The 246,480-nt window shown below is 27.9% G+C and overlaps 8 protein-coding genes and 3 long non-coding RNA genes across 19 annotated transcripts; 8 read left to right on the top strand and 3 right to left on the bottom strand.

Moving 5' to 3' along the window:
* The first annotated feature begins 13,536 nt into the window (after positions 1-13,536).
* On the top strand, positions 13,537-16,984 carry LOC136088658 (uncharacterized). Of its 6 annotated transcripts, none has more exons than XR_010642371.1 (6): positions 13,537-13,634; positions 14,348-14,620; positions 14,761-15,420; positions 16,076-16,232; positions 16,538-16,600; positions 16,686-16,984. It is a non-coding gene; the product is annotated as an uncharacterized LOC136088658 (long non-coding RNA). The 6 variants fall into 6 exon arrangements; XR_010642373.1 differs by having other exon boundaries at positions 13,561-13,634; positions 14,348-14,405; positions 15,322-15,420; XR_010642374.1 differs by lacking the exon at positions 14,348-14,620 and having other exon boundaries at positions 13,613-13,634; positions 15,322-15,420.
* A 1,789-nt stretch (positions 16,985-18,773) lies between these two features.
* LOC100201248 (U3 small nucleolar RNA-interacting protein 2) lies at positions 18,774-54,033 on the bottom strand. Its single transcript, XM_065812919.1, has 14 exons — positions 53,698-54,033; positions 51,701-51,765; positions 44,450-44,550; positions 37,512-37,579; positions 37,246-37,287; positions 36,867-36,990; positions 27,242-27,360; positions 20,625-20,717; positions 20,439-20,539; positions 20,231-20,365; positions 20,091-20,156; positions 19,843-19,991; positions 19,667-19,746; positions 18,774-19,010 (listed from the first exon to the last, which is right to left on the bottom strand). The coding sequence occupies exons 1-14, from the start codon at positions 53,761-53,763 to the stop codon at positions 18,825-18,827; spliced, it is 1,395 nt and encodes a 464-aa protein (XP_065668991.1). The 5' UTR covers positions 53,764-54,033; the 3' UTR covers positions 18,774-18,824.
* A 2,971-nt stretch (positions 54,034-57,004) lies between these two features.
* LOC100203179 (rho GTPase-activating protein 26) lies at positions 57,005-117,360 on the top strand. Of its 2 annotated transcripts, XM_065812917.1 has the most exons (29): positions 57,005-57,339; positions 69,669-69,764; positions 69,898-69,959; positions 80,598-80,669; positions 80,978-81,079; positions 81,163-81,273; positions 81,402-81,444; positions 81,547-81,608; positions 88,077-88,139; positions 88,216-88,291; positions 88,409-88,506; positions 88,583-88,623; positions 92,008-92,064; positions 92,137-92,215; positions 92,343-92,379; positions 92,547-92,615; positions 92,844-92,918; positions 92,993-93,083; positions 95,352-95,410; positions 99,407-99,512; positions 100,597-100,756; positions 100,856-101,045; positions 102,907-102,957; positions 103,052-103,261; positions 114,118-114,148; positions 115,953-116,009; positions 116,094-116,240; positions 116,401-116,480; positions 116,616-117,360. In XM_065812917.1, exons 1-29 carry the CDS (start codon positions 57,186-57,188, stop codon positions 116,705-116,707), a joined length of 2,571 nt encoding a protein of 856 aa, XP_065668989.1. In that variant the 5' UTR covers positions 57,005-57,185; the 3' UTR covers positions 116,708-117,360. The 2 variants fall into 2 exon arrangements, with proteins under 2 accessions (XP_065668989.1, XP_065668990.1); XM_065812918.1 differs by lacking the exon at positions 102,907-102,957 and having other exon boundaries at positions 57,045-57,339.
* A 553-nt stretch (positions 117,361-117,913) lies between these two features.
* Positions 117,914-119,041, top strand: LOC136088062 (uncharacterized). Its single transcript, XM_065811716.1, has 2 exons — positions 117,914-117,923; positions 118,227-119,041. Exons 1-2 carry the CDS (start codon positions 117,914-117,916, stop codon positions 119,039-119,041), a joined length of 825 nt encoding a protein of 274 aa, XP_065667788.1.
* Positions 119,042-125,722: 6,681 nt separating this feature from the next.
* Positions 125,723-128,386, top strand: LOC136087719 (uncharacterized). The gene is made up of 2 exons (XM_065811143.1): positions 125,723-127,430; positions 127,702-128,386. The coding sequence occupies exons 1-2, from the start codon at positions 126,884-126,886 to the stop codon at positions 128,094-128,096; spliced, it is 942 nt and encodes a 313-aa protein (XP_065667215.1). The 5' UTR covers positions 125,723-126,883; the 3' UTR covers positions 128,097-128,386.
* An 18,583-nt stretch (positions 128,387-146,969) lies between these two features.
* On the top strand, positions 146,970-149,555 carry LOC136087718 (uncharacterized). The gene is made up of 3 exons (XR_010642007.1): positions 146,970-147,353; positions 147,588-147,749; positions 147,953-149,555. It is a non-coding gene; the product is annotated as an uncharacterized LOC136087718 (long non-coding RNA).
* An 11,353-nt stretch (positions 149,556-160,908) lies between these two features.
* Positions 160,909-167,214, top strand: LOC136088657 (uncharacterized). 2 transcript variants are annotated; one of them, XR_010642367.1, is made up of 3 exons: positions 160,909-161,224; positions 166,532-166,600; positions 167,032-167,214. It is a non-coding gene; the product is annotated as an uncharacterized LOC136088657 (long non-coding RNA). The 2 variants fall into 2 exon arrangements; XR_010642366.1 differs by lacking the exon at positions 160,909-161,224 and having other exon boundaries at positions 162,509-166,600.
* A 4,490-nt stretch (positions 167,215-171,704) lies between these two features.
* Positions 171,705-173,565, top strand: LOC100212586 (counting factor 60). The gene is made up of 2 exons (XM_065812916.1): positions 171,705-171,820; positions 171,949-173,565. Exon 2 carries the CDS (start codon positions 171,963-171,965, stop codon positions 173,379-173,381), a length of 1,419 nt encoding a protein of 472 aa, XP_065668988.1. The 5' UTR covers positions 171,705-171,820; positions 171,949-171,962; the 3' UTR covers positions 173,382-173,565.
* A 2,180-nt stretch (positions 173,566-175,745) lies between these two features.
* Positions 175,746-176,858, bottom strand: LOC136088061 (uncharacterized). The gene is made up of 2 exons (XM_065811715.1): positions 176,330-176,858; positions 175,746-176,232 (listed from the first exon to the last, which is right to left on the bottom strand). The coding sequence occupies exons 1-2, from the start codon at positions 176,856-176,858 to the stop codon at positions 176,135-176,137; spliced, it is 627 nt and encodes a 208-aa protein (XP_065667787.1). The 3' UTR covers positions 175,746-176,134.
* Positions 176,859-184,501: 7,643 nt separating this feature from the next.
* LOC100211408 (ubiquitin-fold modifier 1) lies at positions 184,502-197,156 on the top strand. The gene is made up of 6 exons (XM_065812915.1): positions 184,502-184,664; positions 184,929-184,985; positions 189,324-189,381; positions 190,424-190,463; positions 190,549-190,581; positions 197,038-197,156. Coding segments are annotated over exons 1-6 (258 nt in total). The 5' UTR covers positions 184,502-184,662; the 3' UTR covers positions 197,106-197,156.
* Positions 197,157-210,028: 12,872 nt separating this feature from the next.
* On the bottom strand, positions 210,029-240,452 carry LOC100207887 (palmitoyltransferase ZDHHC20-A). 2 transcript variants are annotated; one of them, XM_065812914.1, is made up of 11 exons: positions 240,205-240,449; positions 233,474-233,500; positions 231,690-231,784; positions 231,453-231,494; positions 230,322-230,391; positions 223,592-223,661; positions 219,282-219,435; positions 217,744-217,879; positions 216,448-216,574; positions 210,633-210,696; positions 210,029-210,450 (listed from the first exon to the last, which is right to left on the bottom strand). In XM_065812914.1, the coding sequence occupies exons 1-10, from the start codon at positions 240,323-240,325 to the stop codon at positions 210,639-210,641; spliced, it is 900 nt and encodes a 299-aa protein (XP_065668986.1). In that variant the 5' UTR covers positions 240,326-240,449; the 3' UTR covers positions 210,029-210,450; positions 210,633-210,638. The 2 variants fall into 2 exon arrangements, with proteins under 2 accessions (XP_065668986.1, XP_065668985.1); XM_065812913.1 differs by lacking the exon at positions 210,633-210,696 and having other exon boundaries at positions 240,205-240,452.
* Between the last annotated feature and the right edge of the window lie 6,028 nt (positions 240,453-246,480).

Raw genomic sequence — 246,480 nt, 5'->3', positions numbered from 1 at the left:
GAGAGCAACAATTTGATAATATTTTTTTTGTACTATTCTCAACTAGACTTATATTCATCGATAATTTTTAAGTTTCATAGTATTATCTCCCAGCGTTCAAAAATTATGACCATATAAAGTTTAAACCCCCCTTAATTTGAGGGGGTTGTAATTTTTATATGGTCATAATTTTTGAACGCTGAGAGATAATACTAAGAAACTTTAAAATTATCGATGGATATAAGTCTAGTTGAGAATAGTACAAAAAATTTTTTATCAACTTGTTGCTCTCACATTTGGAACAGGTGTAGCAAAAATTTTTGGGCTTTTTTGTTCCCAGCCTCCAATCATTGCAATTTTTTGCAAACTCTCATTATTTGACATAAGTATAAACATATAAATGTTTGGAGTTAGCTTCATGTCTGGAAGTTAGCTATTTCAAAGATCAAAAAATGCTGAATCCGCCACTGCAGGTCTTATTAAAAGTAAGATATGCTGAAAATTTGAGACAAAAAGCTTGAGCGGCTCTCTTTCAACATTGGCCAGAATATTGATAAACCTCAAACTGAGAAAACGCTAAAAACGTAAAATTATCAAATAAAATAATCTCCAAAATTACTAAATATTACATATAAGATTCTAATTTAAATTAAAAACCTCTTTTTTCATATAATTTGCCTTCATTTTCTAAGGTTTTGTCACTTTTCTTAGCAATTTTTTAGCCCTTAATTTTTGACGACGCAATTTATTATTTGGCTTTCCTCGATAGATTGACTGTTTAAGATGGATTTTATTTATAGCGTTTAAACCGTTTATTGTATAATAGCCAGGAATCATGTTAAGTTTTTCATAAATTAGGATTACGATTTCATCCCAATATTAAAATTAGCTACAGCGTCGTAGACACCAAACTTTAGCACTGTAATGGTGACAAATTTTGTTTTCGGTATACGATTCCAAATTTTTCCATTAAAGGACTAATTCGCATTTTGTGTTTTGCTGTGAAGACATTTTTTAAGCTCATCATCTTTAGTGAGGTCCTCAAAAACAGGTCTGATTTTGTATACAACCTCTAAAGGAAGGCCAGGGCCTGGCTTGTAGGTATTGGTTTTACTTTTTTTCTGTTGAATTTACACCAACTACTTGCACCCGTTGGGCAATGTGGGTAGTGCCAGTTATCTTACGATGATGCCACGTGAAAAAGAGTTGCAAGTGCTGATGATTTCATGGCAACTAAATCACCAGTATTTTGTCTAATTGCCATACCAAAAAAAAAAGTCGAAGTTGGGTTCCAACACGCTTCTGATAGTGCCCAACACATTTCAATTTTGTTACTTGAGTGTCACGATAAACATCCTTGACAATATTGTAGCTTTTACTATCTCCATCACCCAAAAAAATTAACATATTTTAGTTTGAATCGATCGCTGGAAAATGCGACTGGCTCCTTCGCATTCCATTCCACTTGCAGAACCAATGAAGTTCATTTAACAAATACGTAAATTTTTCCATTTGGCATAAGCAGTAGGATTTCTTTAAGCAAGGTTTTGATTAAACGAGCATCCTCTGCAAAATTGACTCATTACCTCAACATCTAAAACTTTTCCACTGTCCAATGAGACTGCAGCAACGAATGTTGCTCCTCTTATTAATTTTAAAGATAGATTTACTCATGCCGAGCCTCTCTTATTTGAAATGAAAATTCTTGATATGTCAGCAAAATGTTTTTAATATTCTTTGTTTCAACAACTCCAACTCCAACCCAGTTTCTTTCCATAATTTATATACCTTAAAAGATAAAAATAAATACAACTTAAGAAATTATAACTTAATTCGTCAACTGTTTTTTCAAACTAATTTTGGAAAATCAAGCATTTCATTTTATGGAGCTTCTCTTTGGAATAAAATAGTCTTAAAAAATTTTGATTTTTTTGGAATGGAGTTATCTCTCATTCAAAAAAAGCTTAAGGAAATCATTTCGCCTATTGATGATGTATTTTGGTATTTTTAAACATTGAATAATTTACATTTTTATCTTTTTGCAGTGATGTAACTGAAAACACATATGAATGCACTTAAACTTTTCTTGTGCTTTATACACTTGACCATGTATGTATGGATTTGATTTTTATGAGATTTTTAAATTTACATGCGGTTCTTTATGAAGACTTGATGGTCTTCGGCGAGTATCCCTTTTTTTTTAATTTATTAAATCAAACACTTGTATATTTTTTGTTTATTTATATTTTCTAGTTGTAAAAGGATTTTTTAATCTTAATTTAATTTATTTGTATAACGACTTTTATACTGTATAAATTTTTGGTTTCAAGTTCTTCATCAGCGGTTCTCTGTGACGAGACCTAATATTTGTATTTGTATCTAAAATATTGTAATAAAGAACCAAAAAAAAAAAAGTGGGGGCGGGGGAGTGAATCCTTTAAATGTACCGACTGGTTCCATAAATTGAAAAAAAAAAAAAAGGTCCTTAAAACTAAAATTTACCCGACTGAATTTGTCAAATACCCAACTAGCTGACTCAGTTCGTAAAAAAACCGACTATAACTTGAAAATCACCTTCTTTGCTGGGAGGAGGGGATGTACACCTCCTCCCACACCCTAGCGTAAGATTGCCTCTGACCAGGAAGTTACACCAATTACATTAAAATTAAAAAACTAATTATGAAAAGAATTCTTTGGGTTAGAGCTAGAGTCAAATCTCAGACCTCTTAGTTTTGAGCCAGAACTATAACCATTACCTACGACTGCACTATTTATATTATAATTATATAGTTCTATAACATATATTATACTATAATTCTATAATTTTCAAACTCATATTTATTCAAAAATTCAATGGATCTAAGCACTGAATAATGATAAATTTTTCAACATTTGTTAGCTGGTAATTCTTATACGACAAATCACAAATCATTGTTGCAGAGAGAGACAATATCAGTTGTTCATCTAATTACCATTTATGACATTTTAAGCTTTTTATTAAGGCATTTCCAAGATCTTTATACTTCCTAGAGCAAAACGATTTCTTGAGATTATAAGATTCTTTAAATGCAAGTTGCATCTTGGAGCAGAGGCTTCTATTCTACTAATTATGAACCATATCGACATACATAACACTTATAAAGAAGCTGGCATGGTTAGACTTTTCCTCCTCTTTCTTTCAACTGGTAATACCTTGTGTGTAACTTTGGTCATCTGAATTGTTAAAATGTATAGTGCATCAGCTATAAATCGTACTTCACGCATTGCACCAGGCTGCAGGAATCTAAAGTTCGTAATAACTCCGCCAAGGAAGAATATACTTAGCTTGACTAACTTTCGGTAATCACCACTAGCTAAGGTTTCATTATGAAGTGCGCAAGTCAAGTAGGTTAGGGCTTCTTTAGCTTTTACATAAAAAATTGAAGCAGGAGCTAGACCAGAGATGAATACATTATTAAGCCTATTTTTCTAATTAAAAATCTCTAGCCAGACCTTTTTAAATCTAATATAAAGTAATTTTTGTGGATTTTACCTCCCTTAGTACCTCCAAACAAAACTTCTTTGATATGTGAAATGTGGACTTCATATATATGATGCCTAAAAAGAACCCAAAGGATGTTGGTGTCAATAATGTTAGTAAGAGTTGCTATTGCGCTATGGTATTTACCAGTTATTGCAACAGATTGTATCTGAATTAACAGCAAAAGCTTGATCTAAACAACCATATTATTGAAAAATGTTAAAAATCTTTTTTGCCTGAACTTCTCCTTGGAGAAGAAGTTCAGGCAAAAAAGTTTTTTCATTGAGTTTTCAATAATGTAAACATCTAATAGAATGTCTTTTGAATCTGGAGCATCTGATGTGGATACACTTAATGCCAGTCTATCATTTGTAACTTATCTATGATTTCGTTTCTAATAAAATCACCATGTTCTTAATGCTTTCATTTTGGTGTCTATGAAGAATTGATAGAGAGATTTTAATATTTTTAATATTAACATAAGCATCATTAAGAATACTAGTTAGCATATTGAAACGGTCTCTACAACTTATATTGTATCTTGTACCACAAACAGATTTTGCTTCAATAAGTTTTTCAGTTATAAGTTTGATCTAATATCTTCATTTCTTCTGTAACAAATATATATATATATATTTTTTGAACTTTGTCTTTTCTTCTCTTTTTCCTTCTGCCTTTCTATCTGATCTTATTTTGCAAACTTCATTTCAATCTAAACAAAAAAAATTTATTAAAACAACAGCAAAATGAATAAAAACCTATTCAACATGCAAGAAAATATTTACAACTTTTTCAAATAGAGCTTGTCTTACCCTGAAATCATCATTTTTCTCTCTCATCTCTGATCCTAAATGAAGGTTAAGTCTTCTTGAACTATTATATAATCTCTATCCTGACTTATCCTCTGGTTGAAATCTGATCTGGACATGTCAAAAAGAAAATCAAAGTCTTCTTAAAAAAACTTTGATTCAATTGTGCTTTTTTCTTTGATCGAACTTTTGACACTCAAAGTAGATTTATGTATTTCTTCTGCATCTTGCAAAACTTTTTCCTAAAAAAATGAGAACTGCTTTTTAGGGGTTCAAGTTTTAAATTAAAAAAAAATGAAACATTTAAATGCTGAATATTACACAGAAATATAAAAGAAAAAAAATAATTACTTTATGACTGAACTCGCATGAATTGTACCTTTATATCCAGCCCTTTTCCAAACTCTCTGGACTTCTTTCATCACGCAGTTGTTTTCATTCTCCTTGACTCATTTGATGTCTTTGCAAACAAGATTAAAACCATACACTGGATTTTGCGGCTACAACGGCCGCATCTCATAAGACTTTAAAGCCAATGTTACTCCGGGCATCTTCAAGCCCCTACTTTAGAAGTATGTTTTTTTCTGGTTAGTAAAAATTGAGATGCAGGCTTTAATCTTTTTTAAAAAGAAGTTAAATAAAAAGAACTTTTGCGTTTCCAAAAAAAAGTAATTATTCAGAATTAATTATTCAAAAATATGGAATTATTATCTAAACGTATAGATGAGCAAAAGACGTAAACAAGTTCGATGAAAAAACCATATGATTAAAATATATTTCTCCAAAGAAGAAATGATACGTTCATTCACTCATTAAATCATTCATGATACATTCAAATTTAACTGTGTAGATAAAGTATCCTATAGAAAATAATGGTTTATGAACTGTTGTAACAGTATTACACCCTTTTTATCTCTGTTGTAACAGAGATAAAAAGGGTGTTATCTTTAATCGTTTTGAGGACTATTTTTTACGTTGGCCCAAAGTTGCATTTAATGTTTATCGGAATTAGATTTTGTTATTATATTTTTTCTCTTATATATAGAGATATATAACAACAGGCATAAAATTGACTTTGACGAATGGGAAAAGTTAATATGAAGAATGCAAAGAATATATAAAGCAGTTGTTAAAACTTCTGCTTGCACATAATAATTCATATTTATTAATGACGTTTTGCTGAATTATTTCTAATTATTTATTTAACAATCAAACATATGTTTGGTTTTATAATTGAAAAATAAAATTGTTTGTTATTAAAAAAGGTTTGGGATAAGAAAACATACCAGATAAGTTATTTTTGCACATTTTTAGTCATCTTAAAGATCAGTTGCGACAGAACACGCATAATAGTACAATAGTACTAGTTCATCAAAGTTGTAGAAGAAGATTTGTGTAAAATAGTCGTAAAAATCAATCATTAAAAAAATAGTCGTAAAAATCGATCATTATCTGTACCAAGAAGGAAACTACAATCTTTATTTGAAGAGGTATTTGAACGAAAACCAATATATTTTCTTTGTACTAAAAAAGTAGACCACAAACATGTACCGATTGCTAAAGTTGAGACTATACCATTGATTAACAAAATGATTGAACGTATCTTTGAATAGAGAGGACGATTAGAGAAATGCTGTACATTCTTGTGTAATGTCTAGCTATGATCTTGTAGCAGAAGAAGCCATCTAACATATTTCGTGAATGAACAATTTCAGGCTTAAAACTAAAAGCGATCGCGGCTTAAAACTAAAAGCGATAAGGCTTAAAACTAAATCGCAGGCTTAAAACTAATTGTGATCGCAGGCTTAAAACTAATTGTGATCGCAGGCTTAAAACTAAAAGCGATCGGGCTTAAACTAAAAGCCAACGCGAACGCCTATTAGATCTCACTACGTTTGAAAATTTTTAAAAACTTTGTTTCTGGTTCTGAAAGGAACTGACAGCGAACTCTATAATTTTTCAGATGTGCACATAAAGATGAAAGAACTTAGTAATGATTATCCGTATTACTCAACGAAATTTTTAAAACGAAAATTACTTGAACATTATGGTGATCATTTTTTTTGGAAAACTCTCTCGTCAATCTAATTTAGTTTGCTTCATAAATATGACTTCTTTTATTATATTGAAATTTCAAATAAAGAAATATCACTCTAAAAATAGTATTATTGCTGCCGCTGCAAGTATAATTAAGAGTGAAATCAGATAAATGGATGTAAATAAATCAGTATATCCGTTACTAGAGAACATGAGTGATATTAAATATGGACTCAAATGAGTTCGAAAGAGTTAACAGCTATTCCTAAGCCATTTAATTTCTGTAAAGCTTTGATAAATTAGTTTAGGGCAATGCATTGCTCAAGCTTCGCGACCAAGATCTATGAAAGCATTAATTCAATTTGGAATTGGTATAGATATTGATAAATCTTTTGGAACAAAGTGGCTTGTGTTCACGTTGTCTGCTGCAGTTAGTAGAGTAAAGTAGCAAGAACAAGACCGAACTTCTTAGATTGGGTGGCTGACATTGTAGATCACAACATTCGCACATTGACCGTAAAAGGAACATTTCACGAAATGGGTTTAATATCAATGTTTTCTTTTTCTAAATGAAATTATGAAAGCATAACGCGTTTGAAACACAAGTCTATTAAAAATTGGTCTGATGTATCTTTAAAATAACGCCTTATCACGGATCAAGCGTTATTTTTAAATCACGACTTATTAAATTTTAGTTTTAAACCAAGAAAAGAAATTTTATCTGAAGTATTTTGTGCGCCCAAAATGAATCTTGATCTTCTTTGGAATGTTGCATGAATTTTTAGTTCAAAAAATAATCCTCGCCCAAACTGGTCATGTTATAGGATGCATACTACATTAAAATTAACAACAACTTATTATTGATTTAAATTCTTCTATTATTGATTTAAATTCTTCAGATAAACATGCATATATTCTACACTGTCGTTCGTTATAAATATAAAATAGTTACTCCCCGTGTTACGTTTGATCTGCCTTTGTGTCAGAAACCACTCGGTGTTATAAATGATCAGAACCTCAATATAGTAAGTTGATTCGGAGGACTTTACACAATAATGAGCTTTCTCGGAAGCATCGGAAGACTAATAGCAGCAACTGGCCTGGAAGAGGTTTTAGAGCAAGTTTACTCTGAAGATAAGGTAAAACATATTCTTAAAGGAAAAGCTGTTACAAGAGCCTTATGAGGTCACATGTTGGTCCAGAGGTCCAAAGTGCATTGATGAGTCATATTATAGATATTTTAATTGACGAATCAAAACTAGATATATCCGGAATTAAATGCACTTATAAAATGGCATTACAAAAATTTATTAACAAGAAAGAGTTAATCAGACTTGGTTATACAGATGCTTTCAAAAATATCGAGTGTGCTATATTAACCTATACGGAAAAGAAGTCATATGAATTACGCATTGTAAATCTTTGGATCTTGCACATATTCTATATTGGAACCATAAATGAATTTTTAATTGCGGAGAGAACCTGTTACTAGTATTTGTATCTTTGAGCAACATAAAAAATGCCTTACTTATTTGCCGCATCAGGACGTTCAAATTATGGCAAGTGTTCCAGGTCATACTTGCAAAAAATGCAATACTTTTCAGAAAAAAATCCGTAGTTACATTAACAACTTTTATATGGCCATCACGCAGTGCACCGATCTTCAAGGTATTGGGCTGGCCTATCTTCTGATCTTGTAATTGATCTTGCCATTTGTGACGAGGCTAGAGATTTATAGCAATCGTTGTTACCTACGTCAGCTATATAAGAAAAAATTATGTCATCACTTATATGATATTTGATGGCTATGATAAAGAGTATTCAATCTAAAGAACGCATTAGAAGAACAAAATGCAAAGGTTCGTTCCAAAATTTTCATATGAGTAAATAACCAGGTATTGTACTCACAAGAGCGTTTTCTATCGAGTTCACACAACAAAGCACAATTAATTTTACTTTTGTCAGATTATCTTAAACGATAATGCCAAGAAGTATATCTTTGCAAAGGTGATTATTTGTTCATTTTTATTTGGTTCATGCATAGTCAAGATGTGACATTCTTCAATACTGAAAAAAGAAAATCTAGTTTTATTAAGTTATTAAGCCAGAAAAGTTACCACCCACAGATCGTACTGCTTATTTTCATGGTTTTAGAGTTCATCTCGAGGTTATTGAATAGAAAATGCTAAATTAATCTTTTAACTTTGATCCAAAAGAATTGGGATAGAAATTAGATAATGATTGTCTTCTTCCAATACCAACAGAAATAGATGTGGTACCACCCAATATATTAAAAGTCATTCGCTGTGATTGTAAAACTTTGTCAAGATATATGTTCTTGCAGGAAAAACGGATTAAAATGTATGTCTGTATGCGGTGGCAAGACAGCAGTAATAAAACCTTAAATTTTATTTTTTAAATATATCATTTGGACATTATCTTCTTAAAATATATTAGTTGTTTTTATGATACGATTGCTTTACATTTTTAGGATTTTGAAATTAAAGAAGATTCAAATGATAAATTGAAAACGAGAGAAATTTATTTGATGATTTGTTTTGAAAATAGTAAGATATAGGACATCTAATTTTAGAGAAATTTACATTAAAGTCTTGAAGTTATTTTAAAATAATATATTTCTTATCACATTTTTTTTTCCCATTTAAAAGTACGCACAGACTAAAGTTATTATGTTTTAAAAACAAAAAAAATATTTTAACGCTTTTACACTTTCCAAACGCAAATAACTTTAAAATTAATTGTTTTCAAGTCATAGTTCTTAAATAAATATTGATCAGCGTAAAATTTTCTATCCAATGATATTCAGTTTTTGATATTTTGGTACTGTCAAAATTGACCCTTTATTTACCCAAAATTACCCGGAAAGGGATGTTCCTGTAGCGCAATTAATAGGGCTTTTTTTTTGCGCTCATCCAAAGGCTGTCTACTTTCTCTTTGTACAATTTCAGCCTAATACCATTTTTGTCCGGGTTCGACCCTATTTTTCGCTAATTCTCTCCTACTGTCTAATTTTAATTGAAATTGTCATTTACACTTTTTGATACTAGTGACTCTAACTCGTCCAATTTAAATTAATAATAAATAAATTTGTAACTTATGTAACATAAACTGTTACTCAGAACATGAATTATTACTAGAGTATAAACCTACAATATTTAAGGGGGCTTAATACAGTGATTAAAATTGAAAAAATCATTTTTTCAAAAATCCAATTTTATATCAATTAAATCTTAGTAGATTCTTAGATAAATTTTTTCTTGGATTGCAAAAAATTTTTTGGTATCTGCAACTAATCTTTCTTTAAAATGATTCTGTATCAGTTTACATTCAATAAAAACACTTTTCTATTGACTGTTTAAAACAAAGTACTGTTATTCAGCTATTGCTTCTTGCTTATTGACTTGATTTATGCACGTTCATTGCGTACAAGACAGTTATTTTAGTAGGGTAGACCGGGGCTAGTTGACCGAAGGGGTAAGTTGACAAACTGCGTTTATCTTTAGAGCCTTTCATCAGAAATTGACAAAAATTACACAGGCACTTCCTTATTGACCATTTCATTATTCACTGTAGTATTGTCAGAATTCGCGCATGTGCATGGGAGATATTGAGATTTATGCGTTTTATGGACAAAAATGTAACTTTTAGAACATCGCTTCCTTTTTACTTTACAAAGAAAATAGTTAGTCGTATGAAAAAAAAATTATTATAAAATTTCCAGTCACAATTAGTTTACTATATCCAGTCAGACTTTTTTTTCAAAGCTGCCGTTTTTCAGGATCTATAGATTGTTTATTAAAAAAAAAGCTTTCGGGGTAAGTTGACAAATTTTTCACGGGGTAAGTTGGCTCATAGCATTTACTATGAAAAAAAAAATATATTTTTATAAAATTATTATTATTTTTATTTTTTAACAATATTAAAAAAATTTATTCTGACAAAAAAATTAAAAAAAAAATTTTTTTAGTTTTTTTTTTCACAAATAAAAAGTGGACTACTGTTTGGCTTTTATACGGTCTAATATTTGGTACCAGCTAGAGGTAATATTAAATTTTGGGATAAAATTGTTGCAAAAATTAATTGTAAAAAAATTTCTATTAATTTTGCAATTAATAGTGCATTAATAATCATTTTTATAGTTTGCGTCAACTTAACCCCGTGGTAGGGTAAGTTGGCGCAAATTTTTATTTTATTTTGAGGGTCCGGAAAGGCCCTAAGAATTTTTTTTTGTAAATAAATGCAAATTTTATAAGTTACCCTAATCCATACTCTTTAAGATTACATTTTAATATTTTTGAAAAAATGTTCTGTTAGGGCTACAGAACTCATAGAGTAAAAACCGAGCCAACTAGCCCCGGTCTCCCCTACTACTTTATTTTTTTTTAGTTTTTAGTTGTTGAACATCCAAATCTTTAGTTTTTTACAAAATTAATAATCTTTTCTCCTTTCATTTCGTTTCTCAGTTTTAATAAAATAACGCTTCATTTTTTTTTTTTTTTCATCTTCTTCTTCTTTTAATTCGTCTCAAGTTTTTGACAAATAATAAAGACGAAGATACTATTAATTTATTTTTGTTTGTATGTGAACACATATATAAATACACACACTTTCACATATACATACATACATTATACACATACATATATACACACATACATACATACATTTTGTATGTATAAACTTTCCGTTTTTTTTTTTAATATAAAGTTTTACATTAACAAATATTGGAATTTTTATACTTTCAATAAATTATAATAGAGAATATAATCACCACATCAATAAGATTAAAAAAAAAATAGCAAAAAAGAAAGTTTAAATAATAACTTGGTATCTGATAGAAGATCTAGTGATCTTGTTGCCAGAACCATAAAACATTATAATAAAATATAACTTAAGCTATAAATATAACTTAAACATTATAATAAAATATAACTTAAGCTATTAATAAATATAAACAAATAAAAATGACAAAATACAAAAACAAAAGAGCGTGTTTATATAAACTTCTCATTTTTAAAAGTATTTCAAAATATTGTCATTAAAAAGAATGAATTCTTTTAAACTCATTTTAAAGACTGGGAAGGTAATTGATAAATCAAAATTAGGCAAAATGATTTATGTTCTTGTTAAGGTTATTTGTGACTCTGAACCATATTGTTTTTTTTTAATATCTTGTTTAAATAAAAGTGCTATGGATAGATCAAAAAGAAAAGTATCATCAAAAAAGCTTTACATGAAAGTATCATAAAAAAAGCTTAAATGAAAAATCAAAGTTTATTTAAAACAGTGATAAAATGGTTTACATTTGTAAAGAAACCACTGCTTATATTTTCAGACTGAAGTTCAATTGAAAATATTCCAGGCTCATCTTCCTTTAACAAGTTGTCAAACAAAGAAGTTGTACAGAATCTTTAAAATATAAATGAAGATTTTAACTTTATTATGAGATTTATTTTACCTAAAACATAGTTATGCTTCATAAATGTCTAGAATGTGAAGATTTTGCAAATTTACATTTTATTTTTTCTAAAGAAGTAAGCCTTATAAGTAAATATTGAACTAAAAACTTATTGGAATGGTTATTAATGAGAAACTGTTAATTTATTTATTTACTACTATTGCTAAAAATAACTCTAATGCAAAGCAAAATAATCTAGTTAAACATAAGTGTGTTTGACATAAACCACTTGACAAAACTCTAATGTTGTTGCATTTCGTGAATTGTGTAAAAATTTGCCATCAGTTTTGTATGCACACTAAAAGGTTTATGGAAGAAATTCTAGTCTAAAAATTTGGCTGAAAAAAATGACATTTAATTGGATTTTTTATTCTAGCTGTTGTGTACACAATCAAACCAATATTTAAAGTCGTTTCTTCTAATAACTTTCTTGAAAAATGTTTACATGGAAAAAAACAGAGTTCCAATGAACCGCTAAATCAAATTATACAAGATGTCTAACCTATACACATCTTAAAAGAACTGCTCTAAGTATTGAAGTAAGATCAGCAATACTAAATTCTATGATGGACAACAATTTTTTTAATGAGTTAGAAATGACATTTACTTATAATGGACAAAATTGTAGTTTACGTAAAGACTCTAAACAAGTCTCGGTAGCAGAAAAGCAATGCAACCATAAAACAAAATCAAGAAAAAAAAAGTTATTTGGTAATACAAAATAGTTTTGTGGTCAAAATTAAATATTAACTTGTGTAATATAAAAATGTGAAGAATTTTGAACTTTGTTTGTTTACTTGCATTTTTCTCAAAATCATGTTTTTTGGGCTGACGACGAAGATATTTTCAAAACCAATTGTCAAATTGATTTGAAATTTGGTCCACTTTTTTATTGTATTAGTATTTACAACGTACACTAGAATAATCTTTGCTGCTTCTCTCGTTTAGTATTTTTTTAAAATATTTTTGCCCCTTAAATTAAATTTTTCCCAAAATTTACAAAAATGTTATATTTTATAGAGTTTTAGACCTAACTTAAATCTTTTAGTCACGACACAATAACATACATAATACATTTGCAGCCAAAATTTCAACCATAAATTATGAACGGTTGCAGAAAAATCTGTCGCCCTATACGCCATTTTTTGACCTTTAATGATTAATAAATGATTATTAAAATTTTTCACTTTTGTTAGCTTTTTAATAGTAGGAGAGAGTGTGTATGAAAGAGCCAGGTTTTGAAGGAGTCAATACCATTATTTCTAACTTAATGGCATCCGATCCTTATTGTATTTAACTCATCGTCAACACTGGATACCTGTAACCCACAAAAAATGTACAGTTCTACTAAAATAAATAGCGTCGTGACCCAGTAGGCACGCAACGTTTTATTCACGTTTCAATCACGTGTATTTTAGGTGACTTCGTCCAGGTTACTATTTTACGTGAAAGTCACGTGAAAGTTACGTGCCAAAATATCTCGTCTTTCGGAACTTTTTTTATTTAAAAAAAAAACTGGCATAAGAAATGTGAAATAATATTTTTTATTATATTAATTATTTTTTTATAGTATAGTTTTTGTATTCATTATATTAGTTATAATTATTTACTTCTATGATAATATAATTAATTTTTATTGTAGTATTATCATAATTAAAAAAAAAAAAATTGGTCTATATAATATCTTTTAACGCGATGCATTTAAGTTGAATTATCTAATATCTAAATTATATCAAATTAAGTTAAATAAATTAGTACCCTATTTGCCGTCCCTATTTGCCACAGAAATAAGTTTAAACTCAAATACAAGGTATGCTTTTTTTCTACTTTATGATATAATATTTTAGACTGGCGAATTTGTCCATTTTCCTTACTTAATTTAGTACGAAATAAGTTATGTTATAACGAATTTAATATCAAATTAAGTAAGCTACATGGACAAATTATAAGTTCTAGCAGTACTTATTCTTGATTCTTGAGCAATAATAATGTCTCTAGAACTTCTGCATTATTACTCAAGAGTCGTTTAGATAAAAACCCAAAATAGATTTTCTTTCTTTATTTGGTTTTTATCAACAAGGTTAAAGAATTTATCCAAGATAATATCAATAAATAAATGTGTTATGTTATTTATTATTGATATATGTATATATTATTATTAAATACTTTATCTTTTTATAATATATGACATCTTGATCTCGTGCTTTACTTGTTAAAAAGGGTTAATACTTATTTATTTATTTTTTTTATATATTATTAAATATTATATGATTTATTTATATATTCGATTTATATGAAATTATTATTATATATATTATATGACTTTTATTGATATTATGTACAATATAAAACAGGTTATTAACGCGGATTTGTTCGATGTTTTCCCCACAAAAAGATAATTATGATGCTATTGTATTTGAAACTGCATTTTACTTATCTTTCAATGTTGACGACCTTCCAATATGTAAAGCAAGTTTCTCTCAAGTATAGCATTGCTTTTTTAAAAATTGTTTAATGATTTAGATCAAAGAAATAGCAACACCAGAAAATCTTGTTGCCAAAACAGTTGGTGACTCACCATGTAAGATTTGTCTTAAAAATTTGTGATTTAAGATGATTATTTAATATTAATATTATTATTTAAGTTTTTATTTGTTTCTTTTGAGCTAAATTTGGTGTTGTGAGCTATTATTGGAGAAAATATTGACTTATTCATCAAATAAAGTTTGATGCCTGCTCTTACCCCGTTTCCTTCTTCATGTTTCAATCATGTATATTTTAGGTGACCTTGTCCAGGTGACAATTTTACTTGATTAAAACGTGAATGTTACGTTGCCAAAATATTGTGTATTTTGGAACTTTTTTTATTCATAATAAAAACCTGTGATTAGAAACTTGGAAAGATATTCTTTATTTACTATTTTTTTATAATTTAGTTTCAGGGATTATCTTATTCGGGATATTCCCGGAATACCAGATATTTTTCTGAAATTTATCTTTTTCCAAATATCCGAAAAGTTTTCTATACATACAACTTATATTACAAGTTCCATACATACAACTTATATTACAACATATAACAAGTATATATTATTCATCTATTTGTTTTTATGTTGTTTTAGTCATCATTCATACAAAAATTAAGAAAATTTTTAAAAAAATTGAGAAACAACTTGGCTGAATGCAAAATTAAGGGAAAAATGAGGGGGGAAATATTCTGAATTTTTTCAGGATATTTTCCGTAAATTTTTTCCGGATATTTTAAATATAATGATTACATGAAATATGTAGTTTATATATTCATTATTGTAATTACTTTTTATTTTACTTTTACAATAATGTAATTATTTTGCATTGTAATTTTATAATAATTAGTTTAAAAAGTAGGGCGTAAGATATCTTATAACTTCGCAATGCATTTTTGACAAAAATAAAATGTCACATATATAATATTTTATCCAAACATATTATCTTATAACTAAGTTTTATCAATTTAGGTTTAATAAATATATTATAAAGCTTAGTTCAAAATTGTGTAACGTTATGGCAGATAATTATCATATTGCAATACGCAAAAGATCAAACCCTACTACGAGGTATACTTTTTTTTCTACCATATTGTATATTATTTTAGACTGTCAAATTTGTCAATGTAATTAATTTGATAATAAATAAGTTATTATAACTTATTTAATATTAAATTTATTAGGCTACATGACAAATGATAAGTTCTGCATAAAATATTATTGACTAGGAAGACCCAATGGTATTGTTATGTTATTGCCTAGGAATATCATTCTGTAGTAAGACCCAATAACCTTTTAACTTTTAAAGTTTGACTTTAAATTTCACTTTACCCTCTCTTTGTCTACTATTATGATCGCACTCTGTAGTAAGAATTTGATTTAATTCATATCTTGTTGGAGAATGCAACTTGATTCTGAGTTGAATTTTCAGCACTCTGTATTTATTGGTGACCTAATTTGACAATACTTTATTATACATATTTTTAGTATTATACTTAATATATTATATATAATTAGGGGTAGATGAGGCTCCTTAGCCGTGGTGAATGTTTCCACAGCAAAAGGCGCCTCAAGGTGAAAATCTGACCATGGATAAGGAAAATCATTTTATAAAATCCTCACTATAATGCTTTGTGGTTATGTGATAACTATTACATTTATATAAATTGTTTTAACTTTTGTGTGCATTCTAAAATGACATTTAATGCTGTTCAAAACTTTGTAGATTACTCATTTAAATCAACTTTGTGGGCTGTCACCTTTGCATCTAGTGAGTTAATGTATGAACAAGTTAATGCAGAAACAGATGCAAATATAAGAAGATGGAAAACAAAGAAAACAAATTATCATGTTATCACAGTACACAGATGTTATCACATAAGGTGAGTACAGGTCTTTTTCTAATCACGCCTATCAGTTATTAACTTTATATAGATATAGATATAGATAAATCTTTAGATAGATATTAGATATAGATATATATAGATAAAAAAATTTTTTTTAAACTTGTATTTTTTATTATGTACTTCTTTTTTTTTAATCATCTGTCGACTTTTTTGTTACATCTTTTTTTATTAAATACTTATTTACTTTTTCAGCAATCAGAGTATAAAATTAGAAGGCAAATGACTTTTATTTTTTTACACTGTATGTAGTATTGTTTTCTTAAAATTATTTAATGATTTAGATAAAAGAAAACAAATAACACACTAGAAAATCTTGTTGCCAAAAGTAGTTAGCAACTCTCAAAGTAAGATTTGTTTTAAAAGTTTGTGATTTAAGATAATTATTAAATAATCATATTATTATTTAAGATTTTATTCGTTTCTTTTCAGCTAAATCTGATTCATTAGATGAAGTTTGATGCGTGCTCTTATAGAAGAAAATATCGACTGATTCGTTAGATTATGTTTGAAGCGTGCTTTTATGGGAGAATAGATATATAAGTTTGAAGCGTGCTCTTCGTAAGTTGCAGATCTACGACTTCGTACTTATTACTTATTGGATATAAGGAGGATATTTAATATAACAAAAGTGCAGCTTTTATTACAAATTAAAAATTTTTATGTCAAGAACTAATATACTGACTAATAAAACCATGTATTTTAATACGTATTAAATATTTCCTCGACGATGAGTTTTTTTTCTTTACACGAATCCAAACACTTATAATTGTAATTATAAAGCATAGTTATTGCTTAAATATTACGTGCCAAAATTAACATAAAAAGCACGTCTTTTAGACAGTTTAAGGAGACCAAAAAGTCACCTAAATATCACGTGCCAAAAGTAACGTGAAAAACACGTCCATAAATCACGTGAATTGGTCATTTCATGAGGACCAAAAAGTCACCTAAATATCACGTGCCAAAAGTAACGTGAAAAACACGTCCATAAATCACGTGAATTGGTCATTTCATGGGGACCAAAAAGTCACCTAATTGTCACGTGCCAAAATAACGTGAAATTCACGTTTTTGTCACGTCGCTGTGCCTACTGGGGAGGGAGCACTAAAGATTTTGAAAATGAAAAGTAATTTTTTGGTGGTTTACTTAATTATTTATTTTTTAATTTTATTTTGCCGTATAATACTATTTACAATGAGAAAAATCGTTTACATATATAATAAATGGCCGGAGCAAGAAGAAGACATACTGTCTTATCACCGAGCCCTGTTAACATAGAAGCCGTCAGTTAATAATTACAATTTAAAAACTTTAAACATAAAAGTATATATATATTTTTAAGATCATAAAAGTATATATATATTTTCAAGATTAAGTGTAATGTTTTATTTGATAAAAGAAACATGCTGCATTCTTATATATATATTTGCCCTTCATTTACACAAAAAATATTAGATTAAAGCTTTTGTCAAAATTGTTTAATTTAAGGTTATGTATTTAAGCAAACAATTTTTTGAAAGAGCCGACTGTTTGTGCTATGAATAGGCCGAGTTTTTTATTTACTTTTTTTTTATACTTAAATAATCGTTTTGCGCTTTAACGACTTCATACATTTTTCGTAATGCTTCATTGAGCTTATTCTATCGAAATGAGTTGTTTTAATGACTTTTCCTGAAGTTCTAAAACATAGCTCCGTTTAAATTTAAAATAATATTTAATAACATTTTTAAAAGTCAAAGATCTGAAAAGTCATTTTTTTTTTAAAGTGTATAAAACTTTTTTTGCATTGCTCGATTCATTTTATTATATTCTGTCATGTATTTATTATATTATTATGTATTTTTATTATTATGTTATTTCATTATTCTCATTCTCATTTAATTTTTTGATTTTGAATAATTTGTAAAACTATTATTAAAGCTGTTTTATCATTGATTATCATAAAGTTATAAAACTTTAAGTACAATCTGATTTTGAGAAGTCTATTTAACAGTTTAATATTTTTAAAAGACTTAATAGTGTTCAAAAAAAAGTCACGGCTGATAGTCGTTCGAAAAAAGTTACGGCTTATTCATGGCACAGAGGTGGCACTTTCATTGACACAATGTTATGAAAGAGCTGTTTTCTTTCTTTTTTTAAAACAGGTGTATGATAGATTATTAGCATTGTTATCCGATTTATTTTAGTTTTAAAATATTACCCAATAATGTAATTATTGAATTAAAAAAAAAGAAAAGAAAAAAAGTTATTACAATTTAGTTTTTTTCACGCCATTTTAAAACTGGCTCTTTCATACACACTCTCCCCTATATTATAAAATTTCAGAAAAAAACAAACATTTGTTGGATTTTTTTATAATAATTTTTTTATAATTACTGTGCTATCACCTTAAAACATTAATTCTTTAAGATACAAAGCTGAGGAAAAAAAATCGAAGAAACGTCATTTTGACAACTTTTTCCACTACGCAATAAGACGATATTCGGGACAGTTTCGAACCTCCCAAACAAAATACTCTTTTTTATTCACAATAACATTTATGTTTATTTGTTATTCTATTGGATATAACTAAGTCTCATTTAAATTATTAACAGTTAATGCTTCACTTTCGTTATGCATAATTAGTGGGATTACACAAACTAAATTCTTTGCTTCATTGATTTTCCGCCAACGCCCTAATCTATGTTCTTGACCAACACCCGCTATTAAATATTTGAAGTCGCTTGAGAATTTGAGAGAGTTAATAAAACCCGGCTAAAGAAATAAAATAAATAAATATATATATATATATATATATATATATATATATATATATATATATATACACTTTTATGCGTGCGTGTGTGTGTATATATATATATATATATATATATATATATATATATATATATATATATATATATATATATATATATATATATATATATGTATATATATATATATATATATATATATATATATATATATATATATATATATATATATATATATATATATATATATATATATATATATGTATGTATGTATATATATATATGTATATATATATATATATATATATATATATATATATATATATAATATATGTATGTATGTATATATATATGTATATATATATATATATATATGTATATATAGTATATATATATATATATGTATATGTGTATATATATATATATATATATATATATATATATATATATATATATAAAATATATACAAATGTATGTATGTATGTATGTATGTATGTATGTATGTATGTATGTATGTATGTATGAATGTATATATATATATATATATATATATATATATATATATATATATATATATATATATATATATATATATATATAATGCAAAACAAAAATAAAACCACTCAAACAACTGAAAAACTTAGCAAATATTTTTACCATTTTAATAGAATGAACTAGCATTAAAGATCTAAAAGATTTATCACATCTCCATAACTTAATGCATCCGTCACACGAACCTAAGTTAATTTATAATCAATCAAAGTAAAAATCAACGATATATAAATAAATGCTAAAATGTATAAAAATCATAAAAGATAGAAAAAACTTTATACCTGAAGCTACAATGTCTGTAAATGGAACGCAGGCCACTGACGTAATCCATGAATCCTTGGACACAGAACCCGAAAGTTCTGTTATTTTATGTGAGTTGGTGCGTAGAGTAATCGGTTTCTTCTTACGAGTATAAAAGATAGACAGTGACCTAATTTTTATGCAAATATGCAATCAATTTTCATTTCCATCAAATTTAATTCAATTTTAATTCAATTCAAAACTATAAAACTTTAAAAAAACAAAAAACCCATCATCTGATCCAGCCAAAAAATACTCTTCATTTAGCATAGTAACACAATCAAAAGAAGCAGGCCTAAAAGAAATGTTTGATTTAATGATGGTTTTCAAATACTGTTAAAATTTAACAGTACAAAAAAAAACTCATACATATTCGATTGAAATACAAGTTGTGATTCTTCTGGAATTTTCCACAAACGAATAGAGCGGTCTCTCCCTCCACAGCTTACTGCACAATCACGAATTAAGCTATCTATTCCTAAGACAGAGTCTTCATGACCAAATCTATGATAAAAAGGTTTTGCTGGTAATTAGATAATGGTGTATAATAAACAAGCAGAAGCTGAAAAAAACTTACAATGTCTCAACATAAGCCATTTCATCAAGACTCCAAACTTTAATCGTTTTATCATGAGAAGCACTAAATAGCTGATGTTGTTTGTGACGAAAAGCTAAAGCCTAAAAAATAGAAAACTGACTAAAATGAACCACCTTCATTAACTTTAGTGTAAAAATTTAATCACAGCAACAAAACTTGACTTACAGATATTTGTTTTCTATGCCCTTTAAATGTATGAATCCAATCTAATGATTCTGGATTCCATATATGAATCACCATATCGTGTCCCCCACTCGCCTGTAAATAAAAAATGTAGTAAACTTTTTAGAGCAGTATACCGTACAAAATCAGATAAGAGATTTATATAAATTTTATTTAGGTAAAGATGGGATTGGGGGAAGGGGGTGGGAAGTTTGGTAAAGAGGGCATCCTTAATAGATGCTAACTTTGCAATATTTTGAGTTTAGGGTTGTATAGAAAACTCAAATTAAAGGACTCAGTAATAGTGGTGCCATTCATCAAAGTAGACATATCTACAATATAATTAACAATACTAATTAGCAGGAAACAACTTTATTTTGATTAATTGAGTTACAACTTCTTATGAAATTTTTTAACAAGACTGGAGTATATAATAAATGGAGTATATAATTTTGAACCTAAATTTTGTTTTATCGCAAATTTATAGATCTGAAACTGAAACTTTGGTTTCGTTATAATAGAGGGGTCCAAAATTCTATATTTTTTGTTTAACCAATTATTCTTAATTAATTTTCTTAGAAAAGTTCAACAAACAATTCAGTTTTTGCTATTTTTTTGTGGTTGACCGTCTACTCCAATTTTTAACCTTTTAAAAATATTTAAAAAATTAAAAACTAGAAATCTTTGCAGCGCGTAAAGCTATGCAACTATATGTTAAAACTAATGCAATTTAAATTTTGATTAAATAACTTTGAATTAAAATGAATGAAAGTTGCGTTTAAACAAAAATAACTCTTATCTAGTCTAAAAACTTGTTTTGATTTACTTCGCTAGAATATATTTGCTATTAATTTTGTTAACTGAATTTAGATACCGATTAAAATGAAAGATATTCCAACAAGAAGTAAAAAACTAATAAATTAATAAATCATAAACTAGAAAACAAGCAAATCAAATTTATTTACTTCTTTAAAAACATAATATTAATAGAATTCGTCAATTATAATAGACATATTTTATTATACAAAATTGCCTTTACTCTGGGTTGTTTTTGTACTTGTCTTTAATAAAGTCAACAATTATACTTCGAAAATTTTTATTAAATAAGATTGACTGCCGTAGAAGCCGTTTGTATATATGCATCAAAAAACGTGGATGATTGTATAATTCTTGCAAATACTTTAGCAAAACTTAGCTATCTTTCTTGAACAGAAAATAAAAAAGAATCATGAGTTTGGAAAAAAGATACAATAATGGAATAACTGATGTATTACGTTTTTAATCAGGCTTTTGCGATTTATGAAACATAGCGTCTTATCACAAAGCACCGTGGAAGAACAATTTTACTAAGAAGTTTACACATCCTTCCTTACCAATGTCGCTTATCTAGTCAGAGCCAACATTGAACCTCAGACCTCTTGATTCTGAAAATGAACTCAAATCACTGCACCATGGTTGCAATAAAGTTATTTCGCATTTTCACTGGTAATTGTTACAAATTGTTCCTTATATGGAGTAATTTCTAATAATGCCTAACTTTTTGTTGTATTTATAACTACACATAATGATTACGTATTTTATTGATAGAACGAAAAAATAATTTTTTACCACAGATTCTACTTTGATAATAATAACGATTTCATTTAATTTAACAATTGATTATTTTGTCAAAATAACCACTTTCATTGAAACTGAAGTAGGTCAAAATTTATAATGAAAAAAAGTATTACGTAATTCGAAATCAGCATAAAAAATTAATTAAGAAAAAGTGGTTAAACTACATAAAATCCAAAAAAAGTCAAATTTGCACCCCCCTTATTTATAATTAAAAATTTTGACAGAAACCAAAACCCAATATTTTTAAAATAAAATTTCTGAGATTAAATACGAGATTTAGCAATCTGACAAACTTCAGTGTTCAGACTTTTGAATCAATATCTTACGAGAATAGAAAGAAATTTGGTCTCAGAATAGTTGTCCTGGTAAAAAAAGATTTTGAAAATTTTTAACATTTCAAAACAGAGTGAGACTTGAATAAAAGTCAACAAAAAAAAAGCTCTTATGCCTGCTTAATATCAGAGGATTTTCTCAGCTGAAAATTGCACTTCCTAACATAGGTGGTATAATTTTCAGTAAAAATTGCACTTCCTTACATAGGTGGCATAACTTTCAGCAAAGGGATAAAAAAGCCTATAAGTTCATCGTGAAAAAAATCTAATATAGAAAAATGCAAGATAAAATTTTTAGTAAAATCATAGCATGGTCCGAACGGCCAAAAAGAGAACTAGAAGAAACCAAGTCTAAACTAAGATCAGACACAAAATACTCAAAAAGAAAAGGTAAGTGATTTTGGGTCATCAAGTCAGAACTAATCTGGGTAATAAATGAGGAAAGTCAAAAGCTTTGAGCTTGAATGTAATTAAGGTCAGTGGTACTAAAGTCAATCCATTTTATGTGATGAACATTAAAGTCATCAATAACAACAGTATTGGCAGATAGATAAATGTAAAGGGCTCCATCAATTTTTTTAGAAGTAACATTAAAAAAAAGTACATTCTTGGAGTAAAAAATAATAAAGAACAAAGAGAAAGGTGATTAAGCAAACACCTGGGCTAATGCCTTGTTAAGAATTGCTACACCATGTGAATTTTACGTACAATATAGAGCTTTCACTAATGCATTAAACCATTTAGGTTACATTTAAACTTTTTAAAACAATTTAACAGTCTTTTAAGAAAGCTTATGCAGAAAACATTAGGCAGTAATTAACTGCTGTTAAAACATTTTCACTTCAAGTGAGAAATATGTTTTTTTTAGATAAAATAACAAAAAAGTTAAATACATTTTTTTCTACTTTTCATTTTTAAAAATTTTTTAATTTAAATGTATTTATATTTAAATTAAATTTGAATCAACATTCATTCTAAGATTGATCTTAGAATGAATGTCTATTAGAAATGATTAAATAGTTTATGAGTAGTAGGTGAAGATTTTGTTAAAGCTAAAATGTTAAAAAAAAAATTGTTGATAGTTTTTATTATATATTTTTGACCATTAATTTTGACCATTTTTAATCTAGGTTATAATATGTACAGTTATAACCTAGATTAAAAAAATATTAAGTCAATTTATAAAATAAAAAAAAAGAGGTAAAAACAGTCCAAGCATGTAGTAAGTGACCGGGGCCCCATCCCTGACTGAAAATGGCAGTTTTTGCAAAGCCAGCTCCAGCCTCGGCAAAATTATAAGATTTAGTAGGGGTTGATAGCTGAGGCTAGAAAAAATTGTTGATAGTTTTTTTTATATTTTTTTGACCATTAACAAATTCACTCTTAAATAATTGCCCCCTCATTTAAAACAACTAAATTGGGAGAAAGATAACATAAGACAACAATGTTGTGTTATCAATGTTTTAAGAAATAAATAGCATGTTTAAATAAGTTTTTTAAAATAAGGAAATTTTTTTTTTATTAAACAACATTTAATTTTTATTGAAAATTTTTTTTATAACAATATTGTTTACTTTTTTATCTTTATAAAATACTTATAAAATATTGTTTAGAAAATACTTTATAAAGATAGAGACTTTAAATAAGTTTAAACGTAGTTTCAAATTAAATTTAATTACAATGTAGTAATTTAAAATATGCAACTGAAGTAATTTAACTTTTAACAATTTTACATACACGAATAAGTGTCGCGAAACACTTAAACTTTTAACTATGTAAATATGAATATTGAGTAAAATTACATTTATTTGCGTTATATTTTTCCATTACACAACAAAATCTCATAACATGGCCTGATATATTATTTATGTACCTAGGCCAAACAAGTCACTATTGGTTTCAACAAATTAAAAGAACAGTAGATATCAACAATGAAATCTGAAAATTAAATAGTAAAATTTAAATCTCACAAAGCCTATGTAAGTTTATGAATTTTGCAAGAAGATGAAAAATTACTTTGAAAGCCACAAATATTTTTCAAAGATATATTGAAATAAATTTTGTGGTAATGATGACTTTTTGGGTAATGATTGCTTTTTGGGCCTAACATTTTTTTAGGCCTAACATTTTTTAGGTATTATACTCATAGCCATTTAAGTTTTTAGAAAGAACTCAAACACAGATAATACTTGACATCTTAAACAATTGACCACTATTAATTTATATATATATATATTATTATAATTATTTAATATTATTATAATTATTATAAATATATTAATATAATAATAATGATCATTAAAATTGTAACAATATACAACAAAAGAACTAACAGAGGAACAACAAATATGTACCCCTAATAGGATGTACTCTTAATACTTATCAAAGGTACATTCTTGTTGCTACCCATAACCAGAGGAACAAGTAAAAACCCTTAAGAGAAATCAAAAGGTACAGTGTTCATCATCTAGGCAGCAAACAATGTAACACAGATTTACTTATATTCCAACCTTATATAAAGATGGAATGTGAGGCTGGTAACAGTAATTTTCTTTTATGTAGCTTTATGTTAACATGTACAGTTATAACCTAGATTAAAAAAATATTAAGTCAATTTATAAAATAAAAAAAAAAGAGGTAAAAACAGTTCAAGCATGTAGTAAGTGACCGGGGCCCCATCCCTGACTGAAAATGACAGTTTTTGCAAAGCCAGCTCCAGCCTCGGCAAAATTATAAGATTTAGTAGGGGTTGATAGCTGAGGCTAGAAAAACATTTACAATACTTTATATATTATAATTTTGTGCTTACATTTACTATTTATTAAATACTGGCGTATATTTATATATTTTTAAACTCTAATTTACTTCCAACAAGATTGCAAACAACCACTATTAAGTTATGAGTTACTTTAAATAAAGAATAAGTTAAAATACTAAATAAATAATATAATCTCAAAACCTTTACATAAAGTAACTAATAACAAAGTGAAGACTAATTTGAGGATAGTTGGAGAGGTCAAAGTGTTTTCTAGAGTTTTGAAAAATTGGAACCACTTATTAGGCACATTTTTAAAACTTAGCAAAAGTTGAATAGAGTTCTAGAAAACACTTTTTAAAGACTATACTGGAAATCTTGTCTGGAGAACAAACTGTAAAAGTGTTTGATTAAAAATTAACCTTAGCATTGGAAGCAAGAATGATTGGGATGTTTAACAATGGGTTAATCAGTATAACTGGCAGGGTGAGTATGGCCATTATATTCAAGAGTCAAATTAGAGCAAGATTTCATTGCAAACAACTCTGCTTTATTCTGGGGAGAAGCAAAAAGATCAGATCCATGAATTAGAGGTTAAATGTTAGACTTACGCTAGTTAATGACACTGTTGAAGACTAACCAAAAGACTCTAGAACCTAACATCTGAGATAATATACAAGATTTAGTAAACTGAGAATAACATCAGACAAGACCTTTTTACATTAGCTTTTTGGAATAAGAAAAGAACATTTGTTCTTAAGAGAGATGTTCATGTAAAAAATATGAAAAAAATGATTAAAGTTTAATAAACTGCAACTGCTCAAGATGTTGAAAAATGTGGAGCAGAACAAAGCTCAACTTAAAATTGAAGAGAAGGAATAAAAGCTTTCAAACTTTTATTTCAGAAGGAATAAAAGCTTTCGAGATGTGCTTTATGCATAAATATTATGGATATAGACATATATGTTTGCTATTTATTTAGATGCTGGCATTCAATATCCTTCATATTTATATAAACTTTAGTAAATATATAGTGTAGTATTTGCTAAAAGAGAAGATGATCAGATGACGATAATCATGATGAAGATGGTAATAATGATTATGATGATCAAAAAGAAAATAGTTGTAAGAAAGCCTCCTAATGTCTCAAAATCCTTTACATTTTCACGGATTTTTCCAACATCATACACAAAATTACCTCATAAATAATCGTATTAATTCTTAAAAATAAACATAAGAACTACACTAATCCATAAGTAAGAAGTTTCCACATACATTTGTAAAAAGAAGTTTCTACATACATATGCAAAAAGAAGTTTCCACATACATATGTATGTATGTATGTATGTAGTGCATAAAAGAAGTTTCCACATACATATGTATGTATGCATGTATGTATGTATGTATGTATGTATGTATGTATGTATGTATGTATGTATGTATGTATGTAGTGCATAAAAGAAGTTTCCACATACATATGTATGTATGTATGTAGTGCATAAAAGAAGTTTCCACATACATATGTATGTATGTGTGTATGTATGTATGTATGTATGTATGTATGTATGTATGTATGTATGTATGTATGTATGTATGTATGTATGTATGTATGTAGTGCATAAAAGAAGTTTTCACATACGTATGTATGTATGTATGTATGTATGTATGTATGTATGTATGTATGTATGTATGTATGTATGTATGTATGTATGTATGTAGTGCATAAAAGAAGAGGTAATAAAAAGAGGTAAAAATCAATTTAAATAAAGTTTGATAATGAACATTAAATCTAAACTTAAACTATTATTACTAAAATTAAATTTAAAATTAAACAATGAATATTAAACAAGAAATTAATTAATAAATCTATGATAATAAAAAAAAAGAGCATAAAAGCAATTATATAAAAATTTTACCAAAAAAGTAAAATCTGTTGTTAGAGCTAAACACAAAACTTGACCAGAATGACATTTTCTATCTGATTGCTTTGAAGAGCCAGATATTTTAGCAACTTTTTTATATGTAACAACATTCCCTAAACAAAATAAGATTCTAAAAAAAGTAGAGGATGTAACCAATAAGAATGATAATATATGAATTTTGTGTAAGAACCTGAGCCTAAAATTAAAACTATTTAAAATGTAAATGGTTTTGTTTTGTTAAAATAAAATAAAATCAATTATTAAATGAAATTAATAATTTTATAATTGTTATAATTATTCATGGTTTCCTTTCTGGGAAAGTTGAAAAAATCTGTTTTTTGTCTATTTTTTTTCTTCTTTTGGGTACATATTGATATACAATATTCTAAATGGGGGCGAATTAGAGTTGAGAATAGTTTTTTTAAATGAGTCTAGATTTGGATAAGATGAAAACGATCTTTTTATCAGAGCCAATGTTTGTATTGCTTTGTTGACTTAAATAGATATGTGTTTTTTAAAATAATAAATTCAAGTCTACATCAACACCTAAATCTTGTTCACAAATTGTGGGCTTAATGTTGATTCTTTTGTTTCAATCTGAATCATACATAGTGTACACGTATAGGGTTGTTGTTGAGTCCTAAGTGTAGTAAAAAGCATTTATCAGTGTTGAATTTATTCTCCATTTTTGTAACTTTTTTTTTTCAATTTTTTTTCAATTAAAATTTAAAAAAATAATCAATTATTATAAATCTACACTATATGTAGTAGGTTAGTTAAACAGGAGTGACCTGGGCAAAATCCATGTGTGGAAATCAGGTGTGGATTTCATAACTTTTTACTGAGATACAAGTTAGACTGATAGGTCTATGATAGCTTTTGATCTGATTTTGACTTATTCTTATTATTCAAAAGCTTTTGATTTTTACTGTTGTTTCACGATTCAATACTTACTAGAGCTTGGAATTTTATTATGCGCATGCGTCAGCAGGGAATGTATAAGTATTATTATTTAGTTATACCGTATTAAGCTTTCATTATATCCTTGTTTATCAGATTGTTTATTTTCTTGTTTGCTTTTGTTTGGTAAATTATACCTAGTGATATGAAACAAAACCGGTCATAATTGAACCTGATTAAGTATAAAACTTAATAGAGTTTGAAGCTCATTTTATTAACATCAACAAAGCTTTGTTATTAGCAAATTTAACACATTTAATTGAGTCATATTGTAAAAGATCTAAAATTTTTGTAACACTTTGGTAAGTGCTTAGTAATATTCATTCTTTTTATCTTTTCAAAAATAATAGTTCTTATTAACAGACATTTTTTTATAAAGTTGTATGCTGTTTTTGGATAGAGTGGGTTTTACGAAAATATCTTCGCAAAATATGGCAAATATTTATCAACAAAAGTTATCATGAGTATATAGAATTTGCGGTAATCTATTAGGAAAAGATAGTTTAAAATCTGATAGTAAAGTAGCTCAAACTTATAAAGTCTTTAGAATAAATATTTCAGAAGATTCTCAGCATGTTCATCCAGAGAGAATGTGCATGAAATGTTATACAACTCTTAGAAATATTAAAAATAGAAGTAACAAAGTTTTTAAAACGCCAAAAAATTGGTTAAAATGTCCTTCAATTGAATGCCAATGTTCTTTTGGTTTTCCTGGTCGAAAACCAATATCAAATGTAGGGCAACCAGGAAAAAATAAAAAATGGACAGAGTTTTATTTAAAATCATTTCTTGATTCATTGCCTCTACCCAAAAATAAAGAACACTTTATAGAACTAAGCCATGAATTCCACACACAAACTTATGCATTTGTAAAATTTGTAAAAAAGTTATGAATCAGCCTGTCATGCTAAAAAATTGTCAACATTCATTCTGTAGTTTATGCATTTTATCAAGTGTCAAAGATAAATTGGAAAGTGATTCAAAATGTCCATTATGTAAAACCAGCATCACAATTGATAGCCTTTTGTATTCTGATCACATATCTGAAGTCATAGAATATTTAACTATTGTTTGCAAGATTTGTGACAAAAAAGTTCTTTTTAAAGATATAAATTGTGAAAACCGTGACTGCAAAAAATTATCAAGCAACACCACAAATAAAAGTTACAAAATGTTTAGCATAAATAATTTTTACCAAATCACTGATTCAAGTGTAATCTCACGAGTAGTTGAATATGCTGTTTTACATGTAATTAAAAAAAAATTGAATCAGTCTAAAACATCCACAATAGGATTTTCATTTCGTGGATCTAGGGTAAGAAATAGTATTTATATAACTATTAGAACTGTGATATTATTTAAATTTTTAACTATCATTTAAATTTTGAGCAACAATAAATCAATTAACTTTTTGTTATAGAAATCTTAAATAATTTGACTTACGATTTTTTTAAATAAGTTTACTATTTCTGAAATCTGGAATAATTTAATCTTGATAGCTGTATACACAAAAAATATTTCCAAAATAAAACCAGTTCTACACTTATATTTAATGTGTAAATTATAAGTTTTACACTAATATTTAATTTTTTAGCTGTATAGCAAAATAATTAAAAAATACTTTTTTAATTATTTTGCTTATATTTCATTTTTTAGCTGTAATACCTTTGTGATTTTTTTTAAATGTTTTTTTTAAATTTATTAAAGAACACACTATTAGTTTCCGTCTTTGTATGGACTTATGTTTTGTTAATTTTACACCCACTTTGTTTTGTTTCTGCTCCAAAAGTCTATAAAGAAAGTGCAGACTGTAGTAATAGGTCTCTAAGAAAAAGGAAGAAACATTTAATGGAACAACTCAATCATACTACTGGTAGTTCCCAGGGCCTGTATTCTCATCTCTTCGTTAAACTTAAAGGAGCGTTAGTCAAAAACTTATTATTAACTACATTAATAAAAAAATTCTTTAAAAATATAATTTTTTAAACATAAATGTTTTATTTTGGTATTAGTTTTATTTAAACCAATTCATAGAAATTTTCGTCGTTTCTTTACTTAGAAATATTGTAATGAAATTTTAGACAAAAGCTCCGTTAAGCTTAACGAAGAGATGTGAATACGGCTGCTGGATTCTAAAAAATATGTCAAAAAGCTGTAATGTTAAAGTCATACAATAATGACAAAGCAAATAAAATTTTAAACAAAGCAAATATTGGAACTATGAGTTTATATGCAGAAGAAATGGTTGCTCTAGAAGTTGATACGGGTGTTCCATTGAATAAATTAAAAACTATGGTAAGGTAAAAATAAAATGTAAAACTTAAAGTATGTAGCCTAATTTTTTGTTTTAAAATCAACAAATTTTTTATTGTAATAAATTTAGTTAAGATTAATTAAAATTAGTTAAGTTAATTTTTTAAGCTTTATATAATTTTCATAATTAAATAAGGTTAAAATGTTATGCTAAATAATTTGTTTTTGTAACCTAATACTTATATGTCATTTTTTAGGTGGTTAAATTCCAAAATTATTACTACTGCTTCAAACAACAAAGAATTGTTGCAAAGGAATGGGTTGGAAATGATATTGTTGTTTTAGATGGGCCATTTACATTTCAAAATGAAAATATTACTGATGTTTTTGAAGTTAAACTTGCTTCTTGGGCATATATCGAAAACCTACCTAAAAATATAGAAAAACTACTAAATCTCCTTGAAAAATTTAGGGAATATATAAGTAAAATATACATCCCAAATTTAGGGAATTTTATTTTATTTTTCTATTTTATTTAGGTCTATATTTAACATATATAAACTTATATACTTATGTTTATATATTTTATATACTTTGTTTATATATTTTAAGGTTTAACTTACTTAATCATGATGGGATTAAAAAGGATGAAATACATATAAAAATTGGTGGTGATCATGGAGGTTGTTCTTTTTAAATGAGTTACCAAATTGTTAATCAAAATCAGCCTCATTCAAAATCAAATAGTTTTGTGCTAAGTACCTTTGAAGCAAAAGACTATCGCACTAATCTAAAAGTTGGGTTGTCTAGATATACACAACAAGTAGATGAAATGCAAAAAATGATTTGGATGTAAGATAATGTACCAAGAAATTTACTGTTGAAATTTGTTTTGAATGATAAATAAAGTTTCTGAATATTCAAATTAACTTTTAGCATGTCTCTTTCTTAAAAACTCAGATATAATTTTCAAATACTAAGTTAGGGTGGGTTATTTCTTTGTAATTAGTTTTAGGGTGGCTTATTACTGTTGCAAAAAGAAAAAAATATTCAACCTCCATATACCATTGGATAAAGAAAATTAAAAATTTTTTGCCATTTTCATGTTCTTATGTTTGGCGATTGTGATTTTCTGTGCAGTACATATGGAATCACTGGAACTAAAGGTAAGTTTTTTTACTATGAAATAAATAAATACTTTTTAGAACTTCAAGACTCTAACTTAAAAAATCAATTTCCATAAGTAAAGAGACATTTTTTATAATTAGTACTTATTTTCACAAGTTGGCATTGCTGTCTCTTTTGTAACATAACTAAAGAAGAGATCAAAATATCACCAACAAGTCGAGGACTTTTTCCAGAAATCTGGAGGAAAAAAGAATGCAAAGCTTATCAATAATGTTATTGATCAATTTTTGTTCAATATTCCTCTGGATCAAGTAAATTAATTCTAGTTATTTTTAGCAATGCTGCTATATCAATAAAATTATCTTGGTTTTTTAATTTATTTTTACAGATTACTGTGCCTGTATTACATTTATCACTTGGTATCTATTTGAAATATTTTATTATGTTAGAAAATTTATATAAAGCTTGCTGGAGAACTTGCATTAAGAAATAAATCAGTAAAGCAGAATTTGACAAATCTATTTGCATCCATATCTGATCAAATCTTTTGAATATCATTATTGCTGGTTGTCAAGAAAAATTGCTCTTCTACAAGATGCAGTTGGCTTAAAAGTGTTGCGTGAACCTGAAAGAGCAGAAGATTTTTTGAAAATTTATAAGCCAAAAATACTTTACTATGAATCAAAAAAAAATGATAAGGAATTATTTTCCAATAAAAATTAAGGAGTAGTTGTTAAATTTGCTCAAAAACTTTATACATAAAACTTGCACAGAGGATAATATTTAATAAACAGAATAAAGTTTTTTGTCTTATTTTTAAGTTATTACTAATTTATTTTATGGATACAAATATATTTACAAGATATAAAAAATATTTAATAAAACTTTTTTTTACAAAATCTATTTGTAAAATATTATTATTAGTTAAAAGAACTACAAAATTTACTTGAAAGTAACAAACTAGACAAAGTTTCAGGACCATGCATTTAAAAACTTGATGAAATATTGAAAGCAAATAAAGTCGAAAGGCAAGTATATCATGGAAAATGTTTTTTAGGAAACCATGTTCAAAAAATGCTAAAGGTATTTAGCATTTTGTGAACAAAGGTATTAAGCAATTTGTGAAACTTATTTTGAAATTTTATTCTTATTTATAGCATCAACCATTGCTTGACTTGTACAATTCAATTCCTAAGCTAGTTGCAGACCTTGGCTTTATAGGTACTAGTGTTCATTTACTATCTATTGATGCGAGCCAGAAATTTAAAAAAATATTTTCTTTTATTCTAAATGTCATAACTTATGCTCACATTCTTTCGGAGATTGTGATATTCAGGAACTTGGTAAATATTTAACTAGTAATTTTTCTCTTACCGAATGCTATGTGCATAACTATATATTTTTTTCAACATTGTGTTTTGTATAATAGATTAATCTTAACAACTTTTAAGGTTTAGCAATCAAAAATCTAATGGCATTTATAGATTTACATGGCCAGATGCTACTGTAACACCAAAAATGCATTTGTTTGAAAACCATGTTTATCATTTCGTTGAAAAATGGAGATTAGGAAGTGTTTATGGTGAACAAGGTGGCGAAAGTCTACACACTGAATTCAACAATCTTAATAGGTTGTTCTGGCATATGAAAGGATGTAGTCAGCTTGAAAGTACTACTAAAGAACATTTTATAAGAAATAACCCTAAAGCAAAAGATACAAAGCTTATTGTAAAAAAAAGAAAAGCAAAATTATAGACATTTTTTCACATTCCATAAAATTTTATTTACATTAATCAAAGTAAGCATCAAAAATTATTTCCATTTTTAGCTTTTATTTTATTATATTTATCAATTTTAGCTTTTATTTTATTATATTTATCAAAAAGATAAACACAAATGGTTAGAGTTTAAAGCCATGCTTAGAACATGTATTTTGCTGGCTGACATTTATATCAGATGGCTAAAGCTTTAAAATATAAAAGATAAACACAAATGGTCATAGCATTACTTTTATTTTAAGACGTCTTTTTTGTTTTTTGAAATTTTTGGTTATTGAAGTTTTTAGATTAATTAGAAGAATTTTTGATACTGATTTTTTAATATAAGAATTGTGTTTTCTTAATTCAAAATCAAAATTTTATATATGATGCTAGGTTTGGAATATCATTACCAACATTTAGAGATGCTATTCTTATATATGAATTTTCAAATTGTAATCTGTTAAAAACAAGCCTTATTCTTGAACTTTTCTGGATTAACTTTATATAAATTATCTCGATTTAAAAAAATGACTGGTTAAAACAAATAACATACAATTTTTCCTTACATTATCTACAGTAAGAATATATTTTGCTTTTTACCCAAAAAAATTTCAATTAGGAGTTATTCTTCAAATAATTGGGTTGATGCTTTATTTTTTTCATTAAAAACTAAATTATTTTAAACAGAAAATTTTCTTTCTTTTCCACTAAAGTTTTCTTAAAGTTAGGGGAGTAAAAAAATTTTTGCATAATAAACTTTAAAAGAAGTTATTAACGTTTTTTTACTAAGGGAATTAAAAATACTCTCAGTAAACTAAATTTACTGTACACCAAGTACACCAAAAATAGCAATAATAAAGAAATCAAAAATGAAACTTGAAATGAAACATATCATTTATCTTATATTTGCATTAAAAATAAAAGAATATAATTATATTTACATAAATTATTTCTATTTTATTTACAAATGCAAGATTTTAATTTACAAATACATACAAAAAATGAACTTTTTCAAATTTACAAATGCAAAATTTACTAGATATTTAAATTTGCTGCTTAAATTTACTTGTCGTTCTCTCGCAGTGAATGAACGCAAAAACGTAATACATACTACTGAGCAGTCGATCTAATTTAAAGGAAAATTTCCAAAAGATAATTTCTTGTTGACTTCATTAAAGACAAGCTTGAGTAAAAGCAACTTTTTATGAAATTTGTCAACAACTGAGAGAATTAGAAATCTTAGAACAACTTAGAAATCTAAAGAAGTTTATTAATCTTGATTTACTTGTTTATTAATTTATGATTTATTTATTTACTAGTTTGCTACTTCTTGTCGCAAGATTTTAATCATTTTAATCGGTCTAAATTTAGTTTATAAAATTAAAAGCAAAGTATTTTCTAGCAAAGTAAATCAAAAAGCAAATTTTACGCTAGATTAGATTTTGTTTAAACACAACTTCTATTCATTTTTATTCAAAGTTATCCAATCAAAATTTAAATTGCATAAATTTTAACATAAAGTTGCATAACCTTACACACAAAGAATATGCTGCAAAGATTAATAGTTTTTAAGTTTCTATTATCTTAACAAAAAGAAGTAACAGGTCAAACACAAAAAAATAGCAAAAACTGAATTGTTTTTTGAACTTTTCTAAAAATATTAATTAAGAATAACTGGTTAAACAAAAAATATAAAATATTGGACCCCCTATTTGATGTTACAATGAAACTGCAAATCAAAATAAATAATAGAAAACCTTGATAGAACTTGTTTTTTTCATTTTTACAATTTTTTATTTTTCTATTTTCTTAATCTCTTTTAATTTTTCTTCATGCAAAGTGTACAGTTGACATGTTTTTTAAAACAAACTTGAACTTGTTTAAATTGATGCAGTTGTTGCAAAAAACTGAATTGCTTCCTTGAGTTTATTTTCAAACAAAAGTAAACTTTTTAGATTGAATCTTTGACTTTAAAGAACTGTTAAATCATTGCCAACAAACTGTTCCACCTTGTTCTACATTCAAAATGATAAGTGAAACCTCTTTTATGTTCTGTATCTTACTTTCTTCTTGGAAGACATATTTGGATTTTTGAAGTAACTTGGCCATTATTCTGACATTTTTATTGACAGATTGCAAGTGATACTAACTCTTTTTGAATATAATTGTTTTCATTTTTAGTAGTACCTGTGGCAATAATGGTCAGATTATTGTCAGATTTAGATTCTTTGCTTGTCACTTGATTTTTTCTAACGTGTTGTGTTTTCTAACGTGTGTTGAATTTGTTGTGAAATTTCTAGTAAACCATTTCTAGAACTTTAAAGTGCGTGTGTATAACAAACTTGATGCTCAGTCAAAACCAGTTTTCCATACTTAACCATCATAAAAGCGACCACCATGAAATTTTCATTTTTTTATTAATTTTTTTTATTGGTCAAGTCATTTCAAATATTACCAAGCATTTTAGAGCATTATTGACAACCAGATAACCTAAGTGTTAACATAGATGATATTACTAGTTGAAATAATTAACTAAAAAACTAAAAATATTATTATAATTTGATATATTTGAAAAATGTTGACAAAGTTCCACCAAATATTAAAAAGCACATTGGTAATAACTACACACTAACTTGTTAAAAAAATAAAAACTAATACTAGCATTAATTTGCCAAATTTTTTTATAACTCCAAAATTCCTGATGATTGTTATACTTATGACATATCAGGCCGATTTTGATGCTGGTATACTAGTGTTAAAATTTCTGCAGACTTGAGGACTTAAGACAAATAAATAGATAATCTATCATATTTTGTAAATTATTAACAAAAACCAATAATAATTTTTTATTGTTGTTGTTGTTGTTGTTATTTGTTATTCACCTCTTAAAGGCCGATAAGGCCACTACAGATGAAGAGGCCACTTGCGGTTATAATCCTCTCTCAACTCTATAACTTCGAAACACGAATCTTGATGAACAAGGCCGTTGTGCAGAGAAAGAAGTTGAGCGCCGTATGACCAGGGACGCGGTGGGAATTGAACTTGGAACCTCTCGCTATTGATTTTATGAAGCGACTGCTCTACCACTACACCACTACAGCTTATACAACAGCAATAATAAAATAAGGAGTTGAGTGCAAGATGCAAATAATTCAAAGAACATATTTATGCATTTTTTATCAGTATGAAAAATCTTTTTCAAAACTTAAAAAACAACTAGTTTTAAAAACTTTAGTAACCATGGGTTACCTAATAACATATAAATATATAAATGCAGCATTAGATACACACTGAAAATGTCATATTGAAATTCATTATATTCTTCAGTACATACTTTGACTGAGGGTTTAGGATTAAATAAAAATGTGTTTGGGTGTGTGTGTGTGTGTGTGTGTGTGTGTGTGTGTGTGTGTGTGTGTGTGTGTGTGTGTGCGCGTGTGTTATCCATGCACACTTAGGTAAGCTTTTTAAAAAAGATTTACATAACATGTATAAACAATTCAAAACAAATTTCTCACATTTAATTATAGTTCCATCCTTTGATGCTGAAAATAAATATTTGTTATCGTTTGATATTACCACAGATGTAATAGATAACTTATGACCACATAGTTTTTTTATATTTTCTATATCAGGCTTCAGCTAAATTAATAAATAATATTAAGTTAGAATAAATTTGCATAAATTAACAGTTTCTTTTTTTGTTAAGAAAACTAATTTATAAAACAAGAGTGAAAAAAATAAAAGCTTTGCAATGATTTAAAAAAATGAATTAGTTTGGTTGATTTAGTAAAACAAAAATTGACTATATTGTTTTAATGTAAAGCCAACAAAATCAGTTGTGATTTGAAGAAATTTTTACCTTATTTCATGCAAGAATCATTTTTTAAAAACTACCTTGTCAGCTAAAAACTTTTGCAAGTGACCAACATCTTCCAACTAAAGTTAATAAACTCTTTTATAATATCTTTCTTAATAATATCAACAATGGCATTTTAATAACTATATTTTAATATCAAAAATGATAATAAACAACAGCTAAACTTTATCGAGATTTTTTTTTTCTTTTTGTGTAAATAACTTTTTCCTTTAAAAATTTTTATATTTTTTAAATATTAATACTTAACTTTTCAAAACTTTAGCTAAAATAAAAAAAAACATACCACATCTTGTTGTAAACGATGAGCAATTGCGTCTTGATCAATTTCTTGATCAAGCTGTTTTTCTTGTTCTAAAACAAACAACAATAACAAAAAAAACAATGAGTAAATTTTTTATAAGTTTAATAATTATAAATCGATAAAAAAATCTTTAAAAAAAATCTTTAATTTTCAAAACTTTTATAAAACTCAAAACAACCTTTATAAAAAATTTGCTACAACAAAACCATACAGTTGAGTTTGATATAATTTAACTTTAAACATTCATCAATATAAGCTAATGGCAAAAAATATCTCTTCAGTCATAGAAGCTTAGGTGACAAATAAAATATTGAAGTCTAGTAACTGTTTCATAATGAATAATTATAAAATAAATTATTATAAATTATTATAAAAACTCTTTCTTCTCGATTGCTTTTAATGATTTTCTAAATGTTAATACATTATCAGCATATTTCATGAGTTTAATACCTGTCTTTATATTTAGTTAAACGGAAGATTGGGCTGAGAAGACTTTGCTGTGTCATTTCTGATAATACATCTTTCCATTTAGAAGATTTGTTGTTGAATATGACAAGTTCAAAAGCCATTTAGCAACTCAGAATGTTTACCAAGTTGTTACGTTAAGATTAAATTTTTCTGGTAGAAAAATCTGTAGTTTTTTATTATTATTTTATGTTTTTGAACATTTTTTCTTTTAACTTGTTTAAACATTATTTTTCTTTTAACTTGTAACACGTTTTTATTTGTTTTTTGTTTTTCTTAACTTTTATATCTTTTAATCTTGTTTTTACTTTCACTTTTTTATTACCTTATATCTTTTAAATAATTTTTAGGTTCTTCATTTCCTCATTTTTCTTTTTTTAATCTTTTTTATTGTTAAATGAGCACCTCCACCACTTGCAAAGTCACTGCAATGTTTTCCAAACTATTTTTTTTTTAAATAATTATAAATAATTTTAATAATTTGTGATTTTCTTTGTTATGGTTTTTGGTTCTGATGTTTTTCCTCATTCTGCTGAAACTTGGGTCTTCTACGTAATTTTAAATTCCTTCTGGATTAAGAAAGGTATGAAAACTTTTGTCCCTTCCTGACAATTTTAAGTCAAGCCTCAAAAGAAACAGGTAATTTCATAGTTACACATCCTTATCACTCTAACTTTTATTGTTAAATTCATTTCTCACATAAACTCTTCTATAACTTGAGGTCTGAACCTTTTACAGTAAGACCTTAGAATTGCACTTATTCATTCTTCAGAACTTTTCATTACTCTCTAGACTATTTTAACTATTTCCTAACTCTTCTTTTAACTATTTAAAAAGTGCTTAACTAAACCTTGTTTTGTATATATATTGTTTATATAAATTGCCTGCTGGAAAATGGCAAATCTATATAATATTTAGATGATACTTTTCAAACACAATAAAATATTCAGATAATTTTTGACAAATCATCAACAGTAAAATCTAGTTTCATAAATAAAATGTAACAGAATAACACCCACTGACACAAAGTATTGCCAGGAAACTTAGACCTCTCCTATTTAGTTCCTTTAACTATATTTCATATGCCATATATTTCAACTATATGCCATATATTTCAAAATAAATAAAAGTTTCCAGCATTACCGATTTTGTGAACAACGTATCCACCAATATAAACACCCCCATTTTACTATCTTGTTTAATAGACTCTTCTAAGTCATTCAGTCAAAAATCTCATTCTCTTCTTCAGTTAGTTGTCAAATACATCCATCAAAATGATGCTCTGAGCAGTCAGGAAACATTTGCATTATAAAATTGTAATAAAGCATGATAAATATGAACTTTCTAATTTCTAAATTTCTTATTGAGCAGGAATAAATATGCACCAGCAGCACTTTGCTCTAATTAACTAGAGGTTTTTTCTAAATGATCAGTTGAAAAAGCATAATGAATAATGATAACCAAGCATAATGAATTGATGATCTCGACAAGTTTTAAGTAAAAAACTAGTTAAGTCTATCAAACCTCTTAATGTGTGAGATAATGCATCTGTTGTTAAAGTTAAAGTTTTTATTCTTTTTTTTACCATTTTTTGCATCAATATTTTTGCACATTTCTTCTATTTTTGATAAATGTTGCAGATGATTATATTTAGCACTTTAAATAACAGCTTGCAAAGGATTTTGCAATTTTAAATCATCAGACATTCTTTATACATTTATAATTTTGCAGTTATGAATAAAAATTTGTAGAAATTAGTACCTTAAACTTGCTCCTGATTTTTAATTGGCTTTGTTTTCAAAATTATCAAGGCTTCTTAACAAAAAATACATATTACTGGTTTCACATTTTGCCTTTCTACAAGCTTTAAAGATATGGCTAACTCATTTAGACGAGAGAATGTGATAAGTGAGTTTAATTCTAACAATCCCAGTTTCTCAAGATCTTTCGAATCAGCAACTAACTCCTTAGCTTCACCAAATTGAAATTTAATAGTCTTTTTAGTCTTTCAGTAAGCCAATTGTTATATTCTTCGTGGACATAATCGTATAATAAAAATATACTTTTTTAGTTTTATGGGGTTTATTAGGAATGGTATCAAAAAGATTTTTAAAATGTCTATTTACTTGTTGTTATCGCAAATTACGGAAATAACTTTACCATGACACTGTTCAATAGATTCAATTACATTAGCAACTACATTGAATTGGAAATCAGAATCCAAATTAGACACCAGTACCATACTCACAACAAATATAGGTCTTGAAAATAAATATTTACCCATTATGGAAAGGAAAATCAACCATTGTAATGGATGAATGCTACCTGTCTTTCAAACTATGAAATATTTTGGAAATTAAAGATAGAGTATCAAGTTTTATTTGCTATTGAGGTCAATTTAGTTAAAGACTGTACACTAAGTAGTTTCTTAAATGCCTATATAATGCTTGAGGTACAGCCATATACTCAAAACTAAATAATTCTTCTTATAAAACATTTTTTTAGTCATTTTAATGTTTAAAAAACTGTTTCAGATAAAATAGAAAATTTGTCTATTACTTTTATTTAGTGAACCCATATGAAATGCTGAATATATTGAATCGCTTAAGTTAAAGAAAAAATCTAAAAGAGTATAATAAATATAAAGTTAGTCATTACTATGTTATTACTATTATTAATATTGTTATTATTAATATTATTATCATGATATATATTTTCATGAAATAAAGACTTTTTATTTCATTCTACTTTATGACATGAAAAACATTGATCTGCATCAAAGATATTATCATAAAAACTAAAAGGTTAGATAATTAGAATGTTCCTCACCATGACACTTTAGTTTCTTAAATAAAACCTTTCGATTGTAAAACCGTGTCATCATTACATCTGTAACTTAGAACTGGTAGTTGTTCAGTTTCAACTTTCATCATAATGTCACTGAGTTAAAAGTTATCAACTTCATTAAAACTAATAATTTCATCCTCTTGAGTATTTCCTACTGATAAACTTGTTGGTGTTATTATATAAGATTTTGCTGGTGCTGTTAGAATTTGACTTAAAATAATGATATAAAATATTGTTGGAGGTACATTTGGTCTTTTCTTATAATTAATCATTATCAAACATTTTCAGGCCAACATTTAGAGCATACCATAGCTTATTTTGATTAAGGTATATTATCTCTTGGAATTAGAGTTATCCATCATAAAAGTTCATCTTTTTCTTTTGTTAAACAATAAATAGATACGCAAGTTCTTTATCTTTTCGTCATAGACAATACTTGCAAACACAATACTTAGGCATAGTACATGCAGGAACTTTTTAAAAATATTTCAGGCAATTTGTTTTTAAAATTCCACTAAAAAATTGTCTCCAGCGCAATAGCAAGGCCTGTTGTAAAGATAGTTTTGGTTTTGACAAAATAAACATTTTTTATTTACATTTGTTATATTTAATTACATTTATTTAATATTTGATATATATATATATATATATTTTATAGTCCAATATTTAGTACAAGCTCTTGTGTCATCTACTAAAAGTCATTCTTGTGTTACTCGTCACTCAATTAAGTCTCATCCTTTTTACTCCAAAAATTCTTATTTATTTATTTTTTTACACGAAATCAGTTAGTTGAAATTCGCTCCCTTCGTCTTGTTTTTCTGATTCATATAATTTGCAATTTTTAAGTCGTCTGTTAATAGTTATCTTGCTTTATAAATTTTATCTTTTCTCTTCCATTAACTTACAACTGTAATAGTGGATGCTTGCAGCCTTGTTGGAAGTGAAGATGTTAAAAAAAAAAAGCTCATGTCTATTTTCTATTTCATGGGTTCATAATATTTTTAAAAAATTTCTTTGAAAATGGATCAACCTGGTACTCAAATGAAACAAAATTTCATAAAAATCTTTCCAATAAAATTTTTTTTTTCAAAATAATGAAAAAACTTAAACAAATTCAGGTTGTTTTTTTTAATAAAAAAACTAAATTTTATGCAATAAAGTTCAAAAAAACAAATATTGTACAATAGAGCTTTAATTAATTACAAAAAAATAACCACAACACATGAAAATTACTGAGTTGTGATTTTTTATCTAAGAGCCCCAAATATATAGAGAAAGAGTATATCTATAGGGGACGATATCTTTAAATTATTGAGTGATTTCTTTTTATTCTTCTTGTTGGTAATCAATTATGCTTTAGCTAATCATACAGGAGGCATAAATAAAACCTTAGTTGCCCATTTATTTAAACTTACAAACCTTAAAAAAAAAATGCAAAATATAAAGGGTTATATGTTCTTTTTGCCACAACATTTTGTCTAAAAATGGACCTCGAATACCAGGAAGTACAACATGACAAAGAAACATTCCTGTACAGTATACCAAGCTTTATGACTAATTTATAGTTAATTTAACTTTTTATTAAAAATATAAATTAAAGTGTTTAGACATGTCTTTGTGCTTATAATGATCATATGCTAAAAATATACTAGAATAAAAAATTTATGTCGAAAAAAACAAACTTAAAAATTGCTAAATAAAAAGCAAAAAAAAAAACAATAAAAAAACAAAATAGCATTTTTTTGTAAGTCTAGTAGAGAGAAGCTTGAAAAACTAATATCCTTCTTAACCGAACTTCTTGGATATAGGGTGAAGTTACTTCTTGGAGGGGTGATTGTAGTGCAAAGGTAGTAAAAAAAAAATCAATAACTTTTGATAAATTCGTTTGATAAATTCTGGTTTTCTCTGTAAGCTCTCTTCATATGGCCTGGGAAAAGCTTTTCAAAATGATTGAATTATTTATTTCTAATTGCAGCATTAAAATTATATATGATGTATTCTATAAGTTATACTCATAGAATACCTTTATAACTTATTATACTTATAAAATACATTTATTACCAAGTAACATTTAAAGTAAGGGCATTTCCAAAAAATCATGCATGGAAACTTGTATATGTTTTGTCTATTATTTTCATAATTATAAAACTGGTGATCTTCAATTTGCTCTCATTTAACTCTAACCTATATAAATATTTTTTAAACTAAAAATGGTATACATTAGTAAAGTTAACAAAGAATAAATTAAGTTTGAAACGGAATTACAAACAGAACAGAAAAACTCAAATTTTAGTTACTGGATAAATAAACTTTAATTCCTCAAAAAATATAAGTTTCAGCGTTATATATATTTGTTTAAATGATGTTTTAAACATTAGTAAAGCTTTCCAGAAAGTTACAAGATTGCTCTATGTATCATAGAGTCACACCAATCGTTTAAATGCAGTTCATGGATGATCACTTACGAAAGTCAGGCAAGGAAGTTGCGAATTGGTTAACTTCATGTAGATATTTTTAAGAAAATAAATTGCTTGTTAGCAATTAGTGAAATATTATACTTCTACGACTCAGTATATTTTCAATGAGAAGTGGCAGTTATCAATTATTTCTAGCTAAAGTATAGGGTTTTGAAAACTGTTGTTTATTTTCAAACAGTAGCGATATTATTTCGCAAAAAAAATAAAATGATCAATATATATATATATATATATATATATATATTCAATTTATTCAGGTAGCCTAAAATATGATAAAAATATTTTTGTTGTAAAAGTTTATTAAGAAATTCATAATAGTTGGGATATTGCGTTAAGTCTCAGCTTTTAATTGCTAAAACAAAGAAAAATAAAAAATCACGCACAGAAATGGAAATTCCCGTATTACAATGTTCCATCCTTAGAACAGTATTGTTTCTTGTCCCTATTAAATATCTTCCTGATAATCTTATCTCTAAAGTGAATAACAACACAACTATTTAAAAAAAGGTCTAAAAATAAATTGTAAATGCAGCTTGAACTGCTCTAGCTGTCAGACTTGAGCCTTACACATATCATTGTAAGGATGCAACTTCTTTTCCAACTTTCTTTTCTAAAAAACTAATAGTCACTGCTCAAGCAAGCTATCATCTCATGTTCCACTAATGAAGACAATTAGCTTAACTCATCATTCAATAAAGTTGCATCTTTTTACAGCAACTTTCATGCTTAAAAGCATTAATAGAAAATATGCTACAAGAAAAAAATAAAATAAATTGCAGTTACTAAGGAGAAAGTAGTTAAAAAACTTGTAAAAATAAATAGAATGCAATCATTTTAGATATGCTACAAGTAAATAACAAAATAAATTCTCTCGACTGCTCTATAATTGCAAAAAATTGTTATTTTAATTTTTAGCAGACAACAGGTTTTAAAATTAAAATTGAGAAATAATAAGAGAAGAGATGGAGATCTTCTCTTTCATATTTTGTTTATTTTATAATGAGAAAGGTTTAACTACAATAATGTGATATGCGGAGGTACAATCAGATAATTATTTCTAATTATTTTTAAATTTATATTTTCTAAAATATAAATTTAAAAATAATGCACCTATAACAATTTCAATAATACCTTCAATCTCTAACTTTTGAATATATTCTTTTGCTATACGCAAACGTTTTTCTTGTGCAGTTTCTGTATTAGTTTCTGCTATATCTGGAATATTGTCATCTCTAAACAAAAACATAAATGTTAAACAACGACTTGTTTTATAATTCATTATAATATCATACTTAGATTTTTTTTTAATTATTACTTATTAGGCAGTAAATATCGAAACATTCAAATCTGCTCAGGTTTAAACAAATCATTTATCATTTTGATAATAAGAGCTGTTTTAAATTCTTTTATTATAAAATAAATAAAAATGCATTAGATTAAACTTCAAAGATCTATGATGGATAAAACACCTGTCCATGGAAAAATCACTGATCTATGAAGGAAAAATGTTTCAAAACATTTCATAAATCAGAATAATGTTTTTTATTCTGTGTTGAATTAACAAAAGCATGATGATATTAAAAACAAAAGAAAATGGAGAGATTTACCTGTTAAATCTTTAGTTAAAGATTTAACAGGTAAAATTCAATGTGGAGCGGCCGTGAAATTCATGCAAGATTGAAAAATTTTTCAAAATATTGTTGGTATATGCTTTGATACAACAGCCAGCAACACAGGTAATAAAAAAAAGGAGCAGCAACTTTAATTGAAATTGAGTTAAAGAGATCTCTCCGTTGGCTAGCACGTTCCCAGCATAACAAGCTACACATCAAACATGCATTTACCGCATTATGGGGAGATAGCAAGAGTCTAGATGAACCTATTTTTAAATATTTCCAAACCAAATTTTCAAGAATTGATATTGATTACTCAAACTTTACTTTTTTTGAGTAGCCTACTAAAATCAAATCAGAAATATTTAATCAAGCAAATTTAGACAAGAAAACATTTCTGTGAGAAGACTATTTTGAGTTAATTGCACTAACTCTTATCTCCCTTGGGGGAAAACTTTAAGTTAACAGAATATTCAAAATTCACAAACCAGGTGCAATTCACAATGCGAGATTTATGGCAAATTCTATATATATTTTAAAAATGGAACTCTCATCTGATAAATTTGTTACATCCAATGATGAGCGAATTACGATCTACCGCATGGCTAAGTCTTTTTTATTCTATTCAAATTCTTCGCTTGAGGATTTCTGTATTTACTCCAGTCAATGGCTTTAAATTTTTTGTTGCAATGATCTGGTTACAGAAATGTTTTGTGCCTTATTAATCACCTCATTGCGCAAATAACGTAACCATTTTCAAAAAATTGTTGGGAATAAAATACCCTAATGACCACGCATTCACACACAACTTGACCACGGCTCTTATTAAATTTTGAAAATAAAAGCGTTAAACAAATGTGCTGAATAAACAAATGTAAACTTAAATTATATTTAAAATAAATAAAATTATATATATATATTTTTAGATTATTCACCTCCCCAAGGCCCGAGGGGGCCACTACAGTCGAGGAGGCTACTCATTTTTTTGTATTTTTTATTTTTTAGTTGTTATTCGTGGTGCAACCCTCTCTCAACTCTTGAACTCCGAAACACAAACCTTGCCGAGCAAGGCCACTGCGCTGAGAAACTAAGTTGATTAATTTGATAAATTTAATTATATTTAAAATAAATAAACTATTACCTGAAAAGAGAAATGAACTTAATGAATAATAAATTAAATAAAGAATAAATTAGAGAAAATAAAAGCATAAAAATAATATATTTTTAATTTAGAAACATCTCAATTAATACTTTAAAGTTAAAAAAAAATTTTTAACGCTTATTTTCAACTTTCAAAGAGCTGTGACCAAGTTGTCAAAACAAAATATTATAAGCGTGGTCATGTAAGGCAGCCGCACATATATCCTTAGAAGACTTGATTAATACATTACAGTTCTGAACAGACATTAAAAAAAAGTACAAAGAAAAATAAGTAGTAATTTTCATAGGATTTGAACCTTTACAGATTACCAAAATAAAGTCTAAATAAATTTAAAACATTATCTAAAATCCCAGCAATCTAATATTATTCTCCTATAGGTGTGCCCATACCCTGAGAGCATTGATGATACATATAAAGGCCAACTTGATAAGGCATATTTTCATCAAATATGTTGCCTGTTTCTAGTAAAATCTATACATTCAAGCTTTTTTAGGAGTACAATGCCTAACTTTAAAATTTGTTGGTTTATGTTATGCCTAACTTAAAATTTGGTGGTTTTAAGGGGTAAACAGATTCTATCTGTTGACCAGCCTCACACCCCTTCTTCTTCTATTAGGCTGGCGCAGATGTATTTTTAATACATTGTTTCCAGTTTAGGATGTTAAATGCTGAATCTTCTTGACTCAATGCATGGGTTTTGCTTGTGTTTCTATTTTTATGACTAGGCAACTCATTTTACTATCTCCTAATAAGGGAACAGCTCTAAAACTCATTTTATGGTTCTGAGGCCGGCTCAGAGAGGCTGATTCCATCAATAGCTGAAAAATATCGGAGCACTAACAGTGCCATGTTGCGTATGGATGGTGTCTCTGTTTGTACTTTTGGTGTGCATTGTCAAGGCCACATTTGGAGCCCTTTGTTACGGCTTAGGGTTTATTAATGGTAATGAGGCAATAGCTTGGGCAATTAAACAGTGTACTGAGTACTGTCTATGCTTTGACTCAAGTTCTTTAACAAATTTTAAAAATGACTAAAGTACCAAAAACTATAAAACACAAAAAACCATCATCATCATTAAGTTCTCTAAACTCATTCACTAATATTCATGGTATTTGAATTGACTTTTCTTCTGTTGAATCTTATCTCTTGCAAAGTTCACCAGACCTACTTGCTCTTTGTGAGACTAATTTGAGTTTAGCTGTCTCATCTTGTGATCTTAGTGTTGACGGTTATCTTCCTTTAATTCACGAAGACTCCAATAGTCACATGCTTGGTCTAGGCATTTACATTCGCAAGAATTCATCAATTTGTCGGGAAACTAGGTTTGAATCCACAGACTATTCTTTTATGTTCTTTTGTTTAGCACCACTTCACTCTATTGCTTTTTTCTTTGTTCTATATCGCTCTCCTTCATCTTAAGACTCTACTCTTTTTGATGTTATTTCTTATCAAATTTAGCAAGCCATTAGTCATCTTTAGCCATTAGCCAACATCATTGGCAAATCATTAGCCAACATCTGCATTAGCTAATATTGTTGTTGTTGGTGACTTTAATGCTTGTCACACAGAATGGCTCGGGTCTAGCGTCAGTGATTCTGCAGGCGTTAAGGCCGACAACTTTTGCCATTTTCAATCTATAACTCAAATAGTCAACTTGCCAACTTGCTTTCCAGACAACCTGAATCATTTACCTTCTCTACTCAACTTATGTCTTCTTTCTGATCCTAGTCAGTGTTTAGTTCCTCCACATTTACCCTTAGGTAGTTCTGATCACAGTTTGATCTCTCAAAAATTATTATCTCATTCTTCTTTATCATCTGAATCCCCCTATCGTCGTACCTCTTACAACTACCTTAAAGCTGACTGGGACTCTTCCCGTGATTTTCTTCATGATGTCCCTTGGGTAGAAATCTTTCGTCTTCCTGTTGATAAATGTGCTTCTTACATAACTTCATGGATTCAGGCTGGCGTGGAATCTTTTGTTCCCTCCCGACAATTCCAGGTCAAGCCTCACTCTCCTTCATGGTTTTCCTCACATTGTGCTGCTGCGATTGCCAATCGAAACTGTTACTTCCATATTTATCAGCAAAACAATTCTCCAGAAAAACAGATGTCTGTTAACTACTGCTAGAAACCATTGTAAAAAGGTTTTGTCTAACGCTAAAACCCGCTATTCTCAGGTCATGAAATCTCGTATCTCATCTAAAAAATTAGGCTCTCGTGACTTCTGGAGAATCTTTAAAAGTATTAATAATAAGGGCAAATCTGTTACTCCACCTCTCTTGTAGGGGTTCAGACTTTGTCACCTCACTAAAAAACAAAGTTGAACTGTTTGCTAAGAAATTTTCATCAATATCATCTCTTGATTCCACTAGTTGCATTCTACCTGATTTAGCCGTCAAACAGGTTGATCTATTACTTAACATTCGTATCACTCCAGCTTCTGTATTTAAAGTGATTATTCTGCTTAGACTCTTCTACAGCTTGTGGTCCGGACAATATACCTGTTATAGTCTTGCAGAAGTGTTCTCTGGAGCTGTCATCTATACTTTCAAAATTATTCAACAAGTGCTTATCAGAGTCTTGTTTTCCAGCCTGCTGGAAAGCAGCATCTGTTATCCCTATTTTCAAAAATTCTGAGGAGCGATCTGATTTGTCTAACTACCGTCCCATTAATCTTCTTCTTATCATAAGCAAGGTTTTTGAATCTTCATTTAACAAACACTTAGTCTCTTATCTTGAATCTAATAACTTACTTTCTGATCATAAATATAGATTTCGATCTTCTTGTTCTACAGCTGAATTGCTAACAGTAATAACCGATAGGTTTTATCGTACATTAGATAATGGTGGAGTGGTTAAGGCCATTGCTCTTGACATTTCTAAAGCCTTTGATAAAGTTTGGCGTGCTGGTCTTCTTTATAAGCTTTCTTCTTACGGTGTATCTGGTAACATCTTTTAGAATATTGAATCCTTCCTTTTCAATTGTAGTATAAAAGTTGTCCTTGATGGACAGCACTCTTCTTCTTATTATGTAACTTCAGGGGTTCCTCAAGGTTCGATCCTTGACCCTATACTCTTTTTAATTTACATTAATGATCTTCCAGATATTCTCACATCTAAGGTGGCATTGTTTACTGATGATACTACCATTTATTCTGATCATGATAAGAAGCCAACACTCTCTGATTGCTTGGAGGGGGCATTTGAGCTTGATAAGGATTTCACTTCTGCTACAGTATGGGGCTCACAGTGGCTGGTGAACTTTAATTCAGATAAAACTCAATTTTTTTCAGCCAATTGTTATTGCAATAATTTAGATCTTCCTATATTTATGAACAGTAATATACTCGATGAGTCATCTACCCTTCATCTTCTAGGATTAACTCTTACTTCCGATCTTTCTTCCTATCAAATCCGCTGCAAAATTAGCATCTGCTAAGGTTGCATCTTCTAATGATTCCTTTCCTCTTTTAGACAAGGTGCAAAAATGCATTGTAAACATAGTTGGACCTGCTCTTGGAGCCAACCTCCAACCATTATCACATCATCGTAATGTTGCTTCTCTTTCTCTTTTCTACAAATACTATAATGGGCACTGTTCTAAAGAGCTAGCATCTCTTGTGCCATCTACTAATATTCATTCTTGTGTTACTCGTCATTCAATTAAGTCTTATCCTTTTTCTGTAACTGTTTCTAAGTGCTCCAAAAACTCTTATTAGTCTTGTTTTTTTCCTCGAGCATCAGCTTTTTGGAGTTGGCTTCCTTCATCTTGTTTTCCTGATTCATATAATTTGCAATCCTTTTCTCTTCCAGTAACTTCCAACTCTAATTAATGGTTGCTTGCAGCCTTGTTGGAAGTGAAGATGTCTAAAAAAAAAAAAAATGAAGGCAATAAAAAAACCTCCAAAAAATATGAATATTTCTTAAAAAAAAAAGAAGCTGATTATTATTTTAAGTTTGAGTCCTATAAAATTAAGAATTCTAAATTCAATTTTGATTATAAGTTCTAAATCATTTTTTTATAACTATATAATAACTGTTTACAATAATGCAATAATGTAAAAAAAAAAGAGTTTAAATACATCTAAGATAAAAAAATTGTTATTAAAGAAATTAAAAAAAACTTTTCATCTATATTTTTCTTATTTTTTGCTCTTTTTTTTAACCTTAACTATTAAAAAGCAACCTAATTTATTAATAAGCTCACACAATTGGTCTATGAAATGCATTAAAATTTAACATTTGTTTGTAACCAAAAATCTCTAAACAAACATATGTACATAAATTGCCTTACAATATATAAATAAAATGCTCTAAATGCTCTATTTAAAAAAAAAAAAAAAATATGGAGAAAATTTTCAAATTTTTTTCTTCTTGTTTTTAGTTTTATTATTTCTTTTATTAACAAAAAAAACTCTATAATAACTTTGAAATACACAATGTTGAAAAAAGAATAATCAAAAGAAGATAATACAAGATAGCATTTAAATTTAAAATTTTAAATGCTATCTTGCATTTACATTTATAAAGTACTTTGAAATAAAACACAAATACAAAGTTGTTTCATAATTAACAAAATATTGGCTTTATTTTAAAGATGCTGCTAGAATGAAAGTAATTATCTTTTTAAAGGCATTTATTTTGTGATGTATAACAAATCTGACTAATGACCTATATGTGTTCACAACCACATTACCTAATTTTTTTTATTTTTTATTTTTTCATTTTTTATTCATTTAAATTTTCATGCAATATTTTGCTATACTATGTTATATTCAAAAATATTATTGGCTTGGCATAGGAACAGCCACAAATAGTCATTAAGACTAACCCAAAATACCGTCTGTTATTGACCAACATTTTTGCGTACAGAAGTACAAATCAAGCGCAGAGTTAGCAGTGGCAAGATTTGAACCTGTATCATACAACAGTCCGAGTTTTTAACATTATATTTGACGCTCTAACCAACTAAGCTATCCAGCCACTAATACACCAACTTGCAAAAGAATGTTATAGAGTCAATTCATTTCACTTTTGTTTTTATTTACCATTGTTGTTTTGAATTCATCTTTAGTTTTGATAAAAATTACATATATTTATTAACACCAACAAAGCAAACAAAAAGGGAAAAAAACTTAAAACGAATATTTAATATAACATACTTTAATATATTATTTGCATAAATTAAATGCACACTTGAAAATATTAACTATATTTCTATATAATACATTTGATATCTATCAATTTATATATTACTATATATTAATAATTTGTTATCTGCTTGAAAAGAACAACAACTATAATTTATTAAAACTAAAATTATGAATATTGTTGTAGAGTATTACTTTATTTAAAGCTCAAACAAAATGATTGATTTTTAAAGTAATTAGAAACATAATTTCTTTCCTAATCAACATTTAATTAAATTAAGTAAATAAATTTTATTAAAAACAATGTGCACAAAGTTGCTAAAACTTCATACTTCAAACTTTTCAAACAAACTGTTTTTTTTTTTACCATTTCTATTTTAAGTTAAGCAATTACAAAATCCTCAAGCAAACCATTTTTTATACAGTTGCTATTGGTTTTAACAAAAAAACATACTTAGACACTATTGATTCATCTGAGTCACTTTCGATTTCTTTGTTTGCAGTTTTCTTCAACTTTGTCTAAACATTAATATACACTAATTTTTTTTTTGGCATATATTATGTTAATACCAAGTAATACCACAAGCTAAATAAAGCAATACCATTTAAAGTAATACCACAAGCTTAAGTTAAATAAACTAAAATCTTTTTTAAAAATAAAAATTCATTCAAATTAGGAAAAAAAAGCAGAAATTTTTTTTCTTTAAATTCTAAACAAAAAATAAAAACAACAAAGCAATAATTATTATAAAAACAGCAAAACTAACATATTTTTTAAAATTCTAAATAAACAAAGAAAACAGCACAATGGAAGGTTTTAATTAAATTCTAAATAAAAACGAAATTTAAAATCTTTCATAATAATAACTAATGAGACAGTAACTCTTACTATTGCTCAATTATTCAAATAGTATTCAATAAAATTATTCAATTCAATAAATATATATGGGTGTTAAACCCTAGTTTTAATCAACCTAAATATATAGTAAAATAACTGTGCACTAACTTATTTGAACTTTTAAATAATTAAGTTGGGAGTAACCAAAAAACAAATTATATTGTTAAAGAGCAAGAAATCCTAAACACTGAAAGAAGTTCTTGAAAAATGTGACATAAATCTTAAAAAACTCTAAATTCTATGAATCAAAAAAGGGAGGGGAGAGTTCATGGGCATTGATGGAAAAAGAAAAAAACTAGATTGAGTAAAACAATGCAAATTTGCTGAATAATAAGTCTAAATTAAATTTGCTTAATGATTAATAATCTGCTGAATGACAAGTCAATAAGGAATAATTTTCAGTTGATGAAACTAGATGTAATGGCTGTTTATAGAAAAGAAAAAGTGATGTAACTTTACAATGATGAGACAGTGGCTCAAGCTTTGCAGCTAGAGCCAATTTATTATAATTTATTATGTCAATTTATAATATTTCTAATAATATGTTTCTCTTAATCTCTTAATGTTTCTAATAATATGTTTCTGAACCTTGTCAAGAGGAGAAAGAGCATCATTAAAAGTATCAAATATGACAACAGGTGTATTTTAAAGAAAAAAAATAGACCTATACTAAATGCTACATATGTAAATTACTATTTAACACACCATCTAAAAGAAAATAATAAATCATATTGTATAATAAATACAATATAATAAATCTAATAAATGGTTTCTCCAAACTTGCTAAAAATGTAAAACTTATTTAATTTTATTTAAACTTTAGATATTTTGCTTGCTTAAATAAATTTTATTTATGAAATTAAAAAAAGCAGATTATACAGGAGGGGGGCAATAATACAAAAAGTTTCAGTGATTTTCTTTATAAATCATTATTAAAAATTTAAAAAAAAAAGAGAAAGGTGATTTAGTAAAAAGATGCTAAACAGAAGCGAACAAAAAAATGTTCAGAAGATTCCAAACTGATTTCACAATAGGTGAACTGATATGTGGGTATATGTCCATGCCAAAATTTTTGTGTTTATTGAAGTCTTTGCAAATCAAAAGATAATAACTTTAAAAAGTCTCATAAAAAGCAAGTATGCCTAATTTACAAAAGGTAAGATTTAACTGATGAAAGTTATTTCGAAGATCATGAAGATTTGTAAAAAAAAGAGATATTATTTCATTTATATTATATCTATATGATTAGATTAGATTTGCTATATTGTATAATAAATACAATATAATAAATCTAATAAATGGTACTCTGGTAAATGATATGAAGTGTATGTTTTTACTATTACAACTATTTGTTCACTTTGTTTTAAATTAAATTTAAACAAATTAAATGGTTGTGTAGAATAAAACAAGAAAAATAAAAATAAAACAAAAAGAAAGCTTTTCAACACAAATAATATTTACAACAGTTTATTTACTTATTAATTTGAGTTAAAGCATCATTATAAAAAAATTATTCTAATTGTAAACAAACCTAATACATTTAACTTGCTTACTGCATTAGACTTGACTGTAGATTTTCTCTTTCTATCTTTCTTATTTTTCAAAAAGAAGCCAGCCATATTCAAATATTTAATTTATATTTCTTTAACAACAACAACAAAAAAATAATTTGAAAGCATGGTTACGCATAAATTTAAAAAATTTATGAAATTTTGTCTACTAAAAATAAAAATTAAATGAAAAAAAATAAAATCACTTATCACAATTATATTTTACAATTAAAACTGTAAACACATCTTTAGGACCTATATACATAACGGTAATGGTGCTGTGAAATAGCACTTGTTAGTGCTGAAGTAGCAATTTGAAGAGAGAACATTATGCTACCGCTATATTGCAAAAAAAAAATATATATATATATATATTTCAAGAAAAATTTGAAATAATTACTTATTTAAATCAGGAAAATTTATTAAATAAAAAATCTGAATTAATTTCTAAATATAGGCACATAAATAAATACCTCTTAAAAAATTATAAAAACAAATGACCAAATTAAATTATCCCCATTCCAAAGAAATTTATTTAATAATTACTTTCTGTAACTTCCCGTTAACCAAAAAAATATATTAATTAAAAAAATTTTTATTTTTATTTTTAGTTATAATAATTTATATGTACATATATATATATATATATATATATATATATATATATATATATATATATATATATATATATATATATATATATATATATATATATATATATATACATATATATTATTTTATATATTTTTATATGTTATATCTAATAATATATATATATATATATATATATATATAATAATATATATGTAAATATATATATATATAATATATATATATATTATATATATATATATATATATATTATATATATATATATGTATATATATATATATGTATATATATATATATATATATATATATATATATATGTATATATATATATTATATATATATGTATATATATATATATATATATATATATATATATATATATATATATATTTAACTCCTAACTGGTTGTCAGAAAGTTTTTGCGTATTTTGTTGACACAAAAAAAAAATTTAAATGCAAGACCGGAATTTTTTTTTAATTATTTGGTAGACTGCCTGCCCCAACCAAACCCTCAGTCGATGTAGCACCACTCCCTTGCGAGTCAGACTATAAGATAGTCGATAAAGCAGCACTCTGCGAGTCAGGCTACTTGTCAGTAGATGGATCAGCACTCCCTTTCGAGTTAGGCTATAAGATAGTCGATGTTGCCATGACTGTAGTGGCCCTCTTGATCTTGGCAAGGTTAACAGCATTAAAAAAAAGCTAACAATTAAAATTAGATAAGTAGATTAGACAAATAATTTAACATATCTTAAATAGTTATGCATCTACTTTTTTAATATTGACTATATCTTATCACTGAGGTTTAAGAGCCTTTAGTTAACAAACTTTTAATATTTCAAAATTACAAATTTTAATATTTTAAATTTATTTACTATTAGAGTGAAGTACAAAAAAAAAATATAAAGCCAACAAACTTTTTTTTTTTATATAAATAAAATTTTGTTATAGAAATTTTCCAGTTGACAATATTATTTAACTTTTTTTGATTTAATTTATATTAATAAATAAAAATAATAGATAAAAACCTCTTTAAATAAATGACTATTATCAAAATAACTAAAATTTTATTACTTTATTAACAAAGCAAAACTATTATTGGTTTTTTTTTTTTTTTTACACAAATGTTAAAAGTTATAAATTTATATCTCACTTTTTTTTACCTGGATTAATGTAATTCATAATCAGCATCAGGGATGCGGAGTCCCAAAAAGGACTCAGGATTTGAAAGTCACAAAAAGATTACTTTATCCTAGTTTTTGGTATCCAGGAGCTCTAAAAATATAAATAAGTTTATGAACTACTAATAGGAAAAAAATGAAGACTTTTAGGTATAATGGCGGCAAGGACTCCGGGACTCTTATAACTTATAACTTAAATTCTTATTATCATAACTTACAATATAATAAATTAGACTCTTTGAATAAAAAAAATTTTTTTATCATTAAACTATTTATTCCAATTTTTAATTTTTAAATTTAAAAATTTTTACAGTCTGAAATTAATTTTGAACAAAAATGTTAATTAACCTATTAATACCAGTGGTGTACACTGAATCTTTAAATGTTTGAATTTTGACATTTACAGGCATTGTGCAAACTCCAAACTTTTGTATGTTTATTCTTATATCAAAAAAGAATGTTTTGCAAAGAATTGGGGTGATTGGAGCTTGGGAACAAAAAAACCCTAATTTTTGGGCCCACCCAGTCTTTAACGTGGGAGCAATGAGTTTATAAAATATTTTCTTTACTATTTGTATCTAAATTCATATTCATCAACAGATTTCAAATTTCATGCAATCATCTCTTTTTTTTCAAAAACTATGACAAAATAAAGTTTTAACCCCCCTCAATTTGAGGGGGCTGAAAACATTGCAGGGTCATAAAAACTGAACACTAAGAGATTATTGCATGAAACTTGAAATTTATTAATGAATATGAACTTAGATAAAAATACTAAAGAAAATATTTTATTAACTTGTCCACGTTAAGGGCCCACCCAGCCCTTAACGTGGGAGCAACAAGTTTATAAAATTAGAGGTTTTTTGTTCCCTAGCTCGAATCACCCCAATTCTTTGCAAAACATTCTTTTTTGATATAAGCATAAACATACAATAGTTTGGAGTTTGCACAATGCCTGTAAGTGTCGAAACTCAAACATCTAAAAATCCAGTGTACACCACTGAATACATAGATTTATATTATTTATATAAGAAAATAAATAAATTTTATTAATAATATTTAGTTCAATTTTTAATTTTTTAAAGAGTTCAAAACTTTTACAGTCTGAAACTAATTTTGAACAAAAATGTTAATTGTCCTAATTAGATTTAAATTATTTATATAAACATATATAATAATAAGTCGATTAACATTTTTGTTCAAAATTAATTTCAGAATGTAAAAATTTTTAAATTATTTAAAAAATTAAAAATTGGACTAAAAAATCTATTACGAAAAACTTATTTTTCTTGTTCTAAGAGTCTAATTTAATATAAGAACACTAAATAATTTATTTTTTCCACATGTTTTTTAATTTCTGTGCATTACCGGACGTAAACGAAGCACTAAATATTAAAATTAACTTAGCAAGTGTTATTCTGTGCACACACTCACAAAATTACGAATTAGGTTTTAATATTAAGTGTGTTGAGATATAGATGCAAAAGTATGTCTGACCGCTTTCATTACATTGACACAGTTCGGAATTTTTAAGGGGAGTTATAAGTCTGTAAACATGTTTTGACTTGCGCTATCCTTATTCTTATATGGTCATATACCTGTAGTTGCGATATATGTATATTTTTCTTGTTTACTATTTACATTTCTAAATCTAATAAGTTATATTATTTATTAGAAAGAAAAAAATATATAATTTAAATGGGACTCAAGCCTCTTGAGTTTAGTGAGTGTTTGTTGGATACACCCTATTTCCGTGACAGTATATATGACCATGAAAAGGAGCTTGATCAGACTAACGATGCCATAAAGTTTCTAATTAAAGAGTGCAGAAACTTGATTAAAGCTTTGGACAGTATGTAATGTTTATGTTCTTTATATTATAAGTTATAAAACATATTTTGTATCATTATTATTTTAAAAGAAAAATTCTCTAATTTAATGACTAAAATATTTTTGGTTTTGTTAGGAAAATTTGTTTGCATAATTTTCAATATAAGTTCATGTATTACATTCTCTTTTGAATATTTTTATTATTATTATTATTTTTTGACATATACATGAAAAAAATTCCAAAAATCTTTTATTATTCCTAGTAATAATAATATTAGTAACTTTAAAAAAGAGAATGTAATACGCAAACTTTTTTTGGTAAATCTGCATAAATTAGGCGGCATAAAATAATATACCTTTTTAAAATAAAATCAATGATGGAAAGCATTTTGGTACTTCGTTTATAGATAGTTAAGAACTAGTTTTTAAACATGAAAATCACTAAAATATAATTGTTTTAATTCTTTCACTAACAAGATAGGTTTTCTTTAAGTCTACTTTTGAACAATGTAAAAAAGTCTAAGGTTACAAGAGAACCTAACATCCGAAAGTCTTCAAGAATGCATAAGGAAAATATCATATTTATTTTAGGTTGCTCAACTGCAGATTTACTCTTTTTTTTTTCTTTTTTTTTAAAAACATTATGTAAATAATATTTTATATCAAAAAAATGATATTTAAATATTGTAATACATGAATTTTTATTGGAAAAAAGATAACTATGTTATTAGTCTTAGAAAAAATGATTTCATAAAAATGTTATATCAAAGTAATTGTTGTGTAGTGAATTTATTAGTGTATAATTAACTCTAAGCCAGCATAGAAGTCTTTATTCTTCATATAATAATATATAAACTAAAATATACAAATTGGTTAGTGTTAGTATACACATAATTAAACTCAACAAGGATAATAATAGTTATAAGAATCAGCACATTCTACCATACTAAATAATCAAAACAAGTAAATAAGTTCAAATTGTTCAAATATAATCATTTAAATATTTAGGAGGATTCCGGGATCTTCCTGAACAACAACGGAATGATTCTTCAATAGAAGTTCCATTAGGGTTTGTTGAAAAAAGAGTAGAAAAAGTTTGAGATCTTTTTGGATAGAGAGGCTCAGGTGAAGGGATTGGAGTTATCTTTTGTAGTTATTATTTCCATCATTATCACTGATTATATAAGCTATTGGTGCAAGATTTCTTACAGCAACAGTGGTCTTACTTTTTTTTTTACATCATCAATTGAAAAAGGCAGATTTTTCGATTATATAAAATGATACATTCTGGTGATTCCAGAGTGGCAAAGAGATTCGTGCAGTTCCTTAAGAGAGGGTCCGTTTATAGTCATAGAGCAACAAGATCTAGAGCAGGCATCAGCAACAAAATTGTTACATTCAGGGCGATAAACTGTATCATAGCGGTACGAAGAAAGTTCCATCCTCCAACTCAAAATCTTGTCATTCTTAATTTTTCCACTCTTGTTATTGCCAAACATAAAAGAGACAGAGCGCTGGTTCGTGACTAGAGTAAAATGCCAACCAACAAGGTAGTGTTTCTATTTTCAAAGTGATTCAACTATAGCATAAGCTTCCTTCTCAACAGAAGAATGTTTTTTTTCAGTAGGCGAAAGTTTGCGAGAAAAGAATGCAACTGGTCTTCCAGCCTGATTAAGGGAAGCAGCTATGGCAAATTGGAGGCACCTATTTCCACCTCAAATGGTATACTTTCATCAATAGCTTGTAGAGCTGATTGAGAGATTAATTCTTTCATTTCATTAAAACATTTAATAGCTTCAGTTGATAGTGGAAAGGTAGAAGTTAGAGATAAAGGATGAATTTTGTTAGAAAAATGTTTGATATATTGGGAATCAAGGTTGGAAAAAACCCAGCCCACTTGGTTTTTTTTTTTTTTTTTAAATAGCTTTTTTTTGCTTAGAAAGGAAAATTTAATAAATTGAAGAACTGTAACTAAAATTCTCCTTATATAATTTTACTTTGTTTGATTGTTACAATAATTTTCAATTCTTGTCAGATTTTCAGATGTTTTTGACAGATTTCCAGTTAAACACTTCCTCTGGGATCATCAAGAATAAAGTAAAACAAATATAAATTACACTTAAATAATAGAAATAGAATTTTTTCAGAATTTAGATGGTTATACTGAAGTTAAAAACGACTTTTTCTACTACTTACCTACTTATTGATCAGATTCAATATCATCACAGGAACTGCTGTCAGCTGCTGAGCTATTGTGAAATGATTTGTAAATCTTCACAAGTTTCATTGCCTTATCTGCTCCAAGATGATTCCTGATCTTCGACCAGACAAATCCAAAGGTTGAAAACCATCTCTCAATTGAGGCTGAGCTAGCAGGACAGGAGTGTAGAGAAGCCAGAAAGCTGCAGAAATTGGCAGAAACCTCTTTATCCCTGATTTGAGATCTAGTAACCTTTCCTTTCATGATGTTCCACCATTCTGATGGAGAGATAACCTTTAGTGATTCTGAGAACATTTGCTTAGGGAACACCTCCCTGTCCTTCAAGTTAAACTTGTATAGTAAACCCAAGAAATCAGGGTTCCTGTCCTCTAACCATTGTTCTGCACTGTTTTCATTATCATTATCAATGAAGCTTATGTAATCATCTACATAGCGATGGTCAGTTATATAGGCCAAAATATGAAAGGGTTGTACAGCATCTTGAAATCTCTGCTTTATTGCATCATAGTATATGGATAGCTCTTCATCCTTTATCTTTGAATACCAGATATGAACTGCGTCAGAGAGATGACAAGAATCACTCTGCATCTTGTCTAAGGCAATCCCCAATTTTTTCATTTGACTAAGAAGACGACTTGCCTCACGTTTGATGGCTATTTTCTCAATTATTCTTCCAATATTGGCTGGAAAATCTTCCATCTTCTCTCCATAGATCTCCACATAGAAGTTATAATTTTTCTGGTATGTCTCAATGCAGGCAACTTGAGAGTTTCAGCGTGTTTTATTTGGCAGCTGAGGCATACATCCACCTTTTTTTTTTGACAAACCATGGGCCATATGCACATTTCTAAAATATTTCTGAACTTTCACAACCTGTTTTAGAATTGTTGAAAAAGAATTGCAAATGTCTTTCTGTAGCAAATTCATATAGTGTGCATTACAGCCATATGTTATCATATCAGGATACTCTTGTTTGATCAGCTCTTTCATTTTCTTCATCTTAGCTTCATTGTCAGTGCAGACAGCAAATACAAACTTATTATAATCATTTTTTATGCTAACTATAGCTTCATTGATGATTTTGAAGCAGTATTCTGCAGTTTTTTTTCTGATCCTGAGTCAACTATGTTGTACAGATAACTCTTTTTTCCATCATAAAATGAGTGAGCAATTATTGGGTCATTCTGAATACTAGACCATCCATCTTGACAAATTACCAACGTGTCTTTGGTTTCCAGTTCGTTCTTTTTCCCAGCTGACAGATCATCATAGACTTCATTTAATAGATCTCCACCCAGTTTCTTTTGGCTTAGTGGGACATACACAGGGCAAAGAAGCGAGCAAAGTTTCTGAAACTCACAATTTTCCACTGAATTAAAAGACATGTTAGAGCTGGAAAAAAACCAGGCAACTTGCATGTCTATGGAATCTTTCTGATCATTTGATGTTCTAACTACAAAGTTATTTAAGTTACTACTTTTTGCTGGTGTGGAGCTGGACATAATAGATCCTTCGGAAATTGAAGTACCTGACTCATTTGACAAGAGGCTAATATTGCTCATTGAGCTTCCAGGTCTTGGTTCTTGTTCATCAGTGTCCTTCTTTCTCTCTTTACACTTCTCCAAATGAATATGAACTCTTTCAATTTTTCCACTAATCTTCTCTGAACAATGGTCACACTGAACACTATTTTTGTCCCCTTCTATCTCACTGACCTCCTTCCACTCCCATCCTTTCTTTCTTCCACTTCCGAATGGCATTCTTATAAAGATTTTTTTCTGAAAAATACACATTGCATCAAAATATGCAAGTTAAATATACTTAATGCTACACAAATAATAATAATACTGTTTGAATAAAAGTTTCTTGAGTAATTTGTAAGATAGAACACAGGTCTGACTTTGATATGGTTGATGAAAGCCACTGAGATCACTGAAAGTATATTGTACTAATTAAGTATAAATACTAAAACTATTTTTTCAGAAATATTTCAAAAAAATCATGTCTTTTATAAATTTTGATTCTTAATAAATACTATATTCTGATCTATCCATATCCTCTTTTCAATAATAATTGTCTTTTAATTAGTCATAACTATGTTTAAATGTTTTCTGAAATAAATAAATCACAGAAAAAAACCAAGCAAAGAGAATCTTTTAAATAAAATATTATTTAAAAAAAAAAAAAAAAAACCCGGTTTTTTTTGGTTTTTTTTAACTGGGGTTTTTTGGGAGGGTTTTTTAATGCCAACCCTGTTGGGAATAGTATGAGAACATACCAAGGACTTGACGCAGAGAAGCACTATCAGTGGGAGCAGGCTTTTCAATTAATGGCTCAAAGTGATCTAGATCAGGAGAAAAAGATCCACTTTTTATAATAAAACCTAGTAAGGTTATGCACGAAGTAGGCAGTATAGACTTTTCTTCATTGAATGTAAACATTGCTTTCTTAGAGGCTTCAAGAAATTTTTCTAAATTGAAATCATGTTTATTTTGTTGATGTACCACATACAAGCAAGTTATCTAGATAACAAAGGTGTCTTCTAATTTGTTTCCTTGAATAAACTTATCCATGGTTCTTTAAAATTGTGCAACATCGTGCGTTTCTTATGTCTCTCATTCCTGGTAACAACTATTTTTGATCGCCAAGGAGAGTTACTGGGTTTCTTGCTCAATGAATGCTTTGTCCTCTGAGTTATATGGTCTAGAAGGTGTAGCAATCGATCTACATTCTGGAGATAGAAAAGGGAAAAGAGTGCTAGTTTTCATTGTAATACTATTTAGAGAACAGATTTTTAAAGAATCTTTTTTTATCACCATAATTAATATAAAGACTTTAGTGCAACTGTGGGAAATCTTTACCAAGTATGATTTGTTTGCAAGAGTTGGGTATAACCAAAAAGTTAATATTAGAGGACTTCATACCAAATTAAGTGAAGTTAGTTGAAACTTTACCTATAACTTGACAAGATAAGGAAGGATCAGCCATAGAGACTATTTTATTAGAAAGGACTATATTAAGATTTAAAGAGTCACATAATGGTTTGGTTATAAATGTGTCAGAGTTTCCAGTGTCAAGAAAAGCCCTTACCTTGCCATAGCAATAAAGATATAAACAATAGGGTTGAGTTGATAGAGGAGCAAGTAATCGAAGCTAAACTTAATACATGGAAGTTAGCAGCAGCAGATGTGACAAAGTTCTTTGATGATTTGAATACTTTCTTGAAATGTCCTTTCTTACCACAATTGTTATATTCTGCATCTCTGGCAGGACATGATTATCGAGGGTGACATTTACTTCCACAGAAATAACAAAGTCCACTAGGCTTAGTAGAAACTGAAGCAAGCTCAGTAATACATTCAGAATGTTTATTAATTGTAGCAACATTACTATACTCTGTATGTGAATATATTTCGTTATTTCTTTTTGAGCGTTTTCCAATGAATGAGCTTGGTTGTAGGCCTCAGTAAGTTTAAGAGTAGAGTTTTCTAGTAGGTGTTGGCGAATATGATGAGAGCTTAGACCAAATGAATCACAAATGTATTCTTCACAATGTTCTGAAGCAGAAATATGTTTAAAGTTGCAATCTTTACTGAGTGTATGTAAGGCCTGCAAAAACTCATCAATAGATTCTTCAGACAATTGTTTATGTTTAGCTAACTGATGTCTGGAAAATAATTCATTTTTAGGTTTTACAAATAAGTTTTCCAGGATTTCTATAGCGCCATCAAATGATTCAATGTCAGCAATATAGTCGAACACGGAAGGAGATAAATAGTTAATGAGGATATCGAATTTATCTTCTGTTTGTATAGTTTTCATGAAGTTTGTAAAAGTTCTAAACCAGTGATTTGTCATTCGCCATTCTAAAGAATGGTCACCAGTGTGACCATTCTTTAGAAGCTGATCCAGAATTGGGATTGCTGTCAAATCATTCCGTCTTAGATATTTATCCATTAAAAAATGAAGAATAAATTGTAGTGTAGTGAATTTAGTAGTCTATAAATAACTCTAAACCAACATAGAAGACTTTATTCTTCATATAATAATATGTAAACTAAAATATACAAACAGGTTAGTTTTAGTATACAGATAATTAAACTTAACAAGGATAATAATAATTATAAGAAATAGCACAGTAATCAATCAGGGTAATTACTTCTAGTTGGAATTACAATATTTATATTAATTTTATTAATATTTTGAACATATGTAAACTATTTCTCGTAAACTCTGCGTAACATTTAAACAAATGTCTACTAATTAAACGTCTACTAATTTACTGATTAACACACACAAGGATCCTTTCTTGACATAAGTATATTAAAAAATTAAGCAAGATATATTTTATATTTGTTTTAGTAAATTATTTATTTTAAACTTTAGGAAATAGTATGAAAGTAAAAGACACTTTTTTAATTTATTGTAAAATTTATATAATAATAATTTGTGTTTTAGTTGCACAAAATTTGATCTGATAATTCAAATCCAAGTAAATAGAAAATTATTTATAACGAAATTATTTATAATAAATTTATCTTTGATAAAATAATTAAATACACTAGGAAATTTTTTTGAATAAAAAGCAAAAATTTGATAAAAGACTTGATTTTTATCAAAAAATCAATGCTTTTATCAAAAAAAAACATGCTGCTTATAACTTCTTCATTTTTTGTGTTGTAACCTAAAAAATGATATACTTTATGAACAGATTGTTACAGTGCATACAACTTTGAGCATTTTCAGTTGTCTACCCCTATTATTTTATGATTGATTACTATAGAGAATTTTATACTGATTAGGAATTGTTAAAAAAAATAGATCTAAGAATTTGAAGAAAATTTTATATTGAAGTTTAAAAAGTTATACTAAAAATGCTAATATATGTCATTTTCTTTTTTTCTTTTTACCCTGACCTCGTAAAATGTTAGGGTTAGGCAGCTGAAGCAGTACCCGAAGTTATACGCAATTTATTGCACATTTTCTGTTTGTGTGTTTTTATAAAAAGTCAAAAATGAATTTTAAATTCAAGTTAGTAATTAATTTATTTGTTTTTTTATAAATAATAACTTGAATGACTTGAAACCAGACACACAATTTGTACCTTGATTAGCCTTCAATGATTATTTTCATAATCATTATTTTTTTTTTTTTAATTTTATATTCTGATTCACTCCCAACGAGGCTGCAAGCAACCACTATTAAGTTGAGAGTTACTAGGAAAAAAAAAATAGAGTTATAGAGCAAAGAAACAGTTTTTAGAACATGCAAGAACAGATACAGTGGGATCAGATTCAAGATCGGCTTCCTGTTCTAAGTGATCGAAAAAAGAAGACTTTTTGTCAAGACAAGAGTATAAAGTCGAGTCATCAGCAAAAAAAGATACTTTAAATGTAAGGTTATCGGGAAGATCATTAATGTAGATAAGAAACAAAACAGGACTCAAGGATAGAATCTTGAAGTCCAGGAAATAAAGACTCTTCTTTATTTCCTGGACTTCAAGATTCTTTCCTTGAGTCCAGTTTTGTTGGCCTTCAAGGATGACTTTAATATAATGTATAGAAAGAAATGATTTAATTGCAAGTTAAATAAAACACAAAAAGTTAACACAGAAGTAAGCACTGTGTTGTTTTAACTGTGATCTATAAATTAATCAAACAATTATTTAAAGAATATCACACAGTACACAAAAAAATATAGGTCAGACAAATTGACCATTTGATGATTGATATTTTTTACAAACAATTAAAATTAAAATGCTTTTTTTTTTTGTTCCCCAGAGAGACTCAAGCAGCAAACGCTTAACAAAGTCAAATTTGTATATGATATTAATATGTTTAAATATATACTAAGATTTAGGTGACAATTTTTGTATTCATTTTGTTTTTATATTTTTAACACAATTTAAACCATTTAATTTTTAAATTTGTGTTGTTTACATTATGAATACATATTGTCCTTTTTACTATGAAGAAGGCAAAAGTGAAGCTAAGAAATCATAAAAATATTGATCACGTTTTCTAAAATATCTGAAGTGGTTGGCATAATTGGCTCCTTGATATTTTCAATAAACTTTGTTGAAACTTAGTAGTAGAACTTGCAGTAAAACGCAATACGTTATTTAAATTTTCAGTCAAAATTGGCAAAACTTTTGACAAAATAATATTTACATTGTTAAAACCAAACAAATTTGTTTGGTTTTAACAATGTAAATATTATTTTGTCAACATTTAATCCTATTTTTTATTTTCTCATGCTGTTTTTAATGTTATCTTTTTAACGGTTTGTTTTTATTATAATGATTTTCTTTGTAACAATTTTATTATACCTGATGACGCTGATCACAATAGATCAGCGAAATATCAAATAATATATATTGAAATAAAAATAGATATATTTTTTTCAAAGAAGTTTATATGCAGCTATATTTATTGAATTTTAATAACATAGTATCGTATGACAAAAAAATGATTTTCAAAGATTAAATATATATATATATATATATATATATATATATATATATATATATATATATATATATATATATATATATATATATATAAGGCCTTGTTTTAAATAAAAAATGCTTAATGCATTAGCTTAATGTGATATTTGACGTCATAAAATTCTCTTTATCTTTTTTTTTTTTTTTAAAGACATTATCTTTTTAAAGTTACTGCAATAATATTAACTTTTGTTAAAAAAAAAAAGATAAAGAGAATTTTATGATGTCAAATATATTTGCGTTTTAACTTTTGTTATAAAAAAAAAGTTCAACTCATGCTTTGTGCAAATTTTTGATGCAGCCGTTTATTTAAAATTTAATTTTGAGTAAAAAAAAAATGTTAAGGAAGGAAAACCAAATTAACAATTACGATACAAATAAGCTAATTTTTTTAAAGAACAAATAAGATTTCAATATTGAATAATATTTAGTAATATTTTTAAGTAAATTTGACAGTTAAGTTAAACCCAAGCATTAATTTTAATTTTAATTAACTTAAATATATTTTTTAAATCAAAATTAAATTATATATTTTTTATCAGATTAAAAATATATATTTTTTTATTAAATTAGTTTTAAATTTTTTATCAGAATTAAAGTATATTATTATGATCTTTGCTTCAAGCTTAAAGTATTAGCGTTTTTCAAGCAAAAAGTTCAATTATAAATAAAAATAAAATAAAAACAAAATAAAAATAAATTTTTATTTTTATTTGAGTTTTTTTTATTACTAAATAGCGCTTATATCTAACATAATTGTCATTCAAACTTTTGTAACAAATATTTTTACACAAACCTCATTCAAAAGCTAATATGCTTTTTTTTTAAATTGATTACTTCTTTTATCTTACCGCTTATAGAGTAATTTAAAAGTTAAAAAATGATAAAAAGTTGCTTAACCAAAATTACTTACTGCTTATATAAAATCGCTTAAGGCGTACTTAAATCGCTATACGGGTAACGATATATATCAGGGTGTTAGCCAGCCTGATGGCGCCGCATATTACGCGGTTTCCTAATTGGTTTAAAATTCCCAAAGGTTTTTGAGATCATGGTAAAAAAAAAAAAAATCAGTCTCAGATTTAAATTGTTGCGCTAGACTACTAAAAAACGCAATTAATACGCGCGACAAGGAAATGAATTAAGTTAATCAATTAAAAATTAAGATTAATTTTTTAAAGTGAAAAAAAAGTGTCGTCATTAACTAGCAAGATCATTCATTCGAAAGTTGAAAAAAAATGTTTTTAATTTTTAATTGACGTCAGTTATTCTCCAGTTAAAATTGTTCAATACATTTAATAAATTATTTTATTAATTTATTTTTGTTATTCAAAAACTCTTTATTTACATTCTTGCTTTTTATCTTAAGTTAGGAAAGGTACAAATAAAATTTGCATATTAATAAACATAATATAAAATAAGTTAATAACGTTTTTATATTAAAAGATTTATTAATAATTTTGATAAAATAAGTTAGCTGGGAAAGTAAACCGAAAACATAAAAAAAATCAAAAATAAAACTTGCAATGAAACTTATTATATATGATATATATGCGTAAAACATAAAAGAAGATAATTAAATAATATTATTAATTATTAACCAATGTTTACAACAATTACAATAATTAATTTTTTTTAATTTACAAATTCAAAATTTACATAGGTATTTAATGTATATTTGTAAATTGAAAAAAATCAATCTTAAATGTCTTTGTTACTTACTCTGTGTAGTTAAGGCAATTTTAAAATACTATAGCGTCTGTATGATATTTTGTTGACTACTATATATTTCCGTTAAATGATCAGGTCTGTGAATCATGAAAAGACGGAAAAAATAAAATGATAAATTTTGCGCTATCATAAAATATAAATATTTGAAGCGAAAAAACCCAGATTGTAGATTTTTTTTTTTCTAAATCTTCTTAAAATCCAAATTCGCTTGTCCAAATTCATATAAGATTTTAAATAAATCTGATTTTAGGTAAAATGAACATCATAGATTAAAAACTTTTAACGTTTATTGGCGCTTTTTCTTGATTGCAAGTTCTTTTTTGGTCGGAATTCTTGTATTTTTTGTAAAAATTGATAGAGGTATTGTATTTTGACAACTATATAAAGCTAATAGGTCAGAAACGATTAGAACTAGGATCTATAGTAAATTAAGGCACTTTTTCAAAAGATTTTAACTAAATTCATGTTAACGCTGATGAGCGAAAGTGATCTAAAGGCTCCAAAATAGTATTCTTTGTATTCATAATTAGGAATAGTAAAAAGGATTAGAAAATTATACAAAAAAGAGAAAAATTCTTCGTATATTAAAAAAACCTGAAGCAAAACAAAATATAACATCTAAAGCTTTTGTTTGGACATAATACGCCTATAAAATCATACCAATTTCAAATAAATAAATTCGAATAATTTGTAAATCGCTATAACTACACCGAGTATTTAAATAAAAGTAGCATTATATTTGACAGAAATTAGCGAGCTAACCAATTTTTCAATAAAAGGTTATTAAAATTTCAGAAACTTTAATTTAACTTTCATTTAAAAGCTATCGATTTAAATAAGTTTTTTACTATTTGAATTTATCTTATGATAAAAATTGTAATATAAAGTATGATGAATAATAATACGATTACCTATGTAAGAAAATTAAAAATATTTTTAAACTATTTTAAAATTTTTCGTTTTAAAATACCAAGTATTTTAAATCTGATATATTTGAAATCTTTCCATATAATTAGGGTTGTCAAACGTCTGGATTTTACAAAAATTACAATTTTACGAATTTTACAAATCTGTAATAATTTTTTTTTAGTGTTTTCCTTCGTAAAAGCGGTAAAATTCTGGCATTCCTAAGTATAATGTATAGTTTTTTTAATTGACTGTAAAAAGTTGTTTTAGCAAGTTCAAAAGTTACAAGAAGATCTTGGAAATCGTCAAAATGTTTTTATTTCAATTTTATGAGCATTTGTGAATAATATGTTTAACAGGATGCTACAAAGCTAACACTTTAATAGTACAGTTTAAATAAGTAAAAGCTTATAAGTTGCTTCCCCTAATATCGCTTCAGACAATTGAAACGAGGAGGATCTATTGATCAGCCCTCGGAATTAGGTAAAATGAGACCAGCAATAAATTGCCAAACTTAAATTGTTAGAGGTTGGCATCAGGTCGGCAAAAATATTTTGATACAAAGGGTTAAACTAAAAACAAAGAATTGAAGTCAGTGGTTTTATGCCCACCTCAAACTTTTATAGCAAACTTTTATAGCAGTTAGGTCAGCTTTGCCAAATGTTGACCCTAATTCCAAGGGCTGATTGATGTATGATGAGAATCAGTGATGCAGTGTGTTGATTTCGGACAGGAATCAAAAAGCCCTTTTTAAGTTGAGTGAAGGGCAGAGATGGTGTCACAAATATTCATCTTAGGTAGATATAAATTTTACCTAAATCACTAACCACTGTCGTGTGTAGATATTTTTTTAAGATAATTACTTGCTTTTAAATATTGTTGATATAAATATTGCAATATAGTTGCAATAGTTGCAATGATATAGTTGCAATGATATAGTTGCAATTTAAGTTGAGACTAAAATTTTTTAATTTTTTTTTGAGCTTAGATGTTTATGTTGCGCAACTGAGCTTCTGCACTATGCTGAGGAACTTTAAACTTCGCTATATTGGTGAAGTTGACTCAGATGATGATTTAGAATATGGTAGTTAATTTTGATTTTTATTTTCTTTATGCAAAATTGTTGTTTTTAGTTATACAGTTTAGTTTCAGTTCAGCTTAGTTAAAGGTATAAAATGTATCATTGGTTTATGTTGTGATACTATCTTGTAATTTAGAAGAAACATTTCGAGTATTTGCTGAAATTATTGAAAGGGTAGAAGAAGAAAGGAGAAGAATGGTAAGATTAATTCTTTTTCTAAAAAAATTTCTATAATTATTTTTTAGCAAAATATTTTTTCAAAATATTTTTTAGCAACTTTTTTCTGTTAAAGTTTAAAACAGAAGTAAAAAACTCTTTTTTGGGTCAAGTTACATGTCAGGGTTACATTTGCCAACTTTTTTTGCTAATCACAAAATATAAAAAAAGCAACTACCTTGCATGTTCTTTTTATATCAGTCAATGTGTGCATCCCTAAATCAGTAACATATCAATAGCTGATCTAAATGTGCTTTTATTGTTATAAATATATATATATATATATATATATATATATATATATATATATATATATATATATATATATATATATATATATATATATATATATATATATACACACACACAAGCTTGGTCGGGAAGCGGGATCAATCACTCTCGCGAAAAACTAACCAGATTTTTTAGTCGTTTTGAGAAAATTTCAAAAAACAAAAAAATTTGTTGTCATAATTACAAAATTGTTTTTAATGTTGTTTAGAAAAAGCAACTTTTGCCAACAACTTTTACAACAGAATACAAATGTATTTTAAGTCAATCAGAATGCTTAATTCGAATTCATGCGGATGAGATATGGAATATGTTACTATTGGATTAAAATGTAAAATGCGCGTTTTGATTAGGTTAAAATAAGAAACGCTTAGCATTTTATATTGTTATAATTCCTTTCATAGAAACATTAACTTGTTTTAAAACATACTTAAAATGAGTTTCTCCTCCGCTTACATTTTCATAACTATAATTTACACTTCGATTAAACTCTATAAGCTTTGACCTTTCTCATTTTAAATAATAGTAGAATTTCAGTAAAATTGTAAACTAATGGTTTTAAATTATAAAATAAATAAATCAAACTTCTTTTAAATGTAATAACATAATCATGATAAAAGACTTGATTTAATAAGTAAGAGAAGAAGAAAAAAAAAAGTTAATAACTTGTGAATGAATTAATGACCTTTGCTATGCTTGTGTTATGAATGAATTAATGACCTTGCTATGCTTTAACTTTGCGTTTTATGTTTTTATAAACTTTAATTACTAAAATTTGTTCACCAAAGTTTTCATAGTACGTTTAACTTACGTAATATGGGCCGACCAAAGACCACAACAAAATTCGTCCACATACAAATCTTTACACAGTAAAATAACAATGCAAATTCTGAACAAAAGCCAATTTTTGAAGCATTTGCTGTTAACCAAACTACAAAAAAAGACACAGAACAAGTTCAAGAAGAAGTAGATCAGCAGTTGATTCCTGAAATAAGAACAAACAAAAGGGAAATTGTTATCGGGCGTGAATCAAACGAAAGCGTTATCCTTAATATCAACGAACATTTACTAGATGGATGTATGTACATGATGTGTCACTAATCTCAGCAAAAATGGGAAACAATATTTCCATTTGCTATTTATTCTGCAAAAGATCAAGGTTGGTTATGTAGTATATGTGAAGAATATGGAGATATTGGAAAAGTGTGGAGAACTAAATGCGCGAAGCTTTTTGAACAACCCTAAAGGACATTACTGCACATCAAAATTCAAAGAGACACCAGGATGCTGCCAAAAAATGTCAAAAAAATACTTTTAACTAAAGTTGAAAGTATTTTTTCAAAGGAATTGTATATAATCAGATGGTTGATGGCAGCTCGCTATACAGAATTGCAGGTTAACAGCGGAACCATAACGTCATAAAAAAGTTTTTTAAAACTGTTTACTTTGTAATTAAAAAGAACTGGGCAGTCCGGCAAAACTTTAGTGATATTGTTGAATTTATTCAAGATCTTGGCGATAAGGAGGTATATTCACACTTTAAAATTGCTAGCAAACGAGTGACATACACATTATCAACTAGTGTTGATCAGTTCATCAAAATAATAATTGATAAATTAGACAATGAGGTTTGCACAAAAATTATTTTTCATCTCATCAGCAAGAACACTAAAGTCCATGACTTTAGTGTTCTTGCTGATGAGATGAACGATGTTGCGGATAGGAATGTCTTTTCTGTTTTCATTAGATATGTCGATTCTGATTCTCATACTATTGAAGAAATATTTCTTGGTTTAGTTCAAGTTATTGGAAGAAAGGATGCGCAAACCTTATATGAACAAGTACAGCTAGTTTTAAAATCTAAATCGATAGATATCCAGCAACTATGCTTCCATGGCTTTGATGGAACTAACACAATGAGTGGGGTGCGTAATGGTTTATAAGCTAAGCTAAAAAATACTTCTTCCCACTCAATGTACATTAACTGTTGTTGTCATTGTTTAGCTCTTGTTTGCGTACACTTAATGAAAGAATTTGATGTCCTAATTAGCATTGATGCTAATATTTTGGGAGTTTGGAAAGCCATGAAATATTCTAGCGTAAAGGCCTCAATATTCGGTGCAGCACAAAATGCTGATGGTTTAAAACCAGCAAAGTTACTTATGGCTGCTACAACCCGTTGGTTATCTCATGGCGCTTCTTCAGTACGACTCGTTTCAAGGTTATAACAAGTTATAAACAGCCTTGATGCAATTGTTAATGAGAAGTACGATGCAGAGCTAACATATCAATTACTTGTTCTAACAGTATCAATTACTTGTTCCTGATAATATACTTTTTTTGCTTTTACTGGCTGATGTTTTAGTACCAATAAATAAATTAGCAAAGTTTTTACAAACAAGAAACATAGTCTACTCAAATAAACTTAAAATTAGACCTTTTAAAAAATGAGCTTAACGATATAGCCAATGGTAAAAGTCTATTATTTAACATTCAAATTAATTTCTCAATATATCTAAAGAATCGCGAAGGACTAGCATGTTGATTAAGAAAAAATAATTTGTTTAACATGATGTCAACACCAGAAACAATTGATGAGTTTTTAAAGAAAATAAAAGTGCCATTTATGAGGAGATTAAAAGAGGAAACTGATGCAGCAATACGAATTAATGACAATGTAGTTTTAGCGTTTGATGCATTTAATGCAACTGGTGAAAATCAAGATCCCAACAAATTTAGCTAACATTAGTAAACTTTCACAATTTTATGGCCATGCAAAACCTGCTGTTATTAACAGGTAAAAAATTATTACACCACCATTGTTTAATCCTATTCAAGATAATGATGCTATTTATATTGTTTTCTGTACCGAGTATGCATGTGAGCAGTACTATGATATAATGAAGTTATTTAAATTTAACACATTTTAAACAAAGAAATCAGCTTAGTATAATAGCACTTGATTGCCTTATGCGAATTTCTTTGGTTAGCCCAGGAAATTTAACAAACCAAACTAATGAAGAGCTAACTGACATTTATCGAGACTCGGGCGAGAGATGCGTTGATTTATAAAATGTCTACCCTTTCCAATATGCCTTAAATAAATCTTGTTAGTTTATTTAAAAGAAAAATATTTATATATAAATTTATTATTTATTAAATGTTGTAGTTATAAAGCTTCTCTCGCGGGAGAAGGAGTAAGGAAATAAATTTGATCTCATACTTTATATTAGTTAGCGATTAAAAGGTATTAAGGAAAATAGCCGTTAATATAACATTACTGATTATTTTGGTTACTTATTCCATTTCTCCTATTAAGATAAACTAAAGTTGATTTTAATTTTATATTTTTTTAATTGCTTAAAAAAAAAAAAAAAAGCAAGCTATATATATATATATATATATATATATATATATATATATATATATATATATATATATATATATATATATGTATATGTATATACAGTGGGCAAAATAATTGTCCGTACATTAATGAAAAATAAGGTTTTTTGAAAAAAGCTATAAAACTTTAAATGATAGAAAAAAATAAATTAAACCAATAGATAGCACACAAGAAAACAAATAAAAACGATACACCATCTTTAATTTTCTCCCGACAATTTGAATTATAATTAACTTATTTAAAAGTTTAAAAAATTTTAAAACCAAAAAATTGTCTGTACATTTGATTTAAAAGGTAAAACTTTGTTTATAAATGATTTTTATATTAATATCTTGTACTTTTAGGTTAAATAATACTATAATAAATAAAAATAAACCTTTTCTTAACTACGTGGCTATGATGGAAGGAAAAAGAAAAGAATATAGTATTGACTTACGTAAACAAGTAATTTTTAATAGTGAAAATGGATTATCAATTAGAAAAGTTGCAAAAATGTTGAAAATACCACCAAGCTCTGTTCAATATATATGGGAAAAGTATTTAAAAACAAAATCAGTGGCAAATAAGAGTTGAAAGAGTTGAAAGGTGCATAGTTGGGAAAATCGAGCAGAATAGAAGAAAAAATGTCGTAGAAATATCAAAAGAGCTGGAAAATGAATTAAATATTAAATTATCGCCACAAACAATTAGAAACAGACTGCATGAAGCCAATATTTTTGCACGGACGCCTCTGAGAAAATCATTCATCAGCATAGTGAACAAGAGAAAACGGTTGCAGTGGGCAAAGGAACATGTTCTGATACATTCTGGAATATGATTATTTGGTCAGACGAGAGTAAATTTAATTTATATGGAGCTGATGGTGGTGCAAAAGTTTATAGAAGAGTCGGAAAAGAATATAATGTGAAGTGTTTGAAGGCAACATTTAAATTTTGTGGAGGAAATGTTATGGTTTGGGGCTGCATGAGTGCGTCCGGTGTTGGCAAAATTGAATTTATTGATGAGAAAATGGATCAACACTTATATAGATCCATATTAGAACGGAATTTGGTGGCTTCGGCAGGAAAATTAGGACTTGGAACAGAATTTATATTCCAACATGACAACGATCCAAAGCACAAAGCTGGATCTGTAACCAGATATCTTGCTGCAAATGGCATTAACGTGTTGGATTGGGTTGCACAATCGCCCGATTTGAACCCTATAGAACATTTATGGTCGGTGGTGGAAAAAAGAATGAAAGATCGAGCTCCAAAGAATAAAAACGAGCTTAAAGAATTGGTTTTAGATGTTTGGTCATCAATTAATCAAGAAATTACGTCTAAACATGTTTCGTCAATGAAAAATCGTTGTAGAGCAGTTATTGAAGCTGATGGTGGTCCAACAAGATATTAATTTTATTTTAACTAATTTAAATTTAAAAATTAACATAGTGTACGGACAATTTTTTTGTTTAAACTTTTAACTCTTTTCAAATAAACTTGTATAACTTTTCATATATTAATATATTTTTAACTAATACACTTAAAATTACTTTAATATTATAAAATTTCTTTAAAAACTCTTAATTACAACTATCTAAATACTTTTAAATGTTGTTTTGATCAAATATAGATACTTTTCATTAATGTACAGACAATTATTTTGCCCATTGTATATATATATATATATATATATTTGTGTTCTGTCATGACCTCAGGCACGTTGCTTTTTCGCCTGCGAGTTACTTTGTATGCATGTTTGTGTTTAGTAACCAGAAACTTCTTATATGTTTATTTCATAATTAGTTTTATTAACTTTGATGGTTATTAATAATTTAATTTAAAATGCAATTATTGTTGAAAGTCTTTGTTTACAAAATAAATCATAAAAATTGCTTTAAAAGATTACATTAGAATAAAAAGCAGATTTACATTTATATAAAAAATTACATTTATATAAAAAATATATTTATATAAAAATACTTTTTAAGTAAAAAAAAAGAATACTAATAAAATCTATAATGCACAATAAACTTTCAAAATTTTGACAATTTAAAAAATATATATGGTGTATTTCATAGTTACTAATGTAACATTTGCAAGTTTCATACCTAATTTAAATACTTTCCATTTATATTAGATCCTTGTAATAAAAGTCAAAATGTATTTATATATATGGGCAATATTGGTGTATATATAAAATTTACAGACTATTTGTATTTATCTTCAAGTAGAAAAATATATGTTCGTTACTGACATAACCCTGTGATCTGCTATTTTTCTAATATTAACATTTGACTTCAAGTTTCTCTGAAAGTTAAAAAAAGAAAAAAACTGAAAAATTACTTTGAATTAAAGACTTTTTTATTTAGATGATTTGTTGTACATATAAGCTATATAGATGTATTAGTTCCCTTTGCAATAAATGTTTGGATGATTCTTTTTTAATTCAGTTTTAACCCAATTTTGCTACAAAGTTACTTGATTATTTAAACTCCCAATTTTATACTCCAATATTTGAATGTTAAGTGCATCCATACAATATTCGCAATGGTTCATGAAACACTTAATAAGCGGATTCTCACATGTGAAGTTTAAGTGCATATCATTGTCTGTCAATAAATAATCAAATATGGGATGTGACTTTTTTAAAGTTACTAATTTAAAATGCATACTTTCATGAATAGCACAAACACAAACCTTATGTGGTACTTTGGTGATTGACAAAACATTACATGGTCTTAAGTAAAAAAAGTTTGTTAATCCAATAATAATACTTGGATTTTTAAACATTCCATAAACTTCCTTTATAGGGTAGATCAAATGTTTAACATTAAGTTTTTTTTTATTCTGCCTTTACAAGCTTCAACAAAGTCTGATATGTTTGGTGATGTTCTACTTATACCATAGCTTAGACATTGCACTAATTTTATAGTATCATCTTATACACTTTTACAGTTGCTGCGATTTAACTTAAACAGTTGATTTTCAGCTAATAATGTTTTCAAAATGGAAGTGTTTTGTTCTGGAGATCCAACTAAGACATTTTTTACTTTTTTCATTAACTTACCTTTGACTTGAAAACAAGAAAAAGGACTTGTCTTATTTTTTGATCGCGCAGCAGTTCTCTTCTTCCTCTATACTTCTTTTACCATTCGCTATTTTTTGTATTTCTTATTTTCCTTTGCTCATCATTGAGTGAAATTTTTATTCTTTGTCTATAAGTTTTTGAATAACCTGCTTTAAGAGTTTTGTTTTTTTCTGGATTCTGTTTCCTCCATTTTGCAGACTTTTCTTTTGGTAAATTTTGAATTTATATTAATATCAATTTAGAACATATAAATTATATATTATAATAATCCAAAGGTATAAACAGTCAAAGAAAGATTTTTTAAATCACAATTTTCTCAAAGTTTCTATGGAATACACCATATTTAAAACATTTATTTTTGTAAACAAATAATAATAGTTTAAAAGATTTACAAATAGTCTGTAAATTTTATATATACACCAATATTGCCCATATATATAAATACATTTTGACTTTTATTACAAGGATCTAATATAAAATTAGTGCAAAGTCTAAGCTATGGTATAAGTAGAACATCACCAAACATATCAGACTTTGTTGAAGCTTGTAAAGGCAGAATTAAAAAAAAACTTAATGTTAAACATTTGATCTACCCGGCTTTGCAGATGTGGCTCCAAGAATGAGCCATAGTATTAAAATAATAGTTTGTTTGATAATATATTTTTAAAACAATTTATGCTAGAAATCTCAAAACTTAACAAATTTCTAATAATACAATTTTTACAACATTTCAACAGAATACTCTAGAACTTTATATCACTTAGTCAGCATACCAATAGAATTAGTTTGTTTGTAGATTTGGCGGGTTTTTAGTGTTTTTATTCTTTCACACCAAGGTTTGTGTGTGTGTGTGTGTGTGTGTATATATATATATATATATATATATATATATATATATATATATATATATATATATATATATATATATATATATATATATATATATTTGTAAAATAGCTGAGCAGCAAATGTCAAAAGGAAGAATGACATACACTAGTATTAAAAAGAACTAGTTTTTGAACAAAGCAACTAGTTAAACAGCAATAAATGCAATTAAAACATACAAAAACTAAACCACTAAGGTAACTAGACAAAACTAAACTACTAAAGTTAATCTTTCCGGGAAGCGCGGATGCACGCCTTGTTTAAAGTTAAAAGTAATGTCCACAATTAAAGTAATTTTTTTAGACAAACTGAACACGACAGTTTGTATCTTTTAACTTATAAAGCATTTCAATAATTCGCGACAAAAAGCTAAACTTAACTAAGAAAGAAAAATAAATCCTAAAAAAGGGTAACAAAATTGTAACGTTTTATTATTTTTCTTACGTTTATTCGTTTTGTTGTCTTTTTGCTTTTAAAAATATTTTTGCTATATTTGATGTGTTTTCTCAATACTCATACAATAGGAAAATAAGAAAATAAATTGCTGTATATTTATAAAATATATTATTTGAATAATTAATTTTGTAATGATGGAATAAGTTAAACAAAAAATGAAATTGTTTGTTTTATATTGCCCAATTGCTACGTTAGTATGAGTTACTATAGATAATGAGCATAATGATTGCTCTGCTTGAAAAAATGAATTTAAAAACTTAAAAAAAGTTTTAAATAGGCTCCTAAAAATCTCAAAAGTTTAGTAAATTAAGAATGCACTAGCCTGCAAGCTTATGGAGCATCGTCAATAACAATAGTTCATCAGGAAATAAACTATCGGGTTTAAATGCACAATTTGGATAATTCAACAAAAGTGCAGACAATTTCATTGGGAGTATTGAAAATAACCAAATATTTTATATTTAAATATTAGTATTAATGACTTTTTATTTTTTTACATGAAAAACTTGTTTAAAAAAATATTTTTCTTACAAATAAATAGCAATTAATTTTCTCACTTTCCTGTGCATTGATAAAAACAGTAAAGTTTAGCAAAAATATTTGAAAAACAATTTGAAAAATTGTCCATGTTTCTCGCGCAAATTATAAAGTATTTTCTTAATATACTGACTGAAAAAAGTCCTGAAAAAATTGTATATCAAAAATGCTTTTATTTTCGTTATATTCTTATTTGCTTTTTTCCTCGACTTGTATCAATTTTGGTAGTGGAACAACAAAACAATAACAAATGCCCTAAAAATAATAAAACAGTAGAGCATTTAGGTATATTATTTTTAGACAACATTTTTCTTTTTTTAATAAACTTTTTTTAAACTTATTATATTTAGATTTTCTATTTTGTATAGGCTTCATTTCTTTACTTTGAGTATTGCTGTTTTATTCTCTCTAGTTTCTTATAGCTTTATTTTGCCTCAAATTCCTAAAACACTTACTTTATAAAAATGTGGTCAAGCTAAAAAAAATTGCTTTAAGCATGAACGAACAAGGCGTGCAACCGCACATGCTTCCCGGAAAGGCTTGAAAGTAGTTTAGTTTTTTTTTTTTAGAATAGGATTAATAACAAAACTATAGAAAAAATATGTCTGATCAGGATGTCTCAGCAATACAAAGTTTTTGATTTAATCTGGTTTGTTATACCTAATTTGAATCAGGGATGCAGAGTCTCAAAAGGACTCTGGCCTAATATCTCTATTTTTTCTTGGTCTCTGATGTCCAGGAGCTTCAAACATGTTGGTTGATTCATGATCTTTAATAAGAAAAGAGTCCATGAGATTTAATGACTTGGAACTTATTGTTTTTAACCCCTGAGTCCTGGAGTCCTTGCTGCCATTATACCAAAGGACTCCGAGTAAAAAATTGATTGTTCCTCCAACCTAAAAGTGATAGTTTTTTTTGTAAAATAGTCCACAGGCTTTTTTACATATTTAAAGCTCCTAGATACCAAAAACCAGGAAGAAACTATTTTTTAATGACTTTCAAATCCTTTTTGGGACTCTGCATCCCTGATTTGAATTATGCTGATCAATCAAAATTTATCTTTAAAACTTTATAATTTCATTAAAATAATATAGTTAAGACACCATAATAAGTATTAAGGCCGAAAATATATAAAATTATAATTGTTTTGTCAATGATATTAAATATAAATAAAGAAGAAAATAACATAGTTTTGTTATTAAATACCTAATTTTTTAAAACAAATTTTTGGTTGCATGAAATTTTTTAAATCCCAAAACTATTATAAACTTTAAAATTAAAAGAACGCCCACATAAGCAGTGCTAAACGAATATAAAATGTTCAGATTTTCAGGAAAAGCCATTTTTGATATTTCACTTTCATTAGTCTTCTCTAATGTTTCTAGCGTTAAAACTGATCAGAAGTTTTACACAGAAACAGATACATGCATTGAGAAGGATTTTATTCTTTTTATTTCTTTTTACTGAGTTAAGCTCCCCAAGATTAATAGGGCCTCTACAGTCAAGGAGGTTACTTAACAGTAAAGGGAAGGTTTATAAATTTAAGTAAGTTTAAATGTTATTAAAATTTATTTAAATTTGTTATGTATTAAATACAGTTTAAATATTAATTAATGAAAAAAGTTGTCAAAAATTTATAACCTCTTATTAAGAGCAGTTTGTGAGACAATTTATTACTTTTCCAAAAACAATTTCAGATATGCATCAAAATATACATTTATTTAACTTATTCCGTCATTACAAAGTTTATTAATCAAATAATATATTTTATAAATAAATAGCAATTTATTTTCTTATTTTCCTATTGTAAAAGTATTGAGAAAAAACGTCAAATATAGCAAAAACATTTTTATACCAAACATCACCATAATTTCAATACATTTTGATATCAATCATCACCATCATCTCCTCACAAGAAAAAGTTTAAGCTCAGAAATTTCATTACTTAATTGAATTTATGTTTGATATATTTTTAGTTAGACCATGCCAATTCTCAGTTGATTGATCAGCTTGATAAATTTCGCAAGGAGCAAATCGGAAGTGCAAAAGTAAGCATTTATGTTTTTTTATGAGGAAAATTTTATAACTTTTAGATAGTCCTCCTCCCGTAAACATTTCCGTTGTAATTTTAGGTGGGAAAGTTACCTTTATTTAATATTTTGTTGATAAAATTTGCTTTCTATTAATTGTTGTGGCAATTATTGTAGTTAGAGGAATAAATTATTATCATTGTCATTTATGTCCGGCATTGCATCAGTATTTGCCATGGTAATGCAATTGGTCAATCACTTTTTGACACAGCACTAATTTTTAGTTATATTTATTTTTAAAATTATCTTTTTCAATTATTTGACAGGAAGAGAAAAAGAAATTTGATAGAGAATCAGAAAGAGTGTGTAGTTTGCTTGATAATCATTTAAAGATATCTCCAAAGAAAAAAGATATTGTTTTAACTGAGGTTGGAAAAAGTTTGTTTAAAGATATATATTGCCACAAACTAATTCAGTTCTTTTAATTTTTTTTATTTTCATCAAATTTAAGGCTGATGCTCAACTAGAACATGAACTTGCAAATTTTCGACAGATGTCTTTGGGTTATGTTTCAAAGTTGCATGAAGTGAATGAAAAAAAGAAATTTGAGTTTGTTGAGATTGTACGTACTAAGTAATGATATTCAATGATGAATGAATTAATGCTATTCAATGCTTAACTTGACATTCAATGCTTAACTTGATAAAAACAACTTTTTTTCTAGTACTCTTAATATTTAACTTGTTTTAGATGCTTGCATTTATGTATGGTCAGTCAACTTTTTTTCATACAGGTAGTTTTTTTATTATCATTATAATATTGTGTTTACTTTTAATTAAAAACTTGGATTGCAGGTTATATAGCAGTAACTTGATAAAGTTTTTATATTGTGTAGGACATGATGTTTTCAATGACAACAAAGCCTATTTAACAGATTTACAATACAAACTGCAAACTGTGAGTGTTTTTTTTTTTTTTTAAATTCGGTTTTATCCATTGAACATTTTGTAAATATTATATTATCACTACTGGGTAGTTCCACATCAAATCAGCCAATCAAATTCCACATCAAATCACCCCGCCTATTGAACCATGTGTTTTTATCTTTATTTTATGTTTTGAGATGTGATTCCTATTTATAAAAAAAAAAAATTTAACTAATAATGATGAGTAGTTGACAAGAAACCAAAAGTTTAACATATTTGACATTGACATTAACAAAACAAATTTAACATTGAACTGGTTTTCTAGAATGACCCAGTTTTAATGAAACTTTGAAATAAATGTTTCCCTTAATAAAAAAAGAAACAACAATGAGAAAAATATGAAAATAAATATTAATAGTGCTTTTTTGACCATAAATATGAAAAAATGATTAAAAATTACAAAAGCGACAAACTTATTTGACTAAACTCTGAAGTCTAATCTTTAAGACACTCTTGTGTAGATTTTTTTTTCTGGACACAAAAAATTGGAAAAACAATTAGATATATCATTTTTCAAGTAATTACAAAAAAATAAAATAACATGTTACTTTAAAATATACCATAATTTTCAAGATATTCAAGATCCATGTTTTTTTCAAGATACAGAAGATCCGTATTTTTTCAAGATCTTGAAGATCCACGTTTTTTTGACTGTAGTTATAATTTTTCACTATTTGGTAAAAACAGTAAGAATAAAGCATTTCTTCTTCCAAATGAATAAGAATTTATCTTTGTTACTTAATTTTCAGCAGAAAAAAAAAATTTTTTAGATCTTTTTAGATTTCTTTTTTAGTATGTTTTATACTTAAAGATATTTTTAGTTTTATTTAAACAAGGTTTTACAAGTAGTAATGTTCTTTAATTAAACTTTGTATTAACTTTGTATAATTGCTAAAATTTAAAAAACAAATACACATCAATATCACACTTAATGAGTTTTTATATTTAAAAAAAAAAAAGCAGGATGTGATTTTCAGTTGTTATGTTAATTGACTAGTTATGTAAGACTTTCTTAAATATAACATAATTGTTTTGTTTTTTTCTTCTAAAAAGTTTATAAACCAAATTTAATGCTTAATCAGAATTTAATTTTTTAGTATTTAATGGAGAAAGTATCTTTACATTATTTTATATTTAAATTATAGTACTGTATGTTTAAATTGTTTTTTGTTAGTTAAAATCTTTACAACAAATAAGATTATGAGTAACTAAAAATATTAAAAGAAAAAGAAAAAATATTTAAATATGGATGTTTTGAGATATTGGAACCCAGAGTTTAGTTATATAAGTTAGTTGTGTTCCTTATTTTGAGGCAAATTTTCTTCATAGTTGAGCATTTTAAGTATAGGTTTACTGTATATAAATTATATCTATCCGGCCAGATACCATATATACATGATATGTTTATTTATATCTGGCCAGATATAAATACTGCTGAAAATGAATGCTGAAAAACATGGGCCACGGCATGCAAAAAAGTGTGGGGGGGGGGGCAAGACCCTAAAGTGAAATTCTTATTTTGATTGCAAAAGTTTTTCAAATTTTGGTTGGGCAAATATTGGTGGGGTGCCTAAAATACTGTAAATTGTATGGAAAAAAAAATGATAGAAGAGAGTTGTCATGTGTGATGTGTGAGTAAAGGAACTAGATGAATAAAAGTTTTTAAGTTTTAAGTAGACAGATAGTTTAAAAAGACAGATAAAGTAAAAGAATGCAACTTTGCTAAAAAGATGAATCAAGTGAGAATGAGTTTTGGATGATGGAAGTAGATATAATAGCTTGCTTAAAGGGATCCCAAAGTGCCGAGACAAGTTATGTTTATATTAAAGAGAATGATAAAAAAAAAATGTTTGCGCAGAATTTATGGATAAGAAATCTGAAAATTTTTCTTTTCTTTTTTTATCAAATTGTAGATTTTTTTTATTATTATTATTATACATTACTAAAGAGTTTGTTTAGTTACTTATTATTATATAAAAGTTTTTTTTTTATCATAAATTACTGTAGAATTTCTTTAGTTATTTCATTTTTTAAATTTCGCAAATTAGCATTATAAATATATTCTCATTACAAATATATAATATATAAATAAAAAATTTCAGATATTTTAAGGTCATCTGCTGCTATAAATTACTTTTGTATTATATTTATTGTTATTAAATGATTATTATCCTTTTTAAGATTCTGTAAAAAAATTATTTTGTATTATTTAACACTACTGCAAAATTTATCTTGTTTTGTACATTAATTTTCTCTCTAGACAGGTATAATTTGTTTGTTCTTAAAGTTTAATTAATTCTCTCCATAATCAAGAACAAATAAGAGCCATATTGTGTTATAATAAAAAGTTATCATTTGACAAAGTTAAAAAATCTTGAGTAATCTTGATTAACAAAAACTTAAATTTAGTTCTAAAATAAAGTAGCGTTAACACTGTAAAATTTAACTCATAGATATGTATAAGTATTTAGCTAAGTAATTAAAAAATTTTCTTTTGAAGAAAAACATTCTTTTTATAAATTAAATGAGTTTGGTTTGGGAATTAATGTTTTAATTACTATTTATAAAACAATGGTTTTAAGCACTTTGCGTTTCTTATTATTCAATGATGCGTGTTAAAAAGTTTATTTGTTCAGCTTTCTATTGATATATACAATTGTGATCAAAAATTTAGACTCAGCAAAAAAATTTTCTTTAGCTTAGCTCTTAAAATTCCGCCCAAAAATTTCTTTATATAATGTTTGAAAACAATTTTTTTTAATTTAGCGTAGTTTGTTGTTGAATAATTACAAAAAACACATACCTTTTATCTCATACATTAGATCTTTCTTTTTTTTACTTTTTCATAATAGCGCCATTTAAAATCACATTAAAATATGTCTTATAAATTTAGACTCACTTTTTCCTATCTTTATTTCATATAAGTGTCTAACTTATTTTTTTAAAGATTGTGATTCTAACGTGGAATAAAGTATATTCTCTAAAATACTACATTTAAATCCATTTAAAAATTAAATTATCTACTTAGTGCGCACAAATATACCATTTTTACTTATTATTTGCATTTAAAATATTTAGAAAATGGATAAAACATCAGTTTTAAATGAAATCAAAGAAAGAATTATTATCTTGCACCTTGCTGGTAATTCTACAAGAAAAGCTCAGTTGATTCTCAAGAACTTATTGCAGTCATGTGTCATTTAATTGTTTCATTGTACCTTGGTTACAGGGTGGAAGAGGTTCATTTGGATTCTGGGGTTGTATCACATATGAGGGACCCGGACTGCGCTACTTGTACATTGGTAGAATGAAGCATGATACATTGAGGCGCTTGAAAATCATTTGATTCCAACAAGAGATCTATTTTTTGGAGATAAGCCGGAATGGAAGTTTCAGCAAGATAATGCCCCTTGTCACAAAGCAAAAACAGTAACAGCTCGGTTTAAAATAAACAAAATCAATGTACTCCATTGGCCAGCTAAATTGCCAGATTTAAACCCAATCAATAATGTATTTACTGTGCTAGACCGAAAACTGACCAAAGCTCCTGTAACTTCAGCTGAAGAACTAAGAAAAAGTTTAAAAGAGTTATACAATGGTTTATCCTTTGAGTATTGTCGAAATCTTTTTGAATCTATTAAAAGAAGATTTAGACTTTGAATAGATATAAAAGGTGGTCACATACCATATTAACTTGACTTGACAAGATTTTCGTAGATATCTTTTTACATATTTTTTTATTTTCAAAATAAAATACTTTAAACTTGTTTGTTTTTTTTCTTGTCTTTTATATATATGAAAGAGAATTTTATAAATATTATATCGTATTAAAAATTAAATAAAAATAATATAAATAAAGGCATTCTTAAATCACAAATCACTAAGAAACTAAGTTTTATTCTGAGTCTAAATTTTTGATCACTATTGTAAGTTTGTTATGCTTTTAAAAAGATTTACTATTTGGATTTTAATTAGTTAACAAAGTTATACCATCCAAATTTTATTCACAAAAATGTGCATTTATTTGCTTAACTCTTTATCAGATACAAGTATTCTTGAAATTTTTATTTAATCATGCGAAAATACATTTAATGAAATTTATTCTGTAAAACATGTATTGCTTATTTTATTTTATTTTTAAAATTGAACAGTTATTGGTCAAGATTGCAAAAAAGTGTAACATTTTGAGTAAATTTATAATTGAAATCGTTTAATGAAAAACTTTTTATTGTCAATTTTGGTAGTTTTTTGATTTTTAATTTTAAAAGATGCCAAATACAATAAAAATTGGGAAATATTAAATATAGTATGTTTTTTAACGCGCGCTGCAACACATTGACAATTTTAATCGCCATCTTATAAATTATTGCCATAAAACATTAACTATTGCTTTAATTGATAAAAAGCTGTCTGTAAATTTGTTAAGTGTAAATTCTATAAATATTTTTTAACTAAAAATTGGAAAATTCAGCAAATATCTTTAATAAATGATGTCATTTACCAAAAAAATTTTAATTAAAAATTTAAGAAATTATAAAATATCATTTCAATAGGAGAACAAAAAATCATAACGATAAACGGTTCAGATAAATTAGAAAAATAGTTCACATTGTTTACATAAAAAGAAAAAAAATCAGAATATATAATAAGGTGATCAACGGCTGTTTTTATATATTTATTCTATTTAAGAGTCTATCATAAAAATCTTAATTTGATTTGGTTCTCACGCTCTATAAAAAAACATTCTTATGTTTAGCTTCCTATAAAATTTATAGGAAAGTCATACGATTAATAATAAACGCTTATTTTAAAAAACTATTGATGTACTTGGTGTCACTATTGGAGTTAAAAAAAATGCTTTCAAATCTAACTTTTCTGACAACCTCTTTCCATCTTCGAGTAATCAATAAATAGTTATAAATAAATAGTAAAAATAATAAAAAATTTAAAAAAGTTTCTTAAAAAAAATGTATAAAAATAAAAAAAAATCTTACTTCCACGTGTTATTCTTATTCACTTTCTATTTAACTATTAAAAAAAACATAACATTATCACCAAGATTAAAAAAATAATTGAATGATGAAAAATAGTATGATTGGTTTGATAAGTAACATATAAAGGTATATTGAAAAGTGACCAAAAAGGTTCAAACTAAATAGTTGTAGTACAAACAAAATATATCAGCAATATATATCAAGAAAGATATAAAGAAAAATGAATTAAGTAAGTTTAATTAAGTTCAAATTTTAAGTTTTATGTGCTGAATGGTTAGAAAAACCATTAATACCTTGGCATTACAGGTTTAAGTTTTCACAAATGGTTTAGTTTTCATTTTTTAAATTTTTAAATAGTGCAGGTCAGTGCAGGCTTAAATTTTTTTTCTTTTCCTTTTTAAGCTTCTCCACAGTTAAATGGGCAGGTTATTCTTATTACTTGATGCATCCTTTATCAGTTATCCTTGAATTACCAACTTTTTAACCTCTGCAAATTAATAATATAATCAATTGTGCAAATACTTTACTATCAAAACAGCCTTCTCCTTCTCCCCAGTCTCTTTTTTATTCTACTTCATATCTTTTGTTGCTTTTTTGATAAAGTTTGTTTTATAGTACTGTATATACTTTTAACATTAGTAAAAGTTTTACATTAATTTTATATCTGATAGTGTTGTCTTGACTCATTTTCTTAATTTATACTACAACGTGTTTGCATTCATGCATGTTTTTTTATATTTATTTATTTCTGTTTACTGCTTTCTTGATTCCAGATTTTACCAATGAAACAATGTCTGCTAATAATAGAACTTTTTTTATAGACAAATTCTGTTTGAAAATTTTGGAAAATCAACAGTAACAGTTGTCTGTTAAGTTTTTTCAGTTTGTTAGTATAGTTTTTTTTTGTTTAAAGATTTATTCTCCTTCATCCTTGCATGCCTCATTTTTCCTATGTGCATTCACTGCTTGTGTGCTACTGTTCCTAAAAGTTCTCCAAAAAGTTTCTTTTCCCAAGGATTATAAATAAAAGTAATGATAGTTTGTTTGACTTGGATTTTTGAATGCACTAATAATTTAAATTAATCTCAATAGCTTGACCTTTTTTTTATGCAAGGCTCAGACATTAAAAAAGCATACTTATTGTTTTGTTGTATAAAGGATGCTATTACAGTTTTGTAAGTATAGTTCTCTAAAATGGTCTAATATTATTTTGGTAAATAATATGTTAATATATGTTATTATATATATAAATATTCGTTTTATTGTATAACAAAATAGTAGCTGTTTTTTTGTGAAAGTTAAAATTACAGGTTTAGAAGGTAGAATTTGCCTTCAATCTTTTTTTTATTTTCTAATAGATAATGACTAAATACCAAATACTTAAGAATTCTATAACAGTTTACTTTAATTTGATTTTATTAAACATCAAAATTATTTTTATTTAGACTAGATATAGGTTTGATGTTACAAGGCAAGAAGCAGAAGAACTAAAAAACAAAACAACTAAGGTTTTTTTGTTATTTATTTGTTATGAAAATGAAAAATTTATGAGAACTACCAACAAAATATTGTTTTTATTTTTAGAAATTCAATATGGGAGAACTTAATAAAGGTTCCTACTCTAGACAGGGATATCTATTTGTTCAAGTCAAAAACTGGGGTATGTAATCTGTACAAATATTTATTATAAAAATTTTGTATTACACTATTAATTGTGGAATAGTTAAATTTGTTTTTTAAATTCTTGGAGTTTATTTTTATTTTTATTAAAAATAAGGTGGGCTAGGTGGCCAGTGGATAAAGCATTACTGTAGATATTCAAAAGAAAACAAAATAATGTCAATGATACCATATACTCAAACCTCAGGAAAGTTGGTATGAAAAATCTATTTAAAATTTTAATTTTTTAAGTTAAAAAAATATAAAGTTTTAAAATAAAATTTGTATTTAGAACAGTAATACAGATACATTCGTTGTCACATCGTGTACCAGGTATGTATGTAGTTCAATCTACCAGGTTTTTTATGTAGTTCATACTTTGATAATACTAGTATAAAATCTAATATTCATCTAGCAGGGCTTGTTTTGGAGTGTTAAGCTGGCGGCAATTTACGTACGCATTTTGTTGCAATTTAAGTTGCAATTTTGTTGCAATTACGTTGCAATTTTGTACGCATTTGTACGCAAATTTATGTACGCCTAGAGCGATTTCCATAAAGCAACTTTTTATCATTTTTAACTTTTAAATTATTCTATAAGCAGTAAGATAAAAGAAGTAATTAACTTAATAAAAAACCACATTAACTTTTGAATAACGATTATGTAAAAAAGTTTGTTACAAAAGTTTGAATGACAAGTGCTATTTACTAATGAAAAAAAACTTTAATAAAATTAAAAAATACAAAAACTTAATCTCTATAATATAATTATTTTATCAAAATATTTAGTAACAGAAAACAAAATTGTTTATAGTTAACAACATTTTTATTTTTTATAAAATGGAACGTTAAAAAGAAAACCATAAAAGTAATATTTTTTTATTGTAATGATCAATTTTTTTTGCTTGAAAAACGCTAATACTTTAAGCTTGAAGCAAAGATCATTATAATATAATTTAATTCATATAAAAAGTATGATTTAATTTAAAACATATTTAATAAAAATATATAATTTTATTCTGATAAAAAAATATATATATATTAATTCTGATTAAAAAAATATATATTTAAGTTTATCAAAATTAAAGTAAGGCTTGGGTTTAACTTAACTGTCAAATTTATTTAAAATATTGCTAAATATTGTTCAATATTTAAATTTTAATTATTCTTTTAAAAAATTAGCTCATTTTTATCATACTTGTTTTCTCAGGGTTTTTTTCTGAACATTTTTTTTTTTTACTCAAAATTAAATTTTAAATAAACGTGTTCCGAGGCTGTATCAAAAATTTGCACAAAGCTTAAGTTAAACCTTTTTTTATAACACAAGTAGAGCACAGCCATTATTTATTAATAAATGATTTGTACAACAATATAGTTTTAACAAATGGTGTTTGGAAAAATAATCTTTGCTTTCGCAAGAAAATCCCTAATAAATTAATAAACTTTTAATAAATAAAGTAGATAAATTTTTTTTAATGATTATTTAAGAAAGAATCATTAAAAAAAATTTAACATATTTTAATTCATTTATACAAATGTTGAGAAAAACAATTTTTTTTATATCAAAAATGTAATATTAAATTGAATTATATAATATAAAAAAAAATCAAAGAAAATAAACATTTCCTAATAGTAATAATAAAAAAAATTACATTACGTTAGACTAATGGGTTGAGCATTTTTTATTTAAAACAAGGCCTGCATCTAGGCTATTAAGAAATCAATTCAGTCCATGGTAAGGGGTCAAATTTGCATTTGTATATGGTGACAAAAGAGTATATTGTATTTTTATTTGATATTGTATTTAACTTAAAAAAATGTTTGTTTTTGAATTCGTAATTGATTAAAATGAATTCCCAGTCCATAAACTGGAATGACTGAGAATTTTTAGATTTTTTTTTTTTTTTTTTGAAGGGGGGGAGGACAAATTATCATTTTTAAACCTGATATAATTTCTTTTTTTAGATGATATTATTCAAAAGATTTGTTTTAATTCTTCAATTTAGCATACCTTTTTATCAATAATTCCTGTCTATATCTTACAAGATCTTTAATTTTTCATCAAATTGCTCCAGTAATTGTTTTTCAATTACTTAATATTAAGTTAAAAAGAGAAAAAGAAGAAAAAATTATTTTAAAAACTTTTTTTTTTGTAAAATACAGTAACAATATAATAACAATTTTTTTTTTTTTAAATTTAAAAATGTTTTTGAGATAAGAACTTTTCCTCAAATTTTTTCCTAAGATTAAAAACATTTGTATTGCTCAATAGAATAAATGAGAATAAGCTAATTAAAAACATAATAAGAAAATTAACTAATTAAAGGCTTAGTAAGAAAATTAGCCAATTAAATACTTAGTAAAGAAAAAGTAATGAATGAAGTTAATTAAAGTTGATCATAAAAATAAAAAAAGTTTAAAATATTTTTATTTTTCTCAATATAAAATACATATGTTTCTTTTATTTGGACAGTTTTCATATATTTGAATTTGTATATGGAAATCTAGAAAATTTTAATTTATCAAGTGTATTTAACTCCAACCCTGATCCAGGCTATCAAACTCTCAATCTAGGCTACTGTCAATCCAGGCATTCAAACTGTTAATCTAGCCTATGTCAATCCAAGCTTTGCATTTCTTAACTTTATTTTTCGGTGTTTTGCTTTTTATTTAAAGTTCTTTTTTATGTTTTTAAAGTATTAATTTATTTAGTAGCTTATAAATATTAAGTAAATTTATTGGTGATACAATTGTAATACTGTATTATTGTATTTAATCATAGCTATACTTCTATATTATGGTTATATTTCTTAGTGTTGTTATCGACTTTGACTAAATTGACTAAAAGTCGACTAGTCGAAATTAGTTAACTTTGAAAAATCAAATAGTCGATTTAATCAACTATGGGCTTTCTACTAATCAACTAACAGTTGATTTAGGCGAGCTAAAAGTTCTTATACCTTTTCATTCAATTTAACTTTTTAATCTTTTATTTTTGTTTCTTCATTTAATAACAATAATATTTACTATAATAATTATAACCTAGTTTTTTGTTTATTCTCTTAAAGTTTTAATTCATAGCATGTTAGCATTATTTGTAACTAATTAAACTGTATTTCTTTTTTTTTCTTTTTCTTTTGTTTACTCGAAGCTTGTGATTTTTATAAATACTTTCATACAGGGCTGCTCCAAGCTGGCTTATGACCCTGGGCCAAAACAGATTTGTGAAGCTCCAAAATCTAAATGTCATTGATCTATACAATCACATTGTAAATATGGTTGTAGTGACTTTTTTGTTATTAGCGCTCATATAAGCGGTGATATAAGGCGATCTCTAAATCATTCTGGTAATTGATTTTCCCGTTGTTGGAGCGGCCTTTTTCTCCTTCATTATTATTTAAATGATATGATATTAAAAAAATGAAAGCAAATATAAATTACTTTTTATTACAATTTATTTCCAAAAAATAAATTATTTTTATACTTTGACTAAATAATAACACTAATAATTCTAATTATATTAATGGATTTAAACATTATAGTAATAAATAACTTTTTCTTCTTTCTAGTAACTTTCATATTAATTAGTGGGTGCTTTCAGTTGCTTGTAGATTTGTTAAAAAAACAATTACATCATATAATTATAAATATAGTTAATGATTATATAAAATTTGTCCATTATGTTACTTATGTTTTTTGTTTTTTAATTACTTATTAGGAAAGCAACAGAGTTATCTGAACGAAGATTTTTGTTTGAAATAACTGGCTTCGAAAGGTAAAAATAAATTTACATTGAATTAGTTTTTAGCATATGAAGTATTCTAAAAAATTTTTTTGTATTACATAGACCTCAGCCAATTGTACTTCAATGCACCTCTGATGAAGATAGAAAACAATGGCTAGAGGTCATGGAGGGTAAAGAACCAGTAAGTTTTTTTTGTATAATTTTTTTTTTTTTTTTCGCTTTTATTTATTCTAGAATGTAAAATATTTTTTGTATTGTATATTTTTGTAAGTATATTTTTAATTTTATTCATTTTTTATTTTATACAGCTTTATCAAGATTCTTTCGAATTTGTACAAAATGAAGGTACATAAATTATGTAATCATGTTTACTGTGATCAACATAAACATTTTTTGATTTTTTTTTTTTTTGAAATGGTTTTTATTTTGAAAGTAAATGTATTTAATTTTTTATTTGTTTTATAAATTTATTTATATTGCGTGTGTTTTTTTTATAGAATTTGCCTTTTTAGGAGTAACAAGTATTAATGAAACTGGAGTTCAATTTTTTTTGAAATGTGTTGAAGCAATTGAGGCCAGAGGTTGTTTTTTATTTAACTTAACTGTTATAATTCCAATTCTATTAAAAATTTAGCTTCATTATCATTACTTATAACCAAGATTTAAATAGAAATATTAATTATGTACATTGAATTGTGTATGTATGTATTAATATCTTGTTGTTTTAATTGTCAGTTAAATGAGTATGCTCCTGACTATTCCACTATTTATATAAAGTATTTATAGTTTTTTATAAAATTACTCTTTAGGTCTTGATGATCAAGGAATATATAGGATAGCTGGTGTCTCCTCTAAATTTACTAAACTGTTGCAAATTGGGTTAGGTATGTGAAAGTATTTATTAAACATTCCAAACACTTGACATTTAAAATTATTTCCATTAATAATCATTTTTTAGATCAAAAGCAGTTAGAAAAGCTTGACTTGCTTTCAGAAAACTCTCCTTGGGAAATTAAAACTATTACAAGTGCTATGAAGCAATACTTTAGGTTTGCATTACATATATACATATATATATATATATATATATATATATATATATATATATATATATATATATATATATATATATATATATATATGTGTGTATATATATATATGTGTATATATATATATGTGTATATGTGTATATATATATATATATATATATATATATATATATATATATATATATATATATATATATATATATATATATATATATATATATATATATATATTAGTACATGTTATATAATAGTATTTTAAATTATTCTTGTTGTTGATTGAAATAAAATGACTGCTTTGAGTTATCTTGTTATTGGTTAAAATAAAATGGGTAGTAGTTCCAATACATTGCACAAGCATAGTTTTGATTTTATTTTGGTAATAAATAGTTTGGGGGAAAAATTTCTACCCACTTTCTTTAAAGATTATGAATTTATCCTATTTATAAGAAGTCAATCTTAAGTCGTTTGATTCCAGGTAATTGGAAAGATGTAAAACTTTTCAGTATGAAGTTAACTTAATTCTTCCATTATTGTTAATTTCAATCTTGTGTAAGATTTTAGAATGAGTTACAGCTGATGAAATATATATATATATATATATATATATATATATATATATATATATATATATATATATATATATATATATATATATATATGTATATATATATATATATATATATATATATATATATATATATATATACTAGGGTGTCCCATAAGTTCGCGGGCACTTTGCGACAAAACTTTATTTCATTGTAACTTAATATTTATTAACAATTATTCTTCAAAGTAAATTCCATTGCTTTCTACAGCTTTCGTCCATCTTTGCGCCAATTGCTCAATTCCGCGACGATACCATTCCGCCGGTTTGGAGGCAAAAAACTCTCTTCACCCATTTTCGACCTCCTCCAAAGAATCGAAGGTCCTACCGCGAAGAAAGTGAGCCATCGAACGGAACAGGTGGTAGTCGGATGGCGCAAGGTCCGGACTGTATGCAGGATGAGGAAGAACTTCAATTCCAGACAACTCTGAAATTTTTTCCTTGGTGCGAACGGCGGTGTGTGCTGGAGCGTTGTCGTGTAGCAGGAGCGCGCGCTTTCGATTGACCAAGGCAGGATAGCGAGCCGAGAGAGCGGCGTAAATACGATCCAGTTGTTCAGTGTAGAGTGCGGCGTTCACTGCAAGACCATTTGGAACAAGCTCAAAGTGAATTATCCCCTCCAAATTCCACCAAACACACAACATGACCTTGTGAACGAACCGATCCTGTTTGGCGACTTGTAGAGCGGGTTGGCCGGGCTGGATCCAAACGTTCGCCTTATTGGCGTTACGGAAGAAGACCCACTTTTCATCTCCAGTAACAACTCGACGCCAGAAACGAAGGTCCTTGGGGTTTTCGAGCAGATGGGTGCAGGTGTCGACGCGTCGTTTTTGCTGCGCAAGCGTCAATTCGTGAGGAACTTCTCGGCAGCGCCTATTGACGAGTCCGATTTGATGGAGGTGGCGATCGATGGTGGACTTGGAAGGGCCGAGCTCTGCCGACAATCTGCGGGTGCTAGTTTGTGGTTGCTGCTCCACCAGCTCGCGCAGCGCCTCATTGTTTACTGTCGATGGGCGGCCTGACCTGGGTAGATCTGCAAGGCTGGTTTCGCCGTTGTTAAAGCGCTTGAACCATTTGGCCACTGTGGTTTTCTTGACCATTCCCTCGCCTTCCACATTGCAAATTTCAGCTGCTGCATCTCTTGAACTCAGTCCTTTTTTCCAATAGTGACGCAAAAGTACGCGAATCTCATATTTTTCGTCCGTCATTTTAGAACTAAAAAGACACATTTTTAAATCACAATTACAAAAAGCGATACACCATTTTAAAGAGGAATAAAAATACTACTAAATAATATCAATCATTAATTGATTTGAGTCAAACGTCATAAAAAAAATTATGTTTGAAAATATTAGCTTCAAGTGCTCGCGAACTTATGGGACAACCTAGTATATATATATATATATATATATATATATATATATATATATATATATATATATATATATATATATATATATATATATATATATATATACATATATAGTAATGAGACTTTATTTTAATACATAAAATTTTAGCTAACTAATATATTTAAATTCTTAGTTTAATCTGAAACATGAAACCAATTTTTGTTATTTTATAATTAAAGCCTTTTAAAATTTTTATTGTTAATATTTGCTTTTGATGCAATTTGTTATTTTATTTATTGCTGTAAATTTTAGGAATTTATCTCCTCCAATGCTTACATACAAGCTGCATAGCAATTTTCTTGCTGCTGTTAGTAAGTAATTTAGTATACTAACCTCTCAAAAGAAGATAGTTTAAATATTTCAGAAATATAAACCATTTAAGAATTTCTTTTGAAATTATCAAAAATATTCAATTTAGTTTTAATTGTTTTGGTTCTAAATTTAGCATATTTTTTAATTATAAAAATATATACATAAATACATACATACATACATAAACAAACATAAAACACGCAATCCATCTAAGATCGTTGCATTATTATCGTTGATTGATTGATGACTTCATTTAATCCTTTGATTGATTTATGATGATTCTGTTTGACTTGTTGTTTGAATGATGATGATTGATGATGACAAATTGTAATCTGTTTTCGATCTCTTATTAAACCTTTAATTAATAGTAATCTTCATTCTGCTCTAAATCAAGATTCTAATTTCAAATCTAACATGTTTATACATGTATAATTTATGTTAGTTTAGACTTAAGAATCATGAAAATTTATAAATGTATAATAATATCAATATTGTTTATTATTCATAATACAAAAATGTAAATATTTTTTTATGTAAGTTTACCTCCACAAGGCTACAAAGGCCACTACATTTGAGCCAGCTACTTGAATTGTGGTTACAACCCTCTCCCAACTCTATAACTCTGAAACACGAACCTTAATGAGCAAGGTCATTGCGTGGAGAAACAAATTGAGCGCAGTACTACCAGGGGTGTGGTGGTAATCAAACTTGGGACTTCACGCTTATGAGGCAATCGCTCTACCACTACACCACTACCGCATTACAAATTTTACTGTAATATATAAAGTTATGGCCAAAAAGATCTGACCATGCAATATTTATAGTAAAAAACTCAAACCAACCAATATTAACAGAGAAAAACCATTTTTGTAATGTTCAGTGTATTACAAGAAAACATTTTAATTCAGAAAACAACATATGCAAACATAAAGGAATAGCAAAGTCAAGTTGTAAAATATTCTTTAGTGTTATTTTTTATTATATTTATAAACATCTAAGAAACTTTGAAACAAAATGTTTTGTGTCAAAACCATGGTTATGCATACAGACAAAACAACCCATGTCATGGTTATGTATATCATTGATGTTAATGGATATAAATCCACAATAAAAAACAGAATGCAGAACTTGGTGCTACACTATCTACTTCAAAGCTGAATCACACATCAACAAGTTGTAACAAAAGCAAATGACTTACATAGTCTTTTAAAACTTTTTAAATTTATATTGTAAACAAAAAGAAATCACAAAGATCTCATTTAAATTATTACTAGAAAACAAGGAAAAACTTATTTCAAACAAGAAAGATTAAGAAAAACTTTTTGAGATATCAAAAAAAAGAGTTGTCAAAGTTTTAAAATTTTAACTCAACTTTTTTGACTTAATTGGGCATTTCCATTTCTTTGCATGATTTTTTATTTTTTTTTGTTTTTACAATTAGAAGCTTGGACTAACAGCAATATAATTAATGAATTTAATTTTATAGATATAAATTTATTCTGCAAATTAACCTAGTTGCCTAAAAAAATGGCATATTAAAAAAGTTGTTACAAAGCAAAAACCAAAAGTGTATCATGGTGCCCCACTGTCCCCTACTTCTAGTTGTTCTTTAAAAATAAGCTAGTAAAAATAGCTTTAAATACTCTATTTTATCAGGCAGTTACTAAATGGTATAAGTTTTTAGTGAATTAATTTTACAAATATACACTGTGAATTAGTTATAGAGCAGTTATATCATCCTCTCATGATCCAAATATTTTTTAGTATCATTGCTTATATATGTTCTTTGTTTTTTATTGTGGATTGAACAGTTTCTACAAATCTGTTAAAAATTATTTCTGCTAAGCCATCTAAAAAGACAAAGACAAAGTTAATTTTATTTCCTTTCTAATATTTTTCAGAACCACTACTTGGCATTCATTATGGTTTAAATATTTTCCATCAAAATAAAGACACCAATTTTCATTCTTCAAATTTTCTTAGTGTGATTCAAATTAATTTCTTCTTTCGTAGTTTCTATGTATGCTGATGACTATTTGGTTCAACATCATTAAATCTTTTTATAATATATATATCATTAAATCTTTATCTTTTTGACAACATTTTTAACAAAAATAATGCACACTGCAAAACATTTTTTTGATATAAATAGCTTTAGAGTTTTGATAGTTTTACAATTGGTGAAGTTTTGCAATAATTTCTTTTTCTGGAGTTAATATCAGGTGGTGTTGTGCTGAAACATTCTACTAGTCTCAGTTATCACGGTATCTCCTTTAGGTGAGTCTTTATAGTTATCATTTTGGAATATTCTGAGTTTCTTAGGTGAAATGTTTTTACATTGTATAGCTGACCCTAGTGCAATAACCTGCTTTTTCCTTAGTTTTTATCTGCAATTGTTTATTTTATTGTTAGCAACAGCCACTTGCAAGAATATATAATTTCAAAATCAATGCAAATCATTGTGCAAACAATTAGGGTGTTGCACACTAATAAATATCTCAAGGTTCAAATTCTCAATAAGTTTACACATCAACATCATGTATGATTTATTTTAAGTACATTAACACATTTTACCTATATACTATTATTAAATTCATACTTTTAAATATACTACATTAATTTTATTCATAAATGAAGTAATAAAACTTTGGCGACCACAATTAAAAGCTCTCAATCAAAATGGCTAATTCTTATAAGATTTTCTTATAGATTTATACCAAATTTGGATATAAAAAGACAAAAAAAATAAAAACTTTTTTATCAGGCTATTTAGGGTTTCTTGGGCACTCACACAAATTGATTGGCAAATGAAGGCAAAAAATGGCAAACTATTAAAAGGCAAGATAAAAAATTCTAACACTTGTTAGACAAACGGTCATTAAATAATCAAAAACTATTTGAATATACTTCCCATGTATTTTTTTTTTGTCGAAAGTACTCAAATTCATTTTTTATAACTTCTTTCAGAGCTTTATTGTTACTTTCTTCTAAGGCAGTTATTCTTTGGTTCTTGTCTGTTTGTTTTTTAATAAGAAGATAAAGTTTTTCCTTCATAGAAAAATCAGCATTTGGTTTAACAGTTGTGAGGTTGTTATTCAAATCTGAATCAGATTTATCATTGAAGTGTCTCGGACTGTTATCGTCAGATTCCGCATTAGTGTACAAGATGCTTTCTACAATGTCAAAAATACTTTTAAAAATTGTAGCTTTTTTGCTGATATTAAAAATACTGTAATTGTCTTTAACAGAAAGAACCACATTAAGGTCTGTTATATAGTGTAAAACCTCTGAAAACATTGTTCTTTCTTAGTTTTACAATCTAAAATTAGAGAAAGTTCTTTTCAGAGAAAATTGTCTAAAACCATTAAAAAAAAGCCGACAAATATCCGACAGTTTTTTGAACATATTTTGCAGTAGTTTATTCTTGGTTTGTGATTTTCTGAAAATTCTTACAACTTTCCAATTTTTGTAATTAAAGAATTTGCTTCTACAAAGAACAAGCTGGGTAGTCTCGGTCGCTTTGTGGTCTACTTCAAAGTTCACTTTCCGAATAATCAGAATCAAAATCAACATTAAGTATTACATTAGCATCACATTCATTAACATCTTGTACAACTGTTGTACTAATACTATAAAGTACTTTTATTATTGCCAATTAAGTAACTTTACTGTTCTCTTATTAATAGCTGCTCCATCTAACAAAACTATATTAAACATCTTTAAAACTATATTAAACCGCACTCAACTTGTTACTTCGCGCAGCGGCCTTGTTTGTCACAATTTGTGTTTTGGAATTATAGAGTTAAGGGAGGATTGTAATCGCCTCTTCAACTGTAATGGCCTTCAAGGCCTTGGGAGGTGAATTGAAAAATATAAGTTTTTTTATACTATGTTATTCTGTTATGATTTTGTTGTTTATTGATAGCAGAAAATAGTTCTTATCCTGTTACCAAATATGTAAAGTTATGTAATTTATTCTTTTAACTTTATTTTAGAGGGAGATAATGAAGAAAAAAAGGTTGATGCACTGAAAGAACTGTTGTCTCAGTTACCTGAAAAACATAATGTTGTTCTTAATCGACTTTTGTACCATCTAAAATTGTATGTTTTATTTTAAATTTTGAAGAGATTTGTTTAAAATCATTATAAAACTAAATATACTGTGTGTATTACTCTGTTTTATAAATATATACAATTTGGTACTGTAACGTATACTATGCACATAAAAAGGTACTGTTTTATAAATATATACAATTTGGTACTGTAACGTATACTATGCACATAAAAACGTATACTATGCACATAAAGTTGTCTTATGTGGGTATATCAACTTGACATTTTAAAATAGTGTGTTAATTTTTAATTTTAGTTATTTTTTATTCTGATATACAAAATAACATATTTTTTAAACAAATTTTACCAATATTTAAAAAAAAAGACAATTTTTTTTAATTTTTTATGAATACAACCAACTATGGTTACTTATCTTTTAGGTGGTTTGAGTTTTAACTTGAAGTTCTGAGATTTCTGCCAATTGTAAATTAATGATCAATTAAAAATCTGACAGTTTTGCTAATTGTAATTTAATGATCAAGACAGTCCTGCCAATTTTAAATTAATGATCAATTTAGATTTAGATCTTAATTTATACCAAGCTCTACAGGATCGTATATCTCAGTCTTGATGTACAATGATATCTTGACAATTACAATACAATTAAGAATTGCTTGGATTACTTAAAGAAAAATTTTGATAAACTTATATTGTTTTCAATTTCAGTAATAACAATGTAACTGAAAATTGGTAAATAGAAAGAAAAGTAATTTGAAATCCAGGGTTCAGAAAGTATATATTAAAAAGTTCTTGCCATATAGTTTTACACCTTTCTCGCCAAATAAGTAAATATTTAAAATAGAAGAGTACCAAACTGAAAATCAGCATCAGGAAATGTTTAATAAATTTTAATTAGGGAAAATCAGTATATTCTATTTGCTTTTTTTTTTAAATATAGAATCAAATAAAAGATGATCAATAAAATTTAGAGCTTAAGTTTTTGTTGTTGTTTTTTGTTTTTTTGTTTTAGGTTTTTTGTTTGCTTATATTATTTCTAACTTTTTATATTAGTAGAGTAGCTGACTACTGTTTTTACTTTTTGTTTTTATATAATTTTTTATATAATTTGTAGAGTAGCTGACCATGCTAATTTTAACTTAATGCAAGCAAGCAATCTAGGAGTTGTTCTTGGACCAACACTAATGCGCCCCAAAGAAGAAACAATGGCTGCTATAATGAATATTAAATATCAGAGTGTTGTAGTTGAAACAATGATTAAAAATTATGATAAAGTAATTTTATTTATTATTCTTTTTTTTTAGATAATTAAGCGATATTTAATTGAAAAAAATTTGATTTGTATAACTGATATTTATTTAATCAAAATGCAGCTTTATCCAAATGGGCCATCATTTGATGTAAAAGTTACTTCATCTCCAAGTCAAGTTTTAGTGTCAAGCAGCATAATTCAAAATCCTGTGTTAGTTAGTGAACCTTCAGAAGGCTCTCCATCTACTAAATATAGAGCTCCTGGTCCACCAAGTCGACCACCAATACGTCCAAGAAATTCAAAAAATTCAGGTTTTCTATTGTTGTTTTATAAATTTCACTAGGATTACATTATAAATATTGTGCATTCCATGGCTAGTAACCAGGGCTGTGGAGTCGTAGCCACAATATGGCTGATTCCAACAGTAAAATTTCTCAGTATTGTACATACATGTACAAAATGTTTAACCTTCATATATTTTTCATATATTTGGCAAAAAAAAAAAAAAAATTTATTTGGAGTCAGAGTCGTACTCTGAAAATTTCAACGATTGGAGTCGGAGTTGGTATTTTTTTTTTACGACTCCACACCCCTAACACTATTTCATACTAGAATTTAAATGTGCTTAGTTTGTATTAGAAACTTGTAATGAAAACTAAAATTTGTTTAAATTTATAGGCTATATTAATGTATATTTAAAATTTTAAGACTATTAATGATTATTTTCACACTATTAACAACTATTTACATTTATTTTCAATTAATAATGTTTTTAAAATGGCTGTTTTTTATTTTGCAGATCAAAGCAGCTTTTCTCTTTTTTTTTTAAGAAAAAGGAATTGTTTTATTCTTTATTTATGCAGCAGTTTTTTTATTTCTCTTCTCTCTATACTTCTTTTGTCTTTCTTTATTTTTCTTATTTCTTAATTTCCTTAGCTCATCATTGAGTTAATCTCTGTCTATAAGTTTTTGAATAAATGTTAAGAGCTTTTTTAGCTCTCTTTTATTATCCTTCATTTTACAATATTCTCTCGAATTTTTTCTTCTCGATCTCGATTCTCTCAATTATTTTGCTTGTAATCGCTCAATTCGATTATAATTGCTCTTGATTATTTTCCTTCATTTTACGGTATTCTATATGATAGAAAACATTAGTTTTATTTATATATTTCTTGAATGACCTGATTAATAAGTAATTAATAAATAAAATACACTTCATTCCGCTTTAACTTTTTACAAATAAATAAAAACTTGCAAGTAGAAATTTACAAATACAATAAAAATAAAAATAAAATTGTGTTACATCAATAGTTTTCGAAATTGTTTCTAATGTAACGCAACTTTGAGCAGAAAATAATTATTTTTTAATAATTCAAAGCTACATTTTAATAAAAATTTTACAAAGAAAAAAAGTTTTTAAATGAAATCAAATTATTATTTAGTTTTCCTTTCTGGCATAATGCAATTTTTTGGATTTTTCTTTCAAAAACTTGTATTATTTGCTTTTGGTTAAAAATCACCTTTGTCATGTAAAAGTACATCTGCCTGCTTGTTTTACATACTTAAAAAACTTTTTAAAAGTTGTAATATGCGTAAAGTATAAAATCATTAAATGTATTTAATTAATTATACATTTGCTTAATTTTGGCAGTCTTAGATGTCTCATGGCTAAAGTTTGAATTTAAATTTATTTTGCTTTTAGGTCTTATATATTATAATAATCCATAGGTATAAACAGCCAAAAAAAATATTTTTTAATCACAACTTTTACAAAGTGTCTGTAGAAAGCACCATATGATCAGCCAAGAGACTGTATATCCACATTTTGTATTTTTTCTGTTTATTATCAATAAATTTTTGTCAATCAGTGGAGTGTGTCTGTCCACTAAATTTGATCTCAAAAATAATAGAACTTTAGGAAATATATAAATAATCAGTAGGGTTTTCTGGTCTAAAAGTCAATAACTCAATTTTCTTAATTACACAAAAAATGGGCAATGGCTACCTGGTTCTCAACTGATGATGTGTTGCTATATATGTTATACACATTTAATGCGTCAAATTTATAAAACATAAGTGTTATTCTATAATACAATATATAGATTATAGTAGATGACAAAAACAAATGATGTATATATAAGAAACCATTTTTAAACTTTTTTTTTTTTTAAGATCAGTTACAAGAAACAACTAACACTCATTTTTACACATCCATAAAGAAAAGTGAGAATTAGATATATGTATTTTATTAATGAATATTTAATTTGATAAATACATTTTTTTTTTTTAAACTTTTTTAAATTTGAAAAAAAAATAGATTCACCCTCTCTCCAGCCTTCAGAGCAAAGTTTTAGTGAAGAGCCGCCTTCCATCCAGCCATCACAACAAAGGTTCAATGAAGAACCACCATCTATCATGCCATCACAACAAAGGTTTAATGAAAATCCAGCCAATCACCATCCTTTACGCCAAATGTCCAATGAAGATATGTCATCACAACAAAGATTTTCTGGTCGTCTAAAATCAGGTGAAATAAATTGTTTCATCTTGCTTTGAAATCCATGTTTTATATGACATAAGCTAAGAATGTTGAATATATTTATAAATATTATTTATTTTTATAAATAATGTTTATAAATGTTATAATATTATACTCATATTTATAAATAATATTTTAGATTTTAATAATTAAAAAAAGAGGTTTCATCTTTTCTTTTCATCCTTTGTTGCACAAATTTAATAAATGTTGTCAAAGCATTTTTTATTGTTTTAAATAATAAAATTGTGTTAAGTATTTGGCATTCATTATTTTTTTATTATTATTATTTTGTATAATTTTTAGTGGTTTAGCAAGTTATTATTATTTATCAATTGTTCCAACAATTTTTAATGTCATTGTGCACTTTAATATATTGTCACTTCACAATTCCAATAATGTTTGATGTTGTTATAATGCTACTTTAATTTGACAATATATTTTAAATCATGTTATTTGTTTTAAAGCATTTATAATACATGTGTCAAAACTGATAATATTTGTTTACCCAGTTGTCCCTTTAAAGTGGTGACTCTTAACATTTTGCACACCTTTCGAAATCAGCATCTAAAATATGTGATAGTCTTTTACAAGGTTTTCAAAAAATTTTAAGCTTTTAATTGTTTTGATATGTATAGTTTTAAATATTTATGATTATTATCTGAACTATTTAAAACTATTAACTTTGGTATTAATGATGAAATTAGAAATTGTAGGAAAATGTAAAAAAATTTAACTGTAACTTTTATGTCATTTTTAACAGAATACATATTATGCTTAAAATATAATTTGCCACAAGATACACTTTCCAGGTTAAAGAAATAAACCAGGAAGGGGTCCTGGTTTATTTCTATATAAAAAAACTATACTAAATTTATAAGACTATTTTTGAGCCTTTTTTTAATTCAACATACTATCAAAATTATTACAATGGCTTCTTTTTTTTTAAATTTAGTTTTCTTACAGCAGGGTGGCCAGCCAACTGGAAATCAGGGAATAGTCAGGGAATTTTATTCTAGTCAGGAAATCAGGGAAAAGTCAGGGATTTTTAATTTTTTTTCCAAAAGTCAGCGAAAAAAAATCTTTTTTTCAAAATTTAATTTTTTTTTAATGTTTTTTTTTTACTTACTCCCAAACAACAATCAAGTAGAAGAAAAACTTATATTCATTTTACCATACATTCATAAAACTGTATTGAAAAATAAAATGTTAATTCTTTATATTATTAACTAAAGTTTGTTACATATCTTTGAAATATACAAATCTATGATTTTATTTAACTATGTTAATACAATGTTAATTTTTTCGCAGTAAATATTATAGAAATAATAAAAATGTCTAAAATAACTTACTTTGATAATGACTGGATCAATCTTGAATGTCATCCATCATGGGGTTGGCTTATAAGAGCTGATAATAAAGCAAAGGGTATGTGTAGTGTGTGTGGAAAGTGCGGATTGCATCTCGGAATTCGAAATGCATTTCGAATTCCGAGAAAAAAGTTTTCATAAAATAGTTTCGAATTCCGAAAATTTTTCCAGCGAATTCCGAAATTAAAATTTATTTTTTCGTGCTCTCTCCAACTTTTTAATTGTGTTTTTGTTTCTGTGTATATAAATATTCTACATTCTAATTCTATAAGAAGAAATAAAGAAAATAATTGTAACTTACAGTTATCCTGCATAATATAAGTAGACATAGAGAAAATATTCCTAAATTGCAGTTAATGGTTTCATGTCTTCATTTCATATCTACATGCAATAGTTTTTATATTTGGTATAACCTCGTGTTCGTTATATTTTACGATTTTCAACAGTGTTGAGATTTGCTTAATGGAGTGCGGTGTTTATTGAATTATTTGGATCGATATTTTTTAAATAGGTAAGCAAATAATAGCAAGAATAATAGCAGTTTTAATTTAACAACATTTATTGATAACTATTTAATTTTAATTTTGTTTTGTTTAACAAGTTAAATTATTATCAAAAGTGCATCCTAAAATGTCTTCAAAGGAAAGTTATTCGGAATACACAAAGCAATGTGAAAATCAAAATTCTGTTTGGATTAATTTTTTAAGAGGATCAAAATAATTAACAGCAAAATGTAAAATAGGTTATGAATTAGTAAAAACCGCTGATTCAACGACAACGTCACAGCACACGCATTTAAGAACAATACACAATATTAATGTGTTAAAACAGGATGTCGTGCAAGATGAAGGTCCAAAAAGCAGCGCATCAAAAATGATGATTACAAAATATTTATTCAACAAAAAAGATGAATCACTTTCTGCAATCGTATCACGAATGTGTGCCTTAGATGATATGCCATTCAAAGTTTTCTGTACATCTATCGATTTGAGAAATTTGTTTTTGGTTAGAGGCGCTTGAGATTATGCATTACCAAAATCACCTAACTCAATTCGCAAAATAATTTTAGAATACGCACAAAAAATGCGGGCTAAAATGATGCAAATAAATTTTAAGGAAGATGGAAAAAAATTTAGCTTAACTCAGATGAATGGATGTCTTCAAGGAACCAATGTTATTTAAATGTGAATGTCCATAGCAAGAAACAGTTTTGGAATTTAGGTTTAATACCTGTTAAAGGATGTTTCCCTGCAGAGAAATGCATTACGGCTCTGAAAACCACATTGCAAAACAACATTATAAATATCGATAAAGATATTATGTCTATAACAACTGATGGGGCAGCAGTGATGCAAAAAGTTGGACGGCTTTTACCATGTAATCAGCAGTTGTGCTTCGCATATGCGATACATTTAGCTGTAATTAATGTTCTGTATAATAGTTCGAATACAACTGAATTGGTGGCTCACACATATGCAGAAAATGTTAGTGTAGAAGATCAAGTAAGTGACTTCGATGAGTCGGATGAGGAATACATTGAAGATGAAAATGTTGGCTTGATTATTGAACAAACTTATAATGAAGCTGAGCTTGTTGAGACTCAAGAATTTGGCTTTAGTTTTCTCATTAAAAAAGTTTGTTTGATTGAAAAAAATTTCATTTTTCGAAAAACATCAAATTATATTCTTCAAGTATACTTGAAACAAAAATTTGGAAAACAATTGAAACTTATTATGGACACTAGAACTAGATGAAATAGCTTAATCAAAATGTTTGAAAGGTTTACCAAGTTAAAAAGTTGTGTTAGAAAAGCATGATTGACATTGCATCTGATATCATTATTTAAGATGGTGAAGTTTTGTCGATTAAAAACATTATCTCTGCACTTCTCCCAGTGAAGCTTACTGTTAAAGCCCTTTGTCGAGAAGATGCAAATCTGCTTTCTGCTGGTGCGACATTTTCTTTTATGCTTGAGAATTTCAGATCTGATGAACTTTCATTAAAATTAAAGAAGTAATTAGAAAACCGAATAAGCCAAAGATGAACTAATGTGTCTGGAACTCTTCAGTATTTACACAATGGAGGAAAAAGTGAGATTTAGCATTTTTCACTAGACCATTGAAAAAAACAATAGCCAAAGTTATTGAAAATTTTGCACAAAGATTGATATTTAACACTAACATGAAAACTTCCTCAGGCGAGCAGTCAGAAGCTGACGATGTGATAGAAGTGATGTTGGAAAAACAAAACTAAGCCCTTAACATTAATGAAAAAGTTGGAGAACAAAATTCAATTGAATTTATCGTCCAACATAACGTCCAACTAAACTCAATAAATAATAAATAGGAACTTAATTTCAAAAATCAAATCTGAAATGAAATTCTTTGAAGAGAATGGGGTTCGTGGCAAAATATTAGAGTCTATCTACTCACACTTGATTTTGATTCCGCCATCGAGCGTGGAGTCTGAGCGAGCCTTCTCAATTGCTGGTAACTTTAGTACAAAAGCTCGAACGAGACTCAGAGACGCAGTTTTAAGTGATCTCTGCTTCCTCAAGGCATATTTTAGGCAAATAAAACAATAATTTTATATTTTTTATTATCAAATGATATACCATATCAGAATGTTTCTGCACTAATTTGGTATAATTTTATGTTCAATTTTTATTTTTAAAGAAAGTATTTTTTATGCAATAAATAACAATGAATTATCTCAAATAAGCTATTTTTATTATTTTTATAGGCATAAAAAAATTTAAAATATTTTCGGAATTCAACCGAAGTTCTAAAAAAATTTAATTTTGAATTCCGATTTTTTTTATTTTCATGAAAAATTTGCATTCTCCAGCGGAAAGACATTTTCTCTAAGTAATATGGGTATAATGGCAGTCAAAAGTCATGAAAAAAGTGCAAAGCATTTTAAAAATATATCTTTAAAAAACCAACCAACAGTATTTGATTATTTTACTGACAAGTTACAGAAAAATATAGTATCACAAGTAACTGTTTCATCAACATCAGCTTTGATAGCCTCTGAATCATTGCCATTAGCTTTCCGTGTAGCCAAATCTTCTCAACCAATGCCAATTGTTTCAACAAGTTCTTTCAGTACAACAGTACCACCTTTCTCTTTATTTATGGCTCAAAATGATGTAATACATTCTGAAATACTTAGGGCGCTATACGTTTTACAGCAGTGTTTCTCTTACAGATCATGTTCGAAAATAGGACAACTGTTTAAGTCTATGTTTCCTGGCAGTTTTATAGCTAAAAAAATGACTATTGGGAAAACTAAAGTAGCCTATAACATCACACATGGTCTTGCCCAATATTTCCATGATCTTGTTTTAAAGACAGTGTTAAGCTCTACACACATTGTTGAATTTTTTGATGAGTTTTTAAACGAAGTTGTTCAAAAAGGTCAAATGGATATTTGCATTCGTTATTGGAATTTTATTTTCAACCATGTGACTACAAGATACTTTTCATCAGTGTTTCTTAGTCAAGCATCTGCAAATGATTTGTACAACGGTTTTACAAGTATCTTAAATGAAAATCTTCAAGCCAAAATTTTACAAATTTCTATGGATGGACGAAATGTGAATTTGAAGTTTTTTGATATTCTCAATGATGAATTTGGTAAAAAGTTTGAAACATCTAATCTTAAAATGGGATTATGTGGCCTACATATTGTACATGGTGCATTTCAAGTAGGTCATAAAAAGGTGAAATCGAATGTGAATGCAGTTCACAGTACTCAAAAGTTTTTACAAGCTATTTCATGATAGTCCTGCTTGTAGGGTAGATTATCAAACAGTTTGTGGAAGTGATAAGTTTCCACTGATATTTTGTTCAACAAGATGGGTTGAAAATTTATCTGTATCTCAAAGAGCTTTAGATATTTATGATAATGGGAAGATGTATGTCACGCAGTTTAAACTATCTAGTAATTATACTGTAAACATTGTAACTGATGCTGTCAATGATCTTCTAATGCCTGCTAAAATTGCTTTTTTTTTAATATTTGGGTTCAATTGTAGAGCTATTCGTAAGACTTTTTCAGTCAGGTTCTCTATTAGCACGATTCTTATATCAAGAACTTGAAGAGCTAATGAGATCTCTCATGCAAAACTTTATTAAGAAAGGCGTATTGGAGGGAATAAAATCTGTTATAAAGCTAATGAAAAAAGACTTAACCACGCACAAGTGTCACAAAAAAGAAGTAAAAATTGGTATCACAACTTCTTCTCTACTTGGTAAAATAAAAATAAGTGAATGTCAGAAGTTACAGTTTCGAAGTGATTGTATTCAGTTTTACATTGGAGTTGTTGATAAACTGAGAGAAAGAAGTCCTTTAAAATATAAACTTACAAGAGCAATCTCAGCTTTAAACCCCATTATTATATGTTCTAATTTTGACTCAGGAAAAAAAAGAATGACTGATTTACTCACAATTCTTCATGAATCTAAATGGATTAATGCTACAATAGCTAATAAGGTCAATAATCAGTATTGAGATTTATGTGATCTTGCAAATATATTAGAATTCACAAATGACAATTTTTATAAGGATAGGTTGGATGTTTTTTTAACCCCTTTTATAAGCCAGAATTTTAATAGCTTATTTGAAGTATCCAAAATTGTCTTTACTTTGTCACATGGTAATGCACAGGTTGAAAGTGGGTTTTCTATCAATTCAGATGTTCTTGTTGAAATTTTGCATGAAAGCTCTGTAGTTGCCCAAAGACAATTTTATGATGGAATTCACCATGTTGGAGGAGTTTTGCGATGTGGAAATAACAAAATCAATGATCAAAAGTGTAAACATGTCCCATTCATACTACAAAGATTCATTAAAACGAAAAAAAGAAGAAAAATTGCAAGAAAAACAAGATTGTATTGGTAAAAAATTAGCTCTGCAGAAAATTAAAGAATTAAGTTCTAAAAAAACAAATTTAAATCAACATCATCAAGAAGATATATGTTAGATTGAACTAGAATTAAAAATGCTATCACGCAAAATGGAATGAACAGATTTACATTATTTTTGTTTAAAAAGATTTAAACTATTTTCTTGAATTTAGAGATTTTTGTTTTGAAGTTTTTAAGTTAAAACCAAAAAAAATTTTATGAAACCATTTAAAATGTATATTTTTAACTCATAATAACTGAGCTATATATTTGTTATATTATATTTTTGCTCTTAGTTTAAATTGTATCTTAGATAATAACTTAGTTAGATTATATATTTGCTCTTTTGTTAATTTTCAAGGAAATTTATTCATTTGCTATCAAAATTTCCAAAAGAACATAAGGCAAACGGGACCAAATGTATTGCATATATATTGGCGTATGCATATTTATTTTATACTATTGTTAGACCACTGTTTTATTATTAAACTTTTTGTTGTTAATTTTATAAATTTTGAAGTTTAATTTAACTCCATTTTAAAAAGTAAAAAACTTACTTCACTTCTTAGTAATAATATAGAAAAGTCTGAAGTCTAAATTATGATCATGTAACTTATATAGTATAAGAATGTAAAAAATATATGCAATATATAACATATATCTTTCATATTATTTTTTTCTTCATAATATCTTTGGTATTAAACTGGAAAGCATTTACTAGCAAAAGTTAAAAAACTCACACATTAAAGTATAACTGTATCAGGGAAAAGTCAGGGAATTTAATTGTACAAAGTGGCTGGCCACCCTGTACAGTGAAGAGATATGTTGTGATGTAGACTCTAAATACTTGAAATGGCTGCATTAACATTGGTTAAAATTTAATTTTGCAGCTTGCTTTTTATGTAAGGAATGTGGAGGATTCTCAAAAAGCAATTTGTAAATGGACAAGAAGGCAGTTTAGACAATCTTTAGCAAGATCTTAACTGTATCATAGTAGTTTGTTTTGGAACTGCTTCAATCTTTTTGAAAATTTAGATTTAATCCAAACTGAAATTTTTGTGTTGGTTTATAATTTCCTGTTGTTTTGTATCAAAAATTAAGGAAATGCTGCCTCCCAATCAATACTTAGCAGCAAAATTTTCTTTATTTCACCTCCACTGACTTCCGCCTTTCTATTGGCAGCCGCCTCCAGAAAATTTTTTGGAGGCAAAACAATTTGGAGGTCATCTCCAATAACTTCTGCCTCCCAGCTGGCTGCAGCCACCAAATTGTAGGCTAAAATATTTGACTCCCGCCGGCGAATGTAATGAAAAATAATTGTATGTTTGTCTTTAAGTTAACGAGCAAATAAAGTATTAACTGAGAACAAATGTTAAATATTTGACATCAAATATAAATATAAAACAAAGTTTTGTTTTATTATGGTTTATTGACTATTTAAAAAAAAAATTGAAAAAAACCTGTAATTTTGTCAGAACAGTTTCTAGGACTATCGAATAAATTTTTAACTTTTAAACATCTTAAACTATTATTCACTTATAACTTTAAAGCGTGTAAAAGTAGATGAGTCTATATTTTTAAGCGTTTTAAAAGTATAGAGTAAAGTATAAATAATGTTTATAAAAGTACATATATTTAAAGTTTATAAATTTTTTTTGTTGTTGTAATTTGGCAAAACTATTAGCGTAATACAGCATGGTCGCAAATTTTTAATAAACATTAGCAGGTATTTTTTTAATAACTTTTACAATATCTAATTATTAAAAATAAGTATTTAACGTTATAGCAAATGATAAAATAGATAAAAATTTTAGCATGTTGACTTGTTCTAAAAAACTTAAACCAAAATCAGTCAATTTAATTACTTATTATAATTTTTTTTTTTTTTTTTTGTCAAAAAGATTTATTCGCCAATGGCATAGAAGTAAAATTTCCAACTTTCAACTTTTGTTTGGAATAATAAAACTATTTATTTATTCTACTTAATTTATTAGTTTTAAAAAAAAAATTAGAATTTTTTTAAATACTAAAAACTTTTGCAAATAATCATAGAAAATGAAACTTGTCAAATATTTAACATTTGTTTCTAGTTAATATTTAATTGCTTTAAAGCAAATGAGCAATTATTTTTCATTACATCTGCTGGCGGAAGGCAAATATTTCCACCTCCAATTTGGTGGCCAGTTGGGAGGCAGAAGCTATTAGAGGCAGCCTCCAAATGATTCTGCATCAACAATTTTTTTTGGAGGCAACCACTAATGGCTTCCGCCTCCCTAATTAACTCCTCAACTTGGGGAGTACCCACGGTGGTACATCAAGTACCACAGTGAAATGAAATGAACTTAAAAGCATACTTTAATACTTTAACTAGCACTTGATAAAAAGATTGTCTGCCCCCGCAGAAATACTGCTTGAACTAATTAATTTAAAAATTTTCATTCCGTGCCAACTGGACCAAGGTCCAACATGGACCCCCTCAGATTTTGATCAAACTTAGTGGGTTTGTTAATATCAATAAGAAAGGCAATTCCTAAAAATTTCAGCATAAAATCGTTTGTGGTTCATGAGATATGGTCATTTGAAATTTCGGATTTTTCTAAAAATAAAAACTTCAGTAGCAAAAACATGATTTGTTCATACTTTGAAGCTCTATATTTTAAAAACAAAAATTTCAGAAAACCTAGTTTTTTTTTATTGTATACGACTCTAGACTTACTTTAATAAAACTTTGACATTGAATTCTTGAATGTCACATTTTTTCCATAATGGCTACCTAAAAAACCTAAAAAATTGTTTGCAATTTTGTTTGGATTTTTGATGAGTCAATATACAAAACCTGCAGTTTAGGAAGTGAAAAGAAATACTTTTTTAGTTTCTATATATGGTAGGCTTCTAAATTTTTAGAAATTTACTGGTAAGATACAATTCAGTAAAAAATTATAGACCTCTAAAAATGGCTGCGGCTAAAACTTAGGAAAATGTGCCTCCACTTCAAACCACCGGTAACCTAGGATCAACACTGGTTTTAAAAAGATTTTTTTTTCTTCTAATTTAATAGACTTTATTACAGTGATTTCAGAAAAAAAATAGTGGGTAATCATGGGAAAGTTACAAAATCAGAACAATGAAAATACCCAAAATACATTAAAAACAATAAAAATAAAGTTATTGTTGTACTTTAGTTTGTGTTATATACTGTAATACAAAGTATGTATGAATTTAAAAGTATTTCATAATCAGTACTAAAAATAAGTTTTTAATTAAGCCTGACTTAAACTCAATTTTTAAATAGCCCTAGCTTTTTTCTGCGCCCCCCCCCCTCCCCCATCCTTTTCCTGATTATTTACTTTTTCACATTTTTTCCCAGAACTTAGAAAAAAATTGTAATTGAACACTTCTCCTTGCATGGTATGTCTGGTTTTATGTCTGATGTATGAAGTGCCTTTATGCCCAAACACACCACTAAACATACACTTATAAAAACTGAAATTTAGTTTTTAATGTTTTCATATAAAACTTATTAGTAGCCTATTAGGTAAAACTGAAAAGAAAGACTTTCAGTCTAATTTACCTAATATTTAATATCATGACTATAGATTTTAAAATATATTTTCAATACATTTACTATTCCACCCTTCCTTATTAATTTGACTTATTTGATTATCATTTTCAAATTTAGATTACAACTTATACCAAGTTGAGAGTTATTTGACTTGTCAACATAATGCAATGTTGATTATGTAATAAATAATATTATTATGTAATAAACAACCAATATATATAATATTATTATGTAATAAACAATAAACATTGAATCTTTTAAATGGTTTTTGCTAAAAAACTTAGACCAAAGTGGTGTATACCTATTGGAAGTGCTTCAGGTCTCCATTAAGTGTGTGTTTGTGAGTACCACCAAAATGCAAAACTTTTAGTATAACAAATACCAGAGGGGGTGGGCAGAAAAGAGCTAGGGCTATTTAAAAATTGAGTTTAATTCAGACTTAATTAAAGACTTATTTCTAGTACTAATTATGAAATACTTTTAAATTCATACATACTTTGTATTACAATATATAATACAAACTAAAGTGCAACAATAACTTTATTTTTATTGTTTTTAATGTATTTTGAAATCCTAAAATTTTGGTCCATTATTAATTTGGCATATTAGGAATTTTTTTTTTTACTTCTAGCTAAAAAATTGAGTGCATATATATATTATTTTAAATTTTAGCTATAATATTCTTTTTAAAATTTGTTATTTACTTTTCCGAATGTTGGAACCTCTGATCTACACTTATGTGTTTGTTTGCATTTACATGAAAAAAGTGTAGTACATTTAAAATTGTAATAAAATTATACATAAGAGAAATAACTGTGCCATCTTGGCGGGAAATGCAGGGTATGTTAGGTCGTAGTAAGTTATTACAATTTATTTTAAAACAGTTTTTCAGAGTCCTTCTTTTTTAAAAAAATATTGTCAACTATGCTATTTGTTCAACTTTTTTACTAGTTATTTATAATCATGTAATTTTTTTAATTTGTTAAATTTTTTTTTTTTTTTTAGTACCACCAATAAAATCAACGGGAAACGTCCGGTAATTTGATTTTAAGTCATTTATTTTTATGAATAAGTTTGTGTAAGATTTTTTTTTAAGTTCAATTAATATTTTTGTAAGTTAAATTAACATTTTAAAATCAAAAAAGTTTAATATTAAAATAATGACTAATGTTTTAAAGATTATTGTATTCTAACATATTTAAAAAAAAAAAATATATATATATATATATATATATATATATATATATATATATATATATATATATATATTAAAATAACATTACTATATAAATATTAACAATTAAAAATAATTCTTTAAAATAAATTGAAATAAAAATGTAAAATTTATTTAAAGTTTTTTTTTTTTTTTTTTTTATTTTTTCAAGTAAAAAAATAATTTTGGGTTTTTAGTAGTTAAAAATTATTTTCATTATTTGCAATTGCTTCATAATATTCAAAATAATTTCCATTGTTTGCAATTGCTATTCAAAAATTTTTTAAAGAGTTTTCGGTATTTAAAAGGTAGATTTAAACCTGTCTTGTATTATACAGAAAGACAAAAAAAGTAATGTGTATCACAAAAATTTATATTGGAACACAAGAAAACCGAGATCAATATTTTATTTTTAAGGCATTTACTCAGAGAATTGTTTGAATTATGACAATGGTTAAAATTAACAAGTCTTTTTTACAGAAAGCTGCATTTTAAGTTCTTAAAGAAAGTTTACATGTTAGAATTAATATTAAAATAGTTTTATTTCGAAAAACCTTAATGTAACTACTATTTTACAAGCATTTGGTCTAAATTGACTAGAATTTCATTGGTTTAGTATCAAACGATGGAAAGTGACCAGATCAGAAAAATTTACCAGTAACGTTAGGTATGCAAAAGATATTTAATATGTAATATGTTAATGCATTAAAATAATAATTATTTTTAACATTTGTTAAAATTTAACTAAAATTATATAAATCAAGTTAACAATAAATTTTAAATATATACTTAATAGATATAAACGAAATATTTGCTTTTGATACTTTTCTGAACCGTGAGGTCAAGCAAGATATGCAAGAAAAGAAATTAAAATTAATTTACCTGCATAGTTTTTTGAACCATGATTGTTTCTGAAAAATTGTCTTCGGTAAAAATTTATGACTTAAAGATGAGGTTAGACACAATGTGTGTGCATGCATTAACAAACATACGTGTGCATGCATGAACTAACATGAATTGAATGTTTAGTACGGCTCTGTTATTTTAGCACTAGTATTTTTGTTTTTATTTTGTTTTTGATCTATCAGGTAGTGATTTTTTTATTATATTTAGCTGACAACTTTACATTACATTTTCATGACAACTTTACACTTCAAAGTTATAATGAATTTGGTTTTCAGCATTGTTGGGATTGTTCAAAAAAAAATTTATGCAAATGTTTTTGAACACAACCAAATATTATGTGTAGAAATTATAAGCGAAAAGGTTGAAAAATTATTATTGAGGATTTCTATTGTGAAAATAACCCAGTAGGCGCAAAACGTGTTTAAAACGTCTAAAACACCTATTAAAACGTAATTATACGTATATTAGACGTCTAAAACGTGTTTTGTGCTGTGTGGGAAGCGTTTCACAGGTTAAAAATGTTTTTGTCAAATAATTTTGGATGTAGTTTTTATTCTTCGAAAAACTACGTTACCGACAAAAACGTAACTTTACTACGTTATGTTATCTATTTTTATTTAAAGCTTTCGTTTCATTTTGTTGATATTAAATTACTTTTATTTTTTATTAGTTTTTATTAGTATTTTTACTAGTCCATTTTTAAATATATGCTGCTTTTCAGGTTTACAGACATGGTTACTCCATTTACTAGTCCATTTTTAAATACGGGTGAAGAAGAGTAAGTTAATTTTTAAAGTTACTTCTTTTTCATTCTTACTTTTTACTTTAAGTTTGTTTTATTATTTATAAACTTTTTTATTAGAGATGTATCAAATTCCCAAAGTAAATTAGATTTAAAGTCTGATGTAAATGCAAATGGTTCTGAAGAGTCTTTGAAAGAAAATAAATGCGTTAGATTAAAATCTGTCGATCCTATGCTTCGACCTAATATACCGAAAAGGAAAGAGTGGTCAGCTATACTTATTTAAAAAATTTTTTGTCTTAACACAGTTTTTATCTTGTTATTACAATTTGGTATACGATATCCTTCTTTATTGATGTAACGTTATTGCTTGTTATTGTCGTTGACGTTATCAATTACTGTTTATTGGAATGTTTTGCTTTTTTAGGAAAGTTCGCACGAAGTACACCTGCGTTGCCGAGAATAGCGCTGAGCTCACATTCAATGCTGGTGCAATTATTACCAATGGTATTGCATTTATATTGAGCAAAATAATATCATCATTAATATTGTATAAGCTTGATTATAATTTTAACTTTATTAAGTTTTGCTATTCATGTTAAAAAAAATTTAACGTGTTTAAGTTTTAATTTACGTTTTTAGTGCGTAGTTCTACAGAGGATGGTTGGCTTATTGGTACCTTGAATGGGAAAACTGGTCTCATTCCTGAAAACTACTGTGAAAGAGTAGATTAACTTAAAACCTATCTGATTCAACCATCAGCTCTATACTTAAATCCTTTAAAGTAATAGCAATGGTTTGGAACCTTTAGATTCTCATTAACTGATCATATCTGTGGTAAAGGCCATTTCTTCTCTAACATAACACTAATAAAGAAAGCGTTTGAAATCCGTTAAAAGGGATTGGTTTAAAATCAGTTAAAAGTGATTAGTTTAAATCAGTTAAAAGTGATTGGTTTTTAAGAAATACTTTTGTTATTTTAAAGTTGCGCTTTTAATTTAGTTAATTGTTTTTGTAATTTTGAATCTCACAAAAAGGATTCGTTTGAAGTCCTGCGAATCATATTTAATGGTTGCAATTTATATTTAATGGTGAATAAAACAAAAATTTATCACAAAAGATTCAAACACTTATCTTGTTTATAAATTTCAATTGTAAAATAAAATACTTTTTTGTTGTTGATGTTTTATAGACATTTCTATTTTAAAATTTGTTTCAAATTTAAACTCGTAATTTTTTTTTCTTTTTAGTTGTTCAAATTTCAATATTTTTCGACTTTTTTTATAAAGAAATAATTTTTTAATATTTTAAAATTTTATGTAAATTTCATTTATGAAATTTTTGTTTTAGTTTTTAAATATATATGTATATAGGAAATTAAAATAAATTTGTCTTTAATCTAAATATCAATATTATGTCAGAATCTTTAAAGGACACTTGATCTTCTTAGATCACTTTTTAACAGAGGAATTCAGAGAAATCCGAAGGTTTTGTTTCTTAAAAGCTAAAATTTACGTTTTTAAATTTCAATCATGTTTTCGTTTCATTTTGCATATTAGGGGAGAACGGGGTGAGATGGGACTTGGCAATATCTCAGTGAAAAATTTAGTAAAGCAAAAGTTTTTTATATATGTTATAAGTTTGCAATAGCTTCTTCGTATTATTGTGTTTTTTAAGTTTCAGAAGTTGTTTTTTTTCGGATTATTTGCGAATATGTAAAAATCTAACAATTTTCCTGGATTTTGAAGACATCATTAATATTAAATATTTATGTGTTGTTTGCATTTATTTTTATGTTTATGGTTTTTAATTATTCACTATTGCTTTATTTAACTACTGAAGAAATATGATTAGCATATAGCTACGAGAACTATATAAAATAAAGGTTTTCTCACACCTACTAGTGATGGGGTGACTTGGGACAGGAGAATTGGGGTGAAATGGGACACTGTTCAATTTTATCATTTTTTTAATTTACTGTACTTTAACTTTTATAATCAATATTTTTGTAAAAAAGCAAGTGAACAGAAAATTATGTTTATGATAAGATTTCAATGTTTACTTTATAGTAAAGTGTTTTTTATTATAGAAAATAATAATAATTATATTGGATTTCTTTGTTACTTTGTCCTGAAGACATCTTTCACAGTAAGTATTGTTTTAATGCCAATCATTTTTGTATTTTAAATTCAGTTTAAATAAAGTTCTTCACTATTAGCCTTATTAAATTTAATTACATTATAAGTTTTATAGGGTTGTGTGAAAATGACATTAAAATACCAGAAAACTGGAAAAAGAGTGAAGCAGCTGGAACTGAATGGTTTTATTTATTCTTAAATCGTACAAAATTATCTATTCGTACGCCAGAAGCTACCAGTCTCAGTCGAACAACTAGTTTCAATCGCACAAATGTAGATACTTTCTTCAAAAACCTTGACAGTGTGCAGAAGCGCTATAACTTTTCTGCTGATTGCATTTACAATATTGATGAAACAGGTCTGACAACTGTTCATAAGCCAGTGAAAGTGATTGCTGGTAAAGGAGTAAAGCAAATAGGACAGGTAACTTCTGCTGAAAGGGGAACCCTAGTTACAATGGTGGGTTGCATTAATGGCTTTGGAAATTTTATTCCACCGTTTTTGATATTTCCTCGTGTCCACTTTCGTAGCCATATGCTTAAAGGTGCACCAACAGGTACAAAAGGTGATGCTAATCCTAGTGGATGGATAAATATAGAAATTTTTTTGAAATGGTTTGATCATTTTGTGGAGTATGGACATCCTAGCAAGGATCATCCATTACTTTTGATAATGGACAACCACAAAACTCATATATCGTTTGAACTGATGGATAAAGCTAAGGAAAGCAATGTTGTGCCACCTCATCGCAGCCACAAACTCCAACCACTTGACAGATCAGTATTTGGGCCATTAAAGAAATTTTACAATTCAGCATGGGATTCATGGTTAAAGGCACATCCAAATATACTCCAAATCCAAATCTACATCCAAAATCCAAATCTACATCATCCAAAAATACATCCAAATATACCAAAAATACTCCTATGACGATATATGACATTTCTGAAAATTTAGGAATAGCTTATACGAGAGCCTTTACTTCCCAAAACATTCAAAATGGTTTTAAAGCAGCTGGCATTTTCCCGTACGATCCATATGTTTTCAGTGATGTCGACTTTTTATGTTCTTATGTATCGGATCGACCAATTCCAGCAAATGATAATTCCGACAAACAAACAATCCCCACATCGCTGTGTATTGTATCTGAAGTTATTAATGAAAAGAAACAGCAAATCAGCACTTCTGCCTACCATTAGATAGCAGAAGATATAAAGCCATTTCCAAAAGCGGGTGAAAGTGTGACAAAGAGAAAAAGTGCAAAAAGAAAATGTTCTAGGTCTCTGGTATTGACTGACACACCAACAAGAAATGAACTAGTTGAAAGTTTATCAGAATGTAAAAGAAAAAAAGATGATAAAGATAAGAAAAAGAAAAAAGTTACCCCCTCAGACATCAACGTAATTTTGACTCAATTTAAACATCAAGCAACCTGTTGAACAAAGTTACAAATGCATTTAGAATGGTGTTTTTTTTTTGTTAAGCATAAATAAATTTTTTGTATTGTTATGTTTTATAAGGAGTAGAATAAACAATAAAATAATGCTTAAAATTATTTGTTTCTATTTTTGTCCCATTTCACCCCAACCATTGTCCCATTTCACCCTAACTTGGGGTGATATGGGACAAACAGTGTCACTCTAAAAAACCAAGCCCTTGAACTTAATTTGATGGTTAAATAATGGGTTTTGCAATAATTTAACATGACAATTCATTGGACTATAGTTTTAAACCGATTTGTATGGTTTTTGTGGAAATTTTAATGCGCAGCACGCAAGCAAATTTTTTTGTCCCATCTCACCCCGTTCTCCCCTACTACTATAGTATCGGACAAAACATGGTGAACAAACTCAAACTTTAAACAGAACTTAGTCAAAAACTGAACAAAAGTTGTAAAACAAAACATTAATTTTAAAATAGTTTATTGTGTTCCCTAAAAGAAGTTAAGCTATTAAAAACTAAAAACTATTTTAAAATTCTACTTTAAAAAATTTTCTTTTAAATACTACTACCTTTTTCTGTGGGTCAAGGTAAACATTGGGAAAATTCAAGAAAATTTAAAAATTATTATTTTTCAAAAAATTTCAAAGGTAAACTTTATATTTGATAGGACTTCCTTTACTTTGAATTACTGCTTTCATTCTATGAATTGAGGAAAATGTTAAATAAATTTTTTCTATTGTTATTTATTATGATTATTATAGTTTAAACGTTTTAAATTTTGTTAAGAACATTATAAACTAAAAGCAAACAAAGACACTTTTTTTTTTTTTTTGCATCAAAATTAGAATGTATTGCAAAAAAAGCTAATTATAAATTGAAACATGCATGAAAGCAACAACATTTTAGCGTAAGTATTATCGTCAGAAATGTTCTCAATTTCTTGCCGGTGCCAAGAAGCGTTCATTGGTTACTCCATAATACCAGGAAGAATTCAAAGAATACTCTATAGCACCAAGACGCTTTCAATTATTAGTTCATAATAAATAATGTTTAATGATTACTGCATGATGATACTTTGGCAAAGTTCTACGGACAAATTTAATAATTTCAAAATGTGGCATTTCGTATTAACTTTACTACATATCTCTTTTGGTAATGTTTAGAATCAGCTTTGTCTAAATACTTTTTTCTAATGGTACTTTATATTTTTTTGAATGATGGTTTTAAATTTTAAAAACTGGTTTACAACTGTTTTATATGGCTTTAAAGCATCACAAAGCCAAAATACTAATAACTGTTCTCTTTTAATTTAATCAGAATTGTCGATTATGAATGAGACAACTTTGTATGGACTTCTAACTAATCAATTTAATTGCTTATTGAAAACTTGTTTGTTTAAAACATAAACTTTAGTCTATTTTCCTCATTCTTGTTTCTATTTATTTTTTTCAGTGTCTGACGTCAACTTGTCTTGAACTTCCTCCCCCCTCCTCCTCCCCTTCCTTTCCTTAATCTAAAAATTTCAGATTTCCCCTCCCCCTATTTTATTGACGTAATTAATGGACAGCTCCAAACGTTTAAATTAGGCAGGAAAAGAACTGTTTTTTAATTATATTTATATATTTAAGTATCGCTTATCTTTGAAAATTTTTTTCCAGATAGGGGAGGATGGGGAAAGATGACAACCTACCATTATCTTCAAAATTCAACTAAATATGAAAGCTGACTGTAGCTGAGAGCGATGTAGATTATATCTACTAGATTTATTTATGTTTTCTTTATAAATATTATTTTCTGGATGAAAGATAAGTATTAAATAAGGTTTTTCCGATATTAGGAAAAAAAAAAAATTCACTTGCATTTGATTTTTTTCATCATTACATCACCAGCTAAAGGTAAGCGAGAATTTTTCGTTTAGCTTGTTCAATTTGGAAGCCAAACGAGTAGTATTAAGCTATGATAACTTATTTATGTATAGTTCTGAATCACCTTTGAAGATTGTGTAGTCTTGGGGCAAGATGAACGGGGTAAGATGACTCGTTCGTCGTTTTGCCGAAGTATATGTTTTACTATAAACTGTATGAACACTGCCTCTAGTTTTGTTTAACTTAAACCTTGTTGCCTAGTTGTGTTTAACTTATAACAATAAACACAATTATAATAACTTAGAATAATAATTAAAGTTACTTTAAAGTTAATTAAGTTTAGTTATGTTGTGAATATTATTATTTATGCATATGTCAATTTTAGTTATGCGTATATCTGTTTGTATAATAAGCATAGGCTATGCTTAAATATAACCATAAAGTATAGTTATTAACCCTAATCATATTAGCCTAATATGATTAGGAATAATAACTATACTTTATGGTTATATTTAATCTGTTTTATTCATACATATACATATATATATATATATATATATATATATATATATATATATATATATATATATATATATATATATATATATATATATATATATATATATATATATATATATATATATATATTGATATTTGAGGCTGTTTTGTATTATAATAATAAAACAAAACTCATAGTCGTAAAAGAGTGCTCAATATTAAAAAGATACTTCAAATAGAGCGATATACATATATATTAACGAAGAAAAAACAACTTTTTCTATGGTACTTTAAGTTTCATGCCTATACGGCAATCATCAGCCATTGAATACAAATTCAAAAACAATAAAAAACCGCTAAAATTACAAAATACTGTGTAGTGGGATCTTAACGTCGCTAAGAAAAAACAAAATATCAGCTAATCACCGGTGTCAAAAAAAGATAAGAGGAATTTATTCTTGTGTCTGCATTTTGAAATCAACTCATTTCGTTTATTTAACAAGTTATCACCTTTATATGTTAAAATAAGGAATTTTTCGTATAAACAAAGATTGCAAATTTTTGACGAAGTGTTATAAGGATTGCAACGTTTTACAATTTTCCACTTAATTAAGGGTGTAAACATTTTGACTTTTATGTCCCAAATTTCTTTAGACAATTCGGTATCATTTTTATATTTATTAATGTTAAAAGATTTTAGATGGTTAGCATACCGAAATTTAAATGGAGTTTCACATAAGCCAAAATATACTTTTTCTTTGTAGTCAGGTTCATTTGACGACACGGTCGCTTGATAAACGATGTTCTTCGACAAGCACTGATTGTTCATGGGACAGATGGATTTATTGACACAGTTGCATGTTTTTCCCTCATCTTTACCTCGGCTATATAATATCCTGTGATTGTGCGAATTAATGATGGACTTAATGTTTGGCATACATGAGTAGCTTATTTTAATGGTATTTCGATTAAATATCTTACGAAGTTTGTGGCCAACCGGAAAGTGCAGGTCTACCATGTTCAAAAAACGACTTCCTATTTTTGTTGCAACATTGGTACTGAAAGGTGGGTTGTATCAAATTATGTTTCGCTTGTGATTTTTGAATGGGATCTGTTTTTTATTTGAATGGTAGGTGAATTTGCAGATAAAACCTGATTTAAATAATGCATCTTGATAAGGAGGGATGGATTGTTTAAAAATATTTTCGTTAGAAGAATTGGTTGACAATCTTAGTTCTATAGTTTGAGGAAGGCTTTTTAGTATACTAGGAGGGTGGTTAGAGGCAGCATTTATATAACTGATGGAATTACCAGGCTTGCAGTAAGGTTGGAAAGAACTGTCATTAAGATTTAACGTTAAGTCCAGATAATTAACAATTTTAAAATTACAGCTGATAGATATATGAAGATCATTATTATTAAAAATTAATCTAGTTAAAAATATTAAATTTCGTAAAGTGAACAACAAGTTTCAAGAAAAGCTTTCTAGCGATATAAAATCTTTGCGCAAATCACATAATACTTTAACTCAAGCCGACAAAACCTCTAATATGTACAAAATTTCCAAAGAAGAGTATAACCACCTCCTTAAGAACGCCGTTACATCTACATATAAAAAGGCTGACCAAAATCTGAAAGATCAAATAAATATTGAAAGCAAACACCTTTTAACTAATCATGATGTTTTCAACAGAATTGAACTAAATGGCACCTCCAATTGTTTTATCACTCTAAAAGACCACAAGGATAATTTTTTAAACAACCCTACAGTTCGCCTATTAAATCCTGCAAAAAACGAAGTAGGTAGAGTTTCTAAAGTTATTCTATCAAAAATAAATAGTTATCTTAGAAAAAAAGTTTGCATTAATCAATGGCTAAACTCACAGAACGTTATAGATTGGTTTCAAAGTATTCAAGAAAAACATTTATACAAATTCTTAATTTTCGATATAACTGATTTTTATCCTTCAATTAATGAAAATTTACTGATTAACGCTATAGCCTTTGCTGAAAAATACTTAATTATAAAACAAGATGAAAAAAAGTTAATATACCATGCCAGGAAATCATTATTATTTAACAACGGTGAAGCTTGGATTAAAAAAAGTGGAGGCTTATTTGATGTCACCATGGGAGCCTTTGATGGCGCAGAAGTTTGTGAGTTAGTTGGAATATTTATCTTGTTTCAATTATCACAATCTTACGATAAAGATGAATTCGGATTGTATAGAGATGATGGTCTAGCAGTGTTTAAGAACCGGAGTGGCCAACAGATGGAAAAAATTAAAAAGCACTTCGTGAAAATTTTTAATAATAATGATCTTCATATATCTATCAGCTGTAATTTTAAAATTGTTAATTATCTGGACTTAACGTTAAATCTTAATGACAGTTCTTTCCAACCTTACTGCAAGCCTGGTAATTCCATCAGTTATATAAATGCTGCCTCTAACCACCCTCCTAGTATACTAAAAAGCCTTCCTCAAACTATAGAACTAAGATTGTCAACCAATTCTTCTAACGAAAATATTTTTAAACAATCCATCCCTCCTTATCAAGATGCATTATTTAAATCAGGTTTTATCTGCAAATTCACCTACCATTCAAATAAAAAACAGATCCCATTCAAAAATCACAAGCGAAACATAATTTGATACAACCCACCTTTCAGTACCAATGTTGCAACAAAAATAGGAAGTCGTTTTTTGAACATGGTAGACCTGCACTTTCCGGTTGGCCACAAACTTCGTAAGATATTTAATCGAAATACCATTAAAATAAGCTACTCATGTATGCCAAACATTAAGTCCATCATTAATTCGCACAATCACAGGATATTATATAGCCGAGGTAAAGATGAGGGAAAAACATGCAACTGTGTCAATAAATCCATCTGTCCCATGAACAATCAGTGCTTGTCGAAGAACATCGTTTATCAAGCGACCGTGTCGTCAAATGAACCTGACTACAAAGAAAAAGTATATTTTGGCTTATGTGAAACTCCATTTAAATTTCGGTATGCTAACCATCTAAAATCTTTTAACATTAATAAATATAAAAATGATACCGAATTGTCTAAAGAAATTTGGGACATAAAAGTCAAAATGTTTACACCCTTAATTAAGTGGAAAATTGTAAAACGTTGCAATCCTTATAACACTTCGTCAAAAATTTGCAATCTTTGTTTATACGAAAAATTCCTTATTTTAACATATAAAGGTGATAACTTGTTAAATAAACGAAATGAGTTGATTTCAAAATGCAGACACAAGAATAAATTCCTCTTATCTTTTTTTGACACCGGTGATTAGCTGATATTTTGTTTTTTCTTAGCGACGTTAAGATCCCACTACACAGTATTTTGTAATTTTAGCGGTTTTTTATTGTTTTTGAATTTGTATTCAATGGCTGATGATTGCCGTATAGGCATGAAACTTAAAGTACCATAGAAAAAGTTGTTTTTTCTTCGTTAATATATATGTATATAAATATATATATATATATATATATATATATATATATATATATATATATATATACACATACATATATATATATATATATATATATATATATATATATATATATATATATATATATATATATATATACATATACATATATATATATACATATGTATGTATATGTATATATATACATACATATGTATATATATATGTATGTATATATATACACATACATATATATATATACATATGTATGTATATATATACAAACATATGTATATGTATGTATATATATACATACATATGTATATGTATGTATATATATACATATGTGTGTGTGTGAGTGTGTGTGTGTGTGTGTGTGTGTGTGTGTGTGTGTGTGTGTGTGTGTGTGTGTGTGTGTGTGTGTGTGTGTGTGTGTGTGTGTGTGTGTGTGTGTAAAGTATATTTCTAATATGGTACATGTATTTGCATGTTATTTGTTTATATTGACAGTCCCATTGTATACTATTGTGTTATTTGTAGTTATTAAAATGGTTCGCAACTATATCAGAACTACGAGTAGAGGTGCCAATGGAAATTGGACAATGCAGAACATGACTCAAGCTATTGAAGCTTGCAATTCCAATGCTTGCAGCAAGAACCAAGCTGCTGTAAATTTTGGAGTTCCAGAAGCAACACTAAGGCGTTACCTTAAAAAATCTTCGGATCAATTTCCAATCAGCAATGGAAGGTTTCGTCCTATATTTTCAATGGAAATGGAAAAATTACTTGCAGAATATTTAATTGAGTTGAGCAAAAGATTTTTTGGTATGACCAAAGCACAGCTCAGAAATTTGCATTTGAATTTGCAGAACATTATAATGTTCAACATAATTTTAACAGGAAATTAAAAATTGCTGGTCTTGACTGATTAAGTGGATTTTTGAAACGCCACAACAATATTTCATTACGAACTCCTGAAATGACGTCTTTGGGTAGAATTCAAGGTTTAACCTCCCCACAGGTTGCAATATTTTTTGATTTACTTCGAGATCTCTTGAGAACGCATAAATTTTTACCTTCAAGAATCTTCAATGCTGATGAAAGTGGGTTACCCACTGTACCAACAAAAATCCCAAAAGTATTTTCAGTCAAAGGCATTAAAAGAGTGGGCAAAGTTGTTTCTGCTGACAGAGGAAAAACCGTAACCATAGTTTGTAGCATGAATGCTGTTGGAACTTACACACTAAAAATTAAAGGTAGAAATTTTTAGTTAAGGTAGGATATGTGATATACCCTTAGTAAGGTATAATTTTCTACCTTATAAGGTAGAAAATTATACCTTTAAGTTAGAAAATTGTATGACAAATAATTGTTTTTAATATAATTTTCTGCCTTAAAAAATTGAAAATTATACCTTACTAAGGGTATATCATATATCCTACCCTAAGGTAGAAATTTCTACCTTTTTTTTTAGTGTGTACATACCTCCAGCTTTTATTTTTCCACGAAAAAGAATGCGGCATGATTTTCTGGACAATTCTCCACTTGATTCAGTTGGCTTTGCCCATAACTCTGGTTGGATGACGCAGGAAGTTTTTGTAGATTATTTAAAGCACTTTGCTTATCACACAAAACCAACTATTGCTGATCCTGTTCTGTTAATTGTGGATAACCATAACTCACACATAAGTTTTTCAGCCATTGAATACTGCAGAAAACATTCAATTGTAATGCTAACATTGCCACCACATGCCACCCATATGATGCAACCTCTGGATGTTACCTTCTTTTTACCATTCAAAACTTACTACAGTCAAACTTGTGATAACTGGATGGTAAATTACCCAGGTAGACCAATCACTGAAGCACAGATTCCTGCACTTGTAAGACATGCATATGACCAATCAGCAACAACTGGCATTGCAAGTAAAAGATTTGAAGAAACTGGAATCTGGCCCTTCAATCCGCAGATCTTTTCTTTAACTGACTTTGCACCATCATTGACCAGTGATAGCCCAATACCAAAAAATCAGATTATATCAAATAATCAATCAGGAATAAGTATGTAAATTATATATTATTTAGACAGTTCGGTTTTTTATTTGTTTCTTAAAACTAAAAGTTAAAAAATGTTTGTCTTTGTTTTTTTTTATCTACAAATCTTTACCTGACAATTTATAATTTAAATAAGCTAATAACTTCAGCTTATCTTTAATATTGGACAATTATGCTAAATAATAGAATATGAAATAACGTAAAATTAACCTAAATAATTTTGTGATGATTTTTATGACATATGTTATATAATTTTTTCTGTAATATTTTGTTCCAGTAGTTGAAGATCGCCAGCAACAGTCAACATCAAAGGTGAAACTTAATGCAGTTACATCAGCATTGACCATATCATTTAACAACAACAACTCTTTATCATTGCCAACTGTTAACACTGAACCAAAATGCATTCAGTCGAATGCAGATGCAAATGTTGATAGAACCCAAATAGAGTTAAACGATGTGCCAAAAACTGTATCACCTGAGAACATTCAACCTTATCCTATTGCTTGTAGGGTTACAAATAGTGCTAGCCGTAAACGAAAATTTAAGCAAGCAGAAGTGGCAACAAGTTCCCCTTTTAAAGCTTCAGTTCAATTAGCTGCACTCGAGAAAAAAGAAAAATTGATGAATCAAAAAATAAAGAAAGCTGTTAGAAAAGAAGGGCCAGCTTAAAAAAACAGCTGTAACTTACGATAGAAAGAAAAATGACAAAGCCAAAAAAAGAGCGAAAAAAAAATCCAAAAATCAAGTTTCAAAAATAGTTGATAAAACTGAAGAAATTTCATGTTGGTATTGTGAAATTATCTATGGTGATCCTAATGATCCATTGCTTGATGATGACTGGGATATGTGTAAATCCTGTGAACACTGGTGTCATTTAACTTGTGGGCAATATGTTGAACGCAAATTTACTTGTACTGTATGCTACTCTTGTGTAGCTTAGCAATTATTACATTGTTTTATTGCGCATTAAAATATTTTGTTTGACATTTGTTTTATTTTGTTGTTTTGAAATTTACTATGAACTTATTAGCAGATTTTTTGGCATAGCCCTATATAAATATATAAACTTAATTTTTATTAAAAATTACACCACTATTTATATTACTTATTTTATAAACTAGAATTTATGATACCGTGATATTTAAGACAGTAATGGTATCATGGAATTAACGTATCTTAAAATCGTCATCTTGCCCCGCATACGGGGGAAGATGACAATTTGAGGTAACATCGGTTAATGAGTTTTTGGCACCACTTAAAGAAGCTACAGAAGCGTGGTCGGCTGAGTCTATTCCAACAATTAACACTGTCGCCGATACTCTTTATTTAATCCATGACAAAATTGATAAATTTATTGAGACGGATGGAAAAAATGGCTACCGTGTCTTGTATGCAAAAAACTTGAAAAGCTGCATTGAGAAAAGATTTACTCTTTGTCACACTGGAAACTTATTGAGTGCTGCAGCAAACTACTTAAGAATAATGTTGAGTGCCAACCTGTTGCCAGAGTTCTTTCAGCAGATTTGTCCCCTAATTCAAAACTGAAGCGCAAGTTAAACTTCAGACTTGAAACACATTAGCCAACATCTGAACTGAATCCTATTTTGAGCGAAATGTGCCAGTATGAATATCTCCCTGATGCCAAAAAAGACTTTCCGATTCTTGATTGGTGGAAATTGCATTCAAACACATTGCCAGAACTCTCTTCATTAACTAGACAAATTTTAGCTATTCCAGCAAGTTTAACTAAATCAGAGAGAGTTTTTAGCTCAGGTGGAAATGTCGTCCGATCATCCAGACACAACTTACACCCAGAAAAAGTAGAACAAATCAGAGAAAACATTGTCTTGTTGGAAAAGTTTGGCAAAAAAATTCTGCATTAATATTTGAAAAAGTTGTTTACATTTGACAAATGTCATTTGTGTCTATTTGTGTCTATTTGTCAAAACCATGTTTACATCCTTTTTTTTTTACTTGGATTTTAATAAATTTGTTTTCAAAAATTGTTAAATTTCTCGTCTTGTCTCGTTCTCGGTCTAACGAGAAGTACTAACTTCTCGTCTCGGTCTCGTCTCGGTTTGAAAAAACCTAGTCTCGCTCTTGGTTAATTTAAAGCCATTGTTCTTAATCACTAAACACGTTTTGGAACAGTTAACAGATTTGAAAGATTTGTAGTGTTATTGTTTGTTTACCCTTTGGATTTATATTATATATATATATATATATATATATATATATATATATATATATATATATATATATATATATATATATATATATATATATATATATATATATATTTAAATAAAATAAAAGAAATGCCAAATAAACAAAATTGTACTAGAAAGAAGAGCAGAAAATGAAATGGGTTTAAACCATGTGATATTCTCAAATCAAAACCTGCAGATCAGGAGATTTCTTGAGTTAGCTCAAGAAAGTCAGATGTATCGTTCAGCTCGGATAAATGTGAATCTGACGACTATTTTATACTTATTAACTTATTGTTAAAGAAATTAATTGCACACACTGTTTGCCCCAATTGCTTTATTGGAAATTTGTTAATCAAAGATAATGTTGGTTCTCGCAAGGGTTTTTGTCATTTACTTGAGATGAAGCGTACAAAGTGTAACTTTTTTAAGAACTTTAGAACTTCACCAAAATCAAAGAATTCTTTGCTGCTGGTCATGAGTCGATGAAAATTTTTTCCTTCTGTATGAATCTTTATTGTTTGTTGCCTAATGCCTTTAATAAGTTAAATAAAACTGCCATGTTAGTATACAAAATTGCTGCTGAGGAAAGTATGCAAAAAGCTGCTTTTGAAACCAAATCAATAAACAACTCTCTTGAAATGAAAGAAGTTAGAATTTCTATTGATGGATCATGGCAAAAGCGAGGTCATAATTCGTTGAATGGTGTTGTAACTGCTGTTTGTAGTGATAAATGTATTTATACAAAGATATTTACCAAACATTGCAACATATGTAAAATGTGGAGATCTAAAAGAAGAACTCCAGAGTATCAGTGTTGGTTGGTTGATCACCAGTGTGATCACCAGTGTGAAAATATAAAGAATATTTAGGAGATAAGGATACATGCCTGTAAAACTGGAATGTGTTGGACATGTTCAAAAACGGTTAGGAACACATCTACAAAACCTTGTCAAAGCCCAAAAAGGTACTAAAAAACCAATAACAGGCAGAGGTAAACTAACTGAAAACTGCATTAATTCAATGCAAAATTTCTATGGTCTTGCTATCAAATCTAATGTGGGAAACTTGTATTCAATGAAGAAAGCAGTTTATGCCATACTTATCCACTTCACCGATTTTCCTGATTCCTACACACGCCACCAGTTTTGTCCTCCTCTAAAATATAGTTGGTGCAAATACTGGGCTCTAAATCAAAAGAATTATAAACCCAAATCTACCATACATCTGTGGATAAAAGATTTAATTCTATCAATAATTATAAATTTACAATCAGATGAATTGTTATTAAAATGTTTACATGGAAACACACAAAATGCTAACAAGGCACTTAATGGATTTATCTTGGCTCGTGTACCAAAAAGAGTTTTTATTTCTAAATCAGCACTGGAAATGGGAACGTATTTAGCTATTTTAGCATACAATGATGGTGCAAAGGTTGTTATTAGTATTTTGAGACATTTTGGTTTACATGGTAAGGTATCAAATGTTTCAGCGACTTCTGAAAAATAAAAAAAGGATTAGTGAAATGAGGTGCAAGTCATCAGAGAAAGGGAAAAAAAGAAGAAAAACTCTTAGAGCCATCAAAAAAGGTCACCTAGATGAGGAGAAAGCAAAAGAATGTAATGACAGTTATGTTTCAGGAGGATTTTTGAATTAATATTGTAAATAATATATCAAGAATTTTTCAAAGCTGTTTATCTCAGTTCGCGTTTTTTCGTTTTTGCTTAAACTTCAAAACACAGTTTCTTGAGTTAGCATTGTTCATTTGATCTGAAATTTTCAGTACTTACTCGAAATACCAATAAGATTCATTTAACAGATGATTTTTTTTTTATGATTAGTAATTTTTTTTTTTTTTAGTAAGATCTCTCTAAAACGTCAAAAAATAAATAAAATATGAGGAAAATCTACATAACTCATCATTTACTTTGATATTTAAAACATCTATCTGTTGAATGTAATAAAATAGTGTTTAGAGTAAGTGTACAAAATTTCAGGTCATATAATGATGGCTAACCTTAGATATTATGTTTTGAAATTTAGTCCAAAAACGCATTTTTTGATAGTTTTTCCGCCATTATGGTCCTAATGCTAATTAAAAAAAATTTTTTTTTTTTGCTTTTATTTATTTAAATTATTTGAGTAATCTGTATTTAAAAGCATTTATTTTGGAGGTTTATTTCCTTTTTTTTTTTATTTGGTGTTGTACTACCTTGCAATCTGCTGTAATAATTCTTTAGCAATGCAATCTGCTGAAATAATTCTTTAGCAAACAGTTTGAAAAAATGCATAATATTAAAATCTAAAATAAGCAAATTATTAAAATAAATGATTATATTTAATCTTTGTATTATTAAGAAATTTTTTAATTATTTTTGAAAATTAACTACTTGTTTATTAAAGTTAGTGAAATTTTGAAATAGCCTAACTTCGGTCATTCACGGATAAACAACTAAGAAGACAATTAGCAGTAATATTGTGAAATGTTGATAAGTGTTGTTAATGTAAAATTTATCGGTAACTTTACCTGTAAATTTACCAGTAAATTTTTTTTTTTTTTTTTCTTTGCCATATAAGTTTATTAAAGTCGTAAAGCATAATATAAATACAAATAGCAGGGGCAAGAAGAAGACATAATTGGTCTTATCACCAAGCCCCTTAGTCTATACCGTAAATATAAGACAACAAAAATTAAAAATATATAATATAAAACGTTTTTCTTAAGACTTAATAAAATAAAAATCATCGGTCCTAAAGTCCTACTTTAACTTTTTGTTTTTATATTGGTTAAGAAATTAAAAAAAAGAAAGAAAAGGAATTAGTACAAAGAAACTATATTACTAAAAAGCTAGCAAGCAAATACGCATAATCCTGAAGCCAGGGGCGTCGCTTTGGAGGGGGTAGGAGGGGAAGTCTCCCCCTCCCAGAATCTAAAAAATAGAAAAGTTGGGAATTTCCTTGCCACGAGTTGGGGCAGCTGGGAAATCGGTGATAAAATCAAAAAATATTTTCTAGTTAAATAAAATCAAAATTTTTGCGAAAATCCATCAAAGAACTAATTCTTTTTTGACTTGGACAAATAAACTTTACGTTTATTAAACGGCTTAAGGCTGTATTCCACAGCTTTAAGTTTTTTTTCGCGCTTCTTTTTTTTGTTATCAACAATAAAAATGGCAGCTGCAAGTTTATGTTTGACTAAAAGCACTTATTCATTTTTTTCATACTTTCTACTTTGAAACGTGAATATTTATTTCCATGAATTGATTTTAACATTTCTGTCTTTGTTTAAAAGATATGATAGCATTTAAAATGATATGATTCATTTTTTAATATAGTAATTTTATATAAAGCTTTTATCAGAAAGTGTAAGAAAATAAATGTTAAACTCTGATATGAACGTTTTGTGCCTGTTATTACTTCCAATTATCATTATACTAAAGTAGGATCAGAATTAGGTTTGTAGGAGTAATATGCCTAATAAGAATATATAATAGGATTATTAGTCTTATTCTACTATGGTAAGACTTATATCTTAACACATTTATTAAGAGTGATAACTTTTATAAACATTAAATCATTTAAAAATTACGGTAAATTATAGCAACGCGTTTGTTTTCCAGCACTAACTATGAAAAGCAAAAGATATATTATAATGTTGCGTATGCAAAGCAGTATTTGATAACGACTATAAAACCAGTCATGAAAGATCCGTTCATGGTGGATTGGTAGAAAGGTTCATATAAAAACAGTGGGAGCCCCAGAGAATTCTTTTATAGCCTCCTTAGCTTCAAAAAAACGAAAAATAGAACCTTCGAATGCTGGTAACGATGTCGAAGTGGATGAGGAAATACAAAGTAGTGAGCATACAAAGTTAGACTTGATAATAATTGAAACATCAACTTCAACGTGTGGTATATCCATAGAAGAAGAAACAACATCTTCTGATAAAAAATTTGAATAGGACGCAAGTTCAAAAATCCAATAGACTTGCTCTAATAGAAGAGCAAAAAATAAAGGTGCAGAATTGAAAAACTGTTGAAGTTCTTATCGATAAATGCAAGACTTTGGGATGCCAAGGGCTAGTGTTTAGGGAATCAGGCAGTGCTAATCAAGGTAACTTTGTTGCAGTTGTGAATCTAATCTCTCACCACAATCCCACACTAAAAGCCTGGATTGAAGATAGAGCCCTTCGTCCATATAGAGTTACATACACGAGTCCATCGTCTCAAAATAAAATGATTAGTTTAATTGCAACTGAATTAAAGAGTAATATCATTGATGAAATTAACAGCTCCAATTTTTTTTCCGTGATGGCCGACACTACCCCCGATATGTCACATAAGGACATAATGAGTATAGCAGTGAGAATAACCAGTAAAAACGGTGAGATTCAGGAAAGGCTTTTGAAATCTGTCGAATGCACTGATAAGACTGGAAAAGGGATGGCTGAGCTAATTTTATCTTCTTTACATAAAGAAGGCATTGACACATCAAAGATGGCTTTTCAGTCGTATGACTACGCGAGTTCAATGTCTGGATAATTTAAGGGAGTACAAAAGTATATAACAGAAGAAGTTGGCCATAATGTACCATACATACCTTGCCAAGACCACAGAACAAACACTGCTCTTGAACATGCCTGCAATGTTAATACTTTAATACAAGAATTGTTTAATGTCCTCGAACAGTTTCATGTTTTCTTCACATCAAGCACAAAAAGATTTAGTCATTTAAAAGAAAAACTTGAAGACATTGACTGTGCAATACAGCTTGTAAACCTGTCTAGAACAAGATGGACCGCACGAGCAAAATTTGTTAAGGCTTTAAATCAGTGTTTAGAAAAGGTTATTGATCTTCCTCAGATCATCTAAAATAATAAGATTTTTGATACTAACACGAGAACTAAGGTAATGGGACTTCTGAAAAAAGTAACAACTTTTGATTTCATTAGTACTCATTTCTTCATGAAGAATATCATTGAGAAGATAAAAATATTACCAGAAATCTTAGAATACTGTCAATGACATTGAAGTCCAAACTTCAATTCAATTTTGACAGTATTAATGTAATTGAAAGTACTGCCAAGTACATACAAAATATCAGTAACGATACAGATGCCATGAATAATTTGATTGAAAGTGCAGTAATATTTTCTAGGAAATTACACATTGATGCAGAAAACGATTACGAACGACACCATAGATTAATAGCAATGGAGATGAAAGCTTTTTACCGGAAAGAATTCAAAGAGTTCATATACTCTCTAGCCATGGGTTTAACCAAAAACTCGGCAGCATTAAAGGAAATATCTGCCCCTATCACCAAAGTTTTTAGTTTTCCGTTAAATAAAGATAATTTGAGTATTGAAAACTTAACAAAAGCAAACAAACTTTTTCCTCCTGGATACAAGGATCATATTCCAGACGTCCATGTGCTGAAAGGCCAGATAGAAATTTTGATAGATATCTGTTATTTAGAAGGTGATGAAGATTTTAAGTCATCAAGAATACTAGCCAAGATGCTGAAAGACATTTTGTACCATGTTGTGAAGTTAAAGGATATACTGAAACAAGCCCATAAACTATGCATTTTTGTAATCACAGCTGCTTATGGTGTAGCATCAAATGAGCGTTCTTTCAGCCAACTCAAGATTTTAAAATCACATCTGAGAACAACAATGAGTGACGAGAGATTGGATAGTCTTATGCTACTGAAGTGCGAAAAAGAACTTTGTAAAGGAGTTAACCCCGAACATCTTGTTAAACGATGGGTTGAATTGAAGAAACGTCATATTAAAATCAAACAGTAGACAAAAAATGATAGACTGATGATAAAATATTGTGCGTATAAGTCTTGTAATAAAATAATATTTTCCATATTCCTTTGTATCCATTTCCGTAAAATTTTAAACTGCTATATATGCTGCCAGAATGGTTTGTAAAGTTTATTGAATTTGTAAATTGTGTTTTTTTGGACTGATACAATTTCACTATAAATGGATAAAACTTTTAGACGTTTTTTGAATTGAATATTTTGTATATATGTAAAGGAAGTCATGTTTTGTTAATAAAAGTTAATAAATACTGATAATTGGCAATTCATGAGAGTGAGTGCAGTGTAGTACAACAATCAGAAGATTTTGTAAATAGGACAGAAATTGATTTCTTGAATTCTTGAATTATAAAAAATAGTTGTGAAAACTATGTGAAGCAGTTGGGAAAAACAAGGTCTCTTAACCCTCCCTCCCCCCCCCCCCCTGGAATTTTATCACGCAACGCCCCTGCCTGAAGCTTTCCTTTTACACCAGCATATGCCTTGAAATATGTGAATAATTCTTATAAACCATAATCTTATATATATATTTAACAAAAACCATAATCTTATATATATATTTAACAAAAAAAAAAAAAAAAAAGTGGAACAATCCTTTTCTAAGATTGTCAAGCCCATAATGACAAACCTCTAATTGTTGGGTAAGTTTAACAATAGCAATCATTAAAACTTCAAAAAAAGCTTAGCGCTACGTACTACACCAAGCAATATTTGCATAATTAAGATGGCAATGAATGAACGAGAAATATAAAAGCTTTAAGCAAGTTGGATTTAAAAAAGGCTCTGCATAGCAGGCCTATGTTCCTTGAGATTGTATTTTCGAGATATTGTATGTGAACTCTCCACGTCACATTTTCATCAAGAAGCACGCCGAAAAACTTTAAAGTGGTTTCTCTTTTTATGTCCTGATTGGCAATACAAAGTTTTGAAAGTTTCAAAGGAATTTTATCTCGGTCATGAAAATGATGGAAAAAAGTATATTTTGTTTTGGTTACATTTAGAGATAATTTGTTTGCATTAAGCCATTCAGTAAGATTTAATAGCTCTTTGTTTACTGACTTAAACAGAATATTTATATCATTATGTGCATAAAATAGATTTGTGTCATCTGCAAATAAAATTTTATCTAGTTCGGTTCAAGCTTTGCTTAAATCGTTAATAAAAATGAGAAATAGGAGTGGCCCTAATATAGATCCCTGAGGAACCCCACATGTTATGTTCATATTGGTTGTTTTACCTTCATTATAAGAAATGTATTGTTTTCTATTTGAAAAATAGCTTTTAAACCACGCAATATTTATATGTTTAATACCATAGTTTTCTAATTTTGTTAATAAAATGTAATGATCGACAATGTCAAAAGCCTTACTGAGATCAATAAATACATCTAATGTATATTTATTTTCATCAAATGATTTAAAGATATCATAAACAAGATTAACAATAGCCTTATCAGTAGAGTGGCTCTTTTTAAATCCAAATTGCTTACTATAGAGAATATTGTTTACATCTAAAAAGTAACACTATCTTTTTTACATAATGTGTTCTAATAACTTTGAAAAGCATGATAATATTGAGGTAGGCCTGTAATTGGAGACACTAGTCTCCTCTCCTGATTTTAGTATAGGTATTACCCTTGCAATTTTAAGTTTATCGGGAAAGATTCCTTGGTTTAAAGAGAGCGTAAATATATGCAAAAGCGGAATTTTTAAATAAGGCATTGATTTAATTACTATATAACTGCTTACATCATCAACTCCATCAGGGGCGTCGCCTTGGAGGGGGTAGGGGGGGAGTCTCCCCCTCCCAGAATCTAGAAAAGAGAAAAGTTGGGAATTTCCTTGCTACGAGTTGTGACAGTTGGGAAATCGGTGATAAAATCAAAAAATATTTTCTAGTTAAATAAAACTAAAATATTTGCAAAAATCCATCAAAGATCAATTTTTTTGACTTGGACAAATAAATTTTACGTTTATTAAACGGCTTAAGGATCATTTAAACCAGTATCATGACCGAGATGAAAAGAATGACACGAATATTATTAACTTGGATACTACTGAAGTAAGCAGTGAAACAACAAATTGGACTTCACTCATGGGGAATATAGGTGTTTTAATAGATAATCTTAAAGATTGTAATAACATTTATAAAAAATATTGTAAAGAAGAATTAGTAAATGAAAAATTTGCTGCAATTGAAATTGTGAATGCAACAAGTTCTGTGGTGGAAATGTCAAAAAATGTTTTGAAAATAGGAAACGCTTTTATAAAAAAACTCGATACCAAAGCTCAAAATATTAAAATTGACAAATCAGATTCATCAGCATTGATAAGCCATGAACCAGGTTTACGTCCACATACAATTACGGATAATCAAAAATTGTATTTAACCCAGTTAGGGCCACACCAACCAAAACTTGCTAGATTCCCAAGTGACGGTAAAAATAGATTTGATCCCCAGTGGTACAATGAGTTTGAACATTTAGAATACAATACCCAGAAGGATGCCTCATTTTATTTTGTCTGCCGCCTTTTCCCCGAGGGTGTTGGAAAGAAGGGAAAAACTAAAGATGCTTGGATAAATGTTGGGGTGAGATCTTGGTCCAATATGAAAAGCTTTGGGAAAGACAAACTTGGAAAGCTTCAGGCGCACTTTACCTCTCAAGCACATAGAGTTGCACATTAAGTAAATAAAAGTCGCTTTCTTATGAAGAAAGGGCATATAGATTACCTTATTGATAAATCCAATAGACTTGCTCTAGTAGAAGAGTAAAAAACAGAGGTGCAAAATATATAAAAACTGTCGAATTTCTTATCGATACATGCAAGACTTTGGGAAGCCAAGGGCTAGCGTTTAGAGAATCGGACAATGCTAATCGAGGTAACTTTGTTGCAGTTGTTAATCTTATCTCTCGCCACAATCCCACACTAAAAGCCTGGATTGAAGATAGAGCTCTTCGTCCATATAGAGTTACATACACGAGTCCATCGTCTCAAAATGAAATGATTAGTTTAATTGCAACTGAATTAAAGAGTAAGATCATTGATAAAATTAACAGCTCCATTTTTTTTTCCGTGATGGCCGACACTACTCCCGATAAGTCACATAAGGACATACTGAGTATAGTTGTGAGAACAGCCAGTGTATAACAGCTTTTCAGTCGTATGACTACGCGAGTTCAATGTCTGGACAATTTAAAGGAATACAAAAGTATATAACGAAAGAAGTTGGCCATAATGCACCTTACATACCTTGTCAAGACCACAGAACAAACACTGCTCTTGAACATGCCTGCAATGTTAATGCTTTAATATGAGAATTGTTTAATGTCCTCGAACAGTTGCATATTCTCTTCACATCAAGCACAAAAGATTTAGTTATTTAAAAGAAAAACTTGAAGACATTGACATTTCAATACAGATTGTAAACCTGTCTAGAACAAGATGGACCGCACGAGCAAAATCTGTTAAGGTATTAAACCAGTGTTTGGAGAAGGTTATTGATCTTCTTCAGAGCATCTCAAATAATAAGATTTTTGATACTAACACGAGAACTAAGGCAATGGGACTTCTGAAAAAAGCAACAACTTTTGATATCATTATTACTCTTTTCTTCATGAAGAATATCATTGAGAAGATAAAAATATTAACTGAAATCTTAGAAAGTCCAAACTTCAATGTGATTGACAGTATTAATTAATTGAAAGTACTGCCAAGAACATACAAAATATCAGTAACGATACAGATGCTATGAATAATTTGATTGAAAGTGCAGTAATATTTTCTACGAAATTACACATTGATGCAGAAAACGATTACGAACGACACCATAGATTAATAGCAATGGAGATGAAAGCTTTTTACCGAAAAGAATTCAAAGAGGTTGACTCTCTAGCCATGGGTTTAACCGAAAACTCGGTAGCATCAAAGGAAATATTTGCCCCTATCACCAAAATTTTTAGTATTGAAAACTTAATAAAAGCAAGCAAACTTTTTCCTCCTGGATACAAGGATCATATTCCAGACATTCATGTGCTGAAAGGCCAGATGGAAATTTTGATAGATATCTGTTTAGAAGAAAGTGATGAAGATTTTAAGTCATCAAGAACATCAGCCAAGACGCTGCAAGACATTTTGTACCATGTTGTGAAGTTTAAGGATATACTGAAACAAGCCCATAAACTATGCATTTTTATAATCACAGCTGCTCATGGTGTAGTATCAAATGAGCGTTCTTTCATTCAACTCAAGATTGTAAAATCACATCTGAAAACAACAATGAGTGACGAGAGATTGGATAGTCTCATGCTACTGAAGTGCGAAAAAGATCTTTGTAAAGGAGTTAACCCCGAACATCTTGTTAAACGGTGGGTTCAGTTGAAGAAACGTCATATTAAAATCAAATAGTAGACAAAAAATGATAGACTGATGATAAAATATTGTGCGTATAAGTTTTGTAATTCCTTTGTACTAACTCATTTCCGTTTAATTTTAAACTGCTATATATGCTGCCAGAATGGTTTGTAAAGTTTATTGGATTTGTAAATTGTAACATTTTTTAGGACTAATATAGTTTCACTATGAATAGGTAAAACTTTTAGACGTTTTTTGAGTTGAATATTTTGTATATATGTAAAGGAAGCTATGTTTTGTTAATAGAAGTTAATAAATACTGATAATTGGCAATTCATGAGAGTGAGTGCAGTGTAGTATAACAATCAGTAGATTTTGTATATAGGACAGAAATTGATTTCTTGAATTCTTGAATTATAAAAAACAGTTGTGAAAACTATGTTTAGCAGTTGGGAAAAACAAGGTTTCTTCCCATCCCCCCCCCCTGGAATTTTCTCACGCAACGCCACTGAACTCCATTACCTTTATTTGGTTTAAGTAAGTACATAGCATCAAGCAATTCTGTTTTTGTTAGCATATTATTGTCCATTGTATTATTATTAGAGTTTAGGTATAATTTGAAGCAAGTTTTACTTTATTTATTTTTGATGCTAAACTTGGACCTGTGCTAACAAATGCATGGTTAAACGAATTAGTAATTATTGCGTCTTTAATAATTTCACAGTCATTTATTATTAGTTTTTTTGGTAAACGACTAATACTCATATCTTTTTTACCTATAACCTCTTTTATTATGTTCCAAGTTTTTTGTATATCATTTTTGTATTTTAGCAATTGGCTACTATAGTAAAACTTTTTTGAGCGCTTTACAATCGTCACAAAAAGGCGATTATAGTTTTTATAGTTTGTTTCATTTTTAAAAGTTCTTTTTTTAATGAACTTCTCATACAATCGTTGCTTTTTTTTCGAAGATTTTATGATTCCGGGTGTTATCCAGGGATTTTGTAGAGTTTTTGTTTTAATAAATTTAGTTGTTATTGGGAATGCTTTATTGTAGTGACATTCAAATATATGATAAAATTTATCATAAGCTTCATTAACATTTTTTTGTTTTCATAACAGATTCCTAGTTTGTTGTCGATAAAAGGCTAATAAATGTCACAAGAGAAGCGTCCTTAATTACTCGTGTTTTAGTTTTTACTTTTTTAGAAGGTTGATTTAACGATTTTTGTGCTGTTTTAAAAACCAGGAAATGATCCGATTAGTCTGGTCGCTAGACGTAAAAAAAAAAAAGGAAAACTAATCATTTTGAGTGGACATTCTAATTTTTGTATAGACTTGTTCCATATAACTTAAGAAGTTTAAAAATTTTTACGTGCCGCTTGGAAACTGCTTATAACTTTAGTTAGAGACAAAAATAGATGCAACTTTTTGAAAAGATTTCAAGTATAAAATATCCGCCATGTTTATATAAATCGAATACCGAAAAGCATTTAGTTTTTACAAATTGTTGACAGGGGGTTAACAATTTGTAAAATTAGATGTTTTAAATATAATTACTAAAATTTATGTAATTAAAATTTCATAAACATTATTTAAAAATAAATTTGTTTATAATTAACGTTGTATTAAAATTATAAAATAGTTTTAACTTAATAAATCTAAAAAATAAAATTCGTCCTCGTTCTTTGTTTACGCTAAAAAATGTTTACTTTTCAAAAACTGTTTACTAAAAAAATGTGTTTTATTTATTTCATTTATTTATTATTATTAAAATAAATAATAACGAGTAGCAAAAAAACGCAGCATCTTAATTTAGTTCCTTAAAAAAGAAATTAAAAATGCCTGCATACTTTATCAAGGAGAAGTTGGTCATAATAATAACAAACTGCGTGGTTTTACTGAAAATGCGCTTGCGAAAGTGAAGAATGCTTGGTAAGTCACAACCTAAATGTCCAACTCAATTTATTTCTTCATATATGCCTAAAACAATGGTACAGAAAAACAATAAACAGCATGGATTTGATAATTTTTTTTTTTACTTTAGTCAAATTCGAAAAGACTTTAAAATCATAAACATTCTACCTTATACATGCCCAACAACTCTCTTGTTTCATTAAAGATGTTACGATAAGTATTTGAATATATAAATATTAAACATTCTACAATATCGGAAAAATAGATCAGAAAAAGAGAGTGTAGGCGTGGATGATGCATCCTCATCTGAGCGCAGAATCTCAGTTCGGAAAAGAGATAGATCAGGTAAATTAAAAAACCCTTGGGTGGGAAACGTAAAACTAAGAAAATTACCCTCAGTTTTCACGTTTTTTATTGTTTTATGAACTACTTCAAACTTAAAATAATTCCCTTGTTTCAGGAAAAATTATTGCGGATAAAGAATGTTGCATTTGCTATCGCAAAAAGACTCATAAAGATAGGAATAGATGTGAAACGCTTACAAAATGCGCAAAGGATAGTGCAGCAAACATGTTGAAAGAAAACGCTGTAAGTAAAGCTGACATCCCTTGACTCATGGCTAGTATATCGGACACAGAACGGCAAACCATAATTTCCTTAAAGTTATATTATCGTTGGTTTTATTACGTACAGCTATACAAGACCCTGTTTAACTACCTAATTACACCTAAAAGGATACCAGTAGATATCCACACTAATAGCTATCTTCCTGCTATTAACTCATCGCCTACAAACTTGTGCTTGAAGTTCTGCTCCAGTCAAAAGCTAAAGCCGAGAATCTTGGTCTTATTACGTACAGCTATACAAGACCCTGTTTAACTACCTAATTACACCTAAAAGGATACCAGTAGATATCCACACTAATAGCTATCTTCCTGCTATTAACTCATCGCCTACACACAGTGCTTGAAGTTCTGCTCCAGTCAAAAGCTAAAGCCGAGAATCTTGGTCTCTCAGAAACTGACGTTGCAATGGATCAAGCTATATATGCAAAAGCGATGGAAACCCTGATGAACCCTAATCATATTGATCTTAAAAGATGTATTGTCCTCCAAATGGGTGCATTTCACACATCTTATATTTTTCTAGCTGTTATTGGCAAAAGATTTAATGATGCCGAAATACAAGACTGGATAACTGAAGCTGATATAGCCAATGGGTTATAGTGGGTGGTTTCTTTGCCGTTTGAATCACATCTCTTCCTCACTTGAGTTTGTTAACTGTTTAAAGGAGGTAAATAAATTTGCCTTTATATGCTTCATGTCTGTGAATTTTTTTTTTATTCACCTCCTTAAGGTCGAGAAGATTACTATAGTCGGGGAGGCTACTTTTCGTAGTTATAACCCTCTCTCAACTCTATAACTCCGAAACACGAACCTCGACGAACAAGCCCACTGTGCGGAGAAACAAGTTGAACGCGGTACTACCAGGGACGTGGTGGGAATTGAACTCGGAACTTCTCGCTTATGAGGCGAGTGCTCTACCACTACACCACTACCGCATTCAGTTTATATAGTTTATTCAATTTAATGATGATATTAAAATTACACTTTGAATATTTCTAGACAAATTATGACAATTTGAAATCCTTGTTTGATGATGATTTCTTCAAAACTTTGGATGATTACTCAAATATGTTAAATGATATTGATATTTCCGGACTAACTTTCGCTCTTTGGTTTTATTTTATTGAAATATTAAATTTTTTTTGGACTCTTCATTTTGAGGCAACACACCAAATGCTACCGTAGTTTTTTGCATATGGTCGTCCGAATTATTCTCGCTTTTTAACTTTCTATTGGACCGAAATGATGTAAACTCCCTAGAAATCATCCAAGTATTTATCAACAGTTTATGTAAACTTGTACTCCAAAATATTTATTTGGATTTCAACAAGTTTTAGTTTTAGAAATAGCTTCAAATTAAATCTTTATAATTTATTATCCTTTGACAGGGATGGAAACTTCTCCGTAAGAAGAACGAGCGGTACGATAAACAAAGTTCCATCTGACCAATGCATTAAACAAGCTATAAATTGTGATCAGAAATGCCAAGAAGGAATAAAAGGTTATAGTACATCTGAAGGAACTGATCAACTTGAGGTTGAATCGATGCTCATTCGACCTGCTCCAGAAGATTTTTTGAAGTTAATTTCCTGTGCATGTAAAAAGTCAAAATGTGAAACACGGGTTTGTCTTTGTCGATCGCACTGATTGAACTGTACGGATTTGTGCAACTGTTCATCTTGTGAAAACACAAATGATTGAGACAACACTTTAACAGAATATTATTTGACTTATTCCGATGCAATTTCATGATTTACTGAAACTGATTGAATATCTATTTATGATATATATATATATATATATATATATATATATATATATATATATATATATATATATATATATATATATATATATATATATATATATATATATATGCTTCAGCAAAACTTAACGCGATAATGTTTGCTGACGACACAAATCTTTTCTTATCGAACAGTGACATTAGGCAACTTTACTCTGACATGAATTATGAATTAAGGAATGTCAATGAACGGTTTAATATGAATGGTATATATATATATATATATATATGTATATATATATATATATATATATATATATATATATATATACGCACGCAAACACACACGCATGCAAAAAAATCGAAAATGTATTTATCCTTGATGTAAATGAAGTCATCAATCAAGAACTTCGTCTCTTGTTATATTTTCCCTCATAAAAACCTGTTCACGAAATATTTTTTTAGGAAGAATTTACCTTTCGTTAAACGTAAATATATATATATTTGAAAAAACGGTAAGCGTGACGTCATAAGTACCAAGTAAGGGCCCAAATTTTTACCCTTTAAGCACTTTTAGAATTGCTCGTAAGTTTTTCTCAAGATGTTGTTATTTATTGTAAGCTTTTCTCAAGAGGTTATCTAACGTTTGACTATTTTTTAGCTTGATAAAGAAAAATTCGTCAGCGTGACGTCACCAGTACTACATAAGGGCCCAAACATGACCCTGTAAGCACTTATAAAATTGCTCGTTTTTTTCAAGATGTTGTTATTTATTATAAGGTTTTCTTAAGAGGTTATCTAACATTTAACGTAAATCTGTATTTTTTACTTTGATAAAAATAATATATATTAGCGTGACGTCATCAGTACTAAATAAGGGCCCAAACTTGACCCTTTCAGAAAGGCGCGTAAAAGTTTTTTTTACTCAAGACATCAACCTTAAACTATTTAATTAGTTTTTGTAATGTCCACTTTATTTCCAAGAAAAAATTACACGTAGCGTCCAGACTAGATATGTCTGTAATAAATATTCCAGTTTTAATTTTTATGTTTTTGAAATTAATAATTATAATTTGATCAATTAAAGTAGCATTATTTTTTGTAATTCGAGTAGGTTTATTTATAGTTGGAATAAATCCATTTTGAAACATAATATTGAAAAAAGTTCTGACGTTTTTGTTTTTGTTGTATTCAAGTAAATCTAAATTCAGATCGTCAACGAAGTAAACGCATTTGCCACATAATTCTTCGCTTATAATTAGGCTTTTAATTTGTTTGTTAAATGCTTTTTTATTACCAGAAGGCAGTCTGTATATGCAAGGAGTTATCATAGACTGGAGTGTGAACGAAGTTAAAATACGTCATTTTTCAAGAAACAGTCTTTGTAGTAAAATAATTTTCTATTTAACACTGCGTAATTATCATAATTAAAGTTAACCAATCACATTTAACCACGTTTAACAAAAATTATCCAATGATATTGTTTCAAAAGGTTATAAACAATTGCAAATAAAAGATGGAAGTTTAAGAAATTCGTAAACAATATTTAGAGTTAGTTTATTGTTATTTTTTTGTTGTGCTTTTGAACGACTAATAATAAATTTCTAGATTAGAATTTAACTAATAAATTTCTAAATAAGAATTTGGTAGTATTTTTGCCGGATTTACACAAAGAAGTTTTATATTTCTATATTCGCTTTTATATCCGACAAAAATACTCCAACACAAAATAAAATCCTGGAGGGATTTAATAAGTTCCTGGCAAAAATAACGGTTTTAAAGAACGTAACTAACCTATAGCTGAACAGGCAAGCAAAAAATAAGGTTCAAATAGGTAGTAAAGATTAAGGTAGAGAGTCTAAAACTTTGATATTTATACCTATAATTGAGGTAAGCAAGAAACAATTACTTCGCCTTAATCGTGGTTTTTGTTTTAATTAACATCTTGATTGATCAAATAGTTGTTAAAAACATATCTAGCAAACTTTTCTTTTATTAATCCATTTTGATTACAACTATGAAAGCTTATTGATTACGTTTTAAAATTTTCCATTTTTTTGCAAAAGCGCCATTTTAACGTGCTTCTGGAATAGGTTAGCGAAAGATACTATGACTCAAAATGAGGTTTTGATTTTTCTAAAAATGAAGACCTGATATATTACTGATTTGGGGAGAAATGTAAGAGAGTGCTTCTAGATTGGCTAATTTATGGATAACATGCAAGGGAATGCTGCTACATCGACTTAGGGTTTGGGTTGGGGCAGGTATAGATCAATCGATGTACCAGTAACTCTCCTACATTTCTCCTCATATCAGTAATATATCTGGTCTTCGTTTTTTTAAAAAATCAAAACCTCATTTTGAGTCATAGTATCTTTCGCTAACCTCTGGAATAATTATACTACAAAGTAGAGATGGGAAACGAACCGAACTAGAACCTTATCTACGACAGAACCGAACCGAACCCGAACTGTAGTTGTTACTAAACCAAACCGAACCCGAACTTTAAAACTGTTGTGAACGAACCGAATCAAACCAACTGTTCTTGCCCTAACCAAGCTAAATAGAGGCTTGAAAAAGTGAAAATTTTGCAATTCGCACATCACTACAATACATAACATGCTACATTACCTAATGTGTAACATACATAACATAATTCATTACCTAATGTATAACATACCACGAGTTTAGAATTATTTTGTTCTATCTCTCATATTAAGTGTTGGAAGAAAATGAGTTAGTAATTTTAGTAATTAATAATTACTTTTAAAATATATTTTAATTTTTAAATTTCTTCTAAATAATTTGTTTAAATCAAAATTATTTAAAGCATAAGTTATTATTTCTTTAAAAGACTAGCTAAAATTATAAGTAATTTTTACTTTTAGAAAAAAATGAAAAGTTTTCTCCCAACGTTTAAAATGGGAAATAGAACAAAATAATTCTAACCTCGCGATAAGTCTACAATTCATAACATTACCAACCAAAATGGAAATGTTGTTTCTAAACATTTGCAATATTGAGGTGTTGTTAATGTTCTGAGTTTTTATTCATATCTTAGTAATTAGTGATTGCAATAATTACATAATATTGTAGTAATAATGAGTAACAGTAAACTAACTCGTAAATGGACTAAAAAAGTGTTGGAGAAATTGATAACAGACGGAGCGGCTCGCTTAGTACCTGCATCATGGACAAAGAGTGAATGATGGACATGCTTCCGTTGCGTTGAAGTTGGGGATGAGGTTTGTAGCTATACTTACTGCAAATAAAATTATTTAGTTTTATAAATATTTCAATAAATCAATAATCACCTGCATCTCTCAGGCATTGCATATTGCACACAATGCCAAACTGAGCAGCATTCAGGTTTGATAATTAATTGAATATCAAATGCTAAATAGAGTCAATTGACCTTAGTTATAATACACTTTACTTGATTTTTGTATAACTGTGAGTAATCATGTTATGATCAACAGGTTGTCAAGGAGTTTGCCGTTTGTAAGCAGTGTGGATTATGGTTGTCAGTGCCAATTGGTCATACTACAACTTTACAAAGACATAATACATCACACATCAATAAGATCAGTTCAGAACCTGGACAATTAAAAATGACAAGCTTTTTACCTAAAAAGACAGAGGTTAATAAGTATAGTTTGCGGATCTTGCTTTTTCCTATTTACTGTTTTAACTTTTCACTTGCTACCATTGATAGCAAAATATATTTGTTACAAGTTGTTAGCAATATTTTAGAAATACAATGTTTTTTGTAGTACAAAAAAAAAAGGCCATTATGTATTGCTATGTGTTTAATGTCTATTGTTTATTGCTTTATACTTTACAGGTTCCTAAACACATTTGTGAATATGCTCAACGTGCAGCCCTTTACATGATTGCAAAAGACATTTAGCCATTCTCGTGTGTTCAGGATGATGGGTTCCGTCACTTTGCTCAAACAATGATTGATATTGGATCGAAGTATGGATCAGTGAAACTTGAGGATATTATGCGTGATCGAACAACGCTGTCTAAGACACTACTACCAAAGTTCTACAACGAATGTGTTCGAAAGCTGAAAGACGAACTTGCTGGGGTTACTCATATCGCAATAACAACTGATCACTGGACCGATGACATTCTAAAATACTCTTATCAAACATTTACAGCACATTACATTAACAGCAGTTATTGCCTTATAAGTAAGTGTGTTGGATTGTTTGAGTTTAGTGAGTCTATGACTGGCATTGCCGTAAAAGCAAAGACAACTGAAATACTTAAAAAACTTTTCCCTCAGACTATAAAAAGTGACAATTTGGTATTTGTGACTGATAATGGGAGTAATATGAAGTCGGCTTATCGCAACGATGTTAGACAGTTGTGCAGGTCATAATCTTAATTTAGTTGTTGAAAAAGCTTTGAAATCCCCTGGTGCTAATTTAGTTCATGAAATGATCAAGACTTCAAAGGAAATGGTGGGCTACTTTAAACATAGTGGGAAAAACCAGGAACTAAATCACACTCTGAAACAGGATGTTGCGACTCGTTGGAACAGTCAATTTTTTCTTTTGCAATCACTGTCATGCCAGTTAGATCATGTCAAGTCAATTCTTGCTGATTCAAAGCAGTTTGACAAACTTGAGCAACTGAACAACGTTAATGAAAAATTGTTGCATGACGTCGTAGAATTTTTGCATCTCTTTCACAAGGCTACTGTACAATTGTCACATGACAATGTGCCGACGTCCCCTGATGTATGGCCAATGCTTTTTTATCTTCGATCAGTCTGTAAGATCAATGGTTCAGACAGCGACAGTATGCGTGATTTCAATGTTTCTGGGTTTAGGCGCAGGGCTCGCCTAAACCCAGAAACATTGGAAATGCTGATATTTCTCAAATACAACATGCAGCCCTGATTACTAGACTGACAGTAGGCTACTTAAGCTACCGTTATCTGTGTTCAGAAAGTTACTGCTTTAATGTTTTGTGCACTTTAACTGCAGCTATTAGCAACTGCATTGTTTTTTGAACTTTTGAAGTTGCAGTATAAAAGCATTGCAAATTATTATTATTCAAGTTATTTGCAATGCTTTAACTACTTAATATTACTTTAATTTATTTGTGTTTTATTATTGTGGATGTAAAGCTTTGTAACTAATAAAAAAACAGTTGTGTTGATACCGAACCGAACCGAACCCGAACTGTTCTTAAGACCGAACTGAACCGAACTCGAACATTAGATATAACAGAACCGAACCGGACCCGAACTTTAAAAAAAGGGTTCGATTCCCATCTCTACTACAAAGACTGTAACGCGATTTTAATTCATTTTTGGCTTTGTTCTCCCTCCAGCGAAGCTATTATACCTCCTTGGTATATGACGTGTACAACTGCGTTTTTGCAAGTTTTGTTTACAACTTTTTTTTTTTTTTTTTTTTTTAATTTTATTTTGCCGTATAATACTATTTACAATGAGAAAAATCGTTTACATATATAATAAATGGCCGGAGCAAGAAGAAGACATGCTCATACGTCTTATCACCAAGCCCCGTTAACATTGAAGCCGTCAGTTAATATTACAATTTAAAAACTTTAAACATAAAAGTATGTATATATATATATATATATATATATATATATATATATATATATATATATATATATATATATATATATATATATATTTCTACAAAGATATTATAAAACTTATAATAAGATATTAAAATAGCATAAGTTTTCAATAACAACATATTTAAACGAATAATAAAAGTCAAAAGATCCAAAAAAAAAATAATAATAAGTTATGACTTTTCACAAAAAAAAAAAAAAAAAAAAAGTAGATGAAAACCTATTCGGTTTATATATTTTTTTATTATTTTATAATCAAATTTTAAATTAAATATTTTAGATCGAAATTTTTTCCTAATAAGAAACGTTTACATACTATTTTGAATTGCTCAAAAGATATGTTTTGAAGAATGTTATTTTTATTAATTTTTTGAAAAAATTCATTCCATAGAAATTAGGGTTGCCAGATTTACCCATTTTTAGAAGGAGAACTAAGTAAAAAAAATATTTTTACATATTTGGCGCAGAATTCTCCTTCGTAAATCCGGGACATCTGGCAACCCTATAGAAATGCTCCACGATATTGAATTTGGAATGAACTGAGTTTGAAATAGAATCTTGGAACTACAAAATTATCATTTGAAAAATTTGTGGGGTACTTATGAGAAATTTTAGTAAAGTAAGAGTGAAATATATTAGGCGACAAACCATGTTTAGATTTAAACATGAACAACATAACTTGATATATGTTAAGTTTATAAACATTGAGTGCATTAAGTTCCATTAAGAAAGGCTCTCCATGAGCAGTTCTCTTAACGCCAAAAATATTTTTGCATACAATTTTTTGTTTACTATAAATTTTTTTAAGCTTTCCAAAGTTGCTACTTCCCCATGCAATATTGCAATAGGATAGATAACTATGGATAAATGAAAAATATATAATTTTTAAAGACTTGATATTAAGAAATGGTTTAACTCTATATAGAACAGAAATATTTTTTAAATTTTATTTTCAATAGATTTAATATGAGATTTCCATGATATATTTTCATCTAATATTATTCCCAGGAAGTTTACATTTGATTCTCTTTTAATAACTGAATTATTCATAAAGAGATTGGGTAATTTTAGAGGGAGGTGATCACTTTTACTAGGTTTATGAAACAACAAAAATTTAGTTTTCAGTACATTTAATGAAAGTTTATTACAAATAATCCAATCATTAACTTTTATTAGTTCTTCATTAAATATTTTAAAAAGATCTTTTATATTTTTATTTGAGTAAAAAAGATTTGAGTCGTCAGCAAACAAAATAAGATTTAAGTCTTTGAAGCTAAATATAAATCGTTAATGTACAACAAGAATAATAGTGGTCCTAGGATGGATCCCTGGGGAACACCACAAGTTATAACTTTGTTTCCTGTTTCATTTTCCTTATACACTATGTATTGTTTCCTGTTTGACAGGTAATTTTTAAACCAGAGTAGGTTATTGTTTAATACTCCATAGAGTTCTCATTTTTCTGTAAGTATGTCATGGTCAACTGTGTCAAATGCTTTTGACAGATCAATAAAAACTCCTAGTGTATAACAATCATTATTGAACCCATCGGATATATAATTTATTAAATCGATTACTGCATGATCCGTTGAATGTTTTTTTTTGAATCAAAATTGTTTATTATACAGTATTTTGTTTTTGGTTAAATATTTATTAAGCCTATCATACATAATACGTTCTAACAATTTTGAAAAACATGGTAAGACAGAAATAGGTCTATAATTTGACATAATTGTGTTATCGCCAGTTTTAAAAATAGGTGATATTTTAGCAATTTTTAATTTCTCCGGTACAATACCGGATTGTATCGAAAGGTTAAAAATATGAAACAAAGATGGTTCTATGATATCGAAGATTGCTTTAACTACGTTCACGCTAATTTGATCAATGCCAGCGGATTTATTATTTTTCAGACTATTGTACGCATTACGCACCTCAGTTATATTTAAACTAACTTCTTTCATAGATATATTGGTTGGTTTTATATAGGATTTGAAATTTGTGGTGTTTTTTGGGATTTTACTTGCTAAATTTGGGCCAACTTCAAGAAAATAGTCGTTGAGCTTTTCAACGATGGTTTCTTTATTACTGATCATTTCCCCATCAATTATGAGTTTTTGTGGCAAATTATTGTTAGAACATCTTTTTTTACCGATTATCTGGTTAATCACATTCCAAGTTTTTTGAGTGTTTCCTTGTGTTTTTTTTAGCATCTTATCATAATAAATTCTTTTAGAGTGTTTCTTTGTTTTTTCAAATAAACTTTTATAATTTTTGTAATTAATTTCATTTGTGAATGATTTATGTTTTAGATATTTTTCATAAAGTTTTTGTTTTCTCTTAGATGATTTAAGTAAACCTTTGGTCATCCAAGGGCTTAAAAGTGATTTTGAATTTATAACTATTTTTTTTAGTGGAAATGCCAAATCGTAATATTTACAAAACTGCGCCAAAAAAAGATCATACGCCTTATTTGCCTCTTGTGATTAAGGTCCCAATCAATTTTTTCTGATAAGAGATTTCGAAAGTGCAACAAGGAGTTTTCATTGATCTGTCGCATTTGGATTGTAGATTTTAAAGCAGAATGATTATCAGTTATATTATTTGTAATTAAGAATATTAGGAAATGATCTGTTATGTCAGTTTTGATTATACCAGATTCTAGGAGGCAATTATGAATATTATTAGTAAATATATTATCAAGTAATGTTGATGAAGTGTTAGTTATTCTGGTTGATTTGCTTATTGTTGGAATTATATCATGTGGAATTAAGGTATTTAAAAAATATTGAACATTTACATTTGAAGAATGATTTAACAAGTTTATATTGTAGTCACCAGTTAAGTAAACGTGTTTCTTTGTTATGTTGGTGTCGCTTAAAAAAATTTTTAAATAAGATTTAAATATTTTAAAATTCCCACCTGGCTTTCTATAAATAGAACTAATGATAATATTTTTGGTTGCTTTATTTGTTATTTCGATGCACAACGACTCACAATCTGTATCATTAACATTGACGTCATTACGCAATATAAAGTTAATAGATTTGTGAATAAAGATACTTCAATTCATAACAATTCAATTGATAACAATTCAAAATCGAGCGTAACAGCAAAATAATTTTTGCGTAGTTTGAAATCTAAGAAGTTGCGGATAAAAATGCATAATCCTCCACCTGTTTTTTCAGAGTCTCTAATTTGATGAAAAACTTTATAATTATTAAGTTTAAAATTAGAATTGTTTTCAATTTCCTTATCCCGGCACCATGTTACGGTTAGACATAATTTGAAAGTTAATTTTGACACTAAATAAAAATTGTTTAAATTTCTCAAAATTTTTTTGGAGGCTCCTAATATTAAGGTGTAGGGTAGATAATGCAGTTGAATTTATGTCAGCAGTAATACTTAAGATATCTGAACAATAGTAATAAGGACTTATATTTAATAATCACTCCTCATCATTATAAAATTCTATCTATATCTGCTTGATTTTTTAACGGTATATATTTGTTTATTAGGAAAGGTTCAAGATTATTTATGTCAATGTTATATTATTAAAAGCGCTATTATCAAAATTATTCCTAAATAATCGATTAGTTTCCATTCTAAAAATATAAACTTAGGATAACATATATAAATTTAAAAAAAAAATCACTTTTTCTTTCGAATCCACTTACAAACGATTAGTTTATCGTAAGATGTTATTGCAAACTTGCCAAGCTCTCGTTCCTTTTTCATTCGCTCTTTTAGATCTTTTCTTATTAATATTGTTTCTGCGCAGTAATCTTCATTTACGTAAACTTTTTTCCTTTTAATTTTTGGACGTTTTTTAAAATAGCAACTTTATCTTTATAATTTAGAAGTTTTATAACAACTGTTCTAAACTTTTTCGAGCCTCTAATCCCAGTCCTATGGGCCCGTTCAATTTTTATATTTTTCAATCCAAGTAAATCTTCGAAGAATTTTGCACTTTTAATTCAGTCTCATTCCAATTTTCGTTTTCACTTTCTTTTAATCCGTCAATTCTTAAGTTATTTCTTCTTGAGCGGTCTTCTTACTCTTTAAGTTTACTTTTTATTTTTGTGATCTCACTATTATCTTTTATCTTGTTATTAATTTCTTTTGTTTTTTTCTTCAGTAGTTCTAATTTACCTGAGATAATATCATTTTCTGCATTTCACTGAACTCAGTTACCAACAACGTCACAGATTTATTTGTTAACTCAAGCTCGTTTGTAATGGCAATTATTTTATTTGAGTTATCAATATTACCTTTATCATTCTTATCAAGTCGTTCAGTATTAATTTTCATGTTTGCAGCTGTTATGGAAGCAAATTATTTTTTTGTGCTCTTTTATTAATTTTCTAGTTTCGTTTATGTCGATTTTTTGCTTTTCAAGCATTTCAGAGAATAATTTTTTGATACAATTTATATCCATAACACGAATTTAAACGATACCAAGAAAATAGAAGAAAAAAGTTTTTAATAATAGTAAAAATAACAACAAAAATAAAAAAAAAGTTTCAGCTAAAAATTTTCTAAGCTTTAAAACGCGTCTGCTCTCTTGTAAACGATTTGTAAATTTGACATTTTGACATTTTTATAATGGATGCACACCATGGATTTTATTTGAAAAACAAATTTGTTCATAATTTCAAAACTAACTGACGGTTCTTTGAGTTCTGAAAAATATTAATCTTGTGACATTTTTTTGGAGATAAAATAACAGCAGCACGACAATTATGGATGCATTGCGAATCCTGTGACAACTGTTTCTGTGGATCTTGCTGTTCTACTATGGTCAACAATACGTGCAAGAATTGCCAATAAACATACAAAGCTAATTTAAAGCAAAGTAGTGTATTTTTATTAATTGAAAAAACCTTTTAAAATTAATTGAAAAATATATTTTTAATTTTTTTTTACCAGTGGTGTAGCAAATGTGATAAACGCAAAAGTAACAAAATGGTTGACTAATTACAATAAAAATTAAAAATACTACTACTTATATTTAAAAAGGCCTTTTTCATGTGCTCCTTCTTGTTTTCTTTAGTGGCCCAAAAGACTTTTTGTTTGAGCCCAGGGCGATGCCCTCCTTAGTTACTGGTAATTTGAATTTATATCATAATTATACAATAAAACAACATTTTAAAATTAGTTTTCATTATTTGTGAAGTTAAGTTTGTGATACGTTATTAGTACTTATATAGCGACCAAACTTATGAGATGGTATTGAAAGTTTGGTTAAAGTAGATGATTTCAATTTCAATTAAATATTGAGTACTAGTTTTTATTTTTCATTTTTTTATTTTTACAATATCAATTATCAATATAATTTTCTGTACATATCAGGAAAAAAAATTAAAATTTTTTAATTTATGCGTGATAAATAAATGTTCAAAGCTTAAGTGACGGAACTTAGGCGATTTTACGGTATAATGAAATTCGAAATAACATGCGCTGCATGCTATTCCAAAGTTTAAACGTATTTATGTAATTAAAAAAACTTCAATGTATTTGAAAATATTTTAACTGATAAGCAAACTTTTTTTCGTTCTTTTAATAATATATTTGAATTTAATGCCAGATTTTTCTATACAGTTCTATTCTATGGTTGTGTTAGCAGGGTTGTTATCTGTCAAATATGTCTGAGACATATTTTCTGCCGACATAAAATATATCCCATATATTTTCTATCGACGTATTTTGACATAATTTTATGTCTGAATTATTTTCTGCTGACATAAAATATGTCAGACATGTTTTCTATCGACGTATTTTGACATAACTTTATGTCTGAATTATTTTCTGCTAACATAAAATATGTCCCACATATTTTCTATTGACGTATTTTGACATAATTTTATGTCTGAATTATTTCCTACTGATATAAAATGTGTCAGACATATTTTCTATCGACATATTTTGACACAATTTTATGTCTGACATATATGCTGTTTGATAATCTTGAAGAAAAAATCAATCTAACAAATTTATTGCGCAATTCAGCTTAATTTAAAGAGAAAAGTGAAAATAGTTAACAAATTTGTTGCTATTTTGCAATCAATTATGTTTCATAAAACTTTTTAAACTATTTTAAACCCTATAAGCAAACATCAGTTGTTTTATAAAGGTCTTTTTCTGCCCTTTTCAGCATTTGATAGTATTGACTAATATTGACTAGTATTTATGCATCATTTGATAGTATTTGATAGTATTGATTAGTATTGAATAATATTGGCGATTTCCCTTATTAGAATGTAAAAACCATCTTAAGCTGAGTTTTTATTACTGAAAGTGGTTTTTATTAGTATGACTAAACTTAAAATTAGTCATTTGATCAAAATAATAAAATAATAAAATTTTCAGTAATTTGTAACTAATAGTTAATCCTGAATTTTTTTTTGAAAAATTGAATTGAAAAAAGATTCTATGAAAAAAACGCTTCACAGAATTTCAAAAATTTTGTGCCAAATTAAATTCATTTAAGCTGAAGAATTTGAAATATTTCGCAAACATTTTATTCTGCTCATTAAATTCATATTAAAAAGACTAACCGGTAATATGAGGCGTTGCGAACAAAAGGGGCACACCAACCAATTTTCGAAAACCCGTTTTCTTTAACCATTTTTTACTTTAGTCTGTCATCTACAATATAACACAAGATCAACGTGTCAGTGGGCCTCTTTCTGACTGAAAATCCCTTGTTATTTACACTTGATAAAATCTGAAGAAACACACTTTGTAACGAGTAAAACGTTCGTCCTAATAAAGTATTTTCAAACAATTTTATTTTTTAATTTATTAGATTTTTTTTTAATGATAAAAATGTTGTTACGCAAAAAAAAAAATTTTTAATGATGTATATTTCATCAGTTTACCTAAATTATTGATATAAATCAAGCAAATTTCAGTCTAGAAACTTCAAACGCAGTTTACTCAAAACTTGAATTTGGTTGGTGTGCCCCTTTCGTTCGCAACGCCTCATATTTTATAACTAATTACGAATAGTATACTTATAGTTATGATTTATTTAACAATAAAATAAATTTACAATTCCTCAAAAGTTTCCATAATGAAAAATAGAATCTCAAAAGATTCTATGAAGACAAAACTGAATCTCAATAGATTATATTGCAAATTAAGAGACCTTGAAGAAAAACAGCCGTTTGACTAAAAGAAAATGTGAGTTGTTGAGTTCTTTAAACGAATTTTATTTTATCCATTAAATCCAAGTTGTCTTTTACCACCATAGAGTTTAAGAAATCATTTGAAATGCGAGTACGTAGATGGCTATAAACCAAAGCGAATCCAGAGAAATCACGTTCAACTTTTACGCTGGAGAACGCTGCACCGTAAACTACTTGCGAAATTTCATAGAGCTGAACCCATTTTGTTTTTTGATTTTTCCTCCAGTAAACAATAATGTTGAATTCAACGTCTAATGTCATTCGCACTTCATTAAGAGCCCATTTTAAAATTAGTTAACGAATATCTTCATCTGATTCTGAAGATGCATTAACAATACCTTGCCTTGTTCCTCCTTCAGTATATTCAATGAAACGGCGTACTTTTTCAGATTCAACATCTTCTGAGTTCATCGGAATCATCTTTTCAGAAGTATTTGATAAATATGACGCATTTAGTTGTATGGATTCTTCTGTTGATGAAGAATTTGACTGTTCTTGTCGAGTGCAAAGTTTTTGATGGATTTTGATCAACTGTGTGATTCTCTATTCAACAGTTCTGTATTAAACAGTTGATGACCCGATGTAAAGCAAAATCTAGGATCCAGAACTAAAGCAGCAATAAATGCTTCACCTTTAAAAAGAACTTGTTCTCGTGTATTGGTTGCGTTGGTCAGTAAAAATTTTTATCCCAACTCGCCTGCTGGAACGTCTTCGATTTCTATTTTCATTTGAATCCATCGAACGTAGAATTCATTTATTGATAATTTTGGTGATTGAAAATTCATCATCGCCAAATGTATTGGTAAAAATGCGTTGAAATATTCATCTATTAAGCTCCATGATGCATCATTTAATTTTGACTTATCGTGTCTTATCCTTTGATATGATTCTGCGTTGGTATGAAAATCTTTTATCATTAAAAAAGTAGAATCCCAACGTGGTGCAATGTCTATACGAGGCTTTTTCAGATTTTAAAATGCTTGAATATATGCTACTTTTTTGGATTTAATAGCAATCTTTCTTATATTATTCAATACATCTTCAAACATCGACGTTACGTCCTTGGCAGCTAGCTTACACACATGTGAGCCACAAAAAATGGCTGAGCAGAACAATTTAACCGATTTTTCAATGCAAACAGTGTGGGCTTCACTAATTCCCTTCTTTATTCTCTAAAGCGCCAATATCAATATATAAAAATATTTTCACATGCATGTTGAATGTAGCGTTTCATGATGTGACGATTTATAAAAATTTTGAATTTGAGTGCATTTTTTACTAAAGACATTTGTCCGATTTCATCAGCTGATGCTAAAGACAAGTTACGGCGCATCATTAATCGAATCATTTCTCTAATTAATTGATTTACATCAACTTCTAGCTTGATTCGTTTAATTAATTGAGTCTCGTGCTCATTTTGATGCCTTGAAACTGGGGGTAGCTTCAACTAGTTCAATTTCGTCGGCTTTTTCTTTGTGATTTCGAAGAAGGTGATCTTTGAGGTTACTTAATTTGCCTTTGTAAAACTTTTTGCACATTTTACATCTTCCTCCTTTTTTATTAATTTCGAATAGAGTTTTCACTTGTTCATTCAATAAATTAATTTCCATTTTTGACTTTAAATCGTAAGGAAAACGGAAAAAATAATTTTTCCAATATATATTTCACTCAAAATATTTTATGCAAGTTTATGGCAGTTAATTATGCAGTTATAATGCAGTTGTCAATTTTTTTATTGTTAAATAAATCGTAACTATTATAACTATAAGTATATTATTCGTAATTAGTTATAAATTATGAAAATTTTTTGAATTCAATTTTTCATAATGAAATCTTTCCAGGATCAACTATTAATTAAAAATAACTTAAAATATTTTTTATATTATTATTTTAATCAAAAGAATAATTATAAGTTTAGTCATACTAATAATAATACTGATAAAAACCTCTTTCAGTAATAAAAACTCAGGTTGAGATGGTTTTTACATTCTTATAAGGGAAATTGCCAATACTAATCAATACTATCAAATGATGCATCAATACTAGTCAATATTAGTCAATACTATCAAATGCTGAAAAGGGCAGAAAAAGACCTTTATAAAACAACTGATGTTTGCTTATAGGGTTTAAAATAGTTTAAAAAGTTTTATGAAGCATAATTGATTGCAAAAAAGCAACAAATTTGTTAAACTATTTTCACTTTTCTCTTTAAATTAAGCTGAAATGCGCAATAAATTTGTTAGATTGATTTTTTCTTCAAGAATATCAAACAGCAAATATGTCAGACATAAAATTATGTCAAAATATGTCGATAGAAAATATGTGGGACATATTTTATGTCCACAGAAAATATGTCTGAAAATATGTCGACAGATCTGCGAGACATATTATGTTGTAAGAACCCTGTGTATTGGCATAGGAACGGACACAAATAATCGTTAAGGCTAAAGTAGCGTCCGCTATTGACCAACATTTTTACGAATCGAAGTACTACTCAAGCGCTGAGTTGGCGGTGGCCGGAATTGAACTCGTACGCTTTAACGTCAAAAATATTGTTTTTGTAAAAAATGCAATGTGATATACTAATGTGAATATTGTTAAGCAGAAATAATTTTCTTGGAGTTGTAGGATAGATTATTTATAGATCAAACTAAAGATTGTTTGCAATCGCTAGTCTCTATAATTTGATAATTTCTTAAAAATTTAAATTTGAAGATATTTGAAATATCGTATTTCCCATTTTTGACGGAAATCAAAACTTTTCACAACTTGCTTCACAACTTCGTTTTGATATAATTTTTTACAAAGAATATTTTTACAAGTAGACAGGTGCGATTCTGTGGAGGTGCGTGGGGGGCGATAATTTCTAAAGATGGCTTATTTCAAGTTATAGTTAGTTTTTTATAGAATATAGTCGGCTAGTTGGCAATTTGACACATTTCAGTCAGTAGATTTTTAGTTTTGAGGACTTCTTTTTTTTTACAAAACGATTGATGGTTTTTAAGGATTTGCTCCCTTCCCTCCTTTTATTTTATTTCTAGAATCTCCCCTGCAAGTAGAGTTCTAGATTAATTATATAATTCATTAAATAATTTTGTATTATATTTTATTTATAGATTATATTTTATGTTATTATTTTATAATTATTTATAATTAAAAAATAAATTATATAATTTACGGGGAACTACATAAGTTTTTGTTATATGGTTTCCAGGATGAAGGGTTATTGAATAGGGTAAAGGCGCCTATGATGGCGTAGCGCCTATGATGGCATACCGGTCATATTTCCATTAAAATTGGTTTTGTTAAAAAAATGATTAGACCTTCATGACTATACTGAATTTACATTAGTTTTAGTGGAAAAACGTCCCTTGTGCACAAGTATTGTTTTTATAATTAACAAAAATCGATTTTGGGATGTGCTGTTGTAGTTTTATTTCCTTCATATATTTAAGATTGTGATTTTACTATTAACTGTGCAGAAATGAAATTTTCATGCATTTTATATTCAAGTTTTGTGCATTTAGTGGAATAGTTACTTTAATTTTATCTTTTGAACAAAGCAGATACAGCTTGTTTTAATGAAAATGATGACATTTACCCATGATGGCATACTGACGAGTTGGGGGTGTTGAAATGTTGACGAGTTGGGAAAACCTTTTTTTTTTATAAGAAAAACTTATTTTTAAGTAAAGTTAAAAGAAAACGATGCTCCAAAATTTTTTTTTTGGTCCAAAAAATACGTAAAACGCAATATATCCTATGCGCATGCGCAAAATTTTACAATGCTGGTGTATAGCATGAAATGATAAATTAGGATGGTTTCGAGTAATTTCTGGCTTTTCTGAGGGAAGACTCTAAGGTTAAATGAAATCATTAAGTTACCCTCGATCCTAACTAGCCCTATCCTCCCCTATGCCATCATAGGAGCAGTGGTTGCCTACCCAGTGAAAAATAAAACCGCGTCCCACATGGGTTCCGCGTGGGTTCCGTGTGGGATTGATGGGATTTACGTGGGACGGATTTTCCCATGTGGTATCCGTATGGAAATTTGTCACCTTAAACCCATGTGGGTAATCCCACATGGGTTACATGTGGGAACCATATGGTATTTACACACATGGGAAATCCCACGTGGGTTTCCTGTGGGATTTGCATGGGAATAAATTTGAAAGTTGGAAACTAAAAAAAAAACTTTAAAAAAAAACTAAAAAAAGTATTTTGAAATCGACATTGCATTGCGTTACGTTTATATTGTGTGAAAATAATTTATATTAATATAGAGAATGGCAAGCAAGTATGTAAGTACCGCGAATAATGTTTATGTTTCTTTATAGAAATAAGATTAAGATTTATGCAAATAGACGTATTATTAGGATAATATAATAGTTATTTGAATTTAGATTTTGAGTAAATTATTTGCAAACAATTAACTGATGCAAGTTGAAATGTTGTCAAAAACCAATCTTGCATGCATGGGACACTGCAGTGTCCCACAAAAAAAATGCAGGTTTGAAAGTCAAAGAATTCCCAATTTTCTTTATTAAAAAAAGAAAAAAATAGGATGGAGAGTTTCTGTAACTTTTTTTATGCTCCAAAACTTTTAACTTTAGATATAATAAGGTCCTTAAGACTTAAGGGACTTACGAACTACATTGAGGAACAAAAACAGGGTATTTACAGAAACTTTTCAATTTTTAATTTGGAGTACCACATTGTTATTGGGAATAAAGCCTCTGGGTCCAGTTTTCAAAGTAATATGATCTAAAGTAATGTTTAAATAAAATAATATGCTTTAAAATCCATATAGTTATACATATAACTCCTGATAGTTAACTATATGTATAACTAGTTATACATATAATTTGTTATTAAAACTTATTTTTTAAGGTTATACTTGAACAAATTAGTACCAATTAATTCAAATTCAAGATTTAGTTAAAGTTCAAGTTAAAGTTCTTATTTATTCATTGTTTTTGTTAATTTTGTATTTATTTGTTCAAATTTATCAGTTAGTACTATTTTTTACTACAGTAAGAATATTTATCATTGTTGAACGTGATTTTATTAGTAACTTAATTTTAAGTTACTAATAAAATCTTATTACTTAATTATATATATATATATATTATTTTTACTTTATTTACAACACCATTTGATATACAACAAACCTCTACAAAGCTTACAATAATTCAGTTAAGATTCAATCTGAGTTATTGAAACGTAATAAATTTAACATCAATAGAAAAGTAAAGCTGTCATCATTTAAAATATAATGGGTGTTGTCAAAATATGGTGAAAATAAAATTAGGTTACTAATAAAATCATGTTCAACAATAATAAATATTCTTACTGTAGTAAGAATTAGTACTAGTTAACAAATTTGAACAAATAAATATAAAATAGTGAAAAAACAATGAACAAATAAGAACTTGAACTTGAACTAAATCTTGAATTTGAGTTAATTGGTACTAATTTGTTCAAGCATAACCTCAAAAAATAAGTTTATATAATAAATTTTATGTATAACTAGTTATACATATAGTTAACTATCAGGAGTTATATGTATAATTGCATGCATTTTAAAGCATTTTATTTAATTTATATATTACTTTAGATCATATTACTTTGAATACTGGACCCAGAGACTTTATTCCCAATAACACTGTGGTACTCCAGATTAAAAATTGAAAAGTTTCTGTAATTATCGTGTTTTTGTTCCTCAATGTACTTCGTAAGTTCCTTAAGTTTTATGAACCTTATTATATATAAAGTTAAAAGTTTTGGAGCCTAAAAAAAGTTACAGAAACCTCCCTATCTCCCCCCTATTTTAATATTTTTTTTTTAATAAAGAAAATTTGACTTTCAAACCAGCATTTCTTTGTGGGACACTGCAGTGTCCCATGCATGCATGCTTGGTTTTTGACAACATTTGAACTTGCATCAGTCAATTGTTTGCAGATAATATACTCAAGAACTATATTCAAATATCATATGAACATGTTAGAGAATGTTCATATGATATTTGAACATCACAAATTTAATAATATTGTTGTGATATGTTATATAAATAATACCATAATAGATTATGATATGAAAATAAGATAGGATATGAAGGCAATGATCAAAGAATAAATTTACTTATAGAAATTTAGATGTTTGTTTATTAGTTTCAGAATATTATATTATGTGTAACCACGGCCTTCTATAATAACAGGCCTTGACATCGCGCAACAAAGTTGTTAAACTGAAGGCCAATTCCTAATACTGTGTTTACATTTTCATCTTTTAACATTAGACAAAAGTTTGTGTTCACACTTTTTTAATAAATCTTTTGATTGGTTTATAAATTAGATAGCGCAACTTCAAGGCGATAACCTTGTAAGGTTCAAGGCGTTACATTGTAAGGTAATAATATTGTCAAACTAGCGGTAAGTTTTTTTAATAATTAAAATGCCTTTAAAATGCTGTGTATCTCTTTGCAAGTCGAACTATCTCAACTACAACAAAAATATCGATTTATACAACTACAACTACAATATCAATTACAACTACAACAAAAATATCAATACTCAACTACAACAAAAATATCAATTTATAAATTCCCGAAGAATCTAGAGAAGAGAAAAAGATGTAGTGAAGCTATCACAAGAGTTGGTTTTATTGTTACAGATTATACAGCAGTATGTCAACTTCATTGGCCAAATGAAGCACCTTTTGAAAGCAAATATGGGAAGCATCTGTTTTTAAAAATATTCCGCCTAGTTGTTTAGCCACACCAGCAAGTAAAGTTAGAAAAACTGTAACTTCAAGTGGTTTTCGAAGCATTTTACCAGATGAGTTAAATGATTTTCTAAAAGAGGATGAACTTATATTTGACGATATTCAATCTTTGTTAAGTGATAATAACGATGTTATTGTTTTCCAACTTAATAAAAAAAGTTTACACATACAATCAAAAATGTACAAACTTGGTGTTCCATTATTTATTTTAGTAATTTTCAATGATTATTCATTTGTAGCTAAACATAATGGCACAACTTGTAATATTTCATCTTTAGCTGTAAACAAATTAAAGTTAATAAAAACAAAATCAGCTTTATTTGAAGCAGTTAGATTTTTAAAAAATAAAGAAAGTTCGCTTCAGTTAAATATTCTATTCAAACACCTTAATGCTATGAGAAAAGTTAATGTTGGCGAAGTTTTATATACTTCAGATATTATATGAAGAGCATATGAGTATTTTGCTATGTGACAAAGTTTATATGACTGTTTGTGTATTGACTACAAGTTGCCAAGTATAAGGACTTTAACACGATTGACTTCAAAAATAAGCTCAATGGAGGACCTAAGTTTCATAAATAGTATTTTTATGAATTTAAATCCATTGAAAAGAACTTCCATACTACTAATTGATGAGGTCTATGTCAAAGCTTCATTACTTTACTAAAGAGGTGCTTTGTTTGGTCAAGCAGTAAACTACCCTGAAATGTTAGCTAAAACAATTTTATCATTTATGATTATATGTCTTTTTGGAGGTCCAGAATTTATATGTAGAGCTCAACCTGTTGCAAATTGTTCTTCTGAATTTTAGTTTGCTCAATGTCACTAAATTGTTGATACAATAAATAATATTGAAAATAGTAAGACACTGGTAATAATTACTGATGGTAACCGTGTAAATCAAAGATTTTTTGGAATGTTTAAAACAGTTGATAGTAAACCATGGTTAACAACATCAGGTATATATTTATTGTATGGTTATACGCATCTCTTAAAATCTATACGAAACAATTGGTTGACAGAAAAGACTGACGAACTTCAATTTTTGAACAATAAAGAACTGGCTTTGGCTAAGTGGAGTGATTTAGAAACTTTATATAAAACTGAGTGCAATAGTCTTTTTAAACTCTCTAAACTTACAGCTAAATCAGTTTATCCAAAACCAATAGGGAGACAATCTGTAAAGTTTTGTTTGTCTGTTTTTTGCGAAGAAACAGTAGCTACGTTAAGAACGCGTCCAGAAATTGAAAATAAAGCATTTGAAGGTACTGCTGTATTTATTGAAAAAATATTTTTTTTTCTAATGTTGTTAATGTCAAAGCACCTGGTGCTGGCATTCGGTTTAGAAATGAATTATGCAGAGAAATCCACTCAGTTGGTGATCAACAGTTACAACTGCTAAGAGATATTGTTGAACTGTCAAATTTTATGAAACCTATGCAATAGCGCATTCGTGTTATGGCTTTGCAATAACATGAATGCGCTATTGCATATAGCGCATTCGTGTTATGGCTTTATTGATCTCGTAGAAACTTTGTTGAGTAATGGAGCAAAGTATGTCTTATTAGGTTGGTTTTCAACAGATCCACTTGAAAAAGCTTTTTCTAAGCTTCGACAGGGATCTGGATGTACTTACTTTATAAATGCTAAATCTGTAATTGAAAAAATTAATATTCAACATACTAAATTGATATTACAACTTGACATTCCTGTTGATGGTATTGATGGTCATACTTGTGACATATGTTTTAGAGATATTTCTACTGATGAAAAAGAACTTCTGGATAATATACATGATCTTGAAAGCTCAGTTAATAAATCTACATTAGTGGCTATAGTTTACATAGCTGGCTATGTGCAAAAAAGCGAAATAAAAAATTTATGATGATTCTACCAATTATTATAAATTTGGAAGTTATCTGTACAGCTTAAACAGAGGCGGACTTGAAATTCTTTCTGATACTCTAGTCTAATGGTCAATATTTTGCTTTTTTTTTTTCAATGTGCTACTGACCCTTTACGCAGAACATTTTGTGTTACTCAGTTTCAGTTCATTGCTGCTAAATATAAATTTAAAATCACAAAAAAACAATGCAGAGTATATTATAATATTCTGCTAAAGAATTACTCACTAATTACCACTGCCAAAATACTAAAGCTATCATAATTTATGTGAAAATTAGTTTTGTAATTTATTATGCTATTTACTTATTATGTTTTTTATTTTCTCATTAGCCTATATGTCTCTCAATATGTTTGGATTTGTAAATATTTACCCTGTTGAGATATATTGATAAAACTTTTTTTTTGCTTAAATCAACTTTTGTTGGTGATTTTTATTGTTGGTGATTTTTATTGTTACCATTTTGAGCAAAAATAAATTAAAAATACAGTTATCTTTCTAATATATAGATATATACTTTGTTATGGTTCTGCTTGTTATTGATACTATTTAATGTTACATAAATATTCTTAATGAAATTTGAAATACGAAAAATATGATTATCTTTTAACAATTTTTTGGTTTTCTTTTTATATTTCCGTCTTTACTAGAGATTATTATTAGAAAACATACACCCTACCTAATATAAAATATATCAATATAAGTAAAAGTGAAAGTTTAATCGGCCTTCAGTTTTTACGGCATTTTGCGCGATGTCAAGGCCTGTTATTATAGAAGGCCGTGTGTGTGACGAAAAAGTAAAGATACTTTTGCATTCAGTGGCTATTGCACCTAAGGTTTATATCATTGAAAAAGTAGGTTTTTACATTTTTGTTTTTGTTTTTTTGTTTAACTACTTATCCTAATTGATCACTTTTTTCAGGATTCTCCTCATGGGTTCAAGCTCATTACGCATAATATGTGTTCAATTACCCATAATTCGTTAGTCATTGTAAGTAATAAATTAGAAAATAATTATTTGTGAAATATTGTAGTCATTAATGACTTCAACCTGGCTAATAATTAAAATTGCTCGACTAATGAGGTTCCTTATTAAAATTGCTCTCTCTCTCTCTTTCTCTCTGTCTCTCTGTCTCTCTCTCTCTCTCTCTCTCTCTCTCTCTCTCTCTCTCTCTCTCTCTCTCTCTCTCTCTCTCTCTCTCTCTCTCTCTCTCTCTCTCTCTCTCTCTCTCTCTCTCTCTGTCTCTCTCTCTCTCTCTCTCTCTCTCTCTCTCTCTCTCTCTCTCTCTCTCTCTCTATATATATATATATATATATATATATATATATATATATATATATATATATATATATATATATATATATGTATATATATATATATTTATACTTATATATATTTGTATTTATATTTTTTATTTTTAGAAAATGTTTGAAGAAAGTTTGAAGATACTAAAAACCTTGGTATTATGCAAGCCGAAGCGATTTAATTAATTAAATCGACAAAAAACGGCGTGTAAATCGCAAAAGAAAAAATAATATTTTTAATATTCATTTTTGATGTATTGATTAATAGCATTTATTTTAAAATAAATTCATTTTGCAACACGTTTTTTAATTTTATAAAATTTCGTCATTATAGTTTAAGGTAAATCCCACAGGTTTTAGGTGGAAAACATCACATGTAAAAGATCAAAAATGCTACACATTTTGAATACCAAATGGGATAAAGTAGCAAATACCAGATTAAGTTAAGCCTCTCTGAAAGCTTTGATGATTAATTTTAAATAACTATTTAAGTAATTTTTAAATTAAAAGAATTTTAAAAATTATCATAGAAGCATTCGGACTTTCATTTGTCTAGTATTGACTACTTTTACACCATTTGGATTAAAATATGTGGCATTTAAGATCTATAACATCTAGTATTTTCCACCTATATCCCATGTAAGATTTACCACATAAAACCCATGTGGGATTTACCATATGAAACCCACATGGGACAAAATAATAATCCCCATATGGGTTACATATGGTAAAAACCCACGCGTATCCCATATGGGATTTACCATATGGAATCCATGTGGGATTTACCATATGAAACCCACATGGGACAAAATAATAATCCCCACATGGGTTACATATGGAAAAAATCCACGCGTATCCCATGTGCGCTTTTTCACTGGGTATGATGGCATACTTGTGCTTTTTTTTACAATAAGAATAACTTATAAAAAAAATAAAACTGATGAAAACTCCCAAGGTAATTATTGTTCTAGATGTAACAAGGAATGTATCCATATCAAAACTTTTATTTTTGGTCTTCAGGATACAGAATAATGAAGCTTCAAAGTTAAGTATGCCATCATAGGCGCCTTTCCCCTATATAGCATATTTTCAAACAAAATAGTAAAATATACTAATCACAATAGTTTACTTATAATAGATTTTTTTAATTGATAGATGAGACCAGGGGCGGATGCAGGATTTTGTGTGGGTGTTACCCGTTTTTTTCGAGTTGCCAAAATATAGTCGGCGATATTTTTTTATAAACCCCTCCCCGGGCTAGCGAGGGGGGGGGGAAAGGTTGCAAAAAAGTATTGCCGACTATATTTTGGCAATTCGTCATCAAAGCGGCATCAGTACTTTATTATTACTTACTTGGCATTGTTCTCAATTACCCATATAAAATAAAACTAATAAAAATGTTGCCTTGACTATTCTGTTCATAAATTAGACATTTTTTACTTGTCTAACCTATTTAACGAACTGCACAAACGAGAAGGTAAGCCATAGGACTTTGCACTCCATCTGTAAACTGTCATGTGGCCTAAGGTTAATCCTCCATTTCTGGATTCTTACCTTTTCTTGATAGGCAGTTAGTGTAAAGTATTTGTATTGTTGCCTTAGGTTAGCCCTCCATTTCTGGATTCTTACCTTTTCTTGATAGGCAGTTAATGTAAAGTATTAATATAGTTGCCTTAGGTTAGACATCCATTTCTGGATTCTTTCCTTTTCCTGATAGGCAGTTAGTGTAAAGTATTTGTATTGTTGTCTTAGGTTAGCCCTCCATTTCTGGATTCTTACCTTTTCTTGATAGGCAGTTAATGTAAAGTATTAATATAGTTGCCTTAGGTTAGAAATCCATTTCTGGATTCTTTCCTTTTCTTGATAGGCAGTTAGTGTAAAGTATTTGTATTGTTGCCTTAGGTTAGCCCTCCATTTCTGGATTCTTACCTTTTCTTGATAGGCAGTTAATGTAAAGTATTTATATTGTTGCCTTAGGTTAGTCCTCCATTTCTGGATTCTTTCCTTTTCTTGATAGGCCAAATTTTTTTTAATAAGGTTTTTTTTTAATTTTTTATGTTTGTTTTTCTGATTTTCACTAAATATAAGATAAACTTAAATATAAAATAAAATAAAATAAACGAATATAGCCAATAAACAAAAAAGAAGTTAATAAATTAATGTTAGGTAAAAAGCAACTCAGAGCTAAAGAATTAAATCTTGACTCTTCTCTTGCATTCACATGTAGTAATTGGAATTGTTCCCATTATTAAAAGACCTTCCCTAATGTTTGGGAAACCCTTCATATCAATAGACTTTAAAGTCTCTGTAATAGTGGATGGGATCACAGATTGATTGTTCCAAAATGTTTCCCACAAATCTAATTCAGCATGAATTGATGTAGGATGAGGCATATCCGATATACGAAAATGCAAAAACTCCATAAAATCTGACTTCCAAAAACATTTTTCTATATTTTTTTTACAACAGTTGCAGGAATACCAGATAAATGATGTGATGGAATATTTGAAATAATCTGAAACTGTGTCAGAGGGATAATTATCTCTATAAACTTGTCTGCCACAGAGCCTTGGTTTAACTTCTGAAACATCAAGAGTCTTAGCTAGGTCAAGAGCAATTAAGTACCATTCGTTATGATAGACATCAATTTTTTTTTTTAAATCTAAAAAGTTGAGTTTTCAAACAATTTATTTCATTACACTGTTGTGATATATCAAATGCTTTAGTTTGGAGAACAACAGTGATGGCACAGAAATAGCCCATTATTTGTTTTGTTAAAACTAAGCTCTCAATAAAAGAGAAATTTGTCATAAGATTTAAAAAACATGAAGCTTTTGAAGAAGTATCAATATTATAACTCTTACCTTCATTGTATGCCATTTCTTATATTGAATGAAAAACGGATAGTTAGTTATCAAAAAAAACATCCAGACCTTTAAGTTTCTGAACCCATCTAGTTCGACATGTATCAATTAATTTTGCTTGACCAGGAAAAGTGAATTTATTGAGACAGCTCGCACGTTTAGGTGATAAGTTAAAAAAATATGATATATCTTTGATTTGATCAAAAGCATTTCAAACACTTTGAACATTGCATGATTTACTATTAACTAAATTAACTAAATTAACTTAAATAACTAAAAAGTTTATGGCATGCATAGTGAACAAAAATAGCCTTTAAATTGATAAGTTTAATTCTAGATGAAATACCTTTTAATTTACCAGACATTGCCCCAGCACCATCATATCTTTGACCTCTACATTTTTGGATATCAAGACCAAGATCATCAATTGCAGAAATTATGTTTTGCGCAAGACTAAGACCAGTTGTACCAGATTTACATTTAATAAACCGTAGAAAGTCTTCACAAATAACATTATCACAGTCAATGTATCTTATAACTAGAGATAGCTGTTCAACATTAGAACAATCAGAGGCTCCATCACACAAGATAGAAAAATAACCTGACTTTTTAATTTTCTTAATTAGAACTTCTTTGATTGTTTTTCCACAGCATTCAATAAGTTCGTTTTGTGCGGTTTTAGATATATAAGTTGCATTTTTAGGAGCAGTATGAATATGGTGCTCAAGAAAATTTAAAAGCTCTACAAAGTTACATATACCAATGTTGTCTTTACATGTTTCTCTAATCTCTGGATGATACTCACTGTCATCACAATGACCTGAAAAGCAATATCGTTGCGGTCAAGAAAAATAATTGTCTTTATAATTGGAATTAATTTATTTTGATTACTTATAATAAGTTTTTTTCTTAGATTATCAACTTCAATCAGATTTTTTTTGAATTAGATCTAGATTGCAGCATGTTCAGACAATGCATTGACATTTGATGAAGTCGACAATTATTATTGTGATCCATATAAGCACGAGTTGCATTACCCCATATTTTAAAAGGTTTTTGAATAAAGTTGATTATTTTGATATTGTTTGGAATTCTGCTACCCAACAGTGTACATGGAAGGCAGTATGCTCCATCTTTAATTTGTGAGTAAGCTAACCAGGAATATTCAAGTAGCCATTTATGTAAAAATGATCGGGTTTTTTTTTCACCAGAAACAGGAAAAACAAAAGTCAAGTTGGGAATAAATATTTTATTAACTAGATCTAATAACATTGAATCATCTTTGCCAGCAGATAGATGTCTACCACGTTTTTAATCTAGGGTGGATCTAGGGTGAATCCTGGGAAACACATGCGGATCTAGGATGAATCCTGGGCAACACAGGATACCCCTAGATCCGCCCCTGGAGACTGTTATCATTTTGACGTATAATAATTAAAAAAAAGTATTTTTACGTTACGCAACTGTTTTCTATTGTATTGCTTCTGTTATTTATAATATTTGACAGCGTGGATATCTTTGCTTTTAAGCAATAAAAGTCCATCTATTAATTCGTCCTTGATAATACTAAACTTTTAGTCTTAGATTAGTAAAAATGAACTCCTTAATCCAATTAATCTTCCCGAAATTAACATCAGAAATATTTGCCGGCACCGCGACAGCTGCTAACGACACTGTTGATAATTGTTTGAAAATCTAAACTTCAAAATCTCTTCAGAAGTTTCTAATTTGCTCAAAAGTTATCATAAATCAATGACGTTTTACAAATCTGTGAAACTTCTCAATAAAAGAATAAAAGTCAAACGTTTTACTAATTTGCCAAAAAAATATAGGTTAACAAATGCTTCATTAGTACTTATTGTAAATTTAAAAAACTGAGTTAAAATGCAGCTTAGTTTTTATTTTGTTACACTATACCACGCGTAATTTTTCCTAAAAAAACTTTTCAATAAAATTAAAACCACAAAGTTGTATTATTTTTTTTTTAGTAGTATATAAAGTAGTTACCCAAACTATGTCCTTACATAAAGCCAAAGTGTAAGGTAATTTGTTGCTATTGTTTTTATTCTTCGTTGAACTATTACTTCTATTCATTTTTATTTATTTATACTATTTATGTATTTGAAAATCACATGAATATATTGTAAATAAAACATTAAAATTATTTCAGGAAATTTTAAAGTAATGATTAAAGCCTTTATGTTGATGCGCAGAAAGAAAATTGTTATTGCTATTGGTTTGGCAAGCATTATTGTTATACTTTTGGTTCCAAAAATTCTTTTTACAAATAATTCAATTGTCAGTAACTTCTTTGAAGATAGTCAGGCCTATTGCAACAAAGCAGCAGATGTTACAGGAGATGAAGGAAGAAATCTTCAAGGGTATGAGCTATTACAAGTTCAAGTTATTATTAGACATGGTGATCGAGCTCCTATTGAATTAGATGCATTACCAAATACAAGCCCTGTTCATATACCATGCATGTTTCATAAGCAAGCAGAAACAAACTATGGTACTTTGATGCAAAGATTTGAAAAAGTCATGAGCAAAAGTCCATTTCTAGTGGTAAACAGTAAAAATACTGAGTTAGTACAACAGTCTATCTATTGTAAAGGTGGGCAGCTGACTCCTCATGGTTATCTGCAGCACTTGTTTCTTGGTAAATATCTTAAGTTTAGATATAAAGTTTTTTTAGAAAATCTAACTGTTGATCGAGATATATTAGTGAAATCAACCGATGTTGCTCGAACTATACAAAGTGCAGCTGCTTTACTTTCAGAATTGTTCTATGATTATAAAAAAGACCATTCTGTAATTATTTATGTTTATAATGATCAAGTTGCTGATGGTCATATGCTTTTAGATGAAAATAATCAAAATTTGGCTTGTCATAAGTTGCCTGAAATAATGAGTTTCTTTGAAAAAAAATCAAAAACTTGGAAGGAGTTTGTAAACAAGTTATTTCCTATACTCAAAAGTATTGCAAATGTTCTTCATATAGAAAAAAAAGATTTACCTCCAATCAATAGAGTTGTTGATATTTTATATTCACGGTTATGCCACAATAAAGGAGTTCCTCGTGGTCCTGGTGAAAAGCTTTCATCAAAAATTGTTAAAGATGCTTTCAAAGTTGCTCATGAATACACAATTGTAAAACATGGTGCAGTTGCAGAGCACCAGTCGCTATCTATTCTCTCACAAATGGCTAAACATGCTTTTGATATTATTATTGGAAAAGCATCCAAAAAATTTGTACTATTTTCTGGACATGACTCCATGATTACTCCATTTTTGATGCTATTAGAAATCTATGATGGAAAATGGCCTCCATATGCATCAAGAGTTGTTGTGGAGTTTTATTTGAAGAGTAACACTACAGCAAGTGTTAAACAAAAGATTGAGAACACTTTTTTTAGAGTCATATACAATGGTGTTATTGCAAAGAAAATCAGTTTTTGTAAATCAAGTGATTTTGAAACACTTTGCTCACTACTTGCATTATTTGATTATGTTTCTAATGGATCATTTAATATAAATGGTGACTTAAGTAGGAAGAATGTTTATAAAATATTGTTTACTCGTATTAAATATATTTGTGAATAATAGCTATGTTTAAATTTCAAAAAAGAAAGTTTTACTATTTAATGTTTTTGAATATTTATGTGCTAAATATTTTGTAAAAGTTAGTTTTCTATAGTTTATTATTTTTTATTGATTTGTTGCTGGTAACTGCATTATTGTAGTTTTTCAAAGGTTAGTTTTTATTTTTGCAAAAAAGCATATCGAAGAAGTTGTATTTTTTTTGTGATTTTTTTTTTAATTAATGATGATGAATATGATTAATGATGGTAATTCACCTGTTGTAATATATTACAATATATTACAACAGGTGAATCATCATTATTGTACATATATATACAGGGCCAACCCATAGGAGATGTAGAGGTGTCCAAACCCCTAGGAAAATTTTATTCAAAAATTAGTTGCCAGATTTAGACACCGGAGGCGACAAATTTGGATCTTCAGTTGGCAATCGGCAAATGTCAGCGAATGAGAACCTTTTTTCATTTAAGGCCTTCGTCAGCAAAAATCAGATATGTCATCCCCACCCCCACCCTTTTACAATCTCTTCGGGGCTGCCCTGTATATATATATATATATATATATATATATATATATATATATATATATATATATATATATATTTTGTTAGGCCAAAAACAAAAAATTGTGAAAATTTATTATGTCTGCAAAAAAACGTGATCCTTTTCACATATGAATACAAACTATGAAAAAAAATTTGGAAAAAAATATCATTGAGTGCTACCGAATTTGATTTGATTATTTTCATTTTTAGTCTAAAATATGTGAAAATAAGGATTTTGTAGGAAAGTGAAAAAAGATTAAAATTTTTATATCTATAGGAAATATTTGTTATTTGTTCATTTAATAGGCAACACGTTTTTGAACCTTTTTGGACTTCCCCCATGTATAATTTTGTGTTACTTGTTTATCAACTCCTCCCCCGCCCCCTCTTTTATGCGCAGTGCTATTATTGTTAAAAAAGATATCTCTAAGTAATTTTTTGCTAAAAATTTACTGATTCCGCTATAATAAGAATTGTAGCTAAAAGGTTTTTTTCACGTCACATTGTAGCTAACCACCCTTTCCATGTGATATTTGGTGACACTTTCAATACCCCTCCCCCATATGGGGAGGGGTTTACCACAATACAAGTAATAACTGCCTTTATAACCCCTTTTTAAATCATATATTGCCTGGATTACAGAAGAGTTATTTTATTTGGAATTTTTTTGGGGTCTAATTAAAAACAGAAAAGCTAATGAAAAAGTGGTTATTATTTATACTCAGCTAAATCAAGGAATAATTGCTTCTTATTAAAATTGCCTACAACTTTTCTGTGATTTTCAACCACGTTAAAAACTTCGTTTCGTACAGCCTCGTCCTAAAGATAAGAAATATTATTTATCTATAATTTATTCTAAAAGTAGATTTGTATGATTATTTAGATTTTTGTTCATAATTTCTTCTTAACTAATTTTACGGTTTACCTTTGTAAGTATTTGGAGATAATAAGAACACAACTTAATTCCTTTCTCGGCTGCGTCATTAGTCACTTTTAGAGTTTTAATAAACAGCTTCATTTTCAAATAATAGGCATTGTCGTCCCATTCTGAAGAAGGAATTTTAAGCCATTTTCCATCATCTTTTAAATTATGAAAAATCAACCAAGACTTGTTCCCAATATAAGATAAAATATCGGAATTTTTTCTAATCACTGGAAGAGTTGGTTTACCGCAATTGATATCAAGTGATTTTCCGTATTCTAGCATTTTTTTTTCAATTTTATCTTTATCATTTAGAGAAAGTTTATTTGAAAATAAACTTAATACAGACACCTGCTCAGTTAGATACAAGAGTGTCTGCTTAAAACATATTGGGCTTTTTCAGCAGGTACACCGAAGTTTGGTATACCTTTAAGTGCTTCTAGATCATTAAATAGTTCTATATCATTAATTGGTGCATCGCAAGCCTTTGACGTTTCTAACCAAGCTTTAATGTAAATCGCTGAGCTAAAAGTCAAAAAGATTTTAAGGTTTTTTAAATCAGATTCGGGTAAATCTTTTTTAAGTATTAACATCTTTGGTGCATACAGAAAATGCGCCATCCATCTTGCATGATGGTGAGCATCACATATTTTCCATTTCTTGGGCTCTTCTCCACCTAATAGAAAAATTGCTAGTTCTGCAGCCTCTTTGTAATCGTCTCTTGGGTGGTGCTTAGAGTGCAATACTTTCTCTAAGAAATTTCATTTGCTTTTTGTTTTAAGAATGAATTTTCAAGATCAAGGGATCTATTTGAAAGTTTGAGAGGAATTTTTTTAGAGTGAAGCCATTCTTTTTGAAAATTATTAAACTCTATATTATCATCAGATAATTTCTCTTTTTGAAATAAAGCTTTCCAAAACGACCCTAGGATTAATTCTAAAACATGATGACGACATGCAAGCCAGAGAAGCGTTTTTATAGATTTGCATTCTTCAAGAAGAGTTGCCGTTCCGTTTCTTACTCCAGTATTACAAGCCGTTGTATCGAAAACTTGGGCAACAATATTATCTTTAAGATCCCATTTTTCTAAATCTTTTATAATTCCTTTACATATAGAATGACCTGTGCCTGACTGAATAGGTTTAATAGATAAAATTTTACCTTCCTCGCAGTTTGGAAAACCACTTACTAAAACAGTTAAATAGTCAAACTTTTTACCAGATATTTGCTTCATAAGTTTCCCATCCCAGTGAAGAGTTAAATAATCTAATCTAACTTTTTTTTAAATTATGCCATTATATTTCTTGCCATAATTTGTCTATTTTGCTTACGTGCTCTTCTAATTGTGTTTAGTGAAATATCTACATCATTAGCTTTAACCCCACCTAAAAAATACAGAATATAATTTTTCTTATCAACTAATCACACTAATAAAAAACTCATGAAACTGATTAGTGATTTAAATATCAATCAAAAAGTAACCTAGAACCAGGATTGCTGAAACATTCATCATAAGCTGTGCGTTTGATAGTTTACATCTATCAGCAGTTGCTGTTATCATTGGATGACAAACAAAGTTTCTTGGCAAAATTAAATTGATATTATCTGATACAACATTTTCCATTACACCTGCAGAAGATTCAAAATTATTTACTTCATAATCAATTTTAGAAGAGCTCTGAGAATCTGAGTACATAGAACCTCTTGACGCAGCAAAAAATGATTCTTCAGTTGAGTCACTATCACTTTTATAAACGCTGAAATCAATTTCTTTATCATTTAATTTTCTCTTCTTTTCTTTATCGATTCTTAATTTTTCTTTTTCCTCCTTCTCTATTTTTCTTTTGACACTCAATTTTAACAAATTATCTTTTCCACCTAGTCCTCCGGTTTTTACTCCACTTTTGAGTGTTGAAAACCAGAGAATATCTTCTTCTGCATTTAAATTTGATCTGGTTTTTTTAACATATTCTTTCCGATTCGGAGAACTAATATCAAAAAAATTATCCATTATTTTTCTAAAGCCTTGAATAAGTAAATCTTTTTTTGAGTCTTGCAAAGTCTAAACATTTATGTTTAGACTTTGAAAGACTTCTCCATTTATCATGTAACTTAATAATACTTTCAATAATATACTTTTCCTGCTTGCAAGGAATATCAGCTTTATCCCAAAAAACTTTAACGGTTTTCATTGTTAATTTTGCAGCTAATTTTAACTTTGAAATGTTGCTTTTAGTACCTAATTCTTTTGTACATTTAGAAAACACTTGAATCGAATTGTTCATCATTTTTAATTGATACCTTAACAAGCAAAACAGAAGATGAATTTAAGTTTATTTTCAAATTGAAAAATAAAGTTATTTTTGGAAATAAAAAATTTAAGTTATAAAAATCTTTAAATAGTATAAACCTAAAAAATCTGTAGACATCTCTAGTAGTAGGCAGAGAACTGGTATTAATATCTGCCAGCGGATATCCGACCAACCATATTTCATTTGTCGATTTCAATACTTTTGAGTATTTCTTTTTAATTGACTCAGCCAAATTATTTTTTACAGACAAATTCTCTTTTCTTTTTTGTGTATGCGATGCCATGTTAAAATGTTAAAATGAATTAAATTTTATGACTGCTAGAAAAATAATAAAACGTAAAACATCTTCATTTCTTAAAAACGAATGGAAAGATGAATATAATTATAGAATTAATAAATTTAGTTGCTTTCTTAAAAAATATATTAGTGTTATGATACGTGCTTCTTCGTTTTTTTTTATTAACCTTGTTTTTTAAATTATCTTTAAACACATCTAAGCTAACTATGTTGTTTGAAAATAACAAGTTATTTTACTTTAAATCAAAAATCTTTAAGTATCGTAAAATTTCATGGTATTTAATCATATAAAAAAGAATTTTAATTACATTTCTTTTTGTACGTAAACTTTATGATTTAGCGGCTGTTACTTATGCAAAATATTTAGAAAAAAAAGAATAATTCGAATCAAAATACAACAAATTAGTTAAAATAGATAAAACACTGCTGCATGCTGCAGTAGATTATGTTGCTTACATTATTTTTAAATAAACAAGAATGCGTCACGTGTATTGTTTGTTTACATGAAATACAATAGAAATATGCCGTCATTAGTAAATATTATGCTGAACAAATTAAAAAACGGAACAGAAGTAATGGAAGTTTTGTGTTTTGGATTTATTCATATAACTAAAACTTAAAATGAAATTCGGCAGAACTTAGAGATGAGCTACATAAACACTTTCATAACAAAAAATGATTTTTATAGTAAAAGGAACAATATTTTATGCAGCTACTAGAAAAATTGATACTTTGAAAAATATATGTGGGACTGTGGCCTACCCTAATATATATATATATATATATATATATATATATATATATATATATATATATATATATATATATATATATATATATACATGCATGTATATGTATATATATACATGTATATATACATATATATATATATATATATATATATATATATATATATATATATATATATATATATATATATATGTATATATATATACATGTATATATATATATATATATATATATATATATATATATATATATATATATATATATATATACATATATATATATATATATATATATATATATATATATATATATATATATATATATATATATATATATATATATATATATATATATATATATATATTATATATATATATATATACATACATACATACAGGGTTCCCACTCCTCCTTAAAAACCTTAAATATCCTTAAAAAAAATAATCCTCCTTAAAAGTCTTTAAATATTCTTAAAAAAAGGTAAAACTTGACTACTCTCCTTAATTTCTCCTTATTTATTTTTATTTTTCAATCATTTAGGAAATTTTATTAAAGTGAAGGATTATACTTATTAATTAAGAAGAAAATATATAGTTCTTTGATAGTTTGCAAACCTATATTTTGAATATATTTATATTTATATATATATGAAGTAATATATTAATTTATAATTATTTTTCTGTTTATATTTAAAATTTATTGAAAAAAATCAAATTCTGTTTCTAATGTAACTGTTTTCTCCTTAATTCCCCTTACTTTTTCTTTCAAAAAATTGTCGTTTGCGACCAAATCTCCTTAAATATTAGGAAAATATCTCCTTAAATATTAGGAAAATATCTCCTTAAATCTCCTTAAAATCCTTACTTTTAGCCTCAGTTTTAATAGTGGGAACCCTTTACATATATATATATATATATATATATATATATATATATATATATATATATATATATATATATATATATATATATATATATATATATATATATATATAATATATATATATATATATACATATATATATATATATATATATATATATATATATACATATATATATATATATATACATATATATATATACATATATATATATATATATAGATATATATATATTTATATATATACATATATTTATATATATGCGGTAGTGGTGTAGTGGTAGAGCGCTCGCTTCATAAGCGAGAGGTTCCGAGTTCAATCCCCACCCGTCCCTGGTAGTACCGCGCTCAACTCGTTTCTCCCTGCAGCGGCCTTTTTCGTGTTTCAGAGTTATAGAGTTGAGAGAGGGTTATACCACAAATAAGTAGCCTCCTCGTCTGTAGTGGCCTTCTCGGTCTTGAGGAGGTGAATTAACAAAAAAGTATATATACATATATATTGTTCGCAAATCGAATTGAATCTCGAATTTAATCCAAGTTATTTTTTTTCTTTTTCAGCTATTTATAAAAACATAGCTCAATGTTTAACGAAAGAAGAGGAATATTTTTTGAAGTATTCTAGTGAGCCATAAATGAAGGGGTTGTGAAATTTACATGGTCATATATTCCGAACGCTAAAATATAACTAGATTAAATTGAAGAACTGTAGATAAATTTAGTATAAGACTAAATATCTTATTAACTCACTGTCCTCACGTTTGGATAAGGAGGAGACCTCGTAGGCGTATTTTTGTTCTCAAAATCTTTTGCAAAACATTCTGAATTGACTAAAACTTATTATTTATATATTTAAGCTCGGTTTAAAAAAAAAGTTTTTTAAATGCCTTTTAGATGTCCAAAAGAAGTCATTTGCGGACCAAATGCTGCTGGTCATCAGGGCCGTCGCCTGGAGGGAAGGAGCCTTATCTCCAGATTCTAGAAAGAGAAAAGTTGGAAATTTCTTTGCCGCGGGTTTAGACAGTTGGGAATTTTCCAACTAGGAAAATGGTCGGAATTAGATTTGTTGGAAAAAACCTATTGATTAGGGTGAGAGGGGGGGGATTAGGTAACTTAGTAACTGCGTTTATTTTTCTGAGCACTAACTATGAAAAGCAAGAGATGCAAAGTATAATGTTCGTATGCAAATTAGTTTTTAATAAAGACTATAGTCACGAAAGATCCGTTAATGATGGTAAAAAAGTTCATATTCATAAATTATAAATATTCATAAGTGGGAGCCCCAGAAGATCCTTTTGTAGCTTCAAAAAAAAATAATTGAACATCAGAATGCTGATAACGATGTCGAAGTGGATGGTGAAATACAAAGCAGCGATCATACAAAGTTAGAAGACCTACTAATAGTTGAATTACCAACTTCAACATGCGGTATATCCATAGAAGAAGAAACAACATCTGATAAAAAAAGTTTTAAGAGGACGCAAGTTCAAGATAAGGACGCGAAAAGGGAAAACCTGGGTTATATTACCGTTCAGGAACAAGCAGATAAGTTGGCAGAAATAAGTTCTGAATCAGATCATTTACCTCAGTTTACTGGCATAGAAGTAAAAGATGAAAAGAATATTATTAACTAAGATACTGCTGAAATAAGCAGTGAAACAACAAATTGGCCTTCGCTCATCGGGATTTTAATTGTTTTAGTTGATAATCTTAAAGAATATAGTGAGATAAAAAATATTGTAAAGAAGAATTAGTAAATAAAAAATTTACTGCAAATGAAATTGTAAATGCATTAAGTTCTGTGGTGAAAATGTCAAAAAATTTTTGGAAACGGGAAATGCTTTTAGTAGAAAACTCTATATCAAAGCTCAAAATATTATAATTGACAAATCAGATGCACCAGCATTGATAAACCATAACCCAGATTTACGTCCACATACAATTACGGACAAAAGACGTATTTTTAAGGCCACACCAACTAAAACTTGCTAGTTTCCCAAGTGACGGTAAAAATAGATTTAATCCCAAGTGTTACAAAGACTTTGAATATTTAAAAGTACAGTACCTAAAAGGATACTATATTTTGTTTTGTCTTCAGCCTTTTCCCCCATGGTGCAGGAAAGAAGAAAAAAACTTAAGAGGATTGAATAAATGTTGAGGTAAGATCTTGGTCCATGATAAAAAGCTATGGGAAAGACAAACTTTGGGAGCTTTAGGCGCACTGTATCTCTCATGCAAACAAAGTTGCATTATGTGAATATTATCACTTTCTTATCAAAATGAGACATAGATTACCTTATTGATAAACCCAAGAGACTTGCACTGATAGAAGAACAAAAAAAAGGTAGTGCAGAACAGAAAAACTATCGAATTTCTTATCGACACATTGAAGACTTTAGGAAGTCAAAGGCTGGCGTTTAGGGAATCTAACAGTGCTCACCAAGGTAGCTTTGTTACGGTAGTGAATCTCATCTCTCGCTACAATTTCACACTAAAAGCTTGGAATGAAGATAGAGTCCTTTGTTCATATAAAGTTATATGCATAAGTAAATCATCTCAAAATAAATTGAATAGTTTAATTGCAACTGAATTGAAGACCCAGATCATTGATGAAATTAACAGCTTTAATTTTTTTTCTGTGACGGACAATACTATTTCCAATATGTCGCATAAGGATATAATGAGTATAGTTGTGAAAACGGCGAGTGAAAACGGTGAGATTCGGAAAAGACTTTAGAAATCAGTCAAATGCACTGATAAGACTATAAAGATTATGGGTGAGCTAAAATTATCTTCTTTACAGAAAGAAGGCATTGACATATCAAAGATGGCTTTTCAGTCTTATGACTACCCCAGAACAATGTGTGTACAATTTAAGGGAGTACAAAAGTATATAAAAGAGGAAGTTGGCCTCAATGTGCTTTACATACCAAGACCACAAGAACTAACACTGCTCATGAAAATGCTAGCAATGTTAATTCTTTAATGCAAAAATTGTTTAATGTTCTCAAACATTTTTTCTTCACATCAAGCACAAAAAGATTTAAAGGTAAAAGTAGAAGACATCGACACTGTAATACAGCTTGCAAATCTGTCTAGAACAAGATGGACCGCACGAGCAAAGTTTGTTAAGGCTCTAAATCAGTGTTTAGAAAAGGTTATTAATGTTCTTAAGAGCATCTCATATAATAAGAAATGAGACTTCTGAAAAAAGTAACAATTTTTGATTTTATTATTACTCTTTTCTTCATGAAGAATATTATTTAGAAGATAAAGATATTACCAGAAATCTTAGTCCAAACTTCAATGTTATTAACAGTATTTATATATTTAATATAAAAACACTGCCAATAACCAGTATACTATCAGTAACGATACAGATGCTATAAATGATTTGATTGAATGTGAAATGATATTTTTTAGGAAATTACACATTGATGCAGAAAATGATTACAAACGACACCATAGATTAACAGAGATAAAAGCTTTTTAACGGATAGAATTCAATATTTTTATTTACAATTAAAAAAAATGCAAAAAAAAAAAGTTTGACTTACAAAAAATACCAAAAGACCAGAAGGATCACCTGATCTCATCTTAGTTGAATTACGAAACAAAGAAACACAAAATTTTTTAATAATGAGTTCGAAAAAGTTAAAGGATAATATCAGTTACAAAATTATTTTTATTTAAAAAGACAAAACAGAAAACGAGAAGTTGTTTGATAGTGAACTCAGAAAAATTTGAAGCACTAGAAAAGCCGCACGATCAGGTGAGCTCAAATGGTCCAATGAGCTCCAGGAACTTCTGCGCAATCTACACATAACTTGAGTATTCAAAATGTTCAATCTGCTATAAAAAAATCTGCAACCATTTATGATATAGCACAGAATCAATCGTAAGATATTTTTATACTGACAGAAACTCGGATTAAACCAGAAAATCCTGCTGCAATTTAAGAAGATATGGCGCCACTAGGTTTCAAAACAATTCAACACTAATCTGACAATCGCCGGGGAGACGTTGTAATAATATATCGAGACAAGTTAAATATTAAGCCCTATTTCCTATGAACGTACAACTGCTAAACTAAATTTAGTATAAAACTAATTGGATTTTTTTGCAAATACTATTTATTTATTATGTTGTTGCTATTTATTGATCGTATCCAATGATTCCGACAAGCATTTTTTTTGCAGTTCTTTGATCATCTTGAAAAACGTCGAACATTATCTGTAGAAATGCTTCTGTGCGGTGACTTAAACTACCCAGGTACCACTCCAACTTCTATCAATTCAAGACTTTCTAATATTCTAGAGACCTACTGCATGATACAACGAGTTCAATCTCCAATTCGCATGCCAGCAACTGTGGTGTTGCTAACCTTTTTAACCTACTAAACTGTCATAATGACATTTTACTCAAACAGTACTTAAGTATCAAATGAGTGTATTTTGGACCACTATTTGATCCGGGTAACACTCCAACATCAATCTTTAAAAAGTAAAACTGTTTGCTTTTTGAAACGAAATTAAAAAAAACTAAAATTATCGTGTTTTATACAAGAAATTGAAGTGATTCCATTCTGTTAATTACCTGAAACTAATGTGGATGATTATGTTGAACAAATAAGGACAAGTATAACAACCGTTCTTGTTAATTTGGCACCCATTCAAAAATATTCAATTAGACTTAGCAAGCATAATAGTAAATGGTTATCTTAAGATGCAAAGATTAAAAATAGGGAATTCACTTGAATAATTCTAAAACTAATAACACAATACGAAAGTATTGTGTCATTATTTATAAAAATTGAAAGTATAAAAAATTTTATCTAAAAATAACTTGCTACAATCCCAAAACCTGATTTCATTTTGAAACAATATCTCTCAATAGATATTTTTGCAACATTTGGTACAGTCACTTCCACTGATGTTTTGCATCTAACCAAAACTCTCAAACCCAAGACATCGCCACTTGATATTATTCCGACAAGCATTCTTAAATCATGTTCAAATTTTTTTAGTCCAATTAAAGCTCACCTCACCGATCTCTCATTAAATTCTGGAATATTCCCAGCCTCATTCAAGAATGCTTAAATTACACCGGTTCTTAAAAAATCAGGACAAACAGTATTTGAACTCACAAATCTGCGCCCCATATTAAATCTCAATACAATATCCAGAATTATTGAAAAGTTCGCTTTATCTCGGTTTCTTCCACTTGTAACTTCAACCGTAATCTTCAATCCTTTTCAATCTGGTAAATGATAAAAAACTACACTGTAAGTGAAATATAATGGTGAATCAAAATATGGAGCACTACAAAAGTTCCGATGGTTTGTTTGCATTTTTTTCATTCAAAAATGCTGTCTGATCATAAAACTTACATTTAGTGAAGTTTAAGTTTTAGATGACGTAGCAAAATAAATAACTTTTTTTAATAAAAAATGGTCCCATTGCAACCGCTCCAATTTTAAAATTATTATAGCGCAAGCAAGTGCTTTTTGAGTTCTACAAATTTTCACAATAGAGTACAATTATTTTTGTATTGAATAATATCTGATACTATTTAAAAAATGTAAGATCGATTTTTAAAAATTTTTAAGGATACATTGTATCTTATGTTATTACTTATTTTTTAAATCCTTGTTATTGTTATTGAACGTAGTCTATGAGTTGTAAAGTAGTGTACGAGTTTAACTGTATCAATTGTTGTTTGTATGGTTAATATATAAGGTGAAGAATTAAATTTTTGTAAAGTAATTAAATTTTTTTTTCAAAAACATTAAAACTTAAAAAAAAAAAATAGTTTAATCAAAACTCTTCCTTTTTTTTATTTTAGGTCAAAGGTAACGTTTAAAATCACTTTAACATCTGATCCTAAATTACCTTATAAAGTGTAGGTTTGAATAATATTTTTCTTTGTAAATTTATTTAGTTTGAATAATTTGTATACATTTCAAAGATAAAATAATACTAATATGCTTTTTGTAGTTTTTTATTCTTCATTAAACTCCAAAAGTGTTTGTTTATTTATATTATTATTTTTTATAATCATTTATATCTTATATACTATTGTTTTGTATATTTATGTTGTTTTATTTTTAATTTTTTTTTGTGACATTAGGTAAACATTTTTCTCATTAATATAATTTTTTCTTTTATATTATTATATGATTTTTTTACTTATAAAATTACTATGCATAAATGTTACTTTTTAAACATGTATAAATAAACTAGATCAACTCAAAGTCCATATATAAACTTAAAAGCCATATATCAACTCAAAATCCATATATCAACTCAAAATCCATATATCAGTAAACACATAAAAACTTTAATTTGATAAAAACACAAATTATTGTGCAAATTGTATACTACCACCTTAAAAAATGTACTTAATTAACAAATATTAAGTGATTTTATAATGAAAAGTCTAAACTTTATTATTAAATAAATTTAACAAAAGATGCAAAACATGACCCAAAACATAATACATATTCATAAAAGAAAAATCAAACATAGTGATATGATAATAATGAAGTATACACTCATTATTTGTCACAATAAAAACCAAAATCAGCTCTCTACCTCCAAGTAGATAAAAAATAAGACTGATTTACTAAAATAAAACTATTTTACTTTTAATAGAAATTGGCTAAATTGGTTTCTCTTGTCCCCTCAGAATTCCAATATTTTGAGGTCTTAAGTAGAGATTTCATAATCCAGTTATTATGTAAAAAAGCACAATAAAGATCTTAATAAAAAAATAAGTTTTGCACTGCGCTCTCCTCCAAAAATAACTTGATTTTGACAACCCTAGTTTCATGTCCATATGCATGGGGATATTGAAAATTGAAATAAGGTATTCTTAGGTAATCAACAAGTTAAATTTTTTATTTCTTTTGAAACTAAGTATCTTTAAGAGGTTATTGCGTTTCGTTGAATAAAACCAAAAGGATGTATAACTGTAGAAGCATGGACTCACTCTGTTTATAAATGTACCCACTATCAAATGCTCTTAGCCAATGCTATACAATAGAAATGTACCTACAAAGAGCTGATAAAACTTGTTTGTGATAGAAAATTAGTGAGTGCATGTTTCATTGGAATCCTAACTATCCAAGAATAGTTTCTAATAGAACAGACTTTTTGATACACAATTAGTTGACAAAGGATAACGAGGAGGTATCATTTAATCAGTAGCTGAGTACAGCCCATACAAGATTAATTAGTCAGACAATTGCAATTGAAAAATGTAAAGTGTTGTTACCATAGGCAACAAACAACTCCTACACTTTTTTTTTAATGTTGTTCAAAGAACTCAACCTTATCAACAAATAAAATCAATGCATTGAAAGTTGGTGTATTTATTCTGTGTAATTATAACATGTTTCATTATGATTAATCAAATTGGCAATACTGAATATGTTATGGTAATGTTTATGCACCTGTATTGTCCTTTTAATAAATCTTTTTGGTTGTTTAAAGCAGACAAGTGTTAGGTTCCAATTTGATGTAGAATGATAAGTGGTGATTCTTTTTGATATCATTAGGTACAAATTTTCAAGTCAAAAGAATAATTATTTTCAAAGCTATCCAACTTAAAACTTCTAAATAAACGTCTCAATTCTGAAGGGACAAAAATGAATTTGCTGATCTCTAATAAAGAAAATAGTCTGATAAATAGTATGATAAATAAAATTATTTAGGAATTTGTTAGAGTTAAAGGATGAAATTTTAATGAAGTTTTTATTTTATTAGGTTCTTTCAATTGTATAAAATCATTTTTATATAGTGAAACCTCACATATAAATGTTAAGCTTTAACAGCTGTGAGTTTATAAGTCTTTAAAAACATTTATTTCACATAAATCAACTATTTCCTAGTTTATGTTATGACTTATTTTTTCACTGAGTAAAGAAGTTGAATCTTGCTGTCCTTAAGACCCCTCTTTTCAAATTTAAAATATTGAATCATGCTACCTTGATGACATCTCTCTTCTGTTGTCAGTTTAAATATCTTGAGTCTTTCCTCATATTATGTGGAACCATAAGGTATGCGTAGCTACATGTGAACCACAAGAACCTTGTGTATAATCAAAGAACCTTTTAACACTGAAACGATAAAACAGTTATACATAGTTCTGGTTAGACCATATCTAGAGTTTGCAGCTTCACTATGGATCCCAATTTAAAAAAAGAAATTAATGGTCTAAAAAATTAAGTTTGAAGGCAAGCAATAAAGCTAGCACATCTTTTTACCTAGATTTACAAAACATAGATTTAGACTAGATTTAGACAAATAGATAGCACCTATATTAAAACATTTATGTTTATGTTTAAAAAGTAGTGTGCTAACATTTTTAGGAGAGTTTACAAAAATAACACTCATGCTTTTTATGAACAGTTTGATAACTCACTAGAATGGATAAATTTATCAAAAAAAGTTAATCTGCAAAAACAGTAAATAACTTATATAATAAATTTTGTTTATTTTTTTTTCATTATTTTTTTTCTCAATTCTTGTTAACACCTTTACTTAACCCTATAACTTTAAAACACAAACCTTTATAAAGTTGTTGTAGGTAAATACAAGATAAATTGATACTTCTAGGGACCTGGTAAGCTTGAAGTCTGTTCCTCTTAGTTGGCCCCTCTGGTAAAGCCAAGTAGTACACAAATGTTTTACTTTTTGTTTGTGGGGTTTGGGTTGAACAATAGATAAAAACTGTTCCAAATTACATTTTTCGTTTCCTCATCAATATGTGAACATCATTTTCAGGGACAGTTGCACACTAGTTCATCAGGGACAAATTTACTAGAATCAAGGGTTCTAGTAAATCTCTGAACTAAAAAGAATCTTTGTAGTTTGTGTATTCTTTATCTTTTACTTTTACTCCGCTAATGTTTATTTATTTATTTACAACACATTATTTTTGTTTCACATTTATCAATAGAACTACTTTCACTGTGCATTTTTTAAACCAAATAATCATAAATAAAAAGTTAAAACACTGTTGTAAATCAGGTCTTCAAGTCACTAGGAAGTAATTAGAGTTTCATATTTGAGATAATGACTTTATATATTTGCTTAGAAGCACATTTTATAATCTGCTAGGGAGTGATTAGCAGTTGTGCATTTTATGAAGAGAGAATATTAGTAAATAAAATGGTTTGCAGTCAGATGATAATAATAAAGCGTTAATAAAAATAGTGATTTAGTGTTTTTGGGAAATTTATAATAAGTTTCCACAACACTAAACAGTAAGATTATCCTTATAAAATATAGATACTCAATTTTTCACTCAAAACCTGGCTGACAGGAATGTGAGAGTGGATGGGTAGGAAATATGCAAACATCTATACTAAATATGAGAATGAAACACGTCAAACACAAAATTTGCTGCAGCTTTCTGCAGTAAATTTTGTGTTCTGTAATAAATGAAAATTTAAAGACAAAATACAAATGGTTAAAAAGATTGAGTTCACATATTTCTGCATATAACGGTGTGATCAAAGTTGGCCATTTATATTTATATTGTTTTTAATAATACACATTTATAATAATATCGTTTTTGACAATATAAAAATCAGTTAAAGGGTTTATGAAATAAAGGATTCAATTAATTGTATCATCTTATAACTTCTTCATTGTTCATTAATTAGTTAGTGTAGTGGTAAAGCGCTTGCTTTTTAAGCAAGAGATTACCAGTTCGATCCCCACCACGTCCCTGGTGGTACCGTGCTCAACTTGTTTCTCCGCGCAGCGGCCTTGTTCATCAATGTTTGTGTTTCGGAGTTAGAGCTGAGAGAGGGTTATAACCACTATTAAGTAGCCTCCTCATCTGTAGTGGCCTTCTCGGCCTTAAGGAGGTGAATAACAAAAAAAAAAAAGTTTCACTTATTGTATGTTAATTGCTGTTTTTAATTTAAGTTTAAAAATTTCGAAAAAAGTATTTTTTTTTTAATAAAATATTTTTGTATAAAATGCAGTACAAGATATATATTTTTTGTAATCAAATAATTATTTTCTTTGAAAAAATAGTTTTTGTTATTTTTTGTTTCTAGTTCTCTAAAATTTAGTTTTATAGCTTTAATTTTTTTATTTTTTGTTGTTTTTTTAATTTATACAAATTTTATTAGTTGTAATTTAGAGATGTTTATCTTTGTATTTAAAAAAATATATGAATATACAGGCAAAGTTTAGTAATTTTTGTTGTTTTAACTTTTTATAGTTTAAATGTACCTGAGGATACTCCATTTACTGCAGTTCTTAGATTTGCTGCAGAAGAGGTAAATCACATTTTTTCAGAAAAAAAAGATTTTATTAAAAACAATTTAAATACAGAAATATTAGAAATTTTATTTTATTTAAAAGTTAAATGTCTTGTAACTTTAGTTAAAATCATGAAACATAATATTTACTTTCAAACATATTGGTTAAAATATATAAACAACAACAAAATATATATATTTTTGAATGTCTGCTAAAATCGTTCAACTTTGTGTCATGTCAAAAAATTATTGAGTTTGACTCATTTTTGGTTTAAAGTCACTCTTATGATGTATAGAAACTAATTCAATTATAACTATGAATACATGTTTAGATAAAATCTCTGACATCACACTGCTGCACATAGCCTGTTGCTAGGCATTTCAGTACATAAATTGACTATCTTATAGCCTGTTGTCGCAAGAGAGTGCTGCTACATCGACTGAAGGTTTGGCATGGGACAGCAATCTTTTTCATTATTCTTTTTTTTTTCTTTTTTTTATAAAAACACTGTATAATTTAATGTAATAAAAATAGGATAACAGTTTGATATCTACACATTTATGTGTGTGTGTTTATATATATATATATATATATATATATATATATATATATATATATATATATATATATATATATATATATATATACATACATACATACACACATATGCATATGTGTGTGTGGTTAAAATATAATATAAGGTTGTTCTTTCAAAGTTTAACATTTAAGATGTTCTCATTTGAATTGTTTTTTAGTTTTAAGTAAATGGGTGAAACAGGAAGTTTAAAAAACAGCAGTTATTAATTGCAAAAATTTAACATTAAAAAAAGTAGACTATTATTTAAATATGTTCAGATGTCAAACTCTCAAAATGATAACATGCCCATATAAGCTACATGTTCATACATCAATACACCACAAAATAACAATAATGAATCAAGTAATGTTTTGCGTTTTATCATAAAACATTCTTAAACAAATTTAAGAAAATGTTCTAATAATTCCATCAACTTCTTAACCAGCATTAAGTACTATAACTTGTTTTCTCTTATTTTATAGTTTAATGTTCCACCAGCAACAAGCGCTATAATTACTAATGGTAGGTGTTTATTATGGTTGTTTTTTTTTATTCCATTCTTATATAAACATTATATTGGTTATTTTTAATTTGAAACTATGTTTAGATGGAATTGGTATCAATCCAGCTCAAAGTGCAGGTAATGGTTTTGTAAACCCAGATAATGCTTTTAATAAATCAATTGTGAAATTAGTTATATTCTAAATAGCTATTTTGATTGGTGTTTTTGTAATAAATATAACCACATTACAAGTCACATTAGGATGTCCCATTCTTGCAAAATTTTAAAATTATCACGCCAGCTTTTAAATTGAGGTAAATTGAAAAACATACCAAGTATTTTTTTAAATGTAAAAATTTAAGGGTCTTCCCTCTCAGAAAAGTTTAAAAAATCCTTTTTTACTGTCTTTTTTGAGTATTTTTGCATAAAATGTTAACAAATATATTCTGTAATGACTTTAACTTTTCACACAGTATTATTTACTATCTTATTTATATCAAATTAAAAATTTGACTTAACTTGCCAAAGTCAGTAAAGTAATTTGCTCCAGCTTTTGTTAGAGGTATCACTAACTGTTATTAACCATAAAGGCTTAAATTTGGAACAATATAAAAATGTATTCTTAAAAGATTTTGTATAATAAAAACTTATGTGCCTAAATAAAAAAGTTTTATCATCTTGTTTCAACCAACTAGTTATTCTTAAACGATGACTGTCTAAACAGGCCATTTAGTATAAGGAGTATTTCTTTTCAAGTTGTTTATTTAGCATGCTTTTTTTGTGATTACCACATTCTCGTAAACTACCAAAACCAAGTGAACCTCTAATAAAAGAGAAAAATTATTCAGTTAAAAAAGTAAGATCGTACAAAATCATCAAGATTATTTTATTGGATTTGGACTAGAGAAAAGTTTAAGAGTTAGTCAGTACTCAAAAAATAACTTAAAGAAATCAACAATCTTTTCAAAGATATACTGATTGAATTACCAGAACTTTGGAATAGAGTTCGTTTACCAGTTAAGCTAGATAACAAATAAATGGCAAAGTGTGTTGAAGAAAGAAAAGAAGTGCCCAAAAAGAAACAAGACCAAAGAGATGAAACAAGGTTTTGGAATCAATGAATTAACTCTGTGACATATCAGCAGCTGATACATATTACACATTACGTATATCTGGACTTGCAACATGGAAGTAGGGCTGGGAGTTTTTACTTAACTAAAAGTAAAACTTCTCTCTTTCAGCCAAAATGGAAAACCAAATTGTCAACTGTTGCTGTTCAAATTGATTTTACAACGTTAACAAAGTCATTCTGATGTCTCTGACCAATTAGGCCTCATTGTAAGAGATTAAATGGCTGATGAAGCAAAGTTGTCAAAGTTGGCAGTATTTTATTACATCATTTTCAGATTCCACGATCATCAGTTCACCGTAACCATAAAGTAGAATGAGAAAAACAATCTGCCCAAATAAAAGAGAAACTTCAGGAAAAGTGTCCTCTTCATCCATCCCATCATTGGGATTTGAAACTTTTTTCATCACTTACTGGTAAATGAATGATTAATTTATTACTAGCTCACTGTTTAAGGTGTTTGGAAATGCAAATATCCAAAAATACTAAAATATTTAAATCAAACATTTTTTCATGTAGGAAAGAAAAAGGAGCATGTTGCTATTCTGGCAAGTGGTTGGCATGGATCATCAAACGATGCAAACAAAAAAATTCTAGGCATCCTTGTAATTAACATGAATTACATTGGAGGTGACAGTTCATAATCTTGGTTCATAATCTTGGTGTTTAGCTTCAAAAACCCTGGTGCGCATCATGCAAGATTTATGCACAATGAGATGTACATTTTGAAACTTGTCATGTTGGATCAACTAATTGCGTTGCTCAACCTGGATCAATGTCATAAATTGAAAAGAAGGGCTTACTTTATTGCGCTGTTTCATGCAAAGGCTTTTTTAATCAAATCCCATCTCAGCTATCACACTGAAAGTTGATAGTAAGTACATCATGGATATACAGTGATACCGTGATACAGACTAAACTGCTTCTGATGCAGCCATTCAGTCTTGCAACAGACACCTTTTGTATTTAACTGAAGAGTTAGTTGCCTTTGCAATGTTCGATGAGGGCATTTTGCTTATTGAACAATCTGCTATGGCATTGAAGCTGTACGACACCAAAAGAAAAGAAGAAATGAAGCCTGGAAAACCATCTTTCTCGAAAGTCAATGGTGATAACATCCCTACTTTTGTCTCTTTAATTGGTTCATACTTCTGGCTACTATTTAACTTAATCAAGAATGAAAGCCAGGTAGACTGGATGTAATTGCCTGTTGAGGACAGGATGAATTTGAAAGACTACAACTATGTAAAAATGTTGTTAAGTACTGTCAGGTTGTGAATGACTGCACCAAGAAAGGTGTTAAACTTATACAATACTACAAAACCAAATTCAAAGACCCCGGGCAGTTTAAACAACTATTTCGAATAGTGGAGGACCTTCACAAACAAGTTTCTCTTCAGGGACAAAAAAAAATTTAATGAACATTTGGTTGTTTTTTTAAGCAGTGCGAATTGTATCAATCTATTAATCAAGCAGTGCAAATTGTATCAATAACAGAAGTTAAATTGCTTAAAACTAATGACTATTTAATTCGGGGAGCCCCTTAATCTAATTTTTTTTACGTCAAGTTTTTAATACTATATAAATAAGATGGTAAATAATGCTGTGTGAGAAGTTAAAGTTGTTAAGTAATCTATTTGTTAACATTTTAAGCAAAAATACTGTGGGAGGACCCTTAAAATTTTATATTTTCAAAAAATATTTGGTACATAATATCTTTATCTTAGTCTAAACCTCAATTTAAAAGTTGGCATGATAATTCTAAAATTTTTCCGTTTATATATATATATATATATATAATATATATATATATATATATATATATATATATATATATATATATATATATATATATATATATATATATATATATATTGTTAATACAATTATATATCGCATGCCCCTGAAAAACCATGTCATTGGGCGCTTCAAATTTCTTGAATCCACTGCCAAAGAACGGAGAGAGAGGATCGGTTTAATTGCTGTAGAGCTTAAAGACCTATGAAGCAAAACGTTGAACTTCCTGCATATATCTGATCAAGCCATTTGTGAAAAACTAGCAAAACTTCTGAAAGACTACGAGCGCTGCAGAAAAAAACAAAACTTTGGTTCATTGAATGAACTGTTTGACATGACCAAGATGAAAGGCGAATGGTTGTGCAAAGAGGATGAGAACCTCTACAAACTGCAAATTAAGAGCAAAGGTCATGTTGGTTATTCAACTGGCAAACCTGCTAGTACCAATATCATCCACCCATCCAAGCGAAAGAGGGCAATGGAAGCGATTGTGTCCACACTTACCAGCTTAGCATTATCTGATTGTTCCGAAAGTAGCATGGACTCATCCGAAAACAGTACAGACAGTCCTTGGGAGGATGACAATGCAGCATCAATGAGCAAAAGAAAGCATAACCCAACAGGCATTGCAAGACGTCTTGTTACATGCTCAAAGCTGTCCCAACCCCATATCAATCAGCAATCCACAAGGCTATCTACACGAGAGCTGCTAAAGTGAAGAAACACTTAGTGAGCACCCTTCATCTGGAGAAGTGGAGCATACACTTTGACGGCAAACACATTGAGGGCTTTGAATATCAGGTCGTGTTCCTCAAGAATGAACCTAAGGAAATTAAGTTGACTGCGCTAAAATTGAAAGATGGGAAAGCTCAAACAATCGCAGAAGGACTCCAGGATGTGTTAGAGGAGTTCAACCTGTGGGGATCAGTTGTGGTGATTGTTGCCAACACAACAAACGTGAATACCGGCAAAAAGACAGGCGTTGTTGTTTGGCTGAGCAAATGTTTGAAGAGAAAGGTCACCCCAAACCCAAGTTCATCAGTTGCCAGCACCATGTGCTAGACCACATTCTTCACGTTGTCATGAACGATGAGCTCCAGAGGTCGACTAAATCACCAAACATCGAGTAATTCTTTGTGCAGGTTTTGATGAGCAATTACGATAAATTGAAAGTAGCCTTCAGCAATAGTAAAACTCAGATTAAGGAAACAGGCAGCTGGAGAGATGATATGAAGTTTCTCTACCACCTTGCTTGTGTCTTCTGTTACTTAACTGAGAGGAACGAGATCCCCTTCGTGAATTTCAAACAGATCCTAAACATCAGCAATGCACACTGGAACTCTCGCGCCATTCTAGCCCTTCTTGCATTTATTCTGATGCCAGAGACCCGGATCAGGTTGCGTAAAATCTGTTCATTTATTTCTTACTCATGGGCTGACCATTGGTTCAGCAGTCAATTGTTCCGTGTTGAAGATTTTGAAGAACTATCTGAAGCTCTGAATGACTACCCAAAGGCTCTCAATTGCTTGAAAACCCACTGGAAAACAGATGACTCTCCAATCAACATTGCCCAAAGCAACCAGTGCTGTGAGCGTGCTATCAAAGTTATGCAAGAATTGCGCAACTCCTGCCACAACAAGTACAACTTCCTACTGAGTTTCATCCTCTCTAATGACATTATCATGAATATTTGACTTCCTTGCGCGTTTGATGATCCTATATAATGTTGTATGCATGTGACTCTACAGCTTGTGTTCAATTTTGTATCTGCTTACAGTGACTTCAAAAATTTGGCCAAAAAACTAATAAATAGAATTTTTTAAATCATTTTGTGCGTGAGGTTTTTTTTATCAAGTTGCCTTGAATGTAATATTTTATTTAATCTTAAATGAAAGCTCGTCGAATTATGATACAGGGAAACAAGGTTGTATAAAATCACCCTAATATATATATATATGCTTTGCAGCATGCTGGAAAACAAGACTCTGATAAGCACTTGTTGAATAGTTTTGAAAGTATAGACAACAGGAAATCACTTTAGATACAGAAGCTGGAGTGATACGAATGTCAAGCAATGGATCAACCTGTTTGTTGGCTATATCAGGTAGAACGCAACTAGTAGAATCAAAGGATGATATTGATGAAAGTTCTTAGCAAACAATTCAGCTTTGTCTTTAGGTGAGGTGACAAAATCTGAACCATACAAGAGAGGTGGAATAACAGATTTGCACTTATTATTTATACTGTTAAAGATTCTCCAGAAGTCATGAGAGCCTAATTTTTGAGATAAAATATGAGATTTCATGATCTGAGAATAGCAGGCTTTGGCGTTAGAAAAAACTTTTTACAATGGTTTCTAACAATAGTAAACAGACGTCCGTTTTCTGGAGAATTGTTTAATATGAAAGTAACGGTTTCAATTGGAAATTGCAGCAGCACAATGTGAAGAAAAACATGGTGAGAGGAAATAAATGATTCCATGCCAGCCTGAATCCAAGAAGTTATGTAAGAAGCACATTTGTCAGCAAGAAGGCGAAAGATTTATATCCAAGGGCCATCACGAAAAAAATCTTTTTTGAAAATATAATGAAAATGCTCTAGTTTGGTGTGGTAAAAAAATTACACTAAAAAAAACCTTTTAATTTTCTTCAAAGTTAACTTTAAAAGAAAACTTAAACAGTCTCGTTTTTATTTTCCAAACTTTTTTTTGAACTTTTTATTTTTGAAAACTATTTTACTTTTCTATTTTGTTTAAGAAGTTGTTTAAAATAAATCTCAAACTGACTACAATCAATTATGCTACAATTTTTGCTACAATTATGTTATTTCTAAAGATAATTTATAACATTAAAAATTCACAATTAAAAAAGATTTCAATAATTGTGATTAATTTGTTTGAAAAAATCATTGATTACTGTTGAAAATGCTGTTAGGGCAGTTTTTGAACAAAAAAAAAAATTAGGTATTTTGTAAAGATTAAACGCTTTTTTTAATATCAAAAGATGTAGTTTGGTGTGTGTGTATATATAAATAGAGAGAGGAGAGATGGGGGAAGTGGGACAGCCTAAAATTTCTAAGTAGGAGTGGTGCCTAAATACTGTTATTTAATGTAAACAATTAAATTGCTTTGTTTCCCTGCGTGCGCTAGAAGTCCTAATTTTGAAATGTACCTTAAAAAAGTGTTTATATTGGGGTGAAGTAACACAGAAAAAAGAAATATTTACGCCCCACTTCTTCCCGTCGCCATTCGATTATTTTGATTGGTGAAAGCTCTTGAACACTTTTATGCCGATTAGGAGATTTTATGATTTTATCAGTTTCTATCTAATAATTTGTGTTAAAATGTTGTTTTAAATTTATTTGTCCCACTTCTACTCACACTTGTCCCACTTTTCCCCAATGGCACAGTTTTCTAAAAGCAAAAATTTATATACTTAGTTATAATTGGCTGAAAACCTAAGGGGATTGGATCGGTGCCTAAAAAGAAGGTTTGTTCGTAAAAACTTGTTTGGTTCAGTTTATACATCAAATAAAAATGTTATTTCAATTAACCTGAAAAAAAATTTACATGTCCCACTTCTCCCCACTCTCCTTTATATATATAATTATTCTCAAATAAATATTTTTTTATTCAATCGATTTTAATTTAAACTCTTACATTTCTTTAGGGAATGTATTTTTGAAACACGGACAAGAATTGCGTCTCATACCACGCGATAGAGTTGGAAGGCTATAAAAATAAATTCATGAAATATACTTATTTATTTAATTGCATATTAATTTTTAATTTGTGTTTTTTTTGTTTCACATCATAAATCATCTCACTTTATCATAAATCATCTCAATTTATCATAAATCATCTCACTTTATCATATATCATCTCACTTTATCGTAATTGTCTCACTTTATTATAAATCATCTCACTTTATCATAAATCATCTCGATGCCAAGAATGTCTTCTTGTTATAATAGCATAGTTGACAACAAAAAGATCAGATAATCCTCTCCAGAGGCACAGTAAAAAACTGACTAACCCTGAAAACAAGGAAATGTGTCCAAAACTTAAAACTGACTTGCTTTTTAATCTGTTTTTTAATCTAAATTTTTATTTTCTTGTATTTTTTATAAACACTTCTTTACAAACAAAACACTTAACTAAAAGTTTACACTGAAATGTATAATTTATACATCTCTATTAGTGTTTATACTTCCTGAAGCCAAAGTTTTAAACAAAACAAAAAAATTAATGGAAAACTCAGAGTGAAATCACGTGTCTGAAAATCAAGTGATTTACTACAAACATGTCTGATGGTGGGATGGTTACCCTAACTAAGATTTTTTGAATTTATGAGATTTTAATGGGACAGATCTAATGGTAGCTAATTGTAGTTAATAATACTAATGCAGCTATGTAATACTAGTTGTAATAATACTAATAGTAGCTTATTGAGTTTAGCATCAGAAGAAACTATAAAAAATATATAATATTTTATGAATTTTGAAAAAACGCGGTATTGTGGCATGCATTACATATACGAAACCTGATTTCTATTATTATAATAGAAATCAGGTTTCGCCTAATTCAGTATAAAAATAAACAATTTAGTTTAATCACTAGCAATCAAATAAGCGTTCAATAAATGAATCAGGAAAAGAAGTTGACTATCAAAAGAGTTTGATAAATTTAGTTTTCGCACCAAAAGACGACTGGTAGCAAAATATGCCATTTGATTCAAAAACGGCTCCCGTCGCAAAAATATTTTTAGTTGTACAAAGAACAGTATTTAATAAACGCTATCGTAATTTAGTCAAATTACTTAGTGTCGTAACTAATTGGCAACACAGAAATAATTTTTGCTTTACATTCAGCTAACCACGTTGTAAGAGAAAATGACGTTGTTGCAAACACAAACGATTGCCAAAATGAAAAGTGCGTGCTCACCTTAGCACGTAGATCAATGAAACTGAAGTATTTGAAAGAAAATGAAGAAATAGCATTAAAAATTAAGGATGAAAAAAAATAATAAATTCTAAATTTATATCCTGTTAAAGTTAACCATCCTGGGTTTGTATTGTTATCTCTTCATTAAACTTAACGAAGCGTTAGTCAAAGATTTATTTTTAACATAATCATAACAAAATTTTTTAAAATTGTAATTTTTTAAACTTACAAGTTATATTTTGGTAATATTTCTTGAACGAGCAAAGTTTTCTTTATTTCTTTACTTAAGAAAGTTCCTTAAACTTATCGGAGAGCTGTGAAACGGCTGCACGACATAAATATGTTTTTATAACTAAAGTTTTGTATTTTTAAGAATTGATGGGAAAATCTTAGCTTACCTTACAAACACTTCTTCAATGTCGTCCGATTTATCCATACCACACCTAATATAATGAGTAATCTGAAAATCTTTGGATTTTAATGACGAAATTTTAAAAGGATTTTTTGCAGATGGCATTCCACCGTTACATCTTTATAAGGTTTTTTTGAATTTGTTCTACCTTTTTTATAAGAATTGAAATAAAGTTTTAAAAGTTTTAAAAGATCAATATTTTCAGAAAAATAATTTTTTGGATTCTTTACTACTCAGAAATTGATATGGAAGTTATTATTAAGAACTTATAAACTTGATCGTAAATAGAAACTAACTTGTATGACATTTTTGTTTGAGCTATGTTTTTAATTCCCTAACTCGTTTAATTTCATTTACTAAACGACTAAATTAACAGGAAGATTTGTTTTCAGCATCGCAGGTTTATGTTGAAAAAATTTTTCACATTGTGGAATTTCAACTGTCGGGCGCCGTAATCGAATGAAAATCATTAGAGATGAGAGTTTTTATGAAACTGAACAAGATGGGAAAGCGGAATAGCATCGAAAATTAACTGATCGAAAAAATGATTAATATCGAAAAATAACTGACCGAAACCCATTTTAATGATTAAGATCGAAAATGTGATTTTCAGAATAATATCGAAAAGTTTTTATATCGAAATTCACAAATACGGAACAATATCGAAATCAATAAAAACAGAATAAGATCGAAAACTCATTTTACTGATTAACATCGAAAATGTGATTTTCTGAATAATGTCGAAAACAATAAAAACGGAATAAGATCGAAAACTCATTTTAGTGATTAACATCAAAAATATGATTTTCTGATCACACTTTTTTTTTTTTTCATAAAAAACTAGTACTAGGCGAAAATCTTAAGAAAATTTTAATACTAAGTCACTTTTCAATAAGAAACTTATTTAAGAGTTCGGTGAATATTTCCTAACTTTTCACCTAAATATCGCATCAACTTTACACGAAGTTAGCATTATAAAAAATGGAGAACAGCAGTTTAAATGAACAGTTTAATTTACATGCACAATAAACAGTTTAATTTGCACGTGCAATGAAATTCAATTCGATTTAAAACTTGAAATTTAAGAAACTTTTAAGAAACTCAATATTCCCAAATGTCGTTAAAGAACTTATCAATATAATATATAAGTTTGCACATCAAAATTACTGTTTAAAAAATAGTCACATTTTCAATGGTTTCATTTCTCAATCAATTATTATCAATTTTTATAATTGAAGCAGTTTTTATTATGTACGGAATGTTCCTATTATTTAATGAATGTTCTTAGCATTTTTCTATTGTAGGGGAGACCGGGGCTAGTTGGCTCGGTTTTTACTCTATGAGCTCTGTAGCCCTAACGGTACATTTTTTAAAAAATATTAAAGTGTAGTCTTAAAGAGTATGGATTAGGGTAACTTATAAAATTTGCATTCTTTTACAAAAAAAAAAATTCTTGGGGCCTTTCCGGGCCCTCAAAAAAAAAAAAAAAATTTGCGCCAACTTACCCCACCACGGGGTAAGTCAGCGCAAACTTTAAAAATGATTATTCATGCACTATTAAGTGCAAAATTAATAGAAATTTTTTTACTACTAATTTTTGCAAAAATTTATCCCAAAATTTAATATTACTTTTAGCTGGTACCAAATATTAGTCCGTATAAAAGTCAAACAGTAGTCCACTTTTTATATTATATTTGAAAAAAAAAACTAAAAAAAGTTTTTTTATAATTTTTTTGTAAGAATAAAATTTTTCAATATTGTTAAAAATTAAAAAAAATAATAATAATAAATTTATAAAAATGTATTTTTTTTCCATAATAAATGCTATGAGCCAACTTACCCCGTGAAAAATTTGTCAACTTACCCCGAAAGCTTTTTTTTTAATAAACAGTCTATAGATCCTGAAAAACGGCAGCTTTGAAAAAAAAGTCTGACTAGATATAGTAAACCAATTGTGACTGGAACTTTTATAATAATTTTTTTTCATACGACTAACTATTTTCTTTGTAAAGTAAAAAAAAAGCGATGTTCTAAAAGTTACGTTTTTGTCCAAAAAACGCATAAATCTCAATATCTCCCATGCGCATGCGCAAATTCTGTCAATACTACAGTGAATGATGAAATGGTCAATTAGGAAGTTTCTGTGTAATTTTTGTCGCTTTCTGATAAAGGCTCTCAAGATAAACGCAGTTCGTCAACTTACCCCTGCGGCCAACTAGCTCCGGTCTCCCCTATACCATTTTTGAAAAATTTAGACTTAAGTTTTTTTAGTTCAAAGTTCAGAGTATTCTGTATATTTCTGTAAATACATTTCATCAAATATTAAACAGTTATCTTGCTACATTTTGGGCCAATATTGAGTAATAATTTTGCATATTCTATTGTGTCAATATTACCAGAATGTGTTTTCAATAAAGAAAGCCATGTAAAAATCTTTCCAAATAATTTTTAATGGTGATATAATGTATGCTTTGAATAATTGCATGGAAGTATAACACTAAAATAATGCATATCTATCAGTATTTTCTAATTTTTTTATTATTTTTTTTAAGTTTTTCAAAAACCAAATCAAACCAAACAGATTCTGCATGATTTTGTAAGTAAGTAGGAGAGTGTTCCAACATAAATATGTAGGACATTTTTATAACTTTTACAAAACGTTATGTAAAGATAATAGACAACTTGTAAAATATTTTCATTTAAGCTCTCAGCAACTTGTATAATAAATTCAATAACTTCTGGTATGGAAATTTTATTAAATAACATCTTGTAAAATACAATATGATAATTAATTTTTAACATTTGGTAGCTACATACCATACCAGCAATGTATTTAAAATTGTGTACTCAATATTTTTTTAGTATTTACAATGTTAAACATTCTGGAACAAAATTACTAGATGGCTACATGTAATAGTAATTTTGCCATGGTATTTGGAGGTAGAGTGGGTATTGCTTATAATCTTTATTAAAAAGGACTTTTTAGCATGCTCTTATTGTTTTATTAATCAGGATTTTTTAATTACCTTTTTTAATTGTTTTATTAAGGAGGATCTTTTATCCTGCTCTTCTTGTTATAAAGTATTTTTTTCTTGAAATTTTTTTGCACATATTACGGATGACTTAGTTGGCATATAGTTTTGCATATTTACAAATAACTTTATCCTTTAAACTTTTTATGGTTTGTAAGTCTTTATTGATTTTGACTAAAATTTGTGTAACTTTTTATGGTTTGTTGACATTAAACGTAAATAAAATCAAAACATCTTGTTTTAAATTGTTTTATAAATAGCCAACAACACAACATTCAATATTTTTTGTTCTACTAATAGAGCTTTTAGTTTATATTGTATAAATTATACAACATTACAGTATTATTACTCCACTTTAATTCAAAACCGCAAAATACTGGCCTTCTATTTATTCTGCTTTTGGAATCGAACCTATTCCTTGTTTCACATTTTCGATATTATTCCGGTAAGTCCCTTTTCGATACTATTCCTTTTTTCAAAACTTCAATCTAATTCCGTTTTTTGAATTTTTGATAGTATTCCTTTTTTTTACAATTTCGATGTTATTCCGGAAAGTCCCTTTTCGAGATTAATCAATTTGGCTGTTTTCGATACTGTTACAACTACCGAACAAAATGATGTGATTGAAATTCAATCACGAAATTTCAAAATACTCTTATATTAATAAAAATTGAATAACTGACTGTTTACCACTATTAGTTTGCTTAATATTATGTTAATAATTTGTTTTAATACTATGTTGTTTAATATTATGTTAGTAATTTGTTTTAATACTTTTGTCTTGAAACTTTTGTAAATGATACTTAATAAGTATGATTGTAAAAGTTTCAAAAAGTGTAAAATTTAGTATCAAAAATTGCTTAAAAACTTGGTTGAAGTAAAAATAAAAACTAAAAATAGAAATTATATTTAGAACTCGAATATTACCGCAACAATCACACATCTTTTTTTTTTGCGAAACATTTTTACTTTAGAAACATACTTAAGTTTGGAGTTTGCACAATACCTGAAAGTGTTTTATCTGAAGCATTTAAAAATCTAATTGGTGCCCCGAGGCGCATCAGCACCTTTGTCTTTCTTTCCCTGCGTTTATGAGCTTGTTTAAAAACAAAAATTACCTTAAGTTTCAGTTTACTTATTTGAGGCCTAATATCTACATTAATACAATGATGATATTTTTGACAACCATTTCAATGGGATTTCTGTTGAATGCTGTTAAGATATTTAGAAAAAAAATTTCAAATTAAATTAGTTCGATGCCAATTAAAGTTTTTTTTATTTTTTTTAGCGTCATTCTCGTGGTAATGCTTCAAAAATATATTTTGTTGTAGTAGTAAATATAGCTTTTGTTTGTTACTTTTATCATATAAAATACACATATTATATATGTTAATTTTAACTGATAGTATATATAGACAATTAAATTCACAGATGCCTTGCAGATTAGTACATATATTGACACAAACTGAAAAAGTCTCAAACAATAACCCGAAATTATTTAAGCACAAATTTATACACATAAATATTTATACACATAAATATAACTTTATACTCGCAAAACACATTCTTTGCATTTCGATGGCTTAATCTGCAAACCAGTCAACTCCTTGTTTGTTCGAAATCCCGGTTTTGATGCTATTTTGTTAATCTTCAAATTTTTAATGATACGCAAAACGGCCAAAATTCAAATAAAATTATAAATACGTTATATCACCCGCACACATACCAGCCAACTCTAGGCTTACAAAATACGAATTACTAATCCAGCTAAATCCCGCCAGTTTGGCCATTTTGTATTGTAAAGTGTCAGATAATGGAGTCCTTTTACAACAGCTTTTGGTTCTTAAAATAATGAATCCTTTGGTTTTTAGTTTTGTTTATCTTGGTTTTTAATTTAGTTTTTAATTTGGTTTTTAACTTGGTTTAATTTAATTTGGTTCTTAAAATAATAATCCTGGTTTTGGTTCTTAAAATAATATAAATTTGAAGTTTTCATTATATGTAAGGACCTGAATCAATGTAAGGTAAGACACTTTAACTTTTTAAAGCACATTTGTTCCCAAAATCAGTTTAATTAAATTTGATAGTTACATTTTTCGTTACCAATAGATTTACCCTATTTGCAGAATGAAGTTGTGAATTATTATGTTGCACTTAACTATTTTGTTCTCTTATTTATTTTCAGAATCAAATCTTTGTGCTTATTAATACTGTATTTGATCACATTGTAGTTATTTCTTAATGTATGAATACATGAATCTTAAGTACATGAATTCCTTGAAATGATTAAAATGTACTTGATTTTTTAGAATGTCATTTACCGAAGACATTGGTAATTGTAGTGGAGAAATGCAAAGTGATTTTTCAAGTTCTCATAAAGACAGTTCTATCGAAACAATGCCTTTTTTGATCCTTGACGAAGATTTTGTTTCCAAATTACACTACTGTTTTCGATGAGGAGATTTTCCCAACGCATGACACACCCACAAGTGGGATTGGAGTCTCCAGTCAAGCTCTTGTGCCAAGTCAGGATCCACAAATACCTTACAGTATAGTTAATAGCTCCCCATTGAAAAAAAAATGACATAAGCGATGAAAGAGGTTATAACGCTCCCTTGGTCCCCTATTCTGATCACTCAGACGCGGAATCTGATAATGATGAAAAAAAATTTCAAAATCTAAAAGGAGACTATGTAATGAAAGAGCTTGAGGTATTGCCTAATGAACTTCGGTTTGCTTTTAATATAATAAAACTAAACAAAAGCGCAGGTCTTGATGGCATAAGCCCTAGGGTTGTAAAAAAGAATTTGGTATTATTGAATACTTATCATTAATTTTTAATCTTTCATTTAAAAATGGAGTTTTTCTTGATCTCTTGAAAGGCCTTCGATATTGTGGGCTATGATATTCTTCTTTACAAACTTAAAAGTTATGGAGTCAAAAATAATAATTTTAAAAGATTTTGTTCTTGTCTTAAAAATCGCAAACAATGTGTATCTTATGACAAAACCTACACTAAATTAGAAAACATTACCTGCGGAGTTCCGCAGGATCTATTCTAGAGCCTTTATTGTTTATATCAACGATGTTACTTATCATCTAGTATGCTAAACTTCAATTTTTTTGCTGACGACCTCAATTTTTTTATACTCACTCTAACATTAAGACAATCTTTACCACTATGAATTGTGAACTTGATAACCTTAATGAATGGTTTATTGCCAACAAACTCTCTCTTCACCCTACCAAAAGCAAATATACTCTCTTTTCTAAATCATGTAAATCTGACACGTTGCCTTAAAACTCCCGCATATTTCAATAGAAAACTTGTTGATGTTTGATCGGACATTCTATGTTAAATTCTTAGGCGTTTTAATTGATGAGCAAATAAGTTGGAAAGAACATATTAATCTAATAGAAAATAAAAATTTCAAAAAGTATTGGATTTATGTGTAAAACTAGATATATGTTGGATAAAAATTGTTTAAAATCTATTTACTTTTCATATATTCATAGCTATATTATTTGTTGTAACATTGCTTGGGCAAGCACTAACCATCAAGACTTACGTCTATCTTAAAAAAACAAAAACAAGCAAGTCGCCTAATATTAAATGCTAATAAATAAACCAGTGCCAATCCACTACTTAGAAAGCTTGGAGTGCTGAATGTTTACCAATTAAATGTCTGTAATATTCTTTTATTCGTGTTTAGATTAAAATATCATATGCAATATTTTTGAAGAACTTTTCTTTGTTATAGGTAATAAATATCAAACAAAGCATTCATTGCTTAATTATCAGGTACCAAAAACTTTGTTAAAAAAATTTGAATTCTCAATAACTTACCGAGGATCATATTTGTGGAACTTATTTCTCCCAAATAAAAGTAAAACTACAACGTCAATTCAAACTTTTAAAAGTATCTTAAAAAACAGTTACTTGATTATGACGTATGTCAAATACTATTTTTTTTTTTTTTATTCTCTTTTATTTTTTTAACTGTTCTTTTTGTTAAAAAGCGACATCACCCTTTACATCATTACTTATCTTTATATTTTATTTATTTTAAGTTGTATCGTATTCAAAAAAAGAAAAGAAAAAAGAAATGTAACACTTTTTATTTAAAAGGATTTAATATTATTTTACTGAGATTGTAATATTTTTTTTTTATATGATTGTGGGTCTGGATGATAAGACTTTTGTCTTCTGCCTGCTCCTTTCACATCTTAACTCAAAAAAAAAAAATGTAAATAATTTATTATGAAGGTGACGAAATATATATATACAAATATATATATATATATATATATATATATATATATATATATATATATATATATATATATATATATATATATATATATATATATATATATATATATATTTATATATAAAAAAAAGAAAGAGGAACAAAAAAAGTCAAATGGAGAAAAAAATGTCAGGTTGATAGATCCACATGGAAAGATCAGAAAAATCTTGCCAATCAAGAAAAGGGACAAAAATTATTGGTCACAAAAGAATAGACGATAAAGTGATCACTGATGTAGGCACATCAGTGCAAAAATGCTGAAACCAAGGTGTAAATGCGCATCAAACAAAAAATTTCAATGTTTGGAAATTTTAGTCACAGATCGAACGGAAATCTTCGTAAGTTTTTGGAAGATGACTTGGGGAGAAAAGAAGTATGTTGATAGTCTGGCCAAATGCTTTCCTACCAAGCGACCGAGAGACAGAAATGATGCTTTAAAATCCAAAAGACTTAGCTCAATTGAGTATTATTTAAGCAAAGAATAAAAATTGTACAGAGTCTGTAAGACAATTTTCTTAAACACTCTGTGTATTGGAAAATCATCCATGTTGGGTTGGAAATAACCAAGGTCAATTATCAACCAAATAGTATCATTGGTAGAATCACCGAAGGCTAGAGAGAATCCATTTCATTTAGAAGTAGCTTCACTCAAAGATTTTTGATTCCGAAAATGGAATTGCACTACTGTCGCAAATTAACTTCTAAGAAATATATTTTACCCGAATGGTCTACAAAAAAATCCCTTGATAATTTTTTATGTGTCTGAATGGCGTTTATCGAACAGCATTGCCCATTTGTCTGTAACAAGATTCTACAAACACCATAGAGACTGAAAATATTGCTTTATTCCAAGTTTGGCTTTATATCAGACCCAGACCACAACCAACACATACAAGGAAAAATGAAGCACAATTTGAAAAACAGAAAGACAAAGAACACGAAGAATTTGTTTTTACAGTTAATGTACAACCAGTTTTTCAATGCATGCGTGTATAGAGAAAAAACTAAAAAATAAAGTTATTAATGTACCTGTAGAATACTATGGAATTTGTAGAAGCGCTCAGAAAAACCAGAACCCTATGATGTTTCTTACCTAACGCATTCATTTTTCAAATCATTTGACTCAATCAAATTTTATAAATAAGTAAGACCTGGAAAAATGAAAAGGGACCGCAAAGGTATTGTTTTATTAAATATTTAGATTTTTCTCACTTAAAGGTATTTGGATTTATTACTAACAGAAAAAAATATTTTTAAGGTAACTGACATTCGTAGCTTACAGTATAACATGGATGGCAACATCTAATATAAGCTAAGGTTTACAAATGAGTGACTGTTGCTATTGCAGCGTCGTAACAAGCTTTTATAACTAAGGATATTGAACAGTTGCCTAAACTGTGCTCCGAAAGATTGAAAAATAAAAACAGGAAATTTCAAGACCTATGACAATATTCCATATCATGCGTAATTACTTTTAAACAATAAATCTTATCTACGGAAAATGAGCCAACTCCCAAAATAATTTAAAATTTAGTTATTAAAATGAGCCAACTCCAATTATTCCTTCTAAGTAATCAATTAAATTAAATATCCATAAAACTTAATCGTAAACCTATTTCTGAATTAATAATCTAATTATTCAGTTTTTTGTTGTTCCTGAACATTTCATACAAATAGAGTTGGCTTGTTTGCGGATTAACGGGTGATGCGGAAGTTATCGGACAAAATAAAAACGTCAATAACTTATTTATAAATAAAAAAACAAACTACTATTATATTTTTTTTAAATATTAAATTCGTTAATATAGATTGATGAATTGATTTTTTTAAAAATTAAATAAAGCATTTATCTTTTAATAAAAATATATTATTTTTTATATGAAAAAACACCACCATCTGCAATTGATCTCAATTTTGCTCTGACGCCTTTCATATGCGACTGTAAAAAGTTTAAATCAATTTCTTGTAGTTTTAGTTTAATGCGATCAATCAAAACTTGCTCTGTTGAAGCTTGCCAATCTCCGTCGTAAACCTTCTGTGCCAAATGCCCCCAAAAATTTTCAATTGGTCGTGCTTGAGGCACATTTGGGAGATTGGATTCTTTATCAACGTATTAGACATATTGGTCCATCCAATTTAGAATAATGAGAACTTGCTAAATCTGGCCAAAATAAATAGTTAAAGTCTCCATGATACTTGTGAATAAATGGAAGAAGTCGTTTTTCTAAACATTCGTTAATATAGATTGATGAATTGATCGCTACAGCCTTGGAAGTGCGAAACAATGGCTCGGACATACCACGGTCAGATATGGCTATCCACATTAATAATTTCTTTGGAAATTTTTCTTTTCCTATAAAGCGAACACTTTCTGGGCATGTCTTTTTGTTGTTTGTGTAGTATCTAGAATTTTCAGGCATGTTGTCCCCTGCAAAACAAAAGTATTTTTCGTCATCGATGACTAGAAGCGATTTTGTGTTATGCTTTCTATCAGAAAACGATTGAACAGTTTCAAGTCTTTTTAGGTTATCATATATTGTACTTCGAGCAAATCCTTCCTTTTCAAAATGATTTACGATTTTTTTTATTTTTTATATTAGATTTATTTACAGAAAACATTTTTAGTCGCTTTCGAAAAGATTCTCGTTCAGCTGCAATTAACCTCATTTTAAATAATTGTGTTTCAAGTAATAAAGTTTATATTTTATAGAACGTTTATGCCTACGCATAAAACCACAAAAACTAATTATTATGCTCAAATAATGAAATTAGGATTTGTCCGATAACTTCCGCATCATCCGTTAAGCTATCGATTTGCAAAATTGAGTAATAAAATTTTTTTTTGAAGACAAACTTTAGTTTTGTAAATTAAATTAAACCTTTAATTTTTATTATTTTTTGTTCATTAATGATCATTTATTCATTAATGTGTTTATCAATAATAGAAATAAAAAAATAATAAATTAAACCATTACAGTAAACTCCCGTTTAGTCAAACTTTGTCGGGGAATAATATTTTTTGAATAAATAAAAATCCTCATTTTAAATTACCTTGAAATTTTCACAGCACTGTTTTAACCAATCAAATTAACGATTAAAAAAATTCAAATATTATAAAACAAATTAACAATATTTTTTATATAAGTTATCACAAGTTATAATAAGAGGATTGCGATCACTTTTCTGTGAGAATAACATTTTTTAAAAAAGTGGACAGGATGTAATATGTAAACTGTAATGCATGTATAAACTGATTGATTTGAGATTCAAATTTGAAACGTTTTTTTTTCGTTAAATGTTCAAAGTTGGTTAAATGATACTCTCAGGTTTTCAATACAAGTTAGGGTGATAATAAAAGGGTGGATGGGAAATTTTGTCCAGATCTAATAAAAATATATATATGTGTGTGTATATATATATATATATATATATATATATATATATATATATATATATATATATATATATATATATATATATATATATATGTATATACATATATATATATATGTATATACATATATACATATATATATATATATATCTATATATATATATGTATATACATATATATATACATATATATATATGTATATACATATATATATATATGTATATACATATATATATATACATATATATATATATATATATATATATGTATATACATATATATATATATATATATATATATATATGTATATATATATGTATATACATATATATATATATATATATAAATAAAGAGAGACATACATACAGTAATAAAATAATTTTAAACATTATATAAACAAAAAAACCAAAAACCTAAAATAAAAATTTATAAAAAATAAAAAAATTTGTAAATCTAATATCTTCATGTTAAGAAAACGACCCAATGTTGATAACTTTAAATGCGATAGAGAAATATTTTTTGTAAAAATGCTTAACTTCATTTTACTTTGCAGCCAAGAAAATTGACAATTTTTAATTTAAAATTGTTGCATAAGTGGTACATCACTGATAACTGATAAAATGATGCAAAAGTCATGAAAAAATACAAAAATTATATAAAAATAAATCGAACGCGTATTTCTCATTTTAATCATGCATTTCTTGTATCAACAAACATTTAACCCAAGTTTTCATTTGTTTCTCTATACAATGATCTCAGTTTATTTTTATGAAAGATCTCCTCTTCATCATCTGATCCCACGTCTTTTAAATTAATATTTATGTCACCATTAACAAATGTAGATGAAGTGTAAACAGATTGTTGAATGTCTCTAGGGGTGTGTGGTGATAAATGTGAAGAATCTTCATCATCGTCGTTGTTAGAAAGCAACAAGCCTGTATTTTCAGAATTTCGGGATCTTGATGTTAGGTAAGTACAACCGTTACCCAGACTAAAAGTTAAAACAAATTTCAAAAATAATTTTTTTACTTACATGATTTTGTATAAAGTTGCTGATATATTTAAAAAAGTTTATATTTTTGATAAACAAAACAATAAAATTCATGAATATTGGTGAAAAGAAAAAGTTTGACTTAAAAAAATGTTGTGTTTTAGTAGCAAATCACTTATTACCGAGATTTACATGAACTGCTGTGAAGAACTTGAACGAAGAGGGAATTCTAAACCATCGCCCACACTAAATAAAATGACTGAGGTCTAGAAATATACTTTAACCTAAGTCAATTTAAAAGTGTTACTATATGTTATTCGGATCTGTTATAAAAACTATTTTATTTAATTATTTCATCATTATAATAATTAAAATGTGAAAACTTTTTTATAATTACTAAAGTAATACATAAATACCTATTAAGATTGTATTATTCTTAAGAATTAAAAATAAAAAACTTTAAAATTTAATTTTATAATTTAATAATTTAATTGAATAATTAAAAAAATGAAATAAAATTTGATCTCAAATTAAGATGAGCATCATATTAGTTGCCACCAAATAAGGTTCCATACTAAAAATTTTTTTTAAATAAACACAAAAAATGTTATTAGTAGGTTTAACTTGAAAATAGCACTGATCAATAATAAAAATTTTTATTTGGTATCTTTGATTTTTTTTTTTGTTCTTTTATGTATATCAATGCAGTGACAACAAAAATGTCTTTTAAAAAAAACTAGCATTCACTCATTGTAACAAGTGGTCTAAAATTATTTCTCAGTTAGGAAGAAAATGGAGTCATGACAATTTTATTATAAAGGATACAGCTTTTATTATGTGAGTTTCATTTTAAAAATGAAAATATTTAATTATCAATATATATTGGCTGAAAAACTCTAAAAAAGGAAGCATTGCCATCTATTTTTTAATTTAAAAAGTAAATTGATCTAAAAAAAAGGCTTCTCCTAGAAAGAGAAAACTTTTTAAAAACTTTGAAAACGTTTCTAAAAACAAAGACATTAAAATTAATAACAAAGTGCAGTTAATTGACTTTGAGGTTGAAAGGAGTAAAATACAAATACAACATAAAATTGATTTATTGGAAAAAGACAAATAAGAATTGATATCTAAAATGCGCTTTTTAGAATCTCAAAATAAAATAACAAAAAATCAATTAAACTATTATAAAAGAAAAAATATTCATAGATATGAAAATATGTCAATAGATAAAAAATTGTTTCAAAACTATACTGGCTTATCAAAAAAAATAAAAAAAATAAATTAATATTATTTCTTTGACTATTAACTTCATTATTTGTGGTAGAAAATAATTGATGTCAAAATCATTTAACTTTGTTACCAGTTCAAAAAAAAACTGGTCGTCAAAATGTGCTCTTATGACAGTGATTACTTTAAATGTATGTACACAATTAGGTCACAAAACAGGGCACTTAACTCCATTACCATTTGTATTTGTGTATAATAACTAGTGAGATGATTTTTTTTTAAAATACGGTTCACCATTGTCTAATCCAATATAAAAGCCATTGTCACACAAACCTTTTGAGTTTTATTTTTGTTTTGGGATGTTAATTTTTAATTGTCATAATAATATTCTTCTTCATCAAATACAAGACCATCAGGACTTGCAGATAACCAAAATAAACTAGGTTGTATTTCAATTCCAGTACTTTTTAACTGAAATATTATGATTTAATCTTTTTTTTTTAAATTTCAATATATTTCTCTTGAACATGTGGTTCGTAAGTATGAGCATAGTCTAAAGATTCTTGTAAAAATTTTGGAAAATCAACAGTTTTTGGGGGGTTAATTAACTGCTGAATAAGAGTTCCAAATTTTTTTTTGTGGATATAAATTTTATAAAAAGTACTTGATGTTAAATCATGTTTTCTTAAACCAAACCAAAGTGGATTTTCATTTTGTGTTATTGTATCAGTTTCATACTTTCTACTTTGTTCAGAAGATTTATTGACAACAAAAAACCTTTTTTTTCTTATTAAGTTGCGTGGTATATAACAATGATTATTATTAAAAAAGCCAAAAGGTAAAAGAGGAAGGATATTGGAAACATCGAATAAAAATGCTGGAAGTTTGGAAATATCGGTAATAACTTCAAAGGTTTCATTTACCTGATGTTGATAAGATAAAAGAGAAGCAGCTGGTAATGATGAATGAATTTCAAAATAATGTTTCAGTAGAGCTGAATATGTCAGGTACACAATAAACAATACCATTATGTTTATTTAAAATTATTTATTTGATTTCAAAATGCAAATATTTTCTTTTAAATTTTTTTCTTTATATTTTATTCACCTTGGATCATATAAGGTAGTCTTAATGCCATGCTTGAATTTGTGAACATTTGAATCTCTTCAGGTACATACACTAGTAAATTTAAAGAATAATCTGCAAGTTAAATAATAATGCCATCACACAACACTATTTCCTGCAGGGCATGAGCTATATGCTTTTCTAACAGAACTAGTCAGTCTGCAAATAAAATCTTTAAATCACGAACTTCATATTTCATACTTGCTTTGCATTTTACTTTTACAAATATATAAGTAAGGGTATACAAAGTATATTACTATCAGCTGATATATATTGTTCAGATTTACATCCTTTTCCTTTTTTCAAAAGTTTTTTTTTATGGCCATGTTTTTGATTTTAGCACTTTTTTTCTGTGGTTTTTAATATCTTTAATAGTGAACTGTGGCAAGTATTTCAAACTTTTACCCCACTTTTTACCCCATTCCAAAGTTTTATCTGAAGATTTCAAATCCACTAAAGTGTTGATATTTCATTCAGTTTATAAAAAAATTTCATATTTTTGTAAACCTTCCATAGCTTCATATACTCGAGAATTCATATTTTAAACTATTTGTTATTCACAGTTTATCATTGCCCAAGCACATTACATCATTTTAAAGCATTATTTCATTGGAATGATGGATGCATCAATTTAGTTTCAAAAAAATGTAAAATAGTTTTGCAATATTTAATAAAGAAATTTTTTTCTTATTATCTGCTAATTCATTACATAAAACATACATCTTTTCATTGTAGAAATGCATCAAATCAAATAAAAAACTTTTTTTTTTATAAAAAAGAGAGAATTTTTTTTTAAAGAAAATTTTTCACAAATGTTTTTAAAATTTTTTGTTTCTAATTAATTCAATGTCAGATAAGCTCTTTTGACTTATTTATGAACATAAATTATACTTACGAATATTTTATTGATAACTAAAATCTATCTATAAATTGTTTCTAATCTTTATTAAAAATTATTATATAAAAAGAAAAAAAAAGTTGTGATAACGAAACAAAAGATTATGTTAAGAATAAGGTTATTTTAAGAAATAAAATATAAGGAAATATAAATTTTTTTAAATAGAGAACTTAAATTTCACAAGTAACTTTTGTTATATTATTTTTAATGATTTTAGCATGTTTAAAATTAAATTTAATTACGTGGTACTTTAAAATACACTAATGACACAATTTAACTTTTAACGATGCAAATATCAAAGTTGTGTTAAAGTTATATATATTAGCATTAAGCATTTTCTTTATGCAATAAAATCTCATACAAGGGCTGTGATCATCATGGCATGGATCTTATTTTCAGTGACCTTTTTTGATGCTGCTATCCAATTCTGCTTAAATTTTTTGTCATCTTTTGCTGATTTCACTGAAATCCTTTTTACAATTGCCAGTAACTCTCGATAATGCAATGCTCAGAGCAGTTTGAAGGATGTGCATCTTTTGGGTTTGTACGCTCCATGTAGGACAATGTAATTTTGGTTGTACCACTTCATTGTCTTATTGGAGTAGTAGATTGTTGCCAAATCTGGCTAAAAGATAACTGTCTTGATGTGTTTGTTAATAAATTGCAAAAGATGTTTCTAAAGACATTCAGTGATGTACAAATCAGAAGGCAAAGTCTTTCAAGTGATGAATGGAGCACTCTTAAGGCTGCAAGAGCAAATCGCTTCCCACAGAAGGATCTTCGGTGCAAACTTTTCAGCTTGAATATACTTAAATTTGTCCCTGACATAGACACTTTTTGAATGATAGTATTAATTGATAGCCAGGCAACTTTTTGCAGTATGTTTTGTCATCCTCAATAATGCATAAATTTACTTGGTTAAAAAGTTTGACAAGCTTCCTTGCATGGCAAATTGGTTTTAATTTTCCATCACTTTAAAGTTTTATTCTTGGTGTACGCCTTCAAACTCTTGCTCTTGAGTGCTTTTCTGACGAGGAAACAATTGCATTCAAACTTTTTTGCAAGATTGCTTTGGAATTGGCATGGATTTCTCATAATTGTGACTGGATAATAAAATTTATTTTGTTTTTGTCAACAAAACTTTTTATATTTCCACTATTCATTTTCTTTCGATACTTTGAGTTTTCTTGTATCGGTTCAATATGTCTTCTACTGAAGATTTAGCAACTTTTGACAATTTTAGAATTTTTGAATATGAGGTTGGATTTTGAAGGAAAAATTCCAAAACTTTTTCTGATTATTCAATTGTTTACTTGTTTTCGATAAACTACCAGTGTTTAACTAGTATTAGTTCAACACTAATACAACTAAATATATGATAATAGAATTTCATTATAAAAAAATTTGGAATTAATTTGTTAAGTATTTTTTAAGCTATTGGGATTCTACCAAGTATATCTAGCCGGAAAGTTCTGAGTCCAACTGATACCTGTGGACCAGTAAACACACTTTTCATTATTTTAGTCTCACTCAGCTTAGGAATTTCTTTTTGAGATACTTGAAAGCTTGACCATCTCAGATTATTGCCTTTACAAAATTCTTTATAGGTTTTAACTTTATATGTAATTGTGCAACTACACCTTCTTGGGGTCTATTAATAGGATGTGCTGCACACACTTTATTTCTAGATCCAGAGACTCTGGAAGAGCCATACTTTTGTTTTTTTATGGTCAATGTGTTCTATTATCCCACTCACATAAAAAAAGAAGCAAAATTTAGTGTATCCCAGTTCCATTTCCAACAAGATGGCAATTACTTTTAGATCCGCACAGATAACTGGTGGCCAATGTAGTTAATAGAGTCTAGAAGTAGCTGGATGTTAACATGAAAATCCTTTATGTGAACAGCATATCCCACAGGAACTAATGGTAGTTCATTCCCATTGTGTAACATCATAGCTTTGAAGCAACAATAAAGATTCTCCACTCTTCAGGTTTGTACTCAATATTGAGTGAACTCATTAGTTCCTTGATATCATGGCAGAATACAAGATCATTTTTCAAACTAAAGAACTGAGTTAAGTCTTTGTGGTGTTCATTCACAAATTCAGGTCTCTAATAAGGTTACTTAAGTTATTCTGTGTAATCCTGTGTCAGTCTACTGCGAGTATCTAAAGGAATAAAAACAGGATCTTTTGATGTTGAGGGTTTAGTTGATTAAGCTCTGCATAATCTGATTCTCCATTTTCAAATTCAACAGAACAGTCTTGTGGATCAGAAATGGGGAGTTTTTCTCTGTATACCACACACATACCAAAAGTTATCATTACTATTTACACACTTTTAAGGTATTTTGATATAACGAATGCTAACTGACGTAAAAATCTTATATGCACTACTCAAATGTTTGTCTATGAATGACTCATAAAAATACTTAATCAGTAAATGGAATGACTCAGCACAAATCTCTTGTAAACATGATGACTCAGTCATAAAATGTTGTAAATGTGGCAACTCAGCAATTTATCATAAAAATGAGAGATAAACATCATTGCTTAATGTCTATTTTTCTACAGCACAGCAAAATTGGTTATAATTGGGTGATTTCATCAGCAAAACGTTTTCATTATTAAAAAAACTAGCAAATACCCATTAAAATGTCATTATATTGTTTCACATAATACCAAAAAAAAAGTGCTACAAAAACAATGTTCAAAATAATCTCTTTTAAAACATATTAAAACCTACGTTGTAAAAATGGGAAAAAACCATTTCCATGTAGTATTTCCAAAAACTTGTCGAATATTGTTCATAGTCCCAATATTAAAGCCATCTTTATCTGCTCCATAATGAAACAATGGAGCACGAAAAGATTCTAAGATATAAAAAAAACATCATTAAACAATCTTGGCACCTATAATATATTTTTAAATCTAACTAACAGGCTTGGACAGGAACGGTGTGCGATCATACATTGTTACTAACCACGCTTATAACTTTTTTTCTTTACAATTTGACCATGGCTGTTTTGATGTTTTAACAATTTAAATGCAATAAAAAATTGCTGTTATGAATAAATTTTAATTGTCTAAAGTTTTTATTTTAGGCACAGGCTTTAAAAAAATTAAAAAACTAATTATAGTGATCGTTCAAAATAAATGCATTTTGTGTAAATTAAATGTTATATCTAAATTTTTTTTAAATAGGAATGTATATTTTATGATAAATTTAAATGTTTGAAACATTTTTTTATTTTTCAATATCTTTCTAAAAATCTTTTAAAATATTATTTTTTTAAGTTTAAATTATGAAAAAGTTAAATTAAATCTTCCCATTGCAATGGAATCATTTAATTGCGTTATTATTATTTTTTTGTTTTTATTTTTACAAAGAATTGTTTAAAAGCTTTTTTTTTGTTAAACTTGACTCCCTAATCAGAGCAATAATTTTTAATCATGAAATGATTAAAAATTACTTTTTCAAAAGAATACATTATTTTTTTAAACAACTTTTTTTTGCAACTTTTTGAAAAAAATGCTTATACAATTTAAAAATATTATATTTTTTTCTTTTCAATAATATAATTTAACTTTTGAATAATTTAAATAAAATTTGTTAATTTATTAAAAACCTTTTTTTTTCTTTTCATTTTCAATCATTAGAAGTAATTTGTAAAAGCGTTTTATGTAACTTTAATAAAACGTTTCAAAAGATTTAAAATAATTTTTTTTCAAATGCAATTAAAAACATAACAAAAAGTAATTTTTGTCTTGAGTTTGAGTTTTTTGAGTTTTATTTTAAAGCTTATATGTTTTCTTTTTCATAAAGAATGATTTTCTTTAGTTTTTTAAATATTTTTCCTAGTTTAAGTTTAGCTTAGCGCTCCTTTTTTCAGCGAATTTCTGAAATGTTTAAACCATCAAAACATCTAACACAACTGTTTAGATGTTTTGATGTTTTTTGATGTCAATGTTTTCAACAAAAAAAATCATTTGCGTGGTCAGCAATAGCATTTGATTGCATGCCATTCCTGAACTAACGTACCTAAAGTTGTTCGATTCTTAGATAACAAAAACAAATGAAAACCAAAAAGTGACCATAAACTAACTGAAAACATAGCAGAAACAAAGAAAAGAAATAAAATATGAAGGTCGCTATTTGACTTTTTGCTACTGTGAGCCTAAAAAATAACAAAATAAAAATCATTCTTCCAACAATTTTGAATTTAATATCATTTAATTTATCATATATTCATTACAACTACTGCTAATAATAAATCAAAAACGAACAGCTGCAGTCAAACAATGGTGATAAATCAATCATAATTTGAAAATTGAAAACATTAAAAATAAAATTTAGAAATAACAGGCAAAAAATAAATAAATAAACAAGATTATAAACAATAAATAAACAAAATAGATAACAAATAAAAAAAATTGTTGTTTCAAAAATGAATTATAAATATCCAAAAATAGCAAAAAGAATGTAACTATAAACAGGTGTCTGCAATTGAATATTGAGATAAGTATGTTAGAAAAGAATTTAAAATAGGAATAAGAGATATTAGGTCATACACAAAGCATCTGACAGCAACTATAAAAAAGAGGTTGTCTGGATGAAATGTTTTTGAAAACGAAAACCTTAAAGTCTGAATAGAAAAATCCATTACCCTTACTATTACCCAAGTATAGTACTGGTCACACACACACACACACACACACACACACACTAAAAAAAAATGATACAAGAAGCTGTGTAGTGTGTTTTTATGTACTGAATATAATATTTCAAATTTTTGAAAACCGAATCTTACACAGAAAATGAAGGTGGTAGTTGAGATGGAAAAGCTTTTTGTTTTATTGTTCTATTTTTGAAGATATATTAACTTAAAGGGGTTGCACAGCTTATAAAAATTAATTATTAATTTTTGAAAATTAAGGTAACAGATCACATTCTTAAGTACTATTCAGTTTTTTTATAAATACTTTTAAGTTCAGTTTGCTTGCCTAATTTTTCTAAAATATTTGTTGCTCTTGACAATATTGTTGATTATTTTAATATATTCATTAAGTTATATATTGTTTTAAAAGATTTAATATGGAAAAGTGAATCAATATACATACTAAATAAATTAAGAACAGAAATCAGTGTGTAAGCTTTTCAGCTATTCAACAAACATTTATGTAAACTCATTAAAAAATACTATTGAAGCAGTTAAAAACAAGAGAAAAAGTTGGTCTGTAAATTTATTTAAAAATGCTATTCAAGCAGTTAAAAAAAAAAGAGAGAAAAAGTTGTTCTGTAAACTTATTTGAAAAAATTTAGATTGTAACTTACAATATTTATAATATAATAAATTTTGTAATATTATTAAAATTACAAAGATAAACACACCTAGCTATATCTTCTAAAAAACAGAAACAATTACAGTTCAAAAAGTTTCCAAAATTATGACTTAAAAACTTACTATAAGTTGTGAAGATTTGGTTTATTTGTACAACAGCTTTTATAGTTTTAAGGAAAAGAAAGACTGAACAAATGGATAAGGCTTTAAAAAAATTTAAAAACAAAAAACAACTCACTGTCCAAAACTGAATGAAATATTTGAGAGACGACAAAGCCACATACATAGTAAACAAAATTGCATAGAACAAAAATAAAATAAAATATTTGTAATTTCCCCATCCAACGCAATTGTTCACCCAGGGACAATGGTGATCCATCTTCAATATACACCTATTGAAACAAAAATTAAAAAAAAAAAAGAATTGATAAACTTTCTTTGTTTAAAGTAATGTTAAAAATATTTCATATTATTTAAATATAAAAATCTTGAAAGTAAAAAACTAAAAGTTTAAAACAATATTAAGTAATCAATCAATAAAAAAACTTAATAAAGAAATTTTTGTTAGTTTTTAATTATAATAGCATCAAAAGTAATAAAAAATAAATAACAATAATGATATATATATACATATATATATGTATATATATATATATATAAATATATATAAATATAAATATAAATATAAATATATATATATATATATACATATATATATATATTATATATATATATATATATATATATATATATATAAATATATATAAATATAAATATATATATATATATATACATATATATATATATATATATATATATATATATATATATATATATATATATAAATATATATAAATATAAATATATATATATATATACATATATATATATATATATATATAAAAAGTTAAGCGTTTTTGTTTCGTTTTCAACTTCAATTGTGTATTGTATTGCAGGATGTTGCTGATTTAAAATATCTTGGAACTGTTTTGCTTGTTTGATGTTAGGAAATCTTGCATGACTATCGTCAACGTATCTTAAAAATGATTTTAGATTAAGTGCAGGATTTTTTGTCAAAGCCATTTTAATTGCATTATTTTCATGGAATTGTAGAAAAGATTCCGTGAGAACAACCATGAAAGAAAGTCCGATTGGTCCTGAGTTTTCCATTACGTGAATCTCATTGTTCCAATGAAAATAACATTGATATAAGCAAAGTTCTATGAGTTGCTTTATTTCAGGTATACTTAGTTTTGTTAAGTTTTTATATGATAAATTGTTACTTAATTGTTCTAAAAGTATAACGGTGGCTTCTTTTAACGGAATTGACGGGTACAAATTTACAGCATCATAAGACACTTAAATATCATTGTTGGCGACATTCCAATTTTCAGCTTTTTTTATAAAGTCAAAAGAGTTTTTTAATCGTGTCGGATTTTCATTTAAGACTGGTTGTATTGTCTTAACTAAGAATTCTGATATTCCGTGGTTTGGTGTGCCAATGGTAGAAATAATTATTGTCATAGGGTACGATTTTTCTGGTTTATGAGCTTTTATTACTCCATGCATTTGAGGTGGGATAGGATCACTTGGATATATTTTTTTGTATTCCTCTTTAGAAAAATGCTGTTTTTAATCTGACTTAATCTAAAATCATTTTCAAGATACGTTGACGATAGTCATGCAAGATTTCCTAACATCAAAAAAGCAAAACAGTTCCAAGATATTTTAAATCAACAACATCCTGCAATACAATACACAATTGAAGTTGAAAACGAAACAAAAACGCTTAACTTTCTTGATATAACCATTACAAATAACACACTAGGAAAATATGAGTACAAAGTATATCGAAAAGAGGCAATCACTAACATTCAAATTAAACCGCATTCAAATCACGATCCGAATATTTTAACAGTTATATTTAAAGGTTTTCTCCACAGAGCTTACTCCATCTGTAGTAAACATCATTTGCAAAACGAAATAAATTTTTTAATTGACATGTTTATTGAAAATGGGTACGATGAAAAGCTATTGAGGAATATTACACACTAATTTCATCAAAAAAGACAAAATAAAAACAAAATTCCATCAGAATGCAACAATCTTCCTGTAGTGTCTTTACCTTGGGTACCAGGCCTTTCACCAAAACTTCCAAAAATATTCCGAAAAGCAGGGTACAGAGCAGTATTTAAATCAAACCCAAATATAAGATCTTTGTTAACATCAAAAAACAAAACAAAACTACCAAGTAACAGCCAACCTGGAACCTATATAATAAAATGCAACTGCTCCAAAGTTTACATAGGTGAAACAAAAATGCAGGTAAGTACGCGGATGCATCAACATCAGAAGAGCATTAATGAAAACAAACCTAATCAATCTGCATTAGCATTTCATAAAACCTTTTGCAAAGAAAATATTATTTGGGAAAAAACAAGAACGTTAAAGGAAGAAAATAAAAAGTTTGAAAGAAAAATTAGAGAGGCACTAGAAATACAAAACAACATGTGCTCTGCACGAAACGGCGGAATTAATCTTGATGAAGGCCAATATGTAAAAACTATGTTTTGGACGCCATTTTTAAAATTTTAAAATCAAAAGAAGCCATTCAACCGCTGACGCCAATAGTAACAATTTTATATAAACTATAACGATTAAAAATTATTGTAATATTTTACAAGCTGATGATGCTGGTATCCATAACCCAGCAAAAATTTCTTATATAATAATATTATTTGTATTGAGAGAAACTGTATTTCTTGATGTTTTAAAATAATATATAATATACTCTCATATACAAGATGCCATCTTTCAAATATATATATATATATATATATAATATATATATATATATATATATATATATATATATATATATATATATATATATATATATATATATATATATATTAGAGTGATGCTAAACACAACTTTTTTGAAAATGTCTTCTGACAACCCCTAATTGTGTTCTGTATAATAAAATAATATTGGATTTAAAAAATTTTTGAATACAAAATATTTTGAGGAGTGCCACTCTTAAAGATCAAACAGGTCACTAATATTGTCAAAAAAAAATACTTTTACAAAAGTACATTTTTTTTGACAATATTAGTGACCAATTCATTTAAGACCTAACATGTAAAAGTACTTTTACATGTTAGGTCTTAAATGAATTGAAATTATTTATAAGTTCCAAAAATATTAATCAATTTATAAATGAATTATTAATTTTATAGATTTTAGCATATATACTAAAACTTTAGTATATAGAAAATTATATTTTTTGAACTTAAAGAGAAATAAGGGAATTCAAATAGATTTTTTAATAATAATTTTCTTTTTCTCAATACATTTTATAAAAAAATAACTATTTTTGAAATTTCGCATAATTTTACTTTTATTAATATGAAATTTTTATATATTTTCACAAAAGTATGTCATTTGAGACAAACATGAAATGACATACTTTTGAAAACGATTTTTTGGATAATATTAGGGACCTGTTTGATGTTTAAGGGTCTTGTCCAACCCCTAAAAATATTTTTTATTCAAAAAATTTATAAATCCAGTACTATTTTATTATATAGAACACATTTAGGGTGTATATATATATATATATATATATATATATATATATATATATATATATATATATATATATATATATATATATATATATATATATATATATATATAGTTTGTTGTCTTTGGGAAGAGCGGAAGGAAAAAAGTGATTCTTATGCCAACACATACGTCACTTTTAATTACTTTTTACTTTCGTCCAACATTTGCGTGTTGGGCGAAAGTAAAAACCATTAATTTAATTACAAATAAATCGCTTTTTAAAAAAACCACAAAAATGCAAATTTAATTAAAAACATTCTGAATGTTTTTAACAATATAAACAATGTTTTTATTTTTATTTTTTTTAATAAAATGTTTTTATTTTTAATTTTTTTAATAAAATGTTTCTATTTTTATTTTTTTTACTGTAAATCATGCGCGGAGTGTTGCTACATCGACTATCTTATAGCCTGACTCACAAGGGAGTGCTGCTACATCGACTGACAAATAGCCTGACTCGCAAGGGAGTGCTGCTACATTGACTGACAAATAGCCTGACCCGCAAGGGAGTGCTGCTACATCTACTATCTTTTAGCCTGACCCGCAAGGGAGTGCTGCTACATCGACTGAGGGTTTGGTTGAGGCAGGCAGTCTATCAATTAATAAAAAATAATAATTCCGGTCTTGCATTTTAATTTTTACTTTTTGTCAACAAAATATGGAAAAAACTTTCGGACAACATCTAAGGGTTCTATATATATATACACATATATATATACACATATATTGTTTTATCAATCTTTTTTCTAGTCCCAGCCCTGGTCAAATATCAAGCTCAATCATTTATATAGAATAAGCAAGAATAAAACAATGAAGCAATGACACAGCTGTATAGTAACATTTTGGTTATAGATACATATTTCATTTTAAACAAAATAAATATATAATAACTTTGAAAAAGTTTTAAATTCAACAACTTACCTTCCACACATGGTGCAATGATGAGAACGATCTGGTTTTACTACATAACAATTTCCACAATATCTTGCAGCTAATTTTATTTGAATTTTTAAAATTAAAAAAAGCTAAAACACATGTTAATACATAATAATACTAGTATCTTAAGTGTCTAGGTATGCAATTATATATATATATATATATATATATATATATATATATATATATATATATATATATATATATATATATATATATATATATATATATATATATAATATATATATATATATATATATGTATATATATATATATAACGGGTGATGCGGAAGTTATCGGAGAAAATAAAAACGTCAATAACTTATTTATAAATTAAAAAAAAAAAAACTACTATTATATTTTTTTATATAAAGCATTTATCTTTTAATAAAAATATATTTTTTATATGAAAAAACACCACCATCTGCAATTGATCTCAATTTTGCTCTGACGCCTTTCATATGCGACTGTAAAAAGTTTAAATCAATTTCATGTAGTTTTAGTTTAATGTGATCAATCAAAACTTGCTCTGTTGAAGCTTGCCAATCTCCCTCGTAAACCTTCTGTGCCAAATGTCCCCCAAAATTTTCAATTGGTTGTGCTTGAGGCACATTTGGGGGATTGGATTCTTTATCAACGTAATAGACATATTGGTCCATCCAATTTAGAGAATCTTTAGAATAATGAGAACTTGCTAAATCTGGCCAAAATAAATAGTTAAAGTCTCCATGATACTTGTGAATAAATGGAAGGAGTTTTTCTAAACATTCATTAATATAGATTGATGAGTTGATTGCTACAGCCTTGGAAGTGCGAAACAATGGCTCAGACATACCACGGTCAGATATGGCTATCCACATAAATAATTTTTTTGGAAATTTTTCTTTTCCTATAAAATGAACACTTTCTGGGCATGTCTTTTTGTTGTTTGTGTAGTATCCAGAATTTCCAGGCATGTTGTCCCCTGCAAAACAAAAGTATTTTTCGTCATCAATGGCTAGAAGCGATTTTGTGTTATAGAGTTGGTTAACTAGTTTCCTGCTTCTTTTCTTTGCCTTTATTTGTTGTTCTATAGTGTATTTTAGAGTCTTTTCATGTTTTCTATATTTAATATTCATTTTTTAACTGACGACCAATTGTTGATTGATTTACACTGAATTTAATACTTATTTTTCTCTGACTGACCCCTTTTTTATTGTTGACAAGTCTCGTTAATTCGGTTTCTTTTCTCTAGTCCAGGATGTCGGACGACCAGGGTGCTTTCTATCAGAAAACGATTGAACAGTTTCAAGTCTTTTTAGGTTATCATATACTGTACTTCGAGCAAATCCTTCCTTTTCAAAATGATTTACGATTTTTTTTTTTTTATATTAGGTTTGTTTACAATAACATTTTTAGTTGCTTTCGAAAAGATTCTCGTTCAGCTGCATTTAACCTCATTTTAAATAATTGTGTTTCAAATAATAAAGTTTATATTTTATAGAACGTTTATGCCTACGCATAAAACCACAAAAACTAATTATTATGCTCAAATAATGAAATTAGGATTTGTCCGATAACTTCTGCATCACCCGTTATATATATATATATATATATATATATATATATATATATATATATATATATATATATATATATATATATATATATATATATGTATATTTATATATATACATTGGAAGTTACTGGAAGAGAAAAGATAAAATTTGTAGATAACGATTGACAGATGACTTAAAGGATTGCAAATTATATAAATCAGGAAAGCAAGATGAAGGAATCGAGTTCCAAAGAACTAATGTTTGAGAAAAAAAACTAGAGGAATAAGAGTTTTTGGAGAACTTAGGAACAGTTTTAGCAAACAATTCAGCTTTGTCTTTAGGTGAGATGACAAAGTCTGAACCATACAAGAGAGGTGGAATTACAGATTTGCCCTTATTATTGATACTATTAAAGATTCTCCAGAAGTCACGCGAGCCTAATTTTTGTGATAAAATACGAGATTTCATGACCTGAGAATAGCGGGCTTTGACGTTAGACAAAACCTTTTTACAATGGTTTCTAGTCGTAATAAACAGATGTCTGTTTTCTGGAGAATTGTTTTGATGATAGATATGGAAGTAACGGTTTCGATTGGAAATTGCAGCATCATAATGTGAGGAACACCATGGAGAAGAGTGAGGCTTGACCTGGAATTGTTGAGAGGAATAAGAGTGATTCAGACAGGTATAGAATAAAAGATTCTATGCCTGCCTGAATCCAGAAAGATATGTGAGAAGCACATTTGTCAGCAGGAAGACAAAAGATTTCTACCCAAGGGCCATCGCAAAGAAAATCATGGAAAGTGTACCAGTCAGCTTTAAGGTAGTTGTAAGAGGTACAATGATAGGATTCAGATAATGAAGAAGAATCAGATAAAAGTTTTAGAGAGATCAAACTGTGATCAGAAGCACCTAAGGGTAAATATGGAAAAACTGAGCACTGACTAGGATCAGAAACAAGACATAAGTCAAGTAGAGAAGGTAAATGATTTAAATTGTTTGGTAAGCGAGTTGGAAAGTTAACTATTAGAGTTAGAGATTGAAAAAGGCAAAAGTTGTGGGCCTTAATGCCTTCAGAGTCACTGACACTAGAGTCTAGCTGTTCAGTGTGATGAGAATTAAAGTTACCAACAACAACAATGTTGGCTGATGGATAAAGAGAGAGGGCTTGGTCAATATGATCAGAAACAAGATCAAAAAGAATGTAGTCTTGAGACGAAGGAGAGTGATATAGAAAAGAGAAAGGCGATAGAGTGAAGTGGTGCTGAACGAAAGCACACAAAAGAAGAGTCTGGATTCAAACCTAGTTTCCCAACAAATGGGTGAATTCTTACGAATGCAAATGCCCAGGCCAAGCATGTGGCTATCGGAGTCTTTACAAATTAAAGGAAGATAACCATCAACACTGAGATCACAAGATGAGACCACTGAACTCAAATTAATCTCACAAAGAGCAGGTAGGTGAATTTTGCAAGAGATAAGACAGAAAAAAAGTTTTTTCGAAGACCACGAATATTAGAGAATGATAGGTTTAGAGAACTTGGTAATGATGATGGTTTTTTGTGTTTTATAGTTTTTGGTACTTTATTCATTTTAAAATTTGTTAAAGAACTTGACTCAAAGCATAGATAGTACACAGTACACTGTTTAATAGCCCAAGCAATTGCCTCATTACTATTAATAAACCTTAAGCCATATAAAAGGGCTCCAATTGTGGCTTTGATAATGCACACCAAAAGTACAAACAGGGACACCATCCATGCGCAATATGGCACTGTTAATACTTTGATATTTTTCAGCTGTTGATGAAATCAGCCTCTCTGAGAGTTACCACAGAATTCGGGAAACCTGATTACCAGGTTTCCCTCAGAACAATAAAACTGAGTTTTGGAGCTGTACTCTCATTAGGAAAACAGAGACACAAGCAAAACCCATGCATTGAGTCTAGAAGATGCAGCATTCAACATCATCTTTCTGTTACAATACTTAGCAGGTCAGCTGTAGAATGGAAAGAACAAAATTTGTATTGTTTGTCAGAGAGTTAATTTTTAGACTCAAGATGAAATAATAGTTATTTGTCGGTTAAAAACTCAAAGACCATGCTAATAATAGAGAGAAGACTGATTGGAAAATAGTTAGAGGGGTCAGAATGTTACCCAGAGTTTTCAAAAATAAGACCCATAGATTCAAATTTCCAGCAGACAGGAAAACAAGATTCAGTCAAGTACTTATTAAATAGTTTAGAGAGAATTGAAGAAAGTTCTGGAAAACATTAGCATTATGAGTGTGGCCATTCAAATAAATTGAATTAAAGGAAATATTTTTTTTTGCAAATAGTTCTGTTTTATCCTTGGAAGAGGTAATAAGGTAAGATATATTAGAGATGGAATGTTTGACTCAATTTTGTTAATAACACTGTTAGAGATTTTCTGAAAGTTTTTAAAACCTTCTGAGATAAGATATGAGATTTAGTAAATTGAGAGTATAAGAGCTAAGAACCAGACAGCACCTTTTTACTTTCTCGCAATAATAAAAAGACGTTTTGAAGAAAGTTTTTCTTGTAAGAAAAATGATTACAATAAGATATAGCGGCTGCACAAGAAGGTGAAAACCGTGTCAGGCTTGACTTGAAACCAACGAGAATAAATAGAACCACAGGATATACATTTATCAACAGAGAGAATAAAGACATCCACCCAAAGACCGTCACAAAGAAAGTCATGAAAAATATATACAACCCTCGAAACTACGGTCAGCATTTGGCAATGCTAACCTAGAAGTGTTTGAGGTTGGCAAAAAAGTGCCAACCTAGTTTCTATGTTTATGCTCAAACCTTTGTTTTACATTTTTTCTACTGACGTGATGGTCCTCACACAGGTTAAGGTGGCAGTCCTCACACAGGTTAAGGTGGGCAAATTATTGCTAACCTTATTTTTCCCTAGGGCTGTATATATATATATATATATATATATATATATATATATATATATATATATATATATATATATATATATATATATATATATATATATATATATATATATATACACACACACATATACATATACACACACACACACACACACATATATATATATATATATATATATATATATATGTCAGCAAACTAGGTTTGAATCCACAGACTATTCTTTTATGTGCTTTCATTCAGCACCACTTCACTCTATCGCCTTTCTCTTTGTTCTATATCACTCTCCTTCATCTCAAGACTGCATTCTTTTTGATGTTGTTTCTGATCTTATTGACCTCTCTCTTTATCCATCAGTTCTTTGGAACTCGCCTCCTTCATCTTGCTTTCCTGATTTATATAATTTGCAATCCTTTAAGTCGACTGTCAATTGTTATCTTGCTCTACAAATTTTTATCTTTTCTCTACCAATAACTTCCAACTCTAATTAGTGGTTGCTTGCAGCCTTGTTGGAAGTTAAGATAAAATAAAAAAAAAATGCTAAACTTTATTAAAAAACTTTTAATAAAGTTCAGCATGTTGGGCATCTCCATAAGCTTGCTTCATATAATATATTTGAAAACATTTTGGAGATTTATGAATCTTTTTTTTTTTAACCGCAGTATTAAAGTCATCCTCGACTTTAATACTGTTTAAAATAGTATTGAAGGCCAACACTATGTTTCATTTCTATTAACTTCTGTGGTACTGCAAGGGTCTATCCTTTGTCCTGTATTTTTTCTTATTTCCATTAATGATCTTCCTGACAATCGTATGTCTAAAGTAGCTCTATTTGCTGATGAATTAATTTTGAACTCTTGTCTTGAGAAAAAGTTTTCACTTTTTGATTGGTTAGAACAGGAAGCCAATCTTGAATCTGATCTCACTTCTATAACAGATTGGGGCTTGCAGTAACTTGTGAATTTTACCAACAACAAACTCAGTTGTTTAACAAACAACTATCATTATGCTGACATTTAAGTTTGATGCTTGATAACTCTTATACTGAGTCTTTTACTTTAATTTTTTTCGGATTATCATTTACTACTAACCTTTCATATAAATCATATACACAATCTACTGCAAAGTCAGCATCTGCTAAAGCTGCTTCTCTTTATCATTGTAACCATTTTCTTACTCCTGATTCTATTCTTTAACTCATACTTCGGCTGGTTCTTCTAATGATGCAATTTCTTATCAAGACAAGATCCAAAAATTCATGGTAAAATGTAGTTTGAATTGTTCTATCAGACAAGCACAGGACACTGTCCCACTGCTGCATTTCTTTCTCTTTTCTACAAACAGTATCATGATCGCTGCTCAAACAAGTTATCATCTATAATTCCATCAACCAAAACTCATTCTCGCTTAATTTCTCAGTCAGCATAGTAGTATCTTTTAATGTATCTGTCTCTTCATGCACTAAAAACTTTTATTCATCTAGTTACTTTCCTTGCACATGCTTTGAAACACTTTCTCATTTTCACGTTTTCCTGATTCAAACAATCTACAACTTTTAAAATCTTTCATTTTCTTGAACTGCTTTCTTGCTCTTTAACAATATTCTTCCTTTTATAGTAACTCGTAACTTAATAGTGGTTGCTTGCTAGTGGTTGCTTGCTAGTGGTTGCTTGCTAGTGGTTGCTTGCAGGTTGGAAGTCTTGTTGCTTCTTGTTGGAAGTGAATTGGTATTAAATATATTTTATTTTAAATATTTAAAAAAATCTTTTTTAAAGCAAATTTTTCAAAATATCTTAAGTAAAAAGGAGTAATTTTTCAAAATAAATTATAAATTTACTTCCAGATTTATAAATATATTCCAGCTGTTAGTGATTACAAGCTCTGAGAGCTTGCTGTTTCATAAAATCAAAATTTAAGCTTTACAATAATTATTTTATAATAAGAAACTGAAAAGGTTATTAGAGACTTTAAAATCTAATATTTGAGAAATATTTCCAAGTAAATCAACTGAAAAAACCGTGAAAAATGATATGTAAATGGTTATCAAAAGTTTTTACCCAAATATTTCCAACATCTGGATCAAACTCATTTTTAACATACGCAGCATTAAAATATGTATATATATATATATATATATATATATATATATATATATATATATATATATATATATATATATATATATATATATATATATATATATTCATATTAATAAATTAAATTATTTTGAAACAATAAAAAAACTTACAATTTGCAACTGCCCATGTTACAACAGGTAAACCTTTAGCTATTTCATTAACAACATCTTGTGGATTCTCCTATACATTTGAATATTATATATATATATATATATATATATATATATATATATATATATATATATATATATATATATATATATATATATATATATATATATATATATATAATATTCAAATGTATAATTTGTTATTGTATTTTTATTAAATGTGACAATAATGAAAAATATTTACTTTGCAGCTTTTTAATGGTAAATTAACTGCAAATTTAAATGTCAAACTATAGGAATATATATATATATATATATATATATATATATATATATATATATATATATATATATATATATATATATATATATATATATGACTGACTGCCCCAACCAAACCTCAGTCGATGTAGCAACACTTCCTTGTAGCAGCAGGCTATAAGATAGTCAATGTAGCAGCACTCCCATGTAGCAACAGGCTATAAGATAGTCTGAGACAGGTTAAGCACATGCAAATTAAAAGACTAGAATGTTTTTAAAAAAATTCTGAATATTTTTAAAAACATACTGAATGTTTTTATTTATTTTTTTAAAAATAATAATGTAAACTTTTTTTTTTGTTGAGTTCTCTATTAAAATAGTTTTTCAATGATTTAGTAAAATGAAGCAGATAAAAAAAAAAGTTCCTTAAAAACAAAATGCAAATAAAAAAATTTAACGGCATCACATATCACATTACACTTATGCACAACACATTTTTTATTCATCATGATGCCTGTGGTTGCTGTTTACAAATTGCCAAAAGAACTAGAAAAATTACTTTGTATGGTGTGCTAGAAGGGTTGCTCAGAGTGATTTCAGTTTCAACAGTGTGATTACTAAAATGCCATAAACTTAGATGCTTGCACAAAATGTTGAAATGTTGACCCCTAAAATTGCTCAAATTTGTCTAACTTTATGTATGGTTATTCCTTATATATAGTAAAACAAAATTAGGCCAGTAGAGAATGGTCAGAAACACTTTCGATTTTTACTATGTAATTCTGGAGCATATATATAAGGGATATATATTAAAAATTGGAAAAGCCTTTTAAAAAAATATTTAAATAAAACAACAGTACAAGCACTTACAGAATTCTCATATCTTTCTAAATCTTCTTTTGAAAAGAAAAACTATACACAAAAAAATATAATTATTTTATAATTACTACAAATAATAATTATTAAAAATATATTTTACCGAAAAACATTTAAATATATTTTTAATCTTAGTTCATCAAAAAAAAATTCTATTATTTAAAATAAGAAAAAAAATATTTAAAAGATTTGTTAATTAATAAATTTTTTACAGAAATGTAAAAAACTGACTTGGCTAGGAACAAATCCTGGTGATGATAAAATTGATTTCCAATAAGAATACATAAACATTACAAAGAATAGATGAAAGAAAACCAAATACAATCCTGGTAAAAAAATTATATATAAAATTTAACATTAAAATTTAATACTATCCATCATTTTCAATTAATATAACAACTTCCACACTTTTCAATTACATAGAATAACTTTCGCAATTAGCAAATGATCTTTAAAATAGCACAATAATGAATATTAAAAAACAAATTAAAATTTTCTACTGCATTACTTGAAAAAATGCATACTTTTTATTACTTTAACAAGACCTAAACTTTCATAACCTTATTAAATCAATCAAACTTATTGACAGACCGAGATAATAAAGATACAATAGGTAAAATAAAATGAATAAATTAATAACTACGCACTTGAATACAAAAAAATAAAAAATAAAAACATGTTATAAATGTAACTCAGCTCTCCAATTTAACATAAATTGAGACTGCAAGAACCTGTCAGAGTTCACAAAAGATTTTATAGTGAGATTCTCATTGCTCCGCAACATTAATAATAAGAAGTATTATTGCTTACGAATAACAACACCAAGTGAATGGGCACCATGCTTTACAAATAGTTTGCTAGCACTGTTCCAAGTTGGTTTATTTAAAATCAGACAAAGTACATTTTATATGCAACACATATATGGGATGGAATGAGTCTTTTGCTAAAGATACTATAACTAATATCCATAAAAAGGACTACATAAAAAGGCATTAAATAACATTACCTTCGCTTGCACTTGTGCTGAGCTAAACTTTATACAGATGAGGTTAGCTTTAGCATACAGAGAACGTATTTGTTTCAGAATATCTTTGTCATGGTGCATATCATTTGAGATCAAATATCCCAGGTATTATATTGTAGTGTATGAGAGAACCATGATATATTATGTGAAACAGAGGTTTTCAATTACAGGAGGTCCATGACTTTTAAAGATCATTATTTGTGACTTTTTATTACTAATGATTGTATCAAAGGCCTTGTTTTAAAGGGTTAAACAGTGTGTAATTTATATATGCATTTAAAAATTTTACTAACACTTTAAGCATTTTCAGTTAAGCACCTTTTTATTATTTTTTAATATTCAAATTATTTTAAAGATATCATTTAAGCAATAAGATGAAAGAAATAAAATAAAAAACGCACAAAAGTTTGAATGACGATTATGTAAAAAATGATTTAGAAAAGTTTGAATAATAACTACGTTAGATATGAGCGCTATTTACAAATGTAAATGTAATTTTCAAATGTAATATTTTTTATTTTTTTTTTAAAAACTAGCTTATTTATGACTTTTTTTTTCTTTCGGTTTTCCTTCTTCCTTTTCACTTTTTTAACTAAAAATTAAATTCCTTGTAAACCTTTTTTAAGACTAAATCAAAAACGGCAAGTGAAAGTTCAAAGATATATACTTTTAATAAACTGGGAAACCTAAATTAATCTTTGCTGTCACAACAAAATTGCTGATAAAGTAATTAACTAGAGTATTTACATTTGCAATGAATAATATTTTTGTTTGGTCTACTATAGCCAGGTTTTGTCAGATTCCCATATTAAAGAAGTTTTTAAAAGTTATTGTAAACTTACATTAACAATTAGTTTTGACTCAACAACATTTTTATTTTACAAATATTTTTAAGTATTAAGAAAATTAAAATATACTTAATACTAAGTATATTTTAATAATAAAACAATCTAATAGAAAAATAAGCAAAAAGTTAAACAAAAATATTCACCTTTTTCAAGTTCATTGCTAACTATATCTAAAAAAAAAATTTATATGTATATATATACATATATATATATATATATATATATATATATATATATATATATATATATATATATATATATATATATATATATATATATATATATATATATATATATATATATATATATGTATATACATATATATATATATATATACATATATATATATATATATATGTATATATATATATATATATATATATATATATATATATATATATATATATATATATATATATATATATATATATATATATATATATATATATATATATATATATATATATATATATAGAACTCTTATATGTTGTCTGAAAGTTTTTTCCATATTTTGTTGACAAATTTTTTTTTTATTAATTGATAGACTGCCTGCCCCAACCAAACCCTCAGTCGATGTAGCAGCACTCCCTTGCGTGTAAGGCTAAAAGATAGTAGATGTAGCAGCACTCCGTTGCGAGTCTGGCTATTTTTTAGTTGATATAGCAGCACTCCCTCGCGAGTCAGGCTACTTGTCAGTCGATGTAGCAGCACTCCCTTGCGAGTCAGGCTATAAGATAGTCGATGTAGCAACACTCCGCGCATGATTTACAGTAAAAAAAATAAAAATAAAAACATTTTATTAAAAAAATTAAAAATAAAAACATTTTATTAAAAAAAATAAAAATAAAAACATTGTTTATATTGTTAAAAACATTCAGAATGTTTTAAAAACATTCAGAATGTTTTAAAAACATTCAGAATGTTTTTAAAAACATTCTGGTCAATTAAATTTGCGTTTTTGTGGTTTTTTTAAAAAACGATTAACTTGTAATTAAATTAATGGTTTTGACTTTTCTCCAACGCGCAAATGTTGGACGAAAGTCAAAAGTAATTAAAAGTGACGTATGTGTTGGCGTAAGAATCATTTTCTTCCTTCCGTGCTTCCCAAATATATATATATATATATAATATATATATATATATATATATATATATATATATATATATATATATATTATATATATATATATATATTTTAAAAGTATGTATAAATTAGAAAAATAAAACTCATATTATCTTAACAACTGTCAAGGTTACTTTAAAAAATTTTTTTTACTAATAATATACAAATTATTAGTAAAAAATAGATTTTTGGAGTTACTTTGAGAATTGTAATGTAATATATATATATATATATATATATATATATATATATATATATATATATATATATATATATATATATGTGTGTGTGTGTATATATATACATATATATATATATATATATATATATATATATATATATATATATGCGGGCGTGGTGTAGTGGTAGAGCGCGCGCGACTTGAGCGAGAGGTTGAGAGTGCGATACCCGCCACGCCCCGGGTAGTACCGCGCGCCACTTGTTTCTCCGCGCAGCGGCCTTGTTCGTCAAGGTTCGTGTTTCGGAGTTAAAGAGTTGAGAGAGGGTTATAACCTCAAGTAGCCTCTTCATCTGTAGTGGCCTTCTCGACCTTGGGGAGGTGAATTATAAAAAAAAAAAAAAAAAAAATATATATATATATATATATATATATATATATATATATATATATATATATTACTTATAATATATTATATATATTACTATAATTGTAATATAATATATACATTACTTACAATACTGATTATGTAATACTGAAATAAAAATAAACATAACTACAAAAATAGGGATGAACACATTTACTGAGGTTTAGGTTGAGTAAGACATGCTTTTTTTATAAGAAAAAATAATAATAACATTTACTGAGGTTTGGGTTGAGTTTTTTTTTAAAATGAAAAAGTAAAACATGCTTTTTTAAAATAATAATAATAATAATAACAACAATAATAATAATAATAATAACAACAATAATAATAATAATAATAATAATAATAATAATAAAAACATGTACTGAAGGTTGGGTTGAGCAAGACATGTATTCTTTTTTAAGGAAAAAAAAAAAAATTGTATCCACTGATGGTTGACTAGAAAAATAATATCTAAACAGAATAATGCTTATAACTAACAAAAGCTTTATTCTTCTTCTTTTAAGTGCACATCTCAAAAAGTAAGCACATAATATTAGTACTGTGAAGTCCAAAACTAACAGTAGTAAATTTTATTATGAACATATGTAATAAGCTTTTTAATTTTAAAAAAACTATATTTAGCGGCAAAATATTTTTTGAAATAAATTCAAATTAGTTTTTGATTATTTTTATATGGGGGTTCGTCTTTTCATTTTTGTATCTTTCAATTTTTAAGATTTTTCTTAGCGAACATTGGCTGGGCGTCCGCATGTTACAGTTTGTTTTAGAATTAAGTTCTAAATAAGAAACCGTTTATCTGCAGGTGGAAAATTCTATTTAAAAAGTGTCTGCATTCTGTTTCAGAACTCTTGATGATAACTTGTCATATAACAAACAGTTCAACATTTTCTGAACCAATAACACTTAAAATTTAAACGAAATGCTAATCATAGATTATGAGGAGCAAACATGCAAATAGTGTTTTGTCCACCGGATCAAATATGTAGTAAAATAAAAAAAACTTATTACTAGCTTGTACCTTACTAATTAGCATTAATATTTCTTTTTAAATAAACCTCTTGTGCATTGCTATAGTAAACGGTAGCATTTATCAGAAATTCTATTATGTAAAGCTTAAATTTTCATGAAAAAAATTGGACAAAACTCATTTTGCGTGGATCTGTAGGACAAAACATTTTTTGAATGTAACTTTCATGGACAAATTTTGATATGAATGAAAATGAATACTAAAATTGAAAATCCAAAAAACATTTCAAAAAATATTTTATTTTTCCTTTTAAAAGTTTCATATTCTAACAGATATTTCCTGTTCTAGGCAATCACACAGTTCTTCTTCCAGTTTTTGTTCAGGTGATGTTGGTAGGGCAACAATGTGTTTATAAAAATCAAAATGTCTATTTTCCAAGTCTTGCCGTTCATTCCCAAACATGATGCTCAAAAGTTTTTTGACATCTTTTTTTTTCTCTGGAGTGATAAAATGGCTTAAAGGCACCTTCTCGAGTGCTAAGTTTTTTAAATACCTGTTATTAACATTTTGTTTAGTTAGTGAAAGAAACATTTTAGTATCTGATTTAAAGAAAAAATTTCGCATTGCTCTAACTTTGATTGAGTTTTGGTTATCTTTCTTTTTCTTGATTATATAGATTTGTTTTACATCACTTATCATGGGTAGATCCTTGTAGTATTTCTGCAGTGATTTTTTGTCTTTTAAATCCCATTCAATGCCAAATTTTCTCATTTCACCTACTTCTGAGTAAATGTCATAATACTCATCTTTGGATAAAATAATTCACATTTTCTTAGCTTGTTTTCCACCCTACCAAAAATCTGCAGGCAAAAAACTATGACCACAAACAGGAAAATAAAACTGTATCTTGTTCATACTTGCAGAATTATTGGGTTGAATCTGAAAAAATGTATTGCTGTTCTCAACACAATATTATTTTTGCTTTGAGAAACACATTCATCACAAAAAAAGTGTAGTAATTTCTTCGATTGAAAATTGGTACTTTGTAAAAAAATGTAGTAGGGCTGATGATACCTCCTGACTGCTTTTGCCTGCTTGTTCTTCTGTCCAGGTATAAAACAATGGCTTAGTACAGCTAAGATCAGTATAAGTGTATAAAACACATTAGCTTGTTTCTTGTGAATCCTTTTTTGAGTGATATAATTATTACATTCACTGGAGCCTTTTACATAATTTTTTATTTGTATATTCAACAAAGTGCATTAACTGCACACATCAGAAGCTGGAGACTCAAAACCTATATTAAATTCATTCACAAAAATTGCTCTGAACATTGCAAAATGGACCTTTTTATTATTTTTACAGCTTTTATTATATAGAGTGCCTAATTTTTTGATACTAAGATCATATGTAAATAAATTCTCCCTGATTTATATTCCTATTATAATGGCTTTCCATACCCCGCAGTTGACTTACGAATGCTCTCACAGGAGCTTTCTTTTCAATAGACTTATGGCTTTTCAATAAACTTCTAACGTATTGGCAATCATGTTACCTTGTCTCTGTTTATTTGCCTCTTTATAAAAATTATCCCTTATGTTCTTAACAAATGATGGTGTTACTTTATAACATGAAAAATGATTGTTTGATGAATTGTGGTTGCAAAGTTTATAGATGTTTGAGCCTGGGGGAGCCGAAAATCCTTTTTTTTTATCTCCAGCTCTTTTTCCACTTGTTACTTTTCTTTTCCTGGTTCTCACATTTGCATCATCCACAAGAACTATATCTTTCTCATGGTCCAACATCACTAATTATTTTTTCAATTAAATATTACAAAATCAGCACAACGACAAAATTATCAAACACCATGCGGTACAACTGACAACAAAAACAACAATGTAACCTAAAAATTTGAATGCATTTCATTCAAAAAGTGACAAAAAATGGTCGCTGTAAAATTGTTTTGGTTCGATAGACAAATACTTTTTTTGAATGAAATTAGTTTGGGAAAAAACAGAGTTTGCATTTTACCTTGATTTTATTTTATTTAGATATATTGAAGAAAACATGTTATGAATAAAAATCTCTGCGTTATATTATAAAATTTTTAAAAGTGAAACTATTTACTACCATAGACTATTTTTTTTATTTTTGTAACAAAACACTATTTAGATGTTTACTCTTCATATATGGCAAATGTTATCTTATTAGTTTTCAATCTACTCTGCTTTTCAATCTGCTAATAAAATGCCAAATTATGAAAAATTGCTGTAAGAGTGTAATGATTAAGATACATGAAACATTGAGCACATTATTAAAATGAAAACGACAGTTTGTTTTAACAAAGTGCTCAGTTTATAACTAGTAATGGAAGCAATTTCCATAACTATGTCTTTTTTTGTGGGTTTGTTACACAAAAGCAATTTATGGAAGAGTATATAAAATAGTAATTACTAATGTCCACAATAAATTGCATCATAAACTGTCTTGCTTTACATTATTATTTGCCATTTACTTACATTTGATAACCTTGAACAGTGATGATCACTAACCATGCACCAGAAACAATCTACAGACATTTTCATTGTACATATAAAATTGTGAATGGATTTAGAATAATATGCATTTTAATATACCTTTGCCTGCTTAATACAAGGAGGGAAGGGGGTATGGAATTTTAGTCCAGACCGAATAAAGGAGGAAGGGGAATAATGGCGAGAAATAAACGAAAGCCTAATTTTTGACAAATCAAGATTTTTGAGGTTTTTTTAAAAGTTAATGATTTTTAAAACCTGTTTACACTGAAAGTTTTTATCAGTGAAAATATGTATATCAGTGACTGATATATATATATATATATATATATATATATATATATATATATATATATATATATATATATATATATATATATATATATATATATATATATATATATATATATATATATATATATATACATATACATAGTTTTAGTCAAACACTAATCCCCCACTAAATTATTTAGTTTTTGATGTCTTCAAAATTTAAGAACTGTTCTTAAATTTTCGAGGCATCATTGGATTAAGAATTTAAAGAACATAGCTTGAACTGAAATGTGAGGTTTATTCAATTAAGAAATAATGAATAGTTTTATCATTTATAAAAACTATTAACCTAACAAAAATAGATTTTTTTTAGAAAACTTAAAACATTTAAAAACATTAAAATGATTAAAAATGCACTTTTCACAATTTGAATAATAATTTTTTAAATAAAATGTAAACAATTGGTAGGTGATATGGTTTGTTTATTACTATTTTCAAAACCAATACACCAAATAACACAGGAATTAGATAAACCTATTAAAAATTTTTTTTGTCACTGTTCAATACTTACTTGAGCAACAAAAAATCCTATTTATCTATAAAAAAAACTAGCTGCATTTGATAAAATAAAACATGAATGGAAATTGTTCAACTATTATCAGCTACTAGTAACCACTTCAATGTTGGGCAATTACATTTTAAAACAATTCTTTCATTAAATGCAAGCCTATTTATGAGCATACCCAAAACTACATCATATAATTCCAACCGGTTTCAAAGTTTTTATGACTACTTAAATTTTTCTATAAACCAATGAAAATCTATCATTTTTAAAAACTGTTTTGACTTTTGTTACTTGTGTCAAAAAATCAAGTTAATGCATAAAAATACAAACTTCAAATTTTATATTAAATCTGAGCAAAAAATAACTTTATAAAATCTTTTTCAGCCACCTTAAAAAACCAGTTCAAAAAAAATTTCAATTGACTATTCCTACACTTAAATGTGTTCCATATAACAAATTTCTTTTATACAGTTTTGTTTTTTAAAATGTGTTTGCCATTTCACTTTCTTCATTATACTTTATAACATATGCTTGCCATTTCACACTTTTTATAATTATTTTAAAATTAAATTACAAAAGCATAAAATTATAACAAAAATGCAAAATAAGGCCATAATAATACAATGGCATTATTAATCACCACTAGACACCAACATATATATATATATATATATATATATATATATATATATATATATATATATATATATATATATATATATATATATATATATATATATATATATATATATATATATATATATATATATATTACTTTTTATAATTATCATTAAACTATCTTACCAAAGCATAAAATTATAACATACGCAAAATAAGACCATACTACAATGGCATTAATAATCACTACTGGGAACCAACCCAATGTTCTATATATACAAGCCAAAGCACTATTCACTTTCTTCATTATGTGAATAGATATCTTTTTAAACTTTTTATTTACATTTCGTTAAGTGTAAAATATTTATTTTTTTATAGTTTCAATTTTATCCGTGGTCGTTAATTCAGTTCGCCTCAATTGGTATACCAAGGTTATTTCAAATTACGTAAAAACAACACAGGATACTTTTAAAAAATTAGTTAACTATTGCCCGGTCTCAAATTGAGCACGAAGTTTGCCGGTTACTAAAAGTGGTTTAGCAATAAATACTTGAGATGTACCGGATCGGAAATTTTGAACTTCGACCGGAACCAGATTTGAGAATTAAGAAAAGAGAGAATTATACTTATGTAACTTTTTTACTTTCCAAATTAAAAATGAAAGCCTGCACTTCAGCATTGTGGCTACATGATATATATATATATATATATATATATATATATATATATATATATATATATATATATATATATATATATATATATATATATATTTCGTTAATTTGATTTTTGCTTCATTTAAATCTAAACCATAATATACACACAAATAGCAGGGGCAAGAAGAAGACATAATTGGTCTTATCACCAAGCCCCTTAGTCTATACCGTAAATATAAAACAAGAAAAATTAAAAACGTAACAATATATGATATAAAACGTTTTTCTAAAGACTTTATAAAATAAAAAATCATCGGTCCTAAGGTCCTACTTAAAATTTTTGTTTTTGTATTGGTTAAGAAAAATTAAAAAAAAAAAAAGAAAAAGAAAGTAATTACAAAAAAACTCTATTATTAAAAAGCTTTCTTTTTACACCAGCATATACCTTAAAATATGTCAGAAAATATATCAGAAGCGTTTCAAGATATTGTTCCGAGTACAAAACTTGATCAACTAGACCAAGATACAATTTCTATTTTTAATACTTATGATACTTATTTTTAATATGATTTACTGCAATCGGTAATGCTACAGCCAAATCAAAATGTTGTCAGCATTATGGGTCTGAGTCATACATAATAGGAAAAAAATTTAAGGAAAAAGATTCACTGGTTTACCAGCTTTTTCTGTCATTTTTAGACATTCTAAAAACTTTTTTGGTTTCTGTCACTATTCCTCTGATTGTTCCTTTTACCCCGTTTTCCGGTATGTCTGTTAACTGAGTTGATGTTATTTTCGATTTTGTTTTTTTGGATGAGGTCGCCGCGTAAACGTCTATTGAGTAAAGAGGTGAGCGTATAGGTAATGTAAAGCGTTTTCCAAATTTTGGTTTTTCGTTGATGAATATTTTAAGATTCCAAGAACATTATAAGTCTTATCAGCGGCGATTTTTGCTTGATTCTCGTGCTTTAAGTTGTTGGTAACTTGAGCGCCTAGGTCTTTTTTAGATGTTTTTAACTCGAGTTTTATTATTATAATTGTAAAACGACTTATATTGTAAAACATTTAAAGAAAGAAAAAAAAATTAATAATAGTTATAGTTATAAAGTTCTGTTTTGCTGAATTTACCGTTAACTTTTTGCTAGTTCATTAAGCAAACGTGTGGAAAAATGTTGTATTTTTTGATGTGCATAACTTTGCATTTCTTGACGTTGAGCTCCATTAACCAGGTTTGAGTCCAGGTGACGATGCTACCCATATCAGCTTGCAGACGAGCTTTATCTTAGACGGCTTTGATGACGCTCAGGGTTTTTGTGTTGTCTGCGTACATTTGAAACGTACGAATGGAAGCAAGTCTTCTAACAAATATCTCTTTTAAAAAAATTTTATTTTAATGTTAAAAATCTAAAAAAACAAACAAACGAATCTCTTTTTTTTTGTCAAAAAAACAACAACCGGTTAACCTAGTTTATGGAATTGCATTTCAATCAAATACAAGTGTTTAAGAAAATTTTTAATCAAATAGATTACAAATATACCAAATTACCCTATTATTATTAAATATAAATACAATCAAATATTTGACTCCAACCATGCCTAGCACTGAACCATGCGGAACACCACTGATAACTTGTTCCCAGTTGAATAAAGCATTACCAAGAATGTCTTTGAAAAAAAGACTTTAATCCAGTTGTTACTTTCAATTTCCTAGGATTACTAGCCTACTTAAAGTATAATTTACGTATGCTATGAGGTTTCAGGTTTTTATAATAGTCTTCTGAAAGGGTTTTTGTCGAAAGCTTCGGAAAAATCAAGTAAGAGTACGTCTACAGAAATGCTGTAGGTCAGAAAGTCCGTGACCTCGAGCAGATATGTGACATGAGCTTTTTTATAAACGAAGCCGGAAAAACGAAGCGAGTTTACATAATATTTTCAAATTTATATAAACTTTAAATATTTAATAAACTTTAAAAATATTTTTTTGTTTTGAAGTTTTTAACATTTTACAATTATCAAAAAGTTTTTTGGTTACAAGATACTACATGACCTTGTCTTTTCCGATTATTTTGCATAGTACAGAGGTGATGGAGATTGACTTGTAGTTTTTCGGGTCTAGTCTTGAGCTTTTTTCACCAAAAGCCACGCTTTCAACTCTACACCTTGATGACGGTTTGACTGTGAAAAACTGACAGTTCGACTGTGAATACTGACGAATGTGAAGTGAAGATTGTGAATATAGCATAAGTTTTTACTTTTTAAAACCTGAAACTATATATTGGGTATTAGCAGAATTTTTTTTTAGAAGAACAAAATGAAAAGCTTACGGTGGTTCCTAGAGAAAAAAAAAATATATATATATATATTAGCGATGTCACGAATAGTGTTTTTGCTAAATATCGTTTGTTTGGCTTGGTTCTCAGCTGAAGCACCGAATATTCGGTGACACTTAGTAATTTTGAGGATTTTAATCTGCTTCATTAAAGAGCTTATGTTAGATACGTTGTCAGCGTTTTTGTTTCATTTGTGATTTGTCCGTGTCACAGCACGCATTATTTGTTGACTGTTGCATCAAATTGTTTTAACTATAGTTATATATAAAATTATCATACTCTTCAAACCATTAAAAAAACATTACAAAAATAACCAGCTCAGGTAAATCTTGCATTTCTGAGGTAATTTAAGAAATTGCTATATAAAGATATAGCACAAAATACTAAAACCTGAACTTAAAGCATGGTTTAATTATAATGAAAATGCCAATTATATAACTTTTTGATTTTTTATTAATGCACGTACCAAAACTTAAAGTACTAGTTAAAACACAACAAGAAACACTACAGAAAAAAATTTCAATGATACCGATGAACCATTGTCCAAATTCTAAATGCAAACGAAATTAGTTTTTACATAAAACTGTTTGCTTAAATTGTACAACAAACCCTTACAAATTGTGGTAAGTAAACGCAAAGCATTATCCCGACAAAGTTTTCTAAAATTTTCTTATTATTTGCCGCTGGCATTGTGCATAATAAATGGCTATTTTTTGGAAGTATGTTTAAATAATCAAAGAAAAGCGCTATTGTGGAGCGATGAAAATGTTTTTTATCATAATTTCCCACATAGGGAGAGTTGCCTTAATTGGAACACTTTAGGAATAAATATTTATTAACCAAAAACGGTTTAACTATAAAAACATTCATGATTTAATTAATACAGACAGACAACCCTACTATACTTTTAACCATAATTTGACTTAATTAATTGCACTGTTATTGGAGACAAACTTGTTTTCGCAAAAATACCATTATGTTCCGATCAAGGCAACTGGTTCCCTAAATTGGAACACTTTGATTCCTTAATCAGAATAGGTTGTTTTTTTTTTAAAAAAAAACTCAATAAAATCAACAAAAATTGTTTTAAAATGATCTTTATCTTTACAGTGCAAATTTGAACAGTTAATTCAAAACTTATAATAGGATTAATATAACTCTGATAAACTGAAAGTCTACAAACAAAATATTGTATGGAAGCTTCAACTGTTGTGACGTTCTCTTAATTTATTGATTAAAAATCACTAAATAAAGTATTATTTTTAAAGTTTATGGTTGTTACTGAGTATTTTTAAATTGCGTTTGAACTATTTCTACAACCCTTTGATTTAATTACTGATTAAGTAAGGAAAAGTTGCAATCAAGGAAACTTTGAACTATTTTGTTATATCACTGCAATACCATGCTTGCAGCAACTTACAAGATAAGTTTATATTGTTATTTTGCATTTTAAACCCCATCGAATTATAGTTTACCCAGCGCAACCAACATAGTATGAACACAAAATTAGATCACCGAAAAAGAATGACGCTAAAAAACTTTAAACAATGGTGCACATGAATTTTTTAAGGAATAACTTTCAAAATGTGTCAAAACGTAAAAAATAAGGCGTTTTAATAAAAATATACAAAATATAGCCACAACTCATTTTTTTTCAAAAATAAATGCAAGTGTTCCAATTAAGGCGCTGCACAGTGGAAAATGAAGGTGTGTTTCGGGCCAAAAATCGATAACTTTTTTGTTACTAAAAATAGAGATTTGAAAATATGCACAAATATAAAGTAGTATATAACGCTTCTAATGAACTTTTTATAAGAATTTTTTGTAATACAAGATTATAAATAAATAATAATCAAAAACTTCAAAATTTTTATTTATTTACGCTTTAACATAATACTTTACAAATGCATGAAAATACCTTAAAGTTATTAGAAACGACGAAAAGTACATAAATGCTTACTTACTAATTATAGAAATAATTAAAACATTTTCTTAATAACTATTTTTAAATAGTTGTTCTTATGAAATAATGTATAGGTATATTAAAGGTACTATATCATAACTACATAGGGACTTTCAGTTCCTGAAATCAGTTCGTTGACTTTCAAAAGCTGCAGAGTATCTTCGCCAAGTTCTTGCACATTTTTGTTATACGGTTTTCTAATGCTGGTGATGTACGGATCGGAAGTGCACAGAAGAATATGAAATACATCTTTATTTGTAACTGATCGAGAACATTTTCTGGCATGATGAAGGCGAAATTTTTTATAATCCTTATTACGGGATTCTTGCGCATCTTCTGAAAGTTGACCGATAGAAAGTACTGCAAAATGCTTTATGATATTTTCTCCGTGAAATAAGATTTTGTGTACTGAAGATGGCATATAGTACCATCCATAACTGATCACATAGATTTGGGCAATTTCTACTGCATAACTACCAAAACTTTCAGCATTTATCATAACACCTGAGGAGAGAGCTTGCCGAATTGTATAAAATCGCTTAATCAAATTTTCATCCGCTCCAGTGATTTTAGCAGAGCAGCTTGCATTGTAAAAAAATCTTCTAGCAGTATTACCATCATTGGTATTACCACTTACTTGTCTTGGTTTGTCAATGATCAGCCCTAGCTCTTCACGAAAACGTTTCTGCACCAAGATCTTCTTCTCTTGCTTTAGCCGTTTCATTTCTTCACTTGTGGCTGCCCACGTTTGTGGCTGCCCATGTTTGTGGCTGGCGACGTTTGTGGCTGCCCATGTTTGGAAAGAAAGGTTGTAAGAAATATGTAATATCATTTCCATACAACAAATCCAGGCATATAATGTAGACAATCCGTATTGATACGAATTTTCATTTTCAGGCCTAGAAGCCACTTTGGTCAAATCGTTCATTTGCCGTGGAGTAGCTCCACATATTGTACATGTAGACCCAGAAGGCGTATCCGTTAATGTATGAGCCACTTTTCCAGCTATCATTGTTAGAAGAATTTCATATTTTACTTGTACACTTTTACCATTTTTATTAATTATAGGCAGCCGCAAAGAGTTTATTTGACTCTTTATTTCATCTACAATGGCTTTAGTTTTCTCGGGAGTCTCTTTGTAAAATTCTATGCATATAAGTCGACAAAAACAAACAGATGAAGGTGCCGGATTTTGCCAAACAACTTCGCTAGTTACTTTATCAATTAATTTTATAGGCACCAAAGAACTGATAAACAAATTTGCATCAGAAATAAGTTCAGATTCCTCTGGAATTTTCTGCTTGTATTGGCTTTGGCCAGAGGAACTATCACTGCCCTATTTACTATATAAAAGTAAATATTTAAATTCAATACTGTACACGGAATCTATAGTCAAAATTCTAGCTACAGTGTGATCCAATAAATCTTGCAGTTCCAGAATTTTCGTATGTGTGTTCGTAATTTCTATTGCAGAAGATGGTGGATAGCAGGTCTGTTTAATTTCTTGAATTTT

Source organism: Hydra vulgaris, chromosome 12 (genome assembly GCF_038396675.1).
Source record: "Hydra vulgaris chromosome 12, alternate assembly HydraT2T_AEP".
Lineage (NCBI taxonomy): Eukaryota > Metazoa > Cnidaria > Hydrozoa > Anthoathecata > Hydridae > Hydra > Hydra vulgaris.
Note: the sequence above shows the minus strand (reverse complement) of the source record. Positions and strands in the feature narration are given on the sequence as shown.

Bases quoted from the DNA above. Each gene is read 5' to 3' on its own strand.
- LOC136088061 (XM_065811715.1), bottom strand. From the start codon at position 176,858: ATGGATAATTTTTTTGATATTAGTTCTCCGAATCGGAAAGAATATGTT. The intron at 176,233-176,329 runs GTTACTTTTTGA...TGTATTTTTTAG, and splicing joins TTCAGCAATCCTGGTTCTAG to GTGGGGTTAAAGCTAATGAT.
- LOC100201248 (XM_065812919.1), bottom strand. From the start codon at position 53,763: ATGGCTGGCTTCTTTTTGAAAAATAAGAAAGATAGAAAGAGAAAATCT. The intron at 20,157-20,230 runs GTATGAGTTTTT...CATTTCTTTTAG, and splicing joins CTTGTATTTCAATCGAATAT to GCCTGCTTCTTTTGATTGTG. The intron at 19,747-19,842 runs GTATAAAGTTTT...AAATTAACTTAG, and splicing joins TACAGACATTGTAGCTTCAG to GTTCGTGTGACGGATGCATT.
- LOC100211408 (XM_065812915.1), top strand. The intron at 190,464-190,548 runs GTAGGTGTTTAT...AACTATGTTTAG, and splicing joins AAGCGCTATAATTACTAATG to ATGGAATTGGTATCAATCCA. The intron at 190,582-197,037 runs GTAATGGTTTTG...ACATTTCTTTAG, and splicing joins CAATCCAGCTCAAAGTGCAG to GGAATGTATTTTTGAAACAC.
- LOC100203179 (XM_065812917.1), top strand. From the start codon at position 57,186: ATGGGACTCAAGCCTCTTGAGTTTAGTGAGTGTTTGTTGGATACACCC. The intron at 81,445-81,546 runs GTAGTTTTTTTA...TATATTGTGTAG, and splicing joins GTCAACTTTTTTTCATACAG to GACATGATGTTTTCAATGAC. The intron at 101,046-102,906 runs GTTTTCTATTGT...TTTTTTTTTAAG, and splicing joins AAGAAATTCAAAAAATTCAG to ATCAGTTACAAGAAACAACT.
- LOC100212586 (XM_065812916.1), top strand. From the start codon at position 171,963: ATGATTAAAGCCTTTATGTTGATGCGCAGAAAGAAAATTGTTATTGCT.
- LOC100207887 (XM_065812913.1), bottom strand. From the start codon at position 240,325: ATGAAGAAAGTGAATAGTGCTTTGGCTTGTATATATAGAACATTGGGT. The intron at 231,785-233,473 runs GTGAATATTTTT...TTTTTTTACCAG, and splicing joins TAGCAATGAACTTGAAAAAG to GATTGTATTTGGTTTTCTTT. The intron at 223,662-230,321 runs GTAAGTTTTTTT...AAATAAAATTAG, and splicing joins AACATGGGCAGTTGCAAATT to CTGCAAGATATTGTGGAAAT.
- LOC136087719 (XM_065811143.1), top strand. From the start codon at position 126,884: ATGCGGCATGATTTTCTGGACAATTCTCCACTTGATTCAGTTGGCTTT. The intron at 127,431-127,701 runs GTATGTAAATTA...ATTTTGTTCCAG, and splicing joins AAATAATCAATCAGGAATAA to TAGTTGAAGATCGCCAGCAA.